Genomic DNA, 288,358 nt, shown 5'->3' on the forward strand with positions numbered 1-288,358 from the left:
GACTGGGGAGTCACACAGGGTGATGGAGGCGGGTGGGGCTGCGGTGATATCCACAACCATCTCCTCTGTCTTTACAGCGTTGAGTGTCATCCCAACCGGAGATGAGCCCCAATGAGGATGATGTCATCTGCCAACTTCAGCAGCTCGTGGACCTGCAGTGGGACGTAACCGCCGACCAGAATGAATGAAGCAAGCTCACGGGGGGAGTAGAGGGTTTACAGTTGATGATAAAAGTTTCCAGAACAGGAGAACAGTGCTGCAGAATCACTGTCACATGTCTACACCAACCACTGTTAGTATGAAAACAGATACCTCCACCTTTCGCTCTGTGTCGTGATCGGCTCTGAATATCTGGAAATCTGCCAGCTGCAGCACAGAGTCCGTTATCGATCCACACAACCAAGTTTCCATGAAGAAAAGTCTCTGTTCTTCCTCATCATTAGCCGGAGTTCATCTAATTGGTTGTACAGTGATTGAATGTTAGAGAGAAATATTAATGGAGGGCGTCGTCCACATCTCCTCCGTCGTTTCACAAAGATGAACAAAATGTCCAGTAATTCCACAGATGGGATGAGAAAGTTGGGAAATAAATCTGCAGAAGTTGTTTCCCTGATGTTCATGAGCTCTTCTTTGGTGAAATAGCTCTGGGTACCATAGCAACCACACAACCACAACAACTACAACAACCACAGCCAGCAGCCATCCGGTCCACCATCATCACCTCCAACTGCTGGACACAGGATGTTTGAATACTGGAGGCTTCAAGTTTCCACATCACACTTTCATTAGTTACATACTGGACCACGATTGGCTCCATGATGTCACAAATCCTGCTGGTAGGTAAACGTCAGCACAGAGAAACTTTCCTCCTTCAGCAGATGAACGTGAAACAAACTGCACACGGTTCTGAACAGTGAAGCTCAAACATCCAACCACAGTAACAAGAAGAAAAACACATTTTTTGAGTGAAGGGAGACTTTAAACATTTATTTTCAAAGGCTCCTTTTCATAAACTTTGAAGTTTAGCTTGAGACATTTCATCGCAGCCTTAAATTAAAAGATGACTGGCTTTGCCACCTTAATTTATTTTTGTGTTTCTGTCCAGAAGGGACGGGATAGATTCCCTCCAGAATGAAAGGCACCGTGTGCTGTTCAAGTAGAAAGTAGAAACTGGTTTGATCTCAGCCACCCATCAGCACCTGCTCTGTGTTTCATCCCTGTCAGATGAAACATTCATTATCATCATTATTTTTGCTTTGTTTCTTTGACTCTGGATCATTTGTATTAAACATAATTACTTTTAATTCGATTTGCAAAACCCACAGATTTTGCATTTATTTTAATATTTCCGGCTGAGATATAAAGTCTGTTAGAAAAATTAATTCCAAACACAAACAGACGACCTGGCAAACAAACACCTGCCTGCCTGATGAAGGGCTGTGTCCTCTGTGTATTTATTACTGTTGAATAGATGGCACAACAATCACAGGTACTGAGCTCACTACCAATTAGGAGAAATGATATTCCTCTTGACTGCATGATTAGCCAGAACCCTCTGTGTTATCTAAGGAAACATGTATATGAGAGGTTTAAAACCTGCGTATGAATATTAAACTCATCTTGGACAAACCCTCAGTTTGCTTTGTGTAAATGTTTAGTTTTAGAAACAGAAACCTTCCTTCGCCTGAGGTCAACTGTAACTTTAACCGCTTGTGTGATGGTTTGACCACAGCAGACTGGAGGGAATTAAGGGACTCGGCCTTGATAATTTGTTCGGGTGTCGATCTATCACGTTTGCCACATAATGAATAATAGATAACAGCTCCAGGCGACTCTTCTGTTGGAATCTGTTGTTTCTCCTTAATGTCTGTTTCCTCACATGGAAATACAAAGAGTCACTGTATATCCTCTCTGTGTAGTGAGTCTAGAAATTGAGCGAAGCCTGTTTTTAGGAAGATCTTTTAATTATGGGTCTGTAACTGACAGTATAAAATGCTCATTGGAACAAATTCTATCATGTTGATGCAAAATATATTACATTTCAATAAGAAATATGGTGCTTAGCTTAGTACTGGAGACCCCATCATGGTGTGTAGCTTAGTACTGGGGACCCATCATGGTGTGTAGCTTAGTACTGGGGACCCATCATGGTGTGTAGCTTAGTACTGGGGACCCCATCATGGTGTGTAGCTTAGTACTGGGGACCCATCATGGTGTGTAGCTTAGTACTGGGGACCCCATCATGGTGTGTAGCTTAGTACTGGGGACCCATCATGGTGTGTAGCTTAGTACTGGGGACCCATCATGGTGTGTAGCTTAGTACTGGGGACCCATCATGGTGCTGAGCTTAGTACTGGAGGCCCCATCATGGTGCGGAGCTTAGTACTGGAGGCCCCATCATGGTGCGGAGCTTAGTACTGGAGGCCCCATCATGGTGCTGAGCTTAGTACTGGAGGCCCCGTCATGGTGCTGAGCTTAGTACTGGAGGCCCCATCATGGTGCTGAGCTTAGTACTGGAGGCCCCATCATGGTGCTGAGCTTAGTACTGGAGGCCCCGTCATGGTGCTGAGCTTAGTACTGGAGGCCCCATCATGGTGCGGAGCTTAGTACTGGAGACCCCATCATGGTGCTGAGCTTCGTACTGGGGACCCCATCATGGTGCAGAGCTTGATACTGGGGACCCATCATGGTGCTGAGCTTAGTACTGGGGGCCCCGTCATGGTGTAGAGCTTCGTACTGGGGACCCCATCATGGTGTAGAGCTTCGTACTGGGGGCCTGGAGGAGCAAGCTGCTGGTGGATCTGAGGGTGCGGGTGGAGGTCTGCTGTGTGATCAGTTCCTGTAGGCGGGGAGGTGCAGGTCTGTTGATGGATTTGTATGAGCAGCAGGACTTTGTTGTCAATCCTGAAGGACACAGAGAACCAGAGCAATGAAAACAGAATTTATGTTTGTGTTTATTATTCTGGTCTCCGTCTCTAAATTCAGGTCCTCTAATAAGTGTGCTGGTGGTCATTTTGGAAATTATTGCTCCCTTAATGAGATTTGAAGACTTGTAATAGCTGTGATGTCTGCTGTGTGGGCGTTGACTGACAGCTGTGATTGACAGTCGGCTCCCCTCAGCCTCACACTCTTAACACTAGGTCACTGATTTTGGTCCTTTAAAGGCTTCACATCACCGCCGCCATATTCAGGTCTAATCACCAGCACCACTGTCAAGCAAACATGCACTGAGCATTCCTGAAGTGCATCCCCCTTGAAAAAAGGAAGCCACAATTTCCACCCCTCTTGATCTTCACAAGCTAATGAGAGCTAAAATCCCTCAGCTCTTTTCCTTGGTTTCTAAAAGCCTCTTTGTTGTCATGGCAACCAGCACTTTTCCCCCTGTTTTTCCCCGGTCTGAATTGTTTGGATGCTTTTATTCTACTATCTCTGCTACTGATGGCTCTATACATGTCAAGTGTGTGTGCTGGCGCAGAGCTTCACACATTTTAACTGGATTTGTTTAGATATTATTTGACAGCAATAAAATCTTGAAAAAGAATTACAGACATTAAGAAAATGAGCATAATAAAAGGGAACAATTACTGCTGATCTAACTATACATCTGTACACTAATGTTTGTACCTGGAATTGTTAGACTAGATGAAGATTATGTTACTTTGGGAGATCTAGTGGCTCTGAGGTCCAACTGAACAGGTACTACAGAGACCGTGTGGCTTAGACAGGAACAACTGTGATGAAACCGAGGTTATTCAGTTATTTTCTCCTCCTGAGAGTTCAGATGTTGTTCTCTCACCTCACCAGACAAATTAGATTAGAATAGATTAGGAATAAATAAAAGAAATTAATATTTCAGAGTTTTATCCAGTGCCATCAAACAAGTAAAGTATGAAAGTAGTAAAATGGATTAAGAGAAGAGATTAATTTTGTTTTCTTTCAAGCTCAGTAATGACTTGCCGTATTTCCTCAAATAAAAGACAGTAGTTAATTAAAAGCCGGCTCTCTGATAATGTTCGGGGACGTGGTCGACATTAACAAATAAAGACCCCAAAAACAGCTGGTGCCAGTTAAACATAAATAGTAGTTACCTGGATGTAACTTCAGTTCTATGAGTCTAGCCGACGGAGGAGACGCGTTATCGTTTAAATACGGGGATAATATTTTAATAATAATGACAGCAGCGACACTACATGAGCATGGGTAACCAGGGTAACCAGGATAACTTGGCTAAACCAGCGAGCGTACATCCATGAGCTATGTGGTGCACTGCCAAAATGTTCCAGGTGGAACTCAAGCGGTAGAATTATTGCCCTGCACGTCGGAGTAAGTGGATTAATGGTAATGCACAACACAACAACCACAACAAACAAACATTTAACAGAGCAAGATCAGAAAACAACGAGGCTTCATACTAAAATATGAGCAAATATACTTATCAAACAGAGGGAATTAGAAATAAAAGCTTCTCTCTAATATAAGCTTCCAATAAAGACCTGGTACCTTCTGCAGGTGCGGTGAATAGAGGCCCCGCCCTCTATTAGAGGAAATACGGTAGTACAGTGAAGCGTCATGGTCTTGTTAATTGCTCCAGTGTTTAGATCTAATTGAAACTTCTCATTGATCTGTGTGGATGGATAGCCTGCAGGCTTCACGGTGCTCCCTGGATGTGTGGAGATCATAACTGAAATCTCTTGTTTTCACTTGTACATAATGCTGTAGCCACCATATTGGTCTCTACTTTGTACTGTATGAATGTACTTGTATGTCGCGTCTCCACAAACCCGGATGGAAAGAATTTAGTGGGCACGTCTCCAGAGATTTTCATGATTTAATGATTGATTGATTAATTGGCAATTCACTAATTGGTAACTTCAACATGTCAAATGTTGCCAGCATATAAATGTCAAAGCCTCCCAAATAAAAACTGTTTTTATAATCTTAGCATCAGATAAAATGAGCTGTAGCTCTGGTCAGCTTGAACAAGAAATGTAACAACTTAACTTTGGTTCACATAAGATGGATTGTGATGTTTCAAAGATATCAACTATTCAGCCTGTTTTAACCTGGTGTAGAAAGTGACTTTATTCTGAATATATTTGTTTTTATCTCTTAAAAAGGGCAACACGTGGCTGCCATAACGTGGAGTAAACTCAATATCTTTGGGTTTCAACTGCTTTTAGGATAAAATGAGCAAAATCAGTGTAATGTAATTAACCAGCAGCAACATTTTAAGAGACCTCTGACTGGAGTGAGTCTTCACCCCACTTAAAGGGGACCTTTTATGCTTTTCCTTATTTTCAGTAAATGTTACAATGTCGGATGTTCATATTAAAAGTGGTAAACGTGTCATATAATGAGGTAAACATATGTAGCAGTGATCCCTGTGAGCAAGAAGCAGCAGCTTCAGATTGCCCTGAACACTCGGTTTCCAACAGTTTTTTCTACTTTCAGCCCGAGCTGATGTCGACTGGTGATGGATTTATTTATTTATATGTGGTCATCTGCTCCACACACAGCGCATGAGTTCACTGCTCTGCTACGCTAACGTTATGGTGTTTCTTCATTGTTTTAGGGTTAATCACACTCCATTACACAGCAGGGCAAAGTAAAATAAGTAGTTTACCTGTTGGAGGTGTGCTAGTCATCTACAGCTCTTCATCAAACATTGTCATCACTGTGGCTGTTTCTACTGGTACTGTTCCTCCCTGCGTTATTTCTAACTGATCCACTGAACAAAGAGCTCCTGATATCTCCTGTTGTTGTGTCGACCAGTTTTTAGTGCTGCTAACGAAGCGCCGCTAATTCAGTGAGGAACACCTTTCATTTCCTGTATATTCTTCACAATAAAAGTCTCCCATTATTTAGTCATTTAAAAGCTTTTAATTTGAAGCAGTAAAGAAGGAAATGTTGGGGTTTGCATCGGCGGTAACTTAACACTACTGATACAGCTGCCCCTTGGCAGCTTCCAGAAAGCTGACCAATCAGAATAGAGTGGACTCATCAGGAGGGGGGCCTTAAAGAGACAGGAGCTAAGACTGCCTGTTAGAGACAGAGAGAATTGAAGGGCTGCATAAAGGGTTAATATAAGATAAATGAGGAGGTTTTTTTTAACTGTGAATCATGCAACGCTACTGTATTGGAATCCAAAAATAAAAATATAGAGCTGGAAATGAGCATAATAGGTCTCCTTTAATGAAAGAGGCTTATCAGACAGACAAAGTGGATGCAGGTCTGGTTCTCTATTTCGTTGTTTCAAACTGAGAGAGGTCACAAGGCCTGACAGGCTCTCAGCCTCTTGCTGTGCTGCTGTCAGAATGAGTGAGTAGAGCTGTCATTCAAACACGAGTCCAAGCAACTGCCCAGCACATCAGGAAACGAAGCAGCTGCTCAGAAGGAGAAACTAACACACTTGTTGTTCATTTGTTGTTTTTGAGGCCTTATTTTTGAGATCTGGTAGAAAAACGGTAGCAGTGATAACAAAGAAGGAAATCAATTTACATAAAACTGTGTAAAATTACAGTAAAGTCACTCTACGCATAAGCAAACTGACAGTACAGTAAAGACTCTTACATGACCTGAAACACCAGCGTACCTGCAGCAGATACCAAAAACAGTTTGAGACGTCTCGGTTATTGATGAAGACCAAACAGAAGAAGCCTCGTCATCCTGACAGTTTTGTTGCTTTACCTGTATTCTGGTTGCACCATGTCAGTGTATTAGCTGACTAATGGGTCATTATGGTCTCGGTTGGCTAACACTTTTTTCATTGTCTTGTTTTGTCTGATTAACCGTTTACTGTCATGTATGACACATAAAAACTCAAAATCCTCTCGTTGGAGAAACTGCAAACAGCATTTTTTTTGTATTTTTGCTTAAAAAATTAATCAGAATCAGGTTTATTGTCAAGTAGTTTGCACATACAAGGAATTTGCTTGGTGTTGTTGTGCATAACAGTCAAAAATATACACAAAATGAAGTAATCCTAAATAATATATAAAAAAGAAAAGAATTTACAATACAAAATGTTTAGAGTATATTCTATGTGAGAAGAGCTGCTACAGGTTTACATTTATAAATAGTCACTAATAAAACTGGCCAATAGTAACACTCAAATAACAAAGTTATTGATCCGTACTTTGAAGATGTTTTGGAGCTTTTCCCCTCTGTAGGTACAACTCAGACCTTTCTCAGAGTCAGTGTCTGTAAATGTTTCTGGGGCTCGACAGAGAGCTTGAGTCTGGCATCATTACTGGCAATTGAAAATGAACCATGAAGCGTTTTCCAAGGGTTCCTACTCAACAAAGCTTACAATTGGCTACGGCAAGCTGGTGGGAAAAAAACAGTGTAGACTGATCCAGTGCTTGCAGACATACAAGGCCAGAAGAGTCCAAATGGGGTCTTTGTCTGCATGGTTCTACCCTGCAGTACTGTACGATTTGAACTGCCTGCTGTTGCTGCTTTTCTATAATATCTTACAATGTCAGTCCTCTAAACATATTTTGATGTCTTTATGTTTGTTTGTTTGTTTGTTTGTTTGTTTATGTGCAGACTGCTCAGTGTCCTCTGCTGTAATCTGGACTCCTTCCTGCTGTTGGAGAGCCAGTACAACATCTGCTCCATGCTGCTGCAGAGTCAGAGGGAGAACGTCAGCGAGCAGGACGCCAGTGACGGGTATGAACTCATCAATACATATTACTGGGAATTCATAACTTGTATTATTGATCAATTACTGACACAGGTCTGTTGTAATGATCTGAATATTTGTACTATTTATTTATAATTTGCAAAAAGAAAATACCTGATTGTTTTCAAAGTGACTTAAGTTCAGCTATAAATCCCAGATAAGAATACTTTTAAATATATTTATTATTAGTCCCATGATGCTGTTTATTATTGTCATCATCACTGAGTGTATGATGGGACCAGTATGAGTTGAAGCATAGATCACTACAGTAGATGTAACTCAGGTTGGGAAGTATTGAGAGATGCTCAACACTTTGTTGGTTTTGGTCTTTTCATTGGGTTTGTTGTCTCATCCTTTAATTTAAAATAATTTAAAAACACAGCAAAGTTATTAAGTATAAGTATAAAAATGGTATCTTCTCGCTAAAGAATAGTTCAACATGTTGGGGAATGTCCCTACCAGCTGGTTTGGTTCTGTCCAAAGTTCAAAAATAAGCCTACCAGCATCTCTGAAGCTTAAAAAACACGTAGTGTCTGATTTGTTTAATAAACAGAAAAGTGTACAATGACAAAGAAAATCTTGGTCGACTGGAATCGTACATAATCTTCAACTAATTGTTTAGTCGCGGGGGTCACATTTCTCTGTTCTGTATTTCTCTGTTTAGCGTCTTCAGGCTATGCTAACCCATTGTTGCTAACTTTGGAGCTCACCTCCTTCACTTTTCCAGCATTTGGGGAAACAACAGACGTGACTTTTTTTATTAACTGACACACTGTAGTCTGTACTGTACATTTACTGCCAGACTGACAACTTACTACTAACCTTTTCCTCTGCCCCGCTCGCATCCACCGTCACTTTCCTGCTGCTCTTTCCCGCTCGCTACTCAATGCCGTTTTCCTTAACAGAATACGCCACCAATAGTTTCCCAGGCAACGACACAGAGGTTGACTCACGTACCAGAACAGCGCTGCACAGAGGCTCCCAGATGCTGTCGATTTCTGAATGAACGGATGTTTGGCGTTATGTTTGACATTAAAAATATTTTTTGGCCTGGCGGGGGTCCTGTTGTTATAATTACAGGAGAAACACTGATTCAGTAAACGTTCAGTAAACGTTCAGTAAACGTTGAGTACAGTTAGACCCAGCAGGCTCCATCAGGTTGGGCGAGTTCAAACTTGTGAAAACAACGGGGGTGTTTTGAATACACAGGTAATTTGTTAGTCTGTCCCCCCCGCCGCAGGAAATAATGGATTAATCCTGGAAAGCTGTTGATGTAGCACTTCTCTCCTTATGAAAATAACACAGAGATTATTCGACCAATGAAAATAAAGTCAGACGAGAGCATATCGACCAACTAATCGACCAGTCGACCAGCAGACTGCAGCCCTACTATTTACCTTCTCAGCTCCTCTGGGCAGCATTTCTGTTGCCAGATGTGTTTGATGAGTACGTGCTTCAGTCTCAATCACACCAAAACCTGGCAACCAGACCACTGTCTTCATTTCTGTTTGTGACAGATCAAATAAGTTAATCAGTGTTAACGAGCGGTGCTAATAGAGATCAGACCTAGACTGGAAGCAGCAGTCTTCCTGCTTCCAGTCTTTATGCTAAGCTACGCTAACCATGTCCTGACTCCAGCTACAAAACTTAAAGATCAACTTGCAGGTTGATTTTCTTTCTGGATTTACCTATGATTTTATGAGTTTACTGAGACATAAAGGCAGTAATTCAGTGACCCAAATGTTGAGCTGTTCCTTTAATATTCTTCCTGTACTTTGATATTAATCTTACATCTTTTCTAGACAGTCAGTGTATGTTCTCCAGAAGGTTCAGTTTCCTCCAGCTGTGTAGGAATCTGAGACATTCAGACGTTTCAACAGTTTGCACACGTAGTCGTTCTCTCTCACACTCATTCGCTGAAAGCTTTTTGCTCCTCTGTGCATCATCCTGATATGACAGAACACTTTCAAATTTAATCATCGCTCAGGAGGAGGAATTGTCTGTTTGTTTTCCTTGTCACAAATGAAATGAAATAAAGAGGCAAGAAAGTGAAAAGGCCATTTCTGTAAGTGGGTGTTCAAGAGCGCCTCTCTCTCTCTCTCTCTCTCTCTCTCTCTCTCTCTCTCCTCTCTCTCTCTCTCTCTCTCTCTCTCTCTCTCTCTCTCTCTCTCTCTCTCTCTCTCTCTCTCTGTTGCTTCTGAATGGAAATGGCCTTGAAATGCCGACTCATATCTGGTTGTCTGAACGTTGGCTCCATTTTGGAGAATGATGACCTGTTAATTTCTCCGCCCATCTCCCGTTCCCGCATCCGTTATCATCATCAGACATCACCTTCACCTCTCTCCTCCTCCTCCTCCTCCTCCTCCTCTGTTCTCTCCTGCTCAATGTCATCTAAACTTGACTTTTTTTGGCATCTGACTTTTGATTTACCGTACTGTGTGTTGTCATTCTTTTTCCCCTAATGCTCTTTATATCTTTTCTGCTTTGACCTTTTATATATCAATGACGTCCAAATTTACCCAAACTACTCTGTGAAGGCAATCTGCTCGCTCTATTTTACCCTCAGTTGTTTGAGATTTTAGTGACAAGGCTTTTTGTCAAATGTATGCAGATGACGTTTAAGGTCTTTAGAAAGAGTATTATACAAGAAAATAGTCCCCTTTATTACCAATTTTAAATCCAAATTGCCTCAGCTATAAGATCATTCCACCCAGGCTGACACCCTTCAACCCTAAATCACCTTTATAATTAGAATATTCACAGATCTGAAATTCTGACGTGGAAACTCCTCTTCCTCTCTTCTCTAACTCGCCGTGCAGTGATGATAAACTGTAGCTGCAAAGACGTTTATAAGACTCTACAGAGAAACTTGTCTGAGCGACAGTAAACTGGGGGAGTTTTGGAGGATTCATTTCTGATTCTGACTTTGTCTACTAGAATTGTTATATAGAGGAGATTGTGACCTTTTCTCTGGTCTCAGGTGTGAACGGCCTCTTTGATCCGTCCGCTGACTCCTGCTTGATGACTTTGACCTCTTCCCAGCCGATGTGACCGGTTGTGATCTGGTGTTGACAGACAGCTGATATCGTCTGTTTCTGCTGTTCTCCAGATGTGATGTTCTCCTCTGCAGCTGCGTCCTGTTATTGAATGTATCAGCATTTTACATATAAATGAACATCAGTTACAGTCAAGTCCGACAAGTTGTCACAGTGCTGATTAAACCAGTCACCACCGGATCAGTCTCTCTGTATTTCACACTATACAGAGTTTTAATCTGGTGTTGGGTTTGATATTCCCGCGCTAACTGGCTAACTTCTCGTTAGCTCTCTGCTAAATCATCTCTTCTAGACTTTCCAAATATTATGGGAGCTGAATGGATCAGACTCTGATAGTGAAAGGAGTCTTTATGGGGAGTTTATGATGCTTAAAACACAACAGTAGTGACGGAGTGAGTGGTGACGGAGTCGGCCACGGTGGAGCTTATGATGTAAGCGCGTGCGATGCAGCTTTAAAATTGTTTAATTGCTCATTTTTCTCGCAAAAATGTGCAACATTGTCTTCTTCTAGCTTCTCCAGTGTGAGGATCTGATGTCTTTTTGTTCTTTGTGATTGTAAACTGAAAATCTTGAAGGTTTTTGGACTGTTTGAGGGACAAAACAAGCAGTTTGAGGCGTTGAGGAGTGTTGGATTCATTTCATGTGTGTGTGTGTGTAGCTGTAGATAGACCACAGATCATTCCAAACATAAAGCAGCTACTTGTGGGATTAGATAGAAGCTAAACTACGAGTTAACAGGACGGTAACATTATTGCAGCTGAGTAACAGGAACGTTAACGTCGTCCTTGTGTTGTAAACAGAAAAAACCTTTCATACAGCTTCACCTTCGCAATGCGTCATGTGATGTGATGACAACTAAGCCACAGTATGTCACATGACCACTGAGGTAGACCATGAGACGCAGCTTTCTCCGGGTTAGTTAGCAGCATATTTTTCTCATTTGGTGATAAATTTAGTGTTTGATACGCTGTGACGAACACACCTCTGAGCATCATGACCTCAGTCCATCTGCATTACTTTTAGACTTTTACTGCTTGGTTTCTGCCTAATCCCCCCCCCCCCCCCCCCCTCTCTCTCTCTCAGGGAGCTCATCATAGACAGTCTGTCGGTGGAGAGGAATCACGTGCTGGTCCGGGTCAGTTTGGTCGGAGGTCCGTCTGAGAGGAAGCTTCCACCTCGAGCCCTGCAGGAGGTCAGAGGTCACCTCATTTACTCTCATTGTCATCTGGATTTGAATTGATAGAAGCTTCCTGGTTCCTCTTATTCACTTTTCTCTGCAGTTCAAGTCTTTGAGTTTTACATAAAAGAAAACAAGGATTAAGTGGTTTTAAATCTTTGAGGAAAATAAAATAAAAAGCTTCTTTTTATTTGATTGTCAATGTCGTTAGAGATGCAGTTTGCAGTTTTTTATGCGTTTCTGTTTCCTGGATGGATATTTGTGGAAATTCAGTTTCCAAAAAGTTGTAACATTTATCCTTTGATGAAATATTTCCTGCGTATCGTTGATATCGTTGAACAGATTCACTGACTTCAGGCTCAGAATTTATTCAATCAAACTGACTCGACTGTTTCACTGTTTCTGTCTGAATTTGATGGAAAAATCTTTGAGAAATAGTGAAAATTTTACTGCTGCAATCGCAAAAATGACTAAATGTTGTGTTTATTTTCAATATTTACTTTCATTATTCTTTAATTGCAATAAATGGAAGATTTAATGAAATATAATCCAAGAATAGAAAATATTCTTCATCTCCGAGCTGCTGTTGCTGGTAGTTTTATTACAGATGAAAGAATCTGACTGATAATCAGCCCGTAGCCGTATTTACTCTGCATGTTTTAGGATGGATATTAATTATTGAAATGTTTACGCTGAACTCAAACAGGAAGTCATTTATGCTGAGGTCAAGCAGAGTATATGAGAGACATTTCTAACTCCTGTTACTGAAGGAGAACACAGAAAGAAACAGATGAAGTAATGGATGTTATAATAACTGCTGAGCCTGATGAAGACCTCGCCGGCTTTACTTCACATCACAATCACTGAAATATTCAGTCAGTCAGTAGTTGAACTGACGGTATGTTGTCCTACAGACACGTTATGTTTTTATAGAAACTGTTACATACGCTCATATTTCAGGAGACTTAATGAATAAAAACAGTGATGGTCTGTCGATGTGAGACGTAGAGAATCTGAACAAGTTATTAAAGAAGGATAAAAAGTGAAGCATCTCAAATCAACCTGCACACAACAGTGCGTCTGAAGCTGAAGAAGGAAGGTCTGTAACATCTTTTCTAACGAGGTCTAGAAGCAGCGCGTCAGTCAGACTGAAATACCAGCAGGGATTATAACGAGTGGAGAGAAAGAACCAGACTAACATTTAAAACACATTATTATCAAGTCACACGCTGAGCTATGACTCAACTTCTGCTTCTTCAACATTAAGACGTGACAGACGTAATAAATGCGACTCTGAATGTCTGAGAGTTACGAAGAGAGAAAGGAAAAAAAACAGACGGGACACAAATATAAACAAACAAATTTGATAAACTGTCAGAAGCCTCGGCGCTAAACAATCACTCACTAATTTATTCATCTACTCCTCACTTTTTAACTGCTTATAGTTTCATCAGACGGTATTTTATTATATTAAATCACAAACAATCCAGCATCCTGTCACATCAATAACACTACAAACTTCTAAACATGCACAGCAGCAGAACAGTAAATGAAAGGAAATATTGCAAAGATGATGAATGATTTGGGTCCCGTTCACCTCCACTGCAACAGAACACTATAATACTAGCGCAGTATATTCTAAATATGATGTTTATAATAACTGCATTTGGGTGTAAAGAGGTGGTCATTACCTGCTCCTTCCAGGGAGAAGATCCGTACCCCTGGCCCATGTTTTCACGCTATCCTCTTCCTCACTGCTACACCTGCGACCCGCCGACGATCCACCACAACTCAGCGGGTAAGACGGACGTCGTCGATGAAGCTGCTGACGTGTTAACCGCTGCTTCATTTTCATTCTTTTACCCGTCAGTGTTTCTCCGTCTCGTACAGATCCTGAGCTCAGTACGTTTCTGGCGTCGTCTAAAGACACGAAGAACGAGGAGAACTGGATGGAAACGTGCAGGAGACACTACCGCAGAGTCATGACCACCGAACCCAGCATCCTGACTGGAAAAAGTAAGACACTGGTTGCCGTGGTTACTGTGGATTTTTAGTAATATAATGATGAGATATGACAGATATGGTTGGTGGAGCTGATTGTAAAGGTCTTAGGAATGAACAGCTTTAACATAGAACACACACACAGACTTCAACATACAGTAAGATACATAAAATGTAATAAAATACATGAAACAACAAATGCTAAAACCCACCATGGAAGCTCATATAAAACATATACATCATTTATATGGAAGACTGATCACACTTCCACACGTTTAAGAGGAATATGAGTGTGAGAGAAACAATTCAATATGGTCACAAAAATGTTTCTCAGTTGCCACACAAGTTTTGTTCTCATCATAACTGACAGTAACTGAAGATTATACGACTGTGTTCGTTTTTAAAAATCTGCACTGGGTGACATGTTCCTTCATCATGAAGAGTTTGGTCCCGTTAACGGCTCCAAAGACTAATAACAGCATCATGTTTTCAGTCTCCAGTTCTGTGTAAGACAGACGCTTATGAGCATGTGCAGGAATGAGCTGCATATGACAGCATCTGGACTTTGTAGAATTCAATTTATTGTTGGTTTGACTCTACGTATGAGATTAGTTGACAATGAGAAACATACAGATGTTGTATACTGATCCAGAGGAAACATAATAAATGTATCATACAGACTAAAGTTTATTACTGTATATGTTTTTATCCTCAGGTGTTATTTGTGTACGTGTTCTCATGTCGTGTCCAGGTTGTGTTTTGCTGGAGGCAAAGATGCATGTATAAGTAATTTATATCCAAGGAATCAGTTTTTCATATACAAATATGTATTTATGATAAAGAACGTGTTTACGTACATGTATTCATAATGCAGACACAACCTTAAACGAATCAGCTGAATGTGAAGGATAACATCAGTAACATTCACTCAGCATCTTCAGTCCTTCACATCACTTTAATATCAGCTGCCTGTAGATGAGTAAACATGGTAGTAACATGTAGGAACGATGAGGAATAATGATGTCTTTGTAGTGCTGCAGGTGAGTGTGGAGGTGAATCTAATCTGATGTTCATGACACTTTTTCAGAACTCGTTACCGTCATTGACGTTAACGCCTACGTTTCCTCATGTAGGAGTAAGTCGCTGTGATTCAAGAGGACTAAAACACATCCAAACGAGGCCTAACGATCTCGTCATTAATGCATGTACTGTACCGTGATTGCTTCCTTTCATCAGCACACTGCTGAACTGTAAAAGCATCCACTCGTTGCTCATTTAAGGACTTTTCACTGCAAGATCATGATCAAGACGTATTATCTGTTCTCTCTGCTGTTTTATTTGCCGTTAAACTCGTAAAACCTGGAATTCCACTTTATATGAAACCTTAAATGGAGGAAATTGTAGCGTTTATATCCTGACTATTAAATTAACGCGCTTCCTCGGCAATTTATTGAATTTACTGGAGTCTGTCTCCATGTATGAAGACGCAGTGATTATCACTCGTGTCTTCTATTCAGCTGTGAGATGAAAATGATTAACTATACTGTCTCTTCATCACAACACGCACCATTGGAAGTGTTTGTACGTTCAATACCTCGCTCTGTTGTCAGCTTATTGATTGCTTAATTGGTCTTTCTCAATAGCATGCCGATGAGTCTCTGAGCTGCATTGTGAATCCTGTCTGTGGTTATGATCAGACCTCGTTGTGTTTTCTAATCCGGCGGCCTGTGAAATGCTCATAAAGCTGCAGTGATGTGTATTTTTACAGAAGCGTTCATTGCATGTTAAGCAGCTGCAGGAACATCACTTCACTCACATCCTGTTTCTCTTTAGATGAGACTTTTCATGTTGAACTGAATAATGCAGGAGAAAGACACACTCAGATATAATCTGATGACCAAGCAGCATCAATATAAAAACCCTCTCTATCGTCATATACACTATATCGCCAAAAGTATTCACTCACCCATCCAAATAATTGACATCAGGTGTTTCCAATCACTTCCATGGCCACAGGTGTATAGAATCAAGCACCAAGGTATGCAGACTGTTTCTACAAATGTTTGTGAAAGAATGGGTCACTCTCAGGAGCTGATAGGATGCCACCTGCGCAACAAGTCCAGTCGCTCCTAAATATTCCACAGCCAACTGTCAGTGGTGTTATAACAAAGTGGAAGCGATTTGGAACGACAGCAACTAAGCCAGGAAGCGGTAGGCCACATAAAATGACGGAGCAGGGTCAGCGGATGACTTTCTGCAGAGTCAATCGCTACAGAGTGGTCATGTGGTCTTTAGATTAGCTCAATAACAGCGCGTAGAGAGCTTCATGGAACGGGTTTCCATGGCCGAGCAGCTGCATCCAAGCCGTTCATCACCAAGCGTGATGCAAAGCGACGGATGCAGTGGTGTAAAGCACCCCGCCACTGGGATGAATTAGAGCAGAGACTGGAAGCCAGGCCTTCTCGTCCAACATCAGTGTGTGACCTCACAAATGCACTTCTGGAAGAATGGTCAAAAAAAATTCCCATTAACTCCCTCCTAAACCATGTGGAAAGCCTTCCCAGAAGAGTTGAAGCTGTTATAGCTGCAAAGGGTGGACCAATGACATATTAAACCCTATGGATTAAGAACGGGATGTCACTTAAGTTCATATGCGAGTCAATGCAAGTGAGCCAATACTTTTGGCAATATAGCGTATCATTAACCCTTTTATTGCCATTCATGATATCTGCTGCTGTTTGGTGACCATCGGACTTCCTGGAGGGGCTGTTAGCCGAGCTGCTGCTAACGTTTGTCCAGTTTATTTCTCTGATAACTTAAGATCCAGACGTCCAATGACTAAAATCCTTCTTCCGGCTAAAAGATATAGTTAAAAACAACATAAATTTATCATGAAAATGTGGCTTAAAACTGAACAAACACAGCGCCGCCGTATGCATCTGGTGCGTGTTTACTCTTTGGTAGAGGAGGTATGACGCCATTGACAGGCGACCAAATGAAACGGTCCGTTACTTTGATTAAATTACAGATTTCTCTGAGTTTGAAAACTGTTGGAAACATTTGGGATAATGTAAGTACACAACTCAACAACATATATAACATAGGTCTAGTTGTTTTCAGACTTTTTAATGTGGAATAATTACATATTATACCTTTTAAATTCATATGCGAGTCGAGGCAGGTGAGCCAATACTTTTGGCAATATAGTGTATCATTAACCCTTTTATTGCCATTCATGATATTTGCTTGTTTAACACAGTTGATATTTTGTGATAAAGCTCTTTGGTATTAAATTCTGAAGGCGACAGGTGGCACTTGAGAAGAGTCCTTTTCAAGTGACGGCTGCATAATATAATAATAATAATAATATAATATAATGTGTATTCAGCTTCGGTCATCACATGTTAAGTGTTGACTGGCGGGTACCCAAGGGCAAAGTGAGAAGTGGCTATCAATGACTAGATTAAATTAATTCAGTGTAGTACTTAAAGTGGACCAGAAGAGCTGCTGCTCCTCTTTATGTCGGCACGTAAGTGTCTGCGAGGGCACATCTGCCTCTAGAGATAATAGCAAACATTACACTTATTGACAGGTTATTGAGTTCACAAGCAACAAACCAAAACAGTTTCATACAGACGCTCTGCGATACATTCTGTCTTTATGAAGGCTGAAAATGTTCAGTTTTTGTTGAAACTGTTGATTCAACTTCACGGTCGTTTTGTATTGTATTGAATTATACTGAGAGATGTTTCCTTCACTGAAATAATATTAGAAACATTTCTCAGTATAACGCAATAACCAAAAACTACAGCCTCAGAATGACCGTGAAGTTGAATCAACAGCTCTCTAGAACATTTTCAATAAAAACAGAACATTATAACCTTCATTAAGATTATTGCAGGGCTGTTGTAATACAATGAATTGGCAACTGAGTGTCTACAAGAGACACTATGATTATATCATCCCTTACTGATGCAAGGCCTTTATATCTGTACTAGAAAGACATTAACAATAAGTGACACTGCTCCCCAGAGGTTTCAATTAGTGATGATATTTCTGTCTGAAAAGATGTGTTTTACCTTCAAGAGTCACAATATAGAAAACGTGAAGCCTGCTAAATGATAAAGATATTTTATTTACCAGAAAGAGTCAATACAGGAAGTTCACACAGGACATGTTGTGTTTTAAGATGTATATAAAATACTCTGAATACTCCACAAAAAAGGTTCAGTTATCTTGTTAAAATCCTTCTCATTCATTTATATTTCCAGAATCTAAAATTATATAAATGTTTTTCATTTAAGGGTTTAACTGCTGGACACAAGATGTCTCCAACTTCACTGAAACGTTCTCAGTGTTTCAAGTTTCCACATCAGTTGAATACTTAGACCAGGACTGGCTTGTATAGGTCCGTCCCTTAAACTCCCTTAAACTCACTTTCAGCAGATGAATGTGAAAACAAACTCTGCACAGTGAAGCTCCAACATCTTAACTTAAGGAACAAGAAGACAAACATATTTTTGAGTGGAAGGAGACTTTAAGTGATTATGCAGTTATGTGCTAACAGAGTGGTGTGATATTATTTACTTGCTTGTATTTCCTTCTCATTTCTACAGTTAAGCCTTCAGTGACTGTCGGCGGCAGTGAAGTCATTGATTGATATGAGCAGATGCACATTAGCAAAGCGTAGTGATCGTATCGCTCTATGTTTGTTTTTACTGCTCATCCATCGTCTCTGTGTGTAGAGACTCATCCAGAGATGTTTAAGCTGTCTGTGTGACTGAATCTTTTGGACATATTTCCATCAACACTAATGACTCAGTGATACAATAAACAGGCATAATGTAGCTTACAGTGAACTGGGCTTAACAGCGTAATACTGTAACAGGATGTTCTCCATCTCCAGGATGTTCTAAAAATATGTGAAGGAGCTGGCTTATCATAAATTGGATTTTCTTTGAACTCAAGGTTTTTTGTAGCTGTACAAGCATAATATTTTCTGTATTTCTGTTTTTTCTCCTCAGTGCTGGCTGACCTTCTGGAGAAGGTAGTGAACCATCTATCCAGCTGTGCCACAGAGTGCTTCTTCTCTCCGGCTCAGTTCAAAGGTCAGTGAAGAAGAGCAACACATTCAGTTTCCTTCTCCTACACAAAGGAAAATAATAGTAAAGATATTCTGTGGACTACACGCAGATTCTTTGTATTTGGGACATGAATGTTACTTGTCATTTGTTCCTTTGTTCACTTTGTGGGTTATGAAAATGACATTAAGATAATCTTCAGTAAAGGAAGGAATTATAGTCATTCAGTGAGTGTTTGTGTGTTGAGATCCTGTAGATATGTTGTTGGAATAAAAGCTTCTGGTCGAGTCTCCTAAACCAATCAGTAAGAAGCAGCTGGAAGCAGGTCTGAACCGCTGGACCTGCTCAGGCTCAACACAAACAGGTATTATGTCGGCCATCATGTGGAGGTCTGTGTTGTCATGTGACAACAACCAGCGTTAAACGTAGACTAACATAAGTCAGACCAACCTGAGATCAAGGATTAACTTTCATTATCACATTATCATATTATTACATTATCTGGGCTCATTTGTACTGGACTGGAGCTGCAAATAACAATTATATTCTTTATCATTTAACTTTCACATTATTTCAGTCAATAACTTGTTTGGCTCATATAAAGTCAGAAAAAAGTTTTTTTTAAAAAGGCCAAAATACAAAGATATTTAGTTTAATATCATAGAATACCAAGAAATAATATTATATATATTAATAAATTCTTAATTACTAATCAAAACTATCCAATTAATTTCTGTCAATCAACTAATTGAGTAATGGTCTAATTGTTTCAGCTTGGAGTGTTTTAAGTGTTTTTGCTTCATCATGCCATCTTTGCATTTTGTTTTATTTTTGTACTCCATAAATAAACCAGTAAACCCACATGTGCACTGAGCTGAACTGGTAAACGTCTGCTAGACCACCTGAAGTGTCAAAGGATAGTTGTGTGTGTGTGTGTGTGTGTGTGTGTGTGTGTGTGTGTGTGTGTGTGATAAATAAAATCAGCTTGACCTAACTCAGCCCCGTCTGAAAGCTCTTCCCTCCCTCCCAGAGGAAGCTTTCCTACATCCCAGTTAGGAATCCTGATTCAGCAAACTGGTATCAGGGTTTTTAAGGTCTGCAGTGATCATGACAGCTCAGAAAACAGAGGCAGCAGAGGAAACTGCTGACATGGACTAGAGGGACTGTCGGGTGGTGAACCTGACTCCTGGACCTGGCTGTAACAGCCTTTAGGGAGGAGGAGGAGGTGGAAGACTGCTGGAAGGTTTCTGGCCTCTCTGGTGGAGGTCACTGACGTTAAAGGCTTTAAATATTGTTGGGCTGGCTTGGTTGGCACACCCTCAGTCCCTCTGGACTGGCAGACAAATTCCTCCTCATCCTCAGAGCAGCTTGTTATGTTTCCCATATCAAACCAGTCAAGGTCAAGTTAATCTCTATTATCTCTGAGGGGCAATTTGTTGCACAGCCAGCAGTAAATACAATCATCATCAACAATCAACACATAAACAATTCACACCAAAAAAACAGAATTACATAACGTTAGTGAAAAAGCCAACAGCAGCAGGGACAAATGAGTTCTTAAATCTATTGATCTGCATCTTGACAGATTATATCTGTGACCAGATGGAAACAACCTGAACTCGTTCAGTAGTTTGTTTGTAGCCAACGGGCTAAACAACCTGATCAGACTGATGATGATGGCAGCCAGAGAGAAATGCTGCTAATTAGTGAAAACCCAACAATCTCACAAACTGTAAACATTTCCTACAGTAATGAAGAGATAATTACATATTTCTCTGTCTTACTTTTCATATTTGTACAAAATACAGTAAACCTTCTCCTGAAAAACTTCACAAATTATAGTAACGTCAAACAGAATTATGTTACATCTGAAACGTAGCAACTAATCTCCTCCAGAATCCCTGCGGTAGGTGTTTAAACTGAAACCTGCCAGACTAGTTTAAATGATCACAACCTTCACGTTCAGAATGTTCTAAATCAGTTTATCACTGGAAATATTGAAAAACATCTAAAAGTCTGTTTCCTCCAGACTCAGTAAAATAAAAGAACAGGTTGTCAGGATTGTTAATTGAAGCATGAATGGAATCTGCATCTTATGGGAGATATCTGTACTGAAGGTTTCTGTATGTATTGACTGAGTTTATGTCTTTTTGTCATGTGAATTTGTTAATTTTAAAGATGGATACTGTTTCTATTAAGATTCAGCTTCTCAACTTCATCAACTCACTACTATAACAGATACTGTAGAACAGCTGCAGTGTGTTTTATTATGTAGAATAACTGTCACATCCATCTGTTTACATTATTTAAGTTTTATCTCCCATCAGTGAACTTTACTCAGCAGTTCAGACTTTCTACTAATTACTGTGCTGCTAAAACACATTAAAGACAATTAAAGTTAACTGATGTTTATACAGACGCAGTGCATCATGGTAAAAGTGCTCTGAGAGATTGTTTCAGAAACATAACTGCATTATTAGTGACAAAAAGAAAAATTCAGGTTTTCATGCCAAATGTAAATAAATCTTACATTTTTATTGAAGCTTAAAAATATGATCAAATAACATTTTTGTCAAAATGCCAGAAAATATATTTTCCTTTATTGGTCTGGTTTATATTTATTACCCAGAATGCTTAGTGTCTGAGTTTTGAGTCATGCTGCAGGCAAAACACAGTCAGTTAATCAGAGAGAAGTCTGTTTATATTCAATAAAATCTCCAGAACACTTATGGCTGCGTTGTATTGTAGCCAGCAAACACTACAAATAACATCAACACTGAAGCACCCTCTATTATCATTTTAATATCTGAGTATTTAACAGTAATCTGTCCTCACTCACATCTGCTGATTGTAATTAGCAATTAGATGAATTACAGCGTAATTCTCTCAGTTCACCGTTAAATAGTTTAACAACTCTCAAATGTCCAGATGACATTAAAAACTGTTAAAAACTGAATCTTCTCTGAACATATTCACGCAGCGTGTTATTCCACTTCTGATTAGTTAGTTCTGATATTCAATGATATTTTAATGTCTTTTAATAGTCGACTTAAATCAACAATTTCAAACAGATTTGATCAGATTCTGTATAAAACCTTTTCAACAAAAAGACAAAATGATTTACATTATACATAAAGAGACATAAAAGACACATGTAAATAAGACAGAAGCTAAATAGAATAAAACAGAAGAATTAAAATTGCAAGATATTAATAAATAGCCCCAAATTTAATCTAATAAAAGGCTGCAAACAGAAATGTTTTAACGCTGAAGTTTCCTGCCTGAAAACATTTCTTCACATTTTAAATAGTTAAATCTCCTCCTTTAATATCTTTGGTTGTGTTTGGACATTTTGAGAGAAATGTTGCAAATCAAAGAACAAAACTGATATCTGGCAATAGAATTTAAAATCATTTGTTAGATATTCAACTTGGAAAAACAGACATTCCAGCTGTCCGTCAAACCTGCAGACGACCAGTTTGTTTCTGATGTCTCCTCACATGTAAACACATCAGACACAGTTCAAACTAAAACCTGCTCGTTCTCTTGTTACGAGCTCTTCAGCGGAGCCTCACTGTTTTTTATTTTATTTTTATTTAACCTTTATTTAACCAGGAAGTCCCTTGAGATTGAAATCTCTTTCCTGAGGTAGACCTGGCCGAGAGCAGAAATATCACGACAGACAGGAAATACAAACAAATCAAATAAATCAGTTACAGGAACTTTTAACATGGCTGTAAACTAGATTATTAGGATGTCAAATACTCTAGGGAGTCCAGGGAGAAAAGTAGGATCCTGGTAATGAAGCCACCTGGTGGAACAGAGCTGAAGACGTCTGGAGGTTTCATTTATATAAGAGTTTACTCATCATGGCCTCTAGTTGGTTATAAATCATAGAGCAGAATAAAAACGTATCCTTAGTTTCAGCTTCTTCACTTCTTTCAGTTTTTACTTGGAAAGAAAGTTTGTCATCGATTGATTTCCATCTATAGTGCAGAGATTTGTGTTATCTGGGATGTGGAGGGAACAAGTCCTAGAAAAAGTCAGGAATTGGGTTTTTTCTTTGCATTAAGAACTAACTTGAGCCTCTGTAGTGCGACTTGAACGGGTCAATAGCTGTAAGAGCAAAACAGATATCCTCTGTTGAAAAGGCTCTAAAGAGAAAAAGAGGTGTCACAGAGCTGGAATCAGATCAATGAGAAGCTGATTTAGACTCGCTGGAATCCAGCCAGCTGATACTAAACGTTATTAAAGACTTCAGCTCATTTCTGTTTGTGATGGGATGTTCAGGGACCTGAAGAAGAGTCGGAACAGGACAGAGATTTAATTTGCTTCCAAAATTTCTGAGGGATTATTGAGATTTTCTGACACAGTTTTTAGATAATAATCTGATATTCTGCTCATGCTTAAAGTTCTAAAATCAGACCAGTCAGCAGCAGAGTTTGATCCTTTAAACAAACTTCTTCAGTGAAGCCTGGATTATTCCTCCCGCTAATCCCACATCTCTTTAGAGGAGCAAGATTATTACAAACTGATGTAAAGTTATTGTGAAAATACTCCCAAACTTTTTCACCGTCAGGTGTCAGACAAACATCCAAACTACAGTCTTACAACAACTTTAACCAGGTTTCTGATCAAACCGTAATGTCCATATCTGTTATATAAATCCATAATCTTATCATGTCTATTTAGAGAGGAGACTTCTAACATTAAAATGCATGATTCCAAGTCCTGTTCTATTATTGAAGTGACATAGGGAGGGGAGGGGAGGGTATATTGGGGTATATTGGGACGGGATGCAGCGTTCCCAGATGACGGCAGCAGCAGTAAAACAGCAGATTTGGATTCTCTGTGTGAGGAGGCTCCATGTCGCACAGTAAACTGGTCATTTAAGGCTTTCAGAGTTTGCAAGTAATAACGAGGAGCTCGCTCACGTTTGAGACTAGTAAAGTGTCTGTCGCTGAGCAGGAAGGATTAGCTGGTGATAACTACAGAGATTCACTCACCCAGTTATGTCCATCACATCGTACAGACTCGATCCCAAGGTAAACAGACAAAGGTTCCAGCGGCTCAGTGCACAGCTGTGTGATTGTGGTTGTGGTGATCACTGCTGAGGCGCCTCAGGTTTGCAGCGTGTCGTCTTGACATGCAGGCTATCAGTGTAGGATCCGTCACGTCAGTCCTGGGGGGGCCACCATACAAACCAGTCAGCTGCAGTCAGACAAAGCAGGTCATCCAGTAGACGGAACTCTGTCTCTGGTTGGATCTCCAGGAAACAAGCATACAAACAAAGACCTGGGCTGGCGGCCATCTTGGATGTACATTGATACTGTTGCTGTCTTTACCTTCAGTTAAATACTGATGCATTCATTCAGAACTTACTAAAAGGTAATCCATACTTTCTGAATGGAAACATACCTGCTTTATCAATAGGAACACTTTGTATGTATTGGTATGTTAAGCTTTTATTGTAGGCGGTGCAGGGTTTGACATGTATTATAAGTATTGAGACAAACGGCCCCGAGCTACTGAAGAAAAGCAGCTGAGAGAATTTATGAGAGTAGAAGAATTCAACAAGATCAATTGTTATGAATTAGTCATTTATGGCGAGAAAACAGCCAATAAAAGGCAGCATCTATGAGCAGTGTTTCTGAAAATGCAATCTAAATAATGAATTATAGTGATTAAACAGGGTATGTGGAATGTGCTTTTATTTAATATGTATTTTTCAATAAGGAGACAGACTTGTCAGCTCTTTTTTTTTTTTTTTTTTTTTCATTGAAGACTGAAATATTTCCCGCCGTGTATTGAAGGTCTTTTATCAGAACGGAGGCTCTTCTGCTCCTCTGAGGACACGCTGATGAAGAATCTTAACTCTGACTGTTTGTTTTGATGATTTATTTAAGTCCACATGCTTCAAAGTTGTTGATTTTTCCACTTTATGACATTCATTTTAGCGTTTCGTTTTTAGAAATCAGTTGCACTCATTTACATAATCTCATTAATGTAGAACAGTTATAGAGATAGTTCTTGCACAGTTTACACTGGAGGTTGGTGTTAATGTTTTTGTGATTAAGTCTTCCTAACATTATGCATACTAGAGGACACACAGAAATTAAACAATAAATTCTGTTATGTTGTAACTCACAGCACAGTGACGGTGCAGCAGGTTGCAGATGGGATGAAGTGATCTAAATGAATAAAGTATTCAAGTATTAAGTATTCAGCCCCGTTAATAAATCATCACTGGTGTAGCCAACTGGTTTTAGAAGTCTCATAATTAGTTAAAGAGAAATTTTATATATATATACATCCAAGATCTGTTTTCACTTTAACATTAAAGGGTATTTTTCTGTTGATTAGTGTCAAAAAGCCACATTAAACCTACTTTTAATTATAAGACAACAAAACATGCAAACTTCTTTTTAATGACAGACTTCAACATAAGCAGCTGGTTAGATGTAAACAACACACAGTAAAACCCCTAAAAAAACAATCAAAACCTGTAATATCTTTGTTTACCTCTGAATTAGAATCATGCTATTTATGAAACGACAAGTAATAAACGTTTATTACTGCGGAGAAACAGGCCTGTTGTTTGGTTAACAATAGCTGATCTCTCCGGGCTGCTTTCTCTACATTTAATATGATTTACAGAATGTGATTATAATCTGTATTTCCTGAATCTCTACAACAGAGGCGTCGAGTGCAAAGTTGGCAATAATTATGAGAATAATAAAAGCTGCGCATCACTGGTTTGAAAGACAGTTTAAAGATATATAGAACTAAATAACAGCAAGTAGAAGTGTAATAATCAATAAAAGTGAACATCGCTTGTTATAAAATCATGGAACAAACAGTCTCATCTCACAGTCAGTAGCTGTTGTATAAATCTCTGATACCCTGAAAACTATCTCTTCTTCTGCTGTAACATCACACCAAGTATCAGTATGAAGCTACGTCTCTACATCTCTTCATTGCTTTAAAATGAAGCTTCTCTTGTGTCCTATTTGATATTCACACACTCGCACACGCTCCGTCCTGCCCTCTAATATTCATCCCACCAAATAGCCTCTGAGGAGACCAGACACCTGTCAGAGATCTTGTTGAATTTCTGCAATATGTCAGTTATATGTGTGTGTGTGTGTGTGTGTGTGTGTGTGTGTGTGGAGGGCTGCTGGGGCACCTCTGTGCGTTTGATTGACGTCAACTACAGTCTCAGCCACTCTGCCCTACTTGAGTGCTCCCATTGTATGGAGAGAGCAGACTCATTTGCCAAGTATTAACCTCTGTCAGTTCACTGTTCTGAGTCGTATCTCCTCACCCTTTATGGCTCTGACTCCTGCAGGCAGCTGTCCAGCAATCTCATTTATTTCAGCTGCCTGTTGAAAATTGGGTGTCTGGAAACAAAGAAAGAGCACCTTTTTACGTGACTGCTACATCTTAATAGCTCAGACGAAGATCTGCTGCTTTCTCAAATGAATCCTCCTTTAAATAGATTTTCTCACCATCTTCTAGATTTGATTAAACCATTTTTTCTTTCAATACTTTATCCAGCTGAAGAGCAGAAATACATAAAAACACAAGCCAGTTCAATTCAACTTTATTGTCAGTATGCTTGTGCACAAAGGAGCATAGATTCCAAGATGCAACTTGATAAAATAAAAACTACTAATTAAAACATGTATTCTCTGAAGAACCAGTTTATATGACGTGTTGGACGAACACCTCAGACATCAGATGTGTTTATAACTCTTCCAAACAGACACACTTGGAAGTTGGAGTGAAAAGCTGGTCGTCATAGAGAGGCGGGAAATGTGATAATTGTTAAATATGGGGCTAATGATGCATATTATCAGACAGTCTCTCCTGGTTGGCATTCACAGTGTTGCGCTTGGATGTTCACACAAAAAGTTGGCAGAAATAGTTGTGTAATGAACTAGAAAAAAAAACAGAGCTCGAGAGAGAAAATCAAATCCTCCTGTCAGATCGTCTGTTTCAGAAAGTTACAGACCCCCAAACTCTAACGTCAGGATGGTGTGGGGGGGGGGGGCAGTGGGTTTCTGAAGCTGTCGGACCATCGGACAAACAGTCCCAATGAAGCATACCGGCAGCAAACCTCAGCCTTAACTCCTCATCTTTACTGTACCTGCAGCTGTGTGTAAACTACTACTACTAAAACATCATGAGTTTGTTTGGCTGCACTGTATACAGATTGTTTGGCTGTACACTGTAGAAGATATTGTACATACAGGATGTTTTAAAGAGGCAGAATAATTTAAATACAGTTAAAACACAGAGGAAAGCAGGAAGCAGTTAGTGGCTGAGTTTAGTTGAACAACAGCCTCATTAAGAATCATCTTCAGTCAGGATGTACAGACTGTACAGACATCCTCAGTGCGTCCCAGCAGACAGATCTGTGGGTGTACAGTTTGTTACTGGGTAGAGTTACTGGTGATATTTTGCTCTCATGCAGTGTTGGTTGGATGCTACATGGGCGTCGTTTGTGCAGTTTTGACAACCCGCTGCGAGGCTCTCCGGTCAGCAGCAGAACAGTAATGCAGTTTGTTAGGAAGCTCTCCGTCATGCTGTTGTATCAGTTGACTAAGAACTGAGGGGGGAGTGAGCCCTCCTTTTAACACCTCCTCTTCTTAACCAGAGAGGAGGTGTTAAGGGATGAGGTAAGGTCCTTGAAGATGTGAACTTAAAGCTGGAGACTTCTAGGGAAATGGAGATAAGTCTGCAGCTCTTAACTTCCTGAAGTGAGCTCTTTGTTCTCGCTGGTGTTGAGTTCAGGGTTGTTATCAGAGCTTTAAAGTGTTTAACCTCCTCCCTGCAGGCCGTCTGAACATAGTGCTGTTGTGCTATCATCCACAAACTCAATGATGGATTTTGATTGATGAGCAAGACACACTGTCACGGGCGAGGAGGGAATAAAGGAGGGGGCAGAACAATCGGGAGGCGTTGGTGTCCGATGTGATGAATACAACGAGAGAGAATTCATCTCCATTAGACAGTAATTGCCATCAGCGAGAGATTTTTATGTTAATATGTGAGGAGAGCAGCGTGAATATGCAGCACAAGTTGTCCTGGCAGAGCTTCATGCCCTCATCAAAAGCTATTTATTCTCAATTAATACAAGATTTGATGGTCTGTGATTAATCCACATGGCTCAGCTCTGATATTTCATTGGTAACAATGTTGAATTATCACTTCGATATGAAGATTAGCGTCACCCTATCATCATTTCCCCCGCATATTTCTGCAACATTAGTCTGTAAATTGGATTTGAAGTTTTTCCTTGCCACTGATGCTGTCTGGATAATACTTTTTATATTAATTGTTGAAATCTTCCCATCATTTTAGCACAAACCGTCTGAAGCAGGGGATCCATTAGCACAAATGAAATAATATTCTGTTTCCCTAAAGCCAGGACGCTGCGGAAACATCTTCCAAACAAAATATCAGTCCTCCCATAGTTATTGCTTCATTCATCCTTCTCCCCACACAATTACAACTGTAATTCCAAAAACTAATATATTTTTAAGAATCTGCGCATTTAATGGTGCTAAGTAAGCGCCCATGAGAGCAGCTGGTGAGAGTGATAGCTCACCAGACGTCCCCGCAGTCTGTACAGAGCTGCAGCATGTGGATCTAAAGCCGCGCTGCTCTGTATTCTCAGCTGCTGTAGGACCCAAAGTCTGCATAAAGTCCTGGAATAAAGAGCCTTCTCACACTGATGAAAATTTTATTTTGTAGTTCTTCAAAAACTCTAAACTGCTGCTGTGGCTGCTGACTGTTAGTGAAGCTAAACGACTGCTGTAAAACTGTTAAATACAAAATGACCTGGACTCAACATCACAGCTGAAGTGTCCTGAAAGTACCAGGTCATGATATGATATGTATGTACTGCAGCCTGTTAGTGATGTCTGGGGGAGTATTTTTGCTGTCGTATCCCCTCTGTGGGTGTTGCCTTGCTTGGTTATAACTACTTCTCCTCTTTAATTGTCTTGTTTTACAGCAGAAGAGAAGAGTGTGAAGAGTGCTGTATTATCTTCTGTGGAACAGCTGGGAATCAACATCTGTCTCAGGTATGTTAAGTGTTTTCCTGTAGCTCATAAATCCTTATTTATTCTAGTCTTCTTACAGCAGCAACCTGGGAAGCAGAACATGCTGTGTACAAACTCTTTCATGCAGCTCATATTCCCACTGAGCTGCAAGCTGCAGAATCCTCTAAAAATAGACCTAAAACACTTGAACGCTGCTAGAAAGAACCGCTAGTGTTGGTTTACCTGACACTTCTATCCCCACATCACAAAATGTGATGGATTTCAAAAATGTTTTCAGAACAGCTACAGTAAAACTTTTTCAGCTGTAAGACATAAATGGTAAACATCAGATGCATAAAAGTGTGCATGCACAAACGCAAAAATATGCTTTCACACTCTTTTTGTCAGATTTATAAAGTCCATGTTTATTCATTTTTCAGTTTTTTACTGATTTCCACTTGCATATGAAAACCTAAAACAAAAAAACAACAGTAATTTTACTGACTGCATTGTAGACGTCCACTAACATCCTCATGCTCAACTGTTACAAAAGGCTGCGTGATGTCGCAGCGTCTCCTGCAGCGTGTTAAACCTTTAAACCCTAACCGCAACCCTAATCCTAACCCTAACCCTAATCCTAACCCTAAACCCTAATCCTAATCCTAACCCTAACCCTAAACCCTAATCCTAACCCTAAACCCTAATCCTAATCCTAACCCTAACCCTAAACCCCAACCCTTACCCTAAACCCTAACCCCAAACCCTAATCCTAAACCCTAACCCTAATCCTAAACCCTAACCCTAATCCTAACCCTAACCCCTAATCCTAAACCCTAACCCTAATCCTAAACCCTAATCCTAACCCCTAATCCTAAACCCTAACCCTAACCCTAAACCCTAATCCTAACCCTAACCCCTAACCCTTACCCTAAACCCTAACCCCAAACCCTAATCCTAAACCCTAACCCTAATCCTAAACCCTAAACCCTAACCCTAATCCTAACCCCTAATCCTAAACCCTAACCCTAATCCTAAACCCTAATCCTAACCCTAACCCCTAATCCTAAACCCTAACCCTAACCCTAAACCCTAATCCTAACCCTAACCCTAACCCTTACCCTAAACCCTAACCCCAAACCCTAATCCTAAACCCTAACCCTAATCCTAAACCCTAACCCCTAACCCTAATCCTAACCCTAACCCCTAATCCTAAACCCTAACCCTAATCCTAAACCCTAATCCTAAACCCTAACCCCTAACCTTTACCCTAAACCCTAACCCCAAACCCTAATCCTAAACCCTAATCCTAATCCTAAACCCTAATCCTAACCCTAACCCTAAACCCCTAATCCTAATCCTAACCCTAAACCCTAACCCCTAATCCTAACCCTAACCCCTAACCCTAACCCTAATCCTAACCCTCGCCTGAAATGAAGAACCTTCACAAACATCTGAAGAAATTATTACACTTTTTTGAAATATAATGAGCTTTATGGAAAACAACCAGAGGCTCTAATTCACAGCAGCTTTCACCACCTCCATTAACTAATCTCCACTTTGTAGTGTCAATAATTAATTTTAATTCATCACACATGTACCTGTAAACTGTCACTAGCAGGGATGCTGTATATTAATTGCTGTCATTAAATGACACATATAGGTTATAATCTATTGTTGCCAGGTTGTGAAAATGTCTTTTGACCAGTTAGACCAGTTATTACCAGAAGATTTCTACTGCTGCTGCTGTTATTCATTAACGTATTAACACTTAGAACTGCAGACTTTTTGGCTAAAGTGAGTAAACATTAGCCTGTATTAACGGATTACCAACATTTATAAATGTATATTTATCAAATAGAAAGAATAATCACCCGCCAGAGCAATACATCACAATCTGACAACCCAAAACCTGTTCTTATTAATGACTTATGAGTAAATCATTTATCAGCCACTGATAAAGCCATTAGTTACCAATGATTAACTCATTAATAAAGGGAACCTTATTAGAAATCACTTCTGCTAAGTGTGCAGACTATTAAAAGAAGTATAAAAGACTATTGTTGCATATTAGAACGTATTTTTCCATCTTCATATTGCATCATTTATACATACAGTACGACTCTGTAGGTTTTTTGTTTCAGTCCTTCAGAATTACAAAGGAAATGTTGTTTTTTGTGGAGCAGTTGAACAGAAAGATGGCCGGTGCTTAAGAGGTAGGGACAGTTTGTCCAGACAAACAGGAGATTAAAAACGGAAAACAACAACAACAGGAGATGTTGGAGCTGTTCTGTCCTCTGAAGGACGCAGCCCACAGATGTGTCCCTCACATGGTTTGTCCACAAGGTTTTTTTTTTTACATCTAAGGCCACTTTGATTGTAGTAGTTGAGGGCACAAGAAAAACATTTACAATATACAGAGAAATATTATTATTCCCCTCTACTCCTACAGTAGTATTGGACTCTTATGATGCTACTGTGCATATTATTTGGTTTGTTTTTTATCTTCCCCATAAGGAGACCCTCTGACTTGTGTTACTGTCCTCACGCTGCTCGTTTCTGTCTTCAATGACATCCTGCTGCTACATTACACAGCGTCTATAACTCTTCACCTTCAACCTTTTTCAAAAAGACTGAGGTTTACATTTGTGGTTTCAATAGAACTCAGTGTGTGACTGTTACCCGTAAAGCACTGTGTCCTATAGGATTATAAACTGTGAACATTAATGTGTAATTAATCCTTGACAAGTGTTAGACTGACAGAGTTAAATCTGACCCATAGACTGTTAAAAATATGAACTAGTCACTGTGATGTCATACATTGGTTTTTGAAGAGAGGTTTTGGGCGGCTCTTGGCATCTTGGCAGTGCCTGACTCTGCCAAACTTCCAGTTAATCCAACTTGGGCAAAGAGGAGGAGCCGAGGCGGCCGGATGAAGCCTGGTCACTGAAACAAACCACCTAGCAGCTAACAACCTGTCACTCAAAGCAGCCACGTCCTTAATTATGCAGAACTTTACGGCTTAATAAAATTCACCTCCAGTACAGTTGTCATGAACAGGGAAATGATTTTTGTACGAGGCTGTAAACATGTTTGGACATTTTAACATGGGGGTCTATGGGATTGACTCGCTTTTGGAGCCTCAAGTGGCCATTTGAGGAACTGCACCTCAGCATTGGCTTCATGTTTCATCCCTGGAGGTTGATCTGACCATGTGAGACTTGTTGAATAAAGTTTTGATGAGTACTGCTGGGTTTTTACATGAGGTCTCAGTACTTCTTTGCCTCTGAATTTGGTGTAATATCTCCTGTTGTCTGATGTGACTTTCATTTAAATACAAGAAGGGGATTATGGGAGTTGAGAGAACAGTAGCAGCTCTAAAAAATGTCAGTGTATCAAGTGTAAATGTAACTATAGTAAAATAAATTAATTTTAGTAATTAGATGCACAGTGAAAAGTGATAGAGAAGTGATCTAGTTTGATGGTTCACAACTGAACACGTGACTGTTCTATTCAGATATTGCCTACTTTGATTTGTTGTGATGAAAACCCGAATATTCAGAGACAGCATGAGGCAAACAGCTGGACATTATTATGATTATTATTTGTTCTCTTATATCTACAGGTACGGCAACTACCTCAAGCTACTCAAAGAAGATGCTGCAGACGACCTGACGCTGCTCATGAAGCACATTAAGATCTTCTTGTCCACACAAAGAGTTAAAACGTCTTCAGTGCTCAGTATCCTTTCTGGAGTCCAGTTGGTAGAAACACTGTAAAAGGTTCCTAAACCTTTGACATTTTGCACATTTTTTGTGAGCTACACTATTTGTTTAGATATTTTTGTGGGATTTGTGTTCAGAAACATGTTGTAGCTCCATGAATTAAATACATATTATGACTTTATACATTTAGTTTCACACATTTTGGTCCCCACGCGCCACTACTTTACCCACTTATATAATTTAACCACAGAATTAAAGCAGCTCTTAAATTGTGATGACATCCAGGAAACCTTTTGATGAGTATGTGTGTAGACTGCCATTCAAAGTATATATTTTTATACATTTTCATATTTATATCACACTATTATCAGATTCCTCTGAAATGAGTCAATAAAATGTGATCTGTTGTGTTACTTAACCTTCAGTGCAGAGTGTAAATGACTTTGCGTCGCAGGGTTCCTTAAATCTTAAAAGTCCAAATAATTCCAAAAAACTGAAACTTTAAAAATGTTTGCAACAGCAGGGCGTCGTAGACATGTGTGATGTCAATTTTAATTATCACTCTTAGTAAAAGAAAACATAAATATCAGCAATGCTGAATAAATGAACCTTTATAGTAGTAAAGACAAATGTACAAAACAAAAGTGGTGATGTAACTTTATACACGGTTAAACCCATAAACAGACGTGCAGAGTGTTATTCTCACATGTCCAGTATGTTTTTTTCTCTGCCTGTAGATAGTGTCCATCTCTGTCTGATCAACACAATGTAGATACAGATATATCTTCATGTGTCTGTATCTGCAAACAGCATCAGACAGGCCTCGTCTTTCCTTCAGAGAGTTTCCTTTTGTATGTGGACAACTGAACATGAAAACACCGAGCAGAGATAAGACGTCTTAACAAATATAGAGCGGACTGACATTTTCCTTGTTAGAAAAGCTCACTGACATTTGAGCTGATATGAAAAAAGCTGGTTGTGAAGATCTTTAATGTTGAGTTCAAATGGTGTTTTAGTGGTATGCAGACTTCTGTCATTGATAAGCTGAGTGCTGATAAGACTTTAAAGCTTCTTCAGGTACAAACCGTAGTGACAATATACCAGATGTTAATATACATTCCTTTAATGTACTTCTGAAACATTCTGACAACGTCCACATAGTTCAAGCTCTGATTTTAGCAGATTTAAGACCTTCTTGCGTTGTGTAGTTTTCTTAGAGGACCAATTAGTCTCTTAGTTAGTGATGAAATTCAAAATAAATGACCGAGTTTAGAGAGCAGAGGTTGTTTGATTATGTCAGTATTTTAATACGAGCTTTCACGGTGTCATTCATGTTATTGAGTGATGGGAGATCAAAACGCTTTCTCTCCAAAGGGGCTCTGCTTTATATATATTTCTTTATCATTTAAAGTGATGTTTTGACAGAACATATTACGAATGGATGAAGCTCGTCTGTCAATCAGTTTCAAACAGCATGAAGTTGTGTTTAACTGGGTGTCTTTTGTTATTCAGGCTTGAACCAACAAACTCAAACTTACACACTGTCATAACATTTCCATCCTCATACAGAACTGTTTCAGACACACACAAAAACTCAACACTGCTAGCCTTTTTCCTTTTCTTTTGCTCAGTTGTTAACAGATTTTTCAGTTGTCATCATGAACGCAGTTTTCTTAAATTTTGCTGAGCAGTTTTAAAGGTTTCTCGTCTCTGTTGGCTTTAAAGTTCAGTGTGAAAGTTCATTCTTGGAAACAGTCATTTGACAGAAAAAAAAACACATTACCTCCAAGTCCACATACGAGCTTTTTCCACAGCTTTCAACTGGAGGAGAGATGCAGTTAAATGTAGTTTGTGTAGTTTTAAGCTACTGCTGTGGCACATAATCGCTGCAAAATCCAGGTCAGTTTTTTATTTGAGCAATAAATTAAATAATAATTTTAAATGTACAGTCATTAAAACTCTGACTCTTATTTGTTTCTTCTCAATAAATGGCTCCAAAAAAAAAAATCAGATAAAACAACTAATGTTGCACGACGAGGATAAACAACATAAACAAGCTGCACAGATCAGCATTTAAAACAACTTCAGCTGTTACCATGGAAACATAAACATCAACTAGGTCACATGTCATGGAACAAGTGAACTTTCTGTACTTCTGTTTCCTGGATTATAAAGAAAATTGTTGTGACTTATTAAGAATCTCATTTGATATAAAACTATGTGATAGTTGAATCTTTTGTTTGTAGTTTTATTATAAACCGTGAGGGTTTCTGAGTGTTTTCTACTTAAAGAAAAGTTAAAGTTGCACATTATTCAGCAGGGAGACATAAGGAGGAGGAAGCGTCGGTAGCCTGAGGTTGTTTTGTGGACTCGATCCAGATCGTGTTCTTCCTCCTGACTAATGGCTCCTCACGTCTCCTGGATCAGGACTGAGACTTAATAACGGTGCAGTTATCTGCTGCCATGATCAGATGTCTGAATGACATGAAGAGTAAATGCTTCAGAGCTTGAAGTTAAGACACCGTGGATTCTGCTGGTTTTTGTGACGCTGCTGTTTGTTGTAACGTGGTCTTCACACTCGTTTCTTACATCATCCTCGACTCCTCGTATCTCTAAAGAATCAACCGTAGACGGACGTTTTTCAGCTTTGAGGTGATCGTCTGGTGTTTGAGGGTCGACTGACTGTCAGAACTTTACTCACTCTGATATTAACTTTATTTATCATAAAGACTTTACAAAGGATTTAAAATATGACTTTATTAAATAAAGTCAGTATTTGTAAAACTAATAGTTTGAATGACAGAGACTGTTACAGTGTTTATGTATTTTTATGTGCAAACTGATGCTTTCTTCTCATTAGGACTGTAGAACCAGCTTGTTATTACAGCAGACTAACTCCACACGTACAGTATCGTCTCTTTACTGCGGGTCGTCGATCTCTGTATGTTTCTCTTTAACTGGGCCTCCAGTCACTCAGCAGGATGGTTATCCAGGTCACGACTGGTTGGCCTCCACAGTTTTCCTCCTCATGTGCGGAGACACGGAGCGATCTCTATGTCTGTTACTCAGCCTGTCGTCTCTGCTCGCCTCCGCCTTCATCTGGCCGGCGAGGATACACGCATCTGTGAGTACAACAACGTGAAGTATAGTGACAGAAGTACTGTAGCTGGAAACAGAATCCTCTACTCAGACTTATTAACACATGTCATTATACAGAACATGCCTTAGCTTCAATGTATTGATGATGCTTTGGTTCATCTCCAAATGTGCAGAAACTAACATTCAGGGTTTCTGTTTCTGTTCTACTTGACATTAAAATGCACAGAGCCACACGAGCGGATGTGTTGTTGAGATTTTGGGAGTTGTGCATGTCAGCGTCTCTGCAGGCGTCTCTGACCCTCAACACTCTGCTCCGACTAGATCTGCAGAGATGTTTTTATGTATCTTGGCAGAATTTAAATGATAACTTTACAGGTTTTTGTCTCGGGTGATCCGTGGAGTGAATATTTACATAAAAACGTTGCCACATGTGGCTTTACCTAGAAACACATCACTGCGGTCCAGTCAAACTGTCACTGACCACTGGGCTCGGTCGGGTTTGACATCATATTATAACAAGCTGAGTCTTTCTAAGAGACAATGTTTAGCCTCAGATCCTCAGACGAGTCCGTCAAGTCTACATGTTAGACTAAATTACAGAATATAAATATATATATACTGTATGTGTGTTTGAGGGAAATGGAATATGAATATGTGGGCAGGGTTTATTTACAAGAAGGATTTAAATAAAATGCTTGAGATCTGATTGGGTCATTCAAAAGTGGTTGTGAGTGTGTGGAGGACTGTTGGACTCCACCCCAAACCCCCAGGAGCAGAACCGGGCTGTGAGGCCAATTTCACATAGTGGCCAAACTGTGTAATTACAACGTCAGGTGACGCTACTGGGCCCAAAAAGACTTTTTCCCATAGATTTACATTGTGAAAGAGACGTCTGTGAATCAGCAGATAAATGTTTTTGAGCATCACAACCCCTGAGATGACTCGTCTCACTATCAGGATCTGATCTGTTCGGTCTGATCACATTTTGAAAGCCTAAAGGAGCCGCATGATTGAATTGTTTTATCCCCGTTCATGTTAGCCAGAGGGCTAAACCGGAAGTAGCCACTAGTGCGCTCGCTCTCTGGGCACAATGATCCCGGAAGATCCAGATAATTTTATACGCTGAAGTCAAACTTTTTTGGCTTCATGCGCCACTGAGCGACTCTCATAGGAATGAACGGGGCTCCGCCTCCGACGCTGTATCCGGTTCTATCCATGCTCCTCCCACATCACCATGGTGTTAGACTGGAAGGATGAAAGATAAATTAATTAGATTCTTTATGAAAGTAAAGTAATTTTTTGCTGACTGAGATCCAAACACAGACCTGCTACTAGCATGTTGCTCTGCTAGCTGCTACCATCAGTGAGCTAACGGTCAGGTGTGGTTTTATATGACGGGCGGGTCAACTAGACCCACATGACCACTGATTGGATCCATTTATGTATTTATGTAAGATGAGTCATCGAAAATGTTTTCATGTATTACAGGAAGAGAAAATAGAAGGATTTTTATTTAAAAAATGCTAAAAAACAAACATATGTTTGGCAGATAAGGAGATAAATGAATAACAAACACAGAGACACAGAGTTAGAACTTTATTCCACTGTGGTTTTATTGTCTTTTACATGTGGTTGCTTTATTGTTTTAATGATCATTATGTAAAACGTGTCACTTTCAGAGGTTTATGTTGTAGATTTCTGTCTCTTGTCCTCATTTAATCCCTCATATCTGATCCGCAGCACGTCAACAATCACATGGAAGGAACCACAAAGAGAACACATGAATACATGAAGAAGATGATGATGATGATGAATCCTAAAAACACCTAACGATTTTCAGTTCGACTCTTTGTCTTCCTTTTATCAAAATGGTGAAAAACAAACAGAAACAAAGAAGAGTAGAAGGATAAAAGAGATAAATGAGGAAAAACAGCTGGATATAAAACAAAAGAGTGAAGCGGATGAATAGTCGAGCTGAGAGGAAGAAGCCTGAAGTTTAAATCTTTGTAAATTACAGGGAAGAACTGAGGTGCTGAGATTAAATTTAGCCGTCATTATACCGACGTCTGTCATCCGGTCGTCTCGTCAGAGCCAATTACAACTCAATTGGACTCGACTGAATGTGAGTTACGTGCTGCTGAGCGGGTGAATTTCTCCACACGGCGGTTCGCCTCCAGCTACCCGACTGGGTCGATTCTGTCAATATCTCAGAAAGGGAACAAATAATTAAAAGGCAGAAGCACATTTCAAAGGGAATGTGGACATGTAGTACATTAACTCACACACATGCACACAAAGCATCACGCTGTGCTCCAGATGTTCCTCTCATCTCATCTCAACACGGAGCTGCTGATTCACAGACATCTAGAAGTATATATATGAAACGAAGGGAAGTGAAAACTTTGTGTGTGTTGTCGTTCAGATCCATGTTCCCGTGGCGGCGGCTCAGTCAGGAATCCCTCCGGTCTACTGGTGCACAGCTCACTATGTGGAGATGCTGCTGAAAGCTGAAGTTCCTCTGGTTCACTCTGCCTTCAGGATGTCTGGATTCACTCCGTCACAGGTATCATCTGAGGAGGAAGAGGAGGAGGAGGAGGAGGAGGAGGGCTCACTTAAAGGTTTCAAATGACAGTAAACATGAGACATTTTCATATAAATTAATACACATGTTGCCAACATTACAGAATAATACAACTCAACGGTAGTTCAGGAGGTTTTCTGTTGATGTTTGAGTGTCTCAGTAGCCGCCAGTCAAAGTTCTTCTATTTAATTCCTTTTTTTATGCAGGATTATTATTCTAGGGAGTGATCTACAGATAGTAGAAGTTTAGAACAACAAATATTAATTATTCTTTATATTGATTTAGCCAACAAATATTTATACAGTGATTAAAAGGAAAGTATGGAGACATATTGAGGGATAAAACATTAAAGTCCTGGAAGATTTTCCATCATTGTGTTTGGAGGTTGTTTGTTGTTCTACATTGAATAATAACATCTAATATGAATTTTTTCACAAATTATAAAGACTTAACTTGTTTTGTCATTTGAATTATACAGCAGGAGCAAAACAGACATTTATAATAATCTGCAACATCAACGTGTCTCCCATAATTATTACAAATAACACAAATAAACAACTGTTCAGCTCATCAATACAAACTGAAGAAGGAAGGAAATCATACAGCTGAGAGGAAGATCAGGACTCAGAGCCATCCTCATCCTCACCCTCATCCTCATCCTCATCATCATCACCTTCATCCTCATGCTCACCCTCATCCTCACCATCCTCACCTTCATCCTCATGCTCACCATCATCCTCATCCTCATCCTCACCTTCATCCTCATCCTCATCCTCACCCTCATCCTCACCATCCTCACCTTCATCCTCATCCTCACCCTCATCCTCACCATCCTCACCTTCATCCTCATGCTCACCTTCATCCTCATCCTCATCCTCATCATCATCCTCATCCTCATCCTCAAATTATCCTCATCCTCATCTTCATCCTCATCCTTATCCTCATCCTCACCTTCATCCTCATCCTCATCCTCACCCTCATCCTCACCTTCATCCTCATCCTCATCCTCATCCTCACCCTCACCCTCATCATCATCCTCATCCTCATCCTCACCTTCATCCTCATCCTCACCCTCATCATCATCCTCATCCTCACCCTCATCCTCACCTTCATCCTCATCCTCATCCTCACCCTCATCATCATCCTCATCCTCACCCTCATCCTCACCTTCATCCTCATCCTCATCCTCATCCTCATCCTCACCCTCACCCTCATCATCATCCTCATCCTCATCCTCACCCTCATCCTCATCCTCACCTTCATCCTCATCCTCATCCTCACCCTCATCCTCATCATCATCCTCATCCTCACCCTCCTCCTCATCCTCATCTTCATCCTCATGGACTAGTATAAGAGGCACTGAATGGATGAAACTAGTATAATGTTAGTCGTTAAGATGCTGCATGTTTATAGAGTTTATAGATTATTTCTATCATGGTTTATATTTAGTAATCCTTGCAGCTGTTTTATGCTCATTCAGTGTATTTTAACTGTAATATTCATTTATAGTCTGAACCGGATTCACTCTGCTGTTAAACTGTATTATTTGATATCACATTATTATTATCAAGCTGAACTATTGGACAGATTGAAACTGTTTCCACACACAGACATGATGAGACCAGATAAGGTGAACTAAAGCTGCAGATCTTTGAGGTTCAGGGTTCATGTGAGTCGACACCAGTAAAAATAATTCACATTTTGTAAGAAAGACAATCTGCAAATAACACTTTAATCTCATAACTCCTTCAAGATCTGTGTGAGTATAATATTTAATCTTCTCTTTGCACTGAGTACGAATCGTGCTGCTAAAACTAATACGCTGTTCAACATGGAATAAATTATAGTGATAATGTACATTTACAGAAAGTCAAAGTCAGACTGATGAAGCTTTAGTTTCTGTATAAAGTGGAAGTAATTAGTCTTAATTAAATATTATATTCTTACTTTTATATCTGTGTAATATTTTCTGTTCTGTTCACGCTGAGCTTCACAGATCAATAAGAGACAATCATGAATATTGATGAAGGAAATAAAAAAAAACAGAATTTAATTTAGATTCACTGAATTCAAACATTTCCTGCTTAACGAGTGTTAGCGAGCCTGTCAAAATAAAACCTCATTACTGATGTAATTGAGACCCAAAAAACAAAGTAAAAGGCCTTTCTAACCTCTCTGCTGTTTTAACCTGTGACTGATTCTCCTTTTCATCCTGCTTTGACTTCAGTTGACTTTAAAAACAGTAAAACACAGCTTTGACATTGAATCTTTATTCTTTTGTCATAACAGCAGTTGTGAAACGTTAGATCTTTGCTTCTCGGCACTTGATTCTTTTGACACAGACGACTTCGCTCTCACAAACAACCAGGTAGAAAAAAAGAAGCTTTTTCACCTTGAATCCTGTAATGTTTGATCCTCGTCTTCTCCTCTGTGTGTGTGTGTGTGTCGGCGGCGGCGGCTGACGGTTGAGGCTCATATAATGTGGCGATGGCGGTGCTTATAAGACATTTGCATCAAAGAATCTGAACCTCGCCGTCTCCACGGTGGAGGTGATACGTTAACATTCAGCTCATCTCTTTTGCTCTTCAAGGCGATAATGGGCACCTGTTCTTCAGTCAGAAATGGAAATAGCTGTTCCAAAAGTTTGAGCTTTTGAACGGCTGACACAGCAGCGGCGGCGGCGGCGGCAAATGAAGCATTATACACCTCTGACATTCATTCAGTGGAGGTTGAGTGCAAACGTGTGGGCTGCAACCAGAAAATAGAGCGATGCCTCGGGACTAGGTGTGTGTTTGTGACAGAAAGACACATTTTTAGCTGTTTGGAAATTGTCTTCAGAGCCGCAGCAGAAACTATAAAGAAGCTGAGTCACAGTGAGACACATGAAGGCGTGAAGCTGTTTCACCTGAACCTCTCTGATGTCGGATTAGGAGGGTTTATGTCCGATAATTTCTGTAACTCTCTGAAAAACCAGACAATCCGACGTTTACATCCACTTAACGCCAGCTGTGTGGAGACGAGGAAGAAGCTTCTCTCTCTGACTCTCCTTCTGTCGTTCTGCACACAAATATTTCTGCCACTTTTCATGTGAACAACTGAGTCTTGACATTATGAATGAAAAAGATCGCTGTTATCCTCATATTTAAACAATATCACTTCTTCCTTCTGTCTATGGTCGTCTGCTTGTGAGGCTGTTCAGAACGACTATCAACACATTTGATTTGCAACTTCTTTTCAAGCAGAACTGGTCTCAAAGGTTTGTTCATGTGTCTGAAGTAGGGATGCACGATATTGGATTTTTTGCCGATATTTCCAACTCATTGTGGCCGATGCCGATATATGCACATATTTTTTTCCAGCCGGCTGAGGAGACTATTATACATGCAAGCATGGATTATACTAACTATGATCAAGAAAGACAATATATGAAGGAAGAACTGAGGAAAACTGGAGTTCAGGAGCTCAGCATTAAAACTTTAATGAACCTGCCAAGTGGGAGCAGCAGCAGAGTTTTCATTGAGTTTATTAGACAGACAGGATTAATGTGTAGGATTTAATCTCTGGTCCACACTCCGGAGCAGAAGGTGGCGGTAATGCACCTGATACGCTGGTTGACAACCGCCTTTTTTTTTTTGCACAGAGTGATACATCCCGTCAGCCGAGGTGTTTCCTATCCATGCAGCCGAACAGCACCTCGATGGACTTCCCACTTTAACCTGAATAACAAACCGGGGCTAACGTTAGCTGAGAGGCTAGCGGAGCGTTAGCTGCAGTATGGCCGGAGGGAGGCACAGCCAGCTAGCCTCCGCTAGAAGAAGCAGCGGGTCTGACGGGCAGCTGAGTGAAGTGCAGCCTGCGGAGGAAACACCGGGACCGTCAGGGTGAAACAGTCCGCGGAGGGAAGCACAGTTATGCGGCGGAGGAGAAGGCAACAAATCAGCCTCTCATAATCGGCAGAAAATGTTAATTTCGGCCGATACCGACGACGTGCCGATAATATCATGCATCCCTAGTCTGAAGCCCTTTTAACACTGCTGGCTGTATCTGTCTGTTGAAGCATGTTTGTCATTGAGGCATCATGTTGATGATGTCATCATGATGTCGCTCACATGTTGCATGTTTGCATTATTCTGGATTTTGTGTGTCTATGCCTTGGGCATGAATGCAAACTGAAAATTTAGGTTGTAATAGGAATTTTTCACACATTTTTTTCCCCAAACAATGAACTTTCAAACTGATCTGACAAAGAATCAAGTTCATTCAGCGTTTCGTGGTTTATTAAATTGGTTTTATTTATTTTTTTATGCATAAGAAATTATATTTTTTACATGATAAATGTATTCTGTGTTCTCAGAAGGTTTATTTCATCTCTGTCTGTGTAGAATATTTAATTTTGTGCTACTGTGAAGCCATTGCTTTGAGACTTGTAGTATGTTGACAGTGTTACTGGATGTGACTCAGTGAAGCTGCCGTCGTGGCTTTTATAGAAAAGTGACTCAGGCTCTTAATGTCTTGTTTATGTGTCACATTTATGTGACGGGGTGCATGTCTGAAAGGTTCAGTTCCCTCTTTATTCGCCCAGAAAGAAGCTCTGAGATGAAAACATCATCATCACCTCGTTATCTCAAATCACAGACGTTCGCTTCTCTTGAGAAGACATTTGGATTTTTAAAAGAATCTTTAAAAATTGACACAGGATATGATCATATCATCATGAAGAGATGCCACTGAAAGCCTCTGAACAATAACACTGAATTATCCACCATCTCTAGAGGAACGATATCACGGTGACCTGACCTGCTCAGATTAATAACAGCTCTGAAAGCCTGTTTATGGCAGAAGAATACAGTCACAGTCACCTTTACCCCCCCTGAGTCTTAGCTCTCAGGAACAGCAACAACAGAGGAAAAGCACATTTTGCTGCTCTCAGAAAACAAAGTGCTCTTGGAAAGACCTTGAAGGGATTTATAGTCACAGTGAGGACTGAATGTGTGCTTGTTTTTCTGTCTGTGGGTTTAAAAACAAAAGGACGCCGTGGATCCATCCTTCTGTTTTTATGACAACACACACATTAGGATGTGATTAGAGTTCAGCCGAGGAGGCGGCGTTAATAATCGAATATATTTAAGAAGCGTAAGTGATGCTTGTTTGTATGCTTCAGCATCGTTAGGGAACACAGCAGCCAATTACTGGCATGACAATGAATTTAAAGGCAGAGTCGTTGCTGTTTGTCGTCTGTCGAATGTTTTGGGAAACTGGATATAAAGGTTGGAGCTCAGTCGGAGTTAAAATCCAATCATAATCAATAAGGAGGCAGGAGGCCGAGTCTAGACGTTAGTTACAGCACAAGAAGACCAGACAGTGTCCTTAATAAAAGAGGCGACACATCAAGATTTTATTTGTTTACCAGAAACAAGAAGCAGAGCACAAAACCCAGTGAAGGAGAGAAAATGACTTTTACTTTATTTTATTACATAACTGAACACTGACATGCTAACTACATACTTAATGTTGCTACGCGTGTCAAGTTTTCAGTTCTCTGACAGATTTGACACTCGAGTCTTTCTACATTTTGAAACAGTGGTCCTAGTTTAAGAAATTATGATAATGAAAAATGTAAGACCAGACTGTTATTTCATTCGGACATAGACTATAGTTGGATGCTCAGCTTATATACTTGGAGGAAGGAAGTTATGAGGAGGATTTTAGTGAATGTTCAATTTCATCACATCCAACAGAAGTGAAACATTGAGTAGAAGCAGCTTTATGCCTCTAACAGCACTTTAATAACATCAACATCTACCACAGCAGATGAACATGACTCAATAAGATGCTGTAAGGAAACAGTTACTGGAAGCTTTACTGCAAATTCAAACAATGACATATTCACAGGAATTATTAGGGACCGAGCCCAAAAGGAGGACACTGTTGTAGGACACTGTTGTTCTTCGTGTGTTTGTGTGTTTCTTTGTTTCTTTCTTTATTATTACGCCACTTAAACCCTTAATTTGACCCCCTAAACATGCTCAAAAACTCACCAAATTTGGCACGCATATCAGGTCTGGTAAAGAATTTGATAAAATGTAAAAATTAACCCCAAAGTGCCAAAATGTGCTCTCTAGCCACCTATGTAACTAAAATGGCCGCCATGGCCCGTAGGAATGTTGTAGAGAGATCAAACCAAAACTCAATTATTCGTCTCATCAAGACCTACAAATCATACACTGACACCCCTGACCTAAATCCAACAGGAAGTCCGCAATTAGCCTTTCAAAATAAGACTTTGCCCCAATTTTGGACCCTGAACAAACGCTATCTCCTCCAAGGGCATTAATGGTATCGGCTTCAAACTTAAATAGATGACTTATGACACTGTGCTGAAAAAAAGTTGTTAAAAACTTTGAAATAACTTGAACGGTTTGGATTTTATAAGCCCTGAAAGCCCCTTGCAGTGCCACATCACACCTTACAATGTAAACCATTGGGGAGGCAATCTATGAGCATGAACTTTGTGTCAAACAGAGGCTTCTGATGTCTAAACTATAAGTCTGACCACTTTCAAACCTGTATCAATGGATTCGCCACGAAATTTCATTTTTAATGTAAGTTTCGGCCAAAGTCATGGGATTTATGAGGAGATTTCACAAGAAGTGTACTCTAAAATCCTCCTCTCCAACTGCTCCTGGTGATGTCACTCCCTCAGTGCTGTGAAACATTCCGCAATACACACTCATTATAAAATCACAGGAGGAGCAAGAAAAGACTTTAAAACTCACACTCTAATATCTCAAAAACAATAAAAGATAGAAAAAACATGTAAATTCAAGATTTGTAGGTCAAAGTCTGGTGACTCATTTAAAGTTCAAATGAAGTTTGTATCTAAAACTATGTGGAAGCAGTAAATGTTCAAAAAGATGTGGGTTCACTCACACTCTCCATTCAAATATATGAGTATTTTTCTGTGTCCAGCTGCAGTTACTTATTGTCTCTACACACCTGACAGTACACACGTCAATCAAACTTTCAAAATAAAAGCACACCACACTTGTAAGAAATATCCCTCATTTTTAAAAAGCAAAATGATCTGATCCCGACGGGCCAGAGTGCGAGGTCCCGACCAACGCTGCTTGCAGCTTTAATTAAACATGTTTTTTTTTTTTGCTCTAATAAATATATTATAGTGAAGAAACACAGAAAAGATTAATGAGAGACATATTATAGTAACATATTTGATTACAGGATGAGGTCATCATTTCTTTCACCTCTTAGATGTAAACTGCTCCGACATGGTCACATATTCTGTAATAATCCTGTAAATCACACTAACTTGTCTTTTCTTCCTCCCTCAGATGTGCCTCCACTGGCTGACTCAGTGTTTCTGGAACTATCTGGACTGGACAGAAATCTGCCAGTACGTCTCCACCTGCGTGCTGATGGGTCCCGACTACCAGGTTTACATCTGTGTGGCTGTTCTCAAACATCTGCAGCCAAACATCCTGCAGCGCACTCAGTCCCAGGAGCTGCAGGTCTTCCTCAAGGTGAGACGCTGTAGAGCACAAACACAAACCAGAACCAAACCAAGAGACACAACTTCCTGTCAGACGCGACCTCTTGTATCAGCTGTATGTTCTGAACTGTGGCCATAAACAGACTCTCAGGTATTAATGCAGCTTCAGCCTTCAGATCTGTGTATGTCAAATAAGATATTATGAATAATAGCATTGAATATATACAGTAGGACTGTTTCATTATCAATGAATCTGCTGATTATTTTATTTATTAATTGAATAGTTAATAAACAGGAAAAGTTTAAGATGTTTGATTCACAAACGTATGAAAAGCAGAAAAGTAGAAAATCCTCACGATGGAGACGTAGAAACTACAAATTAGTCCATTAATCGATGAGTTGATAGACATGAAAATAATCAGAAACTATTGATAATCGATTAATCTTTTAAGTGAAAGTGTCTGATTTGATGTTTCCAGGTTGTTAAATGTGAGGATTTGTTGCTTTTCTTGATCTTAAATGACAGTAATCTGAATATATATTTAGTTTATTGGAGAAAACAAGATATTTAATGTACTTCAGGACATTTTTCACTGGTTTTGAATAATCAATTAATCAGAAAATACATTTTCAGATTAATTGATAATGAAAATAATAAATAATACTTGCAGCCTTAGAAACCATTAATCAATTCTCAAAATAGTTTCTATTTCAGTTTCTGTTGATTGTCTGAGTGATTAAATTTGATTGGTCATTTAAAGGTGTTTAAACCATAGACTGTATAAAAATATGGACGTCGTTACCGTGACGACACTCGTTGGTTTCTGAAGAGCAGTTTTGAAGCTCAAAGTGAGCCGCTCCGGCCGTCGCCATCTTGGCAGTACGTGACGCTGCCTAACTCCCAGCCAATCAAAAATGGGCAAAGAGGCGGGCCGAACGGCTGAAATGAGCCACCTAGCGGCTGGCGGACCTGTCACTCAAAGCAGCCATGTCCTTCATTATGCAGAACTTTACAGCTTAATAAAACTTAAACGGGTGAGTTATAAAAACATTCACCCCCCGTACAGTTGTCATGAAAGAGGAAATTAGCTACAGAGACCAAAACCGTTTTTTGTACCAGACTGTAAACATGTTTATTTCTGCTGTAAAGTTGGACATTTTAACATGGGGGTCTATGGGGATTGACTCAAGTGGTCGTTCAAGGAACTGCAGTTTTTGGCTTCATTTTACAGCCCTGGAGGTTGCTGCTTGGTTTAAACACCAACCACTGGATGTTCCACAAATCTAACTGTTGACTTAAGAGCCCAAAAAATCAATCAATCAATATCTCAATACCATGGCCTCAGTTTACCACTTGATATTATTTTATTTTCTTATCCTGAACCTCATCCTCAGTTGAGTTTTTTGTTTTAAGCTTTTTATTACATGCGGCAGAGAATTATATAATTATATTTCTGTCAGTGGAATAATTTATTTAATGTTTGGATGTCGGGCTGCTGCTTTGAAATATAGATATATTGAGATATGAGCAGATTGAAAAGGTTAGAACAACACATAACAACATATAAGACAGATCATACAAACAATAAGAACGGTTGGATATTTACTAACAGCTGATTGGCTGCAGGATGATAATAAAGCGTCAGAACCAGATGTGATCGTCGCTCTTCTCTGGATGAGTTCACTGAATATTAGAAGACGAGTCCCAACGTTCCCAGTGGATAATTAAACAGCTGATGATGAAGTTTTAATCTCTCTTGAGTGTAAACAATAATAAACAATAGACACTGTTCATCAGAAGGAGATGTATGACGGGTGGAGGTTAAAATTAATTGATAAAAAATGGAGGTGAATTAAAAAATAGAGCAATAAATTATCAGGTGATTTGATTAAAGCGGCCAAGTTTCATCATTTTCTCATCTTACATTCATCATTTAAATCATAAAACTACAATTTATCATTTAATGAAACCTCAGTGATGACGTGTATGTGAATTATGAAATAGAGTGATAGATTGTCTATTGATTGATAAACCTGATCAACATTTTATTTGAATCGGTGTTGCTCTGATAATCAGCTGATCTGTGTTTCATCATTTATCCTGCTGACTGACTGACTGATGAGTTTTTTATCTCTCAGCCACGACTTCCTCTGAGACTCGCGGCTCCCATCTATGAATAGACGACATCAAAGTTTAATTATTTACAATTTCAGCTCTAAAGCAACTAAACTTAGCAACTAAAAAGTAAGGAAATGTGGCACCTCCTCCTCATTCTGGTCACAAACTGCTGTTGGGACGGCATCCCATTCTTCAACCAGCATTTGTCGCCAGGCTGTTGTGGCTGTGTATGGTTCTTCCACACGCTACTGAGGCTCCTGTTTGTTAAATGAATAAATTGTTAAATTGCCAATACGTCTTGTTTCTTCAAACTTCCAATCATCCAATCCACCAAACACCAAACTAGAGTCAACAGCAGAATAAGCTGTTTGGCATCGGCAGAGAAGATTTGGCAAATTTTTCATGGGTGCAACCCGCATACTCAGCTCTGCTGCTCATCCCATTAATACATGTTCCTTACAAATGTGGCACCATTTAAAAGGGAAATAAACAGGCTTTCCAACGGTATAAGATTTATTACCAAGAAGCATCGTTACAACAAAGAAATAATCTACCAAACACTAATTTCCTCACTTTTTGTTACTTTTTGTGCTAAGTTTATATAAGAGTCAAAATTCCCCGTAAAACAAACTCAACTCATCACAGTCTCACACTTTTCAACACATTAATGTCCTTGAAACAGTATTTTTACAGAGCTGCTTTCTAAAGTTACCAGTTTGCAGAGTGTGAAATATGTTTGTCCTTCAGACACGTTTGATTGGCAGCTGAATCGACCAATAGAAGGTCGTAAAGTGTTTCTACGGTTCAGCCTGTGTTTAGTCTCACTGGTGAAGTTTCTGTCTGGATTTAAACCCTTTAATTTATTAATTAATTATCATTTTAATTGATACGTTTGTCAGTTGATACATACACGTGTTCGGCTCTCAAGAAACAATAATCAATCAGCTCGTTATGAACTGCTGCACTAGTGACTGATGAAGGAAACACGACTGTTTGAAATCAAACAGGCTTTAAATGAATCAAATCAACCTGATAATTTATCTATTATTATACGAACACACACAAACTTCTCTGAAACTCAGATATACTGCAGACGTAGAGACGAACACCAGCTGGAGGGAGACGGACACAAAACCACAACAGAGAAACAGAACTCTGTGTTTGTGTGTCTATATTTCTATATCTATATCTGCTTTGATGCTTTATAAAAAAGCTCTATAAGCTTTATAAAAACACCCTCACTGCTGTTTTAGAAATTAAGAATGAAAAATAAAATTCTCTTGAAGGTATAAATATGAATATTCCTGGAACAATAAGCCGTCTCCTGCTCACATTTTCCATCCAGCGTTCATTCATGATTAATAAAAACCTCCACAGAACCTCCCACTCGGAGACGTTTCAGTGAACAGAAAGTTAACGTTTCATTGAAAGAAGAATCTCTGCTAGATGTGCACGAGCAACATTTAACTGCGGCGTCGTGAGTGAGACGTGAAGCGCTCCTCTTCCTCGTCGTTGTTCTCGTCATCATCACTCATTAAGCGTTTCAATCGGTGTCGTCTGTGAGCTGATAGCTCTGGTGTTACATAGCCATCAGCCCGCCGCTGAAAGTTTCTGTGAATAAAAAATCAGTTACGGAGGCTTTATCTGAGGAAGCTCTTCTAATGAGCTGTAGCATCAAATACTGCTGCATGACACACACTGAGAGTGTGTGTGTGTGTGTCTGTTTGTGTGTTTGTGTGTGTGTGTGTGTGTGTGTGTGTGTGAGACAGTCTTACACAATCTTTGTCCTGAGTTGAACTGTTTAAAGTTTTAAGATGTGTCGGTTTGCGTCCGACGGCCTTTTCTCTCCTCCTCTCCTCTGTGGGAACAATGTGATGGAAGCATTTTACCCAGAAAGTTGTGGTATTAGAAGACACACACACACACACACACACACACACACACACACACACACACACACACACACACACACACTTCCACCCCTGTACTCTTATCCTGTCTCATTGGGGGGTGTATCTATATTTCATCTAAATTAAAATTTGAAAAGGCAAATGACTTGTTACAATCCTTCAGAGTCTGTCTGGAGCTTGAAGTAGTGAAGTTATATATGTGTGTGTGTGTGTGTGTGTGTGTGTGTGCGTGTGTGTGTGTGTGTGTGTATGTGTGTGTGTCTGCTGACGTGATGCTGCAGGAAACCACAAACCAAACTAAATCTCCAGTCGTTTGTCACCAGACGGACGGACGGCTGCTGCTCCGTCTGCAGGTTGTTTGATTCCACGCTCAGACTTTCCGGCTCGCTCACATTATTATTCGTTAATTTCCAGAAACAATCGTTAGCGGTGCTCGTATAGTGATTCCTACTGTAGCTTCTCACCAGATAACTGATCAGACACATTAAACAGTAACTTATGGGCCACCCTGTTATATTCTAAATGGCTGCAGATGTTTTGTATTTACTACCGTGTGTGTTCGTTCACAGAAGCATGAAGTATGCAGTTACCATGAAGTCAGCGGTCGTGCACCGGTGCACGCTGACGTGTCTACTGTAAATCACAGGCAGTCAAACCTTTTTGTTAAAGCTGCACATACGGTTTTTACATAAAGGTGTGAAGTCTGTAGGAACAGTTGTCACGGTGAGAGCAGGCAGGAAGAGACGCTTCACTGAGTTCAGTGTCAGAAGAAAAGATTCAAAACAGCATTTACATAAAGTTCACAGAGAGACACGATGAAGGTCCACACACACAGGAGAGGAGGAGGAGGAGGAGGAGAGGGGAGGGGAGAGGGGAGGGGAGGGGAGAGGGGGAGAGGAGAGAAGAGGGGGGAGGAGGAGGAGGAGGAGAGGAGAGGGGACAGAGGAGGAGAGAGGAGGAGGAGGAGAGGGGGAGAGGGGAGAGAGGAGAGGAGAGGAGAGAGGGGAGGAAGAGGAGGAGAGGGGAGGAGAGGAGCAGAGGAGAGGAGCCTCCTTGAGGAGCTTAGGAGGAGGAACCACTGGTGTATCCTACCTGGAAGTTTCTTACCAGATGGCAACACCCCTTTGATCCAGTGTGTTTATTGATTGGTTATTGATCAGTCAGCTGATCTGCTGGGACAGTAAACTGTTGTTGTGAAACTTCACCAGCAGCAGCTGTTCATATTTATTCAGAAAATAAAAATGAATGAATCACTTTATTATACAATTTATAATATATAATAATAATAATGTTAATAACAATATATAATATATAATAATAATAACATGCTGCTGCACAGCTGAGTCTCTGTTCTCATCTTTAAGTAATTAATGAGTTTAAACTGCTGTAGATCAATAATCATCTTCCAGATATCAATAAGTAGAAATGATTAACTAACAGTGTCAAGTGTTAATTAATGCTACATGAATTTTAAGTTAAAACTGTATCAACTGTTATTCTACTTTATAATTTCTCCATATTGATGTTGTTATTGATGTGCATCATCAGTAGTTGTCGTGTGTCTCTCGTCCTCGCTGGGAGGAGCTGAGACGTGAGCGAGGCGGCGAGGAGACGCGTCAGCATGACGAGAGACTGCAGACGACTGAGGAGCAGGAAGTCGTAACCAAACATTCAACTACACACATTCAACCAGCATGGCGGCGTCACTTAGTGGGAGGAAGTCGGTCAGCATCTGTATGATGAGCTCAGAGCTGCAACCATCAGTCGATTAATTGATTAGTCGTCGTGTATCTTTAACATTCTCTGGTTCCAGCTTCTCACGTGTGGAAATGTTTTGGTTTCTATGACAGTGAGTCGGTCGCCATTTTTCACCATTTTATAGACCAAACTAAGGCTGCAACTATACAACGATCACTTTAATTATCATATGATACAAGCAAAGCTCAAACACAGGAAACATACTGCCTCATATGGTGATGAGTGACATCTGGTCGGATGCAGTTCAGCTCATATGGACTTGATGAATCACAGGATATGATGTCGACATGCTGAACATCAACTGATACTTTCACAAGTTCAGAGCTTTAAATCAGCTGCACATCAAAAAAACAGTAAATTTATTAACTTAAACTTCATCATTGATGTTGTTTGTAGATGATATCAGGTAGAAATCCAGTTATTTATTAATCTCCAGCCAGAAACAGATGAAGTGAATCAGCCTGATGTACTAATAAACTACTTAATGATTCCAGATGTGTTTCTGTTAGTTTCACCTTGTGTGTAAATCCAGACTCATTTGTCATGTGAGGACAAGCTGAAGAAAAGGTAGAAACGTCTGGTAATTAATGCATTAATTATCTTAGCTAATGGTCTCAGAAGTGCTAACGGTTAATATATCGTGACGATGACGCGTGTCACCTGTTCAACATGAAAATATTCAAACTGAACAATCAGCACAAAGTATATTTTGTGTTAAACTTATAGATCCACATTAGTCAAACCCTGATTCCTACACACACACACACACACACACACACACACACACACACTATAACACACACACACACTATAACACACACACTGTTTTTTTTTCATCCTCCTTAATTCTCCCGGAGAAAATAACAAACCAAAAATACTCTCCCAAGTGATTTCCACTGCTTATCTCTCCTCTCCTTCACGGGTTTAACTGTGTCAGCAGCTGCTTCCTGGTGTGATAAATGAACCAACGGGCAAAACAACTTTAGTTTTGATGATTCTTCAGGATTAATCTCCACTGGAATAAAGATTCTGACAGTCCTGCTTCTACATGAGGAAACTTTTCATCCTCACTGTAGTGAACGGGACTCCCACACTAACGAAATATGGATTCAATAGATGTAGAGTTATGTGTCTGCTGCTTTATTAACATCACTATATCATATTAGTCTAGATTGTGATCTCTAATTCATAAAAACATATACGATTCTTCTCTTATAAAGTGTGTTTCATTACTGGAATAATAACTGGACCAGTGTCCTCCATCACACTGGAAACTCATTTCTTGCAGACGTTACTTGCTCCCCTCTGAACGCTCGCTGCTCTCTTTAAACAATAAAAACCTCTCGCTCCGTTTGCTCTTAATCTATAGTTTTTCTTGCACTTTGCTCCTCTGTGGGATTATTTTATCATCACAGAAATATCAGTTTATAAAAGGACAAAGAACTTTACGCTCAGTGTTGTTGGTTGTTGATCGTAGTTTCCTCCAGCAACGTTTACACGCGACAGGTTAGCATGGTTGTGTTGTCAGCAGGTCGACTGGAGTTGTTTAATTTGAATATTTTAGATACGTAAAAGGGTGAAACTATCCAGTATATTAGAGAGAGTGAAGCTGTACTCAGACATTGAGCTGATTTGAGCTAAATACTAATGTCAGCATGCTAACATGTTCACCATCTCAGTTTAGCATGTTAGCGTGTTAGCGTTGTCATAACAACTGGAACAAACACACAGATGCTTTCACCAAATTAGGATTTATTGTGATAAAGTAAATAAAGTAATAAACTACTGTGGCATCAGTAGTGTAAACATAATTAGTGCTAATATTTGCTAATTAGCACTAAAGTACAGCTGAGGCTGATGGGAATGTCATTGGTTTAGCAGCTATTTGTTCATAAACCAAAGTTTTGGACAATTTAAAATTAATTAAATTATGTAATTAATTAAAGTGGCTTATTATTAAATTAATTAAACTAAAATTTGGACCTGATGTTAGCACTTTCAGGTGGTTAAAGGATCACCAAAATCATTACAGTTCATCCTGAAGGGAACATGAATGTATGAAATTTCACTTAAAACCACAATATAACCTCATGGTGGCGCTAGAGGGACCATCAGAGGATCGCCAGTCATCTGAAGGCTTCATCAGCTGCGAACATTAATATCTGGACAAAGTTTTGTGCCGATCCGTCGACCAAATGTTGAGATATTATACAGGTTACGGAAAAATTCTGACCTGCTGTCACCAAAATCTTCAGGCTTCATCCTAAATTAACATAATTCTGTGTAGAAGAAATATATTTTTGATTCTCTCCTTTCCAGATGTGACCTCAGGTTTGTCTTGTCCTCCAGACTGGGAACCAGTAAGCTTAATGCCAGATAGGTGATGTTTATATTAATATGTGAAGGAGAACTAAACGATCAGGATGAGTCTTCAACCTTAAGTTGTTCTCCCAGTATTGACCGTGTTCTCACCGCAGCGTGTCCTTGTCAGTCTTATTCACCTACAGAAATAAAACTGTAATTAGATTGTCGTCCAAAAACCACAGTGAGACTGCTGACGAGCTGCAGACGTCATTGAACGATGATCATTTCTGTTTTAACGGCAGAAGGTGAAATGCCGGTCGTGTGCAGCGTCCTCAGGCTGCTAATCGATGACGCCACGTGCAACATAATGCAGAGCAGTCGCAGTAATTTACTCTGCGTTGCCCATGAGGTCTGCTGTTGTCGTGACAGATGTGTAGTGCAGCTCCGCCAGTAATTAAAGCAGCTGAAATTAAAACCCGACTGAACAAATGAGCCAAATAAAACGTTCTTTTGTCTCGGCTGATTCTTCTCTCTTAGACAGTTCAGATCAAGACTCGTCTGCTTAGGTGAACCCGGGCGATGAAGATGTTAGTGCGTGTTATAATAACCATGAAGTCCTATTTGTTTCTGCTTTTCCAACATGTAAAACCTCATTACCTCAACGCCAAGCCAGGATGTTGTTTTACTGGCACGGTGCGCCGGCGTTCTGTCCTGGGATTTAATTTGATTTCCTGTGACTTTGAAATAGATTGAATGTAAAGTATTTTAATGAAAAGGTTATATCGAATTATTCACACTTCACGTCCTAACTGAGTGAATGCTAATAAAGTGAGCCACCTTCTGCCCGAGAACCCAAACATCATCTTTCTACCTTCATTTCATAGGACACTTACTTCAGATTTAACTTTTGCTGCTTTATTTCTTTAAAAAAAAAAAAAAAGATGGAGGATGGAGATGGAGAATAATCTGCTCTTTCACAAGTACTGTAGAAACTTTAAATGGTCTGTTGTGCACTTTAAAGGGGGGGGCACTTGCAAGAGACAAAAAAGAAATTTGAAAGTCTGAAGGAAACTGAAGGAGGCCGACGTATCCTGACTTTAGTCCATAATGTGGGTAAAGCTACAAGAATTCTGGGTCCTACATTTCCCATAATGCCACATATAGCATTGTTTACCTGCCTGGTGCAGTAAAACACCAACATCTCTCTAAGTGGACGCCTCCAGTTCATAACGAAAGCTTTTTGTTATAAATTTATAGTCTCCAAACTTCAGCTGAGATAGCACTGATGACATCACTATGACATCATCAGGGTATCTAGGGTAACTAGATACCCTGAGGGGAGATTAAACAGCTGTTTGTGCAGTGCGACTTCAACGCAGCAGCTCGACTCTGTTAAACCAGCCTCAACTTTTACAACATGAAGCAACGTCGTCCAGCAGAGCGCCGCCGCGGCCGATCGAACATTCCTGGATGTGGATTGTGTTGTAATGAAAGATAACTCTGTTGAGTTGTACAATTGAGTCTGTGAGTGTTATAAATCTCTGTTCAGTGTTCTGGTTCCTGAGATGCTTTTAAACTAATAGATCTGTTACTCAGACTGGACGTCCTGGATTGTATTTCATGTCTCATAAGTACATGAAGCATCCTGAGTTACTATAACACAGAACGCCTGCTAAACTGACCTGTATGTTAAAATCGGTGCAGTGCCCCTTTAATTAGTGTTGATAATTACATCAATTCTTCCTGTTTCCTGCAGGAGGAGCCAATCCAGGACTTCAAAGTCAGCGACTACCTGGAGTTCATGGAGGGTCTGGAGAGCAGCTACAGGAGCGTCGTTCTCACTGACATGAAAACTGTCTGTAACCCTGCAGAGTAACAACATGTTCCACAAAGAAAGATCTTTAAATGGACTTTTGAACTTTTAAATGACAGTAACTTCATTACAGATATGTATTTAGTACCTTTATGTATCCTGAACTGAATGTTTCCTGCTGGTCAAACTGCTCAGTGAGCTCAAACCCGGCAGACGGAGATGAATCAGGACCTCGCCATCAGAATAAATACGACATTGATGGAAAACAGAAGTTTGGACACAAAATCACCAAATTACTCTGCAAGTATTCACATACGGTGTGTGTCATATAAACAGCAGAAAGAAACACTTAGAACAGACAAACATTCATTAACAGGCTTAAATGATGAAACTGGTGATATTCTATATTCTTCTTATTGTCAACAAATCCAATGAAAAAACCAGAACCTGATGAATATCTTGTTCTCCTGCACTATAGATCTACTAGAAACACATTAAAGAGCCACACTGCTGCTCTTCTGTTCCTTCATTATATCAACATGGACACTGAAGTTAATGTCCAGTCAGTCCAACACTCGTCCTGCTGCAGATACTCACTAAAGCACCCAATGACATAGCCATAAAAACATTTGAAGTTTTATTGAATGATGATACAATAAAACTTCAGACTGTAACGTTGACAGATTTCTGCTGTATTTGACTTGTTCGGACGCCTCCTCCTGACTCAAAAACTCGTCATTTAACAACCTCAAAGCTGCTGAAGAGGAAACAAAGGAGGGAACAGTGTGATCAGCGGTTAAAGGATTTGCAGATGATGAGAAAAATACAGAATATCATCAGAATATACTCGAGTGGAGTCTGTGAAAGATTACTGATCAAATAGTTTAACGTCATTTTTCTGCTCCTGTACAAAGTTGTACATTTACGTGACTGAACATGATGTGATCATGAACAGCTGTTGTTTAGATTTAGTAAATGTTTTAATTCTGTATTTATTTTTTCCTACAATGTAAATATGTGAAGATCTTTTTGTATTTGCTCAACAAGGTGTTCTTGTTCTAAGTATTAAAAGGAGCTTTCAGTCACTCGGTTGATGGATTTTGATTGACGTTACACTTTGTGTGATAAAATGTGTTTTTGTCCAGACAAATTAACAACCTTTTGAATATTCTGTCACCGTGATCTTTCTCAAGTATCACGTCCTCCGTCGGCCTGTAGAGTCCATCCGTCTCATGGCTACGACACACATCATTAATGCCGGGACATGAAACAATGCATCACAGCCTCCGGTGTTTGTGTACTTATGCAGGTCTTTGTATGAAAGATGCATGAGGAAGGTTGTATCATTGCGATAAACCCTCATTAGTAACCACATCCTTTTCCCCCTCTCTCCCCACGCCGCCGTCCTGTTGTCCCTCTTCAGAAACACTGAGGCCTGAATAATAAATGAGTCTGTCACATCCATCGCACAACAACAGTGTTCAGCAGGTGAATGTGCAGGAGAGAACAGCGAGAGGAACTGATCAAATGTTTATCCCGTAAAATACAGAACCTCACACCGAGCATGTTACTGCTGAGGGTTTAATATTTTAGTCACAGCGTACTCAACCTCAAATTGAACTTTAAAAAAGGTGAAACAAACAACATTCAGCCCCACTAGATGTCAGCAAACAACCATCTGCTATGCAAAGATATAGAGAAGTAAAGGCGTCCTGAGCAGAGAATGAAGTCACGACTCCCTCTGCATGTGAGCGTGCAGGTTAGTGCATGTGAGCGTGCATGTTAGTGCATGTGAGTCCCTCCATGTGCTCCCAGCATCCATTTTCAACATGGCGGCCGGTCCAGACAGCTAAACAGTACAATAAAGCATGTCTCTGAAAACATGTGAGGCAAAAGTAGGTGATACAGTAACAGAATCTTGATCCATATCTGATCAGCTCTGTCTAGTTTGACAGTTTCCACTTCCTTTTTTTTCCAACTTTATTGATGTCAGCAAACAACTATTTGCTATGTAAAGATATAGTGGAGTAAAGGCGTCCTGAGCAGAGAATGAAGTCACGACTCCCTTCAACCAGTGTTCTTTGTTTTGATAGCCGGTTCAGCCGCTCATGCATGTTCGTGCATGTTAGATAGATAGATAGATATTACTTTATTGATCCCTGAAGGGAAATTCAAATTGTCAAGAGCTCATCAAAATATAAAAAAAACTATCCAGTCAATTCAGGAGGAACTGAGCAGTCTTGTTGCTGTGGGGACGAAGGATCTCCTGAATCGCTCTGTTCTGCAGCACAATGAGAGGAGCCGACTGCTGCAGATACTCCTCTGTCGCTCCAGGAGGCTGTGGAGAGGGTGTCTGCTATTGTCCGTTATAGCTTTCAGTTTGTTCAATGTGCCTCTCTCCACCACAGATCTTAGCGGGTCCAATCTCCTGCCCAGCACTGAGCTCGCTCTTTTGACCAGCTCGTCTAATCGCTTGGTGTTTTTGTCTGTAAGGCTGCCTTCCCTGACCCCCACCGTGTGGTAGAACATGGTCATCATTTCCACACACACGTCAAAGGACCTCAGTGTCTGCAGGAAGAACAGAACCCTTCCTGTAGAGGGCGTCGGTGTTAGAGGACCAGTCCAGCTTGTCATCCACAAGGACCCCTAGATATTTGCAGGTGTGCACCACTTCAATGTCCACCCCACAGATTTTCACTGGCTCCAGAAGGGGCTTAGACCTGCAGAAATCCACCATCATTTCCTTTGTTTTTGAGGTGTTCAGTTGAAGGCGGTTTTTTCGACTCCAGTCACTGAAGGCTGTTATTAGATCCCTGTATTCAGATTCCTGTCCATTCCTGATGTTAGTGCATGTGATCCCTCCCTTTCCTCCCCGTGTCCATTTTCAACATGGCGGCCGGTCCACACAGCTAAACAGTACAATAAAACATGTCTCTGAAAACATTTGAGGCAAATATAGGCAATGCAGTCACAGAGTCTTGATCCATATCTGATCAGCTCTGTCTAGTTTGACACTTTCAGATTCCACTTCCTTTTTTTCCAACTTTATTGAGTAAACAACGTGCTTTTGCATTTGTTTTGGTCTGACATGTTGCTGCTCTAGTGTGACATCTAGTGGCTGAATGTTGTTTATTGCACCTTTAAAGCTGAATTAATCAGTTTTGGGGGTTTTAGGCTACATGGGGGCAGACTCATGAACAAGATAAACATCACACACATTTTTAACATATTGCTGCTAATTGTGTTAGCAAATGATTCCTGTTCACATATCCAACACACACATGCAGCAACATTAACATTCATTCAGAGTCTCTGGCTGCCTGATAAATAAGGGTCAGATCTTCTCTCTCTTTTAGCTCTGTTTTGCTGTACAACAACTCCTGAGGCAAATATCCTGCCTGAGGCCAACTTACGATGCTAAATACTCCACTATGTTCACCAGTAGTACAAAGTGGTGTACAGTGAGTCTAAAAGCAGTGACCTGCTGCAGCCTAGAAACACTCAACAAACACTAATACAATGAACCGAAGGATGCTGTAAATCTGAGCAGAGCTGTAGAGTGAGGTAGTAACTCTCTCTACCTGTATGAGTGATACAGGTAGTGGCTGTAAACCGATCTGTGACAGGAAGAGGATGATGAAACGCCAAACAATTACAAAACACACCTGACACAAGTCTTCCATAGATGTCATCAAGGAGTGAAATCAGGAGGAATTTATGAATTTTTATTTTTCTACTTTCTTTTTAAATGCAGCTGCAGCAGAATGTAGTAAATTTACAGTAATTTTGAGTAATGTTTGGTTTTTGAACATAAATTGAACAGGTTTTTATAGCAGATGTTTGGTTTGGTGGTGGTTGAGTTTTTAAGTGAGAAAACAGTCCATGAATTTTAAAAGATGTCATTGAATTCATTTTGTGTCAAAGCAATGAAAAAATGATCCACAGTTTGGTTCCACGTTGACTTTGTGAAGAGTTTAAAACAACTAAAGTCGTTATTGAGAAACGCGTGTCAGCACTTGTAAAAAAAAAAAAAAAACTGTAACATAAAAATATTGAATATAGCTGCTCTAACATCCAGTCACAGAACAAACTGCAGCCTGAAGTCAACTCTAAGTTTATTAAGAGAAACAAAGACATAAAAAACAGCCTAATACGATGAGGAGCGTCTGTCTCAGAGGCTGAATGTCGCCTTCTCAGCAGGTTTTCGCTGTAGGTAAAAGTAAAACGTCTCATGCGGAACAAGTATATCAGATAAACATGCAGATGCCAGGCTGTTAACAGATGTGAAAACCAATAAAAGAGTTTTAAATTTGATTCTGAGGCTGACTGGGAGCCAGTGTTAATGATTTTAGTTGCTTCAAACCTTCAGTCAGACAGGCGGGGAAACAAAAACCCCTCAGAGGCAGAGAGACTCGCCTGTCAATTAAAAGTTAAGAAATATACTCGTACTGCTTATTATTTGTTGTTTGATTATTTATAACATTTTGAATAAGTTGCAGACAGAATACTATATTTGCTAAACCAAAAATAAACCATTGCAGTATAGTCTGAATGCTTGTCGGCCTCCATGGAGCAAACTGTCGACATGGACGATGCAGAGAAACACAACAGCATCAGTTTCCTCAAAAACACATTTCTTTACATTCAAATGTCAAAGGAAGAGGAGGACAAGCTGCCAATCGCTCCCTAACCTTGCAGCAGCTACAATCAATATTGTTTATAATAACAATATATGATCTGTCAGTGTGTAATGTGTTGGTCGTGGCTCGTAGTGATGAACCTACAGAGAATTATCAGAGACTCTGCAGCTCCTCTCGGCTTTACGGAGCTTTATAGTGAGTTTCAGCTCGTTGTTTATCTGTCCGGCTGCAACTTTACTGTTCTGGTTCACTCTCAGCGTCTCATAGCGTCGTTTTCAGAGAGAAAAAGCTGTAAAAAGCTGCTGAACACTACCTGCTCAACACCAAACAGACACAGTTAGCTGTAGACTAGCTGGTGAACATAGTGGAGCATTTACCAGCTAAAGAGCCAGATATTTCCCTCAGGAGTTGGTAGAGAGCAAAAACAGAGATAAAAGAGAGTGAATATTGGACTTACATTCACCAGGTGGACAGAAACACGACTCCACATGAATGATAATGTTGCTCCATAACTGCTGGATGTGGAAATAAACAACTGTTTGCTAACATGCTGTGTTTACATCTTGTTTTCTTCTGTCAAGTGGCCAAAAAAATCAGTTAATGCAGGTTTGAATACAATAAAGCCATCACTAATGTTATTAGTAACACCTGTACACCTTGTAGAGTCAGACGGTAGAGGTGGTGACACTTCTGGCACAAACCAGACAGTCCGATCTCTTCAATCTGCGTACAAATAACATGACTTTACACTTTCAGATTGTGCGCAGTGAATAAGCCAAAGTCCAATTTTGTGTGCAGGTGATACACCAGTCCTTCCCAGTGAAGTGACATCAATATAATCCAGTGATATTTGGCTTATTAGGAGGAGGCGTGTTGGGTAGATGGCTGGATAATCAGCTAGACATCTTCAACATCACATCAGGACATTTTTACTGCATTTTAGCAGCTAAAGAGCCAGATATTTCCCTCAGGAGCTGGTGGAGAGTAAAAACAGAGCTAAAAGAGAGTGAATATTGGACTCACATTCACCAGGTGGACAGAAACACGACTCCACATGAATGATAATGTTGCTCCGTGACTGCTGGATGTTTTTAGGTTAAATCATAAGAGCAGGTTGAATCGATCACTTGTTTCAGTAATGAGACGCTGAAAGCCAAATTACTGAATGTCCTTCAGGCTGTATCAATCATTATTTGGCTGCATAGCAAACACTGACTCAGTCTGCTTTGTGGAAAATTTGATGTCAAGCTGTTACCAGATGTCACAGTTGGGTCTAGTTTGCAGAGTTTGAATGTAGTGGAGATAGAAGGAGAGAGGGAGCCTATAAATCTTTGTGTCAGTGGTGGGACTGTGATGCGGCCCATATTAGGCATGTCTGTCAGCGATGTGCAGTGTTTTCATCAGCCGAATCCATGCAGACGCTGTTTTCTGTTGAGCGGAGAGAGTAGAAGAGAGCGGGGAGATTGATTTAGTGGAGGGAGACAGTGGTGGGCTGTAATCTGTCAAAGCTGCAGAGGATCTAGAAGTTTTATTTTCTTCAGGACACTGTGAGAGAACTCGACTTCGTAAAGAGAGATATAGATGTTCCTCCCTGCTGGATGGATGGCACTCCGAGCCCAAAACAGCCCGCCTGGCACTTCATGAAGTAAACTGTACAAACTTCTGTGGCGCGAGGAGCCATCTGACCCTCTTTTTTAATAACAACACTTGAACAGGCCTGGCGGTGCACCAGCTAACGCAGGCTGAGGGGCAGATAATCGTTCTGAGAAAACACAGACAAAGAAAGTTTTGTGCTTTTTTTTTTTTTTTTATAATAAGAGACAAAGTTGTTCTTTCCAGGGACAGCTGGGAGATTATAGACGGTAGGAAAATAGAATGAAAGATGAATACAAAAAATTGTTTTCAATAAAAAATGCAGCAGTGTATCGTTATTCTGTTTGGTCTGCATGAAGGAAAACAAACTCTGTAAGGATGTATTGATGTTTCATGAGGGATCTTCAGAGCTGAACTAAATTAGACTCTCCATTGACTTCTGATGACTTACACTCAGCGCTGCTTCCTAAGAGGCCCCTGGACGGGCCCTGGAGAGTTAAAATCAGCCCCTCGGGGGATGAAACTGAAGTCTGGTGCCCGCTGAGGCATGAGGAGGGCTTATTGCCGGACTGGAATATTTCCATAAAGAACTCGGTTCACTTGCAGACACGGACAGGACAGAATCCAAGAGCTTAGGGCGACATAATTGTGGCAAAGATGAAGAAATTTCCCTCCACATGAGATCTGAAACAGCGCAGATGGAGCCGCAGCAGACAGAAGAAACCTGAACGGACATAAATTCACGATGCAGGGCCTGACCAGCGACGGGAACATTTCAGATTTGAGCAAATGAGGGTGAAACTCGCCAGCAAGTGATGCAGTGAAACTGGCTTGATGAGGACCAGGAACTACAGAGAGACATCCATGGAGGAGAGAATAATTGCTCCACCCTGAGTCGAGGACACTAAAGCTGCAGCGGTCCTCTCTCCTCTTGCTGCTGGAGCCGCTGCTCGCTGTCTGAAGGTACCTTTAGTCTCGTTATACTGTGTGGAAATGAATGAATGAATGAAGGAAACCGAGTGATGCAGAAAATACACATCAAACAATGTAAACTGTGCAGTAGAAGCTCAACGTTTGCAGACAGTGAAGGCCTCTCTGTCTCTGTCTGTTTGACCATCAGTAGATGTTTAGTTTGACCTGCACATTTATCGTACAGAACCAACCGACTCGTTAATTTCGACATAATGGGCTGTTTATTTCAATTAGCTTTGAAAAGCTCATTACCAGCGCAGGAGGCTGACTCGACCTCAAAAGGGTAGACAAGTCTAGTGATGATGACAACAACAACGGCAACCTTTACAGTATAATGATCTGTTGTGCTGTTGATCTTGATTATGGACTTTTCAAAGTGACAGAAAGCAATTTGAGGCAGATAATTGGTGGTAATTAGGCTGATTAGCAGCAGCGAGGACACACCTCACAGCCTGGAGATGTCTGCAAACTTTTCTTTCTTTTATGGAGCTCATCCTGTTATCTTTACTGCTGTTTATCTTGCAGATGTCATGAATCGGTTTTAGTGCTGAATGTGTTTAAGAATATGTGTTTTAGTGGTTCTCATCTCTCTCCTGATGGCCAGAATATAGAAACAGTGGAGTCCTACAAGTATGTGGGAACTATTCTAGACAGTAACACTGACACGGTGAACAAGAGAAGCTGGAAGCGTCACTTTTGTCTCCAGAAACTCTGTAACTTCCAGGTTTACGGGACCCAGATGACGACGTTTTATCAATCTTTTATTGGGTCTGTGCTCACTTTCACCTTTTATCTGCTGGTATCAATCTCTCAAGGTAAAATATTAAGTGTTTAAAGTCTGCAGCAGAATAACCGACACTGCAGGAAACTGTTATATAAGAAAACAGAATCCGTCCCGTCTGATTGGTCCACGATCACATCAACACTTCCAGTTTCTGGTCTCTCAGACTCCCCAAAAACATCTGCCTCCCCAACCTCTGGGAGGAAAAGGTAGTTATTTGCATAATGATTATAATTGATGATAATGATAATATTTATCTATATGTGCATCACCAGTCGCCCCACTGGAGGCAAATAAAGTTATTGACTGATTCCTTCATTCTGAACTCATTTGTAAAGCATCACAGATTCCTTAATTATTCTTAACTATTTTCATCCCTTTGATCCTCTGATTTTAATCTCTTATATTTGCTGCAGGAGTTTACTACTTATCAGTTTCTTAAAATCTAATTTTTTGATCTTCACTTCCCCGGTTTTGGTTTTCGGCTGCTGCAGTCATTCCAGCCTCTGTGATGCTTTTATTTTGCAGATTCTCTGCAGCAACCCGGTTTTAGTGGGCCGAGATGTCACATTTTGATCACTGTGTATTCACACGCTGCTGTTATAGGAGCAGCTCTGTGCTTATGGGAATTTCGTATTAGCATTTCCATTTGCTATGGTCAATATTTTCCACAACGGAGCGTATTGTTCATTGTGTGCATGTGAATCAGATGACTCTGGGGATTTAGAGCTCATTGATACAGACTGTTATACAAAGCATATTGATAAGCGTGCAGAAAGGTCATCTCTAATAAAGATGGCAACTCTGCATTTCATCGCACTGCTTCTTTTTAATGAGGACAGAAACTTGGAATTATTTATTGTGCTGCGAGTGTTGATAGAAATTCTATGTTTTGTTCTGTCTTTTACAGAACTCTGCAGGGTCTTTGTTTAATTTAAAGTGCGGCTCGGTCTTGTTTGGAATGCATGCTACAGGCTTTCCCCGAGTCCCTCCTCCCAGGCCCTGCTGCTATCAACTCTGCTGCCTGTCAGACAGTCGGAGACAGACAGCGGAGCGACGGCGAGAATTATAATTCCCGTTCACACTCCTCCTCGTTGCAAAGACACACAGCCTCGCACAGGTTCAACTCGTCCCCCCCCCGCCCCCCCCGTTGCATTCGTTCCTCGGATTTGTGAAACAAAATCAAAAGTTGGCTTCCTAATCCCCATAAGTCCAATAATATCCAGGGTCTGCTGGTACATGAAGTTACCTCCTGGCAACAAACAAGGGACGGGCTGATTGTGGAAATGACTGCGGCTTGGATAAGTCTCCATATTACCAAAAAAATTACCCCTGAAAATTGACTTTGCCAAAGCCTTGAAAGCAATCAGTACAGTCTGGAAATTACTTCCAAAACTAATCAGAAGCCAGTTTAATTTCAAACCAATATGGTTGCTTTCGTTTAGTGTTCATCCATAACCTCAACACACCCGGGACACGCCTCATTAGGTTGGATAGTATCCCAATATTGTTGTACAACAGAATTTTGGAAAATGTACAATTATTCTGTTTTCTAATAAAAGATTAAATCACCCCGACGACCAATTAGCAGCTCTGCTACGTGTCTGCTGGCGGTGAAGCGGATCTCTGCGAGGGGAAGGTGAAGGAAATGTTTGATTCCAGTCAGATGGAGTCAGAATACTGATTTGGACAAACAATTATTGCTAAAAGAACATTTGGACAAAGAATAAGGACACAAAGATCAGACGTGGAGAATCAGAAACAAACACTGATGAAATAAACAGAGCGACAGCAGAGACCTGAACTAGACTGGTTTCAGCTGGAATAATGGGAATACTGGCCTGTTTACAGGTTCATCTCAAGGAGACTAAAGGCTCCTTTAGACTGAACAACAACAACTGCTGCATTGTGTCACATTGTACAGACGGCTGTAATAAAATCTGGGTCTGTGGGACTGTACGATCAGATTGAGTCAGATTGAGAGATGAAGACACGGTGAATCATAACGATACGATGTAAATGGAAAAAAGAAACATCATCAGTTTGATGCTCTGATGTCACACTAACTTCTTTTGTTTCAGCTCCATCAGTTTGGTTTTTTATGGACGTTTGAAGGAGAACGAATCTATTTTCCTTTAAACTTTATTTAAAAAAACGACACTTATGAAACGTCGTATTCTGATTGGTTGGTTTGTGGATGTGAGTGGAAGCAGCGTTCACATTGTGATGATTTATCACCTTAAACTGAAAGAAGTTTGTATGAAGTTGTTAAAGTGTTTCTGGTTAGTTTGTCTTCTACACAAATAGAAATAAAAGAAGAAGAAGTGAAAGTCTGCAGGTCAGTGTTCAGTATTTAATAACTAACTGTTAAAACATGAAAAAGCTCTTAATGATGCGACGTCTGAGCTGCGTTCAACATGTTTGTTAGGATTCATCACACTGAGAACAAACACAATCAGCAACTTTAACATCTGTTCATCAGAGAGTTCAGTGTTTTCACTGCTTCATAACTGGATTCATTTGATCTTTTAAAGATGATATTTAACGAGATATTACTCTACACTCAGCACATATTACAAGATTTTAAAAAGCTGAACTGTTGGAAGTTTGACTATTGATTATAATCCAATCGATCAGCAAATAACCACAGATTTACACTAATGATGCTTTTAAACAGCATCAAAAACTATTAAAAAGTGTAAAAGGTCAAACGTCTTGTTACGCAGTTTGATCACTTTGTATTTTTAAGTCACTGTGTTGATTCAGTGGATAAAATATTATTTATTAATCAACTGTAATCTCTCAGGACCTCAAACTATGTACAGTAACATGAATTTATTGATACTTTTACAGTTTTATTGAAACCATTCAGACTCCTCGTCCTTTGATTTTAACCACAAGACGTTAAAATCAAATGTCTCAGTGACACGCTGAACTGCTGAAAGCTGAAGAACAAAAACATCTTCAGCATCAAAATCCTATTTTGTATATTAAAGATTAAACATTTAACAGATTTAACGTCCTGCTGAGGGAAATAAAGGCTGTTTTATACTAAAATATCTCCCAGAATAACATGAGAGTCAAGTTACTGAATGAGGTGAAAATGTTTTCTAACATGAATTTTATTCTGTTATAAACATAAATTGATTGGATCGTCTGCTGGCAGTGAAGAGAAGAGTCAGCTGGGATCAGAGGTTTGTCTCTATGACTTATTGATTATCTGATCTGATCAGCTGAGTCATCGCTTCATTTTAAAAATCTTTAAAAACTTTCATGTGCAGACAAACATTTTTATTACTTAATACTGTTGTGTTTTGTTGTTTTACTGCATTTTACTGAATATTTGTGTTTTTAAAGGAAGATGTAAAGAAACAGAAACATCACATTAACATACATGATGTTTATCATGTTCGTTTAGCATTTTAGCATGCTAACATCTGTAAATCAGAAATATGGTTTTGCAGATATTTAGTCATAAACCAAATTACAGCACAAATCTTCTGATGGAAGATGGAATCACCAGATTTATTACAGTTGATCCTGAGAGGGGCATAAACATCTGGAGCAAATACCAAAGCAATTCATCCAATAATTGATTAACGTCATGGTGGAAGAAGTCAGAGGATCATCAGGATTCATCGTCTGGTCACCGTGAACGTCGTCGAGATATTATTGAGTCTGCAGCAGTTTGTTGGACTGACGACGCCGTCTTTGCTTACTCCCAATAAATATGCAAATGCTGCAACAAAAATTGTAAATGAATTCAATTCTAACACAAGAAAACCTGCGAAACTCAAGCGTGTGAAGACATTTAGTAACAACAGCAGTGTGTTGATACAGCGTCATGTCATCCCTGACGTTCCCCTGCTGGCCCTCAGCTCATGTCTCGGCCCAGCGGAGGAGAGAAATGAAAAAGGTGAAGACGACACACACACACACACACACACACACACACACACACACACACTCTTGAGCTGATGTGGGTTTTTGAAGACCGGCTCTGATCTCGGTTCTGTAGTTTCTGGTTTTTCGGGCAGTTGGATTGATTTGTCGTTTATGCATAAAAAGAAAAAATGACTCCAGACACAAAGAGAAACGGTGTCGGACCCTAAAATTGTTTCATGTTTTTTGTGATTCTTTTTTCACACTTCCCCTGTCTCTGTCGGTCTGAGCCAGAAGAGCCATTTTGTTAATAGAGTGCAACAACTGTTTACAGCTGAACATCTGTTGATGTTTTCAAAGAGACGAAGCAAAAAATGCTGCGCAGATCCAAATGCAATTACTGTTTGACTACAGCTCCATTAATTAAAACTAGCTGAGGAGCATCATGCATCACAAGTACTGTTTTTCTATTTGGAATATCTCTAAAAGCATTTAGGTGATGATACAGGCGTCTCACAACACTGTCAGATATATCATTCTAGCAATAAGTGCTTGTGCCTTAATGCCAAAACGGCTCATTTGCTGCATTCAGAAACGATCCGTGAAAGTTTGCTGAACTGCCCTCCTGATGTTAAAATACAGTTAAAGTTTGGCAACAACTAGCTAGTTCAGTCTCTCTTAAACAGAAGCATAATGTTCAAAAACACTTCCTGTAAAGCATAAAATCTCACCTTTAATATCCAGAACAGACTCACTGTTTTCATGTGTGCAGTAGTGAGATTATGCTGTTTATATGATTGTGAAGGTGACCTGTTTCCATGTGTCATACAGTCAGCTGTGACGCTTTGTTTACCTCCTGTTGTTATGTTCTATTATGATGAACACATGAGAGCTCTGGTTAACCTGATTTATTACTGGTTTTATTCTTCTCTGCACGTCACCACGTAGAACTCCTCAAACCTCCAGAAATGTTGTTTCTTCTCTGTTTTGTTTTCTGTGTTTCCATCATCACGTTTGTCACCACTGCAGCACCTGTAGCACATTATCAGAGTCTCAGTGCTTTAACTCAGGTGTCTACATGACCTGACTGGCCTCAAATATAATGTGAGTAAGATCAGATAATCCACATATCTGACTGTGTTTACATGGGTTCATGCCTGTCGCATTATTGCCTTAATTGCATTATAATTGAATTATTAGTGAGCATGTAAACGTAGACATCGTCACTATGACTGCAGCTCTCATCAGCTGTAGTTGATGTGTGTTTTTATGTTCTCCAACTACAGGAGCAGTAATTGACCCGTCACTGCTTAGCGGACCAGAGTGAGATGAAGAAAACACCTCTCTCAAAAAACTTCTGGGGCTCTACTGGAATATCTTTGCCTGATTTATAGTTAAAAACTCCTTATTTATCTTCTACTGGTCCTTTATGCAGCCCCTCAGTTCAGCCTCTGTCTGAAACAGTTCCTGTCTCTTTAAGGCCCGCCTCCTGATGAGACCACTCTGTTCTGATTGGTCAGCTTCCCGCAGACCTCCAGCAGTGAAGCAAACAAACAATAGTATCAGGATTTCACTTCTTTTACTGGCTCTTTACTCCAAATGGAAACTTCTCATTTACATGTTTGAGCCCATATCTGGTGCGAAATATGAACATAATCAACCGGGAACAACGTCAGCAACAAAGTTTACAGACCGGACGGGCATCTGTGGGCACATGTGAACAATCTGACGTCATCACGATGAAGAAGAAGAGCTAAGAGCAGGTTGAAGCCCTGGTTTTTGACTTGCAGGGAGGATTTTACATACGTTCATCTCAACTGTTTAACATAAACGTCTGACATCATAACAGTATAAAATCAACACTAAGCCTGATATGTTTCCTTTAAATGTCCTTAAAATGAGGAAATAATGAAGCCGTTCTAAACTAAAAGGTTAGAGGTAAATTTAAGGCTCAGTGGTTTCAGTTGTGACTGATTCTTACTTAAATAAATGTGGATATTTGGAAAATTCCTGCACGAACTGATTGTTTGAGAAGAAGAATGATCTCTTTTAATGTTGCATCAGGTGAGTAAAGGATAAATAGGGAACAAATGCAAATGAGGTGATGATGATTATGAGTTACTGTAAGTAAAACCAACAGTTGTTCTGCAAATGGTATTTTATATTCCAATTTTCTCTTTAATTTTTAGATTCTTGATTGTTTTATTTTATTTTCTACACTGTTTTTATAATAAAAAAAGATAAATACATCAGATTTTCTTGTGTACAAAAAGTAAGGATTCTTATTTACGGTGAAGGTTTTGGTTCCAGTACATGATGAGTCATCAGGAAAGATTATTATCATGAGCTTTTGTCTGTTCTGTTTCCTTACGAGAGGCTGTATTGATGACCAGCGTTATCAGTCCCGCACAGGTCTGTGGTGTCATACTGGACACCGGACTCATTGTGTGTTTGTGCAGTTCGTCAGCAGATATGAGCGTACATAGATTGAACCCGTGACCTCTGACCTCCTCACTGAAGCAGCAGGTCATTTCTCTGACCTGTCTAATCTTTACTGTGTGTGTCTGTGTGGATTTTTATCTACTTTAGCACACATGTATCACTGTTGTCACCCCATTTGTTACCCTTGGGGCAAAGAGTTGTCATGGGAAGTGTGTGTGGACTGCAGCTGATAAACTGACGTGTGTGTGTGTGTGTGTGACTAACAGGCACCATAGAAACCCACTACAGAAGCCGATATATCAGTGCAGCACTGTTTGCACGTCACATGTTTCTTCCACTCTGCTTTGAGAAAGGTCAATGAGAGGAGAAGCATCATTAGCTGAGCACCGACTTCTCCACTAGTGATGTGAATAAACTCAGAGAAAATGACAGAGGGGCTGGTAGGAACATGATGGATGGTGGAAGATGAGGATATAATAACCACAGTGTGACATTAGAGCCATTTTCATTGGGAACAGTCCATCTTATCATGGAGAAGATTTTAAGAGAACGACCTTCGTTGTTCCATTAAAAAACATCAGAATGATCCTTGACTCCCTGTTGAATTAAACATTCACTGTATCCAGTAAGTTTAGACTGAAATACAAACCTTCCTATTTATTAATAACATGAGTAGCTCACTGTTCTGTGTCCTTGTTGAATAATACAGTCAATTCTTATTCTAGCTGCAAACCCAGTCGCCAGAAGAAAACGTTGGCAGTGAACGTTTCTGCAAACCACAGAAACGTTGAATATATATATTTCAACACGTGAATTACGTATCATATCAACATTTCTACAAACGTAGCATATTAACATTTCTACCCGTTGAATAATGATGTTTTATGGTGTGACATCGCTGTGGTTAAGGTCTGGTTAGGTTTAGGGGAAAGATCACGGTTTAGTTTAAATAAAAATAAAAAATAAAATAAAAACGGCCGATGTCTCACTAAAAAAAAAGTCGGTTTTCTTGCCAGAAAAACGACTGCAAATGTCCTGACGTCTCGCCAAAAACTCCCCCTTTAGTCGGTTGAAACGGGAAGCGGACATTGGTTTTGGTTTCAAGGTGGTCTCGAACCGTGCTCTCTGCTGATTTCCAACTTGCTGCAAAGAAACTTACTAACCGTCCACCTGTCCCCCCTACTCCTATACAGGAAAGATCAACTCATATAGATCACATGTGAACTACGTCACTTTAGAAATGTTGATATTATACGTTTTGTAGAAATGCTAATATGCTACATATTTCACATGTTGATATTCAACGTTTCTGTGGTTTGCAGAGACGTACGGTGTCAGCGTTTTATTCTGGCGACCAGGCTGTTAGCTGTGTTTGGATTATTCATACTGGGGATAAAAAGAGAAAATTAAGAGCTAAACATGTCTAACACGGACACTAAAATCACTTGATTTTTTTTTTAGTTTGCGACAAGAATTACATTTTTCAGCCTCACATCATCTGCAGTGCCAGCAAGCAGATGGTGCAACAAGGTAGAATCTAGTAATGCACAAATTTTGGGTACAAGACTGGATATGACATGTTATTAGATCTGTATTCTTCTTGGAAAATCTGTTTTCCATCTCTGAAATAATCCTGTCAAGGATGTCGAGCAGGATCTTTTCAGAGACTGACAGGCGTGATGGTGGGATCATCAGGATCTTTATGACCTGCAGTTGAGAGCACAACACTTTCACCAAGTGATGTCATCCTTCTTCTCTTTGGAGGATGTGAATCATCAGCAGCAGGTGCCTGAGGAAGCTCTGTCCAGTAATCATCTGTACGGGTGTCTTTTAAGGACTCCAGTGATGCACCAACAACCAGACGAGCAGTACACACTAGGGGTGTACCCCAATACAAATATGTTATTCGGCAAAGCACAAATAGTGTTTTTTTTTTACCAATATTTGTTTCATACAAATATTTTATAAAATAATTTGTTTTCAGGAAGAAAAAAAAACATGTCAAATACCAGCGTGCAGGTCGGTCACATCACTATCTCAGTGTCTCTCCTCTGCTCCGCTGTGACGTCTATCAGCAGGTCTCAGTGAGGGGAGTCACATCCACCTGCTACATGACGCACATTTCCTGATTTGCACATCGCTCCAGAACTTGGGGGTGTTCCCCAGAGATAAAGCTGAACTACTGACACAAGAAAAGTGCTCTTAAAGACTCTCCATAACCTGTTGTTCCTCTTCTCCTTTCCACAAAGTTAGATTGGAAAATATAGGCAATAAATGAAAAGTGCAAAGCAATAATCACCTTTGAAGTTCTTCCCTACATGTTACACGCTGTGCTGTCTCTGTGTTATGGGTGTATAAATAGGTAGAGGTCTGTCTGCAATGAGGTGAAGAGTAAGATTTTATCTCAGTAGTCAGCGCAGTCATCTATGATCTGGGAGACTCCAGTTAGAGACCCAGTGTGGGGACGTCGTCCTTCATAAGGTAGTTTATTCATAAACACTTATTGTAACACTTTAATTTTCTAAAATTAAAAGCGTAATAAAAAAAACAACAACAGGATTTTTAAAACAAATACTGGGCTCTCTGCACATCCCTAGTGCACACATCCACAGACTGAGACTGTAGAGTTGCATTCGCTGGTTTAAGCAGCCGCACTAGAAATCTGCCAATCTCAAAGAAATGATGCGTCTGAACTTGAATTAACAGGCCTGACGCCTTCGTGCACAAATCCACTGTGGCATCATCATCCTCCTCTGAGATCTCTGACAGGACAAGACGGTCTTCATTCTCAGCACTGCAGCTTGTTGAATCATAACGGCTTGTCCAGGGAATTTCAAACAGTCTTTGGAGCATCATGCTATTCTGACACATAGTGGAGACGGAGGAAGTTATCCAGGGAACTAGAGAGGTCGAAAAAACCAACCACTCAGTGTAACTAGTGTTCATAACAGTAAATATATGGAATATATCTAACAAGCTTCTTTTGAAGCAACGCTTGCACACCACGTCGTTCTCACTCTGCTTTGAGAAAGGTCAATGAGAGGAGAAGCATCATTAGCTGAGCACCGACTTCTCCACTAGTGATGTGAATAAACTCAGAGAAAATGACAGAGGGGCTGGTAGGAACATGATGGATGGTGGAAGATGAGGATATAATAACCACAGTGTGACATTAGAGCCATTTTCATTGTGAATAGTCCATCTTATCATGGAGAAGATTTTAAGAGAACGACACCTTCGCTGTTCCATTAAAAAACATCAGAATGATCCTTGACTCCCTGTTGAATTAAACATTCACTGTATCCAGTAAGTTTAGACTGAAATACAAACCTTCCTATTTGTTAATAACATGAGTAGCTCACTGTTCTGTGTCCTTGTTGAATAATACAGTCAATTCTTATTCTAGCTGTGTTTGGATTATTCATACTGGGGATAAAAAGAGACAATTAAGTGCAGCTAAACATGTCCAACATTCTGATTTTTGAGTTGATGGAGATGCAGAAATATTTATTGAAACTCAAAAGACACTGAAACTCAGGAACAAGGAGGACTGACGACTCAACAGGACTTAAATACACAGGGTCTGATTACAAACTGAACACAGGTGAGTGAAACAAGACTCAGGTGAAACACATGAAGCAATCAACAAAGGCGGGAAAACACAGGAAGTAAAGGTAACAAAACACAAGGAGAAAACATTTCCAAATAAAATAGATAGACTGAGGAAGACACTGGGAGCAGGGCAGAAAACCAAATCCCAGATCAACACAATCCAACCGAAGATGCAAGAAAGTCTCCCAAAGTCATGAAGAAGAAAATACACAACTGGGTAGAGACTTGATAATCAAGTGATGTCTGGGAACAACTCCTTGATCAACAAGATGCCAACTGTGTGTCTTTCCTGCCTTTGACCCCTGCTGATTTAACCTGTTCGATCCTGTCTGAATGCAGCACCCCTTCCTGTTTTTGCCCCCTTGATTTCACCTACCTTAGACCAACTCTAACCCTAACCTTAGAGCCACCTAACCCTAACCTTAGAGCCACCTAATCCTAACCTTAACCCTAACCCTAACTTTAGAGCCACCTAACCCTAACCTTAACCCTAACCCTAACCTTAGAGCCACCTAACCCTAACCCTAACCTTAACCCTAACCCTAACCCTAACCTTAGAGCCACCTAACCCTAACCCTAACCTTAACCCTAACCCTAATCTTAGAGCCACCTAACCCTAACCTTAGAGCCACCTAACCCTAACCTTAACCCTAGCCCTAACCTTAAAGCCACCTAACCCTAACCTTAACCCTAACCCTAACCTTAGAGCCACCTAACCCTAACCTTAACCCTAACCCTAACCTTAGAGCCACCTAACCCTAACCTTAACCCTAACCCTAACCTTAGAGCCACCTAACCCTAACCCTAACCTTAGAGCCCCTAACCCTAACCCTAACCCAAAAGAACAAAAAACCACAAAGAGTCCAAACAACAAACAGAAAGTCCAGGCAGGACGTGAGAGTAACAGACATTCATTTATATGTAAAAGTTCTGCACTGCAGCTTTAATCCAGCAATAGAAAACGTGTCAGTAACTAAATGCAGTTTAGTTTAAGCAAATGTCTTTCATCTTTTCATGCTAATGCAGAATTATCCGGCCTTTACGTCTCAGCTTGCTTGGTATTAATGTGGTCTTAGCCGGCTGACAGCGGCACATTCAATCTTGAGCTGCACAATTAAAGCAGCCTCAAATCTCAGCACTGATTAGTTTAACACTTACCTACACTGCTATTTAAACACTTCACTAATGGAAGGATTTCCACTTAATTAATATCACCATTAGTAACAATGAGCTGATGTGATAGCTGACCTTCAGGGCTTATGGTAAGAAAATGTCCTTTACGCTGTCTAAAGCTCACACCTTGAACATTTTATTAAACAGACAGTTTTTCTGAGCTGAAATGAATCTCAGATCATTTTCATTATTCATTATTTGTTTTTGAAGTATATAAATAAAATGTTTCTAGTTTTCAGCTTTAGACAGTGTGAATTATCTCTTTTTTGAGGGTTTTTTTTTTCAGCACCATGTTTCTCAAAACTTTTACACAAGTATGAAGAAGGATGAAGTGTTGATGACCTCGAAGGCTGAGACTTAGCAAACAACAACTAACTTACTCAAAACTGATGTGTTTATATCCCTCAGTTACTGAGAAACATGTTTGTTAGTAAGTCAGTAACCTGCATCTCTCTGTCAGAGTTGATCTAACCACATTAAAGTACCAGAGACCTCTGACATCAGTGGAAGTTCAGTATTGACTCTGTCTGGTTAAAGTTTAACACTAACCTTCTCAACACCAGTGAAGTGTTGACTACATGGCAGCTCTTGGAGATGCCCTCAGTGTAACACTATAAATGTACTTATGCATAATTTACTCTTTACACTGGAGAAGTATGAATAATTCTATCCTATGAATTTTTTGCTGTAGAAATTGATTAGTTGAAGAGTGAGAGAGGAAGAGTGTGAGCAGGCTGACCATGAACTGACACAGTCACAGTCAATATAGTGAAAACTAGTTTAACAACTATTATTATCATTCATGGTTTCTATTAGCACAGTTTCAACCAGAGTTAATTGATTGTCACATTAGAGCTGCTTTTACATGTGGAGAAAAACAACTTAAGTTTGATTAAGTCAGACGTTGAACATGCAGTCCACCCGCCCAAATATGTTTATCTGAATTTATATGAATTGGAAGTTTGCATGGGGATGTAAAACTGCTTCTAGGAAATGTAATATTAGAAAATATACATTTAAATATATATGTTGTACATGCAAGCAGCAGTAAAACCCAACAACACAGCATGAAGGACTTTACAGAGACCAGAAAGGTTTAAGCTCAAGCTTATTTCAATAATCATCATCATCAATCAACATTAGATAGAAATTTACAATATTCCCTCCATACTAAAGCTGCCATTCTGATCATATGAACTCCAAAAGTGCTATGGTATGTTTTTGTCAAATTAACTTTTAGATTTTGTATTTGCACACATATTGTTTACTAAAGCATGAAAACCAGATAATAGAAATAAAACAGATGAACAGCAGAGGTCGGGTCAACTTGACCAAAACAGCAAAGGAGCAAAAACAACATGATTTAGTAAAAAAGAAAAAATCAAAATAAAAGAAACACACAAACTGAGTAGAGGAGCTCTCCAACCAGCAGACAATAATCCAATAAAATAAAGAAATACATAATGTATGTAGAAGAAAATAAAAGAAAATATAATACAAAAAGACCATAACGCAACACAAGACAACTTACACTAAATCAAGGACAGATGATAGAATAAACATATAAGTAGCTAAAATATGTGGAAAAAAATAACAAATAAAATACAACATGAATACAATAAAAACATGGCAGCAGGGATATTTACTTACTATGTTTCCTTCTTTATATAAATACAAAATGAGACCAAACTCAAGAGAAATTCTCTTTATATTTATTAGTCCTCATAATCAATTCAGTTATTTTTATGCATTCAGCAACATCAGGCTTTGTTTGACTCTCCTACTGTTACCTTACAGCAGCTCTGATGGTCCGAGACACCAGTCTGGAAATGGTTTGTGCAACCACATAAATTTTAGATATTTTTCTTTCTCGTCCTTGCAGACTTTACAGGGAGAGTAAAAAAGAAAAGTTGTCTTGTGCAGACTTTACACATGTATTCCAACACCAAATGTTATATTCCATTGTCAGGGAGGGTGAAACAGAAGCTCATCTTACCAGAGTCTCACCTTAGTTACCTGAATTCTTAAATCTTCACTTGTTTGCTTCCAGTTTTTGGTCAGAACCACATGCTGATCTCATGTCCTGCAATAATCCCTCAACTCAAATCCCAAACTCCCTCAGTAAACTACCTCGCCTGCAAATCCACAGCTCCCAACTCGTTCAAGGCTTACTATGACTCTCCAACCTTGGCTGCCAGCTCAGTGTGTCTAAGCCTCTTCCTTCCATCTCGCACATCATCTCCTCCTGCCGAGTGTAACGGTCCACAGAGTGCTGGACCACACCAAGTCGGGTCCCGACACAAGTATCTGTGCAAAGACTACTGTCGGCCATGACTGCTCACTGCTCACACTCCTCCATCCCTAAAAGTCAATCCTTCATCCTTCCACATCCTCAGACTGTCGGACTTTCAGGAAGACAAACTTTTCTTCCTGGATTTAAGTGTTGGGCCACTACGACACCGTCTGTTACACTTAATATTAGATCTGAATCAAAAAACTGTTCATGCACCACACTGTAAATGTGCTCCATGTTTTACCAGATGAATAGATTAATGGATGTATAATGTATTGATGGTCATCTGTCAACATTAATATGATTTTAGTAGCTTTAAAGCTGCTAGTTTAGTTAGTTACAGTAGTTACCACGTGAACATTCATTCATTAGGGTTAAACTGAGCTAAATGGGTTTAAAATGTTTTGGATGTCAACATATTAACATTGTTTTAACAGCATTTAATAATAATTACTATATTTCAATGTGAAGCATCTTCTAAACATTTGTTGTCTTTTAAAAAATCTTGTCCGCTTTGTTTTTAATGTTCCTATTTTTTGCATCTGTCTTTTTATGACTATCATCAGTTTAATCTGTTTTGAAGCACATTTTATTGCATCTTTTTCTGTATAAGAAGTGCTATAAAAAGTTATTATCACACTGACTGTCACCACTCATTAGTTAAAACATAAAAACATAAAAACAAAGAGTAGAAATCAACAGGATAACTTAAAAACAATCCATTATAAACCATTAAGTGGTGCCTGCTAGCCTGGTTCTAATCCTCTAGATCTAGTTCTCCACTTAGAAAAACAACTTTGATCTGAGTTTTGCAGGCAGGATTAAAAATGGGGACATACTCCCGTTACCTGCTAGCTACCGCGCTAAATCCATGAATGATAATGACGGAAAAATGTACACAAAAATGGTGATGAAGATGGTTGGAATGGACGCAGCTGTACAGGTTGTCGTTCGTTAGTTTACAGGAATAACAACTCTTAAATTGACATATTTCTTCGGTTGCCATGACAAACAACAACCATCACAGCTGTTTCATTGTTGTGCCAAAAGTGGCATAAAGAGGCTGGTGGTTTGTAGTTGTTTACAGTGTTTAAGTTTAAAGTACAGATGTGAAAGAGACTCACAGACGCTTTCAGAAGCATTTTCAGACTGAATCTGAAAAACTGAGCCGAGCACAAATTTCTTCACTAAAATGATAAAATGTTTGCATATGATGAGCTGGTTGATTAGACGTATTCATTCCAGATTGTTTATTCGAATACATTAACTAACCTGAGCTGATTCTAGCAAGAGTTTTTGATGAGATCTCACACAAGTAGACATGATTAGGACATTTATGGCATGAAATAGAAAATATCATGAGAGTGAAAGCTGGTTTAACACTGACGTCACATGACTTGACATATACAGAAGGTTTTACAGATCATATTCACTCAGGCTGGACTTTACTTTATGAGAAATTTGCTTTATATTGATTATCTGCAGTAAAAGATAACAGTAAAACCTTTATATTTCTAACTGTATTCATCTTTATTGGCTTTGATAAATTAAATATTTCATATGTATTTGTTCATCTTTGAAAACTGAACAGAAACCAGTCACTGCTGGTTCTGGTGAGTGGGAGGTCACACCAAAGGTCAGATATGTTTGTTTGTAATTAATCGTTTATGTGTCTTCGTTTGCACTGATTCAAACATCGACATCAACCATTAATCTGTTACATACGAGGGACGATCTAAAAGGTTCTTGTAAGCAACCTTTTTGGTAAACTACTTTCTGTTGTCGACTCAAACACTAACAGCAACTGAGGGATCAATATTATTGAGACAACTTTTCTCTAGACTTGCCTGAGGAATGTAAAAGAGGAGCGAGAACACCTGGAAGACGGCGGAGAGGCCGGCGTGGTGCGGTACGACGGAGGGTTGGTGCTCGTGGATGTAGACCACCTCTATGTGGACTGTGATTTTAACAAACACCTGCTGTCTCCCCAAAGCAACTCACGGAGCTTCAGACTGCTGTGAGGAACCTCTCTGAGTACAGGGAGAGTTGTTTGATGTGGCTTTAAGAGATGATTGACAGCTCTTCACTTTGGGCCACAGGGTTTAGCGACCCTGTAAGACTGGACCGTGATTCTCAGAGACTCTTGTTGTTCGGAGGACATCGAGCTGTTATTCCTGTCATTTAGACCTTTCTACCTGCCCAGGTAGAGAGTGTTTGTCAGTGTTGTATATGTTCACTAACACCAAGACTGCAGCAGGTGTAATATATGACACATTGCTCCCGATGCACCTAAACTCACAGACTTCAATGGCTGTTCCATAAAGAATGAACTGTAACTTTTACCAAGATGTTAATTAACCCACAAGAGAGGAGACAACGCTTGACCAGTGCTTGGTAATATTAGAGAAGAAAGAAGAGAAGAAAAGCTTGTTCATAAAAAGATCAATCCAGGAAAGGCAGCTGGTCCTGACAGGATCAGAGGTAGAGTTCAGGAGGAGTGAAGGGAACAACTTCGTCCTGTGTTTGAACAGCTTTTTCAAATGTCACTTGATACAGACCTCATCTCGCTCATAGTGCCGGTACCAAAAATGTCAAAACCGTCTCTTTTAAATGATTATTGACTAGCTGCTTTAACATCCAGTGTATTGAAAAGCCTCTAGAGGATTGTTTTAAACCACGTCCTCAGGGAAGTGACCTCTTACAGTTTGCATATAGGAATGGGAGTATAGAGGATCATCTTTTGTATATGCTGCATGATATGTATTGTCATCTTGATCGGCCCAAACAATATGCTTGTGTTCTTTTTGTAGATTCTTCGTTGGCGTTTAATACTATCAGACCTCATATTATGATGGAGGAAATGGTAACATCATCAGATGGCAGTGTCTCCTATTATTACTAATACTGGGGCTCCACCAGGGAGCGCTATTTCCCCAGTTTTATTTACCCTCTAAACAAATGAATGTAGAAGCAACACATATGATCATGTTACTATTAAATTTGCTGATGACACGGCAATCGCAGGTTTGATTTAAGATGATGATGAAACCAGCTGCCTACCTACCTATCATCTATCTATCTATCTATCTATCTATCTATCTATCTATCTGGTTCCTACACATTAAATCCATACTCCAGACTTCTCGGCAGATTTTTCAGGCCATATTTGACCTCTGAGTACAAATATCTAGATGTTTAATATGCAAATAAATGGTTTTAAAATCCTCCTGTCAACTTGTATTTTAAATTCTGACTATATATGCTATTATGTTGCCAAAGAAGAAGAAGATTGTAGTCAAGTACAATTAACAACAAACCCAGACAAGTTCAATGCACAGCATTTTATTCAAGCTGCAATGCTAAAACAGTTCAATGTTATTCAGTTTTTGTCAGATGAATTTAAATAACTTTGTACCTTCAACTGCTACAGTAACAGAAGAGATGCTCATGTAAAATTCAGCAGGAAACTAGAAAACAGAACTACAGTCTATTGACTTTGCTTCATTGGCTGTTAGATGGAGTAAAACATAAAACATAAACACAGTTAATAAAAATAACTAAAGTCAAATAATAATTAGTAATCATACATTAAAATAATGACTTTTGAGACCTTAAAATGTACAGAAGAACAAAATGTAAAATCATCAGTCACAAAAAGTTTAAGAACATTCTCCTATTAATGTGTTTTTACCCTCAAACCTGCTCTCTAAAAATACAAAGTGTTGTGTGAACCACTGTGGGACTGTGCTAAACTATTGTCGTGGGAAATCTTCAGACGGGCCAGAAATCGTCAGGTCACCCACAACTTAGAAATTAATGCAACACTTGTTATGAAAAAGACTCCAAAGAATTCACTGGAACAGGTTTATTGTGCATCAAGTGAAATACAGAGCAGACTGAGGCCTTGATGATCCGGGACAAAGAACCTGAAACTGAATGAGAAACCAACATCTTATATACTATTTTGTGACCCCTCCTGTGGTGGAGCCAATCAGGGCTCCATCTAGCTTTTCACCAGTTTCATCTGGCTTGAAAACAATGGTGTTAGAATTCCCCCAGATAACCAAACTGTCATATTACTGATTAACACATTAATTGACTCCCCTGGGTACTGTCTTCACCACACGATACCCTCAAAGTTTCTTCGTTTCATTGATTGTCTTTTCAATGTCATGTTTCATTAGCTCTTCTTCTTCATCTTCTGCAGCTTTCCCGAGGGCATTTCATCACACAGATCTTGTCGTTGACTTCTGCTTCAACTGAAAGTTCATCTGCAGATGTCAGAAGTGAATTTATGTTGGTCTGAAACTCTCCTCATCTTGAGTTGGTCCATCTCATCCTGCAATAAATTCTGTTTTTGTGTTTGTGTGTCCTCCCTCTTCTTCTTCTCCTCATCATGCTTCACATGGTATCTCATGGTATCAGCCAGCAGACTGTAGTAGTTCTTCATCCCTACATTAACTACCTCAACCACACGGTGCAGGTGGTCTACTATCACCTGCTGGGCAATCAAGGTTCTAACAGAGAACCCTCTTTCCACAGAAGCCTGATTCATTGGACAGCAGGAGAACCTTTTGGATCATTTCCCACAGATCTGTGAGTGGATGCTCTTTGGCCAGTTGAACCTGTTATGTTGGCATAATCATCACATCTGGCTGGGGAGTCCTTAAAAAGCCAATAAAGACAATTTACATTGTGTTCAATGTCCTAAGTGGCTGCATCGCTGCCAGCTTTAAGTGCATTGTGCATTATATGTAGTCCACAGTTCCCCATGTCGAGGAGTTTGGAGCCAATCTCGTCTTCCAAGTCCCTGGACAGAATGTTGAACAGCTTCCAGTTTACATTTGGTCCATCCACTGACAGCTGCAGTATGCCGTGAATCCCAACAGGGTTGTAGTTGATGTGTTGGGGTTTGTAGAGGTCATCAGCACATACATGTCCAAGAAAATGAGCGTTGGAAAAACCTTGTGCTTTTACAGTCTCCATCCCAGAAGCATATGTGCACATCTAGTTGTTCTGACAGGAGGAAGCGGTTCAAATTCTCGTCAAAAAGTCAAACGTAGTCACCAACAGATTTCACTTCTGACAAAAGTAGTGATGAGAAATGTGGTGCAAAGGTTGTCGGGTAAGCTGCTTTGTCATCGCCACAGGTGAACCTGGAGGCATAAGATGAAAAAGGGTCATCAATCCCAGTACAGCTGCTGAAGGAGCTTCTCCATGACGCCCAGTTCCCCACTGGTCCACTCACAAAGATCCTCATTGAGTTACTGGATGTAGCTACATAACAGCTTCACATCCAACAATTATGAATAATTAGACACCAAAATACTCACTGAATGACATCCTAGATGATAATAGATGGCATGTCAGTGTACTGCAGTGTAGCCCACATCATAAGATTATCAATTAAAATGTTAATATTGACTCGTGCATTTTATTGTTTGCGCAAATTAACAAAACTACAACTCTGTTTACTTCAACTGACTGAATTCCTTCTTATTTCGCTTTGACCCAGAAGCTGTAGTGCAGATGAACCCATTAGTTATAAGACACTGATGCCAAATGGTGAAAATATAACACTACAAATTAAGAGCCTTGACTTCAGCTGGATCATCTGGGTAGTAAGCTCACCAGCGACTGCAGAAGCAGTTGATTTGACTACAGCTACTACTGTTGCAGCTGTAAATACTCCACATTCCCACCAGCAATGTACACAACACTACATGTTAAACCATACCATGTAGTTTACTCACTGACACTATATATGCAGCTAACAGACCAGACAGATGCATTCAAATCATTATCTGGGTGATGAACTGCGGTGATTAGCTGACGTTAGCTTCCAGCTAACGTCAGGTTGTCATGTGACGGATCGACTGACTGGCTCCAGTTCTCAGCGTTCATCATTCGGTGCGTTGGTGGGCTGATTACTTGTAGAGGATGCTGTGACAAGACGTAGTCGTGGCTGTGGCCACCTCGCCCATTTTGGAGATGATGAGTGATTTTACACAGAGTTTGCGTCTAGCTTTCTTTTCCCATTTACAGTCCTTATCAGCCTTTATATTTAGGATTGTCAAGTCAGCCTTCGGAAAACTTGCATTTACCCACCGCGGCTGTTGAATCCACACTCCTACACAGAAAGATGGATGACGTTCTACTGTCAAACATCTCTGCCTAAAGAGGAAGTAAACTAACTGGTGCTACCTGTACTCATATTATTTTCCCTTAATATATTGAATAAGTAATATTATATTATTGTTCCACCCATATTGTTTAGTCTCTTTTATAAATAAGAACCGAAAATGAGTTGAAAAAAGTTAAATAATTAAATTTTTACAACATCTGTGCAGCTTTGTTTATTCTACTTCTTGCCCTGCATTCAATGACATGGAAACATTCTGGCTGCTGCTGCAAACACATAAACATACTCATTTTCCACGTCCAGATCTATCTATCTATCTATCTATCAATCTATCTATCTATCATCTATCTATCATCTATCTATCTATCTATCTATCTACCTATCTATCTATCATATATCTATCTATCATCTATCTATCATCTATCTATCTATCTATCTATCTATCTATCTATCATCTATCTATCTATCATCTATCTATCATCTATCTATCTATCTATCTATCATCTATCTATCTATCTATCTATCTATCTATCATCTATCATCTATCTATCTATCTATCTATCATCTATCTATCTATCTATCTATCTATCTATCTATCATCTATCTATCTATCTATCTATCTATCATCTATCTATCTATCTATCATCTATCTATCTATCTATCTATCTATCTATCTATCTATCTATCTATCTATCATCTATCTATCTATCTATCTATCTATCATCTATCTATCTATCTATCTATCTATCATCTATCTATCTATCATCTATCTATCATCTATCTATCTATCTATCTATCATCTATCTATCTATCTATCTATCTATCATCTATCATCTATCTATCTATCTATCTATCATCTATCTATCTATCTATCTATCTATCTATCTATCTATCATCTATCTATCCATCTATCTATCTATCTATCTATCTATCTATCTATCTATCTATCTATCTATCTATCATCTATCTATCATCTATCTATCTATCTATCATCTATCTATCTATCTATCTATCTATCTATCTATCTATCTATCTATCTATCTATCATCTATCTATCATCTATCTATCTATCTATCTATCATCTATCTATCTATCTATCATCTATCATCTATCTATCTATCTATCTATCTATCTATCTATCTATCATCTATCTATCTATCTATCTATCTATCTATCTATCATCTATCTATCTATCTATCTATCATCTATCTATCTATCTATCATCTATCTATCTATCTATCTATCTATCTATCTATCATCTATCTATCTATCTATCTATCATCTATCTATCTATCTATCATCTATCATCTATCTATCTATCATCTATCATCTATCTATCTATCATCTATCATCTATCTATCTATCTATCTATCATCTATTTATCATATATCTATCTATCTATCTATATATCTATCTATCATCTATTTATCATATATCTATCTATCTATCTATCTATCTATCTATCATCTATCTATCTATCTATCATCTATCATCTATCTATCATCTATCTATCTATCTATCTATCTATCATCTATCATCTATCTATCTATCATCTATCATCTATCTATCTATCATCTATCATCTATCTATCTATCTATCTATCATCTATCATCTATCTATCTATCATCTATCTATCATCTATCTATCTATCATCTATCTATCTATCTATCATCTATCTATCTATCTATCTATCTATCATCTATCATCTATCTATCTATCTATCTATCTATCATCTATCTATCTATCTATCTATCTATCATCTATCTATCTATCTATCTATCTATCTATCATCTATCATCTATCTATCTATCATCTATCTATCTATCATATATCTATCATCTATCTATCATCTATCTATCTATCTATCATCTATTTATCATATATCTATCTATCTATCTATCTATCTATCATCTATCTATCTATCTATCATCTATCATCTATCTATCTATCATCTATCTATCTATCTATCTATCTATCTATCTATCTATCATCTATCATCTATCTATCTATCATCTATCATCTATCTATCTATCTATCTATCTATCTATCTATCTATCTATCATCTATCTATCTATCATCTATCATCTATCTATCTATCATCTATCATCTATCTATCTATCTATCATCTATCTATCTATCATCTATCTATCTATCTATCTATCTATCTAATGCAGTGTGTCTCCAGCTTTCCAAAGCTTTTAAATAATCTGTTACTTTAGTATCCAACACAGTTATAACTGAACTGATGTTTTCTGTTTCTCTCACTGTTCACTTGTAACAACATGCATGAAACATATATTTTTTCATGTAAATGTAAAATAATTTAATCAAAACATGTTCAGAGATACAGTTTGCTGCTGATATGTTACATTTGTGTTTGTGTTTTTGGAAAAAGAACAACACTACAATAGCACACACACACACACACACACACACTGAAAATATACACAAACACTCACTCTCACAACAGTGAGTGACTTTATGCACTTCTTTTCCAGATTCAAAGCCATTAGCACACTGCTGAGCCCTTTTCTCGAATCTGGGAGGCTGACAGCGAGTTTGAAATCTCACACACACACACACACACACACACACACACACACACACACACACAAACACACATACACACACACATGCAGACGCACACACACATGCACACAGAGGCTAAGCAGGCAGGCGGTACTGTAGGAGCAGGCAGGAGGGAAATGTCAGGACAATGTCAGGGTGTTAGCTTGGCACGGCACGGCTGGGCTCGCCTCTGAATGTCACCACTCTGGAGAACAGAAGAGCACACACACACACACATATACACACACATACACACACACACACACACACACACACATACACTCAGATCTCGAACAGAAAGGAAAGAGAAGAGAGGGATCTCTCTCTCACTCTAACATCTCTCACTGCCTTTATAAGGTCATATCTGAATGTCACTCATTGATTAATAAAGAAATGTGTGTGTGTGTGTTTGAGGTCTACAAACGTGTTATGAACGCTCGAGTAACTTTCATCAATGTTTGTGCATTTTATTGATTTTGAATATAGTATCAAATTTACTTACTGAACCCAAATTCTTCTGAAGCTCTTATTTAATGTATTTACATTTAGCTTTTAACTATTTTAAGTAACAATTATTATCAATAACTTAATATTTGAGAAGAGATTAGATAGATGTAATAGATGCAGCGACACATACAGTGAACCACGTATCAGCAAAGGTTATGATGTAGTTACATATTTTGTGTTGTATTGGACTGTATATTTATATTGTTCAACATATTTATCTTTATTCTGTTTTGTGGTCACCACAAACCTCCAGATCTCAGCTAAAGACACCGAAAGTCTCACAGAGTTAATATTTGTTGCAGAGTTCTGAACATACTATTTCATAAAAGATGACAGTTTCAAAAATTTAGAAACCTGAATTTATAGATTAAAATGCTAAAGCTGCAAAACTTTGAAAACATGATCTTGGAGATGATTTAAGGTTTTCTCAGAACCTGCAGATAATCAATATGATTCACATCCAACCCCAAGAAATATTAGTCAAAGATGGAAAACAAATCTTCTGCGTCCTCCTGTTACTCTTTCCTGTGTGTGTTTTTGTCAAACTGAAGTCTGAAACAAAGAACATAAAGTATTGAAGGTGGATCTTTCTGACACTGCTGCTGCTGCTGAGACTTTGGTAGTTTATTAGGTTGTCAGCCGGCTGAATCATTCATGAAAACAACGAAAAAGTCACAGTGACTTATGGCTCATCTATCTCAGAGCGAGGTAAAAAAAAATAAATACTGTCCTTTGGTCTCACACACACACACACACACACACACACCTGCACCTATAGGCCGGCCTTGTGGGCAGCACAACAAGATGCTGTGAAAGATAAACGAGGAGGATAAACTGGTGTTTGGCTCTCTGTGGTGCTGCTCTGGTTGAAGGCAATTCAAAATGGCAAACTAAGAGGGCAGATCTTCATTGATCACAATGACCCCCCCAGAGACAAGACAAACAATAACTCTCCAGGACACACACACACACACACACACACACACACACACACACACACACACACACACACTGCTGAGGGCAGCTGAGACAGCAGCTGTATACCTACAAACACACACACACACACTCTGAAAGCCAATAAGAGACAATAGCTGCATACAGAGCGAGGGGGGTCGGACCGGGTCTGAAAAGTGAAGCCAATGCAGAAGTGGCTTAAACCTGCATTCTCTCTAATGGTCAGCAGGGGGCGACGCCTTTGGCTTCAGTTGGACTGAAGTCTGTGAGAAAATGACCCTATTTCTCACCTGGTTTATTACCTCAGTAAACATTTTCCTGATGAGTTTATGGTCTCAATCACTAGTTTAAAGTCTTCTTCAGTACAGCGTATTGCAAAGGTGATTACAAAACATCAGCATCCAGCTCGAATCAGTCCAACTCATGCCCACAAACTCTGCCTGAAACTTGGGTGTCATGATCGATGAGCTAACCTTTAAGGTTCACCTCGCCTCAATCACTCAGTCGTGTCAGTTTGTCCTGAACAACATCAGGAAGATCAGACCCTTGCTGTCTGAGTCTGCAGCAGAACTCCTGCTACAGGCTCTTGTAATATCACACATTGACTACAGCAACTCCTTCCTGGCAGGCCTCCCCGCATGTACGTTCAAACCTGTACAGAACACAGCGGCGCATCTGGTCTTCAATCAGCCCAAAACAGCACACGTCACCCTGCTGTTCATCTCCCTCCACTGGCTCCCAGCTGCTGCCCGCATCAAATTCAAAACCCTGACACTTGCTTACAAAACAGCAATTAAAACAGCTCCTTCCCTCCTGAACTCCCTGATTCAGGTCTACACTCCCTCCCGCTCACTTCGCTCTGCCAATGAAAGGCGCCTGGTACCACAACAGGACCCTAAGTCTCCAGCTAGACTCTTGTCCTCTGTAGTTCCCCGGTGGTGGAACGAGCTACCAAACTCTGTTCGATCAGCAGAGTCCCTCTCAATGTTTAAGAGAAGACTACAGATTCTATGAGAATAGGTGTAGCTGTCACTATTTTAGTGTGTTTTTAGTTCATGGAAATTCATTGTAACATTTTGGTGCCTAAAAAAGTCTTGTTCAGCGTTCGGTTGTACTAAAACACCCTCTAAGGAGTCGGCTGTTCGTTTTTTCCAGTAAGTACATTTGTTCTAAGCCTGTTTTTTGCTAGCCACAATTAGCATCCTAATTAATCTAATTAACATCACAGTTAACATGAATTACTGATACACCTTACTAACCAAGCTAGCTAGCTAGTGCTAGAGTTAGGGTAAGCTCAATCCTCTCATCCAAATAGGGTCACTACTGGCTCCAAAAAGTCAAGATTGCGACGGCAAAAACTGGCCATAATGGCTGTTATGCTGTGTCCTGTTTTAGGTAACAACTGTAGGACCATAATATGAAATCATTATTATTATTTAGGGTATTGCCCTTCCCTTTATTGGATTTGGGGAAGTTTATACTCCAGCTAGCGTCACCCAAGATAGCGTTACATTAACCAAACACACCGTTTTGTCCTATAAAATACAAAACAAGAATGTAAGCTCAGCAGCCAAAGAGGGATATATTAAAATGAATAATCTGAATAGTCTGAAACAATAAAGCTGTAAACTATTCTGAGGACAGCGGCTGCGCTGTATACAAAGAACCTCTCACACACTTTAAAGCAATAACACAACACTCACAATGTGCACACACTCATTCAGACACAGAAATTCCTCCATCAGGAGCTGCAGACTCACACGATATACAATATCCATTATGTCAGAGGCTGCATGTACACACACACACACACACACAAAGTGAGCATTGAGAAAAGTGGCCATTGATGCAAGTCTTCCATAGAGATTGGTCGGATAATGGAGCGAGGCTGTTAAGTCTGGGGATGAAATGATGATTGCCAGGCAGCCCAAAAACAAATTAAAGCATTAAAGCCCCAGGCTCATTTCTATATTAATGCAGCCATGATGAGTTTCTACATTAATAGAAGAAGGATGATTATCCACTCCAGGGTCTGTTAAAGTTCAACCAAACCTGACTGGAATAGAGAGTTCAATGGCTGTTAGATCTGAATACATATATTTAAAATAATGTTTAACAGATAGCAGCAGGCTTGATTTAACTTTACAGACACTGAAATAATCCGAAGCATCACATACGTAGGCTGCACAGTGACCAGAGGTTTCACACTGACAGATAGAGAGCGGGAAGTTCACTCATGTGGTTCCTTCCTGGACATTACAAAATGATCTGAAAATGAGCCATCATTGAGAAGGTTGTATCTCAATGAAATGAAACTCTGAGTCTGTCCTCAAAGGCATTCGCGGTGTTACACCCAGTTTTACACACAAAAAGTTGCAAAGTAGTTATGTGAATAATTAAAAAGATAACTTGAGAGAGACGTTCACCTCCTGGTGTTTGATGCTGCTGACTGATGCTACAGAGCTCCGTCTCTGTCCATGGTGCTGAAATAGAAAAACTCAGTAGGTGCATCTCAGTTCCCTTATTTGATCTTTCCTCGCTCCTCGCTTGACCTGGAAGTCGTTCCGGTCCGCCATCATGACGGTCGTCCCAAAGTGCTTATTTCTGCTCTGAGGAGCGACGATCGAGGAGCGAGGATATGAGAGAGCAGCCTTCATGGAAGTCTTCTACTGGCTGACACACCCCCTTATTGGATATTGTTATGGAATTTTCCATTTTTAGGGGTTACAAATTGAGTAACAAATTGGGTCAAAACTGAGCCTTGAGGTCACGCTGTAATTCTTAATCTCTCCTCGAGACTTCAGTTGTCTGTGATGTTTTGGTGAAAGCAGAAACCTCTCTGATAAAGAGTATATCAGCACTGCCATGGTAAGCCAAGGCCAGAGAGGACCCTCTGGTCACTGTGCAGCCTACGTATGTGATGCTTCGGATTATTTCAGTGTCTGTAAAGTTAAATCAAGCCTGCTGCTATCTGTTAAACATTATTTTAAATATATGTATTCAGATCTAACAGCCATTGAACTCTCTATTCCAGTCAGGTTTGGTTGAACTTTAACAGACCCTGGACAACACAGATAAGTGGAATGTGTAGCCAAAATGTGTTGACAATGGTAAATGGTAAATGGACTGTACTTGCATAGCGCCTTTCTAGTCCTCCGACCACTTAAAGCGCTTTTACACTACAAATCACATTCACCCATTCACACACATTCATATGCTGAATGGTACAGGGGCTACCATGCAAGGTCCCAACCTGCCCATCAGAGGAAACTAATCATTCACACACATTCATACACTGACGGCACAGCCATCAGGAGCAATTTGGGGTTCAGTATCTTGCCCAAGGACACATCGGCATGTGGACTGGAGGAGCCGGAAATCGAACCTCCGATCTTCCGATTATTGGACGACCCGCTCTACCTCCTGAGCCACAGCCGCCCAAACAATGACCTGAGGCTCAATGCAACGTGACTTAAGATGTCACGGGTAAAGCGCAGTCCTTTGTTTAGAAACTAGTGAACCAATTAGACTTATTTTTCATATCGTAGGCCGATCTGCTCGGGTTAAAGACTAAAGACTCAGACTTTCAGAAGACAGAATGGGAGAGACAGCATCCGAGTTACACCAACTTGGATGTTCGCTGTTTACGGTTCTCCTTGATCAAGTAACTTCAATAAACATTCTCAGCATTAAGGCATCAAAGGCTCCACTGAAGTGTTGACCATCGCTCAGAAATAGCCACAACAGATATCAGTTATTGATTGGATGCTGCAGCTGATCTGATACATCACAACTGATTGGAGACAGATTACAGTTTTTATATTTCATTCGTTTTCTGATTCACCATCTAATTAAACATCTGTGTTAATTGTTGGTCTGATCAACAAGAAAAACTTCTTTTCATGATCTGTTATTTCTCCCATTAACTTTTATTATGGATAAAATTAAATCAAAGTCAGCGAGAGTCTGTCTGTCAGTAAGAAACACAGTTTAAACACATTTATATTTGATATCATTTATCATCATTTCCATTCAGTCACATGTGAGGCTGGAAATTCCTGAGTGTCGGGTTTCCATTTTTCCATTTTCCCTGAAACATTTAGTCTAATAAATCATTTCCAGTGTTTAAAAGACGCTCTAATCATATTCTAGGTTATTAAATAATGAATTCACAATCAGAATATCAATAAATTCAGATCCAAATAATTTATAAAAGATATAAACTCATTCTGTCAGTAGAAATGGTTCCTGTGCATCTGAGCAGGACACAGTTTAAATACAGATGCAGGTTTTTATTCACGTGCAGGTGTTTGTTAAACAGGTAACAGGCTGCTGGCAGTGATAATTGCACCTTTATTAGTATTAACACGGTGCACATGTGTGCAGACCAGACCTGGAATTTCATCATTTTAGGAGCAAGGTCATTTGGCCTTTGGTGTTGTCAATTTTTTGAGGGCACAAAGCACAGATGTCAGAGCGGCAAGGCCATCAAATAAAACAATGATTTTAACTTCACAGAAATACTGAATTTAACTTAAGGGCTGCAGACATAAAGCCGATTGACAGCTGATCAGCTCTGATCAGCTGTCAGCAATGAACGTCGCTTCATGTGAGGAAAGGACGTCTCATATCTCTCTAAAAAAAAAAAGAAAAAAGTCCTTGTTTCCTCTCTCCTCACATCTTTTCCTTGCATCTTTAGTGGGAAGGAACGTGGATGCAATTTAAGGAAATTGGGTTGTACCCAATATCACTGTCTGACTTCCTCCTTAAGGTTTTTATAATACATCCATAGTTGAAACACATGTTAACCACCACAGCTACCACCGACGGCTGCTAGCTGCTCCAACTGACTCTCGTTCAAAAAGCATCAACTTCTCTCTAGAAATACTGAGTCAATCACTGTTTTCAATGAGTCATTCTGGTCTCAATCTCTAAATCCAGACCCTCTAATAAGTGTGCTGGTGGTCATTTTGGAAATTGTTGCTCCGTTAATAAGATTTGAAGACTTATAGTAGCTTTGATGTCTGCTGTGTGGACGCTGATTGACAGCTGTGATTGCCAGTTGGCTCCGGGACTCACAGAGTTGGACTGTTGTCGGAATATTTCACTAAGTTTAATGTTACTTGATCACGATACCTGCCCTGTTAGCACAGTTTAGTGTGTAGTGCTGGGTGTTCTCAGTAAGCTAGCGTTAGCTTGGGTGGCTCCTGACTCCAAATGGAAAAGATCAGAAGACCAGAAGCTGCAACTCTGGGCTTGAAACTGGCTCCAATAAAACCAACAGGTGACGTCACATCTCGCTATGTTTGACTTTATATACAGTCTGTGGGCTGAAACAGTCAAATGTCTGGCTGTGTCTGAAATCTTTCCCTATGCATTATATGGATTATTATATAGTATCTTTGTCATTTTTAGGATCGTCTGAGTATCTAGTGAGGATTACTGTACCCTGTGTAGCACACTTTTATCTATAATGCAACATAAAAAGTAATTTACCGTATAATTGGCCTTTTTCACAGAAGACATTGTGATATGTCGCAGTAACACAGGTGTAGACAACAACATGAATAATGGCTGAGTTGCATTTCGCTGCTTAAGTTTCAGGGTGTTGTTGTGTATGAAGGCTCACTGGGACACTTACATACATCAACCTGCATGTTTCCTACTGTGACAAGTCAAAATGTCTGCTGTAAAAAAGCCCAACTGAATGTCACTAACAAATAAAAGGTGATGGAAATTTCAACAGAATTACTGGAGTCGTGTTCAAAATGTATTTATTTATTTATTCATCCATTTGTCATTTCACACATCACGATGGGTTTTTATGCTGCGAGTAAATCGGTGTAAGTCAAAGCGCTTTTTGTTGCTACCTATCATCTCCTCGCCTGTTTCTCCACACAAGACATGTAAGCACAAGTTAGACAGAATTAATACAACACAGTCACATACAGTATAGTGAGAGTAAATGTCAAGGGCCTGATCAGATTGCTCAGTATTCAGACAGCAGATGTGATGCTATTCTGGTATCTTAACACCAGCTACAAATGAGGTCTTAGTCAGTGTATGTATAATAACAACACGTTCTGGTTCCCAACTCGTCAAACAGCAGATTGGTCAGTGGCTCGATGCTTCAAACTGGTGTCAGTTTTGCATGTGCAGGACTGTTCGGTAGATACCAGTGGTGTCATGTTCCAGCTGGGACTGATGGTCTAATGTCTAATAGACCAACATATGAGCTTGTTGCACCTCTCGACTGGAGCTAAACTCCTGTTATAGTCTTCTCTCCCTGTTCATCCTCATCACTTGTTTCTGTACTGTTTACTCCTTTATTACTGTCAGTTTCTGTTTGTTTCATGTATTCAGTGTCTTTTCTAAATGATCTTCTGTGTTCACAGGAAACAACAGAATAAGAACAATATATACAAATACATTACAAACGCAAACTTTACACATGTGAAGGTTACATATACACATAGGGGACAAGACCACGTCTAGTCTAGACCTATTCATTCGAGCCACAATGGAACATAATAAAGTATATAATTTAACAATAGGGTTTGTGTATGTCTGTATTACAGTGAGGCAAAACAGGCTTATCTGCTATTATTTCTCTGTCTCTAGTCGTGGTGATGGAAGAGGTGTTGCATGCTGGGTAATGTTGTTTTTTGCTGGCTGACGTTAATAAATATATAAAATGTTCTATGATTGTGTTTTATTAATCAACCAACTACTTGTAACACTGTATAACTTAATCCGACACTTTCTTGTATTCATTGTTAGTTATGTTGTATGAAGCCTTTCTGATTGCAGGACGAAAAATATTCTTTCAAATAACACAAACAAACCATCTATGGTCATCTATGCCTGCATGCAGAGCCACCATTTTTATTTCATGGAAAAACTGTAAACTTATGTTTTCTGTAAGTTTTGTGTTTTAAATCAGTGGCTCTTCAAATGTGTTGACGTACATGATGTACATGACAACCTGTTCTCATTCCCAGATCAACAAATACCGCTGCTTTGTCACGCCGCTCGTCATATAATACTTTTAATTACTGAATTTATTTCAAACTGATTAAGATTTTGTATTTGTTCATGGAGTCCCCCCTTCACTCACCAACACACAAACTTTGAAGTGCTTTATTGGACGAAGTGGCTCTATTATATCGAGGTTTCAATTAAGGCTATATTAAAGATGTTCACACCGAGACGCTGAGACCAGAGAGATGAGCAGACAACCAACGGGAGTTTATTGCAATACACACGAACATACAGAACTCAGAAGATCACAAATGCAGCAGCCCCTTCAACTCACACCCATCCCCTATTTATACCAAAACCAAAACCAATGACCACTTGGTTCTTAACCAATGGGAGTAGGACATTCCTTAATTTGGTCTTTGCACGTTGTGTGTAAAGACCATTCCCAGATGTCTGCTGTTTGTCTGGTGGTCTGACATCTTTTGGGTGTCAAAGCGACCTGGCAACAAGTCTTTGTTTCTGCAGGGATTGTAACCGGACCTTTCAAAAACAAGGCCTTATCTATCCCCTCTGGTTACCCAGTTTATTTGGCATGACGTGCTCTGTGTATCAGTTGGTACAGACAACTCCTTATATAACTTTTCTGATTGTGCAGCTGTTTATTTAACCTGAAGTGCTCTGTGTATTGTTTGGTATAATTCCACACGCTATCATGCTTTTTTTTGCTTCTACAATATTAATTGAGGAAGAGTCTGTTTTAAGAAAAATGATATTAATTCTTGAATATATGAAGAACATTATGTGGACGTGGATGCAATTTAAGGAAATTGGGATGTACCCAATATCACTGTCTGTCTTCCTCCTTAAGGTTCTTATAATACATCCATAGTTGAAACAGGTGGTGACCACCACAGCTACCAGTGACGGCACAGATCCTGAGCAAGATGAAAAATATTCTTTCAAATAACACAAACAAACCGGCTCATCTATGGTCATCTATGCCTGCATGCAGAGTCACAATTTTTATTTAATGGAAAAACTGTAACCTTATGTTTTCTGTAAGTTTTGTGTTTTGAATCAACAGCTCTTCAAATGTGTTGATTTCATTGTACATGACAACCTGTTCTCATTCCCAGGTCATCAAATACCACTGCTCTGACACACCGCTCGTCATATAATACTTTTAATTACTGAATTTATTTTAAACTGATTAAGATTTTGTGTTTGCTCATGAAATTCCCCCTTCACACACACACACACACACACACACAAACTCTGGAGTGCTTTATTGGACGAGGTGGCTCGATATTAATCGAGGAAGAGTCTGTTTTAAGAAAAATGATATTAATTCTTGAATATATGAAGAACATTAAATATATATTAAAATATCCTCAACCACATATTCTTGGAAATATAAAATGAAATGAGCAACTTGTTTCATGGCCACATAAAATATCCCAAGCTCTGAATATCTCATGGAGCACCCTTAAATCCATCACTAGAAAATGGAAAGAAAATGGAACAACATCAAATCTACGGACTGACGGAGAGTGTTAATCAGAGAGGCAACCAGGAGCTGGAAAGATCCACAACTCAGGTGGGAGAATCTGTCCAACTCACAAATCTGGCCTTTATGGAAGAAGAAAGCCATCAGAAATCTGTTTGGAGTTTGCCACAAGCCATCTGGGAGACACAGCAAACATGGAAGAAGATAGTTTGGTCAGATGAGACCAAACTTTAACTTTCTGGCTATAATGTAAAACACTATGTGAGGTGGAAACTCAACACTGCACACAACGTCATCATACTGGAGGGATCCTTTCATCAGCAGGTCCTGGGAAACTGCTCAGGATCAGATTGAAATATGGGGCCAATTCTTGAAGAAAACCTGTTTCAGCCTGCAAGACACTTGATACCGAGGCGAAGGTTCATCTTGACTCTTAAGTATTACAGCCACAGAGCTACACTGGAATGGTTTAAAGCAAAGAAGGTTACTGTCGCAGAATGGCCCAGTTAAAGCCCAGACCTCAATCCAATTGAGAATATGTGGTGAGATTTGAACATTTCTGTTCAACCTCCATCCAATCTGACTGAGCTTTAGCCAAGAAGAACGGGCAAAGCTGGCAGAGACTCGCCCCCCGGAGACCGGCTGCTGTAATTGCAGTGAAAGGTATTGACTCAGAGGGGGTTGAATGTCTGCTTTTTTTTGTATTAATTATTGTTTGTGTTGTGTTTGCACCTTCAAAGCACTATGCATGTTGTGTTAATCAAATGGTAAAAAGCCCAATAAAATCAATTTGAATTCCAGGTTGTAACTGCAAAATGAGGAAAAGTCCTGAGGGGAGTGAATACTACGTTTGTAGAAATACACCAATAAACTGTTTTTATCAGCAACATGAAACTAAATGTGAACTATGTTTGAAGTAGTGTTTGCAGTAATATAAATCAAAGATACATTTCATGGAGTTTACATTATTTTATGCATTATTAGTATTAAAGAGAATATTTGTGTTACATATACACACGCCTGAGTTTCTGTGCACAATACATATGTATGTATTCATGAAAGTATTGGAAAAAGTGAACATACAGGAATACACATACTCCCCCCCCGCCCCTCCCTCCTCTTCCTCTTCCTCTCTCCAGCTCCACTTCCTCTTGATTTCCATTCCAATTAACCACCTCAGGAAAGTTCAGCCTGCTGCTATTGATCTAACAGTCAGTTAACTAGACAGAGGAGGGAGAAAGAACGGGGGGGGGTTAGGTGTGTGTGTGTGTGTGTGTGCTAGAGGAAAGTTAGTAAGTGCATAAAGGACTCATTAAAGCTAAGAATAACACTTACAGTAAGTGTTCCAGTGTATCTTGAATAATGACCTCTGTTAATATATGCAGAACTTGAGTTAAGATCGAATAAATCAAATCAAACTAAACCATTAAAAACCAAACACCTTAATAACTTTGGAATCTTAATACCCACTGACAAACACATAAATTACCTGTTGTATCTACATACTCCCAGAAAAATATTATAAAATTTAAAAAAAACAAAACTACGAAGCGGTCTAAAAGCTTGAGTGGTCAGTATATATTTGATGTGATTTCTACACACACACAGGTTAATAGGAAAAATTCTGCCGTTCAGTTTCGCCCACGGCTGCAAATTGAGTTTCCCACAAGGTCACAGCAAATTAATTAGAAATCGCATCAAGCTCTGCTGTATCTGTTCTCACATGACAGAGTTAAATTCTAGCCCTGAAAATGTGTGTGTGTTTGTGTGTGTGTGTGTGTGCAATGTGATGTGTATGTATGACACCACGTCTTTCACTGTGAAACTGTTCTGGTTTCTGGAGACACATTTGGTTCATGGGTGAAGTATCATTGATTTACATTATGCCAGTTTACTCAACTCATTCTCTGCTGGCAGTAAATGCACAGTGGTGCTGTTTTACGCTGGTAAACACTGGTGGGTGTTTTTTTCGTGTCCCTGGTCCTCGTCTGTCAAGTTTTTGTCTCAAGTTTGTCCACATTGTCTACACCGCAATTGCAGCTGAGCTTGCAACCCAGAGCGCACATGCTATGCTAGGAAAATACACAGATGCTTCGGTGTTCATTATGGGGGATTCTAACAGCTACTTTAACCAGTATATCGATATCCCTACAAGGAAAATGTTTTGGTCTTGCGTTGTCCGCCAGGCCCCACGGATCAAAACATTGTCTTCCTGCTAACACAAGAACTAAAACGCCATAAACCACCTCACCTACAGCGTCAACTGGTGGTCAGAAGAAGCAGCTAAAGGGGTCCCTCTCTTGCACCGACTGGAATATTTTTGACAGCAATCTGAACTGCCTTTCCCTCAGAGCCATTAACTGAAATCAAGAAAGCAAAACTCGCATATAAGGACTAATTAGAACTGGACTTTATCTGCATAAATACCAAGCAGTCCACCTCAAAAACCAGCACTCCTACACCCACTGACTCCACCTCATCCACAAGAAACCTGAACAGTTTCCATGTCAGATCTGACACCCTCAACTGCTCCGCTGTGTGTGAGATTGCTTGGGAGCCTGCCCACCCCCTCAGCAGTCACACTCTGTCCCTTTCACAGAAGGCGACGTCTAGCATCAGCTCATGAGGTGCAAAGCTGGCAAGACCCCGGCCCGGATGAGATCACATTAAGGCTGCTCGAGAGCTGTGCCTTGGAGCTCTGCCCTGTTCTCCATTCTGTCATCAGTGAGTCGCTCCAGACTGCAACCATCCCAGGAAACCTCTTCCCTCTGAACTGAATCACTACAGAGAGGTACTGATACTGAATACCATCCTCCCAGTTATCAGCCCACAGCTGGATTCCTACCAGTTTGCTCACGAGGCCAAAACAGGGACAGAGGATGCAGCGAGATGCCTCCTTCAACATCTGGACTCTTCTGGCCACTTTGTCAAGGTCCTCTTCATAGATTTTAGCATCTGGTGATCAGCAAACTCCACCATCTCCTCATCCGTTGGATTCACAGTTTCCTCAGTGACCCCAGGCAGTCAGGGTGGGTACCACTGCATCCCCCATCATCACCGTCAACACTGGATCCCTCCAAAAAAGCTGTACACCATTACAAAGTACTTTAAATATTCTGATGACACAGCCGTTCTCACCCCCTTAGTCGAAGTTGAAGCATCTGGTTCCGACAGTCAATAGCTGTGTGGGATAATCTGTATTTTATGTGTAATGATGACAGCCTGCAGGTGATGCAGGTCTTTATTATTCTTTTGAGTCAGCAAAATCGTGAATCGATCCCAAGCTTGAAAAAAAAAAATTAGCTCACCGGGGCTCAGTCCAACCAGCATTGATTGCATTTATCCTTAATTTCTCCAAACAACAAGCTGCCACCTGCTGCGTTCCCAGTAAACAGAGATAATCATCTTGACTGACTGTTACTGTTCACAGTGAAGTCTTTTAAAGCCACAGAGATGCTCTGACTGATCAGCTCTTTAACTCAGTTACTTTAGTCAGTTAACATTCACCATATAACAAATGTAAATAAGATTTGACTTGGCAGAATGATTTTTCCTCTAAGAGAAGCTTTCTGCTGCAGCCAGCGAGAGAGAGTTAAAGAAACGAACCTGGAAATAAAAAAAAAGAGCCTCCGGCATGAAACTGCAGAGCAGAAGTAAAGCAGGCTGAGGTTTGGAGAGACGTCTGGAGCAAAAGCAAAGTACGTGTCAGCATATGGAGCGAATATGAAAGCATGAAGGCCTTTAAAAACAGGCCACCAAATCATGGCAGTGCAGGATGTCATGGTACACTATCCCAACAGAGATCCTGTCAGTGCTCTGGCTCACTTTAGGAAAAACTCACACTCACATCGTGTCAGATAAACAACTCCATGGTTATTAACTTTAGAAAGGAACGCTGCCAGATTCTCCCCGTGAAAGCCAACGTGCCTGCTCTCTCGAACACAAACTGCTGATGTATTTTTAATAATGCAGCAGAGATGCCACACTGTTGGCATCTTTCCCTGCTAACCTTGTTTTGTTTATAAGCTCTTTTTTTGAGTGCTGGTTGTATCAGTTATTTTTCTATTTCTGTAAACTGGTGAAGGTAAGTTTCTATATTTTTCTTACTGTCCGCAAACTCCCAAGAAAAGACTAAAAATGAAGCAATTTTCTTTGATATATATTATTCCTCTGTGCAGCTGCTGTCCAAAAACTATTAAAAAACATATCAATGAGCAGCACTGTTGCACTGGCTGACATGTAGTTTATTTTCTGCAGTAAATACTCACCAGAACACCAAATGTGTATTAATTTCACAGCTGAAAATGGACCCCAACAACAAGATTTACTGCTGTTTGAGTAACATTTGCTAAAAACTACATCGCCCAGCTGTTTTATGAGATTACCTCGACTTTTCTAAAAAAAAATGAAAGTATGCATTTGTGAGCAGTTTTTTGGGATTTACGTCTTCAGTAGGAGCTGAGGTTTATTTAGATGAAGCAGTGCAAAGAGAGTTGTTGGTGTTTGCTGTGCTGAGAACTAGGGATGTGCAGAGATCCCAGTATTTGTATCTGTATTTGTTGAGGCAGCAAAATTATTTGTATCTGTATTTGTATTCAAATAAAAGTGTAAAGAGGCTTAAAAATCCTGTTTTTGTTTTTAGGACACTTTTAATTTTAGAAAATTAAAGTGTTACAATAAGTGTTCATGAATAAACTACCTTATGAAGGAGGTTCCCACACCGGGTCTTGATCTGGAGTCTCCCAGATCATAGACAACTGCGCTGATTACTGAGCTAAAACTTTACTCATCGCCTCATTGCAGACAGACCTCTACCTGTTTATACACCCATAACACAGAGACAGCACACCGTGTAACATGTAGGGAGGAACTTCAGAGGTGATTCTTGCATTGCACTTTTCATTTATCGCCTATTTTTTACAACCTAACTTTGTGGAAAGGAGAAGAGGAACAACAGGTTATGGAGAGTCCATTGGGAGCACTTTGCTTGTGTCAGGGGAACACCCCCAACAAATCATTTTTTAAATATTTGTATGAAACAAATATTCATATAAAACCCACTATTTGTGCTTTGCTGAATAATCTATTTGTATTCACACCGCTACTGAGAACAGACGTCTCAGAAACACGACACTCCGCTCAACAAGAGCAAACTAAATTCCAGCAAATGAACAGAATAATGCTTAAAATATAAATAAAGTCTATTTAATCAGACACTCCACAGCCAATAGATGTGTTTAAATCAGCATATAATGTGGTTAAAGCAGCAAAGAAGTTGATTTATAAATGAATATGATTGATTCTGACAGTGTCTGTTGTCCGCAGCTGCTTTATACTGTATGAAAAGCTTCTCCTTCGGGTAATTAAATCCCTGCAGCATCTGAAAGGCAGCAGGACACAGATATTCATTAATCTGCAGCATTAACCTGCAGGAATCAGCATTCTGCCTGTTATGCAGGAGACTTTGGATCACCTGAACTCTTTAATCCTGTGTGTCATCAAACTTCTTTCCAACTTTGTTTGCAGTTTTTTCAGCCGTTCGTGTTTTATTCATGAAATACATTAAAATATTAACACTGCTGCATCGCATTTTGTGATATGATTTGACAATTTATAGCATGAGAGAGTAGAATTAAGTCATGCAGTCATATAAATGGCTTCATTAAAGTATTTTTTTTTCATTATTTAGTTCTTTCATTAATTGTTAGCTGCTGCCTCTGGGGCAGTTCTATTCTCAATACTGAGGTAATGATGCCCTGACAGCAGGAAATATGGTGCAATTAAACCTGAACAACAAAATACAACACACAAGAGTCTACAGCTTCCCCTAAAAGACTGCTCGGCAGTGACTGTGTGCATACTGGGAATCAGCACAGACTATTTACTGTACTTTCACAAATCAGCACAGCACAGCTTCCTCAGTACAACATCCAATCAACTAAAAAGTCACAAAATTAAATGTTCAAATGTCACAAATCCTTGTTAAGTATCATGTTGATGTAAACTGGAGATTCATATTGAAGGTTTATGCTGCACTGTGTATTCCTTCCTAGTTCTGAAACTAAGACTGTTTGAATATTCAACAGAAGCTCCAAAGTAGAAAACCCCTCATTTTGCACTCCAAGATATGGACACAACTAGTCATTTGGCAGAATTAATTAGACACAGAGAGGAAGAAGGATTGTGTGTGTGTGTGTGTGTTTGTTTGAGAGAAAGGAAAGAGAAGAGAAGAGAGTACAGCAGCTGCAGAGGCTGAAAGTTTAGTGTGAGTCATAGATTAGTCTGGCTTTAATTAATGATATGGGCCTGAAGCCGTCACAGCCAGACATCACAAGGCCGAAGAAGCACAAAAAATGAATGAGACACATTAAAATCAAGGATACCAGACTTCTTCTATCTCCGTCTTCCTCTTGTCTTTCAATCAGGCAAAAAGGATTTTAACCCTTTCATGCATACTGGTCACTACAGTGGACAGCTATTCAAAAGACGTTTTCTTATATATGCATGGGGTTTTAATGGTATAGTTGCACATCAGCCAACACAGTGGACTCTAGTGTGTCATCCCATACACTGCCATCCATTGGCCAGCCTTTGTAAGTGCAACACAAATACAAAATACAAAAGCTCAAAACCAAGATGGCTGCCTACCAGCTCAGGAATATCTTGCCAATCCTTCTATAGTAATAGACCCTTGCAGGTACATAGAATTTTGTAACATCAAATAACATCTAAGGAGTAATACAATTGTTAAAATTTCCAAGTATTGATTTTATTTTGGGAGAAAATGACAATTAATCATCTGTCCACTAAGTTGGACAAACTCCTTGAAAAATGCGTGTTTTAAAAAAAATGAAGTTCAAATATTTTTTTCATGCCTAAAGAGGAATAAAAACATATACATATACAATTATGATTACTGAGGTTATCATAATTCATGCATGAAAAGGTTAAAAAATGTCTGACGTTACCAAACAGAGAGAAATCAGCTTATTTTTATATGACAGTAATAACAGTGCAGAGCAGAAACACTACTGGGATAAGAGAATATTCACAAATAACTGTTGGTTTCTTGTGTCTTTTCATGCTGGAGTAGCAAAACGTTTGAGCACCTAAATATGTTTTTTATCCTCCTTTTCCCTCCTCTTCTTCCTCTCCGTCTCGTGTCTCTGAGTGTAATTGAAGTCGGGTTTATTCCTTCATCCAGATCGAATCGACCGCAACATGTTTTTGCTTTTCTTCTTCCCCTCAAACCCTCTTTGTAAGGAAGCAAGACAGGTCGCAAATGAATCACTCAACATGTCAAGCACCACACACACACACACACACACAGCCTCTCTCTATCTGATTCAGATTACACATGCTTCAGCCTCTCTCTGATTGGCATGCAGCACAATATCTGTAATTACTGTTCGGGAGTGGAAATAGAAAAGGGGGGGGGGGATGTCAGCGAGAGAGGAAGAGAGGCTTCAAGGCAGCGATCCTTCTCGACTAAAGAGGAGTCAGTTTGTTAAGAAGCAGAACAGATGGAGGGAGGTTGAGCTTCGAGGATGGAGAAGGTTTCCTTCACCTTCCTTGTGATTCCCCCCGTGTCCTGCGCCAATGTCAAGAAACTCGTCGTCGATGTCAACACTGTTTAGGGTTTAAGGTGCATCATGGAGGTGGTGCAGCGAGGACACCGGCTTTGATAAGTGAATGCAGGCTCACATCCAGTATCTCAGGAACTTTCCATGTTTTTACCGGAGCCAACTTGCTGACTTTTAAACAGTTCTTCCCAGGTTTATATCCCAACCCAACAACATCCTGTTCCAGCCAAATGTTGAATTATGGATGAATCATCACTCAAGTTATCATCAAAATTCCACTTAAATTCCCTTATACTGGTTCCAGTACAGATCCAGAGCACAAGAGAGGGAATAAAATCCCAAACAAGCAGGTTAGAGGATAAAACCAAGAAAATCTACAGGAGCAGTTGTTCGTGTTAATGCCCCAAAACTACATATATATCTACATTCAAGTCGCCTCCAGTGAAAAGAGGAAAACACATGACGTCATCATATAGTGACAAAGTCCTCGTATGGACGAAGTCGGGTCAAGAAAACATCAAACTTTAACGGAAGAGTTCGCTGTTCAATTCCAGTTTCTTGACTATGTCGCATCATAAAACTTATTTATATTTCAACATTTGTTTGTAACAGCGTTGGAAGACACAGAGAGATGATGTCATCCTGCTGATTACTGCTGATAGGATGTCAGAAAACACATTGTATGTTGATACTTTTCCAGCTGATCTAAGATGAATTACTGGGATAAATGTTCAGTGATATACTGTGAACAGGCATCGGACTGTTTCAAAAATATAAATGTATAAATATCTATTCTAAAATAAACAGTTAGTCAATATGCATTTCCTAAAACTGGAGCAGTGAAGCATTTTGGATTATTTTCAGGCCAAAAGAGCCTTTAAACATGATGTAACTTCAGCTGCTTCAGGTTTAGGGTCCTGCTATTATGTCAGGGCTTACAGGGACACTTGTACACCAGCTATAATCAATATTTTTCATAATAACAGTGTATCAAATGTCAGTGTTTACTGTCACAGACGTCATTCATAGTGATGAACCTACAGAGAATTATCAGAGACTCTGCAGCTCCTCTCGGCTTTACGGAGCTTTATAGTGAGTTTCAGCTCATTGTTTATCTGTCCGGCTGCAACTTTACTGTTCTGGTTCACTCTCAGCGTCTCATAGTGTCGTTTTCAGAGAGAAAAAGCTGTAAAAAGCCGCTGTACACTACCTGCTCAGCACCAAACAGCAAACAGACACAGTTAGCTGTAGACTAGCTGGTGAACATAGTGGAGCATTTAGCAGCTAAAGAGCCAGATATTTCCCTCAGGAGTTGGTAGAGAGTAAAAACAGAGCTAAAAGAGAGTGAATATTGGACTTACATTCACCAGGTGGACAGAAACACGACTCCACATGAATGATAATGTTGCTCCATAACTGCTGGATGTGGAAATAAACAACTGTTTGCTAACATGCTGTGTTTACAGCTTGTTTTCTTCTGTCAAGTGGCCAAAAAAATCAGTTAATGCAGGTTTGAATACAATAAAGCCATCACTAATGTTATTAGTAACACCTGTACACCTTGTAGAGTCAGACGGTAAAACAGTCCGATCTCTTCAATCTGCGTACAAATAACATGACTTTACACTCTCAGATTGTGTGCAGTGAATAAGCCAAAGTCCAGTTATGTGTGCAGGTGATACACCAGTCCTTCCCAGTGAAGTGACATCAATATGATCCAGTGATATTTGGCTTATTAGGAGGAGGCGTGTTGGGTAGATGGCTGGATAATCAGCTAGACATCTTCAACATTCTTTCTCTAACCCTAACCAAGTGGTCTTTCTGCCTAAACCGAACCAACAGCGTTAAATGAATAATAAAAAAAAAAAGTGCTATTAAATTGGCGTAGCACTTGAACTTTGGTGCATGCACTGTACGCAATTTGAAAATGTAAAGTTGTGTTATTTGTACTCAGATTGTGAGACCAGGTTGAACTAGAAGATAACTGCATATTGCATCAGTTTTAAAAACCCATATTAACCCATTAAATATGACATTACAAATATCAATACTGGGCCATTTGTTCTATATACTCAGTTGACTGTCACATAGACATGATCTCTCTGTGTTTTACATTTTTCACCAATAGAAGGTCCAGAGTCTCCACTGCTATTTGCTTCATGCACAGACACACAGAGTTTTTTATTAGAGCCTCAGCGGATTGTCTCCATTACAGACATTTATCTAAGTGACAGTAATGCACCAATAAAAAAAAAGACAGGAAGAAGGCACAGACCACCAGATGACCACTAGAAACACAAACACACACACATCTCTCAGACGAATATAATCTATTTATGATCGCTGCATTCCAGGAAATATTTCATGATGAAGTGTTGTAATATACTGTTTTGCTACACAGACTTTGCTGATAAAAATTGATTCAGTTAGAGATGTCTTACATTTCCCAGAATGCTTTTGTTACTCCCAGAGAAGGCTTTTAAACTTCTGAAGTTACTGATGATGGAGGTTTTCTCTTCTACTTTGGATTTTAGTGAACATCAGCCGCATTAACGAGCTCTTACTGAGCGATTCTGACACCAAAACCAAATGTTTATGGTTGATGTTTTAGCTAAAATAAAAGGAGGTAGATGTGGACTCACAGTGGCAGGATTAGCCTCAGGAGAGCTGCTAATGCTGGAGGCATATTTCACCGTAGTCTCATTAAGTATCTCTGTTCTTACAACAGGCTTCAACACAGGAACCTGACCTTGCTGCAGCACTGCTGGTGGCAGAATAACTGATGTCTGTATGTTTTCCCACTTCAGGGATTAACTTTATACCCAATATTTCATATCTCTGCTCTATATCTCTCTTTCAGGCTTGACTGTCTTGTTTGGGATTATTATTTTTTTTATTTTTTTTATGGAAGCTTATTGATGAAAAACTGTGGAGTAAGCACAAAAACAAACTGGAGCTGTAATCAATCTGAAAGTCAGTCAGAGGGACAGTTTGAGAGGAACAGAAATGTAATTTTCAAGCACATAAATCCTCATTTTGTTTCTGTTTCAGTTGTGATCTTGCATACAGGAGATAATAAATGCTATAATTGAAAATACACACATGTAAAGATCAGACAGAGGAATAAATAAGATATATCAGCCTTTAATACACACACAATACTTGTTAATAGATCAGTTCATTGTTGGTTTGGATCCAAACATGAAGATTTGTTGACAGGAAGAAAAATATAGAGAATGGTTTTTGTCTTGCTTGATAATAATCCGAGATGATGAACACTTTGAGCAGGATGAAGGACACGGACAGAGAAGAAGAGTGTCTGTCTGTGTTTGATATAAATAACAGACTCAGTGGTCAGTGTTAAGTGCTAAATGAAAATAGCTGTCGTTTGATAGATGATGTGGTTTCAACCAGCAGCCGCCATTACAGCTTCATTTATCATGGTGCACTGGTGTGCTGTTGTAGGGTCCATTACTCGCTATAAGACACACACACACACACACACACACACACACACACACACACACATACACACACATACACACAAAGAAGAAATGGTTGAAAGCCTCAGCTCAGCACTGTGGAGAGGAGAGGTCGGGTCGTCTTATGACTTAATGGTATGAAACACTTTATTCTGAGAGATTGAACAAGAAGGAGTGATACTTTGTGATGTGTGTGTGTGTGTGTGTGTGTGTGTGTGTGTGTGTGTGTGTCCTCCTTCCACCACCACACCACTCCTCCTTCCAGCATCTTTCTTTCCTCCTGTTCACCCTGAGAAGATGAAATTCTGACAACCCAGAATGCATAACTAAAATGAACGTCAAGCGTCGCCAGACAGCAGTAACAGCCGGAGCATCACTGTGCTGTCTACTGTGTGTGTGTGTGTGTGTGTGTGTTGCATGACGATGCATGGATATGTGTGTGTACTGAGATGCAGCCTCTCTGTCTGTCCTCGCATTGGCTCAGCAGCTCTGTCGTTTAGCTGTTTTTTTTTCTCTGCTACACTCGCGATGTGACAGTTGGTAACAAGCAGGCGGGATGAAGACACGCTGACGACACAACGTGCAGAAATAAACAGCAACCACACAAGTGAGCTCTCACAATTACTGTACAACAACACAAGACAGTGTGCTGCTTTAACTAGATTTTTTTTTTAACTTTGCATGGTTGTAAAGCCAAAATTCAGTCATGTGTCATTTCGCGAATGCACTTCATAAACAAAGGACGTTTAGTTTCCAGAAGCTTCATCTTGTTCCTCGTCTTTCATTTTGAAAAATGTAAACATCCAACAACGGCTCATTGGACAAAACTATTACTGAAACAGTTTAGTTGAGCTGAAGTAGAAAAGTAAAACAACCTTTCTGTTTGTTGCGAGGAGTCAGGACACCTGCTGACAGCTGCGTTATGATGATTTATGGTCTGATTGTCTATAAAATCGTTGTTCTTGTCTTCCCTGTTACTTGATGTCTGTTTTTCATTTTTTGTTTGTATTGTATGTTAGGAACCCCTTTACAAAAAGCAGTGTGTAGTCGGGGTCACATTTCACATGTCTATGAGTTGTTAACAGCTCCACCAAATAGTGATTTTTCCCTCTAAACTTCTCAAATGCTTTCATTTCAATAAATGTTCAAATGATCCAATATTTCAGCAAAAATCAAAGATTAGAGAAAAAGTCCAAAAACTGAAAACAGATTTGTGTATCAGAACTTTGTTTTTTCTTCTTTCCTCTCCCATTAATCATCTCACCACCCCTCAGATTTATCTGCTGACCCTTTGGAGGGGCCCGACCCCTAGGTTGGGAACCACTGGACTAAACTAGCTAACTGTATATAAAGTAGTGTAAACTAGCTCCACCTCCAGCAGCTACAACAGTAACATGCTGCTCTAACACTGATGCTTCACTATTAATAATCTAATGATGTCATATATAATAATATATCAGTCAGAGGGACCAAACCACTACTTTTACTGCAATACTTTAACTACATCAAGCTCATAATACTTATGTACTTTTACTGCAATACTTTAACTACATCAAGCTCATAATACTTATGTACTTTTACTGCAATACTTTAACTACATCAAGCTCATAATACTTATGTACTTTTACTGCAATACTTTAACTACATCAAGCTCATAATACTTATGTACTTTTACTGCAATACTTTAACTACATCAGTACGGAGCATATTTTAATAATAGTGCCGCACTCGGTCAGTGTTGGGGATCTGTCATTTGTCATTCTGATGGCAGTGATGCTACTGGGTAACTGGCGTAACCGGGGTAACCAGGCTAACATTACCTAGCGTGAGCATGCTAGTGGTGCGCTGCCAAAACGTTACGGGTGGAACTTGTGCTCTAGAATTATTGTTCTGCACATCGCAGTAAGTGGATTATCAAACTATTTTGATAGACATTGTTTGGGTCATGGAGCATATTCTTCATACGACTGAATGCACTGAACCGTAACGTGCGTATTGTGACGGTTTGAGATGAATACATGTACCGTTACACCCCTTCCTGTGATTGACAGCTGTGATTGACAGTTGGCTCCGTTACTCACACTGAGTCAGACTACTGTCACAATATCCCACTAAGTTTAATGTTACATGATGATATCTGCCCTGTTAGCACAGTTTAACTAAAGTAGCTAGCGTTAGCACAAGTGTGCAGCGCTTTTAATGTGCCAGATGTTAATAAACATTTCATATCTTCAGCTGCTCTTGTATACAGAATGATTTAATTATTTCTACTATGTATATAATGAGCATCTTTGGCACAACAAAATATTTCAGGCTGAATTAGACACAGTCATTGAACAGTACACTGTGCAGCTGTGTCTGTTAGATAAATATAAGTATTGGACTGGACTCTGTATCATCAGATACTTGTTCTTTAAGGACATTGAATCATGGATCAGGGCTGTAAAACCTTCCACTAATCTCTAAAAACCACGTCTGTCTTCATCATATCAACAGACCTCTAACCTCATTTATATTCTTTAGGTGTCAAACTGCCACCAAACTTGGTCAGATTTTGATAAATAAACACAGGTTCTCTGTCAAATAATTCAACCCTGTCTCCAACAAATTAAATTCACATGCAAATATCGATGCATATTTACACTCGGTTATAGAGTGTAAATATGTATTGCAGAAAGATCAGATCAGCACTAATGCAAAAATGAGCAGTAAGCATAAAGTAGGGCTGCAGTGTAAAAGTTTGATATTGCTGTTGTGCAAAGAATCAAACCCAGCTGCCCGAGTTAGAATAATGATTTAGTTGGAGACTGAAAGTTCATTCTTGGAAACAGCACTTGGCAAAACAATCTCACAACGATGTTCATTAGTCTGTTCTGGAGCTTTTGACTGTGTCATAACAAGGTAACATGGACGAGAGAATGCAGTGATGAGAGAATGTTAAGAAAAGTGGGAATGTGAACATCTTAAGTTCCAAGACAGCTGAGAAAATAATGGTTTTGCCAAACGTCATTTAGGTTTTGTGGCCTTCAGGCTGTCCAGATTCTGACATGCAGGTTTGCTCAAACAGCAACAATTCTACAGCCGCATTCAGACCAGATCAGGCAGTGCAGCGAAAACACCAGTCCTCCCATTCACTTCAATGGGGGTAGTGTGTTTAGGCTGTGGGGGTTTTGGCTGCAGTAGTGCCGCAGTGGCCTGCAGCAAGAAAGTTGATCCAGAGTCAACTTTTGCAAAAATCAGCTGGCGATCAGACTGATCAGAGCTGTAAACTCTGCCATGAGGGAAGACAATGACGTTAGAGGAGGAGGGGAGAACATTTCTCTTCTTTTGATAACGTTAAAAGTAAAGTGTGACTCTGCTGTCAACTTCCTGACTCATTTTAAAAAAGAGAGAGAGCAGCTGTGGTCGAGTCAGCTAGAGAGTGTGGAAGCTGGTGAATCAGATCAATAAAATGTTATTTTCTGATTGTTTCGCAGCGGTTACGTTTAAGAGCACAAACACACCCACACCCCCCCCACCCACACCTCCGCTCAACCCTGCAGCGCAATGCCTGATTAGGTCTGAACACGGCCTAATGACTATTTCCTTTAAATTATAATAATCCTTAGTATTTCCATTTTATTTGAATTATTACCATCTGTGGTCACTGGAGGTAAAGTGTGTGTTACAGGTGTGTTTTCATAACAGTTTCCAGGTTTCTGTTTGAAATGGTTTTAACTTCCTGCCTGCAGCAGCTACGACCTGCAGCACAACCTCACAGACTGTTGACTGAGAGGACTTGTTGCAATAATAATAAATTCATCATCAACAGCGTCGTCCGAGTGCCAAACTGAACTCACATTCAAATGTTTTATTATGCATGATGGGAAAATGATGTGCTTGTTGTGGCTTTTTTTTATTAGCCATCATATCATTGTGCATGAGTCCACCAGTATATAGAGACATTTACAGAATGCAAATCAATTAAATGGCTGTTGTTAAGAAATCCAGTCATAAATAATATAAAAAAAACAGGTTTTATACTGTCAGCTGAAAAATTTACAGATTATAACTAATTATGTAATAACATTTCAGACAGATATAAATCACCTCCTGGGACTGAGTTGTGTGTTTTTTTCTGCTTCTTGTTGAGGTTTTGATGAAGGAGTGTTGGTGCAAATTAATGGAGCAGCATGTAGTTAACTATGGAATATTATAAATTGATGAATAATGCATCTATGTTGTAATCTGTCATGAACCTGTTTGTAGCAGTTAAGTCCATAAATGTTTAGCTTGTAATATTGCACAGCCTTGGTAGCCTTGGTTACAGATGTCTTATTATTTAAACACTAACTGAACCATTTGGTTTTCAGGAGGCTGTTGGTAGTTTTACTGTACTATAAGTGTGCTTTAGTTGTCATGTGTGGTTTTGAAGGTTTATCCAACTGAACATCAGGCAGTAAACATACATTTCCATGAACATCTTGTCTGATACGTCGGTATTCTCTGCACCGTTGCTCTTTTACAGGAACAACCCCCTGCCATCATCTCTACATCACAACACTCCAGCTGTGAAGAGAAGATGTCAGAATGCCAGATGCAAATGAAAGGCTGATAAAACTGCAAGTGTGTCCTACAATGCTACGAAGGACACGATGTGGAAATATCAAAGAGCAAAGAAATGATGTAAGATTCTGTAATTTTATCTCCACGAAACACTAGAACTCCAGGGTGCTTTTCAGTGTTATTTATTCAGTCGTTTAAGCATCTTTTCAACACTGCTTTTAAAAATGATTATTGACTAAAAACATGCAGAGAAGAATCATCCTGAGGACAAAAACAACAAGGATAAAGAGCCTCATTTCACCTCGTGGTTGAATCCACTGGGATGAGCTAATGTTGAAGCCATTTCTGGTTTTGTCCTGAAGGAAAGTGAGTTTCACATTATGTCCTCCACCTGCGCTTCACATATTGTCTCTTAATGAGGTATTTGGGTCATTCTGGCTTCTAGTAGGATTGTCATTAGCTTGACCACCGGCGCCATTTCAATAAGTTTTAAATTTGCTTCTCGTCCTGACGTCTCGTCTGCTGAAAACTGCCTGAACTCCTGCGTTTTCTCTAAGTGTTTTTAGTGTGTCACAACCCAGTTAATATCTTTTATGAGTCAACATAATATCTGGGAAATTCAGATCAGGTTTTAAAGCCCTTCGCAGCTCAGAGACTGTGCTCCTCAGAGAGACTGATGACCTTCTTTTTTAGCAGCTGATGCCTCGAAAAAAAGTTTCATTTTAAATCTTTTAAATCTCACAGCAGCCTTGAATATCGGAGACCAAATTATTTTTATTGCCGTGCCTTGAAGGTACATGTTGAGAGAACTTTAAATTCTGTTTGTGCTCTTGGAAAGTCACCTTGGAAGGAAGGAGGGGAGGAAGTTCAACATACACATTTTGGCTGCATTTCCACTTTTCTTCTGAATGTAGAGCTGTGGGTGAATCCTGCCTGTGAAAATGTATCTTCAACAGGTAACTGACAAACATAACTCATGTGAATTGTAGGTGGTACAATAGTTAAATCTTACCTATGAGGTCCAAAGTCAAGTCTGCATCCTGGACTTTGTCATTATGGAGTTCAGAACAGCTGCATTATTTACTGGTTTTGGGCCAGTAAATCCTGGATGCAACGTTTTTAAAGTTCAACTGTTCTATTTGTGATTTTTGAGCCAAATTTCTTGCATGTTGCTTCCAGGTTTTGTTGACTCTGATCTGAGAAATGAATCATCTGTTGTCTGTCTGCTGGTCCACGCTTTAAATATTTAGGTTTTGGGTGGATGTGAAGTCACGCAGTCAGGTCAGAAGGCTGAGGTCCATGCAAGACGTTTTTGTTTTTAAGTCGCAAATCACCAAATTTGTGACTCAAATCTGACTCGAGTCCAGGTCATGTGACTTGAGCCCAAACCTCAGATGTCCCTGAACTGAATCAGGCGTGTTTCCCCTTAAAATGAACCAGTGTCTACATGTGAGTCCTCATGATGCAGAGTGAGGGTCTCTGGCACAACTTGACCTACCTCCAAGGTGCACGGAGAAGGGAAAGAAGGCTAGAAAGAAAACGAAAAATGTTGTCTATATGATAAAGTGTCCATGTGGTAAAATATATATAGGTGAGACATCTCGTTCTCTTAAAGAGAACACAGGAGCTCTATTAAGAGAAAGGATGTATGTTGCAAGACATTTCAATAAAAAGCAACATCTCATCTTTATTTTTCACAGGCATAGAAGTGATTAAGCCCAAGAAGTGATGATGTTAGTTTTCTTAGGAAAAGCATTTTGGATTTTCTATTTCCAAAGTTTATCTCCAGGGGGCATGAATGAAAATTTCACAATTTATGAGTTTCTGTGGTGGTTTTTTAATACCTCTCATTTATGTGGAGTGGATTTTTTTATGATATATTTTTTATGATGGATTTTTTTAATGATGTATTATGATGTATAATTTTTTATTTTTTATTACTTTTTAATATTTTTTTTTATCAATTTATATTGTTGTATTATGCATCTTTCTGCTCTCTCTATGGACAGCACTTTATAAAGCCTTTTATCTTTACTATTACTACTATTATTATTATTATTATTGTTATTATCCTAATCAAAGTGTTTCTAATGTATTCCATAACTAATAGGCACATTTTTGGATGAGCAAAAAACCCAAGTACCAGCCCCTAGCTGCATCTTTCTAGTTAATGGACCAAATATGGTGTCACTCATGCCCCTTCTTGAACAACGATTGGCCTGAAGTCACATGACCACATATCCAACCCATCTTTATAGATGCCCCATTGGCTGATATGTGTCTGGATGTATATGACTGGTTGTCTTTTATTTATTTTTAACTTTTTTCATACCCAACTTACTTTATTTAAATGTTGTTTGTAATGTGTTTGATGATGACCCTGATGAAGGCCACAAGCTGAAACGCGTCGGTCAACTAATAAAGTTGTTCTTCATACTACAAGTGTTGCTGGAGTTCTCATCTTTCTACATGTGAGTCCTCATCACAGGTTACTGTTCTGGACATGAGGTGAACAGTTCAACCAAAGAGTAATTTTTCCTTCTTGGATATGTTGAATCTATCTGGCATTTCACAAGTCAGAGAGAATAAACATGAATTGGTGTAACAGAAATAGTCCCTTTCAACACTTCTCTGGTGTCCCGGCCTGCAGGCTGAGACTCAATGATGTAAAATATTGCTTTTGTTTCTTTTCTGGTTTTTATTTTCTCTGGTGGAAAGAGTGACACGAGTCTAACAGATGTTGTCGAGTTTCATAAAACATGTATCGACAGTTGTTTGTAACACAGCTGGGTTTTGTGTTTAGGGGATTGATCTTCCTCTTGTGACGGTACATTTAATCAAATCTGACACATTCTCCTCTGAATGTTGTTGGAGCACAAGTCTCATCTGTTGCTTTTACAGAGATACACATCCTTCTCTGTGACTGGCTTCAAATCTGATCTCTGTAGAAATGACACATCCAGAGGAGATTGAACAACTGATCCCTGATCAGTGGAGGCTGACATCCTGTCTCAACTGCTGCATTACTGGTTTTTTTCCCCCTTTGAAAGTCTTTCCTGTGGACTTCATAATGGTCTAATCTGTACTCTCTCTCTCTGTTCCTGTTTCCTCTCCTTATCTCATAGAATGAAATATGAATCCAAGAAGAGCCACATCATATGAATACTGATGCATGTTAGCATGCACGGTCACATGTTCTCACCATCCGCAGCTCTCAGTGGTTGCTAGGAGCAACAAGTGTATTCATATTTGCTCTGGGTTGGTGTGATTATGAAGCATTTGTCACAGGGCCTCTGTCATCAAAGGGGACAGCACCTGCAGGAAAAAACCCACTGCTGATGAACTCTTTATTGAAATGGAAAACTGCACTGATAATGGTCTCCAACAGATTTCCCATCACGTCTCGGTAAAGGTTCACGCTGATCTGTTGCAGTCTGACACTGTTCATCTGCGCTTTTGTGCTTCCACCCACTCATGCGTGTTATGCTCGATCAGAGTTGGTAGTTCCTGCACTCTGAGAACTCTCAAAGCACACTGATTGAATGAGGAAGTGGATGAGTTATTGAAAAGGACAGGTGTGTATCTGAAAGCTGCGTTGAGCAATACTGACTGCACGGTGATGTAAGACGGTCCTACTGAGGATTTACTCCCCTTTCTGTTGCCCTTTGAGTTTATTATATACTGATCCACAAAAATATACCAGTTCATATGAAATAGACTCTGCACTCAAACTCATAGAGTATTACACTTGGTTGACAACTAACAATTATTGTTTTATTATCTATTAAAGCTATAATATGTAATTATTCCACATTAAAATGTCTAAAAACAACTAGACCTATGTTATATATGTTGTTGAGTTGTGTACTTACATTATCCCAAATGTTTCCAACAATGTTCAAACCCAGAGAAATCTGTAATTTAATCAAAGTAACGGACTGTTTCATTTGGTTACATGTCAATGGCGTCATACCTCCTTATTGTTTTGATTGAGACCCCTAGCGTCTGAAATTACATATCGTGCGTTTAACCTTTTTTATTCAATGAATGAATCATTTGATGCCAAATGTCAAGAAAATAGTGGAAAAAGCTCATCACAGTTTCTTCAGGCTCAAACTGACATCTTCAAATTTCAAATTTTGTCCAACCAGAGTGATTCGGTTCACTGTCACAAGAGACAAAACTGGAATAATTCATTACACTGCATATTAAAAGCACAAAAAAAGAGAATAAAAATTAACAAATGACTTTCAAAAGTCGGGCTTTGCAAGTTAAAGAGACGCAGGTTTTTTCCTCAGTAACTGTTGAACCCAAACAGAGATAACAGCTGAATACTGGAGCAGGAAGGTGGTCAATGAAAGATGCCCCTCAGCTGACTTCATGCATGTATTCATAACCTGGTGATTTCCTTCAATAAAAACTGAGAGGTGAGACCTGGTCTGGTCATAAAAACAATGATTCTCTACTTGCTCACACTTCAACTAAAGTCTTATATACTTGTAATAATTATAATAATTTCCATTTCCATCATAAAGTCACAGCTTGTTTCCCCAACACAAAACTGTCAAACACCAGATATTAATTAATTAATTAATTAATTAATTAATTAATAACGTGTTGGAGCTGCTGAGACGTCGGCGCAAACGAGGGACACCTGGTGGACCGGTGAAAAATGACATCATCTAAATATTAAACACAGAGAGACTAGAGCCAAGAAGAATGAAATATTTTAAAATCCTTTCACATGATGTGATGTTTATCGACAGCCGAGCTAAAAGTTGTTTGTGTTGTGTGTTTTTCTCAGCAGCTGGTAGACAACAGACTCACATCATCGGACAAATCAAGACAACTGTGTGGTTGCAGAGTTGGTTATGTGAATGTTAATAATAAATAAATACTATGCACTGATAATATAGCAAAAAATACAATTTTGGTTTATTAGCTTGAACAATAGACTTTTGCAGATGGAAGGTATCCATATTTGTTTGTCTTTTTAGTTTCACAGTCATAATTATTACTTGGATGTTGACGTAAATATTATATATTTTTTGATGTTTTTATTTAACCATTATTTTAGCAGGTTAAGTCCCATTGAGGTATAAAAACCTCTTTTACAAGGTTCTATAGACGCGACTGAAACAGCAGCATAAAAATTTGCAGACAAAATGATACAAAATCAGAAAACTGTAAAACGATATTAAAAGCATAAATATATGATAATAGTAACTAATAACAGACACAATTAAGAATGAAGTCATTCAGTCAGTTTTCATTCAGTTTACAATGATGTTATGAACTCAAGTATGAAGCTGGTCATCAGGGACTGATGCTTTAATAACTAGCAGGATGGACTCTGGTCTGAAACTGGTTACCAGTTAGCCTCCGTATTGGTTTTAAACCCTTTTATTGGTTTATAAGGCGCTGCATGTTCTTGCATTAGACGAACTTTCCAGAAATGCTTCTGATTTATGAAGCAGGAAGGTTTTTCTCTTTTTAATGGTTTCACAAAGCAGAACAAAAACCTTCAGTGATGCTTTCAGTTATTACACTCTAACAACTCGTCTCTGGCTTTTATGTAGTGGAGTTTACTGTTTCATTATAATTGATTTATTTTGTGTGGTTTTTTTTATCATTTTCTTTTGGCTTTTTGTTTATTTTGCTGTGCAATAGTCTCACTTGTAAAGCATTTTGAATTGCATTTGACTTCTCTGAAAGGTGCTTTATAAATAAAGTTTGATTTGATAATGAGAAGTTAGTTAATCTCAACCAGCGAGTGTAAATCAATGGCGTCATCTCACCCTGTGTTGTTTATTCTGAACCATTCAAACACCGGCTGCTCTTTGTAAACGCTGCGGCGTCCATGTCGAGCAGGTAAAATCATTTCTCCTCGTCTGAAGACCAAAGGCTCAGAGCGCTCTTTTCAACACTCTCTATCAACATCTCTGGAAAGAAGAAGTGTCTTGATCTTTACTGAAGAAAGTTCTCTCTTTTCTCCAAGCTTCAATCCATTGAGTCAGTAACCCCCCCCCCCCCGGTCGTCTGCGTAGCCCCGGGCGATGGTAGGAGGACGGGGAATGAAAAGCATCAGACGGCAGCCCTGTGGAATTAATCAATGAGAGAGGTGGAGAGAGAGAGAGGCCGTGTCAGGAGGAAGAGGAAGAAAGAGGAGGACGAAGAGATCAGAAGAAGAGTGTCAGAGAACAGATGAGAGAGAGAAAGAAAGAGGAACAGAGTGTCTGGCATTGGGTTTTATATTGGAAATGTGATCAGATATCATCCAATTAACTGCTTACTTTTACACTGGAAAATCAATTAATGTTAGCTAGGCGTCTTCTGAAAGCTTTTAACCTGGACTGCTTCTAATGAGAGACCTTTTTATTAGATTCTAGATGAATGTATGTGTGTTTCTTCACTTAATGGCCTGATGTCTTTTACAACAGTGGCTGCAATATGAAAAGTGATATTTCTAACCTAAAACATGTGATCAGTAGATCATATCGGGGCTGTTAAACATGCAGTTCAGCTTAGGAAAACAGAAGTCCTGTGTCTTTTGCAAATTGTTTTATTTTCTTATTTAAAATGTATGATTTCAAAGAAATAGCATTTTCAGAAATACTTCAAGGAACATAGGAAACTAACCCTAACCCCAACCCCCCAACCCTAACCCCTTAACCCCAACCCTAACCCTAACCCCCTAACCCTAACCCTAAGCCCCCAACCCTAACCCCCTAACCCCCTAACCCTAACCCTAACCCTAACCCCCCAACCCTAACCCCCTAACCCCCTAACCCTAACCCCCCAACCCTAACCCCTAACCCTAACCCCCTAACCCCCAACCCTAACCCTAACCCCCAACCCCTATCCCCCAACCCTAACCCCTAACCCCAACCCTAACCCTTTCTAAAATAATTTTGTTGCACAACAAACAGTCAAAGCAAAACTAAATCCGAGTATCCGATTAGCTTGAGATGACTGGTTTGACATGTCACGTTTGTTCGAGTCGGGGAAATCTTCTTCTTCTGTTTATGGGTCATTTCCTTCGTTTCAGTCTCAGTGCTGATGTTGGTGTCCTGCAGGTTTTTTGTTCCTCCCTGATAGATAAAGAACTACACCTGGTGTCAGATTAGCTGCGGCTCATTAACCACGACGGAGGAAAAAGCCACATCTGGTCAGACAGTAGAAGACAGAAACAACAGGGTCAACATTCTGCACAGCACAAACAGAAAACAATACTGCAGACAATAATGTGACACCTGTGATGTGATGCAATGATAATCTGCAACACCCTCCCCAAAATGAGTAAATACACATTATTCTATAACTATGTTCATCCTCATTTCAAGTGGTGCCAGTTTTACAACTTTAAGATGACACATATGAGACAAAAGGACTCTGAGTGTCTTTAAATCACAGCTATAAACCGTTAAAGGCTGAATAGATGAGAAGCAAAACAATTTAGAGCTCAAATGTTTGTAGAGAATAGACACAAACACGGCAAATCTTCTCAATATGGGTAAATTATGTTTTTAAACATAAACATGATATCTAGTGAATGCTGACTTGTGCTATTATTTTATTTCCTCTTGTGTTTCTTTCTTAACATTAAGATAAAGACAGATGATGTAACTATTGATTGTTTGTTTGTCAGTAATGCTTTCTGGTGCTTTCTGTCTTCCACCTTTAATAGTTCTTACCCAGTTCCAAATAGTCAGCATGTGTTGAGCTTATGGTCATCGGGTTGGGAAGTTACCAGAGGAGCAGTGATCAGGTTGATCAGACACTTGATAAACTGTCATCGACGGCATCCAGAGTGTCACAGAACCTGTTGTAGAAGTCGTCAAACTAGCCAAGAGAAGGCAAAGAATAAAACAGATAATAGAAATGTCTTGATGTTCATTTTCACCCCATCAGCTCTATCAGATCTGACCATCATCAGGCTGATCCTGGCTGGACTAGTATCTGGACTAGTATCTGGTCTAGTATCTGGTCTAGTCTCTGTCTTGGAATCTAAGGAGGTTATAAAACCTTCCTTGTTTGGTCCGGTTGAATCAGACTCTGGTATGTTTTCCCCCTCGGTGTGATTTGTTTGAGAAGAAACGGTTCACCACCTCCAAGTTCTACATGATTCTAATACAAGAAGCAGAGAGAACAAGTGTCTGCTTAAAAGATGAAGAGAGAGAGGGAGGAAAACTGGAAGTGGACCAGCCTGTGGACGACACACAGGGGGAACAGTTGTTGGGGAACTTTATGGGACATGAAGACTGCAGGGGGCTGTTGATTTACTTCTGCAGTGTGGTGCACACACAAAAAGGCACACACACACACACACACACACACACACATGCATGTGCAGGGAAGGAATCTGCAGCATGTTGAATGAACTTACACTGGAAAGCACAGCAGCTTACACACATACAAACACACACTGCTGCCCCAGTGCAGCTGTTAAAGCCTCCTGGTTTCACTATATGTGTCAAACAATGGGTGTCAGCGGTGGCAAAAGGCAGAGTCATAGAAATGATGATCCAGCAGTCAGCTCACAGCATGTTGGAAATGTGCTGCTGGGATGGACCTCCCGAGAAAAGAGAGAACAAGGACAGATAAAGCGTTATTACTCTCTCTTTCTGCTCGGGTTTTATTATGCGATATGTCATTTTATAGGCTTCCGAGGCCTTTCTTACTGCCGTATACTGCTACTGTATTGTCCTTGGTTTGTGCACACCAGTAAAACACGCTTTTATTGGTTCAAAGATTAGATACACAAACACATCCGACACAGACACACAAGAAATAAAATAGAACTTCAAAGAAAATCAAGAACAAAGCCAGATTAAGTGTCAGTGCTACTGCAGTGTGTTAGTCCTAATAGTACAGAACATATTGCATGATGTTTCCCTGGAGGCTGATGATTATTGTTGTAAATGTAACAGAAATGAGCAACTACAAAGATCATTATGGTTTGTAGAGAACATTGATAAGATAGAAACCCAGTTTGAGTCCTGCTGGATTCATCTGGACTCTCCTCAGTGGCTGCATCAGCTGCCAAGACAGTCAACAGTCTGTTGCCATCCAAATCTGGAAAACATATGAATGACATTTGTCTTTTGACTGTGGAATTTAATGACTTGTCGCACTGTTAGTATAACAGACAGTGTACATATGTGCGTATTTACATCTTTAAACATGGAATCTGATCGTAAATCCCAGTGTCTCTGTAGTAATTCTGACTTGGATGTTGACATGAACACTTTTTACAAGTCAGAAACTCAAACCTACAATAACTGCTTGACATTTGTGCAGTAAAGTGACTTGTATATTTCTATATTATGAAGGAAACTGTCCTCTCAAGAAAAATATGGACCAAAATGAGCTTTATTTATGTTCAGGTGACAGATGTCATCCAGCAGCCTCAGTAATTATGACCGATGATGTCAATGTAGCGTCTAATTCCATGTAGGTAGGTCGGGGTGGATGGACGTTGCCAATGGAAACCGCTGTTCGTCTCCAATTTCCAGTCACAACTTTCACATTTCCATCTGTGAGTCAAGACTGTTTTTCAAAAAGCGTAACTATGATCGTCCCCTAACCTTTAACCCCCATGTTATTACTGTTGCCATGACGACCGAGGTGGCCTAACTTTAAGGCAGTAGTAACTTTAACCCACCACATGTTTCTCTAATCTTAACAAAGTGATCATTTTAACCCAAACCATCATCTTTAAACCTAACCAGACTTTAACCACAGCGCTGTCACGTCATTAAAACATCATTATTGATTGAACAGTGACGTGTTTAAAGGTTTTATAAAACACAGGCAGATGATGTCGTCATGCTGATTACTGCTGATAGAGGCGTTGGATTAGAAAACGCTGCTAAGTGTCGTTGTGGAGTTGTAGAAGTGAAAATATGATGAGCGTGTGGAATTGTACTAAGTAATATGCAAAACACAAAGGGTTGCACAACACCAATGGATAGTTCTGGTTACAATCTCTGGGAAAACAAAACTTACCAGATTGGCTTAACCTACGCCGGTCATTTACCAATCCAAAAAGTGTTGGTCCAGACAAACAGGAGACACTTGGAAATATTAGGAAAGGGGGGAGCAAAGTACACCACACACACACACAGCAGAAATTAAGAAATGTCCAAATGGTGCAGAGACATCTACACCCATTGGTCAAAGTCCAAGTGATCATTTTCCCCACAAAAGTGCCAAAAACACAGGCAGGATGTCACATCCGCTTTTGGTATAAATAGGTTTGGGTGTGAAGTTGAAGGAGAGCTGCATTGGTGTTTTTCTGAGTTCTGTATGTTGGTTTGTAATGAAATAAACTCCCGTTGGTTGTCTGCTCATCTCTCTGGTCTCAGCGTTTGGTGTGAACATCTTTAATATAGCTTGATTTGAAACCCCTATAGAGTCACATGATCAAACCACATATCTGGTCGTTTAATGTGGAGGACTGGTTGTATGAATGATCTGAACAATCGAACCTTATGTATTTGTATTCATTCACAAAGTTGGTGAGAATTAACAAGTTCAGGGTTCCATAACTTGATATCTCCCAAAACCCTGATTTCTTTTGTGAACATAAAAACAAATGTTCTCAGACAAGTTTTCTTAACTACAACTCCAAGCTTGTGCCATTGTAACAGCTACTGTAGAAAGCATTCACCAGGCTGCAACTGACAGAACAGTAATTCAACTACTTTTATAGTGATTTATACTTCAAGAACCTTCAATACTAAAACACTTATATGCACTGAAAGGTTGCAAACACTTCTCAGATGTGCTGTAAATGCTTTAATGTACACGTACAGGCCACTCTGTTGGGGTCAGTTAAATTGTTGCTAGGCAACGCCACAACATGACAGGGCAGGTTCATAGTGGTCACAGCCCATCACTTTGACAGGAGGGAGAGATCTCTCCCTCCTGTCAAAGTGATGGACATTTACAGCACATCTGAGAGGTGTTTACGACCTTTCTGTCCATGTAAGTGTTTCAGTATCAAAGGTTCTTGAAGTATAAATAACTAGAAAAGTAGTTGAATTACTGTCTGAAAAACCACAAAAGAAGAAGGATAACCTGAAGTTCATGTGCTGATTAAAATGTCCCCGCCGCCGCCTCTGAAATTAAAACCACGTCTTTGCTTCATTACAGCTATTATCTGCTACAACCATTATTAATGTGATGATGAGCGTATATGAGGGAGAAGAAGAAGAGCACCAGCAGAGAAATCCTGCTGGAAACAGAAGAATATCCTCCTGGTTTACTTTACAGGTGATTGTGGTTTACAGACAGCAAGAAGCACCAACAGTTACTCTCTTTCCCTTCCAAAACTAACTTATATGTGTTTTAGAGTTTATAGAAGCAGCGTTGCCTTTAGACTTTTAAATTCTCAGATAGTTACTAGAACTAAAGTGAATGTTAATTGAATTAACTGAGCTGTAAAGTAGCTTTTTAGTGTTCAACCCGCTCTAGTTCTTTTGTTTCTTATTAAATATTTAGTGTTACTGCTGCTGTTTGCGAAAAACATTGAAATTGAAAATTATTTCCTAAAACATTTTAGTTTTCAGCAAATGTTACTAAAACCAGAATACATTTATTTGGGACTATTTTAAGCTGCATTTGGTGCTCTAGTGTAGCGGACTCATATTTTACCACTGAATAAACTGACAAACTGATATATTTCATGAATATTTCATATTATATTTAATCCAAATAGTGAACTCAACACCTGCAGGAAGTTAGTGTAATTCAACAGGAAATTTTCATGTTCATCATGAACGATTGAAATGATTCATGTAAAAATCATGTTTGGAAAGCTGAAGGAGACTCACACAACCGGCTGTGTTATACATTGTTTTGCATAAGTCCTCATTCAGGATAGAGTACGTACTGTATGATGGACTCAAAATAAAACTACAGTGTCGATATTCATGGTAATAAAGGAATACCAATGTCACCCAGTGTGCAACAGTGTGGCTCATTTGTGTGTTTTTAATGGCTGTTGGACAACAAGAGACACAGAGGACAAAACTTTATCATCAGGACATGAAGACACCGACGATACTTGTTATAAAGACAAAAAGTTTTACCAGACACAATTAATGCAAATAGGGATGCACGATATTGTATTTTTTGCCGATATCCAGTGTGCCGATATTTCCAACTCATTGTGGCCAATGCTGATATATGCACATATTTATTTCCAGCTGGCTGAGGAGACTATTATACATGCAAGCATAGATTGTACTACTTATGATCAAGAAAGACAATATATGAAGGAAAAACTTATGAAGACTAGAGTTCAGGAGCTCAGCATTAAAACTTTAATGAACCCGCCAAGTGGGAGCAGCAGAGTTTTCTTTTAGTTTATTAGACAGACAGGATTAATGTGTAGGATTTAATCTCTGGTCCACACTGGTGGCGGTAATGCACTTAATACGCTGGTTGCCAACCACCGTTATAAACCAAAAATAAGAAGATGAAGTTTTTTATTCTTCAAACAGAGTGGTACATCCTGTCAGTTGTGGTGTAACCTATCTGTGCAGCCGAACATAGCAGCTCCCCGACGGACTGTTTCTCACTGATGGTCCCGGTGTTTTCTCTGCAGGCTGCACTTCACTCAGCTGCTTCTTCCCACTTAAACCTGAATAACAAACCGGGGCTCGGTGCTCTGGTTGGATCCACATGGAGAGCCGGGGCTAACCTTAGCTGAGTGGCTAGCGGGGGCTAGCTGGCTGTGCTTCCCTTCGGTCAAGCTGTGGCTAACGCTCCGCTGAGTGAAGTTGCAGCCTGCGGAGGAAGCACTGGGACCGTCAGGGTGAAACAATCCGTTGAGGGAAGCACAGTCAGGCGGCGGAGGGGAAGGTGACATATCGGCCTCTCATAATCGGCAGAAATGGCCGATGCCGATATTTCATTTTAAAGCTTTTTGTCAGCCGATACCGGTGACATGCCAATATCGTGCATCTCTAAATGCAAATATAAAATGTAACAAATAAAGAAAAAGGAGCAAATGTTAATGGATTTATTTTAAAAAAAAACCTCTTCCAATTTTTCATAAAAGTGGTAGTAGCATCCAGTTTTTCAACGGCAGCATAAAAAGTGTTTTTTCCTGATGTCTCAGTAGGTTGTTTCAGTAAATCCCCAGGTTTAACATGCCGGTGTTGACCTTTTTACATGCTTTCAAACTGATGCCTCCTTGGATACTTCTGAGACAACAAAAGCCACAGTTTTTTTTATTGATGAGGCCAACAAGTTGATCATCCCACAGAGAAAAGGCTGTTAATTGGTAGAAAATGCAGCTTATTATAAGGAGGTTAGAGAGGGGGGCCGAGGGGAGCTTGTTGTGTATGCAGGGCCTGTGGTGTCTGATATCTGCTCTCCACATTTAAATTCAGTGTTTTACATTCTGCTTGGCGAGTGGAGTCCCACATCACTGATTAATTACAGCAAACATGGACCCACACTCTTAACTCAGTGGTTTGTGTGAGTGTGCATTTAGAGAATTTGACAAAATAATGTTCAACTCTGCAACATCTCTAATTAGTGGTGGGATCTAGAGTGGAAACGCTGACCACAGCAGGCAAACACTTGTTTATGAGACCTACTTTTTTTTTTTTTTTTTTTTTTACTATAAATGCTGAGCAATACTATCCATATCCCTACGCAGCCCGGGCAGCTTTGATCCTGATTATACAGCACACCGGCTGAAATGTTGTACAGTGCTCTGGTAGAACTCAGGAGGACAAAATCTTATGTTTTATGCCAGCAGCTGTGGGGTGAAACTGGGCTGGAGCCAGCTGTCCCACTGGAGAAACAAAGGTCCTGTTTGTTTTAGCCACGCTAGCAGCAGGGCTGGAGATCACAAACTCCATCTATCTGTCAGTCCGGGACTTTGCTCTGAAATTAAATATCTCAGTGACTATTTGGATGGACTGACATATTCCTAGACGATAAAAAAGTAATGATTTATGTGACTCCTTGACTTTTAATTTTAATTTCAACAAGATCAAGCAGGAAGCTGCGGGTCTGAAAAGTGAAACCAAAGCAAAGTGCCTTAAACCTGCATTCTTTCTATTGGCCAGCAGGGGGTGACTCCACTAGGGGCAAAAATGAGTCAGTCTATGAGAAAATGACCGTACTTCTCACTTAATTTATTACCTCAGTAAACATTTCTTTGCAGAAGGGTGAGACCGCGGTCTGCTCTCCTATTGGTGCACGGTTTACCTGTGACTCCTCTGCCACCTTTGACCTGAGTAAGAACATTTCTTGGTCCCTACTTTGAGAGTCTGAGGTTGATTCATACCTTGGTGCGTTTGGGCTTATTGCTGTTGCTTTACATTGGCCAAAAGATGTGTGGGCAATACTTTTACAGTGTAAGTTAACTGGTAAGGCTCAGGAGGCTTGTTATTTTGTTGCTGTTGAAGATGGTCTTGTATATGAAAAAGTAAGAAGCGGGTAGAAAGAGATCCTGTTTGACCAATGGTGTTCTGCATGTAAGGCTGAAGACCTCGATTCTGTACGTGAGTTAATGCTGCTTGAGGAATTTAAAAACTATGTACCTGAGTGTACTGTGGTTTACTTAAATGAGCAGAAGGCAACCACTCTGCGTCTTTGGCGGATGAGTTTGCTCTCACACAAAGATGTGCTTACTAAGCATGATTAATTTAATATTATTATTAATTAAAACAGTGTCTCCCGGTGGTCAGTCCGCTGCTCCAAAAGTGCCCGATGATTGCTTCAAACTCTTCATTAATGGTTACGTGTTTGTCACAGGTTGCGTGACACTGGAGGTTCTCAGTCCTTCATCTTTTCTAGTGCCCTGCCCTTGGGTTTGTGGTAGGGACGTGCCTGAATACAAATACGTTAAATACAAATTTCGGCAAAGCACAAATAGTGTTGTTGTTTTTTTTTGTTTTTTTTTGTTTTTTACAAATATTTGTTTCATACAAATACTTTTAAAATTATTTGTTTTCAGGAAGAAGAATAAACCATGTCAAATACCAGAGCGCAGGTCTGTTACATCACTATCTCAGTGTCTCTCCTCTGCTCCGCTGTGACGTCTATCAGCAGGTCTCAGTGAGGGGAGTCACATCCACCTGCTACATGACGCACATTTCCTTATTTAGACATCACTCCTGGAGTTGGGGGTGTTCCCCAGAGATAAAGTTGAGCTACTGGCACACGCTTCATGAACACTTATTATAACACTTTAATTTTCTAAAATTAAAAGAGTAATAAAAACAAAAACTTGTATGTACAACCACAACCAGCAGTTGATGCATTGGGCTCTGCTGGTGAAAGGGTTCATCATTGAAATCAGGTACAAGAGAGGGACGTAGTGGCTGACACCCAGTTCCATGGCTGTGTCTTTATTACATATCTCTGTTTGATATTGGGGTGGTGATGATGACCATGTAGGAAGGTTGCTGGATTGTGAATTTTTACTTTTATGGTGAGTGTAACAAACTGCATGTTAGTTCTTATGGGAGGGTTTTACAGTCATAGTGTCACGTGTTTGTCTCTCCAGGTCCCCCCCCCCTAGTCCTGCAGTGGGTGGATCACACCTATGATCAATGAGAATGATCAAGGCCTGGAGCTTAAAAAGCTTGAGAAGAGCTACAGACAGGGCCTGTGTATGTTTAACCATACTTGAATGGTTGTGTACTGGGTTCGGTAGGTTTAGTTTACTCCTTTTTGAAGGGACGGTGGTGATTGTTTTCAGTTTGGCTTGTTACTGTCGTCTCTGTCATAGGTGGACCTGCTCCCCCTTTTTGCAGAAGAAGTTGCTGCTCCACAGTCATTTTTGTTAAACTGTAAATTAATTCTTTCTAATAAATGTATTTTGTAATGCACTTTTCATTCATAGTGAAACTTACAGTGCTGCAGTATTAATAACATAGAACAAACAATCTTTGGAAACAAGGAACAAATTTACAATTTAATTTTTTAAAGAGACTTTTTTGGCACTGGCACTGTAGTTTTTATTAAATATGACCAACTCTCAAGCAGAAAGTGTGTTAAGTGGAGCAGAGCAGGTGGACCCACATGCAGGAGACCATGAGCAGAGCAAGGCTGAAGAATAACTAATTAATTGAGGCTCATGCAGGCAAAACTAGCAGATCAGAACCAAATAGAGAAGAAGTAAACTGAATAAACATAACAGAGGATCCAACAAAGACTGAACTGAAAACCAAGACTTCAATACAAACAGAACTAATGAGGGAATGGAGAACAGGTGACTGGACGAGGACCAGGCAGGGAGCTGATAGGCCGAGGGAAACACTGGGAGCAGAGCAAGACTAACGAGGCTAATGCAGGGCAGGTGTGTAGGGAAGGTGTGAGAGAGGAAAGAAGGCTGGGAAGGAGCACAGAGACACAGGAGGGAAAACAGACAACCAAAAACACAGAAAACACAAGTAGGCTCAAGAAAGCTCTAAATGCCAGCAGGCCAAATACAAACAAAAACACTCTGTGCTGAGCAAGATAATCTGAGACATGGAAACTCTTCAAGTCCAAAACAAAGATCTCTTCCATAACCCAGAAACTGATTCACCACTCTTGAGTGTGAATTGCATGAAAAGTATTAAACCTGCAGCTCAGAGAAACTAACCTGAAACACATTATCTGATCATAAAACAAACAAACTCATTCTGAATCACATGAAAGCCAAAATATCTCTGATTTCACCTCATTTCTGTTTGCTCTTCCAATTGAGCACATGTATAATGAACATGAACATACAATGATCAACAGTATCAGACCGTAGTAAATGATCCTTTAATATAATCTGCAACATATCTTATCTGTCCTTCCACTCAGTCCAGTTTAACAAATGGAAAAAGTCTGAGGGCATCTGGTGGACTGATGCAGGGACACAAAGCCAGACAAGGACAGAACCATGACCAAGTGCATTTGTTGGGGAATTTTTAATTTTTTTTTAGCTGCATATTTGTAGCAGTGAGTTGTTGACGAGGACTGTGTTTGTGGGACTGACACAAAATCAACTGTAGTGGCTGTTTCATGGTGATTAAAGAACAAAAGTTTCTTAATAGTTTCTTAGTTTTTCAATAGTTTTTGAGAGGAATAAGACAGGATTTTGCATGTTTTTGTCTTTACATTTGTTGACAAGAAAAATATCACAGGAATATTAACATGCTAACATCAAGTGGCAACCTCCGGGGCTGTAAAATGAAGCCAATGCGGAAGTGCCAAAAACTGCAGTTCCTTGAATGACCACTTGAGGCTCCAAAAGCGAGTCAATCCCCATAGACCCCCATATTAAAATGCCAAACTTTACAGCAGAAATAAACATGTTTACAGCCTGGTACAAACAGTTTTGGTCTCTATAGCTAATTTCTCCTTTTTTATAACTCATTCGTTTAAATTTTATTAAGTCGTAAAGTTATGCATAATGAAGGACATGGCTGCTTTGAGTGACAGGTCCGCCAGCCGCTAGGTGGCTTGTTTCAGCCGTTCGGCCCGCCTCTTTGCCCATTTTTGATTGGCTGGGAGTTAGGCAGCGTCACACACTGCCAAGATGGTGACGGCCAGAGCGGCTCACTTTGAGCTTCAGAAACCAACGGGTGACGTCACGGTAACTACGTCCATATTTTTATACAGTCTATGGCTAACATCCTACAGTTAGCATGAGTGGGCTCAAAACACAGCTGTAAAAAGTCCCACTATGTCTCCCAGTTTGCCTCTTATCCAGTATCTCCTAAAATAAATACAAATGACAAAAATAGGTCTTCTCAGACTTTTCATACATATTTATCTGGTTTTCTTTCCACTTCTGTGCTCACATGTCTACTACTACGACGGACAGTAACAACACATCATTATAACAAGGATGAAGAAACAAGTTTTGTTAGCATTCAATAAAGCTCCTTTTAGGCTTTAACTGCCTGCAGATGGCTGAGTTTAACACATATAATATTCAGAGGACCTCAGTAGACCTTTAGGGTTAAATATTACAGGAAAACCGAGGGAGGAACATTAGTGTTGTATAAGTCATGTTGATGTTACATCGAAGGAGAGCACATATTCATCTCTTATAAAGCATATCTGAGATGATGTCGCTCCCTAATGATACAGGCCTTCTGATTCTCGTCTATGAGCTGATTTTGTGAGGCTACTAAATGTGTCAAAGCCGATGTTCTCAGAGTTCATCTTGTACAATTTTTAGAAAGCTGCTGCTGCTGCTGCTGCACACAAGAGTTCCAGCTGAGTGAAGTCTGTGGTGACATGAATCCATTAGAGGAATGCGTTTCAATTTTAAAAGTTTTAAAGGCAGTGACACCGTGCCACGAGAATTACTACGCCATATGAGTCTCCATGTGGCGCTAAAAAGGATTATCTATGACTACTGTAACACATACGACAGCTTCCAAGGATGCGAAAGGAAATTGTATGTGTGTGTGTGTCTGTCCACACACCCACTCAGGCATATAATCTTTAAATAAAACGCTTTCTCACGCATCATGGTTCTAATCCGGAAATTTCATTCACGGTTGTCTCTATTTAAAAAAAAAAGGAAAACATATCAAAAAGGAGAAACACTTAATCTCCTCCTCTGATAAACCTTCTTAATCTTCCTCAGATTATTCATATTGGTTTCACATGTTAACAAAGGTAATTAATAATACAAAGTGTGCAGTGAGTGAGGGGCTTTATAATCCAAACTACTGGCTACATGTGTGTGTTTCTGATGATATCTGACACAAACACATTGTGGACATGCATGTACCACATTACTGAAGGACTGAAAGGGAAATCCATTCGGTCATGAGACACAACGGATGTAAAACTGCATTTCTTTACTGAAAAGTCTGATGAATTGGAGGCCAGTCTTTGCATATTGCTAGCTATGTGGCTAATAGGAAAGCCTGCTAACCAGGCTCCCATCATAGACTGTATAAAAATATGGACGTAGTTACCGTGACGACACCCGTTGGTTTCTGAAGCTCAAAGTGAGCCGCTCCGGCCGTCGCCATCTTGGCAGTGCGTGACGCTGCCCAACTCCCAGCCAATCAAAAATGGGCAAAGAGGTGAAACAAGCCACCTAGCGGCTGGCGGACCTGTCACTCAAAGCAGCCATGTCCTTCATTATGCAGAAATGTACGGCTTAACAAAATTTGAACGTGTGAGTTATAAAAAATTCACCCCCCATACAGTTGTCATGAAAGAGGAAATTAGCTACAGAGACCAAAGCCGTTGTTTGTACCAGGCTGTAAACATGTTTATTTCTGCTGTAAAGTTGGACATTTTAACATGGGGGTCTATGGGGATTGACTTGCTTTTGGAGCCTCCAGTGGTCATTCAAGGAACTGCAGTTTTTGGCTTCATTTACAGCTCCAGAGGTCGCTGCATGGCTCCCGTTCATCTGGAAAACAAGTCACTGCATTTGGAAAGTTCCTCACACAGAGTTGCTGATTTCTAAATATTTAGGCTCATAGTCTCCCATTTTTAACTGAACCCTGATGCAAGCAGAGAGGGAGAGAATGAGAGAAAAGTCTTTTGACATTCATGTTGTGTCCTTCACTTTTGAGATGTTTCACTCTGTAGACTTTTAAGACGTTATCAGACAGGACACGGAGACCTACACCTGCCAATCACAGTGTCTGACAGCGTGCTTACAGTAGGTGTGTCTCAGTTTCCTGCTGGATGACACATGGTTACATACTGTATGTTTTCCTCTGAGATGCTTGGCGTGGATACCGGTTGCTAACAGAAACATAAGCAATGTACAAACATTACTGCCGGAGCAACATAGTGAAAAGGCCACTGCACATGTCAGCTGTGTGTGTGTGTTTCTGTTTGAAGGAAGAAAAATGAGAAAGACCTTTCAGTAACATTTTAAAGTGCAGTGTGATGCACTTCACCAACAGACAATAAGCACAGAAAAACTCTTTAATATACAATATAACCCTTACTCTGCTGGTATGACATAAAGTAAAATATGTGACCCTTTTAGACTTTTAGCAGGATGTTTATATCATGCTCTCATACACTAATAATTTGCACGTAACATTTGATTTTTTACTCACCACCACTTCTAATTAGAAACAATACATTAGATGCTTTTGGTAAAGGAAGTTAGTGTTTGTTTCCATTTTTGGCATGATCCACATGAGATTTGATCAGGATGTAATTTACATACTAACTGTGTGGAGTTTCTTTCCATTCATGCATATGGACAATAGTATTTGTCTCAAACATGTCTCAATCATCTTGGGTCGTACTACTGACATGAAAAATGCTTCCATGTCTTAGTTCTTTACATGCAGGCAGTGAAAAAACACACAAACTTGCAAAGAGGCAGAAGCACTTTGACGGTTCTGCGGCGCCTTGAGGAGAAAAAGTCAGTGTTGCATAACTGTCAAAGTGCTTCTGCCTCTTTGCAAGTTTGTGTGTTTTTTTTTCACTGTCAGCAGTGACGTCTTGTGCGGTAGAGCTCACCTCCCTGCAGGTTTGAGTCGTAGACTGTATATAAATATGGACGACGCGTCTCCGCTTGCTGCCGCCATGCAGAAGTGAAGCCAAAATATCTCCTTTCCCAGAGCTGCCATCTTGCTTGTGTGACATCATTTGGAGCCAGAGTCTGGGCAGCAGAGTGACGGAGGTTTTAGAGTGGCTGTCACAGCTGTCAATCATGATGTCACACCCCTTTTTTTTTATAGATCGTCAAATAACTAATTAAAAACAAACTTATCAGAAAAAATAGTACTTGAACAAACATCAGCATGAAAAGAACTTCCTACGCCTATACGCCATGGTTACATAAGCAACGTCATCGTCGTGGTAGCGCCTTGTCAATCACAATGTAGCCACGCCCTAAAGCATACCCTGCTTTATCATCAAATTTAAATTACATGGGATCATATTTTACAAAATGAACATCATGCTGTATTGAAGATGTGAAACTAGCGATTGAGACCATAAACTCATCAGGAAACAGTTTACTGAGGTAATAAATCAAGAGAGAAGTAGGGTCATTTTCTCATAGACTTCCATACAATCCGACTTCTTTTTGCAGCCAGTGGAGTCGCCCCCTGCTGGCTATTAGATTGCAGGTTTTGGGCACTCCCACATCGGCTTCATTTTTCAGCCCCAGAAGTTGCAGCTCGGTGACGATCTGACATCAGCTCGTCGGCAAGATGCAAGAGCAGGTTGAAGCCCTGGTCTTTGACTTGCAGGGAGCACTTTTACATAAGTTAACCTCAAGTTTTGGAACTTCTACCATGTTTAGCAGCGACATCATAACAGTATATAAATAACAGAGAATCACAAGAAGCATAATTTGGCCCCTTTAGTTGAAGTGTTTGGGCTGAAAGCAGTTAAACTGTCGTATTAAGTGTGAGAGATGAAAACTGTAAAGAGTGAAAGAAACATAAGCTGCAGTGCTGGATAAAGTTTGTGTGTGTTGTCCAGTTTCTAAAGTTAAAAAGCACCTAACAAACATTCCTCCTGTCCAGCGCTGCACCTTCTGATCTCAGAATGCAGGAATTATCTCATTGATCATACTTCTCATCATGTACCCGATCACTTCAACATCACCATGGCGACCGGAGGGAGGATGGAAACTGACTGCGTGTGTCTGAGGCTTCAGACTCATGGGACAATGGAGAACAGCTCTATTTTCTAATTGAATAATGATTCAATCCTCAAACTCAGCCAGCTGAAGTGTAAAGCAATTAGTCGATTGATGGTGACCAGTCTGGGTGGTGCAGAGAAGAGTGTGTGTGTGTGTGTGTGTGTGTGTTCTTTCATCACCAAGCAGCCACATCAATCACCATCAATCATCTAATTGCTCTCTCAGTGCAGACACACACATACACACACACACAGTCCTGGTAAGTGTGGAGGGAACCCTGGTGTGTGTGTGTGTGTGTGTGTGTGTGTGAAATTCCCTTGGCAGCAAATAACTCTGAGTAAAGGCATGAAGTCACAGTGTGAAATCCCAGTAGTGTGTGTGGTGGATTACTGCTACTCAATTCTCACTGGCCCTTTGAGAGACGAGCAGAGAGACTGACAGTCAGCCCGCCTCGCTCAGCTCCGCGTAATTATGACACACACACACTTTTACACAAAGCATGAAGAAATGCATGAGAGCATGACAGAAGGACGAACAGGAACATGGATTGGCGTGGAGAAGCTGATTTTCACAGAGTTTTGTTACATTACCGTAAAACACCTCCAGATAAAATTACAGTTGGATTTAAACAGGCGACACTTTGTCACAGAGACTCAGATGTTAGTTTATAACACTGACAAGAATATAATGTCTGATACGGGACTGTAACTACTGATTATTCTCATAATTAAGTATTCGATTGATTCATCTGATGACTGATCAGGTAATCGGTTATGAATACTTAACAAGAAACTTGAATTACATCCCTTGAACGGTCTCACCGGTGAAAGACCTCCATAGCAGCTTATATTCATCTACAGCAGAGGTCACAAACTGGCGGACTGCGGTCCGGGTCCGGACCCAGAAGCTGTCCCATACGGACCCGGACCTACAGCAAAGACAGAAGGTTATGATTTAAAACCTGACGAGGCGCTTCTGTTTTAACTGGCGCAGCTTTTGTAGTCTTTACGGTAGACGGTAGGGAAAAAAGGGGAAATTGAAGCTTTTCCTCCCTTTAATTTTATTTTTCGGAAGTTAAGCACTTTATTTGAACATTTTATTTAGTAGATGAGATTATTATTATTATTACATTAAACATATCAGCAGTCATACATATATGTTTAGTATGTAAATACTGTCAAAGTTTTTGAATTGTACTGAATTATTTGATTTGACAGTCTGGTATTGATTACATGCAGATGTTGATACGACTACTAGGCTACTTAAATATATATCACACTAAATAGTTAAGACATTATGATCTTTCTAACTGGACCTCTTTCAATTTTAGTTGAATGCTTCAAACTAGCATGTTTCTATCACCAGCATCGTGCTTCAACCCTCCCAAAGCAAAAGCAAAATAATAACTAATCTTAACAAGCAACAAATCAATAATTAATTGGTGATAAAGTTGTATTTAGCAGCGTAGGTTCTGCTGTGTGAGCTGCACCCAGCAGACACGTCTTTGAGATGTGAAGTATGAAAACCGCAGAAGCCGAGAGAGACAACAAACAGAAACTTCTCTTCATTACTGATTCAAAAGAACAAAATGAGAACAATAGCTGAGAACAATAAAGATTTTTTTTTGTGTGTGTGTCTGTTTCCAAGTGATATAAAGAAGGGTTTAAGAGCAAATCAGCATTTTACTAGTTCAAGTATTGATCAGACAACATGCTGACTGGCAGTGAACCATTATTACACTGAGCTCTTTTAGAAAGGAAGATTGGCACTTCTGTCTTTAAGGGTGGAAATTGCTCTTAACTTGCTGTGCTGTACAGATATATCATCGGGTTCAAGCTCTACATCTTGTCTGAATCCTGGAAATGTTGCTCGAGTAATGATCTGACCAGCGTTCACACAAATTAAACACCTGCTTCACTAAAAAAAATCGATTCATTACAAGATATTGCTTTTGGCCTCCTTTTCCTCACACACACACACACATATACAGCAGATACCCTATACATGCTCATTAAATTCACTTGTCACTGCAGATGTTTGAAAGCTTCTACAAAGAGTATTATCCTGCTTGAATAAAGTGCATGGATGAATGGCTCAATCCTCAAACTCTGGCTTGGATGTTATAATGAAATCTCCTGGGTAGAGTCCCTGCAGTGTCTCCCTCGTTCTCTCTGTAATTTACACGGGAATAGAACTCGGGGGTTTGGGTAAAAGCCGGTCACCTAGTGGAAAAAAACGTGTCTGAGCACTCGGAACGCAACAGTGAGGAGGAGGAGGAGGAGGAGGAGGAGGAGGAGGAGGAGGAGGAGGAGGAGGAGGAGCAGCTGAGACAAAAAAAACAACAAAACAAACAAGGAAGAGAGAGACGGGGCCTTGATTGTCTCAAACAACAAGGCAGATTTCTGAGTGCCCTGCATAAAAACCCATCAATTATGAATGTACACTGCGGGGTGAAGCATATCCACACAACGATGATGATAAACAGGGAACAGTTGGATCGGGGAGGGCAGCAGGCAGTCATTAGGATTTCTCACTCATCTTGGTAAGATTATTTTTTTTGCTCGAAGCCACACAAAGACACAGAGGCTCAAAGGCTGACTTTCAGCTGGGTGGGAACGCCGAAGCCGCTCGGGGAAAAAGGAAAAGAAAGAAAAGAAGGAAGATGAGCAGCAGAGACGAGGGGGGGAGAGAAAGACTTGGGACAGGAAAAAGTGTGCAGTGGGGGGAAAAAAGTGAAAGGCAGCGGGAAAAACAGTCTCAGTATTACCATCCACATATTAGCCAGTTGTCCTCATTAATTGAGGTCAAGCTCTTTAATGATTGTGTGAAAGTGCTTTAACCAAAATCCCCGAGTGTCCCCGGCTGCAAAATGAGGTGGAAAAGAGTTTTGCACGTGTGTAATTATATGAGTGCTGAAGCTTCTTGAGCCATGAATAGCTGTTATTGTGTGTGTGTGTGTGTGTGTGTGTGTGTGTGTGTGTGTGCGTGCATTTAACCATGAGTTAAAGCGAATTAAGGTTGGACTGATACATCGGGACATTAGTGTCAGGACTCTTCTTAAAGGGAAATTACAGTTTCACGTAACCTGGGTCTCATTTTTGTCATTTTTTTCCCATAATTCTTATTTGTTAATTAAATCCCAGAGCAGGGATCGTCCAATCACAGCTCAGGCACAGCAGGTCAGTCACGTCCTGTCTGGACTTTATCTGTTGTTTTTATTCTCTTGAGTTTTCAGTGTTGCCTGGTTTTGTTTTTTTCTGTGTTTGCCTTGTGTGTTCCTTTATTCCTCCTGTGTTTATGTGCACCTGTTAGCCCAGTCCTGCTCCCAGTGTCTCCCCCCGTTTATCTTCTCCCAGTCTGCCCGTGTGTTGTGTCACCTGTTGTCTGTTTACTTTAGTTTCCTGTTTTATTCTGTTTGCTCCTGTGGTCATGGTCAGTGTTCCTGGTTCTTGTGTCTCATTGTCTTCTGTGACTTTTGACATTAATTATTAAATATTTTGCATCATATCCTGCCTGCTCCGCTCTCCCCATCCTTGACAAGATTCTTCTATTAGATTCCTCTAAATGTCAGAGTGATGTTCATGTGGTTCAAGTGAGAGAAATACTCAGCATCCAAAGAGTTGAGAGGGTGATGTCTTCTTTTAGCCTTTCTAAAAACTAAAAATATAAGCAAACTTTTAAAGAATGGATCAAACAGCATGTTAGCCAAACTGTCTGTTGTAAAAATCCATCACAGTTCACAAGACGACTTATCAGAAATAAGATGAATGTTGTAATAAACCAGAAGTTTCCTTTAAAGCATCTAAAGAGTTAAGAAGTTGATGTCTTCTTTTAGGTTTTGGTTTCTAAAAACCTAAAACATAAGAAAAACTGTGAAGAATGGCTCAAACAGCATGTTTATCTGAATGTAAGCTGCAATTGTTTGCATATATGTTAGCAAACTGTCAGTTGGCGACAATCTCAGATCATCTCGTTCCACAGGACGAGAAACACGAGAGAATCAGACTTCAGATTTCATACAAACCGACAGATTAGTCACGAATCTGAAAGAGAAAACAAAGACAAACCAAAACAGTCTGTTGTAAAATCCACCACATACATCTTTATCCGTTCACTGAGTCTTCGTTAAACCTTGGAAACAGAAACCTCAGGGTTAACAAAAGCATTTTGTTCTTTAGTTAGTTCATTTAGCTTGTTCACAGCATGTAAGCATGACAAAGCACCTGCTCCCTCCTCTGATGTTTCTGCCTCTTCGCTACTGTCCTCATCATCACCTGCAGACTGCTTAAACAGATCCGTTATTTTAGCAGATTTTTGCAGCGTCAGCCAGCAAAAACCTTTTTTTTGTCTTTTTGTGTTGCAGCTTCTCTGCACCGCCGGCTGCAGGTTTTCTCTTTCTATCTATGATTCAGCAACCAGTGCTGGAGACTGACTGCCTGAGTGCTCCATACTTTCAGTTTCAGTGTTGATGAAAACTGCTGCCTGCTAATACAGATTACAGCAGCTAAAATGACTTATTGAATATCTAGATATGAGCTTTATAATGCCGGGGTTGGGATAAAAAAAAAAAACCCTCACAAGAATGACCCACTGGTTCAGTTTAGGCCTGAACACTGGGACACACAGACATGTTTCACTGGGTGTTTGCTGCCAACCTTTATGAGGTTACTACATACAGCCTTTGCTTCACAGCCAAACACGCCGGCTGTTTTATGCTTTGTTGCTTCCAGCTCAATACTCGTTGTAAACAGCGGACTCAGCAGCGAAATTCTATCTTGTTCAAATTTGGTGGTAAGAAGAGGATTTGTAGAGGAGTAGTGGGGGGTGGGGGGGGGGGGGGGGGGGGGGTGAAGTGCTGCTATAAGCAGAGAATTATTTTAAAGTGTAAATTTAGACAATTTATCTTCCTTTGCGGGTTTGTAACGTATTTTTTTCTGTACCTACAGTATATTTGATGATGTTGTTGTCATCTTTGTTCCCATTTAACCTCAGTGATTTACGCTCTGTTTCATTTAGTAAATGGATGAATAAAAACATGTGATGGCATTTTCAGCTACTACACTCTGCCTCAATGTGCTTGATTTCCCAACAATAAAGGAAAACAACCTGCGCTGCTGTTTATTACTGAGTTCTTGTACTTCTTCTTTCGTCCTTGGTGGTGCATCTTCAGAGTACAAGACAGATTTCCCTCCAACTGCAATAAAATGTATCTTAATCTCAAACTGCACTGACCTGAGTTTCTATATAGCAACTCCTCCATCAGAGTGAGTGAATGAGGCGTTCACACTCTGCAGAAATGGATTGCTCCGGAGAAGTAGGAGCAGGTACACAGATAGCGCTGAAATATGTGACAGATATGGTTGATAAATCACAAGGCTATCTCAGGTTTCAGCATCCATACGCTTAAGAGAAAGCATCACTGGCTGCTGCAGCTTTACGGTGGGCTTTCAGGTGACATAATGCTCCCTCTCGGCAGCCATATTGGAGGGTTTCATGTCTCGGCAACAACATGCTGCAGAGCTCTCAGTCGAAGTGGAAGAACAAAACACAAGGCTGCTCAGATGGTTTTTATTAACATAATAAGGAACAGTCTGTTTGTGAACATAATGTTGACCTTTTCTGGTCTTAACCAGAGAGTTTTTGTAGCCTACATCTCAACATGAACTCAAGTCTCTGGTGTTGATGTCCTGTTCATTGTACGTCCAGCATCCACTACAACCACTACAACCTCCCTCCGACCTCTGTAGGATACAAGAACATAACTCTGGTAGTGAATCTACACAGCAATTATGTTTCCACCAAAACACGGAGGACAGAACCCCTCAGTAACGTCACTATTAGCAGACAGTTGTGGACAACTCTGAATTACTATACGCAAATACTTCAAGCTATAATATGTAACAACTAGACCTATGTTATATATGTTGTTGAGTTGTGTACTTACATTATCCCAAATGTTTCCAACAATGTTCAAACTCAGAGAAATCACCATCATTTTAATCAAGGTAACGGACCGTTTCATTTGGTCACCTGTCAATGGTGTCATTTCCCTCTAGCAAAGAGTAAACACGCACAAAATGCATGTTTGTCCGCTACAATTGCGTCTACCGAAGACTACACGCACATAAGATAATACATCGGCTTTGTGGTTGTTCAATAGAAACTTATAAATGGTCTTTTACTCAGTTTTAAGCCACATTTTTATGATAAACTTTTTAGATTTTGGTAGTTTTTAACTATATCTTTTAACCGGAAGAAGGATTTTAGTCATCGGACGTCTGGATCTTAAGTTATCAGCTAGCAGCCCCTCCTGGACAGCATCAGAGAAACACTGATTTTTAACATTAAACTGCTTTATTCAGTGTTTTTACCTGTTTTAATCACCGGGTCTGTTTGTTCTGGAGAGGAGGAGACCTCTGCGGATAATTTGGCTTCCAGTAAAAACACCCTGAATGCTGAGCAACTCCCATAATCCCTTGCTACTTCACACCATCATCAAACTCCGTCTTTTGTTATTGTTTTGATTGAGACCCCTAGTGGCTGAAATTACATATTGTGCATTTAAAGCTGCTATAATCAATATCTTTTATAATAACAATGTATGAAATGAGAATCATCAGAGACTCTGCAGCTCCTCTCGGCTTTACGGAGCTTTATAGTGAGTTTCAGCTCATTGTTTATCTGTCCGGCTGCAACTTTTACTGTTCTGGTTCACTCTCAGCGTCTCATAGCAGCTGTTTTCAGAGTAAAAGCTGTAAAAAGCCGCTGTACACTACCTGCTCAGCACCAAACGGCAAACAGACACAGTTAGCTGTAGACTAGCTGGTGAACATAGTGGAGCATTTAGCAGCTAAAGAGCCAGATATTTCCCTCAGGAGTTGGTAGAGAGTAAAAACAGAGCTAAAAGAGAGTGAATATTGGACTTACATTCACCAGGTGGACAGAAACACGACTCCACATGAATGATAATGTTGCTCCGTAACTGCTGGATGTGGAAACTGTTTGCTAACAAGTTCAACATATCAACTTAAAAGCTGATGATGTGAGTTGTTTCCGATGCCTCCAAGTGGCCAAAAAACAAACAGTTAACGCAGGTTTGATGTTAGTTCTCTCTGTTGACCCTCCAGTGGATCTCCATGATAGAGACGACTACGGAGGAAGAACGAAAAAACCTTTTTATAGACGTGAACAAACACAACAGCCAGTAAATAAGTGATGTTTACTGCACGGTGAACACTTATCTACCAGTTACTGATGCTACATGACCTGCAGGAACCTATTGGTTTGGCTTTGAGTTACCTGTTATTTGTCCATTTACACACTCCAACGCCTCATGCAGAAGCCTGACTCGGCAGCATCAGAGGTTAACCAAGCATCCTGCACAATTTTCTGTCCCTTTTTATTTGGATCACAAGCGCTCGTCTCTACTGTCTGTGCTGCTCTCATGTTGCTTTCCAGGCTGTTCGAGCCTCAGAGAATGATCTATTTTAACACGCTATTAATTACTTTGTAAGGTGTAATGACATTACCTCCACAGTCTGGTTACCCGTCCCTATCCCTGCACCACCCCGAGTCTCTCTCAGCCTCACTGTGTGATGTCTTTGCAAAGTGAAATATTCAGCCAAAGCACAAAGTGTTTTTAGTGAAGCTGCAGCAAGTTCAGCAAAACACCTGATTCACAATCAGAGAAAGAAAATGAATTGCAATGTTTCACCAAAATGTGAGTAGGATACTGCATACTGACAGTAAGATGCTATACTTTAAAAACATAAAATAACATTGTTAAAATATTAAAAAAGTTATTTTTTTGGACAGATTGTGTCTGAATTTTGGTTGTTAAATTGGTGTGAAATTGAATTCCGACGGGGCTTTAAGAGAAGCCGGCGGAGGTGATCCCTGCACCTGGTTAAGATGCCCGTCTGGGGGGGTTTTAGAGGACAGGACAGACTGGAGGAAGACCTGCGGGCAGAGCCGGGACATGCTGGGGGGGATAAAAACCTGATAGCTGGAAGTCCCAGGAGAAGCTGTCAAGGTAAAGAAGGTTTTGTCTGCTCTGCTGAACAGAGAACCTGAGTAGAAAACAGATGGATGAAACATGCAGATTTACGACCTTAACTGTCAACTCTTCATTCCCCCTTTTCCCTCCTTTTTTTTTCTCTAATAGTTTCTCTCACATCTGTCTCATTTCCATGCATACAGCGGAGTTGTTAATGTTTGTGGCAGATGGCCTCGCGTGTCTTCAGCTACATGTGAAGTCAGAAATGAATGAGACTTGTTTTTTTTCTTACTCGTCGTTCTGTCACAACTTATCTCCTTCAGGTCGTTGATGAGTGTAAGCAGAGAGCTCGGAGCGACGAGATAATTGTCACTCTACTTACTACACCCACGTATAATGTGTGTGTGTGTTTGTGTACCGGAGATCTGCAGGCCTTGTGGCAGTCTCTTCTTCTATTATTTCATCTGCCATAATTAGCAGACTTCTCCGTAAATGTTCCCTCCAACACTTGATGCCTTGCAAACACTCCTATTTTCAGGTTGAAATGATTGTTGAAACCTGTTATTTGCTTTATTTCTCCCCGCAGGTGATTAGTAGTAGTGGAGTCCCACAGATGGAGAACATGAAAGGGTCTCTCATGGTGAGCGATCGACTCTGTCCTCTCAGATCTCAGAGCAGCACGCTGATCAATAAGAAGGTATCGTTTGGCATAAGAAGACATGGAGAGGAAGCCCGCTGTTTGTATGTCTGTATGTTCAGCGTGATGTTTGGATGCTGGAACCAGAAGATGTTTGTCGTTTTAGAAACAATTATTCAACTGTTAAAATAGCTGCCAATTAATTTTCTGTTGATCGACTGAAGCTCTAAATAAAATGGAAACGATTTTATGTGGATCCAGATGAGAGGATGAAGAAGAAGCAGGTTAAAAGAACATTTTAAAAAAAGAAAAGTAATCACAGCGTTACTGTAAATCTCTAAATCACACTCTACATTTCTAAACTTCCAAGTGGCAATTTGTTTCACGTTGGATATTAAAGAGATATTTTTTTTCTGCAGAATTATGAATGAACTTAGATTGTAAGCGCATGAAGGGATCTTCTAATGGTCAGTGTGAACAGGAGGAATGATTACATTTTATAAGGACATGTTTTTCTTGCTGTAGAGTAACCATAAGCAACTGGTGACACCAGACAGGTTAGAGCAACGCTGTTATGACACTTATGACTTTTATTTGTTAAAGGAAAAAGTCTTGGAGAGTATGAAACTTTTGAAAGTAACAAAGATTTAAAGATAAAGTCAGTGATTCTAATCCAAAACACTTTTTTTATCAGATTCAGTGAATAATAACAGTGTGTGCTTTGATCATACACAACCCGGCTCTGTATATAGACGTGTAAACACTGAGCCAGACACAAAACACTATTCCAACCAATCAGCAGGGGGTATTGGTGCTCGTGCAACAGAACAAATACGCTTCTATTTTATTAAATGTATGGATTCACACTCATCAGAGACAGTCTCATGGAGATCTCCAACATCTTTCTACCCTCCGAGTCGGTTTCTGTCGCATAAAAGTGAAGCGTAATCTGTGCAGGTAGCTGTTTAAGTCACACTAATGTCCCGCTTTATGTGTTTTGAACATATTAAGTGTATCAATGAATCAATAAATACAAACACTGTGGATTTCTTCCCGTGGAGCCGACGTGAAAACTATTTTGTTTCACTAAATTTCTGCAGTCTGGTGAAGACAGAAACAGGGAGGCTGAGTGCAGGTCGACCGCAGAGAGGCAGATGGTGTTGTTAGAGATGTGCAGAGAGACCAGTATTTGTATCTGTATTTGTTGAGGCAGCAAAATTATTTGTATTTGAATAAAAGTTGAAAGAGGTTGTTTTTGTTTGTATGACGCTTTTGATTTTACAATAAGTGTTCATGAATAAACTACCTTATGAAGGAGGTCCCCACACCGGGTCTGGAACTGGAGTCTCCCAGATCATAGACGACTGCGCTGACTACTGAACTAAAACTTTACTAAGACAGACCTCTACCTGTTTATACACCCATAACACAGAGACAGCACAGCGTGTAACATGTAGGGAGGACATTTTACAACTTAACTTTGTGGAAAGGAGAAGGGGAACAACAGGTTATGGAGAGTCTCTTCCCGTGTGTCAGTAGTTCAGTTTTATCTCTGGGGAACACCCCCAACTCCAGGACTGATGTCCAAATTAGGAAATGTGCGTCATGTAGCAGGTGGATGTGACTCCCCTCACTGAGACCTGCTGATAGACGTCACAGCGGAGCAGAGGAGAGACACTGAGATAGTGATGTAACTGACCTGCACGCTGGTATTTGACTTGTTTTTTTTTTCTTCCTGAAAACAAATAATTAAAAAAAATATTTGTATGAAAGGAGGGGTGTATTTGTTTGGATGTTTAGTTCAAATATCTTTCTCCAGAATTACTGACTCCACCTTAAACCCCGACAGATCGGCACCAAGTGTCTGATCCTGTGGCAACAAAACACGTATGACAGGAAAACATACCGATCATGAAAAATGAAGGAGGTGATTTAATTCCCAGGTTTAATACAAATGAGATGAAATTAACTTCCAAACTGTATGATTTGCTGAAGGGAACTGTATCATTTTTATCTTAATGAGCCATGATACATAAGAGTCCTCTGGGAAAATAAACATACACAAGCGAGATTAAGCTGAGAGGGTTTTGATTGGAAAATACTACGAGATGCCAAATCAAATCAAATCAACTGCACATTTAGATTCAATGTTATTCACAGTGTAATAAGCCTCCTTATTTATTTATTTATTTATTTATTTATTTACAGAGGATGTTTTCTTCTTTCTTAGTTTTCTCCCCCTCCCTCACACACCTCCACCATCCCATTTCACCATCTTTTTTTACAATTATTCATTAAAAAAAAACATCTCTTTTCCTCGTTCACCTTCTCTAATCTTTAAGCTTAATGGTTAAAATAATTAAAACTGAATATTTCAGTAATAATGGAAAAAAGCAAAAACAAGCTTCCATAACACTTTAGTATGTAAGTTTATTTTTTCTACTGCACCATGATGTTCTTACAACAGGTTTAAAACATCCAATTTGTGAGATATTCTCTATGTTTTTGTTGAAAATAAATAAACTATTCTGAGTAAGATAATCACAATCACCATTTCAGATACACACAGAGTTTTCCTACCGAGGAAACTCCACCATAAAATGCTCTAAATCTGAACAAAAAGGTAAATTTAAATGATCTGCTGACTTTCATTCAGGTGTTTTTTTAGAAAGAGAAATGCTATGTGTGTTACTCCTGGTGAGATCTTGCAGTCTGGCTGTAGTTACTGTATGTGTGGTCGTTATGTGCTACTTTCTCCTCTTCTGCTTTGTTGGAATAAAACCACAAACAGCAGTCGTGAATGTTTTCTATAAAATCACCGATGAGTCACGTTTAACACCAGCGTTTCACCTCTTACATGAGATGGAAAAGCTCAGGCTCACGATAATACTAAAGGGAACCATTTACATAAAAATGATTAGCTTGAACTAGACAAACACAGCTGACTAGCAGACGTTTCAGTTTGATGGGAAATAAATGTGCATTGCTAAAATATTTTAGTTCTATACAGCAGCAAACTGGAAAACCGATTCCTTAATTCTCTGTTCAAATGAAATAATGCATGAATGTATATTTTAAAAAGATTAATACTGACCCAGTGATGAATCATTTCTGCAGATTCATTTTAACAATATTGTGCAGCAGTTGTGCAGGAAACACAAAACAACTTCATGTTCTTTGTTCTAGAAAACAGTCTTAACATAATGAGCCTCGGTGTCCCGTGAGAATAAAAATAAAAGCAACAGAGCAGCACATCTACAGAATAACATATCAGTGTTATTACATCTCCCATGTCTAAGTATATATGAGTTCATCTGCAAAAACAGATATCTCTAGTTTGTTATTGTGCAGGTAATATCCATCAAACTGCAGTTGGGTTGTTTAAACTCTACTGAAAATTTGTTGGGTTTTTCTTTCAAATAGTTTTTTGCAAAAGCAGATAATTTCACATTTCATGTTTCAGAGTTAAACAAAACCATGTGATGGATATAAGTTAACATTCTTTGACATAAAACAAGCAGGTAAAATGCTGAAAATTGCAACAAAAACAGCCCATTAATGGTCAATATTACACATTTATATGATCATACCTTAGAAAAAAACCCCTGAGCATGAACGTGCAGATGTTTTAACCTGCAGATTGTCCTTATTTAAAGATCTACCACAGTGGTGAGCAGACAAGTTCACTGCAGAACTGACTCATCGAGCCTAAAGAGTGAAACTGTGGGAACTGCATTAACCTGAAAAAACATGAACTATTTTACAGTACTCCATAGTTTAACTCCATATTCCACATTATTTATTGTTACTCAGTGTTTCGCAGTATTCAGCATAACTCAGTTCTCAGCTCACTACTTCTTTTTACACCCTGAAGGAGGAAACATCACAGGCTCGTCAGTTTTGTCCAAATGATGCATCTTTTGAAGATGACTTTGAGCCAAAGTTAGACGGAAATTAGCTTTCAGACAGCAGGACTCCGGCTCATGGATGCATAAAGAGAACTGGACACAACGTTCCTGTTAAAGCTGCTCAGTGCATGAAGCCAAAAAAGCCACTTCATGCTGTAAAGGAATTACCCAGATTAAGACATGCTGTACACACACAGAGCATGCTCACTAGAGACTTCCACCGGCTAATGGAGTCGGCTAACTTCCTGTTTAGCCCTCCGGCTAACTTGAATGGGGATAAAACAATTCAATCGTTCTTCTTTTCTAGACGCTCCTTTTCTCATGATTGCATGCAGGAAAAATGCTTTCTGGGTCCCGGTCGGACCTGGAAGTTGTAATTATAAAGTTTTGCCACTAAATCAAATGAGCTTCAAAGCCCGATGCTGTTCCTGCTCCGACTGAACAGAGTCGCGACCATATTGTGTCACCAGACCTGAATACTGTGCGCTGATTCGCTGAACGGATCGATCAGGTTCTGTTCAAGAACAGCACTGACACTTAATGTTCTCTGCTGTAAAACGTGAACTTGCAGCACATTGATAACGGACAATAACGGCTTCTGTGAGAAAACGTATGTAGGGTTCAGAATGTGTTAATAACTCACAACAGTCAGTTCATTTTTTAAAGGATGGTGATTATCGGTTTTTGCAAATGAAGTCGTCTTTTAGTATCAATATACTGTAACAGAAGAACAGTGATGCAGCATATTGCCTCAGTGGTTTCATCCATACAGTCTATTTCATAAAGGAATATGTTCTATATTAGTGATATGCACACAAACACAAAAAGCAAACAAACTATATTTCCCCTGGCAAATAAGATGAAATAATCTGTTTGTCTGTCTGCCGTTTTATCTGCAGTGTCCACCGTCCTTCCTCCTTTTCTCCCATCCAATAAATAAAACAGAATAAAAAGGAAGCAAAGAAGACGCTCACAAGGAAATGGACAGTTAACTCTCTTAAGACAGCAGCAATATTTATCATGTCTGTCTCTCTTGAAGTGCACATGTGCTCTTACTGCTGCAGGTATAACTCAGTAAAGTGTATCTGTGCTCAGAACTATTGATTCATCTGGAGTTTGGATCGCCAGTGAGCGACTGTGACAGAAGAATCTCTCCTGCCTGAAAAACCAGAGCTGCTCCAATGATTAGAGTGACACTAAGCAAGATTTTTATGTACAAATGAAAATGTATTAAAAGCCTAAATCACAAAGTGGGGTCGCAACAGTGCACCATCCAGTTTTGCCTAAATCAAATTCTGGTGATGAGTGTGGTCACTTCTCTGCCTACGGAAAGTGATGAATCACAAATTAGAACTGAAGCGTTGGATCTGTAGTCTCTCTCCTCCCTTTGGAAGCCTTTTTATAAAGCATCACAGGTTGGTAAACATCAGCATGTGTGTACATTTAACGTGAATCTTGGAAATTGAAACTTACATTTTTGTGCCAACGTGAAGCTCTGGCAGCTTTAAAGACACAGTGAAATAAAAAAATACATTTTCCAAGTTATAATTCTGTGTCCTTGTGTTCAATTATCTGTTGTTATATATGTTAAAATAATCACATATGAGTTTTAGGCTTGGTTGAGCATCAGTATTAGCAGGTTAATTAGCTTACACTGCTTCTACTGGAGGCTAGTTAGCCTAGTTTGCTAGCCTCCACTTCTTGAGTCAAATACAAAAAAAAGGGGGAAGATGTCTTGTATCAACATTCGTACAAGGTTATGATATTCTCCAATCAGTGGCCCAACAATGGATGTATTAAGGAGAACTTTCTCATCTCACAGGAAACCCTGGGTTGCAGGCCGAGCCTTCGCAGTCCTGTTGGCGTCCTTCCCCGGCTTTTGCTATTGTTGCTGTTATTGTTATGATTGTTGTTATTCTGTCCCAACCCCTCCTCCCCCTCTTTCTTTCTCTCTCTCTCAACCCAACCGGTCAAGGCAGATGGCTGCAGAAACGTTTATTCACCGTTTTACAGCTGCTCCTTTTCTAATGACGCCCAACCAGACACTTAGTTTACAAGCTTAGATGCTTAAATATTCAAGTTCAAGTAAAAAAAAAGTGTTATACTCTTTTGAAAAATGGAAAAATACATTATGCACAATAGCTCTGTTATTCTAAGAATTCTCTTTTCATTCTTTGTTGTCCTGCTACGTCTCTCTCCACACTACAGTGACGACATAGACGGCAGCGTTCGGTAATTAGAAGAGATAAGATGCAGGCCTCGGATGGCGAGCGTTGACTAAGCTCGGGACGAGAATCGCACACAAAAGCTTCTGCAGTGGTCAGCAAAAGGCGTAGAAGGCGTCTCGGATCAAAGAAAGGCTGGAAGAAGAGAAATGAGAATATAGGCGGACAGAGGGAAGAGGACGGAGGGATGACGAAAACTACAGTCGAAAGATTTCCTGCATCAAAGAAAGGTTGGAGGAGGAGGAGGAGGAGGGGAAAGAAGCAGGAGTGTCAGGGACATGAGGATGTGGGAGGACGAAGAGAAAAAACTCAGCAAAATTTAAGACTTCTTTTGTCATGAAGAGGTGAAAGGAAGAAGGATACGAGGGAGGAAAGCTTCTAAAAACTTTTTTACACTTTCTTGACAGGAAGAGATAAACAGCCGTTATCTTTGTACTTCTATCAATCTAAGTTACTGAATCCTTTTATACCATTTTAGATCTATTGGTTTTTTACCAGAATCATCTGCCAACACGATGCACTAATGCACTCTCTATAAGGTCTGGTGCTCTATCTGACATTATCCATTAGTTCCTGTAGATCTCTTAAAAGGCTCCGACCCTCCCCGCCTGCCTGACTCATTTCTTTCTCATCCACTTTCTCTTTTCTTACATTCCCGCTTCTGTCATTACTTCCCACCCCTTAATTTTTCCCCTCTCCCTTCTCTTCTCCACTCTCATCAGCTCAAGTGACAAAAAGTATCACTTGGTGTCTAACGTTTCATACAGCGGCAATCTGAGTCATCTCAAAGGACCCGAATGTGGCTAATGATTCTCAGAAATACGGCTCAGACCCTCAGGCCAACTCATACATGAAAGGAAACTCGGAGAGAGGAAAGGTAAGGAGCTAACTTGCTTCACAGGGCCTGCTGTGCTAATTATTCATACCACTCTTAACTATTTGGTACATCAATCCATGTACTGTATAAGCCCTGACAGCAGCCCACTGAGAATATGCATTCAAGCTACGGCCAGAACAAGGACATCATGAGTAATCTGTCTGAATTTCCCTTTTCTTTCTTCACAGCACTACACTGCCACCACAAGAGAAATAATTATGGACAGGTTCCTTCACTCTTTGACAAATAAGCCTATAAATGTAAATATTCATGTCTGTCTCCAATTAGAAAAAGTAATGAAAAAATTTGTGCAAGAGAGGAACAGCTCAAGGTGTATATAGTACCATGGTCATAATTACTCAAAAAATTCATATGAAGATTATTTTTATCAGTTGATACCAGAGAACAGCACAGCAGAGCAAAGTTTACCCAACCGTCCTCGCAAAATAGGTGGCGCTACAAGCCTGGTGCCCATTTTACAAAAGTGGTTTGCGAGTACTGCTGACATGCAGATTACAAATACTACCAGTGCCCTGTTTCACAAATGTTTGGCACTTGCAAATTGCTGATGAATTTGTGCGTCCTACAGTCCTCTCGCATCCTCGTGCAGAAAGTATGGATCTCCTTTTGATTAATTAAACACATCAAAATTAATGTGAGAGGGAATTTGTTGAAACAGGCTCCAGGTGATGTATAGTGATTGACTACTCACAGATTTAGATGGTGAACTACTGTAGCTGGTGAGCTAACTGCTAACACGTTAGCCAGCTGCGAACATGCTAGCAGTCAGCTAGCAGTATTCACTCACAATAGACTGGCTGTAGCAAGATAGCTAACACGATCACTAACAAGATGACTATTACAGTTTATCCAAGAGATGTATTTGTACCATTGACCCCTGTCTCGTAACTGAATCTGGCAAACCATGCCTCTTTAGTGGAGCAGTTTATATTCCAGCAGAGATGAGATAAATTTTCATGAACTGGCTAACAGAAGTGCAGAAAAAGCAGATTTAACCAAAATGGCAGCCAAAGATATGGAAATGGAACCCATTCCCAAATTATCTTCAATATGCAAAGTCAGCAAATGGCCGTGAGAAAATTAGAAGAGATTGGCTTATCTATAGTGAGAGTGTTCAGGCTCTGCAGCATCCGACGCCTTCTGTTCTGTCACGAGCAGACGAAGCCGTCCGCAAGTGCACTGAACAGCAAGGATTGAGTTCAGCTAGCAAATGGCCAAAAATGTACAGAAACTTACCAGAATGTGTGACAGTGCAATTTAAAATGGACAAACCCGCAGCACGCAGCAACATGAGATGATTCTCACATTCAAACACAACTGCAGACGAAGAAGAATAAAGCTATTTTACAATGTTTGGATACAGCCCTTCACCTGGCGTCCAGACATCTTGCATTAAGAGGCAAAACGTCCAATTTAGATGATGTTCATAATGGAAATTTCCTCAGAACTCTTGCCCATTATTAGTTGTTGTCCTACTATGATCCCCTTTTGTGCGAGCACAGAAGAAAGGTGCTTAACTCATTATCTGCTGAGACACAGAATGAGCTTATTGAGCAAAGTGACAAAAAAGTACTTAACACCATCCTGACAGAGGGTGCCATCTATTACTCTGTGATATGTGATTCAACGCCAAACATAACTCACACTGAACGAACACTTTATAGGAAAAAACAAGATGCTCTCCTCACCGTCTCTCTGACACTCAACAGGATGATTTTGCTGTTGTATGAGTTGTGGCAAATCACTTACCCTCAGTTATTGAGGCACTGCAATGTGTCTTACCCACAAGCAGTTTGACTAGTGAAGCAAATGACCTGAAGAAAACCTCTGATGCTATTGTTCTAGCTGTGTGGGTAGAGGTTCTACAGTGCATTGAGGAACTTGATTCTTCAGGCAGGAGATAGATATTAGAGATGGATATTTCAAAATCTGGACAAATAAAACAGCCTTTTATAGCCTTGCCCGACATACGCTTACCTCCACTAATATTATACATAATAATCACCTCCAACACCCAAATATTTGAATCTCACTCCAGCTGGTGGTTAAAAGTTGGCAACCCTGTTAAACAGTTATGTTATGAGTTTGTGCAATGCATGCATTCATCAATGTCCTGTGGCAGCAGAGCAAATTACTTTCCAATCAGATGTAATAGTTAAAATTAGAGACCAAAGCTTAAAGTAAGGCTGTGGTTATCTCCTCGGGCATAGATTGCCCTGGGTTTAGAAAATTAATTAGAGGCTGCAGAGAGAAGTGTTCATAACAGACAGGATGGCATTTATTCTACTCAGCAGTCTTCCTCCCTTTTTATCAGTGATGACTGACGAAAAGGACTAAATGAAGTGGAGAACAATCTTCTATTACCAAAAGGGACAAGATGACAAAACCGAAATGTGAATCTTTAATAGTACACTAATGTACAGTAGAGTTGGATGGTGGTTCTTTAGGTGACGTGAATAATTAATCTTCACATTGTGCCAAAGTCTAAAAGGCCGTTTGCTCCTGTGTGAACTACCTTAATTTGAATGCAATTACCGAGTTCAATGCCTATCCAATATCCAGGGTCAATGAGCTCATGAAGTGCTTAACATTGGCTTCTTTTTATTTAACACTGGACTAAACAAAAGGCAGATTTCCCAACAGAGACAAACAAGAGAAAGGCTTTCTCCACGCTATACAGCTTGGAACAGATTGTTGTCACTGGAATGACAAACGCTGACAATGAACCACTGGGAGTGTTTAGAGAAAGCTTTTATTTCTTGATGTCCGCTATTATATGCACCGAACATCTCTCCTAAGTGCCACTGATTCACCAGGCAAACTAAGTAAAACAATTGACTCACAGAAAATGTGGACTATCTGGTATTGTATGCAAAAAAACTCTTGCAGCATATAGACGGACTTAGTTCTAACCATAGACTGTAAAAAATATGGACTTAGTCACCGTCCAGTAGTTTGTGAACCGCCGTTCTGAAGCCTGGAGTTTAGTGATTTGACAGTCGCCATCTTGGATTTGACCATCACCCTAGTGCTAGATGCTAGCTTGATTAGCATGGTGTATTTACAGTCTATGGTTAACTGTGATAATGCCATGCTAATTTTTGCAAGCAAAAAACAGGGCTATAACAATTAAAACAAAATGTACTTACCGGAAAAACGGAACAGCCGACTCCTCAGAGGGTCCATTAGTACAACCAAACACTGAACAAGACTTTTTAGGGGACAAAAATGTCACAATTAACTTTCATGAACTGAAAACAAACTGTGAAATAGCGACAGCTACTCCTAGTTGTCCACATACTAGGAAAGTGTTTAGTAGGGTAATAAATCAAGTGAGAAGTAGGGTCATTTTTCTCATAGACTTCCATATAATCTGACTTCTTTTTGTAACCAATGTAGTCGCCCCCTGCTGGCCATTAAGGAGAATGCAGGTTTAATCACTTCTGCATTGGCCTCACTTTTCAGACTCAGAGCTACCCGCTTAGTTCTAGCTTTTGTAGTGTGTACTTGTAATATTAAAGGGAGTGAGGGTTGACAATAGACAACTACACTTGCCAAACAGTATTTGCCAACCAATATCAATATAATGATACTGGTATTGGTATTTTCAGGGATTCAATACAGGAATCCTTAAGCAGTGCTGCAGTGCATAGTCTATAGTTTACAGCACAGATCGCTCAAGCTGAGAAAATGAACAGCCCAGCTCAGATTTTAAACTTTGTTCCCTGTTCTTGTTTTCTTTAGACTTTTCTCTAAATACTGCCAAACTAATGCCAGAAATCCATCTGATCTTCCAACGGCTGGGTCGATGACCTTTCGGGCAATTAATCACGTCTTGCAACTCTCCGCTGCTCTACTGCTTAGTCCATACAGAACTTTATCAACCACAACACAACTTTGTCTACTCAGCATCTTGGATTTAATTTAACCGAATATTCTTTATGGTGTAATTATATTTCCGAGAAGTGTTTTGGCTGGCAGTAAGATTTGAGTTTTAAAGGCTCTGTAAGCATTGCATCAGGAAAATTGTTAAAATTTACTTATTAAGTGCATCAAAACTGCACACACACGCTGGATGGATGATTGTCATTATAAACTTAATTTAAAGACTTGAATAAATATCAGTTCAGAGTAAGCTGGGGTTTGTCATTAATGTTGGTGGGCAATTAAAGGACAAATCTGAGGAATTATCCCTTTTTTGCTTGTACAGTTTAGTTTTGACTTTAAAATTAAGGGTTTCACAAAAAAGTTTTCAAGACTGTGATATGTAGTTGAAAGCTCATTGCACACCAACAAAATATTTACTAAAAGGCATCCATATCCAACATTTGAGCATGTATTTGTATTAATTGCATTACTTGTATCAGTGTTTTGTGTCTACCAGCCCAGTGACTAGAGATGGAAATTAGCTAGCAGCTGATTCTAGTACAATATAACCTTCTCATACTGTATAGTAGTACTTGGAGTCAATCAGTCACATATTCAATATCTATGGTATGTGGGTGTGTATATAGTAAAAATCATGTTACCTGTAGAGGGCGCTCAGATTACACACAGGCTACTGATGAAGACTGTGTAGCTAAAAGCTCCAGAACAAGCGAGTAAGTGGACCTTGAGCTTGACTTCATTCATGACTTTGGAAACAGCAGCTGACGAAACAATCTTTGTTTCCAAGGTCGTGAATGAACTGTTAAGCTCAAGTATGAGAAGCCCCAAAGGTGCTCAGATTGATTGATGGAAAGTTCAAACATCATGCATGCCATTTCCATGGCAACTGAGCAAATTTAATCTGCAAATGAAAGCTCGAGAACAAGCAAATAAGAGAACCTTGAGTTAAGATTGTTTGGTCAACTTATTTTCCACTGTTTCATTTAACTGTTTTTGAAATGTATATACTGTATGCTTCCTTCCATCAGTATGTCTTTTTGATGTTAACCATTCAGGCAGGGTAATCCAGAACTGCTACCCTGGTCCTCTAACTGCAGCCCGTCTGTGCCCCTCTTTATTTGAGAGATGATAGGACAAAATGCGAAGGCACAAGCCTGGAAATTGCACTTGACATCAAGGCAAAACCTCTCCCATTAGACTATGACTTTTCCAAAAAAAAAAAAAAAAAAAAGCGGCTAGTGAGTGGTGAGGTGCCGTAAGGAACACCTCAGATCTCGACATTATAGTAATGGACTTCCTGACACAGGCACTACACCAATGGGCCTTACATTACGTATTATTGGGGGCCATCTGCAGAGCTTTCAGCTTTGATGCACTGTGAGATGCTACTTATTATGCTGCAGCAGAGGAGTGCCTGCTGGACACTCACAATTGTGCGAATGTGTGTGTGTGCATGTGTGTGTGTGTGGCTGAGGAATGCTGGCTGGTGAGAGGACTGATCTAATATTTGTGAACCACCACATTACTAACCCTTTAGGAAGTTTGTCCACATACTAAATGTGGCCTCTGTGCAGAGAGGGCCACGGCTGCCAAGAGGACTACAGAGTGAGGAAGTGATAATAACAAGCAATACTGATGCAAACCACAAAGCTCTTTAGTCCGCAGAGGAAAGAAGAGCACATTAAAATAGTTCTCACATAAATATTAAGCTTAGATAAGACAGCAGTGTAAATTACTCCCATCATTGTGCTTACTGAATAATGTTGAATCGTTGAAAGGATCGAGTAGCCCCTGTTTATAAAGAAAAGATCTGGTCATAGTTTGTTTTTCATCTTAGACTTGAGAATCGCCTGGAGGGTCCTGTCTGAGCATCTTTAGTCTGCAAATGCTCAACAGGAGATTTGAAAGCACTGAGATGCTGCGTAGCTGCATTTAAAGTCAGAGTCAGTCTCAAAAGCTTAAATATTGTTTTATGATTTCTTCATTGGGTTGCTGGCAGCGCGATTCAGGAAATCCTGAAGCTGTGAAATATTTTTTAGACAAATAAGAAAAATATACTTCAGTATTCAATGCAATATTAATGCATTTTTTAAGCCTCTCTGTGATAACATGATTAAGACAAATCTAATCTTTGTTGTGTTTATAAGTTGATAAAAACAGATCCAAGCCAAGATTTAAAGGATGCTTAAAGCTTGTCTGTTTTTGTTTTTAAATTTTTATTTATATATCATAGATTGGCTGAGCATGCATAATCTTTTACTCCAATAACCTGACAAAAAAAAATATTATATAACAAAGCAAACAGAATCACAAACAGAACAGAATAATGAACCAACAGTAATCACAGTTTCTTAAATATGATTATGTGTCACAATGAGACCAACAGCTTTACATTTAGAGGTGGTTGAACATTTCTACACAAATCATTTATATAAAATTATCTGCAACATACAGCACCAGTCAGAAGTTCAGACACACTTTCTCATTCAAGTCAATGGGAAAGTGTGTCCAAACCAAGCGGTGACCTCCGGGGCTGTAAAATGAAGCCAAAAACTGCAGTTCCTTGAACGACCACTTGAGGCTCCAAAAGAGAGTCAATCCCCATAGACCCCCATGTTAAAATGCCCAACTTTACAGCAGAAATAAACATGTTTACAGTCTGGTACAAACAACGGTTTTGGTCTCTGTAGCTAATTTCCTCTTTCATGACAACTGTACGGGGGTGAATTTTTTAATAACTCGCCCGTTTAAATTTTATTAAGCCGTAAAGTTCTGCATAATGAAGGACATGGCTGCTTTGAGTGACAGGTCCGCCAGCCGCTAGGTGGCTTGTTTCAGCCATTCGGCCCGCCTCTTTGCCCATTTTTGGTTGGCTGGGAGTTAGGCAGAGTCACGCACTGCCAAGATGGCGACGGCCGGAGCGGCTCGCTTTGAGCCTCAAAACCGCTCTTCAGAAACCAACGAGTGACGTCACGGTAACTACGTCCATATTTTTATACAGTCTATGGTCCAAACCTTTGACTGTCCTGTATGTTTACTGTGATTTTGACCTCAAAGTTCTCAATCAATACTGTCAAGAAAAGGAAAAGTGACAACATAAATACAACTGTTCTTTGAACTTAGATAAATTTACCATTTGCTATCTTACGTATTTGCTTGTACCCAGTGTGAAATTGAAATAATAACTGATGGTTCTGTTATGCTAACAGAGAAGACATGAAATATATTTGTTGTGATTTGAAAACATCTGTACATATTTAATGTCTTCTGTCTTCATTTTATTTTACTTTTTTTTTTTTTTTTTTTTTACTTTTTTTCAAATTTCACTTTCTAACTTTGAGCACACATTTGCATTTAGATTGTCTCGTACTTTTTAACAGATATGGCTCTGACATTTATTTGAAGTTCTTCAGACATTTTTATCTGTTTTTCTGATAACTTTGGGTAATCAGTGAAGTCTACTCCTTGATTACTTCTACTATCACCACTTCTACAACTAAAACATAATGTCCTGACGCAGCCTTACAATGTAAAATCAATTGACATACATTGCTGGTTGATAAGCAAACAAGCCCAGAACTGTCATTGTGATTCAAATGTTGTTTAATGCTAATTGCTAGACTGATGTACAGCACCAGTCAAAGGTTTGGACACATCTTCCCCTTCACTTCAATGAGAAAGTGTCCAAAAATGTGACTGGTCCTGTATGTGACATCATATTTTTCCAACTCAGCCTTCAAACTGCTCAGACTAGTGATACTGGATGAAAAATACAGAAAATCTCTCAAGTGAAATAACCAAAAATGTTTTATCTTTGGCAGAAAACGCTGTGTTTATGTGGGAGCCCGTCACTCATAGTCAGAAGCTTATTGAGAATATAAAGGCTGGAACTTTAACATTACAGAGGATGTCACAATGAAAGCGATTTTATAAGTTAGTCAGAACTACCTGCATCAATAATGTAAGAACACAAAGAAAATCACAACTATGTGACAGATGAAAATATTACAGTAGCATCACACCAATTAAGTAGTTACCCTGCTGCACCGTACAGTAGAGCTGCATTAATGTTTTAAAGGGTTTCTGTATATTTTGCCTGTTTTTCTCTCTGTGTTGTATTCTCACTGTTTTTACTTTGACATGTTCTATACAATGTGATTTATGATTAGGGAGGCCGGGAACTCCTGTCCTGCTGTCCCATGGAGAAATAAAGCCGCAGCAGACGCCGCAGTCGAAATGGGGAGTCCAGACTCATCCAGATAAGACAATAAAAACAGAGCCGGACTGTCTCTGTACAAATGACCAGAGATAACATGAGGAAATAAACTCACTCAGCGTATATACAGTACGGTACAGACACACTGCACTGTATGTAACTGTGTCACACAGTCTGACTGCAGTACTTATATTTTTGAGATATTTCATTTGTCATCGACTTGCTCATTCTTGCTCCTTCACAGCTCATTTAGCAACCACTTTTGTTTGTTTGTTTGTCACTCAACATCGACTCCAGATACCCGTTATACTCATATTTACACATACCAACTACTGCATAATAGCTCTCACCAAACACTAAAAGCCAGTGTTCAAATAATATGCAAGTGTCAAATAATACTCAGTAGTGCCTCAGTAGTGGAACCTATAATGGATCACATGGTAAAATCAGCTGTTCCAATGATCGATAGGTGGCTGTAATGCACCAAAATCTGCAGCAATGTGCCAACAAAGGCAGGAAAGAACAAGACTGCAAGCTGGTAAACAGATGTAAACAATGCAGGATTTAAAATAAATCTTAAAAAAAATGGATTTACAGATGTTTTTGAGGAAGGAAATACTTCTATTACACCATGTTAGACCTCAAAGGGCCTCCACATGTCCCCTTTAACTAATTATGACTGATTTCCCTCAATGTCAGGCTGCTGATAATAAAACTCAAGACCTCCTGCTGATGTGTCATATTAATATCCTTCCAGGAAAGACAAGGGTCAACCCGTCATAACATCCATAAACAGTGGAAGCGTTTTATTGTGAGTGAACATAAGAGCAAACATCAGCAAGACTTAAAATGTTAATGATTGTTATGTCATGCCATTTACAATTTTCTGCAGTATTTCCACATTGCTAAACTGTAGTTATGAATAAACTCCTGTATTATTAAATACAGTCAACTCAATAAGTTGAAAAGGATGATTTTTAGTTTTGTTTTATCTGCTCACAGAATCCAAAGGCTGACTGTGGGTCAAGCCTGAGAGGTGATTAACAGTCCAGCCTCCACGGACACAAATGAAGAAACTAATGAATTCCATTAGGATTTAGCAAATGGCCTCTGTCAAGGAGTAGCGACCGAGGAATCTATGCGAGTGTGTTCGTATGTGAGAGTGCATGTGTGCAGGTGTTTAATCACTTGGCGACTTTTAATTAAAGTCTACGAGATTACCTCAAGCAAACGGAGTAAAAATCTGAAACACTTAGACCTTATTTGGTATCAAAGTATGGCTTAATGGCCGCTGGAGTACTGTTGCCGAGGAATACAATGAATTAGTCCACTGCCTTTCAAGCTCTGTTTTAAATCCAGTCACACTTCACTGGCAAGAGAACAACAGCCCTCACAGAGCAGAGCCATGCATTTCAATTTAGAGCTCTTTGGCCGGTTTAAATTGCTCACCAGTTATTCTCTGTCTCACCAGTTCAACCTCTTTTAGCAAACTGTAGGACCTGATTACTGCCAGGGGTGGACTATAGGATATAATGACAGAAGCAGGTCTGGGGATGTGCTTTTAGGGTTTGCTAAAGTATGCACAGGCAGTCTGTCGCCAGGGCTGAGTATGTGCACAATGTTTATTGATATACTCAGCAGTTACCTACATTTTAAGATATATCACAAATAAAAAAAATACCTCCGACTGGTATTGATGCTCAGTTACTGTTACACATACTAGACATACTTAGATGAGAGTAAAGCCTGAGTATAACTAGTCTTGAGTATAACTACACTTATTGACACAAATAATGTGACCTGTGGAGCTCAAACTATTAGTCGATTAGACAGAAAAGTCGATTAATCATTGAAATCATTTTGGTTCCTTGGTTCCTCTTTACTCCGTCTTCTACATCAGACAAACCTCTCTGTCTGCTGAGGGAGCAGCTCATGAATTATTGAACACAAATTGGACCATGATTCACATGGAGCTGTAGGTCTTCATGATTATCTTCCCTTTAATACTGAAGTCTGAGGCTCTTTATAAGAGATACTGCATGTATCATGTTTGTTGAGGGGATTTGTAATGGACCCTGAACCATTGTAATACCATAACAATTACTGTTTGCTTTTCTACTCGGATGGTGACTCAGGTGTTTCTCTTGGTTTCATCGTGGTTCTAACGTTTGTTGATGACTTTCTAGATAATAGATTAGAATTCATTGTGTGAATCCTTGAGGTCTAACAAAATGTTGAATGCATTTCCTTCCTGTTGAAAGTTTGAAACCTGCATTACTTAGATCTGTGACTACTTACTCTCTTCGTCTTCTTCTTCACTGCCTTCGCTGTGCGTTTTTGTGTGTGTGTGCACAAGAGGAACAAAACATGGACACATGTAAAATTCATCCATAGCACGCCTAATCGAAAGAAGCTCTACAGGGTACTTTTTCAAGTTGTTTTTTCATTAGTATTAGTTTAGTAATTTAAATTTGTAGCAGCTTTTAGTTTTTTGTGTGTATTTTTGGAACAACATCATACAGTATGTTCACCACTATTCTCCTGTTGTCTCTTCACCTTTGAATACGCATATGTAAACATTACGCAGTGTATTATACGGGACACAGGAGACGTTCCTCACCAGGAGAATGACAGCAAATCGTCAATAGTTCATTCAAATGTCAAATGTTAAATGCCAAACACACCGCACCGTAGCAAATGTGATGTCAAAACATCTTGACAACGGGAGGTTTTTCCTTATCTACTCTGAGAGTTTAAGGATATAAGATGTTGTACTGTATTCTGTACAGATTTTAAAGCCCTTTAAGGAAAATTTGTGATTTGTGATTTTGGGCTAAATGAATAAAAGTGACTGTATGAAGCATCTAACTCTAACAAATAGAATTGCTGTTCTCATCCCATCTTGTACCAACAGCCAACATATAGTAGGTTTCTTTTAACTGTGAGTATGATCTTTCTCTAACATAACGTATACAGTAAGTACTTCCTGGGCTTAACCATAGTGGAGGTATATCAGAAAGCTGTCATATGAATTGTTTTTGTAATGCTTATATGTGTTTTGGAAGGCAATAACAACCTATTTCACCCTGCTGATAGGCCAGATCAGAAAACGCTTCAATTGGTCATCTTTGGAAGGCAGTGACAATCAAACTATTAATTTGGAGGACCTGTTAGTACACAGATATCTATAGGGACGTGTTTAGCCTAGCCTAGCTTAGCACAAACATTGAAAATGTGGGGAGCAGCTAGCCTCCCTCAAAAGACAATAAATACACCTTTAAACAACTCCAAAAACTTCTTATATACATTGTTATGTTGTTAGCTATAAAGCTAGACATTAATTCGCCCAAGTCTGAGTTAGAAAGTTGTGCAACTTTACTTTGAAGATAAACACTGGGACCAGCTATTGCTAGCATTCTTTAGATGTTTTGTTAAACCACAATGTGTTTTAAATCACCATGTCATGACTTTCCCACAAGCACTTTGTTTGAAGCACAGACCTACTGACTGCTGAACAGTTTCCTCCCCTGCTGTGTTGTTATCAGGTGTGTAGATCCAGCTCTGACAAGTGAAGCCAATGCAGAAGTGACTTAAACCTGCATTCTCTCTAACAGCCATCAGGGGGCGACGCCACTGGCTGCAAAAAGAAGTCTGAGAAAATGACTCTACTTCACTTAATTTATTACCTCAGTAAAAATGTTATGTTTATGGTCTCAATCACTAGTTTCAAGTCTTCTTCAATACATCATGATGTTCATTTTATAAATTATGGTCCCATTTAGAGTAAAATAGATGATAAAGCAGGTCATGCATTAGGGTGCGGCTACCTTGTGATTGACAAGTCGCTACCATGACGACAACGTTGGTTATTTATATTACGTATAGTAACACCAGATTAGAACAGGAGTATAGGCGTAGCGAGAGCTGTTGCTATTTTAGTTAGTTAATTGAAAGTTAGTTGAAAGTTAATTGTAACATTTTGGTCACCTAAAGAAGTCTTGTTCAGTGTTTGGTTGAACTAAAACACTTTTTTCCAGTAAGTACATTTTGTTTTAATCCTGTTTTTCGCTAGCCAAAATTAGCATTAGCGTTATCACAGTTAACCATAGAGTGTAAATGCACCGTGCGAACCAAGCTAGCAGCTAGCAGCTAACATTAGGGTCAGCTCCACCCTCTCGTCCAAATATGGTCACTTCTGGCTCCAAAAACCCAAGATGGCGACGGTCAAAATGCCAAACTCACGGTTTAAAAACCATTGAGTGACGTTATGGTGGCTACGTCGATTATTTTATACAATCTATGGTTGTTATTGATCTTTAACTCCCAATAAGAATGCAAACAAGTGTATTTCCAGACGGCAGAAGATTCCTTTTAAGCAAGCTCAAGCAGGCCAAGAATGAAAAGAAATGAACCGCGCAACATCTGACCTGTAAAAGGGAAACATAACATCATGACAGCTGAAGTCCCACATGCTCTGTATGACATGAATAAATGAAACTGACTTAAATAATGTGTGAAAAAGAAATGTCAGGAGAACATCTCCAGAAAGTATCAGGATGAAGAGATAACCACTGTCAGTGACAAGTGTCTATCAATCTGACATCTCCATTGAGAGATGTGGTTTCCGCTTCTATGTGGTTTGTCTTGTGAGTTTTTTTTTCATCTGCAGCCTCCCCTGAATTCACCAGGAGTGTTTTTAAAATAATCTGTTGACTTTAAAGTGAAAACCAACCGTAGTGTTGTTCTTCCCCATCCCTGTAAAGCCCCTGGAGGAAGCATTTGATAACAGATAATGGATTTACTGTGCTGAGGAGGAGAAAACTTGCTTTATTATATAGTCTTGGGAGGGAGGTCGGGGTAGAATAGAAATGTATGGATGTACATTTCTATTGCTGCTTGTGTCTCTTTCTTTTCAAATTTTTCCGTCTCCTGTGAATTTTCTGCTTTTTGATGTCACAATGTTTTTATAGACAACCGTGTGGTTGCACTCAATTCAACCTCCTACACGGCGTGTTGGATACAAAACACTTTGAACTTCTTATGGTCTGACCTCAAAGAATTTTCAGCATTTTGACAAAATAAAATTATCTTGAGTGGGATGTACACAATTCATGGATCCGCCCAACTTTTCTTTTTCATTTAACATTTTTATTCAAAACAGAAATTCCTTTCAGTCTAAGGAATAGCTTATATTTATTACATCTCACACACTCTGTGGCCCCTGACAATACTTCAGTAAAATGCAGCTGTTAACATTCATGTATGCAGATTGGGACTTGACTATATCGCAGGTACTGTGGCACAAAATCAGTCGAAGCTATCCTTCATCCCAAGCAATGTATTCATAAAAAAACATGAAATCACACACACAGATACTTCAAAGACATTTCCCTTTGTCCTACTTTACATGCAGGCCACACATGAAAACAAAGATTAAATGCACACACACACACACACACACACACACACACATGCAAACACACAAGAGTGCTTCTCTCTCCTTTCTGTTCAAGACACAGTAAATAACCACCTCAGCGCCACCGGAGCCCAGCAATTTATGCATGAAGAGGATGCAGAGAAGAGAAAGATGCATCCATTTTCTCCAACACACACATACACACACACACACACATAAACACACACACACACACACACACACACACATACAGATTCAAGGCTACGTGTTGCTCTCAAAACAGCAGCATGTGGCTGTTGTGGAAAGCATCACGAGTTGAATTACAATGTGGTGATTGAGACATAGCACATAAATGAAATTTAAAATGGAAGGAGAAGCCTCACAATCAAACACACACACACACACACACACACACGCACACACACACACAGCAGATGGGTTGGCCCCATTTTCAGATCAGTTAGCAGTAACAGATGGCAGCAGTGTGTATGTGTAAGGACGGGTAAAGATAAGGAGGAATACATAATAAAAAAAAACACCTATACAATCTCATAAAATCAGATACAGTATCTCTACAACAAGGCTGATAATGTTTTAATTTAAACATCAACAACTTTAGCAACAAACAGAAGTTGAAACACCAGTGATCTGGTCACAAACTAACAGTTTTTTTCCTTGTTGTAGTCCAAACTCTAATAAATTATGATGAAATTTAGCAAAAAGGTAGAAGTGATATTGCGAGAGGAGTCTCCAACACAAACAAGTAAGTAAAGTTTATTTAGTATAGCACAGAGAAACATCATAAAGTGCTTCACAAGGGTAAAGTTGTTCAAAATAAAACCATAAAACAGTAAAAGAGAAAGAATTCAACCTAACACACAAAACTACAAACACTAGACAGCAGGAGGCGACACAAAGGCCAGTCTGAATAAAAGAGTCTTCAGCTGCTTTTTAAAGGCAACAACTTCCTCTAAAACCTTTGAGATAAAAGGCAGCTTAGAGATATACGCCTGTAGTTTTCAGGAAGGGATGGATCAAGGTGAACAACTGCATGTTTTAAAGAAGCTGGGACACAACCAGATAGCAGGGAGCTATTTATAACAGAGACCAGGCATGGACTAACAGACCATAGAAGTTGGTAAAATATCTGCAGGGCTGGAGGAAGGTTTTCATGCTGCCCACCAGATCAATGAGGTCTTGCAGGGAAATAGAAGAGAAGCCGTCCGGAATTGACGGCTGAGTTTTGAATAAGCAGAAATGAGAGTAGAAGAAGGGGGTGATGCTCACCAGGACATCTCTAATCTTATCCACAAAGAAAGAGAGAAAGTTTCTGCAATCTTTATTTGAAAAGACGCACCAGGAGGTGCAGGAGTGACAGTGTCGATGGTGTCGAACAGGACTTTAAGCCACTAGAAACTGGAGACAAATCCCTTGTATGTATAAACATATTTGGCCATTTAAAAGCTATAATGTAATTATTCCACATTAAAATGTCTAAAAACAACTAGACCTATGTTATATATGTTGTTTAGTTGTGTACTTACATTATCCCAAATGTTTCCAACAATGTTCAAACCCAGAGAAATCTGTAATTTAATCAAAGTAACGGACCGTTTCATTTGGTCGCCTGTCGATGACGTCATACCTCCTCTACCAAAGAGTAAACACGCACCAGATGCATACGGCGGCGCTGTGTTTGTCCGCTACAATGGCGTCTACCAAAGAGTAACTTACACACATACAAGATAATACATCGGCGTTGTGGTTGTTCCACACAAACTGTTATAAATGGACTTTTATTCAGTTTTAAGCCACATTTTCATGATAAATTTAGGTGGTTTTTAACTATATCTTTTAGCCGGAAGAAGGATTTTAGTCATTGGACGTCTGGATCTTAAGTTATCAGAGAAATAAACTGGACAAACGTTAGCAGCAGCTCGGCTAACAGCCCCTCCAGGAAGTCCGGTGGTCACCAAACATCGTCGGAGAAATATTGATTTTTTTAGGTGAAACAGCTTTAATTAGTATTTTTAATTATTTTAATCTCCGGGTCCGTTTGTTCTGGAGAGGAGGAGACCTCTGCGGGTAAAAACATCCCAAATGATGAACACTGGAGTAATCCTATCCCAATGAAGACAACAACTCCCATGATGCCTTGCTGCTTCACACCGTCATCACACTCCGTCTTTTGTTATTGTTTTGATTGAGACCCCTAGCGGCTGAAATTACATATTGTGTGTTTAAGCTGATTCTGATTCTGGTAAATGTTCTCTTTACATTTCCAATTATTCAGATATGTGCAGCTGTGTATTGAGACATATTAAATACATATTTTAGGTATATTTTTTTATGTTTGCAACATACAGACCACACAGACAGAAGCTGGAGAAGTGGATTATTGGGAGTTACATGGATGGAAAGAAGTGAAAGTGAAAGTGGGTCATGTTTTGAATCCTCTGCAAAGGAAACTACAAACCTTTCAGAGCCACTTTTCAAGCCTACAGGGGGTCAGTGTTTGATACTCAAAACACAGGTTTACAGGGAAATATCTAATCCAATCATCCCTACTGTATGTATAATTGATTAGTGCTGCAATTGTCTACAGGAAACCCAACAGAACAGAAACCCAAGAGCACCTTGACGAGGAGAGAAGACACCATTAGAGATGCACATAGAGAACACAGAACATGCTACGAATAGATAACTCAGTGACTGACACACATCCATCTACTCACCCAGCAGCTAATGCTTTTTACACAGACGTCGCTCCTTCAGACTGGTATTGAATAATAGCTATAATAGCCTGGCTCTGGTGTGTAGACTCGGTTGGAGGTTTATGGGTTTTACAACAAGAGTAATTAAAGTGACTGACAGGCAGACTGGGGCAGAGGACATACCAAAGCCAGGCTGTTGAGATAATTATTGAATTCTGTTAAAAGCTTACAATGCTGCCTGCCTGGGAGGGGGGGGTGGGGGGGGATGGAGGGGTTAATAGGAATTTAGCAGCAGAGGTGACGAGGACTGTCAGCAACTCTGCTCTCTCCACGCCGCATGTCCTCTAGAGAAATGGTAGACAGTGTAGTTAACACTTCAATCATCCTCTACTTCTAAACGTTGCCTTCGCCGTTGCTACCAGATGACAGCGTCTCTGTGAGTCTGTGATTCTCTGTGTTAATGCGCTTGACAGCGGAGGCCACGCGTCTGTTGGAAATGTAAATGGCCGTGACGGCGGCGCTGACACAGTTTTGGATTCCACGGGCATTTCAAGACAATTTTATTGTTTTGGGTTTTGTCCGTTAATAATCGATGATAACGATCCAGCACAGTTCAACTTTGTTCTCTCTTCTGTCAGTGTTGAGCAGAAATCTATAAATACTGAACATAGCGGCTCAAAACGACGACTCTCAACATGAGTTTCTTCTTCTGAAACTTCTGGAGTTCAACTGCAAAAACTAGTCAGGTTCTTTCAATTCAACTGTTTCTATGTCTAACGACGAGCTAACAGTGTTACACTATTACTACGACTCCGTTGGACAGAGCCAGGCTAGCTGTTTCCCCCTGTTTCAAGTCTTTATGCTAAGCTAAGCTAAGCTAAGCTAAGCTAATGCCTCCTCGCTCCAGCTTCATATAAAGCTTATAGACATGAGAGTGATTTCACATCTAACTCTTGGCAAGAAATTAAACAGTTTTTTAAAATCATAAAACAGGACTTGAGACATGAAGCCACACAACATGTTTCTTTATTTAGACTCTGACACTGAAGGGACCTGGTTTCTACTACTGACAGCTTTCAAAAGGAAAATATTCAAACGCTGTTATTTTAATGGTCAGCATTCAGACCATTATAATAACCTGACAGACTTGTATCTTGACTCTCAATGTGCTTATGAAGAATATAATATAATATAATATATATAATATAAAACTGACATGAAGCTTCTCTAAAAGGCCTCAAAGTACTTCAGACATTCAGTGTTTTCCTTCAAAACTTTAATCTTGTCAGAGTTGAGATCATCACAGGTCTAATCTTACTTATTATCAACCAAAAATATGGTTCTACTTTTTCTGTGTAAAGAATTGTGAGCTAACAGGACTCTACAACATGAAAGACAGACCTTAAAACAGGGGAGATATTGAGGGAAGAGGGATGAAGAAACCCGCAGAGAGCGCGATGAACAAACACATTACCTGTCTGTACTGTTTACTCTCTGGCTGGATATTCTCCACAGTAATAACCTTTAGCAACATAACTGAAATAACAATAAAATGATGTATTAAGAAAATAGAACACGAGACATATAATTGCATAACTCTGAAAAGAAATTATGTTTCTGAAAAATCAAATTATTTTTAAACTCTTTACCACATTTCCCTGCATGCTGTCAGTAGTTCCAGTGATTCCTAACATGAGGGGACGTTACGCTGAGAAATCGCTTAATAAATCTAACAAAATGATTAACAAGAAAACAAAGAAGAAGAAAAACATATCTGCTGCAAAACAAAACTTTCTTTTTTCTTGTTAAACATTTCACTGCTTTACCTCTGCAGGTGTGTAAAACGTATTCAGATGAAACAATCTGAGAGGAAAATCACTGTTTTTCAATGGTTGAACTGCTATAAAACCCTGTGATGAAGCTCGATATGATCCGCTGTGTTAACTCAACATCTCTGAATGACTGAAGGAAGATAACAGAATATCAACGACATGAAGATGTTCTTCACAACAACAACAAATAAAGAGCAACAAACAATATTTCATGTGAGATTCTGTTAAATTAGATTCACACAGAGAAGTAAAAGAATCTGTAACTTCATCGAGGATCGATCGTCTTCCCGTAAAAAAAAAAAGGACGGCAAAACGATCACCACAATTAAAGCGGCTCTGTATCAAAATCAATCACAGAGTCACCTGAGAAGCAGAATATATCCCAGAACAAACACACTCCCTCACCAGCACAAATACATACATGCATAATAAGGTTGTACAAGTACATCAAAAGACCTCCGTTGACCTCGTGAGATGTTCCACTCTAAGGAAGCATCAACTATCAACACATTATCAGCTGTACACACACACACACAGACACAACAAGATGTCTTTGTTCCATCAGATTCATGTCAGCAGCAGTTTTCTCAGTTGGCTCTAACTGCACTGAGACGATGGATTCAGCCTCATAAATAGTTCCATGTAAATTACCCTTGGGTGCTGATATTGACTTTCTAAAATGAGCTAGGTTCGCCATGTTGTAATAAACCAGATGTTTTTTTTTTTGTTTGTTTCACACACACACACACACACACACACACACACACACACACACACACACACACAGGCCTAACCAAATGTAATTTACCAGCTGCTTTCTAATGGGGCTTCATCTTTCAATATAAATGTTAATAATCTATGATTACTCTCTGCGCTGCTGCACAGGGGGCTGAGCTTCTCTTTCATGTATTTATGGAAGTTTCTCTCTCTCTCTGTCTCTGCTTCTCTCTCTCTCTCTCTCTCGTTGTTCACTTCATCTCTTGCTTTTGGGAGAATGTTTTTTTGAATACAGACATCAAGTCAAAAAGATTTTCATCTTTTTGTTTTTCGGCAGCATGCAGAAGCATCTCTGTGCGTCGTTAACCTTCATTCTCTCTCTCTCTGTGTGTTAATCATCTGTTTCGTTTCCTCGCCGTTTTGATTCAGGGCAAACCGGCTAAATAATGCAGCAAGTAAAATGATCAAAAGTAGAAATCAGGGAAGCAAAGCTGTCAACACTGTTTAGAAATGTCTTGAGTCTGAGCAATAAATCACTTCTTGTATCGTTACTGGAATAAAACAAATCAATTAAACATTATTAATTCCTTTTTATATTCACCTGTTATGACGTATTTCTCTGCAGTCATTACGTTTCTATCAGACGACTGATCGGTGGGATGATACAGTATCAATACTCTGAAGGAGTGTTCAGACAGAACATAACTGCGAATAAAGTCTGTATTATTATTTGAATTACACGTGTTTATGTTCTATAAACATCTGCATGTTCCTCATTGATATCTTGTACATTCAATGCTCTTTATACTGCTGAATATGTTGCTTTATATAGTACATTTCTATTTCTATTTTATATTATTTACTTTACTTTTGTGGTATTTGTATATTTTGATGGTTACACACAACAACAAAGCCAAAAATCATTTGTAAAAGAAGAGTGAAGGGCAAATACTTGGACCAGATATTTCTCAGACTAAATGAAGGAAATGTGGATGATTTTAGAATATTTTATTGAGACAAAGTTTGTTTATGACTTCTTGTGTTAAAGTCAACATGTGTTTGATCATGAAATTTCTCCCCTGACAGCTGGTCTGACTGATGAGGGGTGTCTGGTACACCAGGTCTAGACCCAAACGCACGACTCGAACAACAGGACCAAAAAACAAAGTCTTTTAAGTGCAGGTTCGATACAGACGGGCAGTCAGAGACAGAGACAGAGTCAAAAAATCAGATCCGGGGTCAAAAAACACTCGAGACTATAACAAAGGGCGAAGACGAACTGGCACGAAGAGCAGGAATCACACAGACTAAATACACAAGGGCAGGAAGTGGATCTGAAACGAGAGAAGAGTTAGAAACCAAAATAAAACAGGAAATGCAGAAAAAACCAAAACATAACCTAAAGATTCATGACACTGACTGATCCAAACACAGAGATTAATGACCTGAAAGCAACACATCGATGGCACCAACTTCCTCTAAGATTGTTTTATTTTTCCACAAATACAAACTATCATCAAAATAATTTTTAAGATATTATAATAACATTAAAACATCTGACCTGTAGAAGCTTTAAGATGACAACAAACAGTGACGTATCTGACATATTTCGCAAAAATGTTAAAAAGGATTTTGTAGAAAATAAAAATTCCTCAAATTAAGGTATCAAAATTAAATTAACTTAAAAGTCCAAACTATCCCTTTAAACCCTAATGACTCTCACATATGCACACATAGCTGTCCCTGTCATGACGTGAATGTGGAGGCTATCTCCATCCCATTTATTTTCCATTCGTCAGTGTCTGAGCGAGGTTATAATAGCTTGGTAAAGAGCCACATTAGCAGGATGTGGCGCGACAAAGCTATGGATTAATACTCTCTGATCCCTCGCTGTCAAGCCCATTAAAATGTATGCAATTTGGTATTATCTCTGGCGCCATGCTTGCCTGTCTGCTCCGCACGGCGGTGACTGAGTTAAAAAAAATTATTCTGAATGTATCAGTCCCTCATTTGCTGTTTAATGACTCACCAAGTCTTCTGTTTTTCTTTCCGTCGTCTTTTGCCTCCTCTTCTCCTCTACCCTCCGTAAAAAACTAAAGATAGGGCATGCCTGTCATTTGTCTGCACCTGTCAATCATAATTCACTGCTGAAATTACATCCCCCCCCACCCCCACCCCCCCACATCACGCTGGCTCTGTGGAGGGTAGAGCAGGCTATAGTCTCATGTATACCTGCAGATATTCTGCTCCTACTCCCCGAGTCCAGAGAGTCTATCTGTATTTTTTCTCTTTATAAAACAAGAACTTGTGCTGGAATAAGTTAATATCGATTTTCATGTATTGTCAGCGTCTGCCTGCACACTGCGTTGAGGACTTTCATGTCACTAAATATATTACAAATGGACTCAGACTTGTGAAGTGCTGCCGTTTGGCTGCTGTTTGATGATATACTGGTTTTCTTATGAAAAACACGTCTTAGTCCAGTTATTGTGAACAGTAGGGATGTGCAGAGGGACCAGTATCTGTATCTGTATCTGTATCTGTATTTGTTGAGGCAACAAAATTATCTGTATTTGTATTTGAATAAAAGTGGAAAGTTTGTTTTTGTTTTTATTACGCTTTTAATTTTAGAATATTAAAATGTTACAATAAGTGTTTATGAATAAACTACCTTATGAAGGAGGTCCTCACACCGGGTCTGGAACTGGAGTCTCCCAGATCATAGACGACTGCACTGACTACTGAGCTAAAACTTTACTAAGACAGACCTCTACCTATTTATACACCCATAACACAGAGACACCACAGAGTGTAACGTGTAGGGAAGAACTTCAAAGCCAATTCTTGCTTTGCACTTTTCATTTATTGCCTATTTTTTACAACCTAACTTTGTGGAAAGGAGAAGAGGAACAACAGGTTATGGAGAGTCCGTTGGGAGCACTTTGCGTGTGTCAGCAGCTCAGCTTTATGTCTGGGGAACACCCCCAACTCCAGGACTGATGTCCAACTTAGGAAATGTGCGTCATGTAGCAGGTGGATGTGACTCCCCTCGTTGAGACCTGCTGATAGACGTCACAGCGGAGCAGAGGAGAGACACTGAGATAGCGATGTAACCGACCTGCACGCTGGTATTTGACATGTTTTGTTTTTTCTTCCTGAACATAAATAATTTTTAAAATATTTGTATGACACAAATATTAATAAAAAACCCACTATTTGTGCTTTGCCGAATAACGTAGTTGTATTCAGGCACATCCCCAGTAACCAGCTGTAATATGGTGACTATAATGCATCTTGATTAGTATAGTAGTGATGGTGATTTGTACAACTGATCAGTACCACGTCGTTAACTGGAAGCCTCATCCTTGGTAACCAGTATAAAGGTCTGCTATGCTCAGCTGACTCTTCATTGGGTTTCATTTGTGTTTCATTGACATTAGCAAAGCCTGTATTAGTGCAAATTGGGTTTCCAGTGCTGTCAGATAGAATTAATGGAAAATCATCTGCAGGGTCGAAGCTGCAGCTGAAGACACTGAGGTCTCGTCCTCTGGTGGTGACGTAAAGGTAACAAAAAATATAATGATTTGACTGTTTCCAGGCAAAAATGTATACATTTAGCCCCTGAGCCTCTTTCTAGATATATAAGATATAAGACAGTACCAGAGTAACTAGCAGCACGGTGAATGGCAACTGTTAAATACCATAAATACCATATCGTAGATCTAAATTCGGACAATCAGCCTTCTCCATACAGGGCTGTCAACTCTGGAACACATTACCAACTGAAATCAAATTAATTTCAGATATAAAATCTTCTACAACAAAGGTTCAGTGCTGGCTAAAAGCAAACCAGAGCTGTACCCATTTTTAGCTAATTGTATCGTATTTTCAATTTTTTTTCAAATTATACATCACAATCAATGTAATTCAGTATGTGTATTTTATTGTACTCCCATATCTGTAGTTCACTGTGTTTTTTATGATGATGAAAGCTGTATATTTTAATTAACTAGGGACAAGAGTTGAAAATTAGCAACAGCTATAAACTCTCTGCTCTGTATCGGAACTATGTTAAATTGCATCCTCCCTATAAAAATAAAATACAAATAAATAATAAATAAATAATGGAACAGTGAAATGAAAATGTAATATTTAGTCTACAGCGCTGCTCATCCCTGTCTCTGATACAAATCTACCAATGATAACCGTGATCTTAAGTAGCAGCAATAAATCAGCTGGAAGTGGTTCAGGAGTTAGAGAGAGTAGGTCCTCTCTTTGTGGAGTCGTCCTTGTGCGTCTTCAAGGTGCTCAGGTGTCCTTTTTAGTAAACTGGAAACTCTTAACATGAGTTTGAATGACAGTGTGAGTGTGTTTGCAATAAACAGGTGACCTGAGCATGTTTGAACAACCTTCACCAACCACATCACCACCACCAAGCCCAGAACCCTGAACAGGAATAAGATGCAACTTATTCACATCCAACAGCTAATTTAGGGAACAAACTTGTATATTTTATTAAGCTTTTACTCTTTACAACAGCTGGTTGGCTGAAAGATGTGTGATTTCACAAGTTGTACTGTTTATATCATGGATGTGTTATTTATATGCAATTCGCGCTGAAAAGGTGAAAAAATGTGAACCTTGTAAAACTTCAGGTTGTGGTCGGCTTTGATTTGATGCTGTAGATGTTTTTATTCTCTTTACATCTCAGTTCATGTCAGTTGTCCAGTGAATTCTCACTATTCAAGCTGTTCTTCTTGCTTTTCCCTTCTTTTATTTATTTACTAGTACGTCTCCCTCATACAAATGACGTTGCGGATGAGAACGAGCGGCAGCGACTGGATTTGAAGCCTTAACATTAGATTTTTTTACATATCAACACCAGCTGATCCAGACTGGAACAGATCAGTCGTCAAGCCCGAATCATATTCAGCTCAACGGTCGTCATGCATATTCCCATATTAAAGCCGTGCAACACCTTCGATAATGTATTTGCAATGCAAATCAAAGACAAAGCTGCAAACTGTGTGACAAAACGATGACAGATGAGGTTGGTTTTTTTTTTGATCACAGCTCGCGACAGTCTTCATTCCAGAAACTTCTTCATTCCAAAAATAGTAGCCGTCAAAAAAAAATCCATACTTGTCTATTAGTGGTTTGAACTGTAGTCAGTGCAGCATCTGCTCATTATCTCTGGGCTCTGAGAAATCCACATTCTTCACGTCACATTGGTGTGAAAGATATGGAACAGAGGCAGAGTGGACTGCTCAGTGATCACAGTGCTGAAAATAACGCAGCTGGATGAGCAGTGGAGCACTCAGAGAGGGTCTCTGCTGATTAAGAGCCGCCGATTGTCTCATTCACACTGACACATATTCTCTCCTTGTACATTTGATGCCTTCAGCGTGGCCTCAGTCTACTGAGGACGCTCCACAGATCGGCTTTCTTCTGACATTAGACAAAAAAAAAATAAATAAATTAGGTTGGTTTTAATGAGAAGAGAAGAACTTGCTGTTGTTGTATTTGCTGTTTTCATGTTCATCTTGACCCGCCAGCAAAGCAAGAAAACAAAGAGAAAGAGAAAGTTTATAAAGTTTAATAATTTCCAAATTCCAATTAAAATCTGGTTTCAAAAATATTGGATAGTGTCGTCCTGCCCGTTGTGCTGCATCATAGTGAAGTATGAGCTCCACTAGTCATCACAGATTTACCAACAGAAGCTTTACATGCAGAATTTTTTACTTTTTTTACACGTAAATCTCAAAATTAAAAATACTCCTAGAAGAAAAGCAATGTAGCAATTTTTAAAAACACACACACATGCAAACTTGAAACAAATAGATTAATAAAATAGACAAACACGACACACAGAGAGAGAGAAATCAACCAAACTGAAATAAAACAGGACAAGAAGGGAGGTCTATAGAAAGGCTCGCTGATATAACACATAAATGGGTTTTTAGGCGTCCAAGGATTCAGCAGATCTAACAGAGACGGGGTTAAGAATGCAAATGCGTGGTCACCTTGTGTGGCGGATAGATAGATAGATAGAAGGGGAACAAGGAGCTCAGGAATGTAGCTAGAGGCGAGGTCATGGATGCTTTACATGTTATCAGCAGGATCTTGTAATTTATTCAGAATTTTACTGGAAGAAGGAGACAGGACGTATCTTGCTGCCCAGTATGTACCAGTATGCCATAACCTGAAATACACACAAATACATGCATAGGATATACTATATGTAATTAATATATATCAGTCTTAATGTTGTGTTAATGTTCATATTACTGTTATTGTGCACTGACCAAATATTCATACAAATTGTACTGTGATGCTGTGGCAACATTGTTCTTACCAATAAAGACCTTTAAATTGAATTGAAATGAAAGTCTCGGGTCCCAAACAGCCCTGTAATCAATCCAGATTAACAAAGTGATTGATCTCCGCCATCTTCAGACATAAAACATAAATAGATGCAAGTAAAGCTTTCAGATCGTTTCCCTTTTCTTACAGCAAACCGTGTCGACAGATGGCTGAACGTCTGGCCGTCTAACCACGAGCATCTGCATGTATCAGTTCATTCAGGCTTCATGTTGTCTGTTTGTAGGACTGATAATGGTGTACAGGTAGTTTTTACCTGATGGTGGAACAACACATCCTGTTGCTAACAATGGCTGAGAACATCTACATGTTACATTACTGTGCTGTTCTTCTCACTCCGTCATTTTATTGAACTTTAATAACACTGTGGATATGAAAAGTGCCTGCTGTTATTTTTTATGTGTAATAAGTCTCATTAACATCGTTAGGTCAGTGATTGTAAGAGATGAGTAATTTGATGATACAACTGAGATACTAATGATTTGACTGGGGGCTCTCGCACAGATGATTCAAATCATCAACTTTAAAGGAATAATTAGACATTTGGAGAAACGCATAAGGTTTAGAAACAAGGAGACACAGTTAACCTGGTTCTGCTCAAAGGTAACCAGCAGCATCTCTTTACTTTAATCTGTACAAAAACAACAATATGTGGTTTTACAAGGGATTATGTCATGTGTCTTGTGTATATATATAACAGTGAGGTTATGCCATGTTTGCGATATGTCGAATGGTTGGAAAGGATTGCAAAGATTCCCATGTTAATCATCTATGTGCTCTTTTATCTTCTACTTGCACCATAGTAAGAAAAAAATGTAACTAATATCACTAATCTAAACAACGTTAGAAATACTGTATAACCCTGCCATGTTATTTTCTAATCTAATTACGGTAATTACGGTAACTCTGCAGCATTACAAGGCAACCAGTGGAGACTCCAGGAGGTCACTACGCTTTACAGATGATGTTGCATCACTAAAAAGAGAAATATAGGCAATAAAACCCGGTACAACCAATGATTTAAGACATTTTGTCTTAAATATGTGAAAATATACCATTGTCTGGGTGAATACTCTTTTCTGATTGGCTGGCAGGTGTGCGTTAAAACTGTTTAATGCGCACGTAGTTCAGCTCGAGTTTAATCACAGCTCTAAATTCATCCGCTGCTCAACCTGTAACCATGGCAACATCAAAGAGCACAGCTGTCAAAGCTTACTTGTTATGAAGTTTTAAAGAATGAGATGCAGCAGAAGCAAAAAGAGATGGAGAAGAAAATAAAAGGCACAAGGAGCTGAGACCTGAAGAGCTTAAAATGAGGAAGAGGAGGAGATTAAAATAGAAAAGGCAACAGAGTGTGCAGTTAATATATATATATATATATATATATATATATATATATAAACAAAGGAACACTGATTGGAGACTAACTCTGCTGTTATGCTTAATGACACCTTATGTGAATTCCATACCTCGGTTCAGGCTGGCGGTGAGAGCAGTGTGGCAAGTTGTCATGACAACGGTAATAACCTTTCGATTTTGAGTGCAAAACTTTTACCAAAAATTTATTTTTATATTGTTGGCGAACAACCATGGTATAAGCAGGATAATCGACTTGTAGGTGTGCGTTAAACGGTTTTAAGGCGCTCCGCTTGGCGTTGGGTAGTTCTTCGCCTCCACGTTGTACCTTAAAACCATTTAACACACACCTACTCGTCAATTAAACCTGACATATCCCACTTCTCTTAAGTAAGTAAGTAGACTTTATTTATAAAGCGCCTTTCAAAACCAGAGTTTATTTTTCCAAGAGAAAAATAAAATAGAATAAAAATAAAAAGTGTAACAACACATAATATCAATATGAAAACAATAAAAGCATAATATCTACACAGAAGTCGGATACAACAATAAAAACAGTGAAAGTGATACAGAGAGTAATCAGATATTAAGCAATAAAGTGCTTAAAAAACAGGTGAGTTTTTAAGAGCTTCTGCATTTTTTATTGCTAGGGGAAGACGGTTCTAGAGGGACGGGGGGGACAACCGCGAAAGCATGGTCACCCTTGGTCTTAAGCCTAGATTTCAGCACAGCCAGAAGGCACTGATCAGCAGACCTCAGTGATCTCACTGTGGTCAGGGGACACAGTTATTCAGAGATATAGAGTGGGGCCAGTCCGTGTAGTGCCTTATAGGTAATTAAAAGAATTTTAAAATAAATTCTACAAGCTATTGGTAGCCAATGTAGGTTGGCCAACACTGGTAAGATGTGTGCCCTACGCTGTGTATTAGTTGGCAGTCTGGCTGCCGCATTTTGGACCAACTGGAGGCGAGACACAGAAGAACGACTCAGGGTTGTGAATTGCGATAGACAAGATGGGAGGACACAAAAGCTTGAATTATTTTTTCCAGATCTTGATTGTATAATATGGTTTTGATTTTTGCAATGTTTCTTAGGTGGAAGAAACAGGATTGGACCACTTTCTTTGTGTGAGACTCAAAGTTCATGTGACGGTCAAAGAGGACTCCCAAGTTTTGTGAGGCTTGCTTGACGTTTACTGCTAATGGACCGATACACTGCTGTACTTTTCCAGAAAAGCTCTCAGGGGCCGATAATAAGGACTTCTGTTTTGTCAGGGTTAAGTTGGAGGAAGCCTTTGTCCTTCATGTCAGTCTTCCAAACCAAAACATTTTTGAAACTGAAAGTATTGGTATGACATACATACTTATGAATTACAGGGAAAATTCCCCACATACAACTTGGGTTTAAAAAAAAAAAAACTGAACCTACTTTTACCACATGTATTGTTCTGAAGAAAATGTGTCTGTGCTTTATAATATTCTCTGAACATCTAACTTCAGTCTGAAGAGCACCAACCTGAGAATATAAAACATTAAGATGATCTGTGATGTTTCATTTCAGTTCAACAACACAACAAGTTGAGCAACCAAATCACGTCGCACTCACAGGGTGGTCAAGGTAACACAGTGGCTCATTAAGCACATCCTACACACACATACACACATCATTAATAGATTATTATCATAATTAGAACAAGATAGTATAGAAAACATAATGTACAAAAGCTTTAGGGGGATGACTATTCTCTTTGGTGACTGTATAATTAATATCAACCCTATAATAAGCTCATGCTGTATTCGTGATTAATTATTAGTGTCATGTTTTGCCATGTGATTACACTGTAATCACATAAGCACGGCGCATTAGAATATCTTCAGGCTACACAAAAACACTTGAGTGGAAGAGCTGTACACTCCTGCAACCTTCACTGCATTTATACACACGTTGCCTCCATAATCTTGGAAGGATTACTGCCATCACTGAAGGGTGGAATATAAATTGTTGTAATAATCAGCTGCCCAAACTCTATTTAGAGATAATAAGAGGATTCAATAGAGGATGTAATAGGCTTACCTCTAACTTCACATCTTTGTCCTTGATGTCAACACAACGGCGGCGCTCATTAGGCACAAGAAAATCCCTCCTCTCATGATCTCTCCAGTGATGGCGAAATCACAATACGCACTAATAACACAGTGATAATGAAGCTTCGGCACGTCCTGAAGAGTATTATCACATTGTTATAAAGCATGTGACACTCAAGCTGTACCTACAAATGGCTCTGTGATTACAGGTAATTACAGGCTCCTCCAGTTCCTGCCTAACGGGGAACGTCTAGACTGTCAAGACTTCTGGTTTGGATCAAAGAAGACGCACACACTGCATACAGCAGCAGACCGAGAAAAGTGTTTTGTTCCATTTGACAAGATGTAAGAAATTACTGTCAAACTGAATTTAAAACTATAGCTTCTTTTATAACTATAACTTCACTTTTTTGTGGCCCCAAAATGGAAAACAAGGTAACTTAGAGGTAACTGTGTCAAACTGAGATAATCTTAGAAACTGACAGCACATGTTTTTTAGTACATAGTCTGTCAGAGTTTCCAACTTTAAGTCCTCTGAATGTTGAAGAGCCTGAAAAGGCAAAATCTAAAGAGCTCTTTTGATTTTAATCCACTATGATGGACATCAAATATCTTGCTTTGCTTTTTTAAACTTGTCTAATCCTTCCCAGATAATTAAGTATACAGGAACCAGCATTTAATGACTTTATAGCTACAGTTTAATTGTTGCAGGTTAACTTTGTGATTTAAAATTGTAAGAGAGGTGTATTTCTACTAGGGATGTGCAGAGAACCCAGTATTTGTATTTGTATTTGTATCTGTATTTGTTAAGGAAGCAAAATTATTTGTATTTGTATTCGAAAAGTGGAAAGAGGTTTAAAAATTTGTTTTTATTACGCTTTTAATTTTAGAAATTTACATGTTACAATAAGTGTTCATGAAGTGTTCCCTTGGGAGCACTTCACTTGTGTCAGTAGCTCAGCTTTATCTCTGGGGAACACCTCCAACTCCGGGACTGATGTCCAAATAAGGAAATGTGCATCATGTAGCAGGTGGATGTGACTCCCCTCACTGAGACCTGCTGATAGACGTCACAGTGGAGCAGAGGAGAGACACTGAGATAGCGAAATAACTGACCTGTGTGCTGGTATTTAACGTTTTTTTTTTCTTTCTTCCCGAAAACAAATAATTTTTCAAATATTTGTATGAAACAAATATTCGTAAAAAAACCCACTATTTGTGCTTTGCCGAATAACGTATTTGTATTCGGGCACACTCCTAATTTCTACATACTAGAGGGACCCAAACATTCCTGGAAGCCATTGTGAGGTCAGGAGTAGGATGCAGTTATCTGATCTGCCCCTTGGTAGCGTTTGCTTACAGCTTGGTCAAACTAAAACTGGGACTGAAATGAGAAGATTCGTCATCATGGAAGAAATCCAGGAAGAATCACAGAAGGCTCTGAACACGGTGACAAAAGATTGTTCTTGTCTTTTTACTCCAAATTTTCTCTTTTCTTTTTCCTGTTCATAAAAAAATGTTGGTCTAATTCTATTAGATTGCTGTCCCAAGGCATTACCAGTCCAGATACTGTGATATGGGTCTGCTTCAATCTCTCCTCCCATTTGGACGTGCTGGGAATACCACAACAGGGAGGACGATACAGAAAGTATCCTGATCAATTGCTCCAACCACCTCAATTGTCTGGCTATTATTTGAGGAGTATTTGACAGCTCTGTTTCACTCTTCATACAAGTGTGCAAGATACAACAATAATGGATAAACCAATCCCCCTGGAGATCTACTGAGCCCACGCTAAGTGCCCCCTTCAGGACGCCACATAGAGGCAAGAAAGCCAGATATTTCCAACATAGGATCTTAAGAAGTCAGAGCTGTCTGACTTGACCTTTCTTCCTTGCCAGTGATGCTTTGTAAACTCGGAGTATCAAAAGCTTCAGTGACTCTTCAGCCTCTTTGAGCCTGTGGTCTTAATAAGTGAGCACTAAAGGTCACAAGCTCCGAGTGTAGAACTTTGATACTTCCCGAGACTGCTGCCGTTTTCTGTGCACCTTGCGAGTACTTTCGGTAAAGTTGTGCAAGAACGGCTACTCCTCTTTCCCTCTATAAACCTCCATTGATGTCCCAGCGCTGTATAATCACCCAGGAATCAATTTTTTTTTCTTTTTCCACCAGAAGGATTGATATACTTCCAATGCTTCATGTCTGCTAAATCAAAACCGTATAATGCAGATAGCTTGATTTGTTCTTCCTCTCATTACTCAGCTTTCAATCATGCTACTTCCTTCAAACTGTCCGATAAAGGTGTTAAGCTCTTTGAAGAAGAAATTAAAACCGCCTTTAAAGTCCTTCCAATTCATTCTGATTACTTGAGCTGTTGCCAGAGTGTGCTGGCAGGCCTACCACCTGCTCATCAGACTCTTGGAACTCGAAGGCAATACTTCCTGGGTTACCTGAATAGCAGCAATGGTCCCCTGGAGTCCTGTCAGCACCTAAACTTACCCCACTGTCACTGCTGCAGTCCTGTGGGGATATAAATGATGAAAAATTAGTGCTCATCTACTGAGACAATCAAGTAAAAGATAATCCCATATTGACCCCTCAGCTGGCAATATCACATCTTTTCATATTTGGTGCCAAACACAAGCTTGGTTCTGGTTTCTGAGTCATTTTTCATTCCTCTTTGCAGTAATTGTGAGAAATCTCTCCGCAGTCCCTCCATTTACAGCTACAACATTCAACATTTAAGCGCTACCATAGATAACTTCATCAATGTTTGACAGCTCACCATCATTAAGAGCCTCGCCCTCGGCACCTTCTCTTCATATTAGACAGATCTGAATTCCTCCTGCTCCTTCCACAATCTAGTTAAACTCATTTTTTACCTCTTTGAACATTGTCACACTGACAAGCTTTGTCTCCTGGATCCATTTGTAATTTCCTTGACATCACTAAAGTCTACCCGAAGTGAGTTTCTTTTTTCTAATCTACTGGTATCCTCTTGTTCCTCTTGTTTTCCATCAACACATTCCCAGTTGTCCCAGTTTTCTCTATTTCTATCCAATATGAGCCATCTCACCACTGTTATGTTTCAGACCTGTCAGAGAACCACCTGATCTTGCCCTCATAAATGAAACAAAACCGACCAAACTGACAATTTATCCATACAAATTTCAACACTATTATAACAATTAAATGGATAAAAAAGTTTGAAAAGTCATGCTAGAACTATTAGCTGAGAAATTTTGGTGATCAATTAAAATTCTATGTCAACCATCATGCAAAAATGCCAAATATTCCAATATTCCAGTTTCTCTAATGTGAGGATTCTCCTCTTTCTTTTCTTTTGTCTTCGTCTTTTATCATTGTAATTGAATATATTTGTGTTTTGGACTGTTTATTTAGTTGTGACCTTGGGTTTTGGGAATTTTTCAAGATGAAATATAATCCATAGATTAGTCAAAAACAAACCACAACCACCTTAGAAAATGCAAAAAGTAATTTAACCAAAATGGAGAAAAGATTATCATTTAATCACATATATAATAAGTAGGGGTTTGCCCGAATACAAATACGTCATTCGGCAAAGCACAAATATTGGGGTTTTTACAAATACTTGTTTCATACAAATATTTTTAAAATTATTTGTTTTTGGGAAGAAAAAAACAAAACATGTCAATATAGTTGCTATCTCAGTGTCTCTCCTCTGCTCCACTGTTACGTCTATCAGCAGGTCTCAATGAGGGGAGTCACATCCACCTGCTACATGATGCACATTTCCTAATTTGGACATCAATTTAATTTTCATCTTTAAAGGTATAATATGTAATTATTCCACATTAAAATGTGTAAAAACAACTAGACCTATGTTATATATGTTGTTGAGTTGTGTACTTACATTATCCCAAATGTTTCCAACCATTTTCAGACCCAGAGAAATCTGTAATTTAATCAAAGTAACGGACCGTTTCATTTGGTCGCCTGTCGATGGCGTCATACCTCCTCTACCAAAGAGTAAACACGCACAAGATGCATACGGCGGCGCTGTGTTTGTCCGCTACAATGGCGTCTACCAAAGAGTAACTTACACACATACAAGATAATACATCGGCGTTGTGGTTGTTCCACACAAACTGTTATAAATGGACTTTCATTCAGTTTTAAGCCACATTTTCATGATAAATTTAGGTGGTTTTTAACTATATCTTTTAGCTGGAAGAAGGATTTTAGTCATTGGACGTCTGGATCTTAAGTTATCAGAGAAATAAACTGGGCAAACGTTAGCAGCAGCTCGGCTAACAGCCCCTCCAGGAAGTCCAGTGGTCACCAAACATCATCGGAGGAATATTTAATTTTTTAGGTGAAACAGCTTTAATTAATATTTTAACGCTTTTAATCTGCATGTACATTTGTTTTTGGAGAGGAGGAGACCTCTTCCGGTAAAAACATCCTGAACGATGAACACTGGAGTAATCCTATCCCGGTGAAGCTGGTTATTTAACAACGAAGACAACAACTCCCATGATCCCTTGCTACTTCACACCGTCATCACACTCCATCTTTTGTTATTGTTTTGAATGAGACCCCTAGTGGCTGAAATTACATATTGTGCGTTTAATTTTCTAAAATTATGAGTGTAATTAAAAAAAACAGGATTTTTAAGCCTCTTTCCACCTTTATTCGAACACAAATACAAATAATTTTGCTGCCTCAACAAATACAGATACAAATACAAATACTGCGCCCTCTGCACATCCCTAATAGTAAGTACTGTAGAAGAAGAAGAACAGCATAACAGAGATGGACTTAAAATACATTTTGCACATTTCTAAGAGAAGGTTTCAAATACTGTGGGACTGACTGTGTCTGCCTCTTCTACAAATGAGCAGTACACATTCATCAGAGCTCATTCGTACAGATTGACCTTTCCTTTTTCGTGATGTTACACATCATCAGTTTCATGTTGCTGAGTATTTTTGGTCTCCGAAGCTGAATTTGTCTCTCCGAGGCCACAGCGTTGTAGTAAAAAAAAACAACCCAAAAACGTACCTCCACCACATCCAGCTGTCTTTGTTTGCGTGTGACGGCGTCTTCTGTCCTGAGGGACGCCTTTCCTGTTCAGCATGCCCGCCTGCCTGCCTGCCTGCCTGCCTGCCTGCCTTAAAGCTTCTCTCTTGTCACGCGTCATGCCCAATCAGGCAAAATCTCAGCTTTCTCACAACAGAGGCAACAAACTCTATCTGTGTCTCTCTCCGTCAACCCCTCCAACTTTTCACCCCCACCAACAAATCTCCTTTTTAAAGACCTATCTCTGCCGCCTTGAAACCTTGAAATTACTTCAGAGATACAACCAGCAGAGGTGCAGAGAGAGAGGCTGACAAGGGAGGTCCACACATCTTCTCGTTTGGTGTCAAAGCTGACAGCCCATCAAGAGAAAACTGCAGCGGATTAGACAGAACAAGGAAGCACCAACACACACACAGAGAGACACACCTAAACACACACAAACACACCATTAAAAGCTTTTTCTGACAAGACAGCAGCTAATAGACCACACACACACACACACACACACACACACTAACACACACAGAGGTGTGTATTTGCTTCTGAAAATTCAGTCACTAACAGAAACACACACATTAGTATTCTGGGAAGGTAGAGAAAGAGAAGTTTGACTGACCTCCTTTGTTGACCTATAAAATAACCTTCTTGTGTGTGTGTGTGTGTGTGTGTGTGTGTGTGTGTGTGTGTGTGTGTGTGCCGCTGTATGTTAAACAACCAAATGTTGAACGTCATGATTTACAGCGGCTGTTAAATCCACAGAGCTGCACTGACATCTTACTGAAACTATTTATACTGATGAACTCATCAAGTCAATTAAATGAACTGTTTGGGTTTTGGGGAATTGGTCGTTCTGGGCTCCTAAATGTCTTTTATTCATTCAGTCTGAAAGTTCTTTGTTATAAATCACAATGAGTGGGGCTTTTTTTTTTTATACTTAATCAGATATGTTTTAATTAACTTGTTTTTAGTTTATGCATTAGAGAGATTAAAATATGTACAGTATGTTCACTCTGGATGAAAGCTTCAGCTGAAAATTATGGCTTTATTAAACAGAACAATGAGTGAATGAAATGAGGTCACAGGAGGCTGAGGATCAGTGAAATATGTCATCGTATTATCTCAGTACTCAGTTTTCTCATGAGAGGAGAGATTTACCCAAAGTTCAGCAGACAAAATACAGATTGAACTGATCGTCCCTGAATCATTTTAGCATCAGGCTTAATTTCCAGCAGATCAGCTGTTAGTTGATATTCAGTTTGAAGGAGGTCAGTAAGTCTGATTAATTACCCGAACAATCAATAATCAAGCTGTTGGACAATCTGATGGATTTCTTGCAGGTTGTAATTTTGGTTTCATTTCCCACATGACTGCTGTCCAAAGATCTGTTAGAAACGTCTTAATGTTTTCAGAGAATTTCACAAGTCGGACTGTGATATAAATAAAACTCAACTTTGCTGTAAAACAGACAAAGATAAAACATATCAGCTTTCATTCAAAGTGAGTTAATGTAAACAGAAATATAACATTAAAGCTGCAAGCAGCGTTGGTCGGGACCTCGCACTCTGGCCCGTCGGGATCAGATCATTTTGCTTCTTAAAAATGAGGGATATTTATTACAAGTGTGGTGTGCTTTTATTTTGAAGATTGATTGACAGGATGAGAATTTTCTGCAGGGTGAGACATGTCTGTCTTGCTCACACCTGTGTCCTCAAAATCATGCAAGTTTTGGGCCCATTCACTTCAATTTCAATTAGTAAACTGAAAAATCTTGATGAGTTTGTGTGTAAAACAAATTAATTTCCTAATTTTCATCAAGTCTATTTTTAGAATAGGACTTATGACCAGTGTCATAAGTCACGTATCAAAGTTTGAAGCCGATACCATTAACGCCCTCAGAGGAGATAGCATTTGTTCAGGGTCCAAAATTGGGGCAAAGTCTTATTTTGAAAGGCTGATTGCGGACTTCCTGTTGGATTTAGGTCAGGGGTGTGTATGATTTGTAGGTCTTGATGAGACAAACAACTGAGTTTTGGTTTGATCTCTATGACATTCCTACGGGCCATGGCGGCCATTTTTGTTACATAGGTGGCGCTAGAGACATTTTGGCACTTTGGGGGGATAATTTTTACATTTTATCAAATTTTTCACCAGACCTGATGTGCGTGCCAAATTTGGTGAGTTTTTGAACATGTTTAGGGGGTCAAATTTAGGGTTTAAGTGGTGTAAGAATAAAGAAAGAAACAAACAAACAAACAAACACGAAAAACAATAGGGTCCTCGCCCTTAGGTGAGGTCTGCCTTTTGGGCTCAGTCCCTAAAAATGTTTGGAGCATTTTCAGGCCTTATTTATGTTTATTGTATTTATTGCTGAAATTCTTTCATACAGTTGGTGGTGATTTGTGCAGCTCCTAAATTCTTTCTACTGTTTTAGACAAGAGTGATTTTTTTAATTTAGTGTGTACTATTCAGATATTATTTATGTGGGTTATACTTGAGATAAACTGTTATAATACCGTATGGCATTTTCTGAATAATACATTTACACATGGACCACTGAATATGTAAATGCAGGCAGTGTAGAAATTATGGAGCACATAAAACAAAAAGAAATCTAAATAAAGGCTTAATGTACGACACTAAGTCCACAGTGTCGTGTTAATTAGTGAATATGAATCATTCTTAACGTCTTCAGATGAATCACTGACTGTAAACTGTTTGTGTTTTGAAGGAGAAGAAGCAAAGTGTGCAGAGAAAACTGAGAGAAAGTGAACAGGAAGTAATTTAACGAAATGTGTTGCTGCTCTCTCTTTCTGTTTCTTCCTTTCTCTATCACTCACACACACACACACACACACACTCACACCTCTATCCCTTCACAGCTTATCACTAAGTGCTCCAGGTGAGTTGGTGATTTAGACCAGTCATTTCCGAGCCTCTCCGGCTGTAATGACTCTATCCTGTGCCTGCTGGCAGCCAGAGATACTGAGAACTAAAGTGAAGTGCTGAATAGTGACTACAGGGGATGGACCCACCGCAGTGACTGATGGTCAATTAGACCTGGGGTTCTCCAACAACCCCCCCCCCCAATCCCCTCCAATCCCCCCCAATCCCCACCATGGGCCTCCAATGGATCACTCTATCTGAAAAGATTTTGGACTAAAGACCCCCACAGTGCAGAACGACAGGAGAATGAATTGTGTCTCAGCGAGTGTCACATTCACAACTGAACAATTCTGCACCTTCTGATATCAGCAGACGTTTTATATTTTATTTATTTATTCTCTTTTGCGTCGGATGCTCAGACAATCACTGACCTCTGTGATTTGGGGGAAAACATGATAACTTGATAAACCTGCTTGATATAGAGAAATAAATACAGTTCCTGTCACATCCTGCCTGGACTTTGTTTGGTTTTTGGACTTTTTGTGTTCTTTTGAGTTTCCGGTAGCTTAGAGTATTCTGTTTTTTGGTTTCCTGGTTTCCCTGTATCAGTCTCGTCAGCCTTGCTCCCTGTGTTTCCCTCAGCCAATCAGCTCCCAGCCTGCCCTTGTGTCTCGTCACCTGTTCCCCATTCCCTGATTAGTTTAGTTTGTATTGAAGGTCTGGTTTTCAGTTGAGTCTTGGTTGGATCGTCTGTTTTTGTCTTGTCAAACCTGTTCTGTTGGAGGTACGCCTGTTCCGTCAGCTTTTGTTTGTTTGTTTGTTTGTTTGTATGCTCGAATCAAAATAAAGCGTTTTTCTTCAGTCCTGCTTTCTGGCTCTGCATTTACATCCTGACAGTTCCAGCTTCTCCTCTGTGATCATTTGCTGCTTTGTTGTTCTTATATGATAGTAAACTAATTTCACTATTCTATTTTATGGACAATGATTCAAAGATTAGTCAATAAAATAGTCGTTAATCAAAATAATGGCTAGTTGCAGCCCAGTTGATTTTCCACATTTTTATAGTTTGGTTTAACAACCATAAAAGACAGAATTAAAATCCCCTGACAGTGGATTTAACTGAGCTCAAACACACAGAATACCTCATAACACTAAGTCCATTCATTTCATGCTGAAAATATTGATCTCAATATATGTTGATGTTATCTGTTCCCAGTTATTGCTTTAGAGTTATTAACAGAAGTTGAATAAGTTCTGATTGGCTAACAGGGCAACTTAAAACCTGTTCTCACTACATTAGTAATGTGATGTGTTAAAAGGTTTTCTGTCTGTCAGAGACGATGGTTAAAATGTTCCACTACATTATAGTGAACTAACCGGACTGTAATCCATCACTGCAGAAGCAGGAAGTCATTTATCAAATGTCACTGATAATCTGTCGTTATGCAGAACAGATTTGCTCTCCGTCACCAGACGTGACACGTGTATCCGTACAGTCCTGAGTGTCACTGAGATCATGCTTAGTTATGATGGATAACACCTCATCTTTTTGCTTTGCTGATTAACATTCTGTGTCTCTTTATCAGAGTCGTATAAAAAATTCTTCATGTCATGTGTTTTTTCGCTGCTTTCTCTCTCTGACTGTCAGTGAGTAAAGCTTCAAATGAAGTGCTTGTTGAATTGTTGAGCAGATGTACAAAGACAGAGTGTAAAACTCTCTGAAACTGACAATCTGACATTCACATCCTCTTCTCTCAGTGTTCGGTCAGCTGTGTGGAGGTGTGAACGTCTCATCTGAACTCTCTTCATTCTTCTTTCTTCAAAAAAAAAAACAAAACAAAAAAAAATGACTTCTATCCCTTTTTGTTTATCAAACAAGGTTTGTGGCCGTTTGAAACACTTCATATAAACGTTAGTTAGAAAGTTAGAAACCCAACAGTCGAGCTCATTTCTGCAGCATAAGTGTGAATGTGGCAAATCTCCAGCACTTCACAAACTATTTTCACCACTGGACAGCAGCAATTACCTCCGTGCTGGCAGCGGTGGAGCAGCAGCGTGCCAGTATGATGGGCTACAAGCCCTCACACCCACTCTGGTTACACCTCAGTGCCTCGTATTTAAACTAAACTCTCACAGGTGGAATTAGCAGACGCTTCTCTGAAGCCGGTTTGACTTCTGTACCAAGTAATACTTTTGTTTTATCACCTGTTTATTACTATGATGTCCAGCGTCTCAGCCGACTTCAAAGCTAATAATATCTACTGTGATGTGGAACAGAATTTTTGGCAAAAGCTTGTAACTCGTATTTTTCAGTTTAATAAATTTAAATTTATATTTAAATATGCACATATTTTATAAAATATCCCTGTACAAATACCTAAAGGACGTTAGCTGTCGATATTTTAACGAGATGGTTTGATTTAGACGCTCCCGGAGTTCATGTCCTGAGATTTTGGCGCCAGACGTCGTCCACTGTGTTCTCAGTTGCATAGCAAGGTGATGTTAGCGTGCATAAAGCTACACCGTGCTATTGTATTTTGTTACTAGAGAAAATGTACAGGTGTTACATTCATTTGAATTCTGTTTGAAGGTAAACGACAGTGTGTTGAGTTGTGCAGTCTGCAGGAAGTTCCACGTGGTGAAACTTGTGAAAAATGTAAGTATACTTCACGAGTATACCTTGTACATTTCCAGGCTACTTTTTGTGGGTTTATGGCTGTTAAATATGTATTTATCTGGGTCTATTTTATGTTTTCTGTTGATAGTCATAGCCCACTGCTGTATTTTGTTTTTGTTATTTTTCTTTATTTTATTTTTTTGTGTTAACTCAGCACATGAGCTGCTCTCTACAAGGACTCAGTAGTTTACACACTCTGTTAAAATGACCTGTTGCAAATGTGGTCAACAATAAAATTAAAGCTACAAGAACCCCGGAAGTAATTGTGTCCTGTGTGGCAACTAATACCACAGGTTACACAAGAACAGACATTGTCAGTGTTTGTGTTTTCATTTTCATAAATGCAAATTCTCTGAATTCTCACCTAATTTGCTGCCTTTCAACCACACAAAGAACCACAAAAGTTCTTTTTACTCTCTTGATACATACAAAAAAAACTAATGTAAACCTGCAATTTTTATTTTTTTACTTTATGTATTTATTATTTGTTTTAATTTGTCATTTCTTCTCTTAGATGTTTTAAATATAGAATTTATTGTGTTGACTCTGTTGTCCCTTTGTGTCCTTGTTTGTTGCTTTTCATTTAATATACATTTTTTTGTACATTGTATTTAATTTTTGTCAGTAAAGTTGGGAGTGAACCATCTGACCTGTTTAACATGGTCAACGACGCGCCATCTGACCATAATCTGACCTTTCTCCGGTTCTGTTTTCTCAGATATTTACACTGTGTGTGTGTCGCAGATCAGGATCCCACAGGGTTTCATCAGTGCAACTATTTGAGTTTGGACATGTGTGTGTGTGTGTGTGTGTGTGTGTGTGTGTGTGTGTGATTGTATGTGAGTTTGTTCCCTCAGATGACTTTTCAGTGTTGGCATGTGGGGGTCTGCTATTTATACAAACCCTGAGGCTCCTTCTTCAAAGTTTTGCCACTTTTCTTTCCTCCCTGAGATGTCAAACTCCTGCGTTACCTGAGCATCATCATCATCAACCGTCTCCTGGTACAACCATCAGCGGATTTATCCCTCCCTCCCTTTCTCTTCTGCTTTTGGGAGTTTTTCACAGATTCCCAGTCGATCTCATTATAGAGACGTTCCAACAGCTCGCTGAGGTAAAATATACAGTAACTCCAAAGGTTGTTGCCGGTAGAAGACAGATAACAATGCTCCTCATATCAGTGAAAATATCTTTACAGCGTCGTTCTTGTCACCTTCTGACAATCTGTCTCATCTCATGTGGAGCGAACACCATGCGAAGCCTTTCTCCTCTGTGCAGTAATGTGTCAAATAATACAAACTGTAAGCAAACTACATGTCAGTTTTTCTCACTCTGGTAGTCAACATACCGGGAACTAGATGCCAGATACAAGCATCCCTCTTGAAAATAAAGTTCACCTCAGCTTTCGGTGGATATCAGCGTTCGAGAGGTCATTACTGCCGTCAGTATGAAAGGATTTTAAGATGAGGAATGAATCTAATGATGAAACAATCTCATCAGCTTTCTGCATATGAATGAACATAGAAAATCAGTTTATTTATACTGTAGAGCACAATAAAAACAATACATGTTGACTAAAGTGCTTTTCAGAGAATCATCCAATAAAATGAAAATATTAAATAAAACACTAAAAACACAACAGCTTTGCACAGAGAACAAAAAAATAATTGAAAAAAAACTGAAGTCAGACAAAAAAAGTGCAGCAAAAAAAAAAAAAGGAAAAACTGGAAATGTGAACACTGAATAAATTCCACCTGGCGATGAAGATCATGTGATATGATCGAAAGCTCTGCTGTTTTTTTTCAGACACTACTTCTGTTAATGCCGACGTCAAACTTGATGAGAAAATGGAAAAAAACACAAACAAAAAGTCACAAACAGACATTTACAAAGACAAAATTCAAATATAGCAGCAATAATCAATCAGATCCAAGCAGCAAAAATATCAGATTGACGAATCTAAATTTCGTTGATAACTTTAGATCAATGAGGTCAGCAGATGATCCGGACAGAGTTCTTGAAAATAAGATTTTGAGAAAATTGAGATAAAGTCTCAAAATTTGACATTTTTAGAGCAGAAGAGCAGCTGCAGGTGACTGGAGAGATTAAAATGATGAAAGAAGTTTAAAGAACAAACTGTTTGAGATAAACATAAACTTGATTATTACAGCGTCACCTTGATGTCAGTGAGCAGGACTCAACATTAAAGCTTGTCTGCTTGTCCGGGATGAGAGTGGAGGAGAAATGAACCTGCCCCAAGTTAAAAGTCATTAAAAAAAACATGAATAAATATGTGATTCTTCACATTACATGCAGTGTTTCTCCCACTGTTGCCTGACAGTGTTGTGGGAAATCTTCAGATGGGCCAATAAATCTTCAGGTCACCCACAACTTAGTAATAAACTCAAAACTTATAAGAGAAAGACTCAAATGGATACACAGGAAGCTGGTAGAGTTCAATGTGAACAGGTTTACTCTGCATAAAGAGCAACACAAAGCAAACCGAGGCTTTGATCCTGGAATAAAGAACCTAATGAAAAATCATAAAACATTAAATTATAAACCTCTCATAACTCCTCCTAATGTGGCGCTTATTCGCTGAACCCCACCTCGCTTGATCTTAACACTTAATAATAATAATCCAGACGTGACTCATCTACAGAAAACAAAGGTGTCAGTTGTACTCGGCCTCTTCCACATGTCTCATAATACACATGGCCTAGCGGACATGACTGATTCTCCCCTTCTGTATTCCCATAGAAACTATCTGTTATAGATGTAAATGTTTACTGGCCTGTTCATGGAAGGACAGTTTTCCACCACAACCGCCTGCTTCTCCTGAAAGAAACAAATAAAAACAAATATAACTTATACTAGCAGGAGCGTGAAAGGCTGGCATGTGTTCATACTGTGTGTGTGTTGCACAGACTGTATGTGGTGTGTTGTAGTTGAGGCTAAACACACGTAAACTCCTCTCAAATTCAGAAATAGTGTTTATTCACTTTCATCACTTTACAGCTGTTAAAGGCTCAGATCAGCTTCCTGTCACCGTGTCTGTTGTATCTTTTAGGAGCGTTTGTTTTGTTTTCTGTTTGAACATCGCGTCCTTGTACGAGACAGAAACAACTGTTACTGTTAACACGGACTGCTATGCAGGTGTTTAAAACAAACGAACCCTCTGTGCTGGAGCTGCTATCATGAGACAGACGAAGAGTTCAGAGGATCATATATGACATTAACTGACGTGTATCATCAAGTAATAATGTCAGAAAAAACACCACAAAGCAGCTAGAAAAACTCTTTTTAAACTGACATTAGTGTTTTAAGCGTCCAGTTTATCTGCTGCTGCTTTATATGACAGTCATGTTAATGTAGCTGATAGTTTGATGATGTATTCACATTAATTACTGTAATTAACACCATACAAGTTAAAGTTCATCTTCCTGCTCTGTCAGATATTCAGGAGACAGAAGTGAGGAAGAACTGCAGGATGTGATGATGTTTAAAGAAAAACAAGGAGGAAGTAAAGAATTGATTCAAGATTCAAAGAAAAAGTTTAAAGAGGAAAGAGAAACACAGAGAGGCAGTTCAGACGTCAGCTGATGGAGACACATGAACATGAACGATGTCAGTCAGTGTTTGGTCTGTAACTGTTTTCATGTGACAGTTTTCTTTCTGGCTGCTAATAATAACGTTAATAGATATTTGTCTCGCACCAAAAAATGAGCTGTAATATTGTCCCAATAGATTGTAGAGAAAAAACCGTCAGATGAATTATTGATCTGTAAATTGCCACAGGTTCACCGTCTTAGTGACTATGTTTCATGTTGTTCACCTGCCTGATCACTAACCCACCTGCCCTGCAATCACCTGAGTTTCCCCACCTGACTCCTCACCTGGATCCCATTAGGCTCATCAGTCACTCCTCATATATACTGGTCCACATTCTCATGCTCCTTGCCAGATTGTCTAGTGTGTTAGACGAGCTTTCCAACATTTCTTTATCTATCCGTCCGCTCGCCTGTTTCCCAACTTGAGATTTGCGTAGTCCCTTGGCTGATCTGCCTGGTTTGTGACCCCTGCTTGTCTTTTTTGGACTGATTAATGAATATTGGACTCTGCTCCTGTCTCTGAGGTTGTGTTTTTGGGTTCTGAGGTTCTGAGTCATGACAGTAAATACTTTTAAAAGTACAATCTGTTATCCAAATGTAAACTAAAGGACATCCTGACAAACTAAAGTCAAATTAAAACCTGCTGTAAAAGGACTTTTAGATCTTTGAATACAGACACAAACACAACAACTCTGTCGTTGACCTCAGTAACTGTTGGAAACACTCAAACTGACAGATAGTTTCAGTTGGCTTTAAGTTTGAGCCGGTTAATTCTCCATGAGTCAGTTTTGTTTATTTGTTCTATTACAAACATTGATCTGTATTCAGGATCATACAGACGCTGTGAGAATCCAGATTTTTGTTTTTAAGATAGACTGATTGGTCCAACTATCATACATAAGACCGCTGTTTATTTATGAATATAATATAAATATTGTTAATATTTATTTATTTATGTGCACTTGTTTCATTTCAGTTCAGTGTAGAGACGTACACCGATACGCCCGACTGTGGACGTCTATGACGACACTGTCGACACCACGTATCCATGACACATCCACCAATCACATCTGTCAATCATCATCATTATTAAACATCAGAAGGATGATCAATGATCAATCTATAGAGCTCATATTGAAACAGACTTTACAAAATGCTTCACAATTCAGGATCAAATGAAAAGATCATTAACAGAGAAGTAATGGCTCTAATTAAATAAAATGAATCATTTATATTTTGATGCTGTTTGTTCGTCTGAATTCTGTTTTTTACCCAGACAAGTGACTTTTGTTCCTGGACGAGTGAAAAGTGAATTTACTGGTCTGAAGGACAAGTGCCTCCCTGATGAGTGTCATCATCTGTGTCTGAGTGGAATCTGAAACCCACCTGCCAATTTTGGTGACTTTTGATCTGACGGGTTTTTTGCTACAAGCACAAAAAAATAATGAGAACAAAAACATTTGGGAGCTTCACTGCTTGGATCTCCAGTTATATTTAGCTTAGTTCAGCTTGAATCTGAACTAAAGAACTGGGAAGTGATTGTGGAGACGCCAAGTTCTCACCAACTTCCTGTATAGTCAGTGTCCTTCTGAATGGAATATCTGTAGTTCAGTATCCAACAATAAATAAGAATACATGAATACATCACCGAACATAAGCAGCCTGACAGAAGCCTTTTACAGGTGCGTCTATTCTGCACGTTGAGTGGAGGTAAGTCTCATGTGGCTGCATCAGTAATACAGACATAACTGACACGACAACATCAGAAGCAAAACTCTGGATGTTCTGTCATCTGTGTTTGTACACGAGCTGAACGCAGCATGAAGTCAACCTGGGTTCATGTCACAAACAGTCAGAGTCCTGCGTAGAAACGATTTGAAACAACAACAATAAGCACACGATTTATTTATCAGATCATGTCAGAATGTCATGAACACGGAGAATAAAAGTCATAAACAATCTGTCATGAACGCCTGTATGTTCCAGCCACATGTATACAACAGACACAAATCCAAACTCTTACTGTCATTTATATTAGAAATTTGTATTATTACTGGTACGTTATGGACTCTTATGATAGAAAAGTGGTTTAACTCACTTATTTTCATGTTTAAACAAATGAATAATTGCACTTCTTCTTTCAACCAAACATGTTTTTTCTCTCGTCAGTTGGATGTTATGCTCTGTTACTTCCTCGTTACCTTTTTCTTTTTCTTTTTTTTTAAATTCAAATCTGTTTTGCATTAAATTTAATTGTGCTCCCTTAAATTCTTGTGAATCATTTCCTCTCTACTGTCTCTGGGTCTCCGTGACCATAATGAGCAGAAGCACAGCAGACACTAAATCATCCCGGAGAGCAAATTACCGTAATCTGACAGCAGCTAAGCATCTGCACAGCACCTTCATAATCACAGCGCAAAACCCTACGACTGTCTGTGTGTGTGTGTGTGTGTGTGTGTGTGCACTGTATGTTTGGACTCTCTCAGGGGAGAAGGTCAACTCCCAGAATACAGTGGGATGGCAAGGCATTTAGCAGCCATCAGAGAGAGGCTGCCTCTCCTCTCACTGAAGCCTAAAGGTGAAGCTTAATAAGTGGAGACACACACACACACACACACACACACACTCTTTGGCCACCTTTCTCCGCTGCCTGTTCTGGAAAGGGTGTTTGACCTTTATCAGATGGGAGCCCTAACACGCTAATAGCCCTGTCCACACTCCAATTAGAGCTGGTAAGAGAAGGGCTGAACGGAGCACAGTCTGCCACTAAGGATCTGACTGAGAGATGGGAATTGTACAGGCTGTCAGCCACAGAAGAGAAGAAGAAGAAAGAGAGTAGAGAGGAGAAACGAGTAAGAGAACATGCATACGCCTCACATTAAGGACCAGGGTTCAAACTCAGGACCTTCTTGCTATGAGGCTGCTCAGAAGAAAGAAGGAAGACAAGGCAACACTTTAAAATAAGGTACACAAACATTTTAAATAGTCAATGAGGAGGAACTAACTGCTTGTAAACCATTACGGGCAGTTCTTGAGTAACACCTAATCAAATTTCATAGATGATTAGTTAATGATTGGTTAATTGAGAAACAAATGAAGAACAAATCAGGAACAGCCAATAAATTAATGATAATAATTCATAAAGGAGGACTATACAGTAGATACTGATGAGTGACAGATTGGGAGATCCTGTATCAGTGAATCATTAGATAATGATTAGTTCATGAATATCTGTGAATCAATAATATTGACCACTGTCTTCATGAGTTGATCCTGATTAACTCTGAACCAGCAGCACAAAACTAGTAATGACTCGTTCATTACTAATTAAACATTAGTTACTGTTTTTATGCCCCTTCATACATAATATTGAGTAGTTACTACTGTAGGTAGTCCCTCAGTCTATTACTGGCCCCCAGTGTAAAGTATCAAAACTAACAAGTAACCCACTGGGTTTACTGGGGGATTCACAGTTTAATAACAGACCAGCAGGATTCTCATAAAAAATATTGTAATCATCATATTCAGCCTACATTAATATTCACATCCACATCATAGCCCTATTTATCAACAACAGTTACACTAAATGCTGAGCTTACTTGTAGACATATTATGATATATTAATACATTTACACTAACCAGCCACTTTATTAGGAACACCTGTGCAATCTAATGCAAACCAGTACGACAGCTCTGCCATAAATTCTACTTTTATGAAGCTTTTACTTTTTCAGTTTTTGTTTACAGTGTCAGAAAGGTGATAATTCTACTTTATGTTTATTATTGAGGTTGTAGTGGGTGGTGATGATGTACTGGAGTGCATTTTGTTAAAAAAAAAAGTGCAGCTATGAAAATACAGAACTTCTTATCCTGGGTGATATGAACGTTAAATGGTTAACTAACACTTCTAAAATAAAATCACTCGGGCTGATCACTTAGAGCCACAGCTTTTATTATTAGCAGCTCCAATGCTAGTTGAATGCTTAACTTATATTTTTAATCTGACTGTGGTAACAGAAAACATCTCTAACTTCTGGGAGACAGTCCACGTCCCACCTTTGCATAAAGGGGGTCAGTCCAATGAGCCATATAATTATCAACCAATCTCTAAACTATCATGTTCAGCTAAAGTGTTACAGAAACTGGTAAATGATGACATGAGAACGTTCTTAGATCAACACTACATCTTAAAATCATATCAATCAGGATTTAGAGCTGGCACAGCACTAACTGCATCGTCAAAAGTCTAGAATGATATTGCTAGCGCTTTAGATAACAAGCAGGATTGTGTCGACCTTTTTATTGATTTATCTAAGGCTGAAATGCCGCAAATCTCTTGGATTTGGTTTGCAAATGATCTCAGTGGTAGAACACAAGCTGTTATGGCTGAAGGCTCAGTCCAGCTTTAACAAAGGTGTGCCACAGAGTTCTATTCTAGGACCACTTTTATTCCCAATTTTTATAAATTAATTAGGTGGTTGGAAACAGAACAATTAATCTGTGCGCAGATGACACTATTCTTTATACAGCAGCGCCGTCTGTTGCCCAGGCGGTTCAAAACTTTCATTTTGATTTCTGTGCTATACAGCAAATCTTAATTGATGGCTGATAAAACAAAATGCATGCTGTTTTCTAGAAAATCTACTGACATTTCCACTGAAGTGGATATTACTACCCTTAATGGGACAGAAATTGAAAGAATGTCTACAAAGCACTTCTTGGAAAGCGTCCTGGGTCTCTTATATGTCTTTTTTTAAACTATAGATCAATGTCACACTGCACTATGTCCCAAGACTATTTAGTCCTCGAAAATCACCATGTTAGCACCAAGATTGGGAGACTGGCTTTTAAATACTAAGCTCCACACAAGTGAAACAATCTGCAGAAGCTCGTAAAATTAGACAAAGTAATCCTTTTAATCAATTTAAATCTCTTTTGACTGACACAGAGCAGAGTGAAGGCATATGTTTTTGAATTAATGTCCCTTATGTTGATGTCTTTGGCCTGTATGTTGTATAACCTGTTGATGTACTGTAACATTCATGTGCTTATATATATATATATATATATATATATATATATATATATATATATATATATATATATTAACTAATCATTACTGCAGCTACTATGACATTTGATTAGGAGTTACTCAAGAACTGCCTGTTAACTAATGGTTTACTAGCAGTTAGTTCCTCGTTCGTTCCTCATTTGTTTCCTGGTAACTACTTGAACTGTATTGGACAAAAGAGTTAGGTCTGATGGTGGCACTTGAGTTGAGACCACATTGTTATAAACATCAAGAGGGTTTATGCTCAGTTCTATAATCCTTATCTGAACAGGCTTTTTCTGTGTGTGGTGCTTCTTACCCACAGTACTCAAAATGGATCATGAGTAGGATAATTTTTAAACCTTAAAAAGACTTTTTAAAAAGGTATCAGTCCTCATAAGTGTTTTCTATGTATTTTATCATTGAGTTTTATGTATTTTAAAGGCCCGTGTAGGGATGGACATTGCAAACTAGCTAGGTATGTGTCATGAGTTCATGCTATATACTTCAGTTTTAACTCTTACATACAAAACAGAGATAAAACTGAAGTAATTGTTTGTGGAGCCAAGGACGAACGATTAAAAGTCAGCTCTCAGCTTCAATCGATAATGTTAAAAACCACAAACCAAGCCAGAAATCTTGGTTTAGTCATGGACTCAGACCTGAATTTCAACAGCCACATTAAAACAATTACAAAGTCAGCCCACTATCACCTGAAGAATATATCAAGAATTAAAGGACTTATGTCTCTGCAGGATTTGGGAAAACTTGTCCTGCATTTATCTTCAGTAGACTCGACTACTTTAACACTGTCTTCACAGGTCTCCCTAAAAAATCCATCAGACAGCTTCAGCTGATTCAGATGCTGCTGCTCGAGTCCTCACTAATACCACGAAAGTAGAATATATATCTCCAGTTCTCAGATCGTTACACTGGCTTCCTGTCTGTCAAAGAGTTGTTTTTAAAATATTGCTGTTGGTTTATAAAGCACTGAATGGTTTAGGGCCAAAACACATTTCTGATCTGCTGAACCATCCAGACCTCTCAGGTGGTCTGGGATCAGGTCTGCTTTCTGTTGCCAGAGAAAAAACTAAACCTGGAGAAGCAGCGTTCAGTTTTTATGCTCCACATATCTGGAACAAACTCCCAGAAAACTGCAGGTCTGCTGCGACTCTCAGTTCTTTTAAATCTAAGCTGAAGACTTTTCTGTTTGCTTCCTTTTATTAAACCAAATTTGAAGGGTTAATATTTTACACTGTAACTTTTATTCTGTTTTATCTGTCTTATTCTGTTTTAGCTTCTTTTTATTTATAATTTAACACTTTTTAATTGTATTTAAATGTATTTTTACAATTGCATGAATTAATTTTTTGGACACTTGGAGGCAACAAGCTGTAAAGACACTGACATATAATCACCTGATAAAGGTGAAATGGTGAACATGTTAGGAAACAGATCGCAGACAAGAGCGACATTAGCATTTGGAGTCAAGTTCATGTCTATATGAGTCTAGAGGGGTGCCTGAATACAAATACTCTATTCGGCAAAGCACAAATAGTGGGGTTTTTAAAATTATTTGTTTTCAGGAAGAAAAAAAATCATGTTAAATACCAGCACACAGGTCGGTTACATCGCTATCTCAGTGTCTCTCCTCTGCTCCGCTGTGACGTCTATCAGCAGGTCTCAGTGAGGGGAGTCACATCCACCTTCTACAGGATGCACATTTCCTAATTTGGACATCAGTCCCGGAGTTGGGGGTGTTCCCCAGAGATAAAGCTGAACTACTGACACACATTAAGTGCTCCCAAGGGAACACTTATTGTAACACTTTAGTTTTCTAAAATTAAAAGTGTAATAAAAACAAAAACAGGATTTTTAAACCTCTTTACACTTTTATTCGAATACAAATACAAATAATTTTGCTGCCTTAACAAATACAGATACAAATACAAATACTGGGCCCTCTGCACATCCCTACCTGAGTCCAGTATTCACTCTACTTTGTGTCCTGAGAGACACATGTGGCTCTTTAGCTGTTAAATGCTCCACTATGGTCACCAGCTGGTCACAAACCTTTTCTTTCTTCTGTTCAGTAGCGTAAAATTTGTTCAGACATTTTTCTCTGAAAACAAGGTTGATGAGAGCAGTGAGAGTGAAGTTAAACAGTAAGGTTCGGTCCATAAAACCAAAGCAATGAGCTGAAAGACTCTAAAACGCTCTGCTGCAGAATTGGGTGATGATTCTCTGTAGCTTTTTCACTATCAGCAACACTTTTTCCACACATTTTACACATTTGATCCATTGTTAATATAAATGATTACTGCAGCTTGAAGTAAAATAGTTTTCAGTCCTGCACCTGAGCAGGAATATTATAGCCAACAATAATAAGGGGATCATAAATGATAGAAACTCTGCTTGTGGTTTTTTTTTTGTGGGGGTTGATCTGACTTGCGTTTAGATTTCAGTGAAATGTCCCAAAGGACCCCACAGGCTCTGAGTGCACAACTGTGGATGCAGAAACCATGGGAACCCCGGCGATGCGTTCAGCTCCTGAAATGGTTCAAAGACATAGAAATCTCTGCAGCAGTAAAATCTTTATACTCATGTTCTATAAACAGTTGATTTCATATCTTTTCCAAAAAATGTGCATTGTTCCACATGAAAGACGTTTTACAGATTTCAGTTTTGTTTTTATAAAGAGACATATTTAAAAAAAATCAGGCTAAGCACCCCTTCAACATGCACAATGTTTATAATTAATAATAGTATCAATGTAGGGCTTATTGCTTTATCAGTAAGTTACCCTCTGTCTTTTGATAGAGGACAAGTATACAGTATATCAACATCCCTCTGAATTGAGCCTTTTTTGCCAAATCTAAGTATAAAACCATGTGAAATAAATGATAAGCGTCTCTGACTGAATCTTTTTATTTCCACTACTTATTAAAACCCAAATAGAGAGATCTTAGTCATACTTGACAAAGTACAATTGAATGCAAATCAATTTAAAAATGTTCTTGTACTTCAGTGCATATTTTCCACCTCGAGCATCAACACATTCAGGAGCTTCTGCATAATACATAAAAAAAGACACAAAGCAACATCTGCTTTTCTTCTAAACTACATATCTTGTCTCAGCTACAGTCAGTCAGTTATTTTGGAAAGATACTATAAGGTTATCAGCTGTCATATGCATTTTAGTGTGTAGCTGTGTGTGTGCAGATCAGAGGGTTAAGTCCCATCTATCCCAGCAGATTGAACTGAGTGCCGATGTGATATGAGACATGCCAAGTTATTGAACCTTGGCTGATTGGAATGGTAACAGGGGATGATTACGCTTTTCTTTTTTGGCCCGACCGGCCTCCTCTGACGCTTTATTCGTTTTTCAGACGGTTACACTGAGGACAGAGAGAGACGGTGGAATGTAAAGCAGACAAAGAAAGAAAGAGGAGATTTCACAATGAAGGCTGGGATTCGGTCCCACGCTGCCCTGCAATGCTTGAAACATCTAATATTATTCATTTTCCAAAGTATCGCTGCATGTGTATTTAAACAAAGGTGCTTCTCCGCTCATATTAGCATATTTTTGAATACAGACTGTCTAAAGATATTTAACTGGACAATATTTAATAGTCAAGCCCCCTAGTGGTGCAAAGCTGCCACTACAAGGATGTAAAGATGGATACAAGACAAGACACAGTGTCACTTACTGATACCAGGGTGCAAAACTGCAATGGATGATCATAATATCAAAACCATTACCTTCAATTGTCCTCAATAATTCTAGCAAAACAAATCTATTAATAATAATAACTGAGACTTTGTGAGGATTTTCAAGGCCCACTTCAAAGCAGAGATGTGCCAAACCAGTTTCATTTAGTGCTGTTCATGTTTTTATTGCTGTACCTGTTTGTTAACTTCCTGGAGATGTGTGACATTGTCTGAAACGACCAGCAGAGCCAACAAGAACAGACAATCAAGTCAGAGTGCAGTTTGTACCAAACATGCCTTTGATTGCCTTGAGAGACAGTTTCCTGTCCCCACACACCACCAGAAAATCTCCTGTGACATTTTGTGACATGCAAAGTCAAAGTTTCTTTGTGTTTTTTTTTCTTTTTTTGACTGACTAACTGGCTGCAACCACACAGTAAACTCATCTCTAGGCTTCAAAACATCCTGACAGCTGCCACGTCCATGTTTGTCCGCTGATGTTTAATCCTCTGAAATCCTGTCAAATAGGTGATCAGCTCCATTTCTGTTTATGACTGAGTCCTAAAAACTTCAAATGAAAAAAACTGCCAGTTCAGGAATAATACTTTAGATATATATATATATATATATATATATATATATATATATATATATATATATAATATACAGCAGTGTGTGACCAGACTAGTGACTAGGTGTCAGGCTGTTGTGGCTGTGTATGGTTCTTCCACTCGCTACTGAGGCTCCTGTTTGTTAAGTGAATAAATTGTTAAATTGCCAATATGTCTTGTTTCTTCAAACTTCAATCATCCAATCCACCAAACACCAAACTAGAGTCAATGGCAGAATAAGCTGTTTGGCATTGGCAGAGAAAATTTGGCAAATTTTTCATGGGTGCAACCCACATACTCAGCTCTGCTGCTCATCCCATTAATACATGTTCCTTACAAATGTGGCACCATTTATTTATTATTTATTTAGATTTAGATTTATTGCCAAGAAGCATTGTTAGAACAAAGAAATAATCTACCAAACACTAATTTCCTTACTTTTTGTGCTAAGTTTATATATATATATATATATATATATATATATATATGTGTGTGTGTGTGTGTGTGTATGTATGTATATTAGTTCTTTCAAAAACAATTTTATTTAATAATTGTTTATCTTAAATGAAGAAACAGTAAATTAAGGCCTCGTTCTTCTAACGTGAATAACCAAATTATCCAGATTAAAATATTAATGTGAGTCTGGATCTTTTGGTTCTTGAATTCTCTTGAACTGTTGTCATAGCAACAAGCCCAAACCAGTCAGCTGGATCATGACCAAGACGTTTCATTGTGAAACCCCAAACATGAGTTCATTTTCAGATACGAATGTCTTGCTTTCCTGGATTCATAATGACAGAATGTTTATATAATTATGATTTTGGACAAGAACATGGAGGTTATTGATAAATTATTATTATCAGCTGGTGTAATTATTATTACCTAAACTTATACATGATCAAATATACAACAAACACAACACAAACACTCAAAAAGAACCAATCCAATTTTTTATTAAGATACTCTGAACAAAAAGACATAAACTCAACTAAAACATAGCCTGAATTAGCAAAATTAGTGGTAATAATAATAAAATTATTATATTACTATTATACAGCATAATTCATAGTTCAATTTAATGAGAGAATGTGTCAAAAGTATTTTAGCACAGATAGAAGACAAATAAAGAGAATATTTGGATCATTGATGCTCTGAAACTAGTCTGCAGATTATATTACAGTTACACATATTTATATCATAAAACACAATGAACTTCCATTCAAACTGACTGTGATTGGCTATGATCAGCACAGGAACGCTACGCCTATCTTACATATAACGTTACATCACCGTTAGAAGCGGCTAAAAGCATAGATTCAACCTATATAAAATGCCTTCACTGGAACAGACACTTCCAACAATATTTTTACCTACGTTGGCTGAAAGTTGTGCAATATTTAACGTGTTCCTTTTTCCCCCACAGTGCACACAGTGCGTGATTATCTAAAGGGCGTGCAATCATGAGCGACAGGCAGAGTGGGAAAGCTTGAGTCATTAATGCTCTTAAGTGGCATTATTCAGTCACATCCAGACCTGCCTTTATCTACCACTCTTTTTTTTTTTAAACTATTCTCATATTGCTGCTTTCATGGCCGACTAATGTAGACGCCCACGATTCAGTGGTGCAGGCGGGTGGGTTGAAGAGAAAGGAAGAGAGAGAGATATAGACGGAAAGGGTTCACAAAGAGGAGAGAGGTTATGAAGAGAACAAACAGAATAGAACAAAATGGAACAGATGTGGGTAGATTTAATATTCTTCTCCAGCATGCAGGTTGATATTTGACACTCATTTAATTGTCATAAGTGACCCTGGCCGTGATGAATGCGATAAAAGAAAATCAGAAATGAAAGAAAAGGGGATGAGAGGTAAAGAAAATGAGATCACAGGAGGAGGCAAATGAAGAAGGGACTGAAAAGAAAAAGGTTGTTGCATCCAGCAGGACACACACATAAACACACATGCTGCAGGTGCACATTTAAAGCTACTGATGGTAAAGTATCATGCACCCCATTACAGAGACGACACGGGGTTCCAGCTCTGTTCAAAAAGCAGCCGAGTGATTCTTTTAAATCCCTCCTGCCCTCCTATAGCCTCCAGGTGAGAAAATATTAAAGTGAGGAGAAGAAAAAAAAAAAGCAGCAAGAAAAAGAGTTTTCATTTTATCATCAGGGGAAAGATCCTCACTTCTTCCTACAGTGGAGGAGATTATGAGCCATAAGGGGTTAGCTGCACTGAATGTGATTGCTACACAGTCGGAGATGAGTTTGTTGTACAGTGATGGGAATCAATGTGCACTTTTCAATCTGTGCAGATAATAAATATGTTTTACTGCTCTGTCTCACTGATTAATAAGCTTTAGGTAGGTGGAAAAAGGTAGAAATAAAAATGATAAAAAAGTACAATCTTGAGCATCTAAAGTCATTGCAATGAACAAATAACAACTGTATTTCTTCCCATACTTGTGCAATCTTGTTTGTTTTTTTATATCTTATCGCTCTGGTACCTGAGGAGTGTTAATTTCCTTCCTTTATGTGTATAAATGTGTTGGAAATAACAATAAAAAACTTGAAATCCTTGAACTCTGTAGATTCTAATCAGTTCTATTTTTATTGCAGTTATTCTGTAATGACTGTGATTCATTTAGTTTGTCGGCTTTTGGAATCAATTAAATGAGTCACTAAATTAAACTCGATTAAAACTGTAAGACGTGATGCAGGAGAGTAAATAATCTCTTTGTCATTTGTAATTGGATCATTACAGGACAACCTGTGTGTTAATACATTTATCTGACAGTTGTTTGTAATGTCAGGATTTTTTATGCTATAGAAAACAGTGTCTCATGGGGATATTTTGAATTTTACATAATTTTTTCATTATGACAGTCATGTACGATGTCCTGCCTTCTGATCCTGTGGATCGCAGTGTCCTGATTGGCTCCTCTGATCAGCTCCCTGCAGCCCATCAGATAATCAGCTTTACACCAGGCAGATACACCCGGAGACACAGTCAGAGGTTCCCAGTAACTCAACTGGAAACCAGACATGGCTCCACAGAAATGGTACATATGTTAGAGGCAATTTAAAAACAGTGATGCTTATAATTCCTCAATAAACAGAGATTCTTATCATCACATATATACATGTTTCTACTCATGTATATATGCTATGTATATATATATATATATATATATATATATATATATATATATATGCGTCTTTGAATGTTACTTTTAACTCATTGTGAGGCCATTTTTTACTGATTTTAACAAATATTTACCAGAATTATAAAAACACTAACAACTTAAGGCAGACATGATAGAAAACAACATTTATATATTATAATGTAAAGTTTTAATAGAAAACGTGTTAGAAAAAAGTTGCCAACAAACAGTGGTGAACTTAAAGAGATAGTTCAGATTTTTTAAAGTGGGTTTGTATCCATAGTCAGTGTTTAACCTGCAGTAGATTTGGGTCAACAAGCTCCCAGTTTGGAGAAGCAGCACTGTACTGGTGTGGACGGGGGCAGCAGCCACTTAAACAAAGGCCCACCGAAAAAAATCAATATCTAGTCTAAGTGTACGATATATTTAGAAAATCTTCACCACTTTACTACATGAACTACATTTACTCAGCTGTAGAGCTTCAGTATTCGATGGCTAAAATACGTTCAGCTGTTCTCGTCCACAGCAGCACATCACTCAGCTTCCTGTCTGCTTCATACACCCTCATACAACCCCCCTTCAGAAAATCTGAACTATCCCTTTAGTTCAGTATTCGCTCTACCTTTTAGATCTGTTTTGGTCTCCTTTGCATCTGGTTTTAAAGCAGCTGAATGCTCCACTATATTAACCAGTTAACTGTCTGCTGCTACTGTGGGTTTATCAGACCAACAGCTTCCTGTTGCAGCTGATGAGAATGAACCAGAACAGTAAAGTTATGAACTGTAAAACTAAAACAAATTAAACTGAGATGATCTGTAGAATCAGAGCCGTGTGGTCCTGCAATTCCAATTGTGAAATATATATTTTAATGTAAAATTGTTTTTGTTATTGTTGTGTGTGTGTGTGTGTGTGTGTGTGTGTGTGTGTGTGTGTATAAATTTCAGTTGTTACTCTCACATGAATCACACATAACTACAGAAACATGTGATGACTAATGAAAAACTGCTGCCTACAATCTTTTATCTGCCCGACGGCGATATGTGTGTAATATGTTCAGCTTTTCCTGGCGGCTCCTGATTGGTTGATACTGTATGCTGAATATGACTGGATTGGGGGAGGAGAATTTTATGAAGAAATGTTGTCAGATTGAGCCATTTTTTTAATTAATGATTGACTGATTGATTTATTGAACAGGACAGTGTGCAGTATTAAGCATAAATGATGTACTGCACCAGAGTTAGCTTGAAGCTAATTTTCATCTGTAGTCCATTACAATCAAAACATACAACAGCACAACAACAAACAGTACAAAGCAAAAAAAAACACAAAGAACACACGATACAACAACAGCACGTCACATACAACCACAATGTCAATTAAAAGTTAATAATGTAAACTAGACTCAGTGGTCACACAGCTGATTCATCTTTAGTTGATTTTTTAATTTGGCCTTGAATGTATTGATTGAACTACAGTTCTTCATATCATCAGGTAGACGTTCCACTGAGTTGAGGCTTTCACACAGAAAGCTGACTGTCCAGATGCAGTGTGATGCAATGGTCCAATCATGTATGGAGGATATTCTGGAGGATCTAATAGAACTTACTGAGCGAGTGAACACAAAGTCACATAGTGGAGGAGGACAAACCATTTAAAATGTTATAAACTAGGCACAAATTTGAGATTAATATAAAATTGTCAAAGCTCAGTAAATTGTATTTCTCCAGAACCCTACAGTGATGGAAATGCATTGGCTTTTTGTCCAGATTTTTGTATAAGGACTCAAGAGGTTTTATGGCTGTTTCTCCAGCCTGCCCCCAACATGTGATGCAATAAGACATCTGGGAAAGAATTATAGCTGCATAAATATCTTGGCTGCGTCCAAAGAGAGACAGTTTCTATTAGTTAACATTAACCCCCTGAAGGCAGCGAAACACGGATCTCTGTGGTAATAAATGTAAAGCAGTTGCTAAGTAGCCACCAAAAGATAAAAGCTGCTAACCACCAGCAGCTAGCTTCCTGCTACGCTGTACGGTGCATCACACACGGTCCTTTCACCCATTTGTAGTGTAAAAAAAGATTCATGCAGCTTTATTTTCAGTTGTCTAGTGTAGCGTCGTGTTAGTCTTCTTATTAAAACATTAATACGTAAGTGTGATACTGATGCACATGTCCATTAGTGATCGTGTTTCTTTCATCAGTGTTTTAACATGCAAATAAATACACAAACAGACAGCAAGGCAGAGCTGCTGTAGTTTTAACACCTTTGCCTCAAAATTGCTGACACTAAACTTCACACACACATGCTGGTGAAAACCTTTTAGAGACAGAGCGGCTGGGAACGTGGCAGACATTTATACACAGTCTAAGACGAGGAGTGACACCACACAGTAAACAGAGAGAGAGAGAGAGATGGTGAGCGAGTCACAGAGCTGAAAATTTAGTCTAAATGCAACTAGCGTATTAGCCGACCCATTAACAAAGCAGGTCATAGTGGCTCCCCTTTCATTAATTAGAGCCTCAGTCCTCATGTGACTAATTAAAATGCTCAAACCCACAGAAACAGAAATGAAAACATGTGTGTGTGTGTGTGTACATATCTCCAGAGAGGTGTAATACACCCCCCGCTGGTGGTTATCGCAGAGTTTCTAGCAGCCTACAGCCGTTCTCCGTTATCTGTCGTCGTTGTCATGGTGTCACCTTCGTGGATGCTGAGTAGCCACAGTGGCTATCTCCATGGTGACTGACATGCATCAATTCCCCGGCGAGGAGGCTCCTCTCGATGATGTCATTGTGTAGTAATTGGATTGTAATTGGTGTTTAATGGTCTGTGCGTTAATGCCGCTGGAGCCCGTCTCCGTGGAGACTCTGTCCTCAAACACAGACGTATTAACGTCCTGCAGGACCATCGTGGACTTCTGCCATCGATTTATGATTCCTTCCAGTCTCCGTGATTGCATTGATTTTCCTCTACAGTCTCTTGAGGCGTTTCTTAATTGAATATCACATGACTTTATGATGTAGTCTCTTGAGCCGACACAATAATTATATCTCTGGGCTCTTTCAGTCCAGCCAATTCAGCGCTTTTCAATCCAGTGTCTTGATTCTTATCTCGACATAATGTCGTTAACATTTATCAACTCAACCTGACTTGTAATCTCGTGCTCTTACAACTTATTCCAGATAAGCTATCACACACCAGTTGTGAGTGAGTGTGTGTGTGTGTGTGTATGGTTTCCCCAGCTTCTCCCTGGCTTTCTGTTTATAGGCCAGTAGACACATGTGGTGGCTCCCCAAAGGCATCGAAATCCATTAAGAATTCATCAGTGGCAAGATGGTGCTTTCTTAATCAATTCTGTGTGATCTTGCAGAAGCATTCAGCCTCATTGACAGAGAGAGCGAGAGACATGAAAGTGTGAGAAATGGGTGTGTGTGTGGAGTGCAACTGGTAAGGGTTTTGTAGGCCATTTTGTGCTGAATTTGTTTTTGCCGTTTTCATGCCAAAAAAATTCGCAAAAATGAGTTTTTCAGGATTTTTACAATCTACGGCCGAATGTAAGTGGACATTCAGGTCATGATATATCCAGAAAGGCTTGTTTTGGGTGATCTTAAAGCTAAAGCATACAGTGTACACAGTCTAATCAATGGAGTGCTTCCAACTTTGTGGTAACAGTTCTGGGAAGGCCTTTCCTTTTTAAACATGACCCCTGTACACAAAACTTACTGACCAGTTTAAAACTCTGGTGGAAAGTCTTCCCAGATGAGTGAGGGCTGTTACAGCAGCAGCTCATAGTTTTCAATCAATCAATCAATCAATCCATCAATTTTATTTGAAGTGCAGAATCACCATGCAGAATGTTTGCAATTCACTTTACAGGTAAAAAGAATACACAGGACAAAACATACAGCAATCAATTTACAATAATAAAAATGAAAAGTGAAAGAACCACATTAAAAACATCAGTGTTAGATGGATGTTAAAAGATGATGGACCCGGCTAAGTTTTAGGGGAGGCTGTAATGAAGTGAATAAAAGTAGGTTTTCAGTCTTGATTCGTGCTTCTTTAACATGTAATGGAAGGCCGTTGCAGAGATAAAGGACACGGAAGGCAAATGCCCTGAAGCCAACTGATTTGGTGTAATTAGCTCAGATAGGTAAGGTGGTGCAAGTCCATGCAAGGCCTTATAAGTCAAAAGAAGAACCTTAAAATCAGCTGCAGCTTGCACTGGGAGCCGGTGAAGAGAGGCCAGAATGGGTGTTATAAGGTCAAATTTTCTGTTTTTTGTCAAGAGTGAGATACTAAACAATCACACATGGATCAGAACAGAAGTTCCCAAACCTTTTTAGTTGGGCAGCCCTCCAACATAATCTGGAATGTTTTAGTGAAATTAACACTTGAAAGGTCCAATAAATGACACTGAGCCTCACTGGATGTCAGCAAACAACTATTTGCTATGTAAAGACATAGTAGAGTAATGGCGACCTGAGCAGAGAATAAAGTCGCACCAAATGACTTTATCAACAATGAAATTTAAACAGTTTTATACCAATCACCTTGTCTGAAATAAAGTCCAACTTGTTAAGATCAATCATGTCCAATGTTCTAAAAATGTACACATGTACACATTATTATTATTATTATTATTATTGTTGTTATTATTATTATATGGGCTCCTTTGATAAGAAGGATCCAGACTGCAGTGACAGTGTTTCTACCTGCTGATGATGATCTTTACACAGTGTGGGTGTTTAATTTAATGCACAAATGCTTTACTTTGTTTTATTTCCATGACACATTTACACCAATAAACTTTAATAACCATTGAAGAGAAGTCTGCGCTGAGCCCGAGGCAAACTTCCTCTCAAAGGGCCTTTAAAGTTAAGTTTAATACTTTTAACAGTAATTGTGCAGATGTAGATTGTATTTTAATACTAGATATAAACAAAACTAAACAACAATCAATATATGCATATTTGTGAGGAAATGAATCAAAATGTCAAAAGTGTTTACAGTTCTCTGAGTGGATCTTGCAGCACAGAACATATTTTAAAGTTTATCTTAAATCATCTACAAGAATAAAAGTTTGTTTGTTGACCAGATTTTGTGTATTTCAGCCTGGAAAGCATCGTGACCGCTGAACAACAATAATAAAGTATCGTCTTCTCTCTCCATCACTTTCTCTTCAACTCTCCACCTCTTCATCTTCCTGCAGATTACAGTTCATGTCTCTTGTTGTCGGGCTTTTACCGCTGCTAAATGAGGTTGCCTGAGAAACACTTTAGAGCCCTCGGGAGGCACGGAGAGCCTTCCTAACTTTTATCTTCAATAACACACAAACAACACGCTCAAATGAAGAGAACAAAGCCTCGCTGGTGTTCATGCATGAAAGTGATTGGAGAAGAGAGACGAGAGAAGACACAAAAGAGGAGAACAGAGTGTTTATTTTAGTAATGAGCTCTTGTCTTCACGGTTTCCGCTTCCAGCTGGGCGTTTTTTTGTTCTTCTGGCTGCATTTCATGTACACAGTGGATTTAACCGTAGAAAAACTCTACCTTGTTTTGACTGGAGTTGCCAAATACCTTCTTAGAGAGAGCTGTGTATATGTTAGCTTGGCTTGGGGGAGATATACAGCGTGTAAATTGATTACACTTGGCCCCGTGGCAGCATAAGCAGCATCTTGCGTTTACTCCGTTTCCCTCCACTTGTAAAATAATCTGACTTTAACTGTATCTGCGAGGAGAAGACTTTAAGATCTTCCCATGACTGCCGAACATGTGAAGACACAAACTGTCAAACTGTCTCGTTCAAAAAACATCAGTTCTGTCAAAATCTGACAACTTGACAAACTTAAGTCACAGTTTTAGTAGTAAAGGAATCACTGAGCATCACATATTAGAAAACATCACTGTGTGTTTCATATCTTCCTACTGTCAGGAAACAAATACTGTACAACCAAACACTGGAAGGAACTTGTCAATATGCTACATATTTAGACAAGTTTTCCCATTATTGGCAAATAGTCAGATTTAAAGTCTCCCTCCAGTCAAAAATGAATTTTTCTTCCTTCTTCTTCACTTGGATGTTTAAGCTTCATTGTGCAGAATGATATATGTGCTGATTTTGAAGCTAAAAGGCTGTTAGCAGAGTATTTTCTATAAGTCTTAAAACATGTCTGGAGTTTATCTTTAATACAATAATAAGAAGAAGAGTCTACAGCCAGGCGAGCATCTCTGACAGGTGCTTTAAGCTAAATGCTGTCATCCACATGCTCATGATGAAAATGCTAACATGCTAATATCAAGCAGGTGTACATGTTAGCATGCAAACATCTAAGTCTAGGTCAGGGGTCAGCAACCTTTAGCGTACAAAGAGCCATTTGAGCCCATTTCCCAACAAATAAAACCCACCTGGAGCCGCAAAATCTGATTGATCCCTAAAATGACGATTACACCGCTTATAGTTACATTACACTTATGAGTGAATATATAATTAAGGGTACATATTTCACATATTTCACATAAACAAAAACGTACAAATGTATTGTGTTTTCTCAATAAAACAATCAGTGGTTTAAGTAAAAATATTCATTCATTCAGCTTGATATTTTAAGGGAAAACATATTTTTGCTAGTTAGTTTGTCAGCTATGTTGTGGACGACCTGTACGCCATTACAGACTGACTGAATGCTTTACTTTAGGTAACACACATTATTAGGAGTTCTTGTGTCTATTCTGTCATATGTACAATGATTTTTTTTTTAGGAATTTAATATTTTGCAGATATAATAGTGATATGCTCAGCACTGTCATTAAGGTCAGGAGTATTTTTAAATCTGTAAATCTTGTAAATCTACCTTACAGGTCATTAAGATAGTTTAAAGATATGTTATGCAAAAACTCCAACCTGTGTGGATGAACGATGTACCTGGAAGGATAACAGGTGAACCATTCTCATCAACAGTAAAAGCAAATAAATCTGTCCATGAAGCATTAAAAGTTCTATTTTCATCAGAAAACTTTCCTTTTTTTGGAACGATTTTTCCATCATTAGCTTACCGCGGGTAGACCACTCAAAAAATGCACTTGCCTGTTGCCTGGCAACGGCCCGGCAGGTGACGATCACCAAAATATTAAAACATGTTTTATTTTTATATTACAAGATCACCTAACTCTCCAAAATAACAACTATTACATTAAAATAAACTAACTAACTAAATTAAAATTAAATAGCCATTATTTATTGATATTTTGTTTCAAAGAGGGCAGAGGAAGAGCCGACTCCTGGTCTGGTGGGAATGTCATTAGTTTTGCATGTATTTGATATTAAACCGAACTGTTGGACAGATAAAAGTTTTGACCTGATGATGGCACCAGATGAAAAGTCACCAACAGTATTATAATTCGTCCTGAGAAACATGAACGTCTGTTGTTGAGACCTTTCAAAACCACAAATGCTAAAACTGTATTTGTGGTGGTCATTAAAACGGTCATTTTTCATTCTAATCAAACACAACTGAAAGTTTTTACACTGTCTGAAGTCAGGTACGACTGAACCTCAGACCAGATACCGTAGTTCATATTGTAGAGGTCAGAGGTCAGAGAGGAAAACCTGCTGCAGAAGGGAATATTGTGGGAGTATTCACAGGCTTCAACTCGCCAGCACTTTGTCACATTGTTTTATCTCTTTACTTTGTCTCCAAACTATCTTGTTTTGTTTCACAGATGAGCAGAAACCGGAGAGACTGTCTCGCAACATGAGCGCACCAGATGCTCCATACATAAATATGACAAGAAAGAGACACTTCCTCTGTATTTCCATATTTCCTGTGGTGAAATATATGGATACTTTCTGTTTTAGAGTGAATACAGTCAGAGAGTAAACTGGCTGTTGGCTCCGTAAGTCAACACATTGGATTTGATGTAATAATGAATATGAGGTTAAAGTGCTGACCGCGTTCAGATGTTTGAGGGTGTTAACATCTTTACGGGATTTTGTTTATTTTTTTTAAATCTCCCAGTTTTTGTGCAGCAGTGACAATGATCCAACAACAGTGAAACGTTCCTCAATCCAACTGATCATGTGTTTCGCTGCAGAAGACTAGCTTTAAAAAAACATTTGAACAAGCAGGAAATGAGAGCGGCTGCAGTGCATCACAGGCCTGGCAGAGCGTCACCGAGGAAGAAACCCAAGTGTCTGTTAATTTCCGTCAGTCACAGACTTCAGACTGTATGTGTCTGAAAAGGATTTGCAATCAGATATTAAAGACTTATCCACCTAACATTGTGTTCATCTGACGCCACCTTTTAATTCAAACTGGCAGTCAGCAATAAACAAAAAATGATGACAAAAAATTATTTGGCAACCATTATGACAACCAATTAATCATTTTGAGGCATTTTTAAGAAAAAAAATGCTAAAATTCTCCGGTTCAAGCTTATTTAATGGGAATATTTTCTGTTTTTATTAGTCCTCTATGACAGTAAACTGAATATATGTGTGTATTATGGACTGTTGGTCGGGATAAAAGACATTTTCAGATGTATCTTGGATTTTGGGAACATTTTATAGATCAAACGACTAATACATAATGACAATAATTGCATTAATTGCAGCCCTGTTTTATATATTGGATGCATTACTTCTTTGGATGCCTCCAGTGGTTGTGGAGAACATTTACAGTAGCTGTAACCAACCAGATTCAATTCAAAACAACTTTATTTCTCTTCATGAGCAGAATCATGACACCCAGATACACATAAGCTAGTTAGGAGAGAAAGACTATTAATCACAAAGCTAAAAACATTCAGGCTATAAGCTTATAAATTATAATTCTGAATTGTTCGACACATCTTAATGGAAACCCAACTGCAAAGTGTGAATAATTGTTTAGTTTCATTGTGGAAAAATAAAGGCAGCACTGGATTAAGAAAATCTATCTGTCACACATCAGTGGAAGCATTAAGCTACAGTAACTGACGTTAAACAGCAGAAAGCTCAACATTTACATAAACACATACAATAACAGCTTTAGGTAAAGTTTTATTCAGGGAGGAAAAGACCAGAAAAACAGAATAAGTGACTGAGTTTAAGGCGCATGTGGTTCAGTTTATTTTCTTCCCTGTTTTCAAAAACTTATTTACAGATAAAGGAAGCAACATATTGAAATACACCTGGAGCTGTGCACTAAGAATAAAACATTCTGAATAAACAGTATCTAAAAGGTACACAAGGAAGATTAAATTTAGCAAGAAGTAAAAAGAAAACAGGGAGAAAATGTATCTTCCAACACTTTCCCACAGTAGAAGCTTGTGTGTGTATCCCTCTGTGGACTGTAGAGTCAAACACAAGGACATGAATGATTCAACATCTGGCTCTCCCACATCTCTCTACATGTATCCTCTGTACCAAAGGGAACAACGAGAGACAAGAAAGAGCTACTATTCTATCCCTTCCTCATCATGTTTGCTCGGGTTTCAAGCTGTGTAACTTTTGCATGTTCAAGAGCCCGAATGGTCCTAACATGTATTTGTCCAAGGATGTATGTACTAGAGATGAGCAGAGAGCCCAGTATTTGTATTTGTATCTGTATTTGTTGAGGCATTTGTATTTGAATAAAAGTGTTACAATAAGTTTTTATGAATAAACTACCTTATGAAGGAGGTCCCCACACCTGGTCTGGAACTGGAGTCTTCCAGATCACAGACGACTGCGCTGACTACTGAGATAAAACTTTACTAAGACAGACCTCTACCTATTTATACACCCATAACACAGAGACAGCACACCGTGTAACATGTACTAGAACTTCAAAGGTGATTCTTGCTTTGCACTTTTCATTTATTGCCTATTTTTTACAACTTAACTTTGTGGAAAGGAGAAGGGGAACAACAGGTTATGGAGAGTCTTTAAGAGCACTTTGCATGTGTCAGTAGTTCAGCTTTATGTCTGGGGAACACCCCCAACTCCGGGACTGATGTCCAATTTAGGAAATATGTGTCATGTAGCAGGTGGATGTGACTCCCCTCGTTGAGACCTGCTGATAGACGTCACAGCGGAGCAGAGGAGAGACACTGAGATAGTGATGTAACCGACCTGCACGCTGGTATTTGATGTTTTTTCTTCTTCTTGAAAACAAATAATTTTTAAAATATTTGTATGAAACAAATATTCGTAGAAAACACACTATTTGTGCCAAATAACGTATTTGTATTTGGGCACATCCCTAGTATTGTTGAAATGTTAATATGCTACGTGTTACGTAGATATTCAACGTGTCTGTAGTTTGCAGAAACGTACAATACCAACGTTTTATTCTGGCGACCAGGCTGATATGATTTGTGATATATCAGAGGGAATAATCATTTTTACATCATTATTCTCATTTTCATTGAAAAAACATATTAAAATGATTATGTTGTGATTTTTGTGGGACCAAACAAAGATGTTTTTTTTTAAGTCTGTAGAAGATGATGTGTAGACCAGGACGTCTCTGCAGCACAATATTTCATTTAAAATGTTATTTTAACACACATTTTGATAAAGATTTTGATTATTGTTCGGCCTTTCAGAACCCTGAAGGGTCTGGATATCAGCAGCAGGCTGGATACTCCGAGACAATAACATACATTCAGTTATGCCAGAATTTAAAACTGGCTTATGTTTGATGAGATCTGAAACGTATAATATGTCGTACCCTGTTTACCTCCAGAACCAGGATGCAGGAGCTGATAGGATTTAAAACAGCTTACCACCTTATAAACTACCGGCAACAGATCACTTTATATCAGAGGTGAAGATCAGAATATTTTATCCTCTATTTTTCATTTTCAGGATACATCAGTGCTGTGAATGGAAGAAGGATTAACAGCTGCATAAATAAGAGCGAGCAGCATCGAAGCTTTAGTGTTTCTCAGGTTATAGAAATCAGCTCCTCATTAACTCTGAGATGTTCACATCATGTCCTTCATATATAAAGACACTTTCTCTCCTTTGCATTGAATTCTCAGCATTTTTCTTCACAGTTGGAGTGTTTTCTTATCACGATGGCAGCGGTTGTTCTTCTTTTTTTTCTTTGTTCTTCAAGCTTCACAGCCAACAGATTGATCAGCACTTCAATGCTTCTACTTAACACAAGCATTGAAGTGGTGTTAGCAGCTGTCTGAAAGGCTTCTCTGGTCCTGAGCTGAACTTACTGCCAGAATTAAAGTTAGAAATGCAAGAGTGGACGGTGACAAAACATCAAAAACAAGGAATTTAACTTTGCTAAGTCTAATGTTGGTTAAGATGAAGTGAAACTGGCGATTAGCAGGTAACAAGATCCTGATTCCTATGTTACAACTACGCTAAATTTTCTAGAAAAGTTCCCCACTGTCAAGGAGCAGGTAAAACCCAAACGCAGAGACGGTAGGCAGGGAACCTCTGATGCAGATATTTTTAATGAAAATGCAAAAAGTCACAGGAACAAACCAGAACGCAGGAACATCGAACAAAAGGAGACAACTCGACAAAGACCGAACTGAAAACTATAGACTATAAATAAACAAGACACAGGTGAGACACATGAAATAATCAAACACAGGAAGTAAAGTGACCAGACACAAGGAGGAAATATTTCAAAATAAAACAGGAACTAAAGTAAACAAACAGGTGACACAAGGGAAACAGAGAAAACCAAAACCAGGAAACAAATGCAACACAAATAAAAGAGTCCAACTAAAAACAGAAAACGTCTGAGGGCATCAGAAGCATAACAACAAAAACCAAGGAAGTCAAAAGAACAAAAACACAAAGAGTCCAAAAAACAGAAAAAGTCCCAAAACAATGACTACTGTATCTACCCCCAACACCTGCAAAAACTCAAACTGTTTTGTGAGGGGTCAGTGGATATCAGTAAGATATTTTAGATTTGTTAACGAGGGCATTCCCTACTGTTAAATCAGAGACCCCCCAGTTTATTTTCTTTTGTAATTTAGTTGAGTTTAACAGGTTAATCTGCAGAATTTAATTAATCTAATGGGTTAAATTTAAACTGCATAAAAGTTCATGTCTGCAGGCGATGTAGATAATCCTAAACGCCTTCCAAGGATACAGTGTTTGTGAGTTTGTATTTCATTCAGTATTGTTTGTGGATGCGCTGTCTGGTTCCCGCCACCAGGTTATGCTGTTGAGTCGAAAAAAACGAGTTGTAAAGGAGAAAACTGTTGTTGTTGTTGTTGTTGTCATGGTAGCCAAGAGAAGAAGACAATTGTTTTTTAGCAGCAGAGACTGTAAGAGTGAACATATACTGCTTTGTTTTTCGTTGTTTAAAGCAAAAATATAGACTTTGCTAGTTGCACGACAGTCCTGCATCTGCCGGAGTCCTTGGCTGCAACAGTTTGGTAAAATTTATCCCAATTTTCATGTTTGGAAGTCTTTTGACCTGAAAATCACCAACATTAGTATTTACTGTGATTATTTGTAACACATCAAACTACACTAGATTCATAACTTCATGTTCCTGTTTGGGTTCACACGAGTTGAGAAACAGAAAATGTTTGGCTTTGTTTGACAGTGTTTACCAGGACACACAGCAGAGCGTTAATTAGGAAGCTTAATGATTCAAAAGAAAACTAAGACCATTTAAGACTTCAGTCGGCGGGTTCAGTCTCATTGAAGTCGAGGTAAAAGATAAAAGATTTATCGGGCAGAAACCTTTTATGTTAAATAATTCAAAAGCTGACAGCACTATTAGGGGTAACAGTTTGATGTACGGCTAAATAAAGGTGGAGTTTCACTCACTAGCAAGAGTGCAATTTCCTGCTACAAATCACATAGAGGCACATAACAGACACGTCTGACTGGTGATTGAAGGCTCTGAAGACGTTACTCTGGGATGAAAAAGCCCTGCGTGTTCTGAGGAGGACAATGGGCAATTTTGTTTTTGATAGCTACAACTGAGCTGAGGCAGCAGAGGACGGTGACTAAACATTCAGCCTTAAAAGGGAACAAATCAGGCTTGTGTGTGTCGTCCTTTCTGTAGCCTCTGTTGCTGAAGTTGTTTCCATTTCAAGTGAAGAAGAAAAAAAATAATTAAAATCCTGAATCCTATATGTTGACAAAGCCTCCCGAGCTGACCAATCAGAACAGAGTGGGCTCATGAGGAGGCGGGGTCTTAAAGAGACAGGAGCTAAAACAGCCTGTTTCAGACAGAGGCTGAACTGAGGGGCTGCATAAAGGACCAGTAGAAGATAAATAAGGAGTTTTTAACTGGAAATCATGCAAAGATATTCCAGTAGAGCCCCAGAATATAAATATAGAGCTGGAAATGTGCATGATACATCCCCCTTTAAAGGTTTTACATGTTCAGTTTATTTTATTTTTGTCATTTTTACGGTTTGCAGTTAAAAATGTGCAGCATTATCTAAGTCTCAGGTCCCTGTCAATGAATAAATAAAATGTTAAAGGTTAGTGCATTACTTATAAAGACACGACGGCCGGAGCGGCTCACTTTGAGCTTCAAAACCGCTCTTCAGAAACCAACGGGTGGCGTCACGGTAACTACGTCCATATTTATACACAGTCTATGGTCTGGCTCTGTGTCCCTCCACCAGTCTACCAGACGCCCTCAGACTTTGTCCCAGTTTGTTGAACTGGGCTGAGTGGCAGTCGGCCCTTCAAGTTAATATTTAGTGAGTGAGGAGTTTGACACCTAGTGGGACGTCAAAGATGAAGCAGTTTATACATCAGGCTGTTCATCCCACACGTCTTCTGTGTTTACATTCAGTGCATTTAGCAGACGTTCTTATCCACATGCTGACAGCTGTTTATTTAATAGCTCGACTCTCTTTAATTCATCCTCAACACATTATGAAAAAAACCAGTTTGTCAACATTTGTTTCTGTAGATTTGAATAATTTGCATTTACAGCCTCTGTGTGAGAAGAACTGCATCATTATGAAACTGTAAATAATTATAATGTACTTATGTATCTGAGTTTATTCATGTATATTCTTAAATGGGCTTATTGAATAACAAGATTGTGTTTTTGATTTCCTGCCCTGCATCAGTCACCTGACCTGCTCCCCATGTCTCCACCAGCCAATCAGCTCCCAGCCTGCTCTTGCGTCTCGCCACTTGTTCCTTGTTGTTTCATCAGTTCGGTTTGTATTTAAGTCCTGGTTTACGGTTCATTCAGTCTGCTCTGTTTGTTCTGTGTTTGTCCTGCTTCGCTCCACTTAACACGACACTGAAGTCACATTTCTAATTATTGTTAGTTGTATTGAAGGTAGTAAATAAATGGATGTAAATAAATAGTTTTCCTTTTTCTTCAGTTAAAGAACCCCAGATGTGGTTTTTGTCCTGTATGTGCTTCTGAAACCACATCTGCACCCTTGTGTAACGATAACAGTAGTTAAATAAACTGTATGTTCTACTGCACCAAGTAGCCGAGCTTCTTTTCTCCTTTAAAAAACAAAAGGCAGCTTGTATGAAGTTATTATTAACATAAAACACTAAGGAGTTCTCTTCCTTTACACACACGGTCTCCAGAGATGCTTTTAAAAAACAATTGAAGACTCATATATTTAAATTGGCTTTTGTGTCACCTTGAGTTGTGTGATGTGAAGTGTTTGTTTGTTTGTTTGTTTGTTTGTTTGTTTGTTTGTTCTTGAGGTCTCCTGCTGCCTGTGTTTTGTCTTTATGTTAACTTTAACTTGTGGCAAAATGTTTTTATTGTATGATTTTATGGTCTTAATTTTAACTTTGCTATACTAAATAAACTTATATATTTACTTTTTATTAAAAACCCTTTAAAAGCACTTTAACAACCATTTCAAATACAAAGTGCATTTGGATAAAAAATATAGTGAGTTGAATAAACTCACTAAAAAAAAAGGGAACCAATGAAAAGAACAAAACCTTCTCTTCTCTCCCTCGGCAGCTTCAGATAAATCTAATTTAGTTGTTTCTCAAGGTTACGTCGAGCGCTTATATCTCTGGTCCAGAGCCATTACTCAGGATCCTTCCTGAGGAGCTTTTTTTTTTTCCTCGTCACAGTGGAGCAGTGAGAGTGGCCAAGAATCACGACCAATATTAGTAATGCATTCTCCTGCGAATTTACTGCTAACTGTGTGTGTGTGTGTGTGTAACAATGACAGTGAGCAAGCTAATGTATTTTAATTTATTCAGGCCCTCAAACAGCTTTGTCAGTCACAACTAAAATGCCAATAAACACATTCTTTAAATACACAACTCATGAATAAGTGAATCACAGAAGAAGAAAAGCAAAAGGAAGATAGAAAGTGGGTAGATAGAAAAAGTTTAAACATATGAACAGCTGAATTCTTGAGTTAACAGACACATAAAATGATTAAGCTTATGTGTGTAAGCTTCTGTGTGGGGGGAAATTAAGTTAAAATTATCCCTCCTCCCTTTTTTTCCATCTTTTCCATCTCTTATAAAGTCCAAAGGCGGCTGAATATGTGATCTGGAGGAGGAGAAATGTAGGAAGCGAGTGTCAGAGCCAGCAGTTATAAAGATGACTGATGTATGTAGCAGATGGAGAGTGTTTTACGACCTGTACCGGCACTCCATTTAAGTGTGTGTAAAATTGATGGCCGACCATAATTGACCTCAGTAGCCACTACAGCGCTGAAAGCTGTTCCTCCACTCTGAGGAAAGAGGGGAGTTCTTTTTCTGTTTTCTCCCGACGTGGTGGGGGTTGATTTATGTAACTCTGCGGCAGGTCGGCGTTTCATCACAGGCTTCTGATGGATTTTTCTGTGTAAGATAGAAGAAGAAGAAGAAGAAGAAGAGATGCGGGGGGGAAAAAAGTAGAGAAGATGAGGGAGGAAGGGAGGAGGATGGAGATGTAAGGAGAGGAGGATGAGGAGACAGGAAGTGGAGGAGGACTAATGGAGAAGTTCTGTAGATTTTACAGTAGCCGAAGGATATTTGTCACCATGCAAACCTCCTCTAGACCATGACTACCTGGGATAATGGATTCTGTCATCTACACCACAACTATTGACAGCCTGCATCATCATATTGGACACGTTTCATGGCCTGCGTGTCATAAAGGCCACCGCTGCTCTGTGAATAATATATAACTACAGTATATAGAATATCACTATATGTTACATGAGCTGCATACAGACACATAATCACCTGCTTGTGTGTCTGTCAGCAGATGCATTTAAATACTGTATGTAATAAGAAAATAGACAGAAAGGCTTTTTACATCATTTTATAGCAAAAACTCCCCCAACTGTTGATGTCAAGACCCCATTTTCAAGTGCTTCAGTGATTGAGGATGCAGAGAGCAGTAAGCATAGCAGGAGTAGACGATAAAAAGCTTTGTTGTTAACTCTCTGACCCTCATTCTGCCTTCAAAATTCCCCTTAAGCAGAAGTTAGATAAAAAAAACCCATCTATTTCACACTGTGACAATGACTTGTTTCCATGCTTCATCGGAGCCGATATGTTCCAGCTGTCTGGTACATCATATTTACTCATTTTCTGTTGTTCAGTTTGACATGTTTGGTTTCTTTTGGAAACATTAGGATCTTGACAAGAATTGAAGATCAGTTTCTGCTGGTTTCCTTGATGCTTTTTTTTGTGTGCAACAGTTGTTTTGTAATGACGGACCCCCGAGGGATCCACCTCTAAGATACGAGTAGTTCATGTGTCACTGAAATGATGTCTGTGATTCTCAGTCATCATAAGATGTCTATAATAGACTTGCTGTACATTCTTGAAGCAGTTGCCAGAAGAAAATGTTGGCAATGAACGTTTCTGCAAACCACAGAAATGGTGTATATCTACATTTCAACACATGTAATATGTATCATTTCTACCTGTTGAATAATGATGTTTTATGGTGTGACAACGCTGTGGTTCAGGTCTGGTTAGGTTTAGGCACAAAGACCACTTGGTTGGGTTAGGGGAAAGATCATGGTGTGGGTTAAAATAAAAATGAAAAATAAAATAAAAACGGCCGATGTCTCACTGAAAGAAAAAGCTGGCCGGGAAGCAGACATTGGTTTCGGTTTCGAGGTGGTCTCGAACCGTGTTCTCTGCTGATTTCCAACAAACTTACTAACCGTCCACCTGCTCCTCCTCCTATATAGGAAAGATCAACTCATATAGATCACATGTGAACTACGTCACTTTAGAAATGTTAATATGCTACATATTTCACGTGTTGAAACGTAGATATTCAACCTTTCTGTGGTTTGCAGAAACGTACAGTGCCAAGGTCTTATTCTGGCGACCAGGCTGCTTGAAGACAGTTCAGCTCTTTAAGACTCGTTCACAACTTCAACAATCGTGAGACTTCAGCAACATCCACATGACGGCCATGTGGCCTGATGACACATGGATGGAAGTCAGAAAAAGGTTTTCCAGCTTCCTGGTTTGCTTCCATGTTGTTTTTTTAGGCTTTGTGAAGTTTTACAAATCTAATACATTAATGGTTTCAAAGTTTAAAATACAGAGTGATAATTCACCTTGTTTGCAGTTTGCAGTGTCCTGTCAACAGTTTTACAGATGTCTCTTTGATTATGGTGGTTATGAAAAATGCTTTTTTAATTAATTTATTTTTTCTGCTGTACTACAGTCGACTACTGGCTGCAGGGCAGACTGGATGCACGGATCCAGCATTCCTAATAGCTTTCATCTATGCTAATGTGTCCCATGGAGTTTAAATTCCCAGGACTCTGCACAGGTCAGTCAGAACTGGAGAAGCTTTGCGGTTTAGAGGCCAAAATGTCTCCAAGAATCTACCGCAAGTCCAGCTGCCTTTGACTCAGCACTTCTAGATATTATGAAGATTATGTTAATGTGACTGTATCCATATGGATAAAGTGATGACCACTCTGAAATGAGTGAATTTTAAGTCAGTTTGGATCAACTTTTCTCAGAAACAAGCAAACCAGAGGGCCTGATCTCACGCTTCTCTCTCCTGCAGTTTCTGATGCTTCGACCGGGTGACTCGAGCATCACTGTCAGGGTTTGATTCCCATAATACGAAAACCCTCCAGCAGCCTCAGCAAGGAGTCTGCTTTCTACAACCAGAAACTGATTCTCTGAAACTCTCATTCTAAAAAATGTTTTTTGTTTATTCAACTATGTTTCTCTTTAGATATTATTATTATATATTTTTATATGTGCTGTCTGGTGTCATTGAGATTTCAGGAGTATAAAAGCAATTTGTGTTTATGGGACAAATGCATCACATTTAAGGTTTTTGCACACCGAGTCCGTTTTTTTCGTCCAAAATTGTCGAACGTTAAAAAATAAATACGACGTCACGTTGTGTCGATCACGTTTACACATCGACTCCAAAAGTTTCGTTCGTCATTAAAGTTTTCGGAGCAGGTTCGATTTTCTGCGTTTTTTTTTGCATCCGTCAAAAGCTTTTACAGTCGTTTGACCACTCAGAGCCACCGTACACGCAAACAACACAGCCTGGAAACACTGATACTATCAGCTCCAGCAGAGAAGTTACACACAGACTGATCACAGGACGACTATTGATCATGATCTCGTCTGTATGCTGCAGCGTTTTGAGGCTGTCTGAATATCTGCGGATCCAGTCGAAAGGCCGATCACCTGTGATCAGCTGTGATCAGGTGTGTGTGTGTGTGTGTGTGTGTGTGTGTGTGCTGCCAGCTGCTGTTCAGGATCAACTGGATCGTGGAAATTGTTGTTTTTCTTTTTACTGTGTGGTTCTTTCTTTTTCTTTCAAGAATTTAGAATCATCCTCACTGCTTGACGACTCCATTTTGCCTCGAATACACTAATAAAACGCATCGGACTCAGTGTGCAAAGACCTTTACTCCTCACAAACTGGTGCAGTGACTGTTTGCATGTTCTCGTTCAGTATCTCATCCATTCTTGCATTTCTCATTACAAACTCCACCTGTGTCTCTACCTGTATGTGTTGTTGCTGTAGTCTGTGCGTATTGTTCGTGTTGTGTAACGGTTTTAACTTTGTCTGTGATCAGTGTGGGACAGAAAACGTCTTTACAAAAGGTCTGCGATGAGCTTCAGGGGCCCGTCCACACTAAAAAAAGCACACTGTACTGTACAGAACTCTCTGGATGAAGGCGTCCATCAAACACACCACACTGTTATGACTCACACAACAAGGAGCAGTCAGAAGTTGCACATGAAGTTTCACAAACACAACAGAACATATTGTAGCTACAGGCTAATTTATAATGAGGAAACTGGTGGGACGCAGTATTCAGACTCTATTTTATTGCTGTTGGTTTATTGGAAGAAATATCAGGCAGATATTACCATAAACTTGGATATTAACCTAGTATGTAGTTAGTTTCACCACTGTTATAAATAGCCTCAAACAAAATGTAACCTCTACAGATACATATAATATAGTGAAATGTCAAACTCTGCTTCTTTTAGGCTTCTGGGTCAGTTCTGGTTCAAAGCCAAGGTGTTCAGTGAGGGGAGTTTAAACCGAGCTGGCAGAGCAGAAGGGATCTGTGCACACCTTTGTAGTTTTCTGTTGGATGGTTGGAACAGATGGCGGGAAGGTTGCTACCTCATAATCTTGGACGCTGTGTGTGTGTGACACTCTTCTCCTGAGCAGTTGTCTTGCTGTAAATGAGGACAGCAAACACTCTTCTCGCTTCTCTGCTGTCCAAACTTTTTCATCCACATCTCTGATGTGTTTTGTCGATCATGGTTGCAAACGTCCTGTTTCAGTGTCACTATTAACCTTCTACACTTTCTGTGCAGTCTATAGGATCCATAACAAAAGTGTACATGCACACAAAAGCCAAAAAAAAAAAAAAAATCACACTTCTAAAACTGTGTTCGCTCACCTGCAGGCAGTGTTCCCTTTATAGATCACAGTCCACCTGGAAATGTGTGGAGCAGCCTGTCATATCCTGTTCTCTACACGCCCACATTCAACCATAGATGGTCAAAGCCCTCATGAATACTGATGCATAGAAATGAGCCTGCTGATCAGCGGTTCTTTACGGTGAATCAATGCAACATCCGAGAGGAAGAGCAAGAAAAAGACATTTTCCTGACATAGAAATCGATGTGCTCGTGGGTGAGGTGGAGGTTAGGAAGCACATATTGTTTGTTGGCCTCAGCGGCGGTGAGGTCACAAACAAAAGAAAATATACTGAGTGGCAACATGTTGCTTCCACTGTTGATGCAGCGAGTTCAACAAACAGGACAGCACCTGAAATAAAAGAAAGAGAGTGGTCAGATCTAAAGGTGGAGGCGTCAGAGTGTGTCTGCTACTGGTGGAGCAAAGGCACGCCTGAGCTTTCACTGCTGGAAACCCTGAATGGCCTCTACTGGAGGAAACAATGTGTGTGTGTGTGTGTGTGTGTGTGTGTGTGTGTGTGTGGTGTCGGAGCAGGAGGAAGACACACGACATGGCAGAGACCACAGACGAACCCATTAAAACACTGTTTTGTCTTTTATTGCTTGGCTCGGCTCTTTAGTTCTTCTTCCAGAGTTGATGGGAGCAGCAGGTGCTGAGGAGGTTCCTCGTTAATGTCATAGCAGACAAACTGAAACAAATAAGAGTCGTGATGTGTGAAATTTCAACGACATTAAAAGATCTTGTTAAAAAAATGAACCTTTGTGTTGCTGAATTTATTTTACAAACGCTGCATTACATCCTCATGAATCCTTGCTCCCAGTTGATCGTCTTCCTGTCAGGGAGGGGCTGCTGGTCCTCATGCTGGGAGGAAGGGAGGCCAGGAGGGAGAAGAGACCATATTGTGCAAAGCAGCAAACGTCCTGATAATTTTGCAGATTTTTTTTGGGTGGTATAAAAGTCCATCACCTGAAGCATCTACACGCCTCCATCTGAATGCGTTTGAGGATCATTGTTGCACGTTTCCTCTTCACTCTGCAGGTTTGCAAACAGGTTGAGGATCCAGAGCCTGGAGGGGAAGATACTGTCACCTGCAAGTTATAACGGAGAGTAATTACACATCAGGCTTAGAATTTCTACAATCTGCTGGTTATTAACTTAGCAGGAAGCCATCCGTCACGTACAGCGCCTGCATGTAGTCTGTTCTCTACACTGCTATGTGTCATGTGTTGAACCAGACCATCATGCCGCTACATCTGTCAGACTGTTTTCATATGGAGCCTCATAACAATATGAGTGCAGTAAATTATGCTGATTTGTATTTGTGAAACTGGACATTGTTGCAAATTGCCTTCTTGATGTTGGCGTGTTCTCCCAGCGTAATGAAACCTGATGTATCGACTACTCACTTTAATCCAAAACAGCAGGTATTATGGAACTCAGGGATGTGATATATCAAACCTAGGATAGAATTAACAGAATTATATTATTCCCAGAAGGTGTTTTAGGCAGAAAGGTAAACATTATATAGTGTTAATCATATCAAACACATACCTGTCAACTGGTTGAACCTGTATTTGTACTGGTATGGTGCGGTTCCGTGGGGTCCCTCCTAATCCTCACGTAGTCCTCCTGCAGGACCAGAGCATCCGTCATGCAGCATTACGCACGATTGTCACTGCAGTATTTATGTTCACAGCTATCAGACTGATTGCTTCACACCTTCCCGAAATGATCGTATCAATCAGCGGTTTCCACCACCCTCGGGTATCATCTGAAAATGGAGTTTTGATAGATGAACATAATTTATTTAAGTTTTGTTTTAGTGAACTTGGCTTGCATCATGATTAGGACTGATAATGAGAATATGGAGTGTAATGATTGTGGGAGAGCTGTCGCCTGCTTTATTTCAAGACCTACATGATCCATGTGTAGATCCAGGTGGTGAAGACGTGTCCATCAGGTGACTGGAGCCACCGCGATGCACCTGACAGCACAGTCATGTTCACTGCAGCAATTTTACACACAAAAACTATATGAAAATTAAAATTATACTTGGTGATATGTGCACAGTATTAGAGGATATTTATAAAAATCTATCAACGCTCTGTTCTGCAATTCTTTAAAGATTTGATGTAATTGTGGATGAGTTGATTAACGTGGTGAAAAGGAATCAGTATGTTCACGCTTAGTATCAGGGAAATGCAAGACAGACATTCCTGAATCCTGCAACCTGCCACATCCTGCCGTCATCCCGCTGTCATCCCGGCATCATCCCGGCATCATCCTGACATCATCCTGACATGTGATACTGAGACAGCGTTGATGAAATCGTGAGCAGAATTTAAACTGAGATTTGAGTTGGTTTGTATCTTTTAAAACTGCTATAAAAGTGCTTATGGATTAATTATGGCTAACTAGCATAAGTAGAGATAACGCTGCTGGTCTGAATGTTTATGATAATGCGGATCTATAATGAACGTTTAATATTAAGTGAAATTAAATGGGTGAGAGGATCTTTACACAATCTGGTTTCAATTCACCACCTCACCATCTGCGTCGCCACTGTCCTCCGTCTCCAAGATGTTTGAACTCCTGGATCAGAGTTATCGTACAGGTGTTCACATTCTCCCGTCAGGTTTGTGTTTATAGATCACGACTTCATCGTGAGAAGTGCTGAACGCGTCTTTCCAGCCCTGTTTTGTAAGTACACAACGGTTATAAATGAGGCTGCAGCTCCTTACAGTAGTTTTCTCAACTCGACATCGTTTCAGTGTAAAAATAACCAGTTCATATACAACCTTCTTACTTTATTATTCTTAACTGTGGATACTATCTGCAAAATAAGCATTTTTCAGTCAGATTGAGACACAAGCATTAATATAGCAGAGGACTGCTGACAGCACACATCTGCCCAGAGCGCCTCGTGTTGAATAAACATGTCTGAATTGATATTCCAGTTTAAATATGTACTGAAAATTACATACATATTAGTGCATACATTTGTATGATAGATATTAACATACTAAACACTACAGACTAAAATATGCGCACTATTCTGAGAGTCTGCGTCCCATTTCTCACTGAAGGAAAAACAAGCAAAAATATGTGCATTAGAAGGCATTGATAAAACATCAGGCCCGACACAACTTTTATTAAATATTTTTTAAAAATCAAGTTTGTCTGAAATTGATATTTCACTATTTAGGGTTTTTTTTTTTTAGTAGAAGACAAAATGACTCTCGGTGAAACTAAAATTGGGAGTGAAAGGGAAAAGATTCATCCAGAAAGAAACACAAGAAGCTCTAAACAGGGTGACAAAAGATGACGACAGGAAGTGTTTCCAGGAATGGGAGAAGAGTTGGGACAATACATGTATCACATCTCAAAGAGAGAACTCTGAAGGGGATAAGAAAGGTGCTACCAAAAGATTTATAATGACGGATTTTTTTTTATAATTCCAGGAAAGTACACTAAGGTTTTGTTCCACCAAACAGGACGTCTTTAACGAATAAACCCAGACAAATCCAAGATAACACAATGTTAGCATGTTGTTGCTGTCTAACCTGACGCACCAGATGGTTTGTTACACAGAAACATCTGAGAAGTCGTCCTTAGAAACTGTTTGGAAAAGGGCGGACACTTTCAAGAAATACTTTGCAAGTGATTGGATGAACCATCTGTCTATCACCGCCATCGTCTGTCACACCTAAACCACATCTGTAGCTCCTCATAGGACACCGATTGGTCCAAACCACTGTTAGTGGACACTAGGGGTGTCTGAATACAAATACATTATTTGGCAAAGCACAAATAGTGGTTTTATACAAATATTTGTTTCATACAAATATTTTAAAAATTATTTGTTGGGGGTGTTCCCCAGAGATGAAGCTGAGCTACTGACACAAGCAAAGTGTGCTGTCTGTGTGTTATGGGTGTATAAACAGGTAGAGGTCTGTCTTTAATGAGATGATGAGTGAAGTTTTATCTCAGTAGTCAGCGCAGTCGTCTATGATCTGGGAGACTCCAGTTCAAGATCCGGTGTGGGGACCTCCTTCATAAGGTAGTTTATTCATGAACACTTATTGTAACACTTTAATTTTCTAAAATTAAAAGCGTAACAAAAACAAAAACAGGATTTTTAAGCCTCTTTCCACTTTTATTCGAATACAAATACAAATAATTTTGTTGCTTCAATAAATACAGATACAAATACAGATACTGTGATCTCTGCGCATCCCTAGTCGACACGAGTGTGTAACTGGACAAGATGGAGTCTCACATGATCTTGTGACGTTGTGATGTTACAAATCCAGCTGCCTTCATCATCTAATAAACATCAGTTATCCTTGAGAGGCGTCAGGTTGTAGGTCAAGCTTTATTTGTCACATTATCAGGACGATGCTGTTGTGCAAAGAGATACAACACAAGTTTAAAAGGATAGAAGATTAAAATGTAAACAGGCACATAATATAAACATACATATAACCACACAAACACAGGCAACACATACTAAATATACCTTCTGCAAAAAAAGAATTTAAAAGAAAAGTATTGGTGTGTTTGTCTAGCGGGTGTTTGAGGTGAGTGGGGGGGGTTCGGCCCCTGAGCAGCGTCCTCGTTTAGCACCTGCAGCGCCTGAGGGAAGAAGCTCAGAAAAAGCTTTGCTTTTACTCAGCAAAGTCATCCATATAACCTGCTGTAAGCCTGCTTTCTGGAACAGACCCCAGTAGGCGGGGGCGGGTACACATCTGCTTTATTTGAGCACAAACTAAACATCAAACAAAATTCCCAACTTCAGTTTTAACTTCCCAGAGCTTCTTGTCCCTATTGCTACTTGTCCTGTTTTCACTTACAGTCACAGCCGCACAGTAAATCCCAGAGAGCGAGCGCGCGACCGGCATATTTATCAGGCCGCTAATCACCCTGATAACCTGCAGCTGTGCCCGTTTCCTGACCGAGCTACTCTCCATCTACAGTCCCTCCTCTGCAGCCAGTAACAAAACCATATCCTTATGTTTTATAAACTTTTTAAATGTTTAATGTCACTTTTTATGGTACCATTTTATGCAGCAATAAAAATAATGTGTGCAGTGACTCACAGAATTCTCTGTTGTTCTGGGTATTTTACAGCAGCATCAAAGTGCGAAACAGTTTGAATACAACAAAAAGAAAGGAGTGCCAAACTATGTTTTCCATTTTGAACAAGTACAATGTTTGATTTTAACCTGTGTGACCCGTTCTGAGTGTTTTCTCAGCAGGTGTCACAAACAGCCAGATGTGATGAGGAGATACTGTTCAACAAAGCAAGTGTGAATTGTTTGATTCGCCTTTTTCTGGTGCACTGAGAGCCTTTTATTGAACAATTCTGAGAAAAACATGTTATTTCCCTTAGTAATAACAATATGATGTAACGTGAAAATGTTGCACTCCTCGGGGGTTGAAATTGTATCGTGTAAAACATACACGGTTGAAATTGGCCTTGTTCATATATCTGTCAAATGCATGCTGAGTGAATAACAGTAGAAGGATTGTTGAGGCTTCAGTGTGTATAAAAATGTCAAGTAGAATAAAATGAGGACAAATCATGTGTAACATCTGAGGGTATCTGACATGCATTAAAATCACTCTGCGTTTAAAAATATAATCCTGTTTGCTAAGAACATCAAGAGATTAAGAAATATTCTTATTCTGTGAAAACTTTCCATCTTTGAACTGAACTTACAGCTCCTCCAACTGTTAGATCTTCACTACGTTTCATCCTGAACTGTGTTTGTCTGGTTGTGTGTAGATATATCACCGCACATGTAGATGATGAATGATTGTATATGTAACAGGGTGAACTATGCAGCATATGTATTATAATTACACAAAATTTGTAAATAGTTAAATCCTGACGTGCTACTCCTCCAGGGTCAACAGGTGGAACATTTATGGCTCAGTTCACTGTACCCCTACGTTCACTTTGTGGGTCCGTCCCCCCCCCCTAAAATGATGTCCCCCGCCTTTACTGCTCCCCTTTTGTTGTTGTACTTCATGGGATGTAGCACTTCCTTTGAATTATGTGCGCAAGTTTGTTTATTAGCTTGGACTTCTTGTGCAGTATGCTAACACATTTCTGTGTTATTTCATTTGTGTAGGAGCCTGAGTTAGTGTCACAACTGACCAGAGGATTTCTTTTCATTTACTTCTGTCAGTTGCCGGAGGCCTCCACGAAACCCTCGTCTGAGCCTCTTCCTTACGACACAACGCAGAGTCGACTGGTTACGTTTATATATCCTTCATTTACTCTCCTGGAAACTGAACCAGCTCCTCTGTATGTAAGTTTAAGTGTCTTTGTTTTAGCAGATTAACACAACAGTGAACTAAGAGGACATTTTCAGATTTGGAGGGATTATTAGATGTTATAATAAATGAAGTTGGTATTTTTTTTTATCTTTTTGTCACATAGGGAAGTTGAGCTATTTGTAGCATGAGCCTTATTTTTACACATTCACTCTGGAGGCTGCATGAAGACCAGGCACTGTTAACCAAACCTTAACCTGAAACCATCAGTCAAATTAACTGATCAACAGATTTATTTATTTTTTTGAACAAAAACATTTTAAATTCTACATTTAAAAATATTCAGCGGTCGATATTTCAATGAGATTTTGTAGATGGAGAAAAAATTAAAGCAGATTTTCAGTGTTTGTTGTCTCTATGGTTTTCATTCTGCCCAAATACAATGCATAAAGTATATTTTATGGAAAATATAATGTAACTGCGCTTTAATCGTTATGTAAGCGCAGTCAATGGGATACTTACAGACATAGTTTGACATGTAGGGGACATAAACTCATTAAGTATACCACTAGAGTTTAACAGAGAGACATGATAAATTAAAATACACCTGTCAACACCTCTAGAGCTGAATAATTACCATGTAGATCCACAAACAGCAAAGTAAAATCAACAATCAATGGTTTAAAACTACTTAGCAGCTCCACTCATCTACAGTTGTTTTAATAATGTAGAGCTGCAACGATTGGTCGATTAATTGATTTGTTGTTAACTATTTTGATAATTGATTAATTGTTTAGCGTCGTTCTTTAAGTCGTCTCCTCAAATGTGAATATTTTCTGGTTTCTTTAGTCGTCTATGACAGTAAACTGAATATCTAAAATAAGATATTTCAGGCGTCACCTGAACAACATTTTTCATCGTTTTCTGACATTTTATGGACGAAACAACTAATCAATTAATCAAGAAAATAATGTGTTGTAAGTGTTTTGTATTCATTTCTGTCATCCTGCTTCTACAGGTTGATTAAACATTTGCTCTTTGTCAGATCACCTCATGATTTATGAGTCTACTAAAGCAGAGCACAAACAACCTATGAATTTCAATTTTTACAGACTTGGAGCTGCGGTAAGACACACAAAACACACACACACACACACACACACACACACACACACACACACACACACATATAAACACACTCCGCTCCTTTGCTATGTGTGTTTCCAAACTGAATACTGCACCTCTAAACAGAAAACTGCTTTGTCAGCTCCGCCTTGTCGTTTTTATGCACAGATTTAGCGGCTGCAGTTTGAAAGGTCTTGTGCCCTTTTGAAATGTGACACAGTTTCTCCGTCGGATGCAGCTGTAAAGTCGGGAGAGTTTAACACGCACTGTTTGTTTTTAATGGAGTTAAAGAGGAAAGAGTCACAAACTTTGTCCTCTGTCTCACGTGAAGGACTTTTTGCTTTTAAATTTGCTTGATCAGTAGAAAGTCTGCTGGCTCACAGACACGAGACTCGAGACAAAGCGGCTGTTCTTTCCAGTCTCAGATTAAACAGATACAGAGTAGAACAGGAAGCACAATAATATGAACTGACGCTGGTCTTTTCCTACATGCTAGAAGCAGTGATCTAACACAGCTGCTCTCACACATGTTACCATTTGCTATAAAGTGTTTGCTATATGCTACATATATTACTCACATATGATTTGCATAAACAGTCAGATTGTTGATGATTCTACAATTCATCATAAAAAACTGCACATTTGTGTTTGCTGTTGTGCGTCTCGTGCAACTAAAGTTTCAACAAATTTGGTTTATTTATTGATCTGTTGTTAAACTACTTTGCTTCAGACTGAACATTCAGACATTCATGCTCCCCAGAAGATAAATCCTCCATCACTCAGTAACATATCCTGACATTTACTGCATAGATTAGCACACAATATGCTGCAGCCATTTATCATTCAATACTTTGGTTTATGACCAAAATACCTGCAGAACTACACGTATTCACATCTGCCTCAGCTGTATGTTTGTGTTTGTTAAAAATGTTAGCATGTTATCGATTTTGTCTTTAGTTTTTAACCATTTTATCTAGTTTATCTGCTTTTTATTTCACTGGATTTTAATATTATTATCATTATTATTATTATTATTATTATTATGGTGGTTGTTGTTATTATTTAATCATATTTTATTACATGTTACTGTTTACTGTCTACACTTGTTCTGTCTGTTCTGTATGAAAGGTGCTTTACAAATAAAGTTTGATTGATAGAGGGTAATTATAGCTTAACATTTTATCACCAGCATGTTAGTGTGTCATTGTGAGTGTAAAGTCTTGTGTAAATGTAAGTGTTAAGTGCTACAGGAAACAGACTTTGGTTGGGAATCAAACTTAAATACTTTCTGTTTCAATGATACCAGCATCAGAATCTGTGAAGTACAGAAAACTGTACTTGTTCACTTATTCTTCAGTCACATATTTCCTGATAAATAAATGAAATTCCTGAAAAATTTAAGAAACTGGTTTTATTAAAACTGATAAAACATTAAAGGACGACTTCACCGATTTTCAAGTTGATTCCTTTGGTTCTAATGTGAATTATACATGAGTGACATTAAACTTTCCTCTGTCTTCTCTCTGTTGAAATATCTCTTCATCCAGCTGCAGACTTTAACATCTACATTTAACTTCTTGTCCTCATGTTTTGTCGCGGTGCCTTCAAGGACTGTCAGAGGACCACTGGAGCTACGTTCCAGCCGCAGCCGAGAGAGACACAACGGAAATATCTGCACTGCAACAAACTTTGTGGTGCTTTGTTAAACCTGACTTTGTTTTCTGACAGAATATTATACTGGACTCTGATACAGAACAGCACAACAGTGACTGTGTGTTACCTGTAACACATCAGGTCCCAGTTCTTCATTGTTCATAATGATAGAAGAAACAGCGTTTGGTTGTTTCACCAAGCTGAAAGCTGAAAAGGGTTTTTATCTAACTTTATTATTACATTTTCACTCGTTGGGGGCAGCACCCTTCCTTTGAAGGGAAAATGTATTTAATTAAGTCTTCAGTCGATCTAATCTGAGCTTTAAGCTCCTTCAGTGACCACATGTCTCCTGCTTCTCAAAGGACACAACAGACAACTTCTTGGATAAATGAAAACATTTATTTAATAGATAAATGTCTTAATAATACAGGATAAAGAAAATCATAAAACACATGAGTAGCAAGGTCTAAATGATAATATAAACCATAACTCAGTGAAGCATGTCAGTATAGCAAACAGAGGGACGCTAATTAACTTCTCATATCAGCAAACCCATGTAACGTCTACTGCGTTGAAGACGTCGCCGCAGGGATGAGGTCATCTCGGCGGGTCTGATTTATTACGGCGTCGAGCTCGTTGGCGTGGTCTTCTTCGTGGGATTCGGGCCTGTTAGTGAGCCGAGTCCAGTTCAGGTTTCGGCATCAAGACCAAAACCTTGTGTATCATATTGGCACCAGTATTGAAATAGTCCAGTATTACTGTATAACTGTTCAGCATTATAGAGGCTTCATGTTTACCTGTTAATCTGAATGTTCCAGAAGTCTGATATAATAACAGCACCACTACTCACCCTGTGGCTGCTTCATTAAACTTTTATATTCACTGATCCAAACCTCCAGTGTGAGGCAGGTTTTACCTCCCAACTGTTCATTGGACTTTTTATTATTGTATTTTATATTATTTACCGTGATAATTATTATTCCTGCACTGCTACACAGCTCTGTGCAGTAGCTCTGGTGGCGAGACGATCACTCCTTTTATTAGTATGTGTACTGGTGTTTTGTATGTGTTGAATAAGCTACTGGATGCCTACATCTATCTATCTATCTATCTATCTATCTATCTATCTATCTATCTATCTATTATCTTTTACCCTTTTGAAACTGCTTTCATCCGAAATGAAAAGAAAAAATAAAAAACCATGGAAGGGTCAGCCGTAGTTGATCCTTTCTGCCCGATTAATTTCCTTTCTGTGAATTTCTCTCCTATCTGATTAAATGTGCACGACTTGTTCAACTGTTTGATCTTCAAGTACGTCTTAATAAATTCAGATAAAGTGCAGCAAAAGTCAGAGAGAGAATTAAAGAGCGAACAAGCACAGCTTAAACCCGGGTTTGTGGAAGAGTTTAATGAAGTTTTTTTTTTTTTAGAGAGAGTGAATGAAGAGACGGTTTGTGAAGAGGACAAACAGATCTGAGACGAGTCAAGTGGAGCTGAAGTGAAAACGATAGTGAATCTGATGTGGAGATAACAGGATGAGCTGACACTCCGATGACTGCTGCTGCTGCCGCTGACTGGGAGACTGAGCAAATTTAATGAATAGAGGGAAAAGAGTTTTTACTTGGCTAGACTCCATTTTGTCAACACAATTGTTTTTTTTTTTTTGCAAATACAGCTCAGCCCAGAAGAAGGTGTCAGGCGGCTCTTATTATTATTATTATTATTATTTTCACTTCAGGAAAGACAGAGCAGTGAAATAAACTACTAAAAGAAAAATATATGGTCTTAGCAACAGTGATAAGACTCTGCAAAAGGTTTAATGTTGGTTTATACTGATGTGATATCATAAACGTGTATCTATTATATAAATCTATGATCATAAAAACTGGGAACTAGGAAAGAATCTGAGGAGTTTTGTCACTTTGTCAAAGATCTGCTGCTGTTTGGAGGCGTTTAAGGATCGGCAGATGGGAAAAGTCGCCACCTGCCAACACGGAGAGCTCCAGGAATGTCTGGCAAAGAAAGTTGAACCAGGCTCAACAACGCGTCGCCATCCAGCAGGGCGCTGCAGCGGTCAACAACAACAAACATATAAGTGCCTGTTGCTGGTGGATTACTTTGTAGTGCGAATGCTGTGTTTCTGCTGTTTACCTCGTAATCATTGCAATGAAAGATAAAATAGTTTCCAGAGTTGTAAAACCCAACCGATGTGCTGTGTTTTGGCATTTGATAAGCCTTCAAACACACTCATTTGTTGCTCTAAATGGACCTCCTGAATTGTATTTCATCATTCACTGGTACCCTAAACAACACAGCCCTCTCGCTTTGCTTCAACACAGAGCTGTTTTTCAATCTGAATGCAGAATGCATTGAGACCCCAGAAGCCATCACACTGTAATCAGTGGCTCAAAATGATCAGTTATAGAAGCAGCCGGTCCGACAAGCATCACTTCAGGGTTTCCCCTGCAAGTAAAGGTCCTGGGAGCTGAGTGGAGACTTTGTTGAATTGACTTTTAGAGGAAAGAAAAAAACCTTCTCTAGACTTTTAAAACATGCTGACTTTAAACTTGCCAAAGTATTTACATCTAAAAGGAATAAAATACAAATAATAATCACACTAATAATATTAATACAATGGTTTAAGATCTGATAAACATCACATGTTTCTCTCTAGACTCCTGCTGTGTTTCCTCTGAGTCATCCTGTCTGTTTGTTTCTGCCTCCATTTCTGATTCCCTCTGTTCACGGGATTCTCCGGCTGATCGTCCATGCCTCGCCTCGCCTCGCCTCGCCGGCGCACTTGTTTGCGTCCCCTGCATCTTCGCCACTGTGTACAGCATGTCCTCATTACTAAAACATCAAGCGTGTTGCATTAATGCTCCCTGACAGCCCCGCCTTAACTCCATTGATGTATGCTTAGCTTGACATTTCTCCAAGATCCCCAACCAGGCGCTCCCTCGTCTTCCCCCACCGGCCTGCTGCACCACAGGGGTGGAATTGTTTGTTTTCATCTGTTTGTGTCTGTCTGCCACCCTGCATCTGTCTGGCCTCTGTCCTCTCGCACCCCAGACCTCATCCCAACCTCATTCCCCATCATTGCTTGTAGCACTTTTTCCTTCTACTTTCTTACATAAATTGGCTCGCTGCCATTATGGCATCAGAGAAAAAAAAAAAAAAAAAATCAATCCCTCCGGTTATTCTTGTACATTGTTATTCACCTTGAAGCTTGTAATGTCCAACAAGCATCAAATATTGAAGATGACAAGATAATGTATTTATATGAGAATCGCAGTCATTTTTCTCTCTGCTGTTGGATGAATTATGTGAGAGAAGACTTGTCATGGACACTTAAGTGAGGTGAACTTCAACTGGAGGCCTGGTGGGCACCGACCATGATAAACGGATTGAGCTGGTTCAGCTGTTCCCCCGAAGGATTTTATCACGGACACTAGCCATTGTGCAGCAGGCCAAGAGCTCTATATTGTGATTTTTACTTTCTGTTTTCTTTGTATCTCTAAAAAATTCTTCAGCCCGAGTTGTGCCAGAGAGCTTATAAAGAGAGCGCAGGGACGATTTGACAGCATCTTTAAGAGGACAGTGGATGATGTAAGAAAGCAGAGCGCAGTCTGTGGAAAACAATACAGCTGCATTTATTTCACACACACACAACTGTGATCAACAGCATCCTTACTCAATAAGAAATCAGCACAGTGACAATAAAAGGCTCCTGTTTGTCGCGTTACTTGATCCACAACTGTTCAAGAAACATAGTCGATCCTTCCTCACGACAACATCTCTGTTTCCTTTGTATCTTTAAAGTTCTTCAGCCCGAGTTCTGCCGGAGCACTTTACAGAGCGAGCGGACAGTTTGACAGCATCAACAAGAGGACGGTGGATGATTTTAGAAAGCAGAGCACGGTCTGTGGAAAACAACATAGCAGCAGTCTCTGTAATCTGCTCACAACATAACATGAGTTTACACGTTCAAACTGCCTGCAGTTGATTCACCGATCCTTCCCAGAGAAGTGACGTCAATATTATACCAATTTATTTTATTCTATAAGGTGATTTTTGGGTTATTAGGAGGAGGAGAGTCCAAACCATGATCTTTCACTAACACTAACCGAGAGGTTTTTGTTCTTAAGCTTAACCAACAGCGTTAAATGACACGCAACATGAAAGTGTAAAGTCGTGTTATTTGTTATTTGTACTCAGATTGTGAGAACAGTTTGGTGATCAGCAGCATCCTTCGTCAATAAGAAAACAGCAGAGTGACAATTAAAGGCTCCAGTTTGTTGCTTTACTTGATCCACAACAACTCAACAACACAGATGATTCTTCCTCATGACAGCATGACAGCAGCAGCGCAGAGATTTACAAATCACTAGAAAAACACTGGAAAATGAAAAAAGGACGTCATGCAGATTAACAGAAATCCTAAAACCAGACAGACGTTTTTAACTTCTCACAATCCTGCAAACAGAAAAATATTAGTTATATATGATATAATAAGTATAAAAAGAGACACAGAATTATACACATATTTATTTGAATTAGAGCCTGACTGATACAAGATTTAACGGAGACACTGATATCAAACTGATTAATGAAATTAGAAGAGCATAAACATTTTTGATAAAGATCCAAGATATGTACTGACCAGGGCCAAATGTGGCTAACATGCTGTTATCTGGCTAAAATAATCCTGTTAATTCTCATCCATGTAATTTAGTTCTTTTAACGCAGTTTGAGGATCAATTTGATTATCAATAATAATTGAACAATAAAACAAGCAGAGAGTTGAAACTATGATCAGCGTTCATATGATTGGCTGAGTGCTGATCATGAGGTAGGTGTGTGAAACATTTTATTGGTGCTAAAATCATAATTATATCAACTTTCTTGTATTGTAAATCTGTGAAAGTGAGAAATTTGTATCTGAAAGTCTGTTTATGTTTTTATGTTTGGTAGAAACAGAGAATCGATGCTGGTGTGACTGTTTCTAATCTAATTCAAAACATCCTGTATCTTGTATTTCTCTACTGCAGTCAGTTGTTTTGTATGTTGTCACCAATATACTGAATCTGTAATAACATAAAAGGTCAATATTAAAGAATATCTTAATAATGAAACATAAAGATAAGAGCGGAGCTGTGTGTCCTTCTGAAGGTGGAATCAGCTCAGTGAGTAAAGTCAGGCAGCTATAAAACAATGATATCAGCAATCTAAACTGACTGTAATGCTTAATGACGTGTGATAACCGGTGTTCAGAAAATCAGAAATGTGTATTAATCCGTCTGACGTTAAGAGCTCGACATACATCACCGTACCGCTGTGATGTCACCGTCTCTGTTCCTGTTCGTGATGCTAAAACCACCTGGTTGCTAATCGCTTTAGTTAAAGCACACTGAGAGAAGCTTTCTACCCTCCATCTCTCTCTTCTCAAAAACATTAGAAGGAATTTTATGTGATAATTTTATTGCAGCAGATGATTAAAATCACTAAATTATCCTTTTTGTATAAGATTCTTGATTCAATATATACATTTCTGGAGACGTTGTTGTGTATTGACGATTTCTCATCAGGATAAACATCTGTAAATCTACCTCTAGCTCTATATTATAAACATCTGGACACCTTTCAATACATTAAACTATAGCCGAGGTCTCTACATATGATAATGTGCAGTATGAGTCACATATGGTGCATTAATGTAGGTCCACTGTTGAATTATTCACACAAACATAATGACTAACAAACAGTGAGACTAGAAATGACAGCTGAAGAGGATGGCGTGGGTGTCAGTAATCAAACCATTATAAAACGATTTATATGTGAGATTTATCTATTTAATGCGTAAAAAAAAAAAAAAAAAACAACAAAAAACAGCTGTATAGACCTCGAGCAGATGTGTCCTGCCAGCGAAGAGGGAAATGTCATTGCTGATACGATTCCTGCCTCGGCCGTGTGTCTGTCTACCTGTTGCCACTTCCCCAACGGCTCTCTCTCTCTCTCTCTCTCTCTCTCTCTCTCTCTCTCTCTCTCTCTCTCTCTCTCTCGCCAACTGGTGTGTGTGATTGTGTGAGTGGAGACAGATGTGCTGGCGTCAGAGCAGAGCCCCACCAGCTGCAACCCATACCATAATCAAGACCTCTACTTATACTCAGCCCTGCCAGATCGTTCTGTTACGACCCGAACGAAGGACCCAGACTCGGAGTTGGAATGAATAAGAAAAGGTTTAATTGACCAGGCTCTCAGGGAGCGGAGGTGGATGGAGGAGCAGGGCAGAGCGGGGATGTTAGCGTGGCTGGATGACGCTGGTAGACGGGTCGACAGGGTGATGATGACACAGTTAGTTCATCAAGCAAAACAAATCAAGACTAAGCTCTGAATGCACATGTTCCACAATCCTCCCTCATCTCACAGGAGACCTTCGGCAGACCAACAACTTTTTTGCCCACTGCTTATTATTGTTGTTATAACCATTGCTATGTTGATGATACCCAACTCTTCCTGTCGTTCCCGCCGAAAGACCACATAGTCACGGCCCGGATCTCATCACATCTTGCCGATATGTCAACATGGATGAAAGAACGTCACCTTCAGTTCAACCTCTCTAAGACCAAGCTCCTTGTCGTCCCAGCCAGTCCCTCCATACAACAAAACATCAGCATCCAGCTCGAATCAGCTCAACTCAGCCCACAAATTGTCTGAAACTTGAGCGTCATGATCGATGAGCTAACCTTTAAGGTCCACGTGGCCTCAATCACTCAGTCGTGTCGGTTTGTCTTGTACAACATCAGGAAGATCAGATCCTTCCTGTCTGAGTCTGCAGCACGACTCCTGCTACAGGCTCTTCACACATTGACTACTGTATCTCCTTCATGGCAGGCCTCCCCGCATGTACCTTCAAACCTCTGCAGATGATCCAGAACGTGGCGGTGCGTCTAGTCTTCAACCAACCAAAAACAGCACACGTCACCCTGCTGTTCATATCCCTCCACTGGCTCCCAGCTGCTGCCTGCATCAAATTCAAAACCCTAACACCCGCTTACAAAACAGCAACTAAAACAGTTCCTTCCTTCCTGAACTCCCTCATTCAGGTCTACACTCCCTCCCGCCCACTACGCTTTGCCAATGAAAGGCGCCTGGTACCACAACACCCCAAGTGACCCCCAGTCTCTAGCTGGACTCTTCTGCTCTGTAGTTCCCTGGTGGTGGAACGAGCTACTAAACTCTGTTTGATCTGCAGAGTCCCTCTCAATCTTTAAGAGAAGACTAAAGACCCAACTCTTTCACAAACACCTCTGCACTTAATGGACTGAAGGAAGAGAAAAAACAAAAATACGCCTGTTGGCATCTACGTCCTATCAGACTCAAACTTTGCTTTATAGCACTTTACTCATGTTGTTCTCTTCTAACTAGATCCCTGCTGGTGTTCTATCAGCTCTCAGATGTGCGTCGCTTTGGATGAAAGCATCTGCTAAATGAAAGATTGTAAGATTATTGTTGTTGTTGCTGTGCTTCTCTTTGTCTTCATTGCTGCTGCTCCTGTGGGAACACTGGGTCTCTGTAGATTAAAGAGTACAGTCTAGACCTGCTCTATGTGCCCTGAGATAACTTCTGTTGTGATATAGCGCCACATAGATAAAATAAACTTTACTTGTCGATGGCTGAAACAGCAACAACCTGGCGATGAGAGTTGATGAAGAACCAGAGCTGATATACTGCTGAGTAGGTGAAGACTGGAGCAGGTGTGAAGGCTGGACGGCAATCAGGGAGCTGGGAGAGCGAGAGGAACACCACACCCACAACACACACACATACACACTCACACACACACACACACACACACACACACCATACACACATATAGGGGAAACACCAGGAAAAAAAACTAAACCGGAGGCGCAGCAACGACTGTGACAATGGTTCATTGCGGCGGCTTGAAGAGTGCAGTCATACACTATACAGATCTCTGTTTGTTTGCTTTATGCTGACAGGACCAATTCATCACCGCCGTGTACGTCGGCTTTAGCCTTCAGCACAACCACTGCAAGCAAAGCAACTTTTCCGCGGGATGAATTCTCTCCTACGTTTCGCCGTATCTCCTCTGGCTCGCTGCCTTCTCTTCCTTTCATGTGTCCTTTATGTCGTTGTTTTCTTTTATCTCACGCTGTCTCTCAGCTCTCGTCCTCCCTGCAGATTTTTTTTGTACTTGTCTTTCTTGGTTGTATTTGTCCTTTTGTTCTTCTTTTCTTCTCTTTAGTGCTCATCTCCTCCTTTGTTTACATATCCTTATTCATGCTCATTCATTTTATCTTCCTTGTTTTCATTTTACTGTTATATACAGTACAAAACAACAACAACATACAACCAGTTTAATACTTTAATACACCACTGCACACTGAATTATGCACATTCTCCATTCAACATTAAAAAAAACTACTTATCATAATCAAACATTTTATATTTGCTATAGTTATGTATTTCCTCTCTGTCTCAACTATTAACAAATAAACCATATATTACCTGTTATTTTTTTAATGTTATTTAATCTAATAAAATACAGTCCATCACCTCTCGCACTGTTGATTCAGGTTAAATGGACTCAACTGTGTTTTACATGCAAAAAACATGTTTTTCTTTCCATTTTCTTTGCAGCTACTAAAACATGATAAATGAAGAATCATTGTTTTCCTCCCTGCAGATAGATATCTTCTATCATAATGATGAAAGCACGGTGCAAAACAGCTTTTCCCCTCTCAGTCTCATCAGTATTGATGACCCAGCACGTCCACTGAGAAACAGTCTTACATGAACTATAAGAAGCCGGTTTGTTGAGGTTCATACTGTATATTATATACTGTGATTAATGAGTCATGTCTGTATCTATGTTCCTGCATGTCTGTCTGTGTTTGATGATGGCTTCAGGGCAAGTTGACACTTGAAGATTGACTTTTTTTAAAAAAGAAAACATTGCGAGTACACACTGACCTAGTTGCAATTAGCTAGAAATTAACCTTTTGTTAACTACGTCCACTCACACACAGAGCACAGCAGTAACTATATAATACAACAGGATGTAAAGAAGTAAAGGCACAGCGAGGCAAGAAACGCATACCAGAGAAGATTTAAACTGACATGTTGTCACTTTAGTTTGTGTTTTACATGTTCAAACATCAGGCGCTAAATAAAACATAATGTAGAATGAATGAAGCAAAAGGAAAGAACCACAAGTATCATTTTAAACATTATTAGAGACGAGCATTCAACACTTTATTGGTTTCTGATTTTACAACATGCAGCTTCAGTAATGAAACTGACCTCTTCATTCTCAGTTTATTATGATGCTGCAGGCTTTTTACTGGGGCCAGCAGCTATAATCAATATTTTTTATAATAACAATGTCTCATATAAAAAATGCATAATGCGCACTCTGATGATGAACTTGCAGAGAGAATTATCAGAGACTCTGCAGCTCCTCTCGGCTTTACGGAGCTTTATAGTGAGTTTCAGCTCATTGTTTATCTGTCCGGCTGCAACTTTACTGGTTTTGTTCTCTCTCAGCGTCTCATAGCGTCGTTTTCTGCAACAAAACACACTCTACACTGACTCAGCACTAAATGGCCACCAGACAGACACAGTTAGCAACTAGGTGGTGAACATAGAGGCCTAAAAAATCAATTACAGGTTTAACTGAATGTTATTATAAAAGGTACTGCTGTCACAGTTTTTACAAACACTAACTGTTCATGACTCTCTCGTCTTAAGTCCAAATCTAATCTGAAGTCATTCTGTGTGTGTAGATCACTGATACAACAGTAAACACCACAGTCTTCTGCTAAATTTTATTACTTTCATGAAAGCTTGAATAATTAAATATAATAATATGTATTTCATGAGACCTTGAGAGATCACACACATAGAAGATGATCATTATTTGTTAATTATCTTGCATGTTGTTGTGTATGTTTTACATTTAAACTCTTGCTACCTGTTTTACTTAAAGTGTGTTTATAGTTTCATCAGGAATATTCAAGGTTGCATCTCTCGCTAATTAGTTCTTTGATAGTGACCTCATCAAAACAATAATAATGAGGAAAATACTTTATATGTTTGTGAGGAAAATCATAGTTCAAAAATCAGCATTAATAAGGAAACCTGCTGTCTGTGTTTGCACCCTGTTATGATGTTTTGCTTACAGCCACCTTGTATTAAACACATGTTGTCAGTGTATCAGACCAGCTTACAGAATGTTTCATTTGTTTGATTGATTGTTTCTTGTGATACCAGTCGTATAGTAAATATAGTTTTGGTATTTTTCTCACTATCGGCTGAGCTGCAAACATTACATGATGGCTGCTCAGTAACATGTGGATTTATACTGACTCACTCTTTCAATCTTATTTTATTCTCTCTCTCTCAGAAGGAAGTTAGGCTCAAAAGTCACTGTGTCACATTTTAAAGAACAAATATGCACAAAATCAAGTGTAATTTTATACTGGGAGTAGTGTGTCCTGACTGGTTTCTGGAGTCACTGCAGGGTTGAAGTTCAGTCCCTGAACAAATACCAGTTTAGTTACAGTTAAAGGGGACATGACATGCTTTTAGTCATTTTCTGTCTTATATATACTGTTATTATGTCAGATGTCTGTGTTAAACACAGTCAAAAGTCAGCCCGTCATGAACGCTCCTCAACTTCCTCATCAAACTGACATCAGATTGTTCACCCGTGCCCACAAACAGCCGTCCGTTCCGTAAGAGTTCAGGCAGTATTGTCAGCAAATACTAGTTACAAACAGCAACGATGGTAACAGTCGTTATAGTTGTACTTATTACTTGGACCTTGGATGCTTAAATCATCACACAGCAGTGCTGCAGATTTCTAAGGAAACACATTAGTGTTTATTGACTACACTGGAGCAAGAAATTGGGCAAATTGTACAATATTTACGTAAACAGGTGATTTATTCCTGCCTGTGATGCAGCGTTTCGTCTCTTTAGATGAGTTGGACCTTTGTGCACCACATCTGAAAACATCTGGCTGCTTTACATTCACCACCATCACACACAGCCTGTAGATAATGACGGACATAGCGAGGAGTGACATCATCCACTGGTTGCCTTTCATGCTCTGAAGCTAGTCGGGGCTAAAGTTAGCTACTTTGGCTAAATTGTGCTAACAGGGCAGGTATTATAATCTAGTAACATTAATCTCAGTGAAACATTGCGTGACGGCGTCCTGTGAAGGTTTTTGGAGCCAGTCGGCACAAAATCATCCTCCGTGATGATGATGATGATGATGATGGAACTGCTCACAACTCTAAATATGTTCATAGTTTTAAAAAAAAAAAACCCAAAAAAGATAAAATCAACAGTAAAAGTAATAAGCAAGAACAGAACATGAAAGAAAAGCAAATAACATCAAAGCAAAAGATAAAAAAAAAGATGGAGAGACATGGACAATTAATTAAAGATCATTACCTGAATGTTTTTCTGTACCAGTGGGGGTTTAGAAGTGGTTTAAAAGATTATAGAGATTTAGCAGCCGATGGCACTCAGGCAGGTTCATTTAAAGTCTAGAAACCCTGCTGGCAAAGAACCAATCACCTCCTGTTTTTAATCTACACTAGGTGTCAACTCCATAAAGCTGAAAAGTGATATTGTTTGTGCAACTGTTCCACGAGGTAAAAAGAGTGATTGTGATCCTGAAGTTGTAAAAGTCAACATACACTTTGATTCTTTAATAATTCAGTAGCTGCAGCTGGTTTCGGGATCAGTCTGTTGGTATGACGCACACATATGGAAGGAAACATAATTAATGATAGAATATAAGCAGTTTAACCAGCAGGAAAAACCTACTAAAGCACAATATTCCTTCAAGGGGAAAAGACTGGAGTTATTATAGTTTCTTATTTTCAACATGGAACAGCTAAAAAAAATCAATAATGTGTTAAAACATGGTTCAATACTTTCCAACTTCCCTTCGCTGTCTGCTGCCCCGAGCCCACTGCTTCCTGATGAAGACCAAAACCTACAAATATATAGTTTCATTTTTTTTTAAAAAGGGCTAAATCATTTCCTACTACTTTTTTAGCAAATGTTACTCCAACTGGGACTGTCTTCAGCCGCGTGTTTAGTGAACATACATTTTGTTGTTTCAGGTTTGTTGGAAGATTCTCTGTCGGTCTCTCAGCTGTTCATATGGAAATCCTCCAGATGCAGCTGGACCAGAGGACCAGACTGAGGCCAGTCCTGCAGCGTGTCACAGCCTGCCAAGGTTCATGTCAGCAAGGATGGATGCCAGTTTCGACCCCCCCGCCCCCCGCCCCCCCGGCGCCTCCTGGCTTCATCATACATAGAAACAGTCTGCTTCACTCTGCTTGTGTTCATTTTATTTTTTCGAACTGTTGGCTCTTTTTTTTTTTTAAGCCAGGAGATGAAACAAGGCCAAAACAGCGCTGCGCCTGATTTCTATTAAAGCACAGCGGAGAAAGAGAAGTTAGTTACAGCTGACAGCTTATAGTAACCAGAATAAAAATAAATCCAGGAAAGAAAAATAAGTGTCAACATTTTTAAAAAAAAACAACTTCACAGCCAGAACCAGGATCTGAGTTCCTGCTACCTGCAGACTGCTGTGGAAGCACTTCTGGATGATTCTCTGGTTGACTTTTTAGGCTCCATTAGTGTATTTTTTTAAAAAAAACAAGAATCTCATATTGACAGTATTTACATGTATTCTGTTGAATATGTTCACCATGTTGTTAATGCTGGAATGGGGCTCATAACTTTTAAAGGAACGGCCTCTACAGGAAGAAATAAAACGCTTTTTAAACTAGATGAGATATAATCGCCTAAAATAAATGGATCATGAGTTTATATTATATCTGTATATGTCAGGAGAGTCAGAATCTGATGTCAAAGCACATCACAGGTGACATTTCTTTATAATAGTGATATTTTTGTATTTAAAATGTTGACAGTTTTTGTATTTGGGTTTTGTCTTTACTTCAGAATTCAATAACTGGAGATTAGAGTTATCCTTCATAATTTGAACTTTCTATCCAGTGATAAAAACACATTTTTGACTGTATGACACTAAAACAGTGAACAATTATAAACTATATTAGCATATACTGTAACTCGTTTGAATGGTCTTTGTTTCAGTCATTTTATCCAACATCAACTAAATATCAGGTCAAGGTCTCCATTAGAATTTAAAATCTTCTTTATTTGGTTGTAAACAGCACATAACACACTTTTTATGATTTTCTATCATTTATATCCTGTTATAATGTCAAATGTCTAAGTTAAACATGTCTGTGCTTCTGCTTTACATGTTTTAATTAGTGTCTAACGATGCAGCTAAATGTGGTTTTATTCAATCTACATTTCTATTAACATTAATATCTTCATGTATTTATTGTCTTGCATATCTTGTATTATTATGAGCCTCTGTGTTACAGGTTTTAAGGTGTTTTTTTCTTTCTTCATTTTTTTATTTGTTCTGCATGCTCATAAATGATCTTAATAACTTTGTAATTTCAATCTCATTTTCATATTCTGTTTTTTGGGCGACTGTAACATCTGTCCATGAAAAATAACCTCTTGGCTAACTCTGGTGCATTTATAGCAATGTTTATTAATGTGCACTGTCCCTGTTAAATAAACAAACAAATAAAATAAAACTTGAGGTGAGCATATGTAAAAATGCTCCCTGCAAGGCAAAATTCGGGGCTCCAACCTGCTCTGAACGCCTCATTTGCAACGTTACCTCTACATCCGACATCAGACTGACGTCAGATCGTTCGCACAAACAGCCGTCCGCTCCGTAGCCTTTGTTGGTTGTTTCGTGGGTTGCTCACGTTGTCCACTTGCATATTCAGATCAGATTCAGGCTGGTTTGTTTACATAGCTTCCTGAAGCTGACCAATCAGAACAGAGTGGGCTCATCAGGAGGCGGGGCCTTAAAGAGACAGGAGCTAAAACAGCCTGTTTCAGACAGAGGCTGAACTGAGGGGCTGCATAAAGGACCAGTAGAAGATAAATAAGGAGTTTTTAACTGGAAATCATGCAAACATATCCCAGTAGAGTCCCAGAATATAAATATAGAGCTGGAAACGTGTGATACGTCCTCTTATTAAAATGATTGTTGGACAAACTACCTGCACTGGTGCGAGTATGTCCAGTATTTCGCATCCTCCTCCAAGTGATTGTTTTTCTTTTTGGTTGAAGCTGCAGTTATTTAGTTTCCAGTTATTTCTCCTCTTCCTCCTCCTCCTCACCTCTCACAGCCATTTCCAGTCCTGCCTTTTACACAGTGCACAACATCATCAATTTGCTTGTTTTCTTCAGCCGACACAGCAGGTCAGTCTGACAAGGACAAACAAGACGCTGGATTCTGACTGCGTGTGCGTATATGTGTGTGTGTGTGTGTGTGTGTGTGTGTGAAAGACAAGAAGCATCACTTGTTATCTCTGGATCTACAGCACCAGTCAAAAGTCTGGACACAGCTTCCCATTCACATTGATGAGAAAGTGTGTCCAAACTTTAAACTGGTGCAGGTTATTTATGAAGCGTTTCTTGTTCTGAAGGGCCTCATTATCATCATTGTTCTGTATTTTCTGTTTGTCTGATGGAGGTAATTATGCTTTGTTTGTCAAAGTAATTACATTCAGCTATTTTGTTTTGGACCAGTTGACCACTTGATGTCGTTCGGCCATGTTAGGTAACAGTCGGTGCTAATTTTGTCTTTTCTTGTGAGGTACGTGCAGGTTTTTCCTTTCCTTCAGCCCATCAGAGCTTTGTAGGTCAGATGATGTTTTCTTGCTCCAAAGACAAATAAATCAGCAGCAGAAAAATGTGTGAAAGTGTGAATGTTGACTTACAGAAATAACACTTTTTTTTTTTAAATTGACCGCTCCGTGTTACCGCCACCGCTAACCGCTCCAGTGTCGACAGGAGGGCAGATGTGTCGCTCATATCTGCCGTTCAGTCTGACGTCAGAGCTGCTATAAAGACGCTGTTGCTGCTCAGATCATCATCAGTAGACTGCTGCTCGTCAAACAGTCTCTCTGGTTCAAGGCAGTTAACCCTCCTGTTGTCCTCCTGGGACAACAGGTGTCATTATGTGCTGTTATCAAAAAAATTGAAATGGTTTTAAAACAGTATCCTGACTAAACTTTTAGATATATACCAGTCTGCCATAATCCATCAACATATCTTCCTCTGATCTCAACTATAGTTAAAATAATTTATAATTTCTTAGTCAGGAGTCTGTTTTGAAACCATTTTAATTTTTTTGATGACAGCACATAATGACAGGAGGGTTAACAGTAAAATATGTCCAATCAATCAAGACAAAAATATTCAATCAAAATATTAGAAATTAACTGACTCATTCTGAAAGACAACAAGCTGCAACAATTCACAGATCAACAGAAAATGAATCACCGACTATTTTGATAATCAATTAATCATTTGTGTCATTTTTTTAAAGAGAAACTCCTAAAATTATCTTGTTAAAGCTTCTTAAAAGTGAATATTATCTGGTATAATCGTTAGCTGCAGCCCTGTTCATTTCATTCTGGTTTTAACTTCTCACTGTCCATCCAACAGATTTCATTATAAATCTTTTCTCCTCGAATTGTCAGAATATCTCAGCCTCCCCCCCCCCCCCCCCCCCCCCCCCCCCCACATGACATTTTCTATTTTCAAGAACGAATCATGTCAGGTACTGCGGGTGTCTTTTCCTTCTTCTGTTTAATAACTGCAGGAGTTGCTCCTGAAAGCACAGCAGTGGACCAATACTAATGCCAAACGCTCCATGACGCTCCATCTTTTTCAGAGTCCTGTTGGGGGGGGGGCACAGGGAGGGAATGTAAACTTCACCAAACTATCAAACCCACAATCTTTTGGCTGTAAGGCCACAGTGGGTGAACACTGAAACACCACGCTGGTCTGATATGTGACTCACAGATACAAGATTTCAAAATGTCTGTTCAGCAACCAGCAAAGAACCAGTCTATCACTGCTGCAGGCAACCGGTTCTGCAGCTGAAAGCCCAAACTAAAAATGTTTCCTTTCAACTAGAGATGTTTGGTGTTAGAATGACCCTCCAAGCAAAGCTGGAAACTGCTGATTGTATAAATAATGGAAGAAAAGATTTCCATCATTCTTATGGACAAAAAGGTAAAATATAAAGTCTAAATTGATCAACTTTACTGCTCACAACATTCATCCTGTAACCATCTGAAAACTAATTAGTGTGAATGCTGAAATCTTTATTTATTATTCTTCTGTGCGTTTTTTGCAAGCTTTCAACTCCTCTATACTTTGAGCGACAGAAACTATTCAAATATCAAAATGTTCAGCTCTTTAAGGACATCTATGTTATTACCTTTATTATTTTCATTTTTCTAGCATATTCCAGTGATTTTATATATTTTTTTAAAATATTAAAATTTATAATGGGAAGTCAATGGGAGGAATGTTTGAAAGCTAATATCTCAAAAACTAAAAGTGCTAGCCTGTTCATATTTGATGTACAGGTGTCCCATGTCGAAGTGCTTAACATATTAAAACATTGTACCAATAGCGCCACCATGTGGTCAGTTATTACACGTTTAGCCTTTTGGCTAATAACTCATGAACCGTAAGACCTGTCAAAAAAATATTTGGTCAGGATGTTCCTTGGATGATGCTGATTAGACTGATATAGGCCACGCCTATTGGCGCCCATAAAATCCTTTCGCCATTTTGTTTTTTTTTAATAAACATATGTTTTGCTTCTGTTGGCACATATTTCACGCAATCTTCACCAAACTTGGTACATACCATATTTAAAGGACCCCGAACACAACTTATTTGTTTTCAGATCATCAATACTGAATCATGGCACCAATAGCCCCACCTTGTGGTCATAAACAAAACACCGCCATACTACTTATTAACTGCCAAATCTCTTAAATGTAACATGCCATGGTAATCGAATTCTATTTGTACAGATGAGGATCCTGAACAAGTGTTTAGTATTTTCAGCAATGCTTTGCGATTCCTTCCAGTTTTCAGCATTCACACACATTTTCCACAGGAAGTGCATTTCTAGTATTTTGTTTGCTTTGGAGACTAAAAACATCTACTTTTCCTTGCTGAAGAAGTCATTTTCATTCTGAATCAGAAGTCAGTTGAGCCGTGTGAGACAGAGAGGACATTATGAGGTGAGAGGGTGATGAATGGAAGGTGATGAAGTGGGTCCAAGGTGTACAGCTGTATGACAGGTAAGGACAAAGCCGGACTGGATGATCTGTGATAATGGGAAACAGATGAGAGAGAACAGAGGGAGAGAAATGACAAAGACTCTGCCGGCTGCTGCTGCTGCTGCTCTATTCTTATGTAAAATTCAGTGGTGTCACAGCGGCTGGTGCAACAGAGAAATGCATCCCTCAGAAACAAACTGACAGTCTGTAGCTTTCTGCAGTAAGTCTCTTCAATAGACAGATAATAGAGCTCCAATCATGAGTTGATCAACAGAAAATGAATCACTGATTGATTAATCATTTCGAGTCATTTTTAAATCTCGTTCCAGCTTCTTTGATGTGAATATTTCTGGTTTCTATGATTAGAAACTGAATATTTTGGGTTGTGACTGTTTGTTGAGATTTTATGTTGCATTTTGGGGTTTGGAAAATGGTGATCAGCTGACTTTTTATAGACCAAACAACTAATCAATTAGGAGAGAAAATAATCAACAGATTAATTGATAATGAAAATAATCAGTAGTTGTTCATTTTTTAATCCCTTTTGTTGAAAATGTGAGTTTTGTGTTAAAATCGGAGCTGAAACAGCTACTCAATTAGTCCATCAACAGGAAATTATGCAGAAATATTTTGATGATCAATTAACCAATAAATTGATTAATTCATTCATTGGTTTCAGTTTCTCCTCCTTTATGAACCGAGCAGTTAATCAATGAAATAAATGAAAATAATCATTTGTTAGTATCTGTTCATATACATTTACCATAAGATGGTTATTCATATTATTACAATGTATATTTTTTATTCCATAATTCAGTTACAGTATACGTTTGCATTGTAAACATAATCTTCCTGCAGCGCTGAAGACATAATGGGAAGCAGGTTAAACTCCCACACATCATGTAGGACACAATACTGATTATTTCTGCTTTTGCTTGCAGTGTCATCCAGCTTTTCTTCAACTTCGAAAGCTGCGCTTTTTACAGAAAATATGCTGTGTAATCTAAAACCAGCAGCTGTGCAAAATGGCAACTCATTTTAAAATTGGAGAAAAGGAGACGAGGGGCCCAGGAAATAGACGTATTTCTCACTGCGAGAGAGTGAATGTAGGCAAACATCTGTGTATTGACGGCGGCGCTGCCTCGTGTGTAAGCCGAAGATAGCGTCAATTATTGCAACTGCTTTTTTACGATAGCATAGTCCAAATACGGTAACCGACCGATTACTCAACTGAAAAATGAATATCTGGATGAAATGTTCTTTTTTTGCTTCTCAGGAGGGAAAGTCGAGCACAGAATAGACTGGAGTGTGAAATCCCAGAATTGAAATTTAATAGGAAAAAATTCAACTTGTTTGGACAGCCGAAGAGGACGGAGGAAATCATGTGTTTAGCCACTGTGTAGAAGTTTAAATGTGGGAATAGAGAAAGAGAACAATAACCATCCGTACACACACAGTTTATTCATATACCTTCTGCAGCTAAATACATACAGAACATGCAAGATTTACTCACATATATGAGAAGGACAGAGGAGGAGAGACATGCAGACAGACAGAAACACAAAGAGAGAGTCAAGAGGTGGCAGTCGGGGGGGGGGGGGGGGGGGGGGAGACAAAAGGAGTGTATTACCCAGAGAGACGTGCTTATCCTGCGTCGGCCGGTCATCCAGAAAATAGAACGTGAAAGGTGTTTTAGAGAGAGACACCAGATAAAAAGGTGATCCTCTCTCGCTCTCAATCCCCCCGGTGGCTGCCGATGCCAAAATAAAAGCTGTCTGAGTGCTGATGCAGGGACAGGAAGTGTCGGGAAAAAAAAAAGACAGAAAGAAAGTGTGCAGAGTGTTTTGACATCTACTGTATGTGGAAGAGAAAGAAAAAAAGCAGCTGACAGGATGACAGTTAGCTCAGTTTTCATTGTTATTAATCACAGAATTGATTTTATTTTTCCACTTTGAGAAAGCATATTTGCTTTTTTTTACAAAAATGAAGATTTACCACATTTTAACAAACATAAAAGACTCTTAGATGGAAACTCAACATGAGACGACCGTCTTTCCTGGTGATGTTTAATGCAAAGGTCTGCTGCAACTCTCAGCTGAAGACTTTTCTGTTTAATATTTTACACTGTACTGTAACTTTTATTCTCTTGTTTTATCTGTCTTATTTCCTTTTTAGCTTCTCAATTTCTTATTCGTTTGTCTCTTTTTGTTTGATCAAAAACACAAAGATATTCAGTTTACTATCTCTGACAAAGAAAAGCTTCAAACTGTCACATTTGAGAAGCTGCAACCAGCAAATTATTGACATTTTTACTTAAAAATGCCAAATCGCAGCTGAAGACTTTCCTGTTTGCTGCCTTTCATTAAACCACATTTAAGGTTAATATTTTACACTGCACTGTTACTTTTATTCTCTTGTTTTATCTGTCTGATTTCCTTTTTAGCTTCTTTTTATGTGTTGCTTTTATATTCTGTTTTAATGCCCTTTATGCTCTTTATGTAAAGCACTTTGAATTGCCTTGTTGTTGAAATGTGATGTACAAATAAACTTGCCTTGCCTATCATTTTTCAGTGAAAGTATTTTTTATTGATTGGAAAAGCTCCAGATCTCTGCTCTCTCATCTTCATCACCTTCCTCCCTGTTCGTCCAACAGGTGTTTTACTATGTTAAAATATTCCTTTTCTATTCATATCAGACACTCATGTTTAGATATGTTGCTTATTACTGCAGACAGTAGATTTCCAGCCAAAAACCGCCGACCACCAGATATTTATATCAGGCCACTCAGGCTCATATACATCTGAAATACAACACATGCTGCTGGATGGATAATCACAACGCTATCAATTTTGCCTCCGAGCAAACAATTACCTTTTCCATTCATTAGAATTCATCAGCCTGTTCAGACGGGGGCGATTCAGCCTGGGAGACAGAGAGATTGGAAGCCAACAATGGGCAGACAGATAAATGATGTAAGCTGTGGATTATGATTTAAATAATTGCAACCCCTTGTGACCTCAGCTGGTGCTTCTCATTGCATACTCATTGATCTGGATCATTCTGGAACAATAAATAAACATCAAAGTCTGACTCTCAGGCCCGGTTCTCTCTCTCTCTCTCTCTCTCTTTCGCTCTCCATCTGAAATGTGTCTTCCCCTCTTCCTGCTGCGTTCTCCATTATGACTGCTTCAAAGTAAATCAGTGAAGCAAAGTGACTTTCCAATTCAAATCGTTTCTAAAGCAACACGTTCAATTTTATGATTAAATAAGCCGGAAATATTGAGGAAGCCTCAACCCTCCCAGTGGGGATTCAGCTGAAATTAGATTTTTACAGAGCAAAGGTTTCCTATAAATGAATAAAAAGGCTGTTGTTTGTCATCTCTCGTTAGGACAGATAGATTTTTGTCTTTTCCTGGTGTGACATGCTGTTATGTTAAGCAAAGCTGCAATCAGTGTTGCCGTGTTATACATAAATACTGTCACATTGCAGAAGTGGGAGAGAGGATGTTTCTTCAAAGCAGAGCAGCAATGCCTACATCTAATAAATTATTTAAAGCGACGAAGACAAACATGACGTGCGCAGCGCTCAGATATAGGTACACTGAATGCGAGCGCACGTACGCTCACGCTCAGAAAAACATCTGTGAGTGCAACCAGTCAAAATGAGCGTATGCATAATACATGTATGTAAATCTCATTTGTGAAGCAGAAGACATGCATGTGCACCTCTGACACTTGCTCCATATAGGGAGCGCGGTTGGAAATATGCAATCTCAGACATGTGCAGAGGAGTTTAATTGTTCCTTTAACGGCTCATTTGACAACATAATTGTGGTGTTTCCATAAAATTCTTACGTTAAATTGGAGAAGAAGAATTAAAGAGGTTCCCCGTGGTGTGAGGGAAACGTAATTCTCACCTCATCTCTTCAAATTAATGTTAGTTGTGCTTAAAGGGAAGACGATGTATTAGTTTGTATTTTAATCATACATGTATGATTAGTTTCTGAGGTGAAAACTGAGGATCAACTGTCACACTTTTTATCTCTGTCAACAAAAAACTGGATTCCACGAACAACATATATCAAAAAGAGTTGTGCAAACATTTTAGTATTTGGCCATGATGAAACTGATGAAACTTCAGTAGAGATCTGCAAGTTTTACACCTGGAATTAACATGTGATCAGTATCTGGATGATGATATCTGATCAATGGGTCTTTGCACTTACACCTGGTATTAAAGTGCATTCTCATTATTTCAATTCAGCACATACTGTGATCGGATCTCAATATGCAAATTATATGCAAAGCTCAGCAGAGCTAACTAACGTGGTGCGTTCAAGGTCATAAGTAGCGAATGCTGTGGATGGTTGATTTTTAGCCACTGTTATGACACATATCTTTTTCCAGGCTTGTTTAAGCTGGCAAGACCTTTCAACTTGCTGGGTGTATTTTTTTTTCTTATGAATGTGGTCACATTATATGGATTGATCCTGACCACCTCCAAATGTGGTCTGGTTGATCCAATCCCAGTGCATTTATACCTTGCATTAACAAGCGTTTTCCCTTATCCGGATATGTTATCCAGATACAGACGACAGTTTAATACCAGGTGTAAATGGGGAACCAGTGACACAATTTTCATTCAGTATTTGTCATTAAAAATGTTTCGTTGAACACGTTTGTGTTTCTTATAGTATAAAATAGTACAATTTTCAAATCAGATTTTATGTATTTTGTGTGTTTTTTGGGTCCAATATGATGACATAGTGTGTCAAAGTGGAAAAATAATTGTCTGGTCATATAGGTGATGTTGTGCTGAAAAAAAAGATACCAAACATTGGCATGTTAAACATTTTTTTAAAGTGATATATAAAGGCAAATTCAAAAGTATGCAAAAACGGCCAAAATAGCCCAAGACCCCTGAGGGTTAAAGGACCAGTGTGTAGAATTTAGCGGCATCTAGAGGAACGGACTGGTCAGAACTGGAATATAATGCTCATAAGTATGTTTTAAATAGTGTATAATCAAACACTGGCTCTAGAGAGGGACTCTCATGTTTTTCTACATACTTGGAAGGGTCGGGTGGGTGGGTGGGTGGGGGGGAGGGGTGTTCAGTTGGTTCTGCAACCTCAGCACTAGATGCCACTAAATGCTGCACACTGGTCCTTTAAATCAAACCTGTAAAGGTAAACAAGCATAAGCTGTTACAGAGGTTTTTTTCTACTGTGTGCCAAGCAGTTGTTTAAATTTTACTATAATTCATTGTACTATGTTAGATTATATAGCAGTCATTGGGTGGATGCATTTATCCATACACCACATACACACTGGGGAGCAATTTGGGGTTTAATGTTGTTGCTCAAGGACGGTCTATTCTCCACCTGAGCTACAGCTGCGAAATGGGATGTGATTTCTGTTTAAGTCCCTCAGATCCTGTTTAGTTTTAAAGGTTTGGATTTTTTCCAAGTCTATCTTAATACAATACTCACAAGTTATATGTACATGGAGTTATGAGTCGCTGTAATCGTTCTTCCTCTCTATACTGGCCATGAAGTGTTTGTGTTGGTTTATTGTTAGTCTTCTGCCCCTGAAATGTTACTACCAGGGTAAGAATCACTGTCCTTGGACACACAAGCAGAGAATTTCATAGTAAAAACACTTAAAACATTAACTTTGTGTTAGCTATGACTGAACTTTGAATGCATTGTACACTGAATGAGGACCATGCATCCTGTTGTCAGTCTCTTACTGTGTAGCTGCTGCTACACTGGATGATCTCTTCATGGCCTGAGTGGTTTTTTATGACAGCTGTCAAAGACAAACACATGTTTTGACATCACTGATAACAGTGCTGCCACAACTTCAAATGAATTCTTATCAGGGAGACCCTGAAGATATATATCAGTGTCATCAAGTATCGATCACAATTGATGTACTGAATAAGTCAAACAAACTACATCATATCCGTCAGCTTAGAGACCGTCATGACAAGGTCCCGTTTTTGATTCATGGCCAATATTGACCACAAATATTGATCCAATCCAGCCACTATTCATTCTTTCAGCATCATTGGTTTGACGATAAATGCATCGTCTGTAGTCTCTGTCATTTTTCCCCTCATCCTTCTCTCCCTTGTCTCACTTTTCATACATGCCCTTTTGAGACCGGCACAAAGATCTTTATTCATTAACATAATCCTCTGGTCATGGCTTCTGAATACATTGCCATTTAAAACCATGCATGCATCATTATAATAGGTCATACCCTAAAACCAAAACTAAAATGACACCATAAAGAAAGCACATTCTCAAATGTGGCATATTCTCTTTTTTTCTAAAAAAATCTAATCAACAGTAATAGCCGTGTACGAGCTGGATAGTCTGGATCAGAGAGGTGCTGAAGGCGTTTATTAATCAAGGAGTTTTTGTTAGGATGAAAGATTCAAGCAGAGTTATGAGAGGAGAGGAGAAGGCAATGACTGTCCATATACTGTGATACTTAGTAATGATCCTGAATGATTTAGGCTAATCTGGCATCACATCCTCAGTGTGAACCGGTTTTGCAAGAGCCAGAAAAACATCAGACACAAGAGGATTAAAGAAGAACTGCTGCGTTGTTTAGACCTCCCTCATCATCTACTGTAGCTTCCTGTATTCAGCAGGTATGAACGTTGCTCCACAACTCAAGCAAAAACTTTTAATAAAATGAAACTTTCATGCAAGTCACCAGTAAGTGTACTGTATTTTACAGCACCACCAATTTTTGTTTCATCAACAATGAATCAAACTCTCATCGACGTGTTCAACTCTGCAGTTCTACGGGGCTTTTTTTTTGTTTTGTGCACATTTCCTCTGTAGGTTTATCAGCAGTTTTCAGCAAAAAAGCTCTGCTAAAAACATTCTACCACACCTGCACAGCAGCCAACACACAAAATCAGTGACTGACTGCTGAACTAAGTCAGACTCTAGCAGATAGTTTACTCGGGAGTTGGTGGAAACCAAACCAGAGCTTAAAGAAGAGCAAAGTTTTAGGCTTAAATTCATCAGGTGGCCAAAAACATGACTTCAAATGAATGCTACTGTTGCTCCATGTCAACTATTTGTTAACACAGTAGCCACAAAACCTTTATAAGACGATGAAATATAAAGCAGGTCACATGATCATGTTGTGGAGCATTTCTACACCAAGAGGCCAAGAAAATTCACTCAATAAAGCTGTAATAATACCTTCAGCCCCTAAACTTTGGAACAGTCTTCCAACTATCTATCTCTTAATTTGTCTATTTTATCTGCTCTCTCCGTGTATGTTTCTATCTAGTGTCTTTGTTTTTATTTATTTTGATGCATTTGACTTTATTTTTCTGACTGTGAAGCACTTTGTGACTGGTGTTTGTGAAAGGTGCTATATAAATATACTTTACTTACCTACTTCATTTTCTGACCTTGATAACTTATTCTCCACATCAGAATGCAAACTCCAAAATAACTTCTTCCTTCTGTGTATTAGTTTCTCAGATCCTAACGCGTGTGTCTTCAACAGCCACGCTCGGGCAGCTCATGTTATCTCTGATCACGAGAAAGTGGATGAAAACCTGCAGAATCTTCTTTGGCCGAACTGAATTGGTTCTTGCGTGGCCGACATGGTGGACATTTATCTAGTTTTACATTTCCTGTCCTGCCCCATTCCTCACGTCGTGTACTTACTGTGGACTTCAACCTACCATGTCCCAGCATGCACTTCTTCATATGAAATTAATGGAGATGGAATTGGTCATTTGCCAGATTGAGTTGGTGGAGTTTCACTCTGCAGGACGTCGCCATGGTTACATGCCAGTGGCAGTGATTGATTCATTTTTAAGATGAGGAATTTGAGACACCTCAGCTACAATCTGCTGTGCAGGGACATGCATCATACTCGGAGTACTTTAAACAGCTATGAGAATGAGGTAATGGCCCGAGGCAGTTCAACCTGTGCAAAACCACCAATGAATTACAAGCAGAGCCACAAGGACATTTAGTCCATTTAATGCTGAAAAAAGTCATGAATGTCTTACATTCATCATTTGGTGGAACATATCTATCTTACATAACTTAAACATCATCAGGTAAAATATTAATGTGTCCTCAGCTGACATTTTAAGCTCACAGCCACTTACTGTAACCCTGAAATGAATGAAACTGAGTCTTCTTGGCTGGACCAGCCAAGGACCAGCTCTATAACCCCGAACATCTGTCCATCACCGACTCACTGACTCACTGAGTGATGAAGCTACATCATTGGTCAGCCGGCCCAGTGTTGGAGTTTCTTCAGTGGCCGCTGCTCTTTCAGAATGAATAAGCTCAAACAGTTTCTATTACAGTCCAGAAATAAGTTTTGAAAACACACATTTACCGACCGAAGCGTCTCACACGGAGGCTCCGACACCGACAGGAGCAACAAACCACAGATACAAAGAGACACAATGGATCCATTTTACCAGCCTGCATGGCGGCTAGCAGCTAGTTAGCATGGCTAGCATCATTGGCATAGCCGTGCCATGCTGCATGTAGACCATACACTGTCTAAAAATAAGGTGTAGCCGCGGTGTTTCCAGTTTAACAGCACTGTGCTGGGCAGGTGGCAGGTGTGTTTACAGTGTTTGTGTGATCTGAAAGACGTCACAACGCGGATATAAAGTCACACAGCTGACAGACTGTTTAGCATGTTTAGCATCTGCAGATGAAAGCGCAGGAGGAGTTAACAGATAGTTAGAAAATATATTATAATTAGAATTAAAATACGTTCTATTTCAATATATAAGTATTGTTCTTGCAACCACATTTATATCCTTTTTTTTTTGACTCAAACGTTGCTTTAAAATGTCATGTGATGCTACTTCAGTACACTTAACCAGCAAATATTACAGGGACCACTACAGAAAATTGCTGTAACACACCGACCACACACAGTCCAGTTTACTAGGTTTTGACCTGGTCTTGTTAACATGTGATATGAATGGAAGAACTAGTACACAGAATACAAAGAAAAGCAGATTCTCCAGATGTTTTACTACAGATTTTACATCTGTGTCTGTAACGGCTCATATGACGTCATGTGACTTTCTTTATGTATAACTGACGACAATACTAAGAGCTTTTAACTAAACAAGACAGATGGAAGAAATAGCGTCTGGACACTGCAGAATAGATTTACAGTTCAGTCTATAGATTATCCATGCTGTAAAAGTAAAGGATCAATTTTTATCTGTAAACACACTAATGAAATCCACAACACAAGTGATTCACACCATTAATAGTCACATGCTTGGAGTAGAAATGGCTCAAAGATGAGACATAAATGAAATCAAAAGATATGTAATTTTATAAGTCTTCTTAATAATAAATAATACTAAGTAATACTCCAGTGTACTAATAATAATACACTGGAGTTTAAGTGTAGTGCATATCAGGTACTGTATTTATATGCTGATGTTCTTTCCAGATACTGTTCGATATTCTACAACAACAAAGACGACGGAGACTAATTCAGGACAACAGCAGTAATCACAGCTTATGGCTGCTTCATGCTTCATGCTCGGCTGGACGTGTGAGAGCCGCTGACCCTCCACACGAGTGGCTGCTTAGATTAATCTGGCACAGTTTCATCTGATTCAGCGTAGCTTGATGTTCTTTTGCCTCAGTTTGGTTTGTTTTTGGTTTGATGAGTAAAGCAGCTATAATGGCTCGATGTGCAGGAACAGATCAAGAAATAAATATTCTTGTAATTACGAACGCTCCTGTTTCACGAGCAGTTTTTTAAGGCAAGGCAAGTTTATTTGTACAGCACATTTCAGTCAATTCAAAGTGCTTTCCATAGAGCATAAAAGGCATTAAAACAGAATATAAAAGCAACACAAGTAAAAAAGACATAAAAACAATTAAAAAGTGTTAAATGTGGAAATAAAAAGAAGCTAAAAAGGGAATAAGACAGATAAAACAAGAGAATCAAAGTAACAGTGCAGTGTAAAATATTAACCCTTAATGTGGTTTAATGAAAGGCAGCAAACAGGAAAGTTCTCAGCTGCGATTTGGTGTTTTTAAGTCAAAATGTCAATAATTTGCTGGTTGCAGCTTCTCAGATGTGACAGTTTGAAGTTTTTCTTTGTCAGAGATAATAAACTGAATATCTTTGTGTTTTTGATCAGACAAAACGAGACAAACGAATAAGAAATTATAACAGGCATTTGAACTGTTTCACAGACATTTTATAGACAAAATAATTAATAAAAATGATAAAACAATCAGCAGATTAATTGATATATTGATAAATTATTGTTAGTTGTAGCCCTCGATGATCGAGTTTGAAACTTTTGCCTTTTTTTCAACTTTATTTCTGTGAATGAGTGAACAACATGTACGTTATGAGGCTCTGAGCTCAAAAACAATCTGATGTGATTAAATATATTATAACTACAAAAGAAAAAAACACACAAAGTAAAGAAGCTGAACACAAACATAAAACATGACAGATGACAGGAAGACAGCAGAGAGGTCATGTGGTCAAGTGGGTTCAACATGCTCATCAATTAACTTTGATTTGTTGATTAGAATCCAATAATCTTAATAATAATATATAATAATAATAATATTAACTGCAGTGTTCAGGCCGTCTGTGTTGTTTGCTGACAGGCTGTGGAAACATCTGGTCTGTACAATATGTTTGCCTGAATTTCGGGTTATAAGACTGTTTAGTTCTTAACTGGTCGTCATCAATCATTTAATTAGTGTGAAGTGCAACATATGAGGCTGGATTAGTGGTCATTCTGTTGTCATTCTGAGAGGTTTGAAAACCTGTAATGTCATCAACATTTTAAATACTAATATAGTTTCAATCAGTATCAATCATCATATTATAGCAGCAGTTATTACTGCTTTCATCAGTTCTGTTAGATATCTGGGCTGATTGATAAGTGTAACAAGCTAATTGATCGTTGTGATCGAGTCCTGAATGTGCAAAGTCTTTACTGTCACATGTGCAGTTAACACAAGTTTGCCTTTACAGTGAGATTCTTCCTTCTCTTCCACTCTGAATGCAGTTTATTAAAGAAACAGGAGGTAAAGAAATTAAAAATATAGAAATAAAATAAAAAGAATAAATAAAATATCAAGAGAGATAACATACAGTTAAAGCTGGTAAAGTTATTTTACTGGTATTTCATTGGGTTTGATCTGCATCCGTCTGGTCTCGTTCTGGTTTTTTTGTTTGTTTTTACTTTGCTTTGTTTGGCTTTGACTTGATTAGATCCTGTGTAACAGTAAATCAAGTGGTTGTTGAGTCGGGATAAGTTGCTTTTCCTCGCCAGGCTTCCTACACACTGAGAAGGCTGCGAGCACTCTGCAATCTATCAAAGTGTATGAGGGTAAAGCACAAACACACACACACACACACACACACACACACACACAGTCATGTCACGTACACTTTAACACTCCACATGAAAACAAAATCTGGGGCTTGGCCCGCCGCCAGGTACGACTCCAGTGACTCTGTGTGTGTGTGTGTGTAGAGGATAAAAAACCTCGAGAGAGAGAGAGAGAGAGAGAGAGAGAGAGAGAGAGAGAGAGAGAGAGAGAGAGAGAGAGAGAGAGAGAGAGAGAGAGAGAGAGACACACACATCTATAAGGGAACTCCTTCCTAATCGCCAACACAAAGGGCTCTCTCTCTTGGTCTGCTGCCATCACACTTCACTTTGTGTATAATGTAATCTGTTTAATATCCCGGTCAGTCCTTTCAGCCCCAGGAATGCTTAGACAGACGTTTTTACCATAATTGCCTCATAGATCAGGGTCGGCTGTGTGTGGGGGCCACGGTATCCAGATACTGTACATCAGCTGATCACAGCTCCAGATAAGCGCTAACCCTGCCTCTCAAGGTGAGTGCATGTACCAGCGGGTGATGTGTGTGTCCTCATGGATTCAAGTCTTATCCATATAAAAAAAAGCTCCTGGACTGCTGGGTTTGATAGAAACTGACCTCTGTAGCTGTACGTCAAGCTCGGCCTCTTCATGTCACTCAGGACCGGTGAGGTTACGACCTCAGAGCCTATAAACACTTCCTGTCTACAGACGGCGAGTCACTTTCTCTCAGGTTAACGAGGGGCCGGTTCCGGACAGAGTTCATTCGTCGCCTTTGGGCTGTAAAATATTCTCAATTAATCCTCGTTTTAACCTCTAAATTGTTGTTTATTGTCAATTATAATTTCCTAAAGTCCAAGGTGACATTTTCAAATTGCTTGTTCAGCACAACAACAGCCTGAAACCCAAAAGGTCCTCACATCTCTACTTTGTACCGTATGAAGCCGAAAACTAGCAGCAACTCTGGATGTTGGTGTGCTGAACTTCCTTTTACATCCTGAGTCTTATTTTTATAGCTTTTGCCACCAATTATAGCTGAATCAATTAATCAATCAACAGAGTTAATCAGCAACAATTTTGATAAAATTTTAAATGTCAAAATATCAGTTTCAGCTTCTACATTGTGTTCTTAGTCCTCTATGACAGTAAACTGAATATACAGTTGTAAGTCTACATACCCTGACAGAATCTATAAGATGTGTATCATTCATAGTGTCTGTAGTTGTGACCATAAAACTCAGTTTTGAACTCATCACTTCAAATGACTTTATTTCAGGAGTTTTGAGGTTTGTCTCGGTGCTGTTTGGCAGATTGTAAGCGGCTGTTTTGTGACATTGGTGCAGTAACGGCTTATTTCTGGAATTTTTGTTCAAGTACCTCCTTGTTGTGCATCTTTCAGCTGAAAGTTGCATGTGGGTTTTTCTTTGCAACAGTTGTGGCTGAAATCTTTGTTGTTCTACCTGTCCGTGGTTTGGTATCCACTTCATCAGAGCTTGAACACTACTGATTGGCATTTTCAAATCTTTGGATACCTTTTTATATCCTTTTCCTGATTTATAAAGTTCAACTACCTTTCCTCGCAGGTCCTTTGACGATTCTTTTGCTTTCCCCATAACTCAGTATCCAGTAAAGTCAGAGCAGCCCTGGATGGAATGTGCAGGGCAAGAAACTCATTGACTATTTATACACAGACACTAATTACAATCAAACAAATCACAGGTGTAGAAACTTACCCTTCATAGCCATTTCAACCTGTGTGTTTATTATCATATTATGTCAGTTATCATTATGATTTAAAAAGGGCAAACACAATTATGTGAAAATAAATGGCTTCACGGAACCACTATCCCTAAATAAAAGAGAAGTTTTTAGCGTGATCAGTCATAGTTTCCAAAAAATGGCCAATTTTTCACAAATTCTACCAGGAGATGTAAACTTATGAGCACAACTGTATTTGGTTTTTGGACTGCTGGTTGGACAAAACAAGAAATTTAAACTTCACTCAACTCATATCAGTGAGGACAGTCTATATATATATATATATATATATATATATATATATATATATATATATATATGTAATAAACTGGCAGCTGAATGTATGTTGTAGTTGTTTTATGCGTTACAGGATTACAACCAACATCTCGGCTGAGGTCACCTTCAGTTTAAAGCTCCATATAAGCTGAAAATAAACTGGAGGTTAGTTCACATTCTGCATTTTTTGTACAAATTAAAAATGAATAAAACAACCTTATGAATAATACAGCAGCAGCCCGGACCCCGTCCATGTCAGTGCCTCCTTACATCAGCAGCTTTTTTTACTTGGTGAGTAAAATAATAACCAACAGCATAAAATCCTGGTTGCAAAAAAGACAACAACAAAAAAACAGAACAAGCTGTGAATTTCTTCTCCCGAGAGCCCATTACAGGCCACAACAGCAACACCTCAGCTACAGCGATCGCTGACGGAGCATTTATGCTGCTCTTTTACATTTTAATGTCCTTTTAAAAACCTCAGTAAAGTCACACGGAGCCAGAACAGGAACAGAACAGGTGGGCGACTACACTTCAGTTCATTAAGGTTAATCCAGGAGACGTCATTTCCACTTGTTTAATCTCAGTTTTTAGCGCTATGGTGTTTTTGAGCTGCTAATCCCAGATATTGCTCGTCAATCAGCGAGTGCGTTCAGCTCTGTGACGTCTTTATCCTGGATTTTCTGTCTCTCTCTAGGAAACAAATCAACACATTTAGCCGCTAGCTGTGTCCTGACATGGCATTTAAAGAACTGTGATCCCGTATTACTTATGTGATGAAATCATTACATTTATTGGTTGTAATCTGATGTGAATATGTAATTCCCTGCTTTTATCCAGAGGTGTTTTTAAGGTTTCCACTGCTGGAAGTTGAAGAAAGTGAGGTCTATTATCTGAACTCTGTTTTGTTTTTTTTAGTGTTGACTTCATGGAAAAACTGAATCTGAAGTTTCATGAGTGGAATAATCCAGGCTCCATTACTCAGTCATCAGTTTCCCCCCACAGCTCCACTTCTGTTTGACACACAGTAACTGCTTTCTTTAAGCTTTTTTTTTATACCTCAGCATTTCATACCGCTCACCAGCACACTAAAAATTAAATTGTTTTAGTCCAGAGAGACATAACCCTGCTGGAATAGGGTTAGCTTGGGATTTTACAGGTTTGAAAACTGTATAAATCAGCCCCCGACTGACTCGCTGCCAAGTTTTTAAAAATGACCTTGAGTTAAAGCATATATGGAGTAAAAGGCATTTAGCTGAAACTAAACTGCTACAGCTACAAATACAGTATAGAGTCAGAACAAGGATCATGTAAGGACAATTAAAAAGCACTTCAGCAAATATTTAAACCTCGCAAGACACTATAGTGCAGCACATGAAAGGATTTTTTTATACAAACTGGAAATATGGATGAGCAGAGACGCAGCAGGGCGAAATGAATAATGTGGGAATCCATGAGTGATAAAAGTGTTGAAGTATGGACCGAAGGAAGAATAATAAAGAAACGTATGTGTCTGTAAAAAGGAGAGAGGAAGGAAAATAATCCTTGATTAATTATAGACTAACACATGAAACAAAGTCCTGACCAACCGCTGAACCCCTGCAAGGAGAAACACAAATACTTCTTTTATCTTTTTTTTCTCATACAGCTGTTTTTTTTTAATCTCCTTCTTCTCTGGTGTTCTCGTTCAGTCTCCATTTTCCAACTTTCCTTCAGCTCTCTCGTCAGCTGTCTTCCCTCCTTCTTTCTATCTGCATCTTTTCTTCACTGCTTCTCTAAAAATCTTCTTCTTCCTCTCTCTTGCTTTCATGTTCTTCTTGCCTCCTTAACTTTCTCAATCCAGTGCTGAGAAGGTTAATCTGAAGTATTCAAAAACGTTAATACCCCGACTCTCCCGCACATACGCAGACATGCAAGCACAACTATCGCGAGTGCTAATTCCCTCCAGAGATCTCTCTTTAAAAAGGGCTTCATCTACAAAGGCTGAAACCAGGGGATGATTCTCCATCTCAACGCCGCCTGATTATTCTGCCCTCGCAGCAACCTTGAGAAAACCGGTTGTTGGAACATCAAGTGGAAAGAAGCAGCTGTTGAATTCCCAATGAAGCCCGGTCCGAGTCCCCGGACACCGGAGTTGATCTGAGAGGATTTGGGTGGATATCAGCGAGATGGTGAGGAACAAGATCCGAAGAGCCGTCCAGATAGGTCAATCAAAGGACGATGTGGAGTTACAGATCAACAATGTCAAGGACTTCCAACTGTCAAGTGAAATCAATACGCGTGTGTCCAGGAATGTCAGGCTGAAGGGAATTTAAATCGACAGCAGAGACTTGCTGGTTTCTGAGCTTTTTTGCTGGAAGAACTGTGGAGGCATCACGCTGAGAGCAGTCTCAATACCTCTAACTGTACGGCTGACACGCAGCTTAAACTGGGTTTTATGCCAAAGAATCTGATTAACATGGTTCTCATGCTGCACTCGTTCCCGTTTATTTAGATTTTAAAGCTTTTTTTTCATGAAGACGCTGCCCTTTTTGAATGTAGTTACCCAGATTTAATTCAGATTATGTCGCCGTTCTTATCAAATCTTTAGATTCTTGTCATATTATTGGAGTAAGTAAAAAAAATAAAACCTTTATTTTCAGGCCCAGTCAGTTATTTCAATAGAACTGCTGCCATCAGTGGATTTACTTGTGATAGTGAAGTAAATCCGTGCAAATCTTTCACATCGAGTTCAACTTGGTGGTGACCTTTGACACACATTGACCGACAGTAAATGGACTTAAACAGTGCTGAGGGAACAGAGTCAGCTCATTAACCGTCCACTTTTATTTAACGTCCTCTATCGGAGAGCAAACGGCGCCGCAGAAGAGAAACGGTTTGTATAGAGTTATGAGACAGGAGTGGATGGTACAAATCCATCTCTTAAATAAACTGTGTCCCATTAGCGACTGAGATATCAGGTTTGCTAACTGACGGGCAGCAATCTAGCTTGTTCAGAGAGCATTTTACCGCCGTCAATAACTCTTAACTGAATGAAATGATGTACAATCCCAGGAACATAATTTCAGGGTTAGTAAAGTACACACAGTACAGCACACAGAAAAAAAGAAAGAACCTCTTCATCTACAGTCCACCAGCTAGTCCTGAGTGTAACATCAAGCCAATAGCACCAATTAGTCAGACAAAATGTGCAACTTTCTGATGTTTGAGGGGCTTAATTAAGTATTTTTGTTATTCTTTTTGTTTAGAAAGTAAAATAAGGATAAATCTAAATATTCTCTATTTTGCGAGGTGCATGTTGGATGTTGATCAGCAGATAATCAAATAATCATTTTAGTAATTCATTAAACAGAAATGTTGGTTGGTTGAATCTCCTCAAATGTGAGGATTTGAGTCTTTTGTGTGTCAGTACATGATAAATAGTAAACTGATGATCTTTGGATTTTGGACTGTTGATCAGACAAAAGCTCTACAAATTTATTAAGTATTTTTTGCAATTTTCTGTCATTTTACGGACAAAACAATGAATCATTTAATCAAAAAATATAATCAGCAGACTAATTGATGATGAAAATAATTATTGGTTGCAGCCGTACTGTTTTCTCTTTTAGAAATAAATCATCAGAATCCAATACCGTGTTTTGTTCCTATAAATCTTCCTCTTCAGAGTCTGTTTATTAATATATGTACACTAATATACTGTACGGTAGAGATGCAGTCGATGTCGTTGGTCGAACTATGATCTTCTGCAGCTTATTTAGATTCACGGAGGAGCCTCGAGCCCCCAGACTCACTGCCTACACAATACTTGGCCTGGATTGTTTCTTTGACTTTCGCTAATACAATTCCAATATGTGAGGGCACTTAAAGCCTGATTATGCTGTTCTGGCTTTCCACAACACAGCCTGACAGTCTGATGCTAAGTAAGTAAAGTGATTTGCTCCTGAATTAATACAGTCGTTGAATAATCTAATTAAAATGCGGTTACAACGACTGTCAGACTCTGTTAGACTTTCCTCCCTCTGCTCCCAGAGGACAGGAGGTTGTAAGCTGCCATCAGACACAGAGGGAGAGGCAGGAGCATTAATCAAATGCACACTTGCATTTCATCGGGTCTATTTTTCATTCTTGGAAGAACGGACGTAAATCTAAATGCACTGGTTGTTTATGGTGTGGCGTTATTGTCACAGTGTGGCTGAAAGGGATCAAACACCCCATCACTTCCTGATATAAACTATAAATCACTTCATATTAATGAGCAGTGACGTGACTTTTCCACTAGGTGGGGCTACGGCCACACGTAGCTCTGTGTATTTGTGTGAGCGTGCACCGTACGATGCATGGATGTATAATAAGAGCTGGATAGGGCGCCACCGCTCAGTCTTGCAGCCAGTTTTTCCCAGTGGTCGCTCGTGGTATTGCAGCGAAAAATCCCCCTGCAGCCCAAAAAGCATTTTCCCCATAGACCACCATTGTAAAAGAGACGCCTGTAAAACTGTTGACAGGACCCCTCAAACTGCAAACAACATCAATTATGACTCTTTCTATTATGAACTTTTGATCCATGGAGGTTTTATGTTTGTAAAACTTTCCTCGAGCCGAGAAAAGCGATATGAAAACTCGCGGGGGAAACACTACTGCGCATATTCAGTGGGCCACACAGCGCGGAAGCAAACCCGGAGGCTAGAAACTTTTTTTGGCGTATGTGCCAGGCGAGCAATTCCTATACGACTGAATGGGCGCCATTTTTAGTCCGGCATCCAGCTCTTATAATACATCCATGGTACGATGTAGCAGAGACAAGCTGCTGGTGGCTAGCAGCTAGGCTAGCTGTTTTTTTAAAAAAAAGTATCTTTTGGTGGCCACTTAGCACCTGCTTTTACTTTACATTTATCACCACAGTACCACAATGATCCATGTATGTTAGCTATCATACAGTGATCAGGAGACCAATCAGGGGGCCACCAGGAAAAGCTGAACATATTCCACACATACCGCTGTCATCGCATGTTTCTGTAGTTATGTGTGATTTATGTTATTAAGTGTAACAACTGAAATTTATACAAAAACAACAAAACAATAACAAAAACATTTTTTCATTAATATTTGTATTTCACAGTTTGAATTGCAGGACCACACGGCTCTGTAGATGAATACATTTGTCATTGTTGCTCGTGTGGAGCTAAATTTAAAACATGAACCATTCTTTCTCAGGTTATTCTGATATATGACATCAATATAACGTCACCAGTTTAGCATTGAGTCATTTTCAGTTGACACAGAAGCTGCAGCAGCATTTCATAGGAACAGTTCATATATTGTCACAGTGATCAGAGAAATATTTCCATTCAACAGTTGTTAAGTTATTTCTGTAAATTGATTTACAACAACGTGATCAGCAGCCTTGAATTTATTCACACTTGTCATTTATCTGTCGTTATTTTCATGAATGATACTCGATATGCTTCACACAGCTGACAGCAGCAGAACTCAAATGTCTTTTCACACAAGGAAATAAGGCTGCAATAAGGATTATTTTCATTTTTTGATTAATTTGTCAATTATTTTCTTGATTAATGACAAAAAAACAAAACCAAATTATGGTTAAAATTTTCCACAATCAAAACTTTACATCTTCAAATGTCTTGTTTTGTCTGACCAACAGTCCAAAACCAAAGATAATCAGTTAACTGTCATTTATTACAAAGAAAAGCATTAAACTCTCACATTTTAGAGGTTGAAACAATATGTAAATAGTTATAAATATGTATATAAATAGTTGCAGACTAATTTCAGTCAACTACTTATTGCAGCTCTACATGGAAAATACAAAGCAGAATAAAAGAACTACCAGTAAAACACATGAACAGCCCATAATGCTGTGTGGTATGAACGATCGGAGGCTTAATAACAAAAATCCCATCAATTATAAACTCAGACACTCGTCAATCACACAATAATACAACAACAGATGCCACTGATGTGTTGTTGTAATGAAAACACAATATTTTCTTACAGCAAAAACAATCAGCCTCTGTTTTATCCACACAAATGTGCAACTCTCTAAACACTGTGCAGAGCGGTAGAAGGCTTTCAACTGGCAGTTTTTATTTATTTATTTGCACAAGAGATAGAACAAAGATATAAAAACACATTCACACATAGAAGTTTCAGAGATTGTTGAACGCTGATAGTAAAAACGCCCAGAGGCTGGAGAGGATTTCTCGCCTGGAAAGACTTCAGAGGATAAAGAAATGAAGTGCAGAAGAATTTAACAATCTGATAAATAAAACCTGTACTATGAGTTATGCTATAAATATGACTGGCGCTACACGACCGGGTCAACGCTCACTGTAAATCAGTCATTGTTCCTGAGAAGAACCGCCATGATGTTATTGAGTGTATGAAGAGATTTATGGATGCATGTACGGGACACTGAGTTTATTAGTCAACATGAGATTCACAGCAACTCTTCACTGTCACATGAAGACAACATTTTCCAGGTGGGTTAATATTATCTGCTCTTAGCTACAAGACATAGATAGATAATCATTTCATAATTTAAGTCGTTTCTCAAGTTAAAAAATGCCAAACATTTAATGGTTATTTGAGTGGTTTGTAGTTTAGGAGGCTAAATATACCTCGACAGCTCGTCTCACATGTTCCTTCCATCAAAGGCTTTTTCTATAGCGAGATGGTGAAGTTCAAAACAGCCACAAGCAAATTCACCCGGTGGAGGTAAAACAGAGCTGCAGTCATTTTATGTTAGTCAAGCTTAAAATGCAGCCTCACAGAGATCAGTGGTGTTTTCATCACAGTTGTCACAGCTGATCTGTTGGGGGCGGCGGCGGCGGTGACCTTGAAGGTTGAAGGTTTCGACCACCAAGAGCAGCACAGAGAGTCCAGAAAAAATCCTCTGGTTACAAACTGAGAAAGTAAAATTTCCAAATAATTAAATGATTTGGCTTCTACAATTTGCCAGAGCAAAATCAATTTAACTGTCTCCAACATCACATCACTGCAGCGTATATAAGTGAGGATGTGTTGCTGGGTGTGTAGAGGTTCTGGCCACGTCTGCAAAATATACAATCACCCAGCCGTACAGGCAATAACAACAGACCTGTATTGGATTGCCTTGTCGTACACTGCCTACAATTGCAATCATAAATTGCTCAATGAATCTTACTGCATCAACTTGTCTGTAAAAGACACGAGTCTTTGCAGCTATTGCAGTAGACTAATATCAGCCATTTCCCTTCACTGTATGCTGAGCAAGACTCTGTCTGCATGACAATCTGAAGACAGTAAGATTCTTACTTTCAGGTTGTGTTTATGGGTCATCTGGACAATTTTATGCAGTGTTTTTCCAAGTCTGCAGTAGTCCCTTTAGTACCTCGTGTTTTTTTCACAAGAACTCGATGTAGTTCATTATTTCTAGATGTTGTCATATTTATTTAAAAAATGTGCAAAAAAAACCCTCAAGAGGCAATATTTCAGATTTCAGCTGAACAAATTGACATAAGCATTGTCTTGAATTTAAAAAAGGAAACATATTCATTAAAACTTTACTTTAAATTCTGTTTAGGTACAACTAGTCTCAGATAAAATGTGTGTTTTGTCTGCTGCAGTAGCTTTTACATTTGCATGGACGCCACAGTGACATACTGAGTTAATGTGAGTGAACTTTGGTTCCTCTGTGATCTATTTAAAATATCTCAATCTTTCATATATCTACCAATTACTCCACCTCACTTTGCATCTATGCATTTCATATGATAGGAAAAGATGCATGTGGTACTACACAAACTCCCCTGATGGACGCTAATGAATAGGACAGGTCATAATGTTGATGTCTGACCTCAGTAGCAGGGGGTGAAAACATTATGCTACCTACACTCACATAGTAATTGCTTTCTCGGTTTAATGAAATTCTTCTCGCGGACAGTCCCTCACCTTGAGAGGTGTCCTTGCATGTTTTTAAGAAGTAGAGGCGAAAGTTTCCTCCGTCTGTGAGAAGAATAATCTCTTTGGGGTTTTTTTTCCTCTAGAAAGTCTCTTGAGTTGAGTGAACGGTGGAAATAACGTATGAAGTAAAGCAGGAAGACTGACAACCGCTAACATTCTGCTCATTCAAAACTGAGTTTACACTGAGTGTATTAATATCTTTCAAATATAAAATATATTTAGTCAAGGTGAGTGACCTCATGTGATGGACTGTCCTCCAAAAAAAATGGTAAAATCAGTTGCTTAAAGGATCATTCTGGTGATTTTCTATATTTTTCTTCTTGTCAACAAATATCATGTTTGGATCCAAACCAACAATGAACTGATCTACTGACAAGTATTGTGTGTGTGTATCAAAGCCTGATATATCCGATTCCTCCGTTGTTGTCCAGAAACTATTAAAAACACGTCAGTGAGTCACACCGCTGCACTGGCTGACATGTTCCTTCATCATGAAGAGTTTGGTCACGTTAGTTTGTTTAGAAACGGCTCCAAAGACTAATAACAGCATCATGTTTTCAGTCTCCGGAGAGTAGTTCCTTGTCTGGCAGATGCTACTGCTCGTGTGTGGAACGCTCCATTTACAGCTTCGCAGCTTGTTGTGCTACATATCAAAACCTCTTGACTTTGTACTGATGTTCTTTGAGAAACAGTATTGTACTACAATACTACAATGTAGTACAAAGTCAAGAGGTTATGATATGTAGCACAACAAGCTAGCAAAACACTGAAAACAGTTTTGGAGCTGTTTCCAAACAAACTACTGTCACCGTAATCCTCATGGTGAAGGAGCACGTTTTTAATAGTTTCTGGACACCAGCAGAGGTCTACAGCACAGAGGAATAAGATATATCAGGCTTTGATACACACACAATACCTGTTAGTAGATCAGTTCATTGTTGGTTTGGATCCAAACATTAAGAAAAACATAGAAAATCAGCGGTTATATCCTTTAAGCAAGTGCCTCAAAACAACATATTTTATACTTAAGTGACAGCGCCCTCTAGCAGTCGTAGTAAGTACGACAGGAGCAAGGAAGAAATCAGATGACATCATTACAGAGCGACAAATCATTGGACTTTTACACTAGAAGGGCTGCTGTCCACTTCCTGTTTTTAACCACGAGTCAACAACCCAAAATAACAGAGTGGAAATTATGGCCTTGAAAACGGCTACTGTGTGCTGCCCAGATCCAAACGGTTTCCTCTAATAAGAGTCAACAAGTATTCAGATATCAGTCTAATGTTTAATGTTAATTCCTTGTAATGAAGACCTACACAAGCTGGAAAGCATTAGATAATGTTAACTTTTTACTGATTGATTGAGTGCAAACAGCTGGGAAATTAATGTGATATTAAGCATAATTTCTCCTCAGAATGATTGTTATCATGAGTATAAATCCTCTTTGAGGGTTGGTTATAATTAATGTGTTTATAGCTCCAACCTGAGCAGCACTGTTCCTCTGAAAGTCCACTTTACTCTGCTGTTTGAGGACTATTAGCTCAGAACTAATTATTTGCATTGGTTTTTTACTGACTTGGGCTCCATGGCCTTTTCCCAAGGATCTGTTTCATCACAGTGAGTCTGGCCTCAGGCATTTCCCTTCTCCAGTCAAGTGTACAAGCGATTTATGCAACGGAATTTGAGCGGGGGGTGAAGGGGGGGGGGGGGGCTTTTTGCTCTATAAAAAAAAAAAAGGAGAAACTTGTTTTTTTCTGTCAGAGCATAACGCCTAAAAAAAAACCTCCCACCCAATATGCTTCAGTCCCGCTCATCCCTCTTTTTGCAGAGCGGAGAGCTAAAGTTAAATAAATGATGATATTTATGAGACCTACACCTGTGAACCTGCGCTATATTTGTCACTCAGACAGCAGAGAAAAAACATGCCAATGCTGAGGCTCGTATGTCTTCTGCCAGTAGCAAAATAATCACATTAGTCTCTTTTCATCCCTCCTCCCACCACCTCCATCTCTGTCTTCTTCATCACAGTCATTATGTCTCAATGATCCCCCTCTCAGTCCAATTCTCCCTTTCTTTCGCCTTCCCTGCCAAAGTACCTCTCGTAGCAACAGTAATTCTCATTAATTATCACTGCAGGCGTGTTTCAGTGCCAGAGAGCCCCAAGGTGATAAAGCTCGGTCAAACCTCCCTGTTCCTGTTGGAAAGAGTCGCGCTTTGCTGGATCAGGCGGGAGGTCAGAGATCTTTAACACTCATCAGCACAACAGAGATTAACTTTATCTAAGAGATGGAGGCAGATTAATGGTTTAATCCACCGATTGTGAAAATAAAGCATGATTTTCAAGGCCAAATCTGGTTTTATTTGTAAGGAGGATGTTTATAGTTTCACTTTTTCTGCACAAATGACTCTGAGAAATTATTAATCGTTTCCTCCAAAATTCAGATAATACTGAAGGCCACTACAACACCATGTTGAAATTAGTAATTCTGATGTTGGTTTCATGTATGTAAATGTACAATATTAAAAGTGATGTTGAACAGTTTATACAAATTATGAGATATAATTAGTAACAGAAAAATACACATTTCATGTCACTCTTATATCACCTCCATTCTCACTATAAAAAAAATCATTATTTTTTCAAGAAATTTTCCTCTGTGATTGTCATCCAAATGTCTAGTTCATAATCAGGTTTTGGGTTTATGCATCAATCACAAAGTTTTTAAAAAGTTCTTCAGTTTCATTAGCTGTGATAACAGTCGGCTGGAATGTTCAACATTGTTCAACTCTTTTGCTCTTTTCTGTAGGGCACATAGTTGATTTATATTAGCTGTAGTACTTTTAAAAGTACCTTTAAATTGCTTTACAGACTTCCAGCATGACGCAGTGGGAAGCAGCAGCATAAATCCCAGATGGTTCCCCAAAGTAAGAACTGGTTATTAAAGTTAAAAAAAACGCAACAAAACCTGAGAATAAACAATAAACCATCCACTGACGGTGAGGCAACCAAGCTGAGAACAAGGTTATGGAGGTTATTCAAGCCAACATCACTGACGAAATAAAGGCTCAGACATGAAAAAAGATTTAAGCCAATCTATGGGATTACTAAAGAAGGAAGTTAGCTAGAAGCTGAACGCTACTGTTACCAAACTAAAAGAAGGAAGAGGAGGAGCAGGGGGTGGATGATGTGGATGATGTGGAGTGCTGAAGCCAAGGAGGTGCTTTCTCACACCTTAGAACTTCAAGAGAACATCCAAGTCCAACTAACAGACCTGGAGGTGCGTTCATGCAGAAATAACATACACATCCATGGAGTTTTTCTCCGTATACAACACTGACCCAAACCACCACAACGTTCCAGCCCATCGTCAGTGGTCGTCTACTTCCTGCTGCATAAAACTGAAGAACTTGTGCTTCCATCCACCATGACAGGAGAAGAGTGTTTTTGGACCAAGACAACCTGACCAAAATACTATGAAAAGAAAGGCACGTAATGAAAAGGGGCTCCATTTCCAGACGTTCACCCAGTGAAGCTCTTGACACCCAACCCAGTCGCCAGAATAAAACAAGCATTGTACGTTTCTGCAAACCACGGATACGATCAAACTCTACATTTCAATCTGTACATTGTGTTTTAAGCTTTTTGAATATCATTCAAGCCGCACTGAATGGCTGTTATCCATTGAATAATGATGTTTTATGTTGTGACAACGCTATGGTTAAGGTCTGGTTAGGTTTGGGAAAAGATCATGATTTGGGTTCAAATACCTGGTTTTGTTGGTTGAAACAGGAAGCGAGCAGTCGTCTCTGCTGCTTTGATGCTTTTGCAACTTTGTGACATGCAACCAACCTTCTAGCCAACTACCCAACCTGCCTCTTCCTAACATGGCGGGGAGCTCATATAGATGTCATCTGAACTACATCAATGTCCCTATGATACGTACTGTATTGAAATGTAGAGATTCAACGTATCCGTGATTTGCAGAAATGTTCAATGTCAACATTTTATTCTGGCGACTGGGTTGTGACACAACAAGTGACTTTTTCTCTGAGACTTTCCTCTGAAAAATGTAAAAAATACTGAACACATACATACATACTGTGTGTGTGTGTGTAAACTTTGTTTTATTTCTTTCTGCGGTGAAGTCGACAGAAGGAACTTCTATTAAAACTGAGTGGAAGAGTCAACCTTCCTCAGAGGTATTTTAGCTTTGTGAGAGTCAAAATCATAAAGACCTTTATGACGCTAAAGGACAATCATGGATATAAAAGACCTACAGACCTTGATATTACAATGTAACCCATTTTCTTTTCATTTTGCTGTCTTTTAAAATCATGTGAAGTATTTTATTTTATCTATGATGACCCTGTGTGTTGTCCTTTAGCCTTTTTGATCTGTTTTGTCTTTATATAAGCTATATGAGCTGGAAAAAAGACAGAATTGGTTGGTACTTGATATGCTTAGTTGAGGTATCAGCATTGGTATCAGGAGATAAAAAGTCGGATTGGTGCGTTTGTTAATCTCATTTGGAATTTTCTTTACACCACAAGTCATGCAGCATCACGACAGATAGGAGCGGGACGACACAAACTACAAGGATCAGACAAACGCTGCCTCCAGACAAAATGGTATATAATACAGAGGAAAAAAAAAAAAAAAACAGCCTTGGAGGATTAGAAAAGTGTAAGCTCTCCTGGGGGAAATGATGAAACTCTAGATAATAGAGGAATCCAATCTGCATCAGCACAGCTTCATAATCCTTCTCCTTTTTGGCCTCTGTTCCACCAGGAGGGGATGCTTTTACTCGTCGCCACGACAACACAACATCACCCAAATACAAGACGTGCCTGAGAGGCCGCGGCGTCTTATTAACAGTTAATGAAAAATCCAGTAAAGGGGGGGGAGAAGGGGTTGTTTTTCCCATTTTTGCAACACATTTGTATGCTTACTGTATTTCTATATCTGATATTTTGTCCTTACCAAGGTTGTCCAGTTTCACCACAAGTCATTTTTAGTCAGCCAACTTCTTCCCTGCTATTACTGTGTGCAGAACCTGCTCCACAACTGACTGTGTGGCCGTTCCCCCACAAAGCACCTCCAGCTACTGAGGGGAATATACTATCTATTGAAATGAGATGGATAAATCTAAACCCAGCAGTCCACCTGATATGCAGCAGCAGATAGTCATTCAGTTATGCATATTAAAAATCACAAAAATTTATAGCTTGGAGCAGACGGTCTCTTCTTGTGAAACGCTATGTAGCATTGATAAGCAGCAGAGGAGCATCAGTACATGGATATGAGCTCAAGGTAGCTGCAGCAGCAGCAGCAGCAAATGGAAGAACAGAGGCTCGGCAGTTTAGATGTAATTATGATATGAAGAATAGTAACTCTAGCTGTCACATAATCACATTGGTATGAGATGAAATATTTTTAATGCTTAAAATGAAAGTGTGTGGAGAAAATGTGAATGTATCATATGTCAAAAGCCAATGTTTCCCATTATAATAAATAAAAACATTTTATGAATAGGATGTGTGCAAGACAACATAAATAATCACCTGCTAAAGGTGAGCCAACAGAAAACCCTTCAATGACAACATGAGGGGAAATATGCTGCAGTATGTCGCCCGTATCACTCATAATACTCAAACATGAGTATTGATATTTCACCACAGTATAAATCCATGTTATGAAAGCACCACAATGCAAAAGACAAACAATTAGCAAAAGAAAATAAGCTCAGTCAATACAAGAAGTTAAGTCACAATTAATACCAAGGCGATCAATGATGGACGGCACAAATATTCAGCAGAAATTGACAGTCAGCATATTGAAGATGTCTAAGGAGCGATACAGCTGTCAGCAGCCATATCATCGTGTTCACAAATGATGAACAGAGTCAAATGATTCACCCGCTGTGTGCATGTGAGAAGAAGACAAACACATGGTGAAGTGGTGATCTTCTGTCCTCCATGTCTCAACGGAGGACGACTGAGATTTATTTATTCTTAAAACCTTGATTCATTCAGTCACCCAGCAGCCGCAATTCAAAACCAGCAACCAGCTCAGTTTTAAATTAAAAAAAAAAAAATCTTGAATTAAAACCAGTTAGACTCACAAAGCATCATTACACACTGAATTCTCAATTTCTCTGTGGACAACAAGCACAAATTGAAACACAAACCAGCTGTTACCACGTGACAGAACTATCATCCTCCACCAGGAAACTAAAAGCACATTCAAGCCTATAACTAACCCTTTACAGAAAAAACACCACATGTTTGTTTGTTTAGTAATTATTACATAAAATTTAATTTATTTATTATTAATATATTTAATCTTTAGTCAGTTAAACATTCTTTTCTGTTCTCAGTTTCAGTTGCTTTGTGATGTTTCAGGCTCATGGTGGACATCAACTAACTAGCTACATGTTCTCTTCACAATCTCCCACCAGCCAGGTTGCTACGTTTGGTGTCATTGTCACAAGGTTTAGCAGGAATGGACCCAAATGCAGAGACCACAATGCAGAGTTGACAGAAATCTTCTTTTAATAGGCGAAGGTCAGGACAGCACAGGGCGAAACAGAACAAATGATCCAACAGAGACTGAACAGAAAACTTAAATAGGACTTAAATAGTAACTGAACTAATGAGAAGATGAGGTGCAGATGGGGAGATGAGTGGAGAACTCAGGAGAAGGGGAGTGAACAGACAGGGAGCCGATTGGCTGGGGAAACACAGGGAGCAGGGCGGGTCTGATGAGTCCAAATGCAGAGCAGGTGTTGAGAAGGACATGAACACACAGGACAGAACAACAGAAAACACAATACTCTAAATACAACCCACATCAACCCGTCCAGGAACCACCATGAACCTGAACCCAAGTATACAACACACCAGGCTAAACAACAAAAGGCAGTCCAAACCCACCACCCAAATATAACAGAAGGACTAAACGGAAGTGCAAACCAGGAAACCCCAAAGAACACAAAAACACAAAGAGACCAAAAAACACACAAAGTCCAGGCAGGATGTGACAATCATAGCAACCAACAGACTTTTATAATCCATGTACCCAGAGGAGCGCTCAATGTTCGTGGTCATAAATTGCAAACAGGAAAGGAAAGTTAATTTGAACAAAAGCTGTATTTGTATTTGAATAAAAGTGTAAGTGGAAAGGGGCTTAAAAATCCTGTTTTTGTTTTTATAACACTTTTAATTTTAGAAAAATAAAGTGTTACAATAAGTGTTTATGAATAAACTACCTTACAAAGGAGGTCCCCACACCACCTCATTGCAGACAGACCTCTACCTATTTATACACCATTACAGCACAGTGTGTAACGTGTAGAGAAGAACTTCAAAGGTGATTCTTGCTTTGCACTTTTCATTTATTGCAACCTAACTTTTTTACAACCTAACTTTGTGGAGAAACAGGTTTCACTTTGCGTGTGTCAGTAGTTCAGCTTTATCTGTGGGGAACACCCCCAACTCCAGGACTGATGTCCAAATAAGGAAATGTGCGTCATGTAGCAGGTGGATGTGACTCCCCTCACTGAGACCTGCTGATAGACGTCACAGCGGAGCAGAGGAGAGACACTGAGATAGTGATGTAACCGACCTGCACGCTGGTATTTGACATGTTTTGTTTTTTTTCCCAATTTTTATAATATTTGTATAAAACAAATATTCGTAATAAACTCACTATTTGTGCTTTGCAGAATAATGTATTTATATTCAGGCACACCCCTAGTGAGCACATCACACCCACCATGATTCACCATATCTAAAGATCATATCTATCGTTGTGTTTGGACCTGTATATAATGAATATGTTTGATTTTTCCACAGTTAACATGGTGAAGTGGAAGTTTAGAGCAGCTTTTACAATCGTTGCACCTTCAGCATGTTGTAAAAGTTGGCAAAGTGCTGAGCTTTGCTGCCAGTTTTATGCTTTAACAGCACTTAAACATCTCAAACAGCAAAATCCACCCCAAGACTAGATAATTCTTGTTTTGCATAAACCTTCTTTAAGAGATAACACACTTGTTTATCTGCTCTCACAGAAAGAAGTTGCTTCTAAGTACAACATGAACCCAAACAGTCAGAGCCATTCGTCTTTTAAACTTTTATTTTTTCCATCTCTTTTACTCTTAATAGTTTATTGTAGAGAAATCAAGACCTTAACTGAAGATCAAATTTAATTGGTAACAATCATATTTTAGAATAAAATAAAAGTCTGATGGGATCAGTAGTGAGAAATTGAAGCGTTGAACCTTCACACACAGTAAAATCACTTGTTTAAAGTGCAGAAACTCCAATCAGCTCACTCTAACCCCGAAAGTCAGATGTGCCTCGATTTTACCAAAAAGTAATTTTAGGAGAAGACGTTAGTGATGTGAGGAACTTTGAGCTGAGCGTCTGTAAGGGGCCATTTTAGAACATTTAGTTTAGTATGTTAGTTCAGAATGTGGGTTCAGGATTAAGATAAGGGTTTGTGGTTTCGGCATTTAATTAAGGTCAAGATTTGGATCAGATGGTCTGGAACCCTCTTGCAAGAATTAAAATATCTATACAGTTGTGCTCATAAGTTTACATACCCTGGCAGAATCTGTAAGATGTGTATCATTCATAGTGTCTGTAGTTGTGACCATAAAACTCAATTTTGGTCTCATCACTCCAAATGACTTTGTTCCAGAAGTTTTGAGGTTTGTCTCGATGCTGTTTGGCAGATTGTAAGTGGGCTGTTTTGTAGCGTTGGCGCAGTAACGGCTTATTTCTGGCAACTTGACTGTGCAGCCCATTCTTGTTCAAGTATCTCCTTGTTGTGCATCTTGAAACACCCACATGCAACTTTCAGCTGAAGTTGCATGTGGGTTTTTCTTTGCAATCTAAACAATGAATGGCATTTTCGAATCTTTGGATATCTTTTTATATCCTTTTCCTGATTTATAAAAGTTCAACTACGTTTCCTCGCAGGTCCTTTGACAGTTCTTTTGCTTTCCCCATAACTCAGTATCCAGTAAAGTCAGAGCAGCCCTGGATGGAATGTGCAGGGCAAGAAACTCATTGACTATTTATACACAGACACTAATTACAATCAAACAAATCACAGGTGTGGAAACTTACCCTTCATAGCCATTTCAACCTGTGTGTGTCGACCTGTGTGTTTATTATCAGGCCAAACGTGCAAGGGTATGTAAACTTTTAATCAGGGTCATTTGGGTGATGTCAGTTATCATTATGATTTAAAAAGGGCAATTATGTGAAAATAAATGGCTTCACCTGACCACTATCCCTAAATAAAAGATTAGTTTTTAGCGAGATCAGTCATATTTTCCAAAAAATGGCCAATATATTCACAAATTCTACCAGGGTATGTAAACTTATGAACACAACTGTATATATAAACTAAACTAAAAGAAATAATTAAAAGGAAGGCATCATTTTCTATTCTTTTAACGTCCAGCATGGTTTAATGTGCATCACTGTGGTTTAACCAACATCAAGGAAAAAAAAGTGATGATGACAATGAACTTTTGTTATCTGCAACAACATAATTTAGATGTGAAGCTGGAGATTAATATCATTTCTTCAGTACATGTCAAACAAACCAGCTGACCTAATAAAAACTGAGATACATCAGAACGTAAGCAGCCGTACAGCCAGAAGGTGCATCACAGTCATTAAAACACTCGACAGCTACATTATATCACTCAATAGAACAATTTAGCATGTCTCCATTTTAACCCCCGTTTCCCCTCCATACAGCGATGGCCAAATACCCCCAAACCAGAATAATCATAAAATATCAGTCCATTCAATGTTAATGGTATGGTCCACGGTCACATGACCCTCTTAAGCGCGCCACCAAGCGCTATTTATGGTGTGTCCAGGAAGGGCACGCCAATTAGGGCATGACGGAAACGCACGCCGGTTAGGGCATGACGGAGCGTTCACCGGTGCCCTGTCACATTAGGGTTAGGGTGTCAGGGCGTTAGGGTTAGGGCGTCAGGGCGTTAGGGTTAGGGTTAATGTTAGGGTTAGGGCGTCAGGGTTAGGGTTAATGTTAGGGTTAGGGCGTCAGGGTTAGGGTTAATGTTAGGGTTAGGGCGTCAGGGTTAGGGTTAATGTTAGGGTTAGGGCGTCAGGGCGTTAGGGTCAGGGTTAGGGCGTCAGGGCGTTAGGGCGTCAGGGCGTTAGGGTTAGGGTTTCAGGAGTGATGTGAGTGATATTAATGATTACTTCTCTTATACTACTGCCTGTACCAATTCAACCTTGTTCACTACATCTATTATATTCTCTATTCTTTATTTATGTTTTCATTAATATCTTTTAAATTCATAAATTCATTGATTTATTATTAAATTACAATAAAAGTCCTTGAATCCTTGAAACCTTGAATGTACAGTAATTGGTTCCCCCATCGAGCCGGAGGTGGTGCCCGTCGTTTCCTAACCGCAGCTTCTCTATTTGCAGAGTGAACACTGAAGGTTGAAGCAAATTTGTTTTTGTGGTCCAATCTGGAATCAAGCACTCGCTTGATCAAGTTGACATTTAGCTTGAACACAGAGGTCACTCCACCGCCTCTGTGGATTGGAAATAAATGAGTTTCAAGATGGTGTGTGCTCAATTTCTCAATAGTAATCTGATAGCGTGGAATAAAGAAGCTTACCTGTTTTTTTTTTAAGGCGGGCTGAGGGGTGGTATGTTTGCATCCCGAACAAAAAAACAGGTAATTTAACTGATTAACACAACAGAGAGCATGGTGAAGTGTGGTGTTGTCCATTTGATTGCTTGTCAGCTTTAAAGGAGAATTCCACCCTCAGCTTCATCAGTTTGTGATGTCAAATCAATCCCAACTGTTATTCTTTGATAAACTGTTCATATTTTTATGTCCCTTATTTTCCCTTTAATGGTTATATCTCTATTTCCTCCAGTTAGACGTCCAATATTCCCCAGAAATCAAGCCCCAAAGGAACGTCAGGCTATTCAAAGTATGTCTCATGACTGCATTGTATTACAGTGGTTGGAGAAAATAAAATCTTTTCTTTAATTGGTGTCTTTCAGCACAGTCGTCAAATGTGAATGTAAAGCTGTGAACCAAGAGAGGTAAAAAAATACAGCCTCATATTTCTGCCATCAAACTCCGATGAAGCTACACTGGAAAAGTCTCAGTTGTATCTACATTGGCCATTTATCCACAGTAACTGGACTTAAAAGGCATTAAATAGCAAAATCTATTAAATAAGATCCCACCAAATTTTAAAATTTCACAAACTGATCGCTCATCATATAGAAAATATAATCAGTGTTTCTCTGTTGTTGATCAAAAGATTTGGACCTGCAACGCTGCCAGAGAATGTTTTATGTTATCTCGGACTCTGTTGCTCTTTTTATTTTATGTCTGTATAGATGGTAAATGTCTGCATTAGCTGTATATGATGCTTCTCAGTATTCAGTATCTTGCACAAGGACACTTCAGCATGCAGACAGGAGGAGCTGGGGATCGAATCTTCTCTATTTTTATTACAGCCAAGGATGTAGAGGAGGGTTAAATCAGTAGTTTACACATGCATTTACTCTGATAGTCAGTATATAAAACAGTATTAAACAGAAATTTGTGTATAGAGATAGTCTTTGTGAGGGAAAATGTATTTTTCCGAGAGTTATTCTCATATAGGTGCTTATCTCCCGTATGAAGATCACTGCCTGCAGGCACTTGTTTACCCTGTTTATTTTACATGAATGATGGCAGCACATCCTACATGTCTGCGCATATCTAGTAATTCTCTTTTCAACAAACCACAGCAGCAGTAGCCTTTTAAAAACTGGGACAGACGAAGGCTCACAACATTATATTTAGGTAGAGATACTCAGGCGTGACATTCTAGCTGTGGACAGATGGTCACTGCAGTGCTATAAAAGTAACATCACTTCCTTTTACTTGCAAAAAAATATACACAAGGCCTCATCTTCCCGAGTCAGATCAGACTACTGAGACTGACACCGTGCATCCAAATACACACTCACGATTTATTCCTTCAGTCAGAAAGCTTTTGACTCTGTGTCTGCTGTGTTTCAAATCTATGATGCCTGTGTATGATGATCCTCATTAACACCGAGGAAGTTATTATTTCAGTCTCATATGTGTGTTTCCTTGTCTGTTCATAGCAGGTAGTAGAATAATTCAATCCTGTGGAGCGTTCATGTCATGGGGTAAGAAAGATATTATTTGTTTTGGGGGTAAAAAGCTTCACATTTATGAAGCAGGTTATGATTTTGTTAAAGGGGACATATTCTGCTTTTTGTGACTTTGTCATTTTTATTCTGTCATGCTGTCAGATGTTAAACATGGTCACACTTGAGGTGAACGTACATAAAAATGCTCCCTGAAAGTCAAAAACCAGGGCGTCAACCTGCCCTGATGCTTCGTTTGCAAAGTTACTTTTACTTCCTCCTCGTGATGACATCACATAGTTCACACATGCCCACAAACAGCCATCTGGTCCGTAGCCTTTGTTGCTAAAGTTGTTAGCATTTTCATCTCGCTTCTTTCAGATCGGAAGCTGACCAATCACAACGGAGCAGGGTCATCAGGAGGCGGGCCTTAAAGAGACAGGAGCTAAAACGGCCTGTTTCAGACAGAGGCTGAACTGAGGGGCTGCATAAAGGACCAGTAGAAGATAAATAAGGAGTTTTTAACTGGAAATCATGCAAAGATATTCCAGTAGAGTCCCAGAATATAAATATAGAGCTGGAAATGTGCTTGATACATCGCCCTTAATGAATCTTGAACCATCAGGTGACTTATTTCTTGAATCAAGGGGTGAGTTTGTCCATTTCTGCTCAACAGTTTCTCTGCCGTTCAGAATTTGTGAACAAATCTTTTTTTAAAAGTTTTCCTTCATCCAATCTTTACAGAATTAGGTACATAACATGTTTCAATTATTAAAAGAATGACTCCATTATTCACTTGTTTGTTCATACACCATCTTCCAATAATTGGTGAACACCTTTTTGTGAACCTCAATAAAACACACTGTGCAACTGAAACCAGATTTCATATTGAGCAATCATGCAAATGTTTGATGGCATTTCACCTGCATTTTAAATGAGTGTAACTGAGAGATGATGGATGTGACTCATTTTAAATTTTGCACATTTTATCCTTGTACAAAGTCTGGATTTAGGTACTCTTCAAAAAATCAGCTTGACTGTCTGTATCGTGTATTTTGATGCAGATCCGGATCCAGATACAGATTAAAAATGTATCAAGTTTCCCGTTCTGTCGTTCCCACGTGCCATAGATGCAGAAGTCTTGTTAGCTATGTGGCAGTCAGACATATCAAGCAGCTGCTGCCATTTGAAAGCCTTCATGCTCATGTTGTGATTGCTGGCAGTTTATCACAATGAGCCATGTCACTCCAGCTTAGGCGGCTTGCAGGAAGCCCAGGTCGCTGCTTAGCTGGACGGCCTCATGCCTGACTCATTCTGCTGAGTGCACAGCAAGGACACTATGGAGGAACAGTCCCTGCCAGGCTGCATCACCACATCACTGTTCCTGTTGGGACGAACACAGCTCATGCTCTCTCTCTCTGTCTCACAATAGAGCTGTTTTCACTTCACTGTGAGGCTGTCAGCAAGACCGTGGTCACCTCACCCTCAACATACGACACCGTAAATGAGAACATTAACAGCTAATTTCATTCTAAATAACATGCAGTCAGAGTATCTGCACACATCAGAAGTAGGGCTCTATGTGTTCTCTTTCTTGTTAACATGCAAGCAGTGTAGTTTTATGGATTTATTTTATTTATCAATTACACTTCAACTGACATTTCAGGCCCTATTTTCCCTAAATAAGGCACAGGTGCAGGTCTGAGTCCTGGCCAACATATTTTTGTAATTTTCCCGACCATCAGCACCGGTGCACTCTGGGCTCAGCCAGGCGCAACGTGGAGGAGAGACTGAATACATGATTAGTGGGAGGAACGCTTTATACGCAGGTGGGCGGGCGTCAGTAACGACCAATCACACGAGCTCCTCTCATCACCCTTTAAACACAGCAACAGGTGAAACGAGACCCTGAAGTTCCAAATCATACATTCAGGACACCTCAAAATATTAATATACATCAATCAATCCAAACATGCTGACAATGGTAGAATGAAATAAGGTTGATGGTCTCTCATGTGTGCTGCTGCTTATTTTGTGCAAACAATTAATATAAGATAATTAATACATTTCAACTCTGCAGTTCTACTCCCCCTCATTTATGCTTTTAAGTATATAAAATATCCTTAAATAAACTTGCTGGAAATTTGCTGGTCAAGTTCTTTCACTGTCTAGTCAAAACATTTAAATGATGAATGAAGGGATCCACGCTGTGCACAATGTAAGCAGGACTGTGTTTAAACCTGTTTTAAAATGTTCTCATGAACATGTTTTATGGCGTAAAGGATGTTGATGTAGACTTAATCTGTTTAGAGCTCGCACAGCAGCTCCGCTTCACCAGATTACACTCATAGACTGTAGACTGTATAAAAATAAGGTGTAGCCGCGGTGTTTCCTGTTTAATAGCACCGTGCTGGACAGGTGACAGACTGTTAGCCTAGCATGCTAAACATATGGATGAGCCAGTATGTTTACAGACATCTGCAGATAGAAACAGATGAAAGAGCAACAGAGTTAACAGATAATTAGAATAGTTATAATTAAAATAAGTTCTCTTTCAATATATAAGTATTGTTCTTCCAACTGCATTTATAACCTCACTGTAACACACACAGTCCAGACATAAACCAGGTTTTGACCCGGTCTTGTTATATTAAGAGATGCATGAAATAATATTTAAATACAGATGAATTTATCTTTGCTCCAAGTGGCAACTTCTGACAATAATTAATTCTTGGTTTTGACAGTTTAGCTCTTTAGTCGTGAGCAAAGACGAAGATAAAAGCAAAAGAAAAACATATTTCAGTTTAAATAATGAGCTTCACATTCACCTGCCAGCATATGGAGATGGATTAAGGGCACAAATGTGACTGTGTGGGTGCAAAAAAAACAAAAGCTTTGCACTTTCACAGCAAATTATGACCTTTTTTTTTTTTTTTAAAACATTCAACACTTTCATTAAATTTTACTTCACCTCTCAGTTTGATTGAGAAAGCTCTGCATCCAAGAACTCATTTACAACCAGCTTATTAATCAACCAATTGTTCTCGTGTTTTGCTCGTGTTTAAACAAGTTAATCTGTGATGAAATGACTTCTTCTTTTGTCGTTACTCATTAGTGGTATTGTTCATTAAATTCGCTGACCTACATCATCTGACGTCTAGATTCTTCTTGCTTGTGCAGAAATTAATTCATTTATAAAGCGTATGACTTTTTAAATGCATAGTTGTATTAATATTACTGTACTTGTACTACCTAAAACTACAAAATGTTGTTTTGGACTAACAAGAACACAGATAATGCAGTGTTTTTTGTTTCGTTACATGCATTATGACAATATAACAGAAAAGGTAAATGATACCACTGACAACAGCCGGGAGACGTGATCATAAAGGTCATTCTAAACGCCAAGCTGCTGTGTAATAATTCAAGCGTTTGTATTGTATCCACCTTTTCTGTCAGAACAACAAATACAAAACTGTCACTACCTCTACTGCAAGGTGAAGGCATTTAAATAAAAGGCGAAAGGAGAAACAAATTCATCTACTCCTGCAGAATGATGGATGATCCGAAAACAAAATCCCATTTTAATGGTAAATAAATGAAACAACACATTTACAGCGTTTGCTGTTTTTTTCAAGTTTGACAACCACAGTTTACAATTCTAAATTATTATTCCCAGCCATTACCCTCAGAAACTGAAAGGCATTGAAAAGCTTGACACACGGTGAAGAAGAAGAAGAAGAAGAAGAAGAAGAAGAAGAAGAAGACACAAGGAGTCTCTCAAAAGAAAAAGGAAAAAAAAGAAAGGTAGCTGGAGTGCCAGCAGCTGTGCCGCGCTCCATTGTGTTGAAAGCTTGATGAAAACAGTGCTGCTCTTGACTACCAATCTACCACCCTTGGGAAGGGGAGCAGATTTTGAATGAGCTTGATATCCACTGAATGAGAAATAAATGCCTCTCTTAAGTACCTGTCAGCAATGCGAGCAGAGCAGCAGCTGTGTTACGCTTCACTCAAAGCTTTTTTTTTGGAAGCATCTTTGGCTGAATGCAGGGGGATGTAGAGGTTATTGAATGAGCTCATATAAAAGTTAATGCTCACATAAACACGTAACAGATTACATTTTCATTTGACATTTGGCTGACACTCTAATGTAGAGGAATTTAAAGTGAGCAGAGCACAAGAATAACCTTCAATTGCAACTTTACCCACAAATACAAATAAAAATCAGGATGTTATGTAGATAAAAAAAACACATTTCACCTTTTTAATGGTGGAAAGAAAATAGTGGGTAAACTTCCTGGCATTAGTCATTTAATGAAATTCAGTGTACAGTCTCACTTTGAGCTAAATGCTTTGTGCTCATAATAACCGTGTTTCCATTAGAATCACAGGAGAATTTTTAATAAACCTTTGAAATGTTGCAAAAAGGAAAATTCAGATTAGGTGCGTTTCCATCAACTGTT

The 288,358-nt window shown here is 39.2% G+C and overlaps 1 protein-coding gene and 2 long non-coding RNA genes across 6 annotated transcripts in view; 2 read left to right on the forward strand and 1 right to left on the reverse strand.

Moving 5' to 3' along the window:
* tbc1d32 (TBC1 domain family, member 32) overlaps positions 1–56,946 on the forward strand; it is an 84,785-nt gene extending 27,839 nt beyond the window's left edge. Inside the window, exons 24-34 of one of the 4 annotated variants that reach the window (XM_067571726.1) lie at positions 7,549–7,671; positions 11,824–11,932; positions 13,622–13,715; positions 13,808–13,933; positions 18,943–19,026; positions 29,024–29,090; positions 32,671–32,786; positions 35,740–35,894; positions 38,292–38,432; positions 45,800–45,988; positions 50,556–50,827. In XM_067571726.1, the coding sequence (XP_067427827.1) occupies positions 7,549–7,671; positions 11,824–11,932; positions 13,622–13,715; positions 13,808–13,933; positions 18,943–19,026; positions 29,024–29,090; positions 32,671–32,786; positions 35,740–35,894; positions 38,292–38,432; positions 45,800–45,988; positions 50,556–50,678 (1,327 nt within the window). In that variant the 3' untranslated portion in view covers positions 50,679–50,827. Of the gene's footprint in view, positions 1–7,548; positions 7,672–11,823; positions 11,933–13,621; positions 13,716–13,807; positions 13,934–18,942; positions 19,027–29,020; positions 29,091–32,670; positions 32,787–35,739; positions 35,895–38,291; positions 38,433–45,799; positions 45,989–50,267; positions 50,494–50,555; positions 50,828–55,804 lie in introns of those variants that run through there. The other 3 variants (XM_067571724.1, XM_067571727.1, XM_067571725.1) reach the window with 3 other exon arrangements.
* Positions 56,947–88,092: 31,146 nt separating this feature from the next.
* Positions 88,093–240,404, forward strand: LOC137169885 (uncharacterized). Its single transcript, XR_010924557.1, has 2 exons — positions 88,093–88,394; positions 240,332–240,404. It is a non-coding gene; the product is annotated as an uncharacterized lncRNA (long non-coding RNA).
* Positions 168,721–170,506, reverse strand: LOC137169261 (uncharacterized). The gene is made up of 2 exons (XR_010924427.1): positions 169,596–170,506; positions 168,721–168,900 (listed from the first exon to the last, which is right to left on the reverse strand). It is a non-coding gene; the product is annotated as an uncharacterized lncRNA (long non-coding RNA).
* Positions 240,405–288,358: the final 47,954 nt, after the last annotated feature.

This window comes from Thunnus thynnus, chromosome 18 (assembly GCF_963924715.1).
Source record: "Thunnus thynnus chromosome 18, fThuThy2.1, whole genome shotgun sequence".
Classification (NCBI taxonomy): domain Eukaryota; kingdom Metazoa; phylum Chordata; class Actinopteri; order Scombriformes; family Scombridae; genus Thunnus; species Thunnus thynnus.